At 43.6% G+C, this 261,138-nt stretch overlaps 2 protein-coding genes and 1 long non-coding RNA gene across 6 annotated transcripts; 1 reads left to right on the top strand and 2 right to left on the bottom strand.

The window, feature by feature from the left end:
• Positions 1 to 83,620: 83,620 nt before the first annotated feature.
• On the bottom strand, positions 83,621 to 129,406 carry ADGRA3 (adhesion G protein-coupled receptor A3). Its single transcript, XM_081924365.1, has 19 exons — positions 129,082 to 129,406; positions 115,291 to 115,362; positions 110,660 to 110,731; positions 109,895 to 109,966; positions 108,788 to 108,859; positions 108,082 to 108,242; positions 107,404 to 107,617; positions 106,979 to 107,143; positions 101,180 to 101,381; positions 98,661 to 98,810; positions 95,371 to 95,532; positions 94,946 to 95,149; positions 92,781 to 92,994; positions 92,442 to 92,650; positions 90,539 to 90,654; positions 89,120 to 89,243; positions 86,888 to 87,033; positions 85,308 to 85,403; positions 83,621 to 85,209 (listed from the first exon to the last, which is right to left on the bottom strand). Exons 1-19 carry the CDS (start codon positions 129,327 to 129,329, stop codon positions 83,961 to 83,963), a joined length of 3,948 nt encoding a protein of 1,315 aa, XP_081780491.1. The 5' UTR covers positions 129,330 to 129,406; the 3' UTR covers positions 83,621 to 83,960.
• A 13,400-nt stretch (positions 129,407 to 142,806) lies between these two features.
• On the top strand, positions 142,807 to 250,286 carry LOC309377364 (cytosolic beta-glucosidase-like). Of its 4 annotated transcripts, none has more exons than XM_081924552.1 (6): positions 142,807 to 142,997; positions 186,710 to 187,036; positions 202,578 to 202,805; positions 208,299 to 209,104; positions 212,542 to 212,665; positions 249,850 to 250,286. In XM_081924552.1, the coding sequence occupies exons 2-6, from the start codon at positions 186,907 to 186,909 to the stop codon at positions 250,053 to 250,055; spliced, it is 1,494 nt and encodes a 497-aa protein (XP_081780678.1). In that variant the 5' UTR covers positions 142,807 to 142,997; positions 186,710 to 186,906; the 3' UTR covers positions 250,056 to 250,286. The 4 variants fall into 4 exon arrangements, with proteins under 4 accessions (XP_081780678.1, XP_081780680.1, XP_081780677.1 ...); XM_081924554.1 differs by having other exon boundaries at positions 186,707 to 187,036; positions 202,578 to 202,664; XM_081924551.1 differs by having other exon boundaries at positions 186,707 to 187,036.
• On the bottom strand, positions 203,650 to 206,287 carry LOC309377441. The gene is made up of 2 exons (XR_014171574.1): positions 204,848 to 206,287; positions 203,650 to 204,703 (listed from the first exon to the last, which is right to left on the bottom strand). It is a non-coding gene; the product is annotated as an uncharacterized lncRNA (long non-coding RNA).
• Positions 250,287 to 261,138: the final 10,852 nt, after the last annotated feature.

Genomic DNA, 261,138 nt, shown 5'->3' with positions numbered 1-261,138 from the left:
GGTTGTGGTAACTATTTTCCCTCTTAATTAAGATAATAATGCAAAAGACTGTGGCTTAAGCATAAAAATAGACATTTGTTGTTGTTGTTGTTTAGTCGTTTAGTCGTTTCCAACTCTTCGTGACCCCATGAACCAGAGCACGCCAGGCACTCCTGTCTTCCACTGTCTCCCACAAAATAGACTTTACTTACATAAAATATTGCACTTGATTCCAGCAGTAGCAGGCAAGTTCTACTTCTAGATTACAAAATGCATAGTTGAGTTCAAAATGCTTTGAGCAGAAACCAGAGAGATGTCTGTCTGCATCAGAAGCTTGGTGGAAAAGAGACATGAGTTCCAAGGCGAGTGAAGTAGAAAGGATTAAACGCTTTTTCTCCCACCAGAGAACTCAAGGGAAATGATGTCACATAGTGCCCTCTCTAGCAATCAGGAACTCTGTGTGTCTTAACCCCTTCATATCCTAAGTTAGCAAAACATGTAAAGTTATTTAGACTGCAAATTCCCACACTATTTCCTATAACAAACAATTCTTCTGACAGCAAGAAGAATGTTGGCAAGAAGCCACACATGGCTGAATAAAATACCTCAGTAATACACTATTGCCAGAAGCGGCTTAGTCATGCTGGCCACATGAGCCGGAAGCTGTACTCCGGCTCCCTTGGCCAATAAAGTGAGATGAGCACCGCAACCCCAGAGTCGGCCACGACTGGACCTAATGGTCAGGGGTCCCTTTACCCTTTACCTTAATACACTATTACAATTGGCCCATATTAAAGATTGGCAGCCCATTCTGAATGACTTTCATTCCCTACAGGGGTGCAGATAATGGTTAGTAATAATGGCATTAGGATTAAGAGGCAGAGACCTAAGAGATCTTTGGCCTGTCTATCCTGTTCACAACACCAACCCTTGAACTCAGAATAAAAATCAGCATGCACATTCAAGACACCATTTTGTCCACAGAATTGATCCATTCTTTAAAGGGAGGGGTGAGAAGGATGCAACAACATGAGGCTGAGAGGTCAGGTTGAAAGACAGTGTGTTGAACTCTCAGACACACTCATAAGGGTGCCTTGAAAAGTATACAATATAATGAATATCTTCCGTGAGTGTTAAGAAGTCACACTGAAATTGTTTCAAACATGTGTTCCCTAAGTTTCCAGTCTGAACACTTCCTCGATTTTCACACCAGTGAGCAGTGAAGATGGTGGGTTTTTAACAACAACAACAACACACTGCAATTTCATACGTAAAGTGGGGCTTGCTAGAATTTTGCTACCAAAGCATAATGTTTATGGCACTCCAAAAGTACAGCTGCCAGGACCAGAATTGCCCAAGAAGGATGTTAGACTGTTTTTGTATGCCACTATAGCAGCAAGACTTTTATTAGCCAAAAAATGGAAATTGCAAGAAATACCGACAATAGAAGAATGGCAGATGAAGATGGTGGACTTTTCGGAGCTGGCTGGCCTGACTGGAAGAATCCGCTACCAGAAAGAGGAGGAAACACAAGAAGATTGGAAGAAATCTAAAGAATATTTAGTGAGATACTGTAATATAAGATAATTAGGAAATCCCTAGAAGTAACAGATTAGGCTAAGGGATAGAAAAATATTAATAATAAAGATTATTATGGATGACAATTAAGAAGTTTGTAAAGAAAGAAGATACTGATGTTATAAATATGAAATTGGGAACTGCCAAATATGTAATATGATGAAATCCAGATTGGAGGGTGTCGAGGAAGTCTTTTAGCAATGTAAATACACCAGGGAATAAGAAGGAAAAAAAATCTTCTTTTATTTTGTGTGTTTTTATTGTTGTTAAGTTTTTATGTTGTGTCAAAGGTAATGTTTTTCTTTTGTGTTTTTGTCTATGTGTTATAAGAGAAAATGAATAATTTTTTTGGAAAAAACAAAACAAAAGTCTCTTCTCAGGGATTGGATCCTGTTCCTCTTTCTGGAACATGTACTACATACTGCTTCAGGTTATTGCCACTATTAGGCACGATAGCATGGCAACTGAAATAGTTCTGCAATTGTCAATTTGAAACCCTTTTCAATTGGTACAAGCCAGACACAGGCCTGGAATAAGGTCTGCTCAACAGGAGCAACACAGTACTGAATATCTGAATCCCCTCAAAAAGCCAACTTCTTTGCTCATTTTGTGAATGCTAGCCAACCTCCATTGCCCTCCCTAATATCCCAAGTGAGCAAAACAGTCCTACACATCAACAACTCTAATCTTTCTCTTTTAATCTCCCCCATTCTTACAGCTATTCTTTCTGCTTTTGCCAGTGGATTTTTTTTAAGCATACAAAAGAAAGGAGAGATGTACGCTGATAGAAACCATACTTGCTTGATCAAATCCCAGTGCTATCTATCTGTCTTTACAGCCATAGCGTTAGATCTACAAAAATCTATATTCACTGGTTCTCATGACTGCTTATTGTTTAAGGTCTTTTAAACAATAAGTAGTCATGAGAACCAGTGAATATAGATGAATTTTAACAGGGAGAAATGTAAAGTATTGCACTTGGGCAAAAAAAAATGAGAGGCACAAATACAAGATGGGTGACACCTGGCTTGAGAGCAGTACATGTGAAAAGGATCTAGGAGTCTTGGTTGACCACAAACTTGACATGAGCCAACAGTGTGATGTGGCAGCTAAAAAAGCCAATGCAATTCTGGGCTGCATCAATAGGAGTATAGCATCTAGATCAAGGGAAGTAATAGTGCCACTGTATTCTGCTCTGGTCAGACCTCACCTGGGGTACTGTGTCCAGTTCTGGGCACCACAGTTCAAGAAGGACACTGACAAACTGGAACGTGTCCAGAGGAGGGCAACCAAAATGGTCAAAGGCCTGGAAACGATGCCTTATGAGGAACGGCTAAGGGAGCTGGGCATGTTTAGCCTGGAGAAGAGGAGGTTAATGGGTGATATGATAGCCGTGTTCAAATATATAAAAGGATGTCACATAGAGGAGGGAGAAAGGTTGTTTTCTGCTGCTCCAGAGAAGTGGACATGGAGCAATGGATCCAAACTACAAGAAAGAAGATTCCACCTAAACATTAGGAAGAACTTCCTGACAGTAAGAGCTGTTCGACAGTGGAATTTTCTGCCAAGGAGTGTGATGGAGTCTCCTTCTTTGGAGGTCTTTAAGCAGAGGCTTGACAACCATATGTCAGGAGTGCTCTGATGGTGTTTCCTGCTTGGCAGGGGGTTGGACTCGATGGCCCTTGTGGTCTCTTCCAACTCTATGATTCTATGATTTTTAATGCTTTGTCTTGCAGCTTTGCACTATTCCTTATTATTTTCTGAACATGAAACAGGTTGCTTCTTTTGTAACCATTCTCCAAAATAAAATTAAACTTGATTCAGAGAATCAATATCTCAGTACTCAGAAGATTAATTTGAGACATTGAGGGGTGGGGAGGCTAGAAAAGGGGTTTTGGCAGCCAAGATGCAGGAGCTTTTTTTGAAGCTAACATAGCTTCTGCAGCTGACTCCTTTCTTAACAAAACCGGTGATGTTTGTTATGGGCAGAATTCTCAGCACAGCTTTTGGGCCAGAGGTTTGGTCCTCTATCTGACACTCCTGCTTTAGATAATTGCTTTTAAATATGCTCATTGTTTTGTAACAGAAAATGGCAGAGCACATTGCTAATAAATTTGAAGGAAATGGATGGATGGCAATGCAACACTTCCTTATTGCTACTAGAGGCATTCATTATGCTGAAGCATTCAGAAATGGTTTTGGAACTCTGAAATCAAACATTAATGGTTATTAAGCTATTTATTGTCGTGATTAGGTTCTTAAGTTGCTCCATTATAAAAAAAAAATGGAACGTTGCATCTGTTTATAAAAAATGTATGCATTTAATGTTTTCCTTTTCTTTCTTTTTCCATGTTGTCTTCTTGAGGAAGCACAGAAAAAAGAACACATTTTGCAAGTCAGTTTCAGAGAACAGACTACCCAATTACTAAGGAAACAAAGGACTACAGGGAAATCACCCTCTACTTATGCGCAGATAAAGAGCCCAATTCCTACAGACTGTTCCGTACTAGCTTAGAGGCATAGGAGAGGATCGCAAGTCTGTAAAGAAATAATACAAAATACAACGTAGCATAATGCATATCAAACAAAACAGTTTCAGTCCAGGCTCCCATTTATCTTGAGGAAGCTTATACATTTGTGAGTTGGTGTGGTCTAGTGATCTGAGCAGTGGTTTACAGAAGGCCAGGTTCAAATCCCCACTCAGCCATGAAGTTCAATGGATGGCCTTAGACCTTGTTGTTGTTGTTTAGTCGTGCCCGACTCTTCGTGACCCCATGGAACAGAGCCCGCCAGGCACTCCTGTCTTCGAAAACACTATCCAACCATCTCATCCTCTGTTGTCCCCTTCTCCTTGTGCCCTCCATCTTTCCCAACATCAGGGTCTTTTCCAGGGAGTCTTCTCTTCTCATGAGGTGGCCAAAGTATTGGAGCCTCAGCTTCACAATCTGTCCTTCCAGTGAGCACTCAGGGCTGATTTCCTTCAGAACGGATAGGTTTGATCTTCTTGCAGTCCATGGGACTCTCAAGAGTCTCCTCCAGCACCATAATTCAAAAGCATCAATTCTTCGGCGATCAGCCTTCTTTATGGTCCAGCTCTCCCTTCCATACATCACTGCTGGGAAAACCATAGCTTTAACTATACGGACCTTGGTTGGCAAGGTGATGTCTCTGCTTTTTAAGATGCTGTCTAGGTTTGTCATTGCTTTTCCCCCAAGAAGCAGGCGTCTTTTAATTTCGTGGCTGCTGTCACCTTAGACTGGGTGATCTCTCAGTCTAAACTACCTCACAGGGTAGTTAGGGGGAGAAAGTGCGAGGCAAGAACGATACATTTCATTTTGAGCTCCTTGGAGAAAGGACAGGATCATTTAATATAAACAGTACTTCCAGAAGCTTTACATTAAAGAAATCCATATTCAAATTTGTCCAGATTATTAAGGGGGGGGGAATTGTGTAACTGTACCAAACATTGTGGGACGCAGGTGGCGCTGTGGGTTAAAGCCTCAGCGCCTAGGACTTGCCGATCGAAAGGTCGGCGGTTCGAATCCCTGCAGCGGGGTGCGCTCCCGCTGCTCGGTCCCAGCGCCTGCCAACCTAGCAGTTCGAAAGCACCTCCGGGTGCAAGTAGATAAATAGGGACCGCTTACCAGCGGGAAGGTAAACGGCGTTTCCGTGTGCGGCTCTGGCTCGCCAGAGCAGCGATGTCACGCTGGCCATGTGACCCGGAAGTGTATCTGGACAGCGCTGGCCCCTGGCCTCTTAAGTGAGATGGGCGCACAACCCCAGAGTCTGTCAAGACTGGCCCGTACGGGCAGGGGTACCTTTACCTTTACCTTTACCAAACATTGGGGGGGACCCAATAAGATGTCATACCAGAGTATATATAGTAAAAGCTAAAAGGTAAAGGAGCCCTGGATGGTTAAGTCCAGTCAAAGGTGACTAAGGAGTTGTGACGCTTATCTCGCTTTCAGGCCAAGGGAGCCGGCGTTTGTCCACAGACAGCTTTCCAGTCATGTGGCCAGCATGATAAAACTGCTTCTGGCACAATGGAACACTGTGATGGAAACCACTGTGCACAGAAATGCCATTTCCCTTCTCGCCGCAGCAATATCTATTTACCTACTTACACCGGGGTGCTTTCAGACAGCTAGGTTGGCAGGAGCTGGAACAGAGCAACAGGAGCTCACCCCATCATGGGGATTCGAACCACCGACCTCCTGATTGGCAAGCTCAAGAGGCTCAGTGCTTTGTCCACAGACAGCTTTCTGGGTCATGTGGCCAGCAGGACTAAGCCGCTTCTGGTGAAACAGGACACCAAGACAAGTGCCAGAGTGCACAGAAATGTCGTTTACCTTCCCGCCGCAGAAGTACCTATTTATCTACTATATATAGGACTTACTGATCAGAAGGTCAGTGGTTCGAATCCCTGCAATGGGGTGAGCTCCCATTGCTCGGTCCCTGCTCCTGCCAACCTAGCAGTTCGAAAGCACATCAAAGTGCAAGTAGATAAATAGGTACCGCTCCGACGGGAAGGTAAATGGCTTTTCCGTGCACTGCTCTGGTTCGCCAGAAGCGGCTTAGTCATGCTGGCCACTGTCTGCAGACAAACGCCAGCTCCCTCAGCCAATAAAGCGAGATGAGTGCCGCAACCCCAGAGTATATAGTATATATACATATGCGTTTTCGTAGATTTTCACGGGTACAGGAATGCAGGTTTTGGTGTCCTCGGGTGTCTTCCCGTGTAAAAGTTGGGGTGTCTAGGCGACGTTTCGACGAGGTCTCACTCGTCATCTTCAGGCTGGTGCTTTCGGCTTCTTGTTACTGGAACAGAGCAGGATCTCAGTGTTTGAGTTCCTATAAATACTGTTGAGGGGGTGTGGTGTATAGCCTCCAATGTTCTGGGCAGAGAGGAAGTTCCCAGGCTAGTGTGCCTTTTCTTCTTTTGTTCCTTAATTACTTGAGGGATATCTTGAGTGATTTCTTGAGTGATATCCTGAGTACCACTTAGGTGGGTCATTAGGTGTGGATTAGTTGCTAAAGTCTTTGTGTCTTGACCTCTTGAACTTTGTGAAGAGTTTTTCTGAGAAGATGGCTGTACTGCACTTAGTTGTGCTCTGGCTTGGCTTCGTGTATAGGGGCGAGCTGTGGTTTTGTGGCCTGTGTCAGCCAGATCTGTGTAGGGATTGCAGGGGGGTGCAGCATCCGGAGGTGCCACCATGGTTTGGCTACTGGATGGTGTCTGTAATTTATCTGTGGAGAGGGTCTGGGTTTGGGTCTGGTGTGGTTGATTGGTGATAGCGTTCTGTGTGCCTCTGGATCTGGTGTCAGTTTTTGTGGGGAGGGCTAATTTCCAGATGTCTGGCAAGCGGGATGTGTCGTCACGCTTGTTCATGTTGTGAGGGTGTTTCTCTATCTCGATGGCTTCCATGATTATTCTCTTGTGGTGATGTTCCATGTTAAAGAGCAATTTGGAATCTGCAAAATTAATTTCGTGTCCTGTTTCTTTCATGTGTTGGAAAAGAGAGGAAGTTTTTTCTTCTTTTTTGACGGCATTCTTGTGTTCTGCGATACGTGCATTTATTCGTCTGTTTGTTTGTCCAATGTACGTGGCTGGGCAGACTTTGCAGGGTATTTCATAGACCCCTTGGTTTTCCAACTGGATTTTATCCTTGGGGTTTCTGAGGATATTGGCTATTTTTTTGGTTGGTGCAAAAGGCTGTTTTGATATTGTGTTTATGGAGGATTTTGCTAATTTTATCTGTAGTGCCCTTGATATAAGGAAGGAGGGCCATGCCATTGTTTTCTTCTGTGTCTTGGTTTTTGGGGGGGTGTTTCTTTTTGGATTAGCTTCGTAACCCTGTTTTGCTGGTATCCATTGGCAATTAACACATTTGAGAGATTCTGTAACTCAGTTGTCAAGTGGTCTTTGTCAGCCAGGCGTTTGGTTCTGGAGATGAGAGTCTTGGCTACGGAGTTTATTTGTGCAGGGTGGTGGTGTGATTGTGCATGTAAGTAGCGGTTGGTGTGTGTTTTTTTCCGGTAGATAGTGTGTCCTAGGGAGCCATCAGGTTTTTTGTAGATTAGGACGTCAAGGAAGGGAAGTTGGTTGTTGGCTTCTATTTCCATAGTGAATTGTATTTTGGGGTGTAGGCTGTTGAGATGTGTGAGGAAGCTATCCAGTTTTTCCTTCCCGTGTGGCCAAATTACAAAGGTGTCGTCAACATATCTGAGCCAAAGTTTGGGTTTGTGTTCTGACTTGTCTAAAGCATTGGTTTCAAAGTGTTCCATGTACAGGTTTGCGATGACCGGTGAGAGGGGTGATCCCATAGGTGCTCCTTCTATCTGTTTGTATCTTTGTCCATTGTGGATGAAGTACGTGTTGGTTAGGCATGTATATATATGTATATATACATATATATATATATGCTTTCGTAGATTTTCACGGGTACAGGAATGCAGGTTTTGGTGTCCTCGGGTGTCTTCCCGTGTAAAAGTTGGGGTGTCTAGGCGACGTTTCGACGAGGTCTCACTCGTCAACAAGAAGCCGAAAGCACCAGCCTGAAGATGACGAGTGAGACCTCGTCGAAACGTCGCCTAGACACCCCAACTTTTACACGGGAAGACACCCGAGGACACCAAAACCTGCATATATATATATAGTATATATAAAGGTAAAGGAACTCCTGACCATTAGGTCCAGTTGCGACCTTCTGATCGGCAAGTCCTAGGCTCAGTGGTTTAACCCACAGCGCCACCCACGTCCCCATAGTATATATACACTATAGTATATATAGTATTACCCAGTATTTAAGACAAATTACAGGACTGAGCCCAGGCACAAATTAAATTCCATTTGTTTCACAGCTCTAAAATTTATCTATTTCTAGCCTGAATTGTTTTTGTCACATTTATTTCGTACTATTTCTGATGAACTGTAGAGCCTCTAAAGGTTCTGTGATAAAGAATGATACAGCAGTTAGATGAGCTTGCTTTGGTAAATGAAGTTCAGTCTCAGTGAAAATTGTGTATTACCACTACAAAGACAGGAGCAGATGCCATAACTGCCCATTCCAAATCCCCTTTTTGTTCTTCCTGCATCACTGAATCCATGTGGCCTGTTGGTAATTATTATTTTTAACGACGTCGTTTCTCTCTTAATTCACCCATTATGTGGTCACTCAACCACCTTGATCTACAGAACTGGCACTCCTATAGGAGCCACACAATACTCATTCTGCACGTGTAAGAAATGGGCCTTTTAGTGTGGCAGCATCTACACTTTGAAACTCCCTGCCTTTTATATATGTAGAGACCCAAAAAATGTACCGTATTTTTCGCACCATAGGACGCACTTTTTCCCCTACTAAAAAGCAAGGGAAAATGTGTGTGCGTCCTATGGAGCGAATGCAGGCTTTCGCTGAAGCCTGGAGAGTGAGAGGGGTCGGTGCGCACTAAACCCCTTTAGTTCCATTTTATATCCTTGGCTACCTCAAACAACCAGGATATTTTGAACACCCTGCTCCAAGAGGCAGGAGAGAAAGTTTTGGGGTCCTTCTCCTCTTGAACTTTCCATGACAGTCCCAAAGGTTCCATGACCTATACAGTTACTGGCAATGGCCTACTGCCGCAGTTTGATGGAATAAAGCATTAAAGCCTCAGCGCCTAGGACTTGCCGATCGAAAGGTCGGCGGTTCGAATCCCTGCTGCGGGGTGCGCTCCCGTTGCTCGGTCCCAGCGCCTGCCAACCTAGCAGTTCGAAAGCACCTCCGGGTGCAAGTAGATAAATAGGGACCGCTTACCAGCGGGAAGGTAAACGGCGTTTCCGTGTGCAGCTCTGGCTCGCCAGAGCAGCGATGTCACGCTGGCTATGTGACCCGGAAGTGTCTCCGGACAGCGCTGGCCCCTGGCCTCTTAAGTGAGATGGGCGCACAACCCCAGAGTCTGTCAAGACTGGCCCGTACGGGCAGGGGTACCTTTACCTTTACTTTTAAGTGTGTGGGTGCATATATATATATATATATATATATATATATATATATATATATGCATGCCTCTGGCATGTACGCAGTCCCTCTTCCTTGGTGAGCCTGAGGGCACATAGTTAATCACCACATTGGCCTGTCACATCTGTTACCTCAGAGCCAATGCTGAAGTAACATCCAGTCTCAAGACAGCAGCAATTATTTCATTGAATGGCTGACTCTAGGACTTCTGCTGAGTGCAGCTAGATAATGTTCATCTGCCTTGTACGTCTGTGAGAGAGCAACAAGTGTGTGGTGGAAAAACTGTTGCACATTGATCCTGAACTAACATAAAACCAGGATGCGGGTGGCGCTGTGGGTTAAAACACAGAGCCTAGGACTTGCCGATCAGAAGGTCGGCGGTTCAAATCCCCGTGACGGGGTGAGCTCCCGTTGCTCAGTCCCTGCTCCTGCCAACCTAGCAGTTTGAAAGCACTCCAGTGCAAGTAGATAAATAGGTACCACTCTGGCAGGAAGGTAAACAGTGTTTCCGTGCGCTGCTCTGGTTCGCCAGAAGTGGCTTAGTCATGCTGGCCACATGACCCGGAAGCTGTACGCCGGCTCCCTCGGCCTATAGAGCGAGATGAGCGCTGCAACCCCAGAGTCGGCCACGACTGGACCTAATGGTCAGGGGGCCCTTACCTTAACATAAAACCACCTTAATGTACTTCACTTGTTTCTTCCAAAAACATACAATTTAAGGCATTGGTTCAGTGTTAAAACTCAATATTGTTCTTTTAAAAAAACAATGCTATGAGCATGGCTCATTCCTCAGTTTTAAAACAGAAAACTAGGGTTGGAGGCTTATTTTTTTAAGGGGCTTTTACCGTGACAAGACAGGAAGAGAACAAAAGCCAAGGCAAGCACATAAACATAAGCTTCATGTCCCTCATACAGTGGTACCTCGGGTTAAGAACTTAATTCATTCTGGAGGTCTGTTCTTAACCAGAAACTGTTCTTAACCTGAAGCAGCACTTTAGCTAATGGGGCCTCCCGCTGCCACTGTGCCGCCGGAGCATGATTTCTGTTCTCATCCTGAACCAAAGTTCCTAACCTGAGGTACTATTTCTGGGTTAGCGGAGTCTGTAACCTGAAGTGTATGTAACCTGAAGCTTATGTAACCCAAGGTACCGCTGTATATGTTGTTGTTTAATGAACTTTGAGAAGGGCATTTATGTAATGTTTAGCGAAGCCAATGAAAGGAAGCAAATTTCAGTTCCATGTATCAGGGATAAGCTAGTGACCTAAAGTTGTGGATCCAAAGTTGCAATTTGCAATTACCTGATTCAGAAAAAAATGGTGTCCATCCTGTAATGCTCAGCAATATTATAAATCAAGCATAATTTCCCTCAAGAACATCTCCACGTTATGCATAAGCATGACTTGTCACCATTCTGCAGACCAAGCATCCCAAACCAGCTGTGTAATAACGACCAGGAAATGTGTATTTATACTGAATATATATATATACCTCGGGTTAAGAACTTTGCTTCAGGATGAGAACAGAAATTGTGCAGCGGAGGGAGGCCCCATTAGCTAAAGTGGTGCTTCAGGTTAAGAACAGTTTCATGTTAAGAGCGGACCTCTAGAACCAATGAAGTTCTTAACCTGAGGTACCACATATACACACACACAAACACACACACACATATATATATATACTGTATATATACACACATACTGAATAACACCTTCTCTGTTTTAAATCAAGCTACATCAGTGACTTTAGCCATTGTATACCAGGATGTGATTGAATGGAGCCTTACTGGAACTGTACTTGTGAGTGTACCCAGATTAAAAAAAACACAATCCAATTTTTCTGTGAACTCATTGCAATAAACGTGGGTGGGCCGCCTCAGCAAAGCAAGCATTGCAGCATGGAGCCAACTCACAGCTCAGTTTATCAGTTTAAACTGCACTCCTATGCAGATTTACCTGAGATTAAGCCCCATCAAACATGGGGAGGATCTGCTTCTGAAGAGACTTACAGGGGATTAAACTGCACATTGTATATGGGGCAGTCATATGCCTGTCTACTCAGACCAAAGCCTCCTTGAGTTCAGTGGGAGCTTACTCCCAGGTAAGTGCGTCTAGAAATGCATCCTTTGTTGTGTCAATCAGTCTGCAAGTAATGACAGCTCTTTGGCGCTCAAACTCTTGACAAATATGGAAAGAAAGAAACTATGGGCAGAAAAAAAGGAAGTGTAGCAGATTGGCACACACATACGCACAAATCACCAAATGTAAGCACCTCAACAAGTCAATCAAAGTTCCCATGTTGGAAGGGAGACCATTGTTTCAGCATGTAGCTCAACCTAGTTAACTAATTTCACCCTGAAAGTGGGATTAGGTCAATAATCGAGCTACCTACCTCTCCCCAATCATTTTACGTGAATTGGGCCTGTAGCTGGCCTATGAAAGGGGGTGTTGTGTGGGGGGGACCCCTTAGTTTTTTTGCCACCTAAAAGACTTTTCAGGTAAGTGCATGGCTCAAAAATCTTAAATAAAAATGTTGAGTGCAGTCCCTGTAGGTTCAGCTGCTTTGGTGGAAGAGGAATTGGCATAGGGTGAATGTAAGTGTGATAAGTGGGAATACAACAGTGAAAGCCTATACCTTGGTTTACAAATCCATTCTGGAAGTCCGTTCTTAAACCAAAACCGTTCTTAAACTGAGGCGCGCTTTCCCTAATGAGGCCTCCCGCCACCAGTGCCTTTCCACCATTCAGATTCCGTTCTTAGACTGAGGTAAAGTTCTCAAACCGGGACACTGTTTCTGGTTTTGCGGAGTTTGTAAACCCAATCATTCTTAAACCGGACTGCTCTTAAACCGACGTACCACTGTACATGCTTGCTCAGAAGTAAGCTTACTCAGAAGTAAATTCAGTGTGGCTTACTCCCAGGTAAGTGTGCATAGAATTACAGCCTAATAGTAATATTCTTGTTGCAGCACTTAGGCCGTTCATGCATCATAGAAACTAGATACAAATCCTGCACTAACAATTCAAAGAGATTATAATAGAAAAGGATTAGATAGAAGAGAACACATATATCCCACTAGAGGAGCTAATTCATTTAGCATTTCAGCAGTGATTTGCATTTCATTGCCATTTTACTCCTTCTATTGAATGGCCTTTTCTCTCTGCATCCATATAATGTATATACCTGTCAAGAGGGGATCGCGTGTAAGCTTATGGCATATAGATTTTAGGGCTCCGTAAGACTTCATCATTCAAGCTGCAACAAACCTATACCCTAACTCCTCTGAAAATTGCTACCAAGATATTCACAGAGAAATTGAGAAGGTACCATCAGGGCCACTAGCCCTGACTCCCCAAGTCTGGTGTGTAAGCTAAGCAGGAACAAAACCCATTCCCTAACTTTTTCCTCTCAAAAGAGGGGAAACAGAGAACAAGATTGCCTTGGCTTCATCTGTCACCTGCCCCCTCCCAACTTAAAATACCATCAGCACTCTAAAAATGCTACCTTAAGACTGTCAGTGAAACACAACCCCCAAAGCATATAAACTGTTGATTGGATATGGCAGCGATGGCGGCTGTAAGATCATCCGTTACTCGTTTCCCATTTTACGTGTTGCTATTTTTGCAATCTCAAGTCAGGTACAAAATGCTGTGTTACATCTGGAATTTTGCCCAGGTAAGAACTGCACTCTCAGGTTATATAACTGCAACACTTTTATTTGATTTAACACAGACTTTCCCTCCCGTGCTAGACATAATCAATTAACAGTGGGATTCCATTATCTGCACAGTGTTTAGAAATAATTTACACCCTCCCTCAGGCTGTGATTTTAATTTTCATAGAAAACTCCCTTGGAATACAAATACTTCTGGCTTTGATTGATAAGGCAGAAGAAGACTTTCCCTTTCATCAACCTAGTTTTTGAAAAGGAAACTTTCTAAAGATAGCGATTGCTTTGTCATGGAGTCTTAGAAACTCCTACATATCGAGGCTACTCCAAACTGTACTTAAATGGGAATGAAGCGGTGAACAATGAACTTCTGATTACAGTTTCAACAAATATTGGCAACAGAGTCAGCTGAGTTGTGCCCAATATTGGGTGAGCCGTAACGTGCACGACAAGCACATGTGATGACGTGAACATACGTGTGACTATCACATCAGAAGGAGGCCAGCCACACAGTGTGGCTTGCACTTGACTCTTGACTCACTGGCCTCACTGTGTCTGGCCCTGTGGAGGAAGTGAGCTTGGCAAAAAAATAATACAGTTCCAGTGTGGCTTTACTGCTTCCATAATTACTCTGAATAACCAGTATTATTTTTGTTGTTGTTGTTGTTTAGTTGTTTAGTCGTGTCCGACTCTTCATGACCCCATGGGCCAGAGCACGCCAGGCACTCCTGTCTTCCACTGCCTCCCGCAGTTTGGTCAGACTCATGCTGGTAGCTTCGAGAACACTGTCCAACCATCTCGTCCTCTGTCGTCCCCTTCTCCTTGTGCCCTCCATCTTTCCCAACATCACGGGCTTTTCCAGGGAGTCTTCTCTTCTCATGTGGTGACCAAAGTATTGGAGTCTCAGCTTCAGGATCTGTCCTTCCAGTGAACACTCAGGGCTGATTTCCTTAAGAATGGGGAGGTTTGTTCTTCTTGCAGTCCATGGGACTCTCAAAAGTCTCCTCCAGCACCATAATTCAAAAGCATCAATTCTTTGGCGATCAGCCTTCTTTATGGTCCAGCTCTCCCTTCCATACATCACTACTGGGAAAACCATAGCTTTAACTATACGGACCTTTGTCGGCAAGGTGATGTCTCTGCTTTTTAAAATGCTGTCTAGCTTTGTCATTGCTTTTCTCCCAAGAAGCAGTATTATTTTTAGCACAGGATAAATACATGTATGCCTCGCTCCATTCCTAATGTAGTCTTCCATATCATAGCTCCCCACTCTGTGTCTTACCTAATATCTGTGTAACTTTCACAACAAGTCTGCATGAGTCCAGAAGCTTCTCATATGACTCTGGAACCTAGAGAAAACCTCTTAACACGCAATCAATGTCCTCAGTGAAAACAGAGAGCCTTTTGAAAAAGGAAGTTTCACTGTAATACAAATCCCACTACAGTTAGCATCTATTTTTGTCTTGCTTTTAGCCATTTGGTAGCGACATCTCAAATGTATGCTTGCACTATTTTTCTAGAAAAAGAGGTGTTGGAACTCACCACAAATGCCTCCTTCATTCTCTTAGAATGGCAATGGTGTCAGGTGTGTGTGCAGGACCAATAGGACTTTGCAGGACTGGGGCCTTCCTAAGTTTGTTCTGAAGAGGCAAGGTGGGTGAGGCCAATTGGTAACTCCCAGCACCTGGTGGCAAGAGCTGGGAAGGGATATAAGGTCAGCATTTCTCTTCGGCTCTTTGCCACAGTAACATGCTTCCTGCCTTGCTGTGTTTGGCTTCTTGACTCCTGATCCTTGAACCTCAGTTTCTTGACTCTTCTTGATCCTCGGACCCTTGACTTCTTGTCTCCTTGCTTCTTGATCCTCGGACCCCCAACTTCATGACTTCTGAAATATACTCAGAGTCGCAAAGTGATTTCATGCTCTTTATTCAGCTCATAGTGGTGAGGAGGAATAAATGAAAGTCCCCTCAAAGTATCTGCTTTATATACATTATTTATACAATGGGCTGCACATGATTGGCTAATTCCGGATTTCTACTGTAAGCCAATCAGGTTGTGGATTCACTTCTATCTGGAGCATGATTGGGTGGTTCCTGCCAACCAATCATACTGCTGCATTGTTCTAGGACCAATCAGACTGCTGCATTCTGAATCCTATTGTTCTAGGACCAATCAGACTGCTGCAGTTTGGATCCTATTCAACTCAGTACATAACAACTTCTTACTTCTTGATCCTCGGACCCTTGACTTAGTGACTCCTTGCTTTCTGACCCTCGGATTCTTGACTTCCTGACTCCTGGCTTCTGGACCCCTGTTCCTGCTCCCACCCCGCCATCTTGCCCCTGGTCCTGACGTCCCCTGCCGTGACTTCGATCACCCATGAACCAAACCGTGACAGATGGCGCCCACCTGAGAGGTGCCAGAACTCACCCAAGAGTTGCTGGAACTGAGTTCCAGTGAGTTCCTGCTGAAGCAAAGTTCTGCTTGCACTTACCAGAGGATTAGCCTTTGTGCGAAAGGCAGGTCTAAGGGGATGGTCCAACTAAAAGAAGCCAATTTGTACATATTTTCTATCAACCACTGCTAATCCAGGGGCAAGCCTTGCTCCCTTCTCTAGGAATTTGCTTAGGGGTGAATTTAAGAATGGCTGTGGACCATAATGGTTGCTGCTGCTGTTTTCACTGCACTGGTTCTGCTCAAAAGATGTTGTGGGGGGAAGTTTGCAGAGACTTAGTCATGGAAGGAAAAGAAATGTAAAAACCTGCTTTCACATGTGGAATGCCCTTAATGGACAGGTTTTCTCTGTTGGTTCAGAAAGAAATAGATATAAAAGGGAGAATTCCTGGATGCCAAGATCCAAGTTTTGGGCAAGTACTTCTCGGTATAAATTTAGAATCTGTATGAATACATACATATTCTATAACCCAACTGAGGCTGCAATCCTAGTCCCCATTTACCTGGGAGAAAATCCCATTGGATTTAATAGGCCTTACTTTTGAGTAGACATAGTTGGAATAATGCTACAATATATTAAAAGAAGTGGCGCTGTGGGTAAAACCTCAGTGCCTAGGACTTGCTGATTGTAAAGTCGGTGGTTCAAATCCCCGCAATGGGGTAATCTCCCGTCGTTTGGTCCCAGCTCCTGCCCACCTAGCAGTTCGAAAGCACCCCTAAGTGCGAGTAGATAAATAGGTACCGCTTTATAGCGGGAAGGTAAACGGCGTTTCCGTGTGCTGCGCTGGTCTGGCTCGCCAGAGCAGCTTCGTCATGCTGGCCACATGACCTGGAAGTGTCTTCGGACGGCGCCGGCTCCCAGCCTCTTGATCGAGATGAGTTCGCAACCCTAGAGTCGGACATGACTGGCCCATACAGGCAGGGGTACCTTTACCTTTACTATATTAAAGAAAAGGAGGTGGTATGGAAGGTTATTTTTGTTTTTTTCTTTAAAAAAACAATATGTAAAAATGAGTTATTGCATACTCACAATTTAAATGCCAAGTGGCTAAAATATGTGCATTTTAATGTTCTCTGAAGAAAAACACAATATTTCCTCAGCCTTTAACAATTTTAGAGATGCACTCAGACAGCACTTGCTGGGGGGGGGGGGATATTTCACAAATACAGACTATTTGAAACCATAAGAATTTGTAGAAGCTACATCATCCCACCCACCCCATTTTAATGTAGTCTGACTACTAAAGCTTTTTAAAAAATTAAAAATAACAATTGAATTGTAACTGATCACATGGTATAATCTACTGGTGGTTGTGGTGGTTCTGGTAGCATTGGAATCATTTGGCAGATCACAGTTATAATCTTCTTGTCAGTCTTTGACTAGCTCACACTTTTTAAATGAAAGGAAGAGAACGAGAAAAGAGACCATGGAAGAGCAAGCCTTGAAAGGGATGCTATGTATTTATCACATTGTTTGAATAATTGGAAGAAGACTTTTTTCCTGATGTGAGCCAGGATTTTAAGAAATGTAGTGGCTGAGTACTGGCACTTGGTAAAGGTCCAATTTATACATCCAGAAATATCAAGTGTTAAAGCCTCTTCAGGCTTCACAAGGGTGGGTGGATGAAGCATGTACATTTTTGTTGTTGTTTAGTTGTTTAGTCGTGTCCGACTCTTCGTGACCCCATGGACCAGAGCATGCCAGGCACTCCTGTCTTCCACTGCCTCCTGCAGTCTGGTCCGACTCATGTTAGTAGCTTCGAGAACACTGTCCAACCATCTCGTCCTCTTTCGTCCCCTTCTCCTTGTGCCCTCCATCTTTCCCAACATCAGGGTCTTTTCCAGGGAGTCTTCTCTTCTCATGAGGTGGCCAAAGTATTGGAGCCTCAGCTTCACGATCTGTCCTTCCAGTGAGCATCATCAAAATAGATGGCTTTAAAAATAGGATTAGACAAACTTGACGTCTACTAGCCATGATGGCTATGCTCCCCCCTCCACAGTTGGAGGCGGTAATTTTTCTGTATACCAGTTACTGGAAAGCACAAGAGGTTGTCATTGGTCCAGAATTTCCTGGACATATCCAGAAAGCCATTTCCACCCTGCAGAGGAGGTGGGATTGCGTCATGACCCCACCACACACACAGGGCTGGAGCCCAGCCCCTGTGTGATTGGGGGAATCCCCGGCCAATCAGCTGGCTTTGGGGGCATGGCCTGCCCAATTTAAATGCAGGCACTGCCAGGGATCTCCCTCTTTTCCTGCATACCAGCTGTTCCTGTTTCCCACCCTCGCACCCTTTAAGGTTTTTGTTCCTTGACCTTGCTATGGACCTTGGTTGGTCACCGTTGAGGGGCCTGGTAGGAATTTTTCCACTTGTCAAATAGGCACCAGCCACTTGGTTTTCGCCTACCTCGTAGCAAATCCTCACAACTTTCTTGGTATTGGCGGTTAGGTATTGGTATTGTTTCGTAGATGGAAGAGGCGAGGAAGCGCCATCACCTGCACCGCATATTGAAGGGTAGTCTGATAAAGGATTCCAGGAGGTGTGGCCCTGTCCGTAGCCTATGGAGGTGAGGGCCTAAGGCACACCCCCGTGCGGTGACCCCTGGGGGAGTTCCTAGTTGATGTGCATCAGCAGGACTCCCCCTACTGGTGGTTAACCCTTCCTGGACTTCAAGCGGATGGACTGAAGCCGGATATAGTTGGTTAGGACCAATGCCTAAGCCAATACCGCTCATCACCTGTAACCAATAAAGTTGTGGCCTTATTTAGCCCATTAACCTTAATAATTGTGTCATGTGTCTTTATTTCCACTGTGGGGGCAGGAACTCGCCACGCAACACACATATCCAAGTGGAAATCGCTAAAATGTCCAGGAAAATCCGGACGTATGGCAAAACTAAAAGAAGCTCAACAACTTTGGTTTAAAAAAAAAAAAAAGCTCATGAGATATTTCACTGAAATATGGCAAGCCTAACAGGAGGTCTTGCTTCCGGCTTTCCCATAAATATCTGGTTGGCCACTGTGATAACTGGATGCTGGATTAGGTAGGCACTGGCATGATCTAGCAGGCTCTTCCTATGTTCTTATAAAAAGAAGAATAAGAAGAGTTTGGATTTGCTATCCCACTTTATCACTACCCTAAGGAGTCTCAAAGCGGCTAACAATCTCCTTTCTCTTCCTCCCCCACAACAAACACTCTGTGAGGTGAGTGAGGCTGAGAGACTTCAGAGAAGTGTGACTAGCCCAAGGTCACCCAGCAGCTGTATGTGGAAGAGCAGGGAATCAAACCCAGTTCACCAGATTACAAGTGCACCACTCTGAACCACTACACCACACTGGCTCAGGTAAAGGTAAAGGACCCCTGGACGGTTAGGCCCAGTCAAAGTTGACTATGGGGTGTGGCGTTCACCTCGCTTTCAGGCCGAGCGAGCCAGTGTTTGTCCACAGACAGCTTTCCGGGTCATGTGGCCAGCATGACTAAAACGCTTCTGGCACAACAAAACATTGTAATAGAAGCCAGAGCGCACAGAAATGCTGTTTACCTTCCTGCTGGAGCGGTACCTATTTATCTACTTGCACTGGCGTGCTTTCAAACTGCTATGTTGGCAGAAGCTGGGACTGAGCAATGGGAGCTGACCTTGTCGCAGGGATTCAAACCAATGACCTTCCAATCAGGAAGCCCAAGAGGCTCAGTGGTTTAGACCACGTCCCTTTATGTTCTTATATTGTTATGATAAGCAAGCAAACAAAAAACTACTCATTGAGAGGCCTCCCCTCTTTAATTGAGGCCTATTGCTTAGAACTCATCGTAAAAGGCAATAAATCATGCATCTGCAGCATGAGAATTGTGTGTGCCATAGCGTTATTTAAATTGCCATAGTCTTACTGTCATAATATGTAGGGCTGGTGCCAAAGCCAATTATATTCTGAAGGCTTGGCAAAGAACCACCTTATAAATGCATTTCATGTACCTTGAATTACTGTGGCGTTCCTTTAAAAGGTGTCATCTTGCGATTCCTATGACAGAGCATTGTTTCCCAGCTAGCCTTAGCGACAAGAAAGAGAATATAATGGGCACAGTGATCAGCAAGATGTTTGCAAAACTGTTCTGCTGCATTTATTATATATATATATATATATTCATAAAGGAAAAAGAAATCTGTCATAGCGGCTGCGTGGCTGGTTTACGAATGCAGCTAAATTCAACACATTACTGCCTCTTTAGCCACACAAACTTTAAAAGTGTTAGAGCAGATTTAAAAACATATTTCTTTTCCTGTTAGTTCCACTCTACATGAATAGTGATTCAGAAACAAGCCAAAGATGAAAAAAAAAACCTTTTAATATATATACATATATTTAAATTAGTGTCTTAAAGGCAGAATATGCATCCCCCAGCATTATTCCTTTTTTATCATAAATGTTTATTATTTAACTGTCCCCTTTAGTAAATATTCAGGGGGAAAGCTTGATAAAGTGCTGCAGAAAGATTTATACTCCGATTCAGAAGATATAAGAAAAAATAATATGACCTAATTTTACTTTTATTTGGCTACTTTGCTATGGGGAAGTCCCACCCAAAGTTAGAATTAAATTTTATTTCTGCAAGGGAAAGAAAGAGGGGAGCAGGAGGGGAGGGTGCAATACCAGCTTTAATAGCAAACTAAGGTGCTTGAGTGTTCCCAGGAGGAAAACCTAAATGGGGTTTTAATTGAGACAGAGTGATATCAGTATGGTCAGGTGAAAATCTGTGGTTTGTAGAGGTCAAGTAGTAGTATAAGAAGAAGAGTTTGGATTTGCTATCCTGCTTTATCACTACCCGAAGCAGTCTCAAAGCGGCTAGCAATCTCCTTTCTCTTCCTCCCCCACAACAAACACTTTGTGAGGTGAGTGATGCTGAGAGACTTCCGAGAAGTGTGACTAGCCCAAGGTCACCCAGCAGCTGCATGTGGAGGAGCGGGGAATCGAACCTGGCTCACCAGATTACAAGACTACTGCTGTTAACCACTACACCACACTGGCTCACCACACAGTACATTTTTAAAGAATAGCCCAAAGGGGAAAACCACTTCCGCCCACAGAAACCTGATAAAAATTGAGCATTCTCTAGGAACCATAGAAAGTTGTGTGTCTGCTGGGGGGGGGGGCAGGATCAGAAAAGGGGTAGGGATAGTGAAATGTCGTGCCAGGGCCTGTAACTTATTACAGTACCCTGGAAGAAGGTATGGTTCATTGGCTGTCTGGAACCATGAAGAGGCGCAGGCCTGTTAGGCTGTGAGAATACCCTGCAACATTTTATTGCAGCCTCCACTTGTTTAAGCACACATCCTGTTATTCCTAGTATAAGGCCAGCTGTGGTGTATTAAAGGCTGCCTCAGACCTTTCCTTAATAATAATAATTTATTATTTGTACCCCGCCCATCTGGCTGGGTTTCCCCAGCCACCCTGGGTGGCTCCCAAAAGTATATTAAAAACACAATAAAACAGCAAACATTAAAAACTGCCCTAAACAGGGATGCCTTCAGATGTCTTCTAAAAGTCAGGCAGTTGTTTATTTCCTTCACATCTCATGGGAGGTCGTTCCACAGGGTGGCCACCATTACCGAGAAGGCCCTCTGCCTGATTCCCTGTAACCTCACTTCTCACAGTGAAGGAACCACCAGAAGGCTCTCGGAGCTGGACCTCAGTGTCCAGGCTGAACGATGGGGGTGGAGATGCTTCTTCAGGTATACTGGGCCGAGGCCGTTTAGGGCTTTAAAGATCAGCAGCAACACTTTGAATTGTGCTTGGAAACATACTGGGAGCCAATGTAAGTCTTTCAGGACCAGTGTTATATGGTCTTGGCGGCCACTCCCAGTCACCAGTCTAGCTGCCGCATTCTGGATTAGTTGTAGTTTGCGGGTCACCTTCAAAAGTAGCCCCACATAGAGCACATTGCAGTAGTCCAAGTGGGAGACAACAGAACATCCCCCACTCTGGAGGATGTTAGGAGCATCCAAACACTTTGTATACAAATCTGCCACATTACATTTTGTGTTACAGTGCTGTACCTTTAACACATTTCTTTCCAAAGCATTTTTCACATTTCCGTATCTTATAGCTATATGTTTACTCTTGCTTTTAAAGCTCTGTTGGTTAGCAAGCTGTTGTGCAGCCATGTTGTCACTTAGCACAGTGATTGGCATTTCAGAAGGTATTCCAAGCTCTTTTGTTAGGCAAGCAAACCATTCTATTTGTGATACACATTCGCTTATGGCTGAGTACTCTGCTTCACAAGTACTTGTGGCAACAAATGTTTGTTTCTGGGATTTCCACTGAACCAGGGCATTTCCAATATATATGGCATAGCCAGTGGTAGACTTTCCATTTTCTCTGTCCCCCCAGCTGGCATCAGCGTATGCATACACTTGCTGATCATATCCTGTATCCAGCACCAGTTTGTAATCTTTTGTGCCTTTCAGATACCTTAGGATTCTTTTAAGTGCTAGCCAATCTCTCTGAGCCGGGTCTGCACTTCTTTGGCTTAACATGTGCACTGCCAATGTTATGTCAGGTCTCGTCCAACAACTTAAATATAACAGAGAACCCAACAGAGAATGAAACGCTGTTGCATTCTCACATTTTTGCCCTTCTGGTTCATTTTTGTACTGGGTAGTTATGGGAGTGTCAACCTCATTTGCCCTCTCCATTCCATATGTCTTCAGTAACTTTTCAATTTTTTCCTTCTGACTCAGAGAGTAGATGCCCTTTTCATTTCTCTGAACCTCTACTCCTAAGTAATTCTGAATCTCTCCCAAATACTTCAGTTTGTATTTGTTACCTAGGCTGTTCATAAACCAAGACACTTGCTTTTGTGCAGTTGTTATTAGACAGATATCGTCAACATACAAAAGTAAATAACAAACACTTCCTTGCACCATTGCTGAATATAAACAGGAATCAGCCAGGCTTTGTTTGAATCCCATCTTTTTCAAAGTTGTGTCTATGCATTCATGCCATAGACGTGCACTTTGGTGCAACCCGTATAATGCCCTTTGCAGCTTTAACACCATGCTGTCTTTTTCCAGCTCATAACCTGGTATTTGCTGTAAATACACCTCGGCGTCTATAGGAGCATTTAAATATGCTGAGGCAACATCAAAATGATTAACTTTTAACCCTCTCAGACTTGCCATTGCTAAAACTGATTTTACTGTTTCAGCCTTTGCTGTTGGGGCAAACACTTCATCATAATGTATCATTTTCCTTTGTGTAAAGCCCCTTGCCACCAACCTGGCTTTCCTCTGACAACTACCATCAGCCAGCTTTTTCACTTTAAAAACCCACTTACAGCTTATGGGCTTTTTACCTTCAGGCAATTCTGTAGGGACAAACACATTGTTGTTTGACAGAGAGTTATACTCTGCCTGCATTGCCTTTAACCACGCCTCTTTCTCTAGAGTAGGTAACTCTTGCACTTCTTCAAAGTTTTCTGGCTCAGTTACACAAACCTGGTTTATGGTGGCTGGGAACCCATAACGGTCTGGAGGCTGACCTTTATTACTTCTTGCAGACCTTCATTTCACCCCCTGGGCTACCTTCAGGACTGCTTTTGGGGTGGATTGACTCTGTAGATCTACCTCCTCCTGTCCCTGTTGCACTTTCTTCTCTCCCCTGATCCATACTAGCAGCTGGAGAAAAATGCTCAACCTTTACCTCCTCCCTTTCAGTTTCTCTGGGAGAGTTGCCAATTCTCAGCTTTGTTTCAACTGCCTTATCAGGTATGCTTGGCAGTAAAACTTTTTCTGGCAGCAGGTTTGCATGTATCTTGGGCCAATTTCTTTGCTCATTAAAGCTGGCTGATCGACTATAACTCAAAAGATTTTTATCATCTTCAAACCTGTAAGCTTTCGTACCACTTTCATACCCAAGAAATAGCAACTGCTGTGCCCTTTTCCCACCTTTTCTTCGGTTCTTTACAGGTATGTCAACCCATGCCTTTGTCCCAAAGATTCTCAAATGTTGCAAACTGGGACTTTTGTTATAGAGAATTTTATAGGGTATGTCATCTAGTACCCTTGACCACAAGCGATTCCCAATATAGTTTGTGGTTTTAATACTCTCAGCCCAGTACTTAATTGGGAGATTTGCATCTGCTAACAATGCTTTCATTTGTGTCTGCAAGACACCTCCCCTACGCTCTGCTACCCCATTCTCCTGAGGCGTCGCCACATTGGTAAGCCTATGTTTGATCCCTTGGGAACGCAACCAGTTTCGTAGGGAGCTTGCCATAAACTCTCCTCCCCTGTCTGTCTGAATAGAGCACACCTTTTCGCCAAGTTGCCTTTCTACCCTTCTTACCCAGAACTTCAAAGTTTGGGCAACGTCAGACTTTTGCTTTAATGGATAGACCCAGCCAAATCTAGAATAGTCATCCACTAGGATCAAACAGTACTTGTTGTGGGAGACACTTGATGGAAAAGGACCAGTTACATCAGCATGAATCAACTCCAGTGGTTTTTTGGTTTCTCTCTGGCTTGCTCTTGCTACTGGGCAAGCCCTGCTTTTAACCTCCTTGCAGATATTACAGTCTAAGTAATTATCACAACTTTTTATGTTTTTCATCCCCCCACACAACTCCAATGTCTTGTTTAGCACCTTATAGCTAGCATGAGCCAGACGCCTGTGCAGGAGATGAATACACATATCATGGGTTGGGACATTTTGCACATTTGCAACCTTAGACTCACACTGCAGTACATACATATTAGCTCTAAGGTTAGCATTTGCCAACACTGCCCCATTTTGCTTTATCTGGCACTGATCTCCCACAAAGTTTACTTCAAAGCCTGCTTTTGCCAAGTCAGGAATGCTCAGGAGATTGTTTTGCAAACTAGGCACACACAACACATTCCTGAATGTGTGTCCCAGCTGTGCGAACACAACCTCCCCCTCACAAACCACATTAGCTTTCTGGCCCGTAGCAAGACTTACATGTTTTTTGTTTGAAGCCCTAGCATCAGTTAGCAGTCCTTTTCTTTTACAAAAGGTTTGAGAAGCTCCACTGTCCAGAACCCACAGCTCTTCATTTTCTTGACCATCTGCAGACACCCAAGCGGTAGACTCTCTCTGCTGCCTCTCGTGCTTCTGCTGTTTTTGTTGTTTTCTCGGGCAGTCCTGCAGCAGATGTCCACTGGACTTGCAGCAAAAACACCTTTTTACTTTGTTGACCACCGGCTGGTCTGCAGCAGCTCCTCCTGGATGTTTCTCCAGCTCCTGACACCTCTGCTCTTCCCGGCTGTTGTTCCCTCTGGGATGCTCCAACAGCTGGGCTGAGGTCATCTTTCGCTCTGCACGCCTGTCCTCCTCTGCATACAACCGTCCGGTAACGTATTCCAGAGTCAGCTTATCAGTCTCTACAGACTCGAGGGAGTTGACCAGCATATCATAGCTGTCATCAAGGGAACTCAGGACTATAAAGACTTTGTCCTCTTCCCCCACAGGCCTCCCTCTTAAGGCTAGCTCCTGGAAACAGCCTGTTAGGAATTTTAGGTGGTGTACCAGGGAGTCCCCCGGTTTCTTCCGACACCGGTACAGTCTCCTGGTCAGTGTTATCAGTGAGCCAGCTGTCTCTCGCACATGGACAGCCTTGAGCGCATTCCACGCCTCACTTGCCGTCACCTTATCAGCTACGTAGACTAGCTGGCTGTTGTCCACTCCAAGGATGATCGTAGCCAAAGCTTTCTCATCCTTTTCAAGCTGGGCCTCTGCTAGTGCCAGCTTTTCACCGTCGTCCTCATCCCACTCAGGGGGCTGCGGTGGAGTTTCCACCACCTTCCACAGTCCCTCACGCTTGAGGAAGTGTTGCATGCGGACCGACCAGATGCTGTAGTTAGTGGCTGTCAGCTTCTCCAGCAACACGCCAGTTCTGGACTGCTCCATCTCTGCAGCTCACCTCCAGCACCCACGGCTAGATAACTGCCACCTGTACTCTTGCGCAGCGGAAGCATGCTGGGCCCATAACCCTGTCGCGTATTCCACGCGACACTTTCAGCAGAGACGCTAAGAGTTCCAGGTTTTTCCAGTGCAGTCTTTTTTTAATGTGAGTTATATGCAGGCATATACAAAAGAAACAGTCCATACAGAGTACTTACAAACGAATACTCTCCTCCACCACAGCTCTACAGCACAACCACCACACCCAGTGTTAAACAGGCTTTCCTTTTAAAGCAGGTGATAGCCAATCACACTAATCATACTCCTGCTGAGTCACTCTGACCCAGCAGAGTATTGCATCATCCTGCTGAAGCCTGCAGACTTATCCAGTATCCTGCTAATCCCAACACACAATTACTCCATCCAGGACCAGAGAGTCCTCCACATCTGCCCGCCCCCTGTCCCCCAAAATGTACTGGGAGCCAATGCAGGTCTTTCAGGACCGGTGTTATCTCAGCAGCCACTCCCAGTCACCAGTCTAGCTGCCGCTGATAGATAAACTCAGATATTGGATGCTGTTTGAGAGTCTTGTGTTTAATGGACAACTAGATAGCAAATGCTTATTCTTAAGACCACCTCTCTATCTTTGGCCAAATGAGTAGTTCTCTTGTGCACGATTGTGAGAGATAACCAAATGGCTCCACATGCTAAGACTAAACTCCAAAGGCACAAATCCATTTGCTTTCAAAATTTTGCTTTCAAAATTTTCTGTGTTGGTCATTTAACTGAAGTACAGTGGTACCTCGGGTTACATATGCTTCAGGTTACAGACTCCGCTAACCCAGAAATAATACCTTGGGTTAAGAACTTTGCTTCAGGATGAGAACAGAAATTGTGGTTCGGCAGCATGGCGGCAGCAGGAGGCCCCATTAGCTAAAGTGGTGCTTCAGGTTAAGAACAGTTTCAGGTTAAGAACGGACCTCTGGAATGAATTAAGTACTTAACTCGAGGTACCACTGTATGAGAAAATGAGTTGTTTGCAGATGATTTTAGAAACATCCACTGGTCAGAATCCAAACAGTGACAGGAGTACCGGTAGTTCTGTGAGCCCTGTGGAACTTGTAGAAAACTGTTCTTCCAGGGGAAAAAACCAGTAGCTCTCTACATGGAAACCAGCTTTTGAAAATTAAGGGACTGGCAAGTGCTTTTAAAACACGCTAGGCTGGTATGAGACACGGGTGGCACTGTGGGTTAAACCACAGAGCCTAGGACTTGCTGATCAGAAGGTCGGCGGTTCAAATCCCCACGACGGGGTGAGCTCCCGTTGCTCGGTCCCTGCTCCTGCCAACCTAGCAGTTCGAAAGCATGCCAAAAAGTGCAAGTAGATAAATAGGTAGCACTCCGGCGGGAAGGTAAACGGCGTTTCCGTGTGCTGCTCTGGTTCTCCAGAAGCGGCTTAGTCATGCTGGCCACATGACCCGGAAGCTGTACGCCGCCTCCCTCGGCCAATAAAGTGAGATGAGCGCCGCAACCCCAGAGTCATCCACAACTGGACCTAATGGTCAGGGGTCCCTTTACCTTTACCTTTAGGCTGGTGTGCAGGTCAGAGACCATCATGGCATTACAGTATATGTGAAGTACCCTCTAATACAGTTCAGTTTTTAGAGATAATTGTATGGATTGGCATTATTATATAGTCAACCATGCAGCTCATAGAATCATAGAATTGTGGAATTGGAAGGGATCACCAGGGTAATCTGCTACAACCCTCTGCAATGCAGGAATATTTTGCTGAAACCCAGGACCCTGAGATTAAGAGTCTCATGCTCTACCAACTGAGCTAAGGACTGTGTAAAGGAAAAGGCAGGCCTTTGGATGACAGTCATACGCAGAAGGACATAATCGGTAGTGCAGAGTTTACATCAAAAAGATCCCTTTGAGCACAGGCTGACACAGTCTGCTGTGAGTGGGTGCAGAGATTCAGAAGATGACAATTCAGCTTGACAACTCCTCCGAGAAGAAATCCTTCGAGAGAAAATGTCAGGGAGGTGTCATTTTTACAATTACGAGCTAATGAGCATCCTCTTGGAAATTCAAAGGATGCAACCGAGTGGAAATGACAACTTCATCTCTTAGGCTTAATAAGCCCAACAATGAAGACAACAACAATAAACTGTAATTGGGAGGTGAATGGAAGAAGAAGAAGAAGAAGAAGAAGAAGAAGAAGAAGAAGAAGAAGAAGAAGAAGAAGAAGTGGAAAGCTTTAAATAAATATGTAAATACATGTTGGATGTGATATGTAAATACATGCAGTACATGTGAAAAGGATCTAGGAGTCTTGATTGACCACAAACTTGACATGAGCCAACAGTGTGACGCAGCAGCTAAAAAAGCCAATGCAATTCTGGGCTGCATCAATAGGAGTATAGCATCTAGATCAAGGGAAGTAATAGTGCCACTGTATTCTGCTCTGGTCAGACCTCACCTGGAGTACTGTGTCCAGTTCTGGGCACCACAGTTCAAGAAGGACACTGACAAACTGGAACGTGTCCAGAGGAGGGCAACCAAAATGGTCAAAGGCCTGGAAACGATGCCTTATGAGGAACGGCTAAGGGAGCTGGGCATGTTTAGCCTGGAGAAGAGGAGGTTAAGGGGTGATATGATAGCCATGTTCAAATATATAAAAGGATGTCACATAGAGGAGGGAGAAAGGTTGTTTTCTGCTGCTCCAGAGAAGCGGACACGGAGCAATGGATCCAAACTACAAGAAAGAAGATTCCACCTAAACATTAGGAAGAACTTCCTGACAGTAAGAGCTGTTCGACAGTGGAATTTGCTGCCAAGGAGTGTGGTGGAGTCTCCTTCTTTGGAGGTCTTTAAGCAGAGGCTTGACAACCATATGTCAGGAGTGCTCTGATGGTGTTTCCTGCTTGGCAGGGGGTTGGACTCGATGGCCCTTGTGGTCTCTTCCAACTCTATGATTCTATGATTCTATGGATAAGACAAGACAGTTGTTTCTAATCCTTTAGTTGCCCTGCTAAGCACCACATAATGATTTTCATCATGTGAAGCAACTCCTCTTTGCCTTGTTCCAGTCAGGCTATGAGTTTGCGCACAGCCTGGAAAAGATTGTGACAAGAGACTAGCAATGAGTAGCTGGTATAAGATGTTCTGGGTAGCCTAAACTGGCCCAGTATGTGCAGGACCTGAGAGGGCCTCAGTGCAAACTCCCACGATAAAAGGATGATACTTCAGCAGGGGGGGGGGGGGTTACCTCAATGGTGCACCTAAATAGGAAAGAAAGAAAAAAACAAAGTGCAGGAGCCTTCGTTGAAAGCTAGGAGGAACTAGAAGGAACTGAAGAAGTCAGGCTTCCTCAAACTGGGCCCTCCAGATGTTTTTGGCCTACAACACTCATGATCCCTAGCTAGTAGGACCAGTGGTCAGGGATGATGGGAATTGTAGTCTCAAAACATCTGGAGGGCCGAGGTTGAGGAAGCCTGCCCATAGTCATGGGAGCTTTAAAATGACTGAAGAGTCTTAGGAAGAGGGTGGGGTAGGGGGATTGAAGCTGTGGATTCTGGCTTCTCACTGGAGAAAGCTATACCCTCAGATTTGAAACTCCAGTCAGGTGTGAAGTTATTGTTCTTTGCATTGCAGGTTTAAAACCAAAATTATTAAATAAATTCATAAATAAAAATGAATAAAGTCACAATTTTTACAAATGCCTTATAAGAAATACTGCCATGTCGGAAAGTATTGGAATAATGGTGGGATTCAGCCTCCCGTCAACTGAAGTATCTCCATTTACTTTTGATTCATGCTATTATGCAGATAATCCTTGAACTTTTAAATAAAAAAAATCTGTTATCCTATAACTGAGAACATTCACCCACATGTTCACTCCTGGGGAAAATATCTGTAGTGAGTTTAGCTGTCACCTTCTCCCCATTTCAAAGGAGCATTTTGACAAATGTACTCTCTGTATAACAAAGCGACTCAAAATTCTGGTTTTTTATATACCGTTACGATGCTGGCAACTTATCTCATCTTGCTCCAGCTACAACTGTGTATATCCCAAACCAAGTAAGAAATACTCCAATGTTCCTTTTGTCAAGAATCCAGAATGAAGGGCTGTTGCTGTCCATGGTGCTAAATTCTACAAATTGAGTATTATGGCAAACATCAGTGTTACTGTTCATGATGCATGCAGCTTCCTTTCCTCCCTTGCCATTTATTTTCCTTCTTTTGGAAATTATTGTTGTTGTTGTTGTTGTTGTTGTTATTTATGCCCCGACCATCTGGCTGTGTCCTCCCAGCCACTCCAAGCAGCTTCCAACAAAACACTAAAATACAATAACCTATTAAATATTAAAAGCTTCCCTAAACAGGGCTGCCTTTAGACGTCTTCTAAAAGTTTGGTAGTTATTTTTCTCTTTGACGTCTGGTGGGAGGGCGTTCCACAGGGCAGGTGCCACTACCGAGAAGGCCTTCTGCCTGGTTCCCTGTAACTTTAAGAAGTGTGTAATAGATCTCTGGCTCTGTCGCTTCTTCCTAATTACTCTCTTTGCTTTGGAAAGATAAAGCTGGCGCCGTTTTATCTTACTTATTGCATTTGCTTCCCAACCGTTCCAAAGAGCTGAGGACAATGTGCATGGAGTTAGCCTATTGTTTCCTGGTGGATACATAACAAGCAGGAGTAAGAAAGACTGGTTTGTGGGTGGATGAATCATTTCCCCACAAAGATCATAAAATTGTAGAGTTGGAAGGTACCCCAAGGATAACTGTGGCGATCACACAGGGTCCCCAGACGTTTGACGGTCTATTGATCCCTGTGCCACCACTGTGATTGCCTCTTCGCTGCCACCAACCCGTTTCTCATGGGTATACACGGAGTCCAGACAGTTGTTAACAAATAATCAAGTTTATTTTTATAAGCACGAACAAGTTTAATATTTCAGTTAATTTTACTTAATCTTAGTTCCTTTACTGTCCTATACATTTCCTAATAACTGCTAACTGATTATTCCAACTGTCTATCTGACTCCTCCTATCAGTTTCTCTCACTCTCTCACCACACAACACAACCAACCCACAGACTTATCCTCCCTCTTCCTTCTCCAACTCCCAACTCTCAACTGACTGACTTCCACACAACACCGACTCTAACTCTAACTCCTCCTATCAGTTTCTCTCTGGCCAATCACATCACACTCATTTAACCCTTTCCTTATGACCCACCTAGGGACGCGGGTGGCGCTGTGGGTAAAACCTCAGTGCCCAGGGCTTGCTGATCGCATGGTCGGTGGTTCGAATCCCCGCGGCGGGGTGAGCTCCTGTCTTTCGGTCCCAGCTCCTGCCCACCTAGCAGTTCGAAAGCACCCCTAAGTGCAAGTAGATAAATAGGTACCGCTTTATAGCGGGAAGGTAAACGGTGTTTCCGTGTGCTGTGCTGGTGCTGGCTCGCCAGTGCAGCTTCGTCATGCTGGCCACATGACCTGGAAGTGTCTCCGGACAGCGCTGGCCCCCGGCCTCTTAAGTGAGTTGGGCGCACAACCCTAGAGTCGGACACGACTGGCCCGTACGGGCAGGGGTACCTTTACCTTTACCTTTTACTTCTTTCCTTACATGCTACTGCGGCCTTCCCCAGCACAGTGCCTTCCAGATCCTTTGAGTTATAATTCCCATAAGATGCAGCCAGCATGGCCAAGGATGATAGAAGGTGTGACCCAAAACACCTGGGGAGTACCAGGTTGACGAAATCGGTCCTTACCAAATCTGCCTCTACCAATATCACCCCACTCCTGACTTGACCTCTCAATGTGACAGTCCCATCATAAACCAAAGGTACACCGAGGGATGTCCATTACAGTACAGTAGCCATTCCACCCTAACTTTGGAATGGTCATCTTCATAGGTGTTGCTGCAACTCCTCTTAATTTTGACTGGCTTTCAGCGGCCAGGATTAGGCTACAACTCAGGGATTTGAGCAGTCTGTGTTTTAAGTGGGTTTTGTTTTCCTGTTTAGATACTCAATGAATTTTTCCTTTTCTTCTTTTTCTAAAAAAATATAAAAATCCTCAGCCTGTGGGCACATTAAAAATGCTAAACCCAGAAGAGTCCAATATGTTCTCTGCTTAATAACAGTCCTCTCAGGTTTGTACCAGATTGATTTTGTTAATAAAGTCTACTTTAACATGTCTAAGTCCTCTGTAGTCGGTGAATTTATTATTCTGTTTGACTTGATTTGGCTCCTACCCTGCAAAAGGATCATAAATTTGCCATTAATCTTTGACTGTATTCCATCTGCTCCCAAGGTGACTTCCATTGCTTCATCCTTCATTGCAGCTTTCCTTGCCAAAATACCCTCTTCTCTCAAGACTATACATTTCTTCCCTTTAACAAGAGAAAGCCAGCATATTCTGATTTAGAAAACTACAGTACCCATTAAAGGTAAAGGTACCCCTGCCCGTACGGGCCAGTCTTGACAGACTCTGGGGTTGTGCGCCCATCTCACTTAAGAGGCCAGGGGCCAGCGCTGTCCGGAGACACTTCCGGGTCACATGGCCAGTGTGACATCGCTGCTCTGGCGAGCCATTAATCGGAATCAATTTAACAAGCATGCCATTTCCGCATAACCTTCTGTTCCATTTGCTTAAGCCTTGTTCTACTTCTCATGATCTGGACACTAAACTACTGTTAATGAGACCTAGGATTGCATTAGCTTGTGTAGCAGCCACATCACACTGCTGGCTCGTGGTCAGCTTGGGTCCAACCAAAACACCTAGATCTCTGTCGTATGCAGAGAGCAAAATGCAGTGACAGCATCCAAGTGAGAAGGTTGCTGAGTGAATGGAGTTATCTCCCACTTGGACTACTGCAATGCGCTCTATGTGGGGCTACCTTTGAAGGTGACCCGGAAACTACAGTTAATCCGGTATGCAGCAGCTAGACGGGTGACTAGGAGTGGCTGCTGAGACCATATAACACCGGTCCTGAAACATTGGCTCCCAGTACGTTTCCGAGCACAATTCAAAGTGTTGGTGCTGACCTTTGAAGCCCTAAACAGCCTTGGCCCAATATACCTGAAGGAGCTTCTCTACCCCCATCGTTCCTCCCAGACACTGAGGTCCAGCTCCGAGGGCCTTCTGGCAGTTCTCTCCCTGCGAGAAGTGAGGTTACAGGGAACCAGGCAGAGGGCCTTCTCAGTAGTGGCGCCTGCTCTGTGGAACGCTCTCCCATCAGATGTCAAGGAAATAAACAACTATTTGACTTTTAGAAGACATCTGAAGGCAGCCCTCTTTAGGGAAGTTTTTAATGTCTGGTGTTTTATCGTGTTTTTTATATTCTGTTGGGAGCTGCCCAGAGTGGCTGGGGAAACCCAGCCAGATGTGCCGGGTATAAATATAATAATAATAATAATAATAATAATAATAATAATAATAATAATAATAATAAATAATGATGATGATGATGTGTTAAGGACTCTGAGTTGGGGCAGGGCAGCAAAAGAGAACAACTTGGGACATTGCTTAAATTACTTCCTAAAAAGAGAGATGCCATCTGCCCTGAAATCCCTTTTGTTTGACCCCAGGTGTGTAAGAATAAGCTGCAGTCAGTGGCGTAGCGTGGGGGGTGCAGGGAGGGGCCGGCTGCACCGGGCGCAACATCTGGGGGTTAGGGTTAGGGGGCGCAAATCCACAGGTTAGGGGGCACAAATTACTTGCCTTGCCCCGGGTGCTGACAACCCACGCTACGCCACTGGCTGCAGTTAACATACTGACCTGGTTTGCACATAATGCTAAGCCATGGTTTGCTGAACAAACCACAAACTAGCCCCAAGCTGTCAAAAGGTGATCAATAAAATCGTTGCTTAGGTCTACAAAGTTTATTTTATTTTCCAGGACCTCATGCCTTTGTAGTTTGGGCGGTGTCTGAGGCAGGATGGTCAAAGAAACCATGGTTAACAAATAGTGCTACGTTCACACATGATGCCAAATCATAGTTTTAAAAAAGATTAATAAGCCAAGCATGGCTTACATTGTGCACTGGCTTCATATTGTTGTTTGTTGGTAACAAGCAAACCAAAGTTAAGCTGCTGGGCAGGGTGCACATGTAACATTAAGCCATGGTTGTATAAACCATGATTTAATAATAATAATAATAATTTTTATTTATACCCCGCCCTCCCCAGCCAAGGCCAGGCTCAGGGCAGCTAACAAGCAATAATAAAAACAAGTTGAATGAATACAACTTAAAAACAAGATTAAAATAAAACAATTAAAATACTGAAACATTAAAATATTAAAATGCAGCCTCATCACAGGAGGAGAAAGGAAAAAGGAAAAAGAAAGAGGGGGAGGGAATCAAATTGGCTCCAAGCCAAAGGCCAGGCAGAACAACTCTGTCTTACAGGCCCTGCGGAAAGAAATAAGATGCTGCAGGGCCCTCGTCTCATGAGACAGAGCGTTCCACCAGGCTGGCGCCAGTGTTGAAAAGGCCCTGGCTCTGGTTGAAGCTAATCTAACTTCCTTAGGGCCCAGGACCACTAGGGTGTTTTTATTTATGGACCTTGAGGCTCTCTGTGGGGCATACCAGGAGAGGTGGTCCCATAGGTACAAGGGTCCTAGGCCGTGGTTTAGCACTGTTTGTGAACCAGGCTACCAATCCATCTGCCTGGAGACTGGGAAGAGGATATCCTGCTTCCTTTCAGCCTGAAATAAATCTAATAATGTGGTGAAAACTTTTGAAAAGCATTTCATTGTGAGGTGCAACATAATTTATGAAAGAGCAAAGTTTAATTCACTTATGAAAAAAGAAGAAGATGATGGACCTGCCAATGATTTATTACATCTTTATAGCTGAACATTGTGGATCTGGCACACTTTATGATGAGGTGATAAGAGAAGAAACTGTTGTGGAGGTCAGATTTAAAAGTTTCTGAAAAATTACAAGGAGTTGAAGAGCTCACTGTGAAAAAAGCAGCCACCACTGTGAGGCAGCATTAGGGTGTTATGAAGCAGCAACGGCAATGGCAGCAACTTCATGAGCCTTTCTCAACCTGTGGGTCCCCAGATGTTGTTGAACTACAACTCCCATCACCCCTAGCTAGCAAGGCCAGAGCTCAGGGATGATGGGAGTTGTAGTCACAAAAACAAATGAACTGAAAAAGCCTCAAGAACAAAAACGCAAAATAAATAGCAAAAACAAAAGCGCCAAACTTAATCCATTCCGGAAGTCCGTTTGACTTCCGAAATGTTCGAAAACCAAGGCGCAGCTTCTGATTGGTGCAGGCAATAGCTGACAGCTGCATCGGATGTTCAGCTCCTGAAAAATGTTTGAAAACCGGAACACTTACTTCCAGGTTTTCGGTGTTTGGGAACCAAGGCGTTTGAGAACCAAGGTACCACTGTAGTAGTATTAGGCTTGCTTGCCCTGCTCAGAGCTTCATCTAAAATGGTAATTTCACCTTTTGACCCCAATTCTGTACATGGAACATTGCAGAAAAGGCGATGTGCAAATCAATACTTTCTTTTTATGCCAGCTGTATTTTATTTTAATAGCTCGTTCACAAGGACCCCTTGCTCCCTCTCCACAATGTGGCTCTTATGCAGCTGTTCTCCTTACATTGACCTCCGCAGATGAAAGGACTCTCCTGGGCTAACAGAAATCCAAGCTATCCTCTCTACAGGAACTTTTCCAAACCTATTTTTAGTCCCATTAAAATCTTTGGCTACAGTTTCAATATGAACTATCAATAATATTGATTCAGAGCGTCTTCTGCCCACCTCACTTTCTCCTCCGAATAGCGTAAATTTGGGACAGTTTGTATAGGCAGAATTTCAAATATATGAAAGAGATGGAGAAGAGGGGGCTTTAATTTTAAAACATGAAAATAGAAATCATAATTACAGATAATTGCAGACATGCACACAGTGCTATTAATTTCTGCAATGCCTTCCACAGTACAGTACATACATAGCAACTCCAAAATATAAAACCAGTCGTATCGGTCAGTGTTAATAACAGCTGTCAAAGAAGTAGGGAACTCTTCATACGTTACATCGATTGCAACAGATTGGATTTAAAATGATAGTGCTGGAATTGAGGAACTAAATGCTATAAAGAGGTCTGCACCAACTGAGCCTGAATTCAACCCACTCCAGTTGTTAATAATAATAATAATAATAATAATAATATTTATACCCCACACTCTGGGAGGCTCCCAACAGAATATTAAAAACAAAATAAAATAAACATTAAAAACTTCCCTAAACAGGGCTGCCTTCAGATGTCTTCTAAAAGTCAGGCAGTTGTTTATTTCCTTCACATCTGATGGGAGGGCGTTCCACAGGGTGGGTGCCACTACTGAGAAGACCCTCTGGCTGGTTCCCTGTAACTTGGCTTCTTGCAGTGAGGGAACTGCCAGAAGGCCCTCAGAGCTCGGCCTCAGTGTCTGGGCTGAATGATGGGGATGGAGACGTTTCTTCAGGTATACTGGGCCAAGGCCATTTACAGCTTTAAAAGTTGGCACCAACACTTTGAATTGTGCTCAGAAACATACTGGGAGCCAATGTAGGTGTTTCAGGTCTTGGTGGCCACTCCCAGTCACCAGTCTAGCTGCCACATTCTGGATTAGTTGTAGTTTCCGGGTCACCTTCAAAGGTAGCCCCACATAGAGCACATTACAGTAGTTCAAGCAGGAGATAACTAGAGCATGCACCACTCTGGCAAGACAGTCCGCAGGCAGGTAAGGTCTCAACCTGCGTACCAGATGGAGCTGGTAAACAGCTGCCCTGGATACAGATTTGACCTGTGCCTCCATGGACAGCTGTGAGCACACCTGGTCCTTCAGGGGCACAGTTACCCCATTCAGGACCAGGGAGTCCTCCACACCTGCCCACCCCCTGTCCCCCCAAAAAACAGTACTTCTGTCTTGGATTCAACCTCAATCTGTTAGCTGCCATCCAACCTCCAACCATCTCCAGGCACTGTTTGCAAAGAAGCAAACAAGGAGCAGGAAAACTCTTGAACTTTAGCAGCAACCAAAAGCAGGGAAAGGATCCTGCGCATCAGTTTTTTTCTGGCAGGCCACAACATACTGCTAGTGAGTCACAAGTTATGCATATCTGAAATGTAGGTCTTGCTTCTTGAATTTAATTGTGGCGATGGACAGCTCTCAGACATCTTTTACCATTTGGAAATTTGACCACTGCAACTTAGCTTTCAGTCAACTCTGTTTTTGGTCAAGGATGCCATTTCAAAAGTTTGGGATACATTAAAGGTAGATTACTGCATAAATATTTAACAAAGTTTTGGGTATGTTAAGGATACATTATTGCATACAAGGCTCCTCCAGAAAGCTATATTTGGGGTTGGGTTGGAGAACTGAAAGCTACCACTTCATGAGCTAGTTGTAATCTTTGTTATGGAAAATAATCTTTGCATGTTTTTAATGCTGCTCAGTTTCCTAGGAGGAGTCTGCCTGAGGAAGGCCAAAATGACTCAACCACATACAGTGGTACCTCTGGTTACGAACTTAATTCATTCCAGAGATCTGTTCTTAACCTGAAACCATTCTTGACCTGAGGTACCACTTTAGCTAATGGGGCCTCCTGCTGCTGCCACACAGCTGCCACACAAATTCTGTTCTCATCCTGAGGTAAAGTTCTTAACCCAAGGTACTACTTTCGGATCAGCGGAGTTTGTAACCTGAGGTGTTTGTAACCCAAGGTACCACTGTATACAGATCAGTGTTGTTGGAAGGTTTGAAAGAGGCCTATGGCTTCTTCCTGGTTGGGATCTCAAAGCTGAAAAGCACATCATGTTTTAAGAAAGTCTCAGGGCTTTCTTAATGTGAGCGTTATTTAGCTGTTAATCCACTTTATCCCATTCAGAATTAGACCAGGGAAGTCCGCACCCACGTCCATTCAAATTTGCATATGAGGAGAAACTTCAGTTTTTCCTGTTCATACCAGCAGGTGTTCCATTTTGAGTTTCTCCCCACTTCTAATTGAGTGGATCTGTTATGCCAATTAAGTGTAGACAAGTTATGTGCACGCATGCTGTGGCTGTGCACGCACCTTTAAAAAATCACCCAGGAAGTGCGCAAAAGAAGACACTCAACTATAAATTATCAACACACCCTTTTGCAGTATGTGCTGAAAAATAAATGAGAGCACTGCGGAAGCTGAAAGAGTAACTGAAAATGATGATCAATCCAGAAACCCTGGAACACCAAAACAAATTATTGAGCTCCAGAGTGGAATGATTTAGAAACTGCTTTTTTTTTTTCAAGGAAAAAGCATTGAGGTTGGTTTTGTTTGAGAGTAACATGATGTGGATGATGTACATTAAACAGGAAAACAAACAGCTGCAAACAAACGGTATGGATGAGCCCTCAATGAGCTGAAAGTCATTGAGAACAATCTGAAAACCTCTACCTGCAGCTTTTTAAAAAAATTCATTACATCTTCTGCATCTGACTGAGGCAGGAGCCAGTCTGGAAGTCAAGGCTCCCTGCATGTTCCCAGGAATGGGAAGAGTTTGTTTTGTTTGCGAAGATGAGAACTGGCAGAAGAGGGTTGCCTAAAATTGCAGCCTATTTGGAAAATCCAGATTTGGAGACCCAGAATAAGTTGCAAGCATTTGGCGGTAATTTCAATATTATACATCCCCTGCCCGAGTTTGAGTGCTTGCACCTTCCTTGGTTGTTTGTCAAAGTCTAAAATTGTAGGGTGTTGTTTTAAGCTACTTTGAACCTGGTGATAGCATAAGATATAAATAACACATATATAATGTCCATATGGATGTGGGTGACACTGAGGGTTAAACCTCAGAGCCTAGGACTTGCTGATCAGAAGGTCGGCGGCTTGAATCCCCGCGATGGGGTGAGCTCCTGTTGCTCAGTCCCTGCTCCTGCCAACTGGCAGTTCAAAAGCACATCCAAGTGCAAGTAGATAAATAGGTACCACTCCGGCGGGAAGGTAAACGGCGTTTCTGTGCGCTGCTCTGGTTCTCCAGAAGCGGCTTAGTCATGCTGGCCGCATGACCCGGAAGCTGTACGCCGGCTCCCTTGGACAATAAAGCAAGATGAGCGCCGCAACCCCAGAGTCGGTCACGACTGGACCTAATGGTCAGGGGTCCCTTTACCTTTACCTTTAATGTCCATATAAGTCTGTCATGGACGTAGCCAGGATTTTTTTTGGGGGGACAGGCTTTTGTTGGGGGGCAGAACCTCATATTTTGATTAATTTTGATTAATTTTGATTGATTTAGGGGCAGCTGCCCACCTTGGCTATGGCCATGAAGTCTGAATATAATGTCCATAAAAGATGGGTATTTGGAGGAATGGCCATCCTACTGGCTTTTTCTTCTTTTTAGTGAAGGGTTTCAAGATTTATAGGATGCTCCTTTGAGAAATTAGCCACAACTGCTCATTCTCTAACCCCGGGTGACATATTCTAAAAGAGAAGAAAATTAAATTTTGTTCCCTTAAAAATGGCTTATAAAGATGTGCAAGTAAAAGGCGAGAAATTGCTTGGAATGGCAAAAGGAGCAAAGGGTGGGTGAGCTTTGGTCTTTCTAAAGGAAATTAATAATGAATGTCATTACTAAGGATATTATCAGATAACAGAGTTATGTTTAATATCTGCATTAGGTTATTCATACTTATAATTCAAAAAGGAGGGAGGGTGTAGTTTGCAATCTGTGCCTCTGAAGCCTGACATTCGATTTCAGGCTGTGAATGATTTCATGAGTTTTGTTGTGCTGGGTCCAAATACGTCCCGTAATAATTTAATGCAGGTGGTATTTCTTTGATATGACAGCTCAAATGAGTTTGTGGTGATGTTCTGGGGCTGGTCCTTAAAAGAGCTTGCTGCTCCAAAAAGCTTATATTTTGTAAGTGCCCTGGGTGGTTTTATGTGTGGGTATACACAGCTGTGATAAAGAACAAAATATATTCAATTCCTTATGCACAGAAACAATACGATGCCTATGGTATATAGCATATTTTAAAGCAAACTAATTTTAAAAAACCTAATTACTTTAGATGTGAACTGAATAATAATAATAATAATAATAATAATAATAATAATAATAATAATTTATTTATACCCCACACATCTGGCTGAGTTTCCCCAGCCACTCTGGGCGGCTCCCAATTGAGTGTTAAAAACAGTACAGCATTAAATATTAAAAACTTCCCTGAACAGGGCTGCCTTCAGATGTCTTTTAAAGATAGGATAGCTGCTTATTTCCTTGACATCTGAAGGGAGGGTGTTCCACAGGGTGGGCGCCACCACCGAGAAGGCCCCCTGAACAGAAATTCTTCCCCACTCCTAGTACTTCTCCTGCACCTTTCCACCTATATTGACAACATTGACATTGCCCTTCAAAGTCATTTAAGAGTGTATCATTGCCCAAGTTTCCTCAGACCCCACAAACAGTGGGAGGCACTGTTAAGTTGTGGGTGAACATATCAGATGACACCGCGATTCTTCAAACAGCTCTTGTTTATTCACAGGCCAGAACAGAACTGAATTGAAGGGTTCAGCCAGCCTGCTTATATAGAGCTCCACTAGAACGCAACAGTAACCATTTTCTGTAACTATCCAATCACTGAACTTCACTTTCAATCCCTTATTTGCCTATGTGGACCTGAGTGAAAACTATCTACAATATCCCCCTGCTGGCCCAGGGTGAGAACTTCAGTACATAACAGGCACCATGCTAAGAACTAACAGAATCTGAATTATCATACTCCTGGGACAGCAATTAACCAAACTTTTCACTGTGTGTTGGGTGAAAGCTCCCATGCTCAACACACTAATATTTTTGCACTGTGAAGTGGCCCTCGGTCACAGACTAATCCAGGTATAGGCAACCTTCGGCCCGCCAAATGTTTTGGCCTACAACTCCCATGATCCCTAGCTAACAGGACCATTGGTCAGGAATGATGGGAATTGTAGTCCAAAACATCCGGAGTGCTGAAGGTTGCCTATGCCTGCACTAATCCAATGACATGTTCATATGTTCTTCTCAAACATATGAAGATGCCTTGCAGCCAAATATGACCACTGTTGCGTTTTTCCTCCATGCCGTAGTTCATGGAAAGTTTTCTTGACTGTTCTTGAATACAGTTGATTTTGTAAGGAAGCAGCTGTCACTATTGCCTCTCCCCTGTATTTTTTTTCTGGTAGTTTGGAGATTGCTAACATACCATCTAGGAGTGGCAAACACATTATAAAAATTATTATTTTTACTGCTCCTTGCACAAATCTGTTAGATTGAAAAACTTGCATTTCAAAAAGAAAAGGAAAGGGAAATAATTAAATGATACCTGGGCAAATACCTTCACATATGCCCACAATGGACCTCAGATTTCTGGCATTCATGGTGAGTGGGGTGGTATTAATTGAGGGATGGGGACACACAGCATGAACACAACCCATCAAGCACCACTTACTAGTGTGGATGGGATACATCAAGATAGATTTCGGAGGCATGGAACTGAAAGTTCCCCTGTGTGAACAAGGTAAAGATAAAGGTACCCCTGCCTGTACGGGCCAGTCGTGTCCGACTCTAGGGTTGTGCGCCCATCTCACTTAAGAGGCTGGGGGCCAGCACTGTCCGGAGACCAGTGCAGAACACGGAAACGCCGTTTACCTTCCCGCTATAAAGCGGTACCTATTTATCTACTTGCACTTAGGGGTGCTTTCGAACTGCTAGGTGGGCAGGAGCTGGGACCGAACGATGGGAGCTCACCCCGCTGCGGGGATTCGAACCGCCGACCATGTGATCGGCAAGTCCTAGGCACTGAGGTTTTACCCACAGCGCCACCCGCGTCCCTTGTGTGAACAAAGGAATGCATAAAAAGATCAACTCACATATGCAGCAATGGCCTAGAGCAGCAGACACAGCCTCATATCCTCCAACACTTCTCTAATGAAAATAGGGATGTCTTCCTCCTCCTCCTCCTCCTCCTCCTCCTCTTCTTCTTCTTCTTCTTTTTATACCCCGCCCATCTGACTGGGTTGCCCCAGCTACTCTCGGCAGCTTCCAACATACATAAAAACATAATAAAACATTTAAAAGCTTCCCTATACAGGGCTGCCTTCAGATGTCTTCTAAAGGTTGTATGGTTTTCCCAGTAGTGATGTATGGAAGTGAGAGCTGGACCATAAAGAAGGCTGATCGCCGAAGAATTGATGCTTTTGAATTATGGTGCTGGAGGAGACTCTTGAGAGTCTCATGGACTACAAGAAGATCAAACCTCTCCATTCTGAAGGAAATCAGCCCTGAGTGCTCACTGGAAGGACAGATCCTGAAGCTGAGGCTCCAATAATTTGGCCACCTGGCATGCTCTGGTCCATGGGATCACAAAGAGTCGGACATGACTAAACGACTAAACAACAACATACAGGGCTGCCTTCAGATGTCTTCTAAAGGTTGTATAGTTACTCATCTCCTTGGCCCAGGGGTCTCATAACTTCATATCCTCCAACATTTCTCCAATGAAAATAGGGACGTCCTTGTTGGAATTCTGGCCCGTCTCAGACATGTGCCTATCTGTTCAGGCACCGGCTGAATTCCTTAGACCTCCCTCCGGCGACTCCCGGCAGGATAAAACATACTCGAGGTCCGTTCCGGCGATTTTCCTCAGGCTGTGAGGAAAACACACCAACTGCTCCTCTCTCCCCTTTGGTGTCCCCAGGGAGGGGAAAGAAGCAGACAGAAATCTATTTACATCTTTTATTCCTGTCTTTTACTTCAGTACAGAGAAAACATGTCTGCACTCATCAGCAGTTAGAATAAACTCCACCCATGTACTTCCAGCACAGGTCATATGACAAACCCACTGAGCTAACATCCGGTGCTCAGTACAGAATGGACTGCCCCTTTGTTCCCATGGCAACAGTCACAAACTTCCTGTTTGGCTTTCCAGCCACAAGCAGCAGTCTTGGCTGCTATAGCCTTTGCTTGCTGCCGCATTGCTGCTTTAGAATAACATACTCCCCCTAAAGTATCAATGCGTGCTGCGAGCAAAGCGTCATCCAGAGAAGAAAACAAACAGTTGTTATACTTATAACATTCCCCTGTTGTTTCAGTTCCACCCTTGGAACTACCCGCCACTGGTTTTACCAATGTACCTCTCTGGTTGTGTGACTTCCAAGGAATGAGTGCTTCTGCATTACCTTGGTTAGCAACTCTCTGTTGTGCCTTTGTCTCTGACTCAGACACAGCTTCAATCTGACCTTGGTCGTTTACAACAGCAACACATAAGTTAGCAAACTCTTGTGAATACCTCTTGGGTGGTACACCCTTCGTTGCTCTCTCAGACCTACGTAAGAGGTGCTGCTCTTCTTTGCTTTCTGGTTCAGCCTTTGGACTCTTTGGAGAACCAGTACCAATTGTAAACAGTGGTTCATCCTCCTCTTCTGAGGGTCTAGTCATTGTGTGAGATTTCCTCTCAATGACTGTGACAACTGAGCTGTCTGAGCTATCGCTGTCATCATCAGTACTACTGAACTCAATAAGATCAAACTCATCATCATCATCATCAGAATCATCATCACCACCTGTGGGAAATGTGTGAACAATCACTCTCTCCTGTTCAGGAGCACTCTCTAGAAATTTTGTGAGAATCACCTGACCAGATTCAGACAAAATTACTCTGTAGAGACCCTTTTCATAACCCACAAAAATGCCTCTGGCATTCTTTACTCCACCTGGTGCTTCTGTTCTCACATGAGACCCAAAAACCTTGAAATGGGCAACAGAAGGTTTTCTGTGGAACAGTTTCTCAAAAGGAGAACTTCCCAACTCTTTTGAAAACTTTCTCAACCACGTGTAACAGAATGACATTAGCGACTCAGCCCAGTACTCATGTGGCAGATGTGAACTAAGCAATTGCGCTTCCATTCCCTTTTGCAATTCTTTGTTCACCCTACTACAGACACATTTGTTCCAAGCTTGTTCGGAACTAGCAGTTTTGTGTCTTATCCCTTTCTTCTTCAGGAACCTCTGGAACTCCTGTAAAAGAAAAATTGGCTTCTCATCTGTGCAAAGACAATCTATGTCAGCATCATGCATGTTTTTAACCTTGTCACAAAACTCTTTAAACCTTTCTAAGGCTTCTTTCGGTCTTTCCAAGAGATAAATCCAAACAAAACCTGTGAAAGAATCAACACATATTAGGTAATACTTTGCATTGCCTCTAGATGGTGCAAAAGGACCAATCACATCAGCATACACCCGCTGAAATGCCTTGTCGACCCTCGAGGTCACCTGCTTGGTGTTCTTCGTGGCTACACCTGCAAAAGAGATCATGTTAGAATCACAAGAATTACATTCCATGTAATCACTTTGATCAAAAGTCAACAAATACAGTCCATCTTTCTCTTTGGCAGAAAGATACAACTCTCCATCTTTGTAGATCTCGCAGTTCTGATCATCATAGGACAGTTTTAGTCCCTTTTTGGCAATCTGCGAAACGCTGAGCAGATTATACTTCAACTCTGGAACCAAATAAACATTGTCTATAGTCAAGTTCAGACTTTTAAGATACACAGTCCCAATTCCGGTCGCTTCCAGCTCTTGACCGTTGGCTAGTTGCACAGCGAAGCTTTGCTTGTCAAACGTAGAAAATAGTCCTCTGTGTCCTGTCATGTGAACTGTGGCTCCAGAATCTAGGACAAAGAAATTCCCCGCTTCTGGTGTGGCTTTTAGCGACATCAAAGCTTTTGCAGTCTTTGCCTTTGGCTTGGTGTGACTTTTGTCTGACGCCTCAGACTTTGTGGAGCTCGCCTTAGCTCCTCTGTTCCAACGTGGCTTCTTACAGTACCGCTGTAGATGCCCAGTCTGTCCACAATTGTAACATCGGACAACGTTTAAAGCTACAGTGTCTCCTCCAGTAGCAACAGCAGTGGGGGCGTTAGAACTCCGTTCTTGGCTTCCCCTGTCCTTGACTTCCAGGGCGGAAAGTCTGTCATGTTCATTCAGCACGACGGCAAAGACCCTCTCCGAAGTCAAATCATTCGCTGGGAGGGACCCCAGCTGACTGGCAACCGTTTTGTAAGTCCGATTCAGACTGTTGATCACCATGAAGCAAAACACTTCCTCCTGCAGACGGAAATTGCGTTCCACCATCTGTTGACGCAGAAATTTCATTTCCGTCAGGTGCGCTTGAACATCTCCATCAGGCGCAAGCCTCAGGTTGGTCAGCTTCTCAAAATACAGCAACGCAGAAGAACCTGCATCTCTCTGATGTGTCCTTCTTAGCGTGTCCCAAACATCCTTCGCGTGGTCTAAATCTTGTATGTGGATCAACTGCGAATCTGACACGCACAGAATTATAGCAGTTCTGGCCTTTACATCCTGTGACTCCCAAGCACGCGTTGGTGCTGCTGGAATGGGGTTCTCAATCACCCCAAACAGTCTCTGATTCTGCAGCAAGGCCTTCATCTTGATAGACCAAGATGCATAATTGTCACTGGTCAGAAGGGGCGGAGAAGGCAAAGCTCCCTTCTTTGCATCCATTTTGAGTCCTTGCATTGACTCTCAAACACAAGCCTCTAAAATCCAATAGCTGGCTTGTTTACACTCTGTGCACCTGGCAGCTCTCAACGCTAGCTGCTTTGGAATTTTCCAAGAGCTCTTCAGACTCTGAAGACAAAACATTCCATTTTAACTTTCACTTCTCCTCTCTGAGGCATGGCCTTCACTGAAGGGCGTCGCTTAGCAACAGTGCATTCCATCCCTTGGACAGGATTAACCACAGGAATGTTTGGAATGCGGTTTCTCTTTTGACTGGAGCTGTTTTTCCCATCTACTGCCCCCCGTGAAGCAGAGAATAACTCAATCTGCATTCACTCCTTTAAGCCTGAAAATCTCATACCTGGGCTCCGTAGCTTGGCTGTCAGCTTCCTCTGGTCAGCTTCTGGCTGCAGAGAATCAGCTTTCTCACCTCAGGCTTCCATGGAGGCCACTCCTTGATGCAGAGGTCGATGAAAACAGCAACTGGCGTCTGCTACCACTGTTGGAATTCTGGCCCGTCTCAGACATGTGCCTATCTGTTCAGGCACCGGCTGAATTCCTTAGACCTCCCTCCGGCGACTCCCGGCAGGATAAAACATACTCGAGGTCCGTTCCGGCGATTTTCCTCAGGCTGTGAGGAAAACACACCAACTGCTCCTCTCTCCCCTTTGGTGTCCCCAGGGAGGGGAAAGAAGCAGACAGAAATCTATTTACATCTTTTATTCCTGTCTTTTACTTCAGTACAGAGAAAACATGTCTGCACTCATCAGCAGTTAGAATAAACTCCACCCATGTACTTCCAGCACAGGTCATATGACAAACCCACTGAGCTAACATCCGGTGCTCAGTACAGAATGGACTGCCCCTTTGTTCCCATGGCAACAGTCACAAACTTCCTGTTTGGCTTTCCAGCCACAAGCAGCAGTCTTGGCTGCTATAGCCTTTGCTTGCTGCCGCATTGCTGCTTTAGAATAACAGTCCTAAGGGAAAGTGGGACATTCCGGGACCAAATCAGAAACATGGATGGCTTCTGTAATTCCAGGACTGTCCCTGGAAAATAGGGGCACTTGGAGGGTCTGCAGGCTTTGATCCAATTGGACTGTCATGGACAATGGAAATTAAGAAAGGGTTGTTTAGCAATCAATCTCTTTTTCCAGGGAACTCTGGGAATTGTAGCTCTGTTAGAGGAATAGGGGCTCCTAACTACTTTCAGAACATGTGAAACACTAAAAGTAGACATTCTTCTTCATACAGCCTGCACAGCTTGTGATGCAATTAGACACAGCACATGGGATATGTAGAGCAACCCACACTAGGGCTGTTTGCCTGGGACAGCATGCAAGGTCCTTGCAGGCCCAATTGACACATAGACAAATGGACTGCCTTGACTTTGGAGGGTCTTGAGTTTTGCAGGCTTTCCACAGTATGGACGTTGGGGTGAAAATTTTGTGTACACGAGGCTTCATTTTTGTTTGAAACAAAACAGTGCCACAAAGCAAAGCTAATTTGAGGACAAAGAAGGTCTTGCTCATCCTCTGCACCAAACAGTCTAGATATGAAGTGATCTTGAGCTAATACACGCATTGAAAAAAGCATACATAAGAATAAAGGGCTTCATCTTTTATGCAGAGATTAGAAACCTGTGCATTCTGCCAGCTTTAGACAGTTAAAAAGAGAGCGAGAGAGAGCCTGCTTTGACTGACAGATAAATGCAAGACAAAAGAAATAAGCTCTTCTTAGACCCAGGGAGTGGATGAAAACTACACAGGTGAAAAATGATAATGATTGTTTTTGCAGGAAATGATACAACTCTTCCTTATGGGGGGAAATGTAGTGATAAAAGGAACTGTCAGATGAAACACACTCGGCTACTCTAAAAACAGCACATCCTGGCAGGCAGGCTAATCATGCTTCTAGGTTCAGGGTTTCACATATGCTGGAACACAATAGCATCAGTGGCATTATGCTGCTATCAAGTGCTCAGGAGATGCTGTTCTGATGCACCAAAGCACTTAAATGGGCCTGTAATTCTGCCACCCACTGAGAAGATTAAGCAGTTGCCTAAAACAGAAGGTTGGTGTAGGCAACAGAGCTTCCCCAGCCAAAACTTTGCTGCAGAACTGCTGGAAAACTCACTCTATTGTGAACATACATTAATGGGGTAATGCTACTTCTGTTAGGGACGCGGGTGGTGCTGTGGGTTAAACCACAGAGCCTAGGACTTGCCGATCAGAAGGTTGGCGGTTCGAATCCCTGCAATGGGGTGAGCTCCCGTTGTTCGGTCCCAGCTCCTGCCAACCTAGAAGTTTGAAAGCATGTCAAAGTGCAAGTAGATAAATAGGTACCGCTCTGGCGGGAAGGTAAACGGCGTTTCTGTGTGCTGCTCTGGATCGCCAGAAGCGGCTTAGTCCTGCTGGCCACATGACCCGGAAGCTGTCCGCCGGCTCCCTCGGCCAATAAAGCGAGATGAGCGCCGCAACCCCAGAGTCGGCCACGACTGGACCTAATGGTCAGGGGTCCCTTTACCTTTTTGCTATTTCTGTTGCTGACATAGACTAGAAACCTCACATTTCACTTATCACCACACATTGGGGGGGGAAAGAATAATTAATCTTCATACTATTTGATGTCCATCCAGATTGGAAATACAACTTTCATTGCAAAGAAAAGCATGCTGAGAAAACGGTCAGCTACCACTTTGATTAAATGGAGGGAGAGATGCAACGACACCATACAGACCAGGCAGATGGGACCACAACTGCACACACACCCTCTCGTAGGCTTTTTTTTGGGGGGGTACACACCTTGCATAAGGCAAAAAGTTGAGCTACCAAGGAATTGTGCTTGTGTCTGTCTGGACATAGCTGCACTGCAAGCATGCTGGTCTAACAGTCTTTCCCTGTGACTAGGAACCCCTGGGAATGGTAGTTCTGTGTGAAAGAACTAGAGATCTCTAGTTAGGGAGCGTGAGACAGTCACCGCAGGCAGAGGGTTCTGGTGTCATGAAAGGACAGGAATTTGTTGGCCTGGCCATTTAATTCATTGCTATATATTTGCTCTGAGGGAGAGGCTTTGGTAGGATGCCACAAGTGCCAAAAGGGTTTGTGCACCTTGCCTTGAAGGGGGTACCATTTGCCGATCCTTTCTGGGTAGCAAAATGTCCTGGCTCAAGCCTGATAACTTGGGAGTAGCAGGAGACCTTTGGCAAACTAAGAGAAAAACGGGTCACTAAATAAATGCATTAAATGCTTAAAGCAGAAGTTGCCAAAAAAGTAAGAGCATTCTGGGGAAATTGATAAAATTCCATACACTCATTTTTGCAACCCAAGTTCAGAAAGTAGAAGGGACTCAGCTCTTAAATCTTCCAAAATTGTTGTATTTCCCCCCTTTTCGTACAGTCAGTAGGAGAGGGATTTAACCTGAAGTTAATCCCATGGTTCCCCAGGTGAAATATTTGAGGAGTAACATTGAAACATGGGAAGCTGCCTTAGACTATTATTTTCTGTGCTACCCCTGTGGAGCTTCCAGACCAAAGTCTTTCCCAGCCTTACCTAGAGGTATCTGAGCTGTCTGTCGAGAGACATATCTTCTCCTGGGGAATCAAAGAGTTTCAAAAAGACTAGCGGTATTTTTCAGTGGCATTTCTTACACCCCAAGATTTCACCTAAAATGGAATTCAAAATTTGCAGGTTTCCTCCAAGTTTAATTTCCAGGAAAACCATAGGAGTTGCAGGAAAACTGGTACAATTATTTGAGGTGGGGATGTGTTATATATCCCTGTTGATCACAAACTGGAAATTAAGAAAGGGTGGTTTAGCAATCAATCCCTTTTTCCATGAAACTCTGGAAATTGTAGCCCTGTTAAAATGAATAGGGGGCTCCTAACAACAAGATTATTGGGGGAAGCCATGGCTGTTTAATGTGGTACGATACCGCATTGAATCTATAGTGCAGATGGGGACTTAGATTCAGCTTCCACTACAAAGCGATGTTGAGGGTTGCGGGTGGCACTGTGGTCTAAACCACTGAGCCTAGGGCTTGCCGATCAGAAGGTCGGCAGTTTGAATCCCCGCAATGAAGTGAGCTCCTGTTGCTCAGTCCCAGCTCCTGCCAACCTAGCAGTTCGAAAGCACATCAAAGTGCAAGTAGATAAATAGGTACCACTCTGGCGGGAAAGTGAATGGGCGCTGCTCTGGTTCTCCAGAAGCAGCTTAGTCCTGCTGGCCACATGTCCTGGAAAAACTGTCTGTGGACAAACGTCGGCTCCCTCGGCCAGTAAAGCGAGATGAGCACTGCAACCCCAGAGTCATCCGCAACTGGCCCTAACGGTCAGGGGTCCCTTTACCTTTTACAAAGCAATGTCAACTATTCCTTGAACTGTAAGCAGTCCTGACTCTTTCTTGAACTCCGAAACTAGAAACAGTATCTGTCCCAAAACATTTATTTTTTTGAAAAACCACATAGAAATGTACAAGGTATTGGAACAAACAGTGAAATATGTTGGAAGCCACAGAGTGCTCTAGACTCCCTACATTTCCCTTTTAAAAATAACAGAACTGAATCACTGTGCTATTTTTATTTGTTCAACTGTCAAATACTTGTGAAGCTTTTGGGAATCTTTATTAGCCTTCTAGTTTTCTTTATTAAGAACATCAGATTCAATATAAAGCCCACCTGAGCCTTCGCAGTTCATGATATTCTATTACCTACCTTTCCAGACCACTTCACTTCATTCTCACACAGACCCGTTTTCCTCTGCTAATTTCAATTTAAGCAGCATTGTCATATGTTCTCATATCACATCGTTGAAAGCATTTAATTGCTTTTCTATTAAACCAACACTCCAAGAGATACGAGTATCAAGTTACAAATGGTTACAAAACAGCTGCTTATCTGTCAAACCCTTTCAGATTACCAAATACAGTGGTACCTTGGGTTAAGAACTTAATTTGTTCTGGAGGTCCATTCTTAACCTGAAACTGTTCTTAACCTGAAGCACCACTTTAGCTAATGGGGCCTCCTGCTGCCGCCGCGCCGCCAGAGCATGATTTTTGTTCTCATCCTGAAGCAAAGTTCTTAATCCGAGGTACTATTTCTGGGTTAGCAGAGTCTGTAACCTGAAGCATCTGTAACCTAAAGCGTATGTAACCCGAGGTACCACTGTATATCATAGGAACTGGATATCCCTGAACATTAAAAGTGGGACCCGAAATGAAACGCTGTAGTGGAGGGCTTCTGTTCAGGGTTCCATCCAGCCATGCCCCTTTCCAGGATATTCCATTCCATCAATGTTTTCCATTTCTCCTCAACATGTAGTGTTCTAGGTTCAAATAAAACTCTGAGTTCTCTTGCACTCCGCCCAGAAGAGTTGCCCCTTTAAAGAAACACTTGTGTCAGCACTCCTGCTAAATTGGAATGGGGTGCTCTTGATTTTACCTGCTCTGTAGCGCATGATGTGTAAACTGAAAATGTACGTTGTGTGCCATCCTGTCCATAGGCATGGCACTTCAGTACAAAATAGCAACAAGAAAGTGATGAAAGATCTGGGGGCACAAATGCCCCCCCCCTAAAAACTACATGAATGTTATGCATTCAGTGGTCTGGGTTTGCCTGAGCTTGAGTCTGGATTAAGGATTCTGAGCCCCTGTGTTCTGATTTGATACATGCTATCCAATCACAGAACATTTCAGAATTTGGGCCTCTGCCATTGGCCCTTAAACTCTGAGTCATGATTCGCAGCTTGGAAGTTTAGGCAGCCAATCACGTTGGGAGTGGGAGTGGCCCAGGCCTTCAGAAATGTATATAAGCAGTTGCTTTTCCCCTGTTGTCCAGTTCTGTTAGTTCAATAAAGGTTCTTGCTGTTATCACTGGGTCTTGCCTCGTGGGCACCCACCTACACTTCAATGAGATTTTGGACCCAGAGTCAACTCAATGGTAAAGTTTCATTTCAGGTCCTGCACATCAGAGTATGTCAGGGGCTGTGCTACAGCTGGAAATCTGGAGCAAACCGCAGTAGCCAGGACCAAAGAGATCAGAGGGCAAGCAAGCAAATAGGCAGAATCAGGGCCAGCACTGAGGAACAATAACAGAAATGCAGCAACTATTAGAGATCAAGTAGTCTGTTATCCTATTATACAGGAGGGGGTTTACTGGCAAGCATTGTACTGAACGCAGGTGGCGCTGTGGGACGCAGGTGGCGCTGTGGGTTAAAGCCTCAACGCCTAGGACTTGCCGATCGAAAGGTCGGCGGTTCGAATCCCTGCGGCGGGGTGCGCTCCCGCTGCTCAGTCCTAGCGCCTGCAACCTAGCAGTTCGAAAGCACCTCCGGGTGCAAGTAGATAAATAGGGACCGCTTACCAGCGGGAAGGTAAACAGCGTTTCCGTGTGCGGCTCTGGCTCGCCAAAGCAGCGATGTCACGCTGGCCACGTGACCCGGAAGTGTCTCCGGACAGTGCTGGCCCCTGGCCTCTTAAGTGAGATGGGCGCACAACCCCAGAGTCTGTCAAGACTGGCCCGTACGGGCAGGGGTACCTTTACCTTTACCTATTGTACTGAAGGCCACCCAGCCCAGTTCTTGGGCCCGGCCCTTTCATTCTGGCATTGCAAATTTGTATACACACCATATTATCAGGAGTACAGCACTACGAACAAAGCAACTATCCCACCCCCACCCCCCACCCCCAAAAAAATGAAATGGAAAGGAAGGAAAACATGCCATTTCTTTCCCCAATATCCACAGACAGTGAACTATTAGGGAATAAAGCAACTGTTTGTGACTCCCTTTGACTCCTCAAAGTAGTATACTCTCACTCAGACAAAGCGGGTTTTTGTCATGTATAACTTTGATCTTTATAAAATCTATACTCTGACTCTTTGAACTTGCAGAACTCTTTGCATAACCAACGTCCTGAAACTGGAATCTTTCCCAGTGTGAAGATTATACACACCAGCCTACCCTTTCCTGGATTGTCCCTTTATAATGGAGTCATGTTAGCTTTTTCGCCAATCCCTGGGTGCTTCTCTGGTTGCTAATGAAGAATTAAAGTGCTCTCAGCCACTTAATTTGTCCCTGAGCACTTTTCAAATTTTAACACTGAGAGATTTACAGTCCTGGAACTTTCTCCGTTTCAAGATGCTCAGACTTGCAAAATTATGAACTAAAATTAGCATGACTACTTGAAATGGGGTATTTTTTTTGGCGGGAGGGATTGTTGAGATTCTTGGCAGAGCAAAATCAAAAGGAAATACTATCGAAATAATAATACATTTGAAAATTAAATAGCCTGTCTTTGGCCTCTGTTTTCATCTTAACTAATTTTGTTTCCTTCTTTTATGCTATTTAGGCACACCTTTTTATGACTATAGAGTTTTTTATTAGTATACCTTTGACTTGCATTGTCAGTGTGAATTCCCTTTGCATGGACCCAGTTACTGTTTGACGGCGTAAGGGTGCAAAGGGTCAAACAGCGATGGGGCCCCCCAGAATATATGCTGTCCACCACTCTGGGGAAGCAAGGGAAATAGGATTGAGAAGAGGGTGAGAAGGTTTGTGTGCTCAGTCATTGTTCCCCCTAATAGTTGGTTTAGTGATGTATGGAAGTCAGGGCTGGACCATAAAGAAGGCTGATCACTGAAGAATTGATGCTTTTGAATTCTGGTGCTGGAGGAGACTCTTGAGAGTCCCATGGACTGCAAGAAGATCAGACCTCTCCATTCTGAAGGAAATCAGCCCTGAGTGCTCACTGGAAGATCCTGAAGCTGAGGCTCCGATACTTTGGCCACCTCATGAGAAGAGAAGACTCCCTGGAAAAGACCCAGATTTTGGGAAAGATGGAGGGCACAAGGAGAAGGGGATGACAGAGGATGAGATGGTTGGACAGTGTTCTCAAAGCTACCAGCATGAGTTTGACCAAACTGCGGGAGGCAGTGGAAGACAGAAGTGCCTGGTGTGCTCTGGTCCATGAGGTCACGAAGAGTCGGGCATGACTAAACAACTAAACAACAACAACAAAATGGTTGGTTATCACCGTGACCCATCATCACTATTTGTTGGGAGCCAGAGGAGTGGCAATATCTCAGGGCATGCAAAATCTCCGAGGTTCAACCTCCAGGTAGGACTGGGAATGTTTGCAGACTCTCCAAGTGCCCCTCTTTTCCAAGGACAGCCCTGGATTTACAGAAGCCATCCCGGTTTCTGATTCAATCTCATTGACGTCCCTATTTTCATCTGAGAAATGTTGGAGAGTACTCTAGATGAGCCGATGTTCTGATTCTGTAAAAGGCAGTTCCCTGTGGAACAATAAACCATGTTAAATCAATCCACATTTATAACAGGAAAAGATGTATCCCCAGAGCCATCCCTTAAGATTTACCCTGCTATATATTTAAAGACTCCAGGCTCAGATGAGCTCTCATTTATATAGCATTCCCCATTCATCTGCATTTCATATTATAGGCCTGTTTGTTTAACAAGGTTAATGTTACTATTTTATCATTCTCTAGCCAAGCTATGAGGTATGATCCACTTTGTCCTAAGCTACAAATCTTCCAGGGCCATTGTGAAATTGGGTTAGTTCTTCAGGTTCATTGATCACAATCTAATAAGTTGGCAGAGTTCCCTGACTTTTAGCTGCCAGCTAGTAGAGATAAATCAGTGAATATAATTACTGTATGAAAGAGAATATGCGCTAAAATTAATTTTGAATTCTCCGCCTTTTGAAGAAGACTCTGTTGCGGCCAGAGCTCGTTTTGAAAGTATGTGATGTGATACTCAATATCTTTTAGTTCATGACTAGACGCTGATATTAGCTGTCCTTTTACACAATTGTTAAAATTCAAAATCTGCCCCAGGATTTTAAAAAAAACTGTGGGTAGACTAAAGCACTGGAGTTTGCTGAAAATAGATATCTGAAGACAGGTAACATATTTGAAGACAGAATATATTTTGGATATGATAATGTTGATGTTATTACTGGCACAGCTCCCAATTCTTTTTATCGGTTATTGATTATCGCAATTCCCCCCCCCCATTTGAACCACAGTTAGTCAAATAAGAACTCAACCCTCCCCCACTCCATAACCAAAGAGAAGGTAAAAGAATTCAAACTTGTGTGAATTTTATCTTCTTTCCTAGGGATGTTTATTAGATTTTCTTTGGCCAAATCTCCCCTCAGAATTTGGAAACTGGCGTGACTGGGACTGATTTTTGGGGTGGAACCAATGCATTAGGAATTCTACATTAATCATGTATTTGAAAGACAACTGCCAACAATTGACATCATTAGTATGGTTACAAGAAGTTTTGTATTATTAAGAATGATTTAAAAGAGAAAAGGGGATTGGATTTAATAATAATAAAATAGAAGTAGAGGAAAGCAATGACAAACCTAGACAGCATCTTAAAAAGCAGAGACATCACCTTGCCAACAAAGGTCCGTATAGTTAATGCTATGGTTTTCCCAGTAGTGATGTATGGAAGTGAGAGCTGGACCATAAAGAAGGCTGATGACCGAAGAATTGATGCTTTTGAATTCTGGTGCTGGAGGAGACTCTTGAGAGTCCCCTGGACTGCAAGAAGATCAAACCTCTCCATTCTGAAGGAAATCAGCCCTGAGTGCTCACTGGAAGGACAGATCCTGAAGCTGAGGCTCCAATACTTTGGCCACCTCATGAAAAGAGAAGACTCCCTGGAAAAGACCCTGATGTTGGGAAAGATGGAGGGCACAAGGAGAAGGGGACGACAGAGGACGAGATGGTTGGATAGTGTCTTCGAAGCTACAAACATGAGTCTGACCAAACTGCGGGAGGCAGTGGAAGACAGGGGTGCCTGGCGTGCTTTGGTCCATGGGGTCACGAAGAGTCGGACACGACTAAACGACTAAACAACAACAACAAAATAGAAGTAAATGCAAGATTAGAGAATAAGTTTGAAAACCATTATCGGGGGGGGGGGGGAGGTCCTCAGGCTTACTTAGCCAAATGTTATTATGCTTTACAAAAATGTCACTATGATTGAAAAAAATTGTAAAAACCAATAAAAATTATTATTAAAAAAGGGAATTCTCCATTGATCTTTTAGGATTAGGTGCAGGATTATAATGTGAATTTGTAAATTTTATATTGACAGCTATATTTGCTCTGAAGGTCGTAGCTTTCACTTCCTTCATGTGTCTTCCACCTCAGAAGAACCAATGCACATGAAAGTGCCTTGATAAAACACTTCATTTTTTTTTAAAAAAACAACATTTATATGATCATATATGTTTTAAACTGGCATGGCTTCCTGTGAGCGGCGGTTTGTCAGGAAACACCAGTTCCCTGCACAGAACTACAGTTCCCAGAGCTCCCTGAGAAGGATTGACTGTTAAAACACTCAGGGAATTGTAGCAAAAAAAATTCCTTCCAGTAGCACCTTAAAGACCAACTAAGTTAGTTCTTGGTATGAGCTTTCGTGTGCATGCACACTTCTTCACGAAAGCTCATACCAAGAACTAACTTAGTTGGTCTTTAAGGTGCTACTGGAAGGAATTTTTTTTTGTTTTGACTATGGCAGACCAACACGGCTACCTATCTGTAACTGGAATTGTAGCACTCATCCTTTCCCTTCCTTAAACCTTTTCAGATGAGTGAGCTTTGGGATGAATGATATGTTCTATTTTCACTTTGACTACTCTCCAATAAAACGGGATTTCAGTTTTCCGTTCAAGAAGCCATTTCACTTCTTGCAGCATTTAACGTTTGATATCTTTCCTTCGTTTTCTTCTCTTACAACATAATCATTGTTGCTCCAAAAAAAATCAGAAGATTATATAGAAAGACCTGGTCTTTATCTCCTTAATTACAACCGGGGCCCAAACGAGACGTGACTCTTAATTTGGTCTGGCTCCAGTACAGGCCCACAGCTAGTGCCTGAAAACAAGAAAACATGGTATTAGCCACATTCCGTATGTATCCTGTAGCTTCTTGAGAAAGACTGCTGTTCGATGCATTCTCCCTCAAATCAGCTTCCCTCCAGTTTGGAAACATAAGCTGTGGTTAAGCTGTTTGGGCAGCTGGTGTACCTGCGTAAATGTCAACTTTATTGAGTTGGGGGGAGTTGTGGCGGGACAAATCAGGTAATGAGCACTGGGTGAAGACCTTTCTCCTCCCTCCCACTGTCCAGTGTGTAGAAGAATGTGAAAATGTGACTTGGAATAAAAGACTTGTAGAGTAGGTCACCTACCGTATTTTTTGCTCTTTAAGACTCACTTTTTCCCTTCTAAAAAGTAAGGGGAAATGTGTGTGCGTCTTATGGAGTGAATGCAGGCTGTGCAGCTTTCCCAGAAGCCAGAACAGCAAGAGGGATTGCTGCTTTCACTGTGCAGCGATCCCTCTGGTGTTCTGGCTTCTGAGATTCAGAATATTTTTTTTCTTGTTTTCCTCCTCCAAAAACTAGGTGCGTCTTGTGGTCTGGTGTGTCTTATAGAGCGAACAATACGGTAATTCAACTCCCTGCAATGCAGGAATCTCAGCTAAAAGCATCCATTACAGATGGCCATCCAACGTGGAACATGTCAGGGGGGGCAGGAATGATCTCACTGCATTTTAAGTCACTAATGTGTACAAAGCCAAGTGTGTCACTGGGAATCACATCAGTGCTTTTTAAAAACAATGACAGGTGTGGTTTTTCTGTTTTGCTGAAATGGCTGCCATCCAGATGAAACCACCCCAACACTATTACCCTAGAATGAAGGCTCCCTGTTATGTACTGTGTTGAATAGGATCCAAAATGCAGCAGTCTGATTGGTCCTAGGTCAATAGGATTCAGAATGCAGCAGTCTGATTGGTCCTAGAACAATAGGATTCAGAATGCAGCAGTCTGACTGGTCCTAGAACAATAGGATTCAGAATGCAGCAGTCTGATTGGTCCACAGGAGCCACCCAATCCAGCTCCAGGAGGAAGTGAATCCACAACCTGATTAGCCTACAGGTGAATCCCGGAATTAGCCAATCACGTGGAGCCCATTGTGTAAATAATGTATATAAAGCAGACATTCTGGGGGAACTTCCATTCCTCCTCACCATTATGAGCTGAATAAAGGTAAAGGGACCCCTGACCATTAGAACCAGTCGTGACCGACTCTGGGGTTGCGGCGCTCATCTTGCTTTATTGGCCGAGGGAGCTGGCATTCAGCTTCCGGGTCATGTGGCCAGCATGACTAAGCTGCTTCTGACGAAACCAGAGCAGCGCACGGAACCGTTTACCTTCCCGCCGGAGCGGTACCTATTTATCTACTTGCACTTTGATGTGCTTTCGAACTGCTAGGTTGGCAGGAGCAGGGACCGAGCAACGGGAGCTCACCCCATTGCAGTGATTCAAACCGCTGACCTTCTGATTGGCAAGCCCTAGGCTCTGTGGTTTAACCCACAGCGCCACCCACGTCCCATGAGCTGAATAAAGAGCATGAAATGTGTATACAGCTGGCATGTCCGTCTGTCCGTTCGTTAAGGAAACACAAAATGTTTAGGATATGGGAACCCCTGCATCCCCCCCCCCCAGAAAAAAAGCACTGGGGATTCCTATTGGCACCAAATATGCCACCCAGACTAGAGATGAGCATTGTGTTCAGACCAAACCCCAAATCCCAGGTCAAGTGAGTGCCTCAAAAGGATTTGTGGCTTGTCGGAGATTAAATGGTTTCTGCATGAGGCAGCACAAGTCCAAGTGGGGTCCTTGTAGTGCGCTGGTGATGCAGATGCCCATAATAATACTATAGACCAGTGTTTTTCAACCTTTTTTGGGCAAAGGCACAATTGTTTCATGAAAAAAAATCACGAGGCACACCACCATTAGAAAATGTTAAAAAATTTAACTCTGTGCCTATATTGACTATATATAAAGTAATTCTCTTGAATAGGAATCAAATAAACACAAAGAAAGTATTTTATAATTACTTTATTATGAAATAGTAAGTAAACAGAAATATGAAAAATTAAAAAATCCTTAATTTTTAAATCTTTCGAATTTTTCAATTTTTCCCACAGCACACCAGGCAACATCTCGCGGCACACTAGTGTGCCGCGGAACAGTGGTTGAAAAACACTGCTATAGACAAGCATCTGCTAAATCTGAAGTAATGGTTCCAAGCTTACCTTATGAGGGGTAACAGCACAGTTGGTGGAGTGATGTAGGAAGGGAAAGCAAACATCAGAGTGGAGAGGGTGGAGAGAAAGCTTTGTTGTGTCTGACAGCTCAAGCCTGTGGCTGGAATGATTTTACCTGGAAAGTAACTCCCTTTTAGTGCTTTCCCCACCCCAAATCAAACTGAAAGGCGCCTAGCACAAACCCCCTTGGCCTATTTGCCTTCAATTTGACAGGTTTTATCAACTCTGGAGGGGTGCGGGTGGCGCCTAGGACGTTGCTCGGTCCCTGCTCCTGCCAACCTAGCAACCTAGCAACCCAATCAGATGGGATATAAAATTTATTATTATTATTATTATTAAATAGGAAATCTCTATTTTCATTGGAGAAATGTTGGAGGGCATGGTCTCCCCTTTGACACAGTGTGTACAACTTGTTCCAGAAACAGACATTAGATAACGTATGAATGTACAACATATTCCCATTTCTGTAGTATCTGAGAAATTACTGCACAGGCTTAACAAGACATGAGATAGGCAATCACATTAGTTTAAATGTGTTCTTTCACTTGGGGAATTGGGATTGTTTCAGTGAAACCTTCCATCTGCCTTACCTACCTGCTGTTGGCTGCTTCCATGCAGCATAATTCTTGGTAAGTGTGCATACATAGGAATTTGGCCTTTAAAAACTGAGACAACAGTTCGTCCAACTGTAGAATAATAGGATTCACTAGCAGATTAATTAGGTCCCCAGCCAGATATTAAAGAGACTTTGCAATGAATTATAAACTCATTGTAGAACAGAATTGAAATTCCTTGGCAACAGACAACATTGAACAGGCATACAGATTTAAAGCAATCAAGTGATCATCAGTTTAGAGATTGTCAAGCTATCGCTGAAACCTTTGTTCAACATCTTTCTTTGTATAAATGTTAATCAAACACATTCCAATTCTCACTGTGGAACTGAGTGGCTTAACTGTAAGCAGCAGGTAAGTCTGTACTGTACTGCTGTTCTTAATCACTATCTACATGTACCGTATTCTTCCGTGTATAAGACTATATTTTTCCCTAAATTTTTGAAGTTTAAAATAAGGGGTTGGGAGTGGCTTTCTCTGAAATCTCTCAGCCTCATTCACCTCACAGAGTGTTTGTTGTGGGGGAGGAAGGGAAAGGAGATTGTTAGCTGCTTTGAGACTCCTTCTGGTAGTGATAAAGCGGGATATCAAATCCAAACTCCTCCTCTTCTTCTTCGGTGTTGCAGCTAGACTCCAAAAATGAAAGGCTCAATACCCCACTGTATAAAGTTTAATTAAAATTGATTTACTTGGCAAGGGAAAACTTACAACTTATCAAGGTGCGATTAGTTTTTTTCGGATCAATCCGTTTCAAAGAGAAAGTAAATATTGGGTGGGAGAGACAAGAATGAGGATAGGCTGTGCTGACAGAAAACAACTGAGATATCTGTCAACAGGAGTCAAAGCCTTATGTGAATGGTTTAGATATAGGGTTGCCAGGTCAGGAGCATCCCAGACCGTGAGATTTAAGGGTGACCAAGGGGTGGCCCCCAGTGATGTCATGGGGTGGGCCCTGGAGAAAGAGATTAATTGAGAGATGGGAGTGGAGCATATCTCTATGCTATAATTTGCAGCCAGTTCCTGATGTAAACCCAAGTCTGTGAAGACTGATTGCTTACGTTCAGCTTGATGGGTCTCAGGTTACACAGACCTGGTTTATAATGTACGGTACTCTCGTGGACAGGCACCCCCAAACTCTGCCCTCCAGATGTTTTGGGACTACATCTCCCATCATCCCTAGCTAACAGGACCAGTGGTCAAGGATGATGGGAATTGTAGTCCCAAAACATCTGGAGGGCTGAGTTTGGGGGTGCATGCACCAGATTTAGGATGCTGTGGGCAGCTTCCCTGCACAGGGTGCTGAGCCAAGAGGGGTGCAAAATAACAGAGAAGATCCACATGGGAGTGCCAATTTTTGGCCTCACATGGGTCACCATATGTTGAAAGATTACCAAAGTCTATCCCTGGCATGTGCACTCTCTCACTCTCATTGGAGGAAGTCTTCTAATAAGGAGAATATCAGACTGATCCCAGAATCAGCCAGAGGAGCTTCTCCCGGAACAGAACAGAAATAACAATATAATAATAATTTATTATTTATACCCTGCCCATCTGGCTGAGTTTCCCCAGCCACTCTGGGCGGCTTCCAATCAAGTGTTAAAAGCAACACTATTTTACCCTTCACAGCAACCCTAAACAATATACAGTGCCCAGAATTATTTGAGGGGAGATAAGTGCTTTAAAGGTATAGTGTATATGCAGCCTCAGAGAGATTTGTCATACTTGCAGTTCATCTTGGGTGGATGAGGGTAAGAAGGAAGGTAATCTGACTCCCGTTACCACTGGCAAATTGACCAAAAAAATGCTGGGAAGATAATAATAATAATAATAATAATAATAATAATAATAATAATAATAGTAATAAATTTTATTTATATCCCGCCCTCCCCAGCCAAAGCCGGGCTCAGGGCGGCTAACAACAATAAAATAGTACAACATTCTAAAATCATTCATTATAAAATTAATTCAAATCAAATTGATGGCAACCATTGGGCTAGAGTTCAGTGAAGATTGCCAAAGGAGGGAGTCAGGCTGTGTCCTGGCCAAAGGCCTGGTGGAACAGCTCTGTCTTGCAGGCCGTGCGGAAAGATGTCAAGTCCCGCAGGGCCCTAGTCTCTTGTGACAGAGCGTTCCACCAGATTGGAGCCACAGCCGAAAAAGCCCTGGCTCTAGTTGATTTCCTCCTCGCGAGAATATGCATAAAAATTATCACAGGGCCCTGGTCAGTTGGTGTTGGGAAGAACGTTAAACTCCTGTGATATTTAGGGCATTCTGCTACTTCTTCCCAGCCTGGTTTGTGAAAAATAATGCAGAGTTTTAAACATTTATGTAAGCTGATCGGAACTAGATATAAATTAAAACAAAGTGCATGTTCTGTTTTCAAACAGACACAGCGATAATTTAAATAGGACACAAGAAGAGAGATAATGACGCTTCTCTCCAGCTTGGGTCAAATGGAAAGGCAAAACACAGCAGATTAAAGGTGGCCAAGGAAACCTCTAAAATTATTATGCAAATAAAAATTGAAAGGACTCTCTGTATAATGAAACCAAAGCCTTAGTTACAGCAGGCAGGATTAAAAATGAGATCAAAGTTGAGGATAACACAAAAGATTGAAATATTCACTGAATGCTAGCTGAAAAAGGAAATGTTTATTCACAGCTTAATTTATTGGTCCTCTGACTTTGATGTCCTTTCTCTTCTGCTTGCGGGTCTGAGAATGCATGGGGGGAAGTGGAAATGTGGACAAGCCCTTATTCTGAATGTGCTTATTCTGAATGTACAGGCCACTTCAACCAATGTATGGATGACAGGGGGAAGGGGAAGAAATGGAGGCAGTGAGAGATTTTACTTTCTTGGGCTCCATGATCACTACAGATGGTGACAGCAGTCACGAAATTAAAAGACACCTGCTTCTTGGGAGAAAAGCAATGACAAACCTAGACAGCATCTTAAAAAGCAGAGACATCACCTTGCCAACAAAGGTCCGTATAGTTAAAGCTCTGGTTTTCCCAGCAGTGATGTATGGAAGTGAGAGCTGGACCATAAAGAAGGCTGATCGCCGAAGAATTGATGATTTTGAATTATGGTGCTGGAGGAGACTCTTGAGAGTCCCATGGACTGCAAGAAGACCAAACCTATCCATTCTGAAGGAAATCAGCCCTGAGTGCTGACTGGAAGGACAGATCCTGAAGTTAAAGCTCCAATACTTTGGCCACCTCATGAGAAGAGAAGACCCCCTAGAAAAGACCCTGATGTTGGGAAAGATGGAGGGCACAAGGAGAAGGGGACGACAGAGGACGAGATGGTGGGACAGTGTTCTCGAAGCTACCAGCATGAGTTTGACCAAACTGCGGGAGGCAGTGGAAGACAGGAGTGTCTGGCGTGCTCTTGTCCATGGGGTCACGAAGAGTCGGACACGACTAAACGACTAGACAACAACAACAAATGGAAGACAGCCCTTCTTTATCAGGGCTGGATTTAGGTTTGATAAGGCCCTAAGCTACTGAAGGTCCAGCTATCCTTTGTCAACAACAAATTGTCGCTGTTTTTTGTGTTGAATATATGCTATATATTTATATACATTTTTATATATATACATTGAGATATATATATTTATATATGTTTCTGTGCACTGCTCTGGTTCGCCAGAAGCGGCTTAGTCATGCTGGCCACATGACCCCGAAGCTGTCTGCGGACAAACGTCGGCTCCCTCGGCCTGAAAAGAGAGATGAGCACTGCAACCCCAGAGTCGTTCGCAACTGGACCTAACTGTCAGGGGTCCTTTACCTTAACAGAATCATTATACAAAGCTTCTGCCCAGTTTGGAACAAGTGTGCCATTTTCTCCTGCTCCAGAAGGTAGGGCCCAATTGAACCAATGGCTTCAAGTTACAAGAAAGGAGATTCCAGCTAAACATCAGGAGGAACTTTCTGACAGTAATTGCTGTTCGACAGTGGAACAGACTCCCATGAGAGGTGGTGGACTTTTCTTCCTTAGGGGGTTTTAAGAAGAGGTTGGGTGGCCATCTGTCATGGATGCTTTAGTGGAGATCCCTGCATTGCAGGGGGTTGGACTGGACTAATCTTGAAATCCCTTCCAAATCTATAATAATATGATTACAGCAATCAAATCACCAAGCAGTTGTGTCCCTCTTTTGCTAGAGCTCCTGTTTGTCCCTACCCTGGCTGCCTCACTTCCTTCACACATCCCACACCTGGGGCACAGTTCCAGAATGGTTACTCACAGCCATGTCTTATTAAAACCAGCGGCCGCAAAGTTGAACTATTTGAGGCTGGAATCATAAGCACACTTAGTGAGTGCGCATAGGATAAGTCCGTGAGTCCTGGGTTTCTTTGCATGCAGTGGGACTTAGTCCTTACTTCTGTTGGACTGTGCCTGTGATGTTTCAACAGGCTGTAGGATGCCAGAGTTCTTTGTGGCAGCGAATCCCAATCACTTGAAATTCATGTACATTAAACCTCATCCACAGTGTGCTTGTTTATACAGTGGTACCTTGGTTCTCAAACTTAATCCATTCCGGAAGTCTGTTCCAAAACCAAGGCGTGCTTTCCCATAGAAAGTAATGCAAAATAAATTAATCTGTTCCATACTTTTAAAAACAACCCCTAAAACAGCAATTTAACATGAATTTTACTATCTAACGAGACCACTGATCCATAAAATGAAAGCAATAAACAGTATACTGCAATCATACAATCAATCAAATCAATCAATCAATCAATCAATCAGTTGCTGAAGTGGGTTCCATACACACACACAAAAAGAGCTGCAAAAACAAAAACACAAAATAAATAGCAAAAACAGACAGACCTCAGCGTAACACTCAAAATGGAAGTGTGGCACTCAAAACGGATAGGCTTCCGAAAAAAGCTCACAAGCCTAAACACTTACTTCCGGTTTGCAATGTTTGGGTTCCAAGTTGTTTGAGTACCAAGGCATTTGAGAACCAAAGTAGCACTGTAGTTAGTTTGCCATCCTCCACAGGCAGAAGTCTGTGCCTTTAACAGAGGCAGATAAAACTTCTCAAATTGGAGTATAATTATTGTTTATTAAATTACCACCCTTCATCAGAGGATCACAGAGTGGTTTAAGATATAAAAATACTACTACCACTACTAATAATAATAATAAATTTATTATTTATACCCCAGTTTTCCCAGCCACTCTGAGCGGCTCCCAACAGAATATAAAAAACACGATAAAACACCAAACATTAAAAACTTCCCTAAACAGTGCTGCCTTCAGATGCCTTCTAAAAGTCAGATAGTTGTTTATTTCTTTGACATCTGATGGGAGGGCGTTCCACAGGGCGGGCGCCACTACCGAGAAGGCCCTCTGCCTGGTTCCCTGTAACCTCGCTTCTCACAGGGAGGGAACTGCCAGAAGGCCCTCAGAGCTGGACCTCAGTGTCTGGGCTGAGCGATGGGGGTGGAGATGCTCCTTCAGCTATACTGGGCTGAGGCCATTTAGGGCTTTAAAGGTCAGCACCAATACTATTGTTACATACCATTGTAACAAATGAAGATGGTAACTTGAAGATATACTCGAACAGCTGTCTGAGCTGAATTTCTTCCTTTAATGTAACCTGCCAAGGGAACACGTGATCTGGCTAGCCTAGTGTATGCAATGCATTCATTTCTCGCTTTCCGTTTTCTGGAATGAGGATGAGCTCCAAGAAACATTGATTTAGTGCTTATCCATTATAAATTGCTAACGAAGGAGGACAATCCTTTCATCCCTCGTCTAATTCTGCATTATTATAGCAGCATGCTACTCTGAAACATTTCACCAATTAGTGAAATCTCCAATTAGTATTTAGAAACAGTTTTGCACAGTACAAGCAAAAATTAATAAATAAACAGATTGCATTAGAAAAATAAATATTTCAACTGTCTCCCTTGAGGGATTCCACAAAGTTGTTTAAAATGATCTTTAAGGATGAACAAGGAAGATATCTGGCAGTGGAAATTCAAATACATGGAGAAAAGATCTTGATTGTAGGAGTTTATGCACCTAACGAGGGGAAGGCAGAGTTCTTTAAGAAGTTGCATGAGACTTTAATGGACTATATGGACTTCAAAATCATAATGATGGGCGATATGAACGGAGTCGTCTCCACAAACATGGACAAAGCGCAAAGACAAATAATTTCTAAAGATGGGAGATTACCAAAGACCTTTTTCGAGCTGACTGATACCATGGACTTGATTGATATTTGGAGAACAAGGAACCCCCTGGAAAGAGAGGGGACCTTCTTCTCTGAAGCAAAGATGACCTGGACCAGGATTGACCAAATTTGGATCTCTAGCAATCTGGCACCAAGGGTTAAAAAGACAGAAATCTGCCCAAAAACCTGCTCCGACCATAACGCAATAAGGATGGACATGAAACTGACAACAGCTGGAAACTTCAGATGGAGAATGAATGACACCCTATTTGGAGATGATGCTATTTACAAAAAGGCCCAAAAGACATTGAAAGACTACTTCGAGGTGAATTTAAGATCAGATGTGGAAAGAAGAATAGTGTGGGATGCTAGCAAGGCCGTGATGCGTGGTTTCCTAATCCAACAAAATTCTATAAAAAGGAAAAAACAGAATGAGAGAAAAGAAAAAATTTGGGAACAGATGAAAGAAGGAGAAAAGAAATTGAGATCTAAACCCAAGTCTCAAGAGATTTTAAGAGAAATAAAGTACCAACAAACCCAGTATATGGAACTGATAAATCAAGAAATAGAATGGAAAATAAAACAAATGAGGCAAAAGACTTTTGAGTCAGCAGATAAATGTGGGAAACTGCTGTCATGGCAATTGAAAAAGAGGCAAAAGCTGAACACGGTAACATCCCTCGAGGTAGAGGGGAAACTCATCAGTAAACCAAATGAGATCAGTAATTGTTTTCAAAGTTTTTTTAAGAAATTATATGCACAAGGGCCAAAGAATGAACAAGAGATAGAAGATTTTATTAAAAAATACGGACTTTCAAAGATTAGTGAAAATAATAAAAGGATTTTGAATGAGAAAATTACAGACCAAGAAATAGAGGGTGCCATTCAGGGTATGCAATTGGGGAAATCACCAGGACCAGATGGATTGACCGCGAGGTACTATAAAGCACTTAAGGAATGGCTAATACAACCATTGAAAGAAGTGTGTAATCAAATCATGGAGGGGGAAAAGGCTCCTGAATCGTGGAAGCAAGCATTTATCTCACTCATACCGAAAACAGAAACTGAGAAGCACCAAGTTAAGAACTACCGCCCTATCTCACTTTTAAATGTGGATTATAAAATCTTTGCAGACATTTTAGCAAAAAGATTGAAAAAAGTGTTATTGGAAGAGATTCATAAAGACCAAACAGGCTTTCTCCCAGGGAGACATATGTCAGACAATGTGAGGAACATTATAGACATTTTGGAGCTTTTAGAGACGAACATAAACAGAAAAGCAGTTTTGATCTTTGTGGACGCGGAGAAAGCCTTTGACAACGTTAGTTGGAGCTTTATGAAGAAGAATCTGCAAGGGATGGGGGTAGGCCAAAAATTTGAAAATGGTATAGGTGCAATATACTCTGAGCAAAAAGCTAAATTAATTGTGAATGGTATGGTGATGGATGAGATCCCGATAGAAAAAGGGACACGACAGGGATGCCCAATATCCCCCCTATTGTTTATATCGGTCCTGGAGGTACTGTTAAACATGATTAGAAGAGACCAGCGGGTGGAAGGGATACAGCTCGGAGCTAAACATTATAAGTTAAGAGCATTTGCAGATGACTTAGTTTTGACTTTGCAAAAACCAGAAGCCAGTACAAAAAGGGTATTGGAACTTATTGAAAAATTTGGTCAAGTGGCAGGTTTTAAATTAAACAAACAGAAGACAAAGGTGTTGGGAAAAAATTTAACAATGGAGGAAAAAGATAGCTTCCAAAGGGAAACGGGTTTGGAAATAACAAAAAAAGTGAAATATCTGGGGGTGAATTTAACATCTAAGAATATGAATCTGTTTAAGGACAATTATGAGAAATGTTGGTTGGAAGTGAAGAAAGATCTTGACATTTGGTCTAGACTAAGACTCTCCTTGTTAGGCCGAATTGCTGTTATTAAGATGAACGTATTGCCGAGATTGTTGTTTTTGTTCCAGACACTACAAATTTTGGATAAGATGGACTGTTTCAAGAAGTGGCAGAAAGATATATCTAAATTTGTCTGGCAGGGCAAAAAACCCAGAATAAAATTTAAGATTTTAACTGATTCAAAGGATAGAGGGGGCTTTGCTCTGCCGGACTTAAGACTTTACTATGAGGCAGCAGCATTTTGCTGGCTGAAACAATGGCTACTTCTTGAGAATACAGATGTCTTGGATTTGGAGGGATATGATAACAACTTCGGCTGGCATGCATATTTGTGGTATGACAAGGTAAAGGTTCATAGAGGCTTTAAAAACCATATTGTCAGAAAAGCATTATATAATGTGTGGATTCGTTATAAGGATTTGTTGGAAAATAAAACCCCCAGGTGGTTGTCACCCATGGAAGCCAAGGCGGTAAAAAAACTTAATATGGAATCAGATTGGCCAAAATATTATGAAATTATAGAATACGATGGTGAAAAGCCTAAATTACAGAGCTTTGAGAAACTAAAATCTAAAGTTCGAGACTGGTTACATTATCATCAGATTAATGAGACATTTAAGCAAGACAGGAGACTAGGATTTCAGAAGGAGAGGTCAAAGTTAGAAACAGAGCTATTGGAATCCAATACTAAGAATTTGTCTAAAATGTATAATTTGTTGCTGAAATGGAACACTCAAGATGAAACAGTAAAGTCAGCAATGATTAAGTGGGCACAGGATATCGGACATGATATTATGTTTGCAGACTGGGAACAGTTATGGACCACAGGCATCAAATTTACGGCATGTAGTGCCTTAAAAGAGAACATAATGAAAATGATCTATAGGTGGTACATGACCCCAGTCAAGCTTGCAAAGATATATCATCTGCCCAACAACAAGTGCTGGAAGTGTAATGAATGTGAAGGAACCTTTTATCATCTTTGGTGGACCTGTCCAAGAATTAAGGCCTACTGGGAAATGATCTATAATGAAATTAAGAAGGTCCTAAAGTGGACATTTGCAAAGAAGCCGGAGGCCTTTCTCCTGGGCATGGTCGATCAAACGATTCCAAAGAAAGATAGAACTTTTTTCATGTATGCAACCACGGCAGCAAGAATTCTTCTAGCAAAGTATTGGAAGACTCAAGAGCTACCTACTCTGGAAGAATGGCAGATCAAGGTGATTGAATATATGGGACTAGCAGAGATGACCGGCAGAATCCGTGACCAGAGGAGAGAGACGGTGGAAGAGGACTGGAAAAAATTTAAAGTGTATCTTAAAAATTTTTGTAAAATTTTGGAATGAGAAGATGTCAAGGGCTATGAAATTAGAGAATTTATAGCTGTTAAAATCTAAACTTAAGAAAATTTAAAGGAAGTTGTTTTTTTTTAAAATTGAAAGAAGGATTGCTTAAAGCTAATTTAAAAAATAAGGGTGCAGTGATGGGAAGGTTTGGGGAAGTCATGTACGTTTGTTTGTATGTTTTTTCTTTTCTTTTTCTATTTTGTTGTCTATTCTGTTTTCTATACTGTTTAAAATGAATAAAAAATTTTTATAAAAAAAAAAAAGAATGTGTTGGTACAGCCTACTCATGTTTTGCTTATTGCCCAAAGGATCAGAATTAATGATTTCCCAGCTACTTTATTTGTTCTGCAGAACCAGGCACGTAGAATTACATATTTAGAAATGCAAAATTGGACTTTGTATAATTGCACTGAATAATTACAACTGCAACGAAAACTCAAAGCTTAAAACCAAGTCTTGCAAACTATTGACTCCAGCAGCTGCGGGTATTTACACGTTTTCTTTGGCAAATCCAATCTATATAGCCAAATCTGTAACAAATTGCATCTCTTGAGAAGGATTACAGTGAAACCCCTAGAAAGGACTGCAGGTTGCTTGGAACCACCTTATTGAGATAATTCAATATACAATATACTTTGCTACATTAAAAAGAGAAACAAACCTCACACTTTTTCAGTATGCAGAAAGAGCATGTGGGGGCATTTGGCTGAAAATACTGAGAAGCTGGGACGCGGGTGGTGCTGTGGGTTAAACCACTGAGCCTAGGACTTGCCGATCAGAAGGTCAGGGGTTCAAATCCCCGCAACGGGGTGAGCTCCCATTGCTTGGGTCCTGCTCCTGCCAACCTAGCAGTTCGAAAGCACGTCAAAGTGCAAGTAGATACCATATTTTTCGCTCTATAGGACGCACCGGACCACAAGATGCACCTAGTTTTTAGAGGGGGAAATCAATGGAAAAAATATTATTTCTCCCCCCCAGCCCCAAAGAGCAGCGGAGAGGCTGTGGGGGAAGCCCGGGTCCCCCCCCCCAGCCCAAAGAGCAAAGAAGCCAAGACAGTGAGCGGGATCCATCCCGCTGGCTGTCGTAGCTTTTGCCATAGCCGCGCAACCTCTCCAGCCGGGAGCTAAACCTCTCCAGCGCAGCTAAAGAAGCGTGGCTAAAGAAGCCAAGGCAGCGAGAGCAATCCATCCCGCTCACTGCCTTGGCTTCTTTAGCCTTGCGTAGCCTCTCCTGGCTGGAGAGGCTGCACACGGCTATTGCAATTCCCCCACCTCCCACAAAAGCCCATAGGAGCCATGCACACTTTAAGGAGCGTGCTTTAAGCTTCTCCTGCAGGCTTTTCTTATAGGAGGGAGAAGGGACTGACTGGCCGTGTCAGTCACTTCTCCCTCCTAGGGAAAAGCCTGCAAGAGCCGCGCGAAGCTTGTGTGCGGCTCTTGGGGGCTTTTCCTGCCTGCCTCCCCCCTGCATTTGCTCCATAGGACGCACAGACTTTCCCCCTTAGTTTTTAAGAGGGAAAAAGTGCGTCCTATGGAGTGAAAAATACGGTAAATAGGTACCGCTCTGGCGGGAAGGTAAATGGTGTTTCCGTGCGCTGCTCTGGTTCGCCAGAAGTGGCTTGGTCATGCTGGCCATATGACCCGGAAGCTGTATGCCGGCTCCCTCGGCCAATAAAGCGAGATGAGCGCCGCAACCCCAGAGTCGACCATGACTGGACCTAATGGTCAGGGGTCCCTTTACCTTTACTTTTACTGAGAAGCTTCCTCATGATTCAGCCTTCCTAATCCTGGGGAGATTTCTAAGCACATCCAGAGGAGCATGCTAGACAACCTTTCCAAACCTCCCCAATTACCGTATTTTTTTGCTCTATTGGACACAGTTTTTCCCCTCCAAAAATTGAGGGGAAATGTGTGTGTGTCCTATGGAGTGAATTCAGGCTTGTGCCATAGCCACGCGCAACCCCTCAGGCAGGGAGAGGTTGTGTGCAGCCTGTACACTGCTCTTTGGGGCTGGGAAAAGATTTTTTAAATTGATTTCCCCATCTAAAAACTAGGTGCGCCCTATGGTGCGAAAAATACGGTAATGCAGGAAAGGATGGGGACGGGGAAACAAGGCACACCCAGGGAGGGACATTGAGATCAGGGTGGTGTGTGCCCTCCACCCCACCTCACCCCTGGCTTGAACCATCAGACTTTCTTTTTAACCACCCAAAGGGGATGAGAGTTCAATATCAAAGTGGTTCAAGTGTCATAAGATTCTACGCTCAGTCGAAGACTCCTCCAAAATGGCAGTGTGCTCAGATGGTGAGCATACATTTTTAATAATGCCTTCCCCATTAAAAATAATTGACAATATTGTTTTATCCCCCTTTGATACATTTACCTTTGATGGCAGCCGACATTTTAAGCATCTAAAACTTTTCCCGTCAGTATTTCAGTTGGCCCAAAAAGCCCCCCCCCCCGCTAAATTTCTGCACGCAAGTCAACCGACAGCCCCACAGAGCCTAGGACTTGCCAATCAGAAGATCGGTGATTCGAATCCCCGCGGTGGGGTCAGCTTCTGTTGCTCGGTCCCTGCTCCTGCCAACCTAGCAGTTTGAAAGCATGTCAAAGTGCAAGTAGATAAATAGGTACCGCTCCAGCGGGAAGATAAACGGCATTTCTGTGCGCTGCTCTGGTTTGCCAGAAACGGCTTAGTCATGCTGGCCACATGACCCGGAAGCTGTACGCCGGCTCCCTCGGCCAATAAAACGAGATGAACGCTGCAACCCCAGAGTCGGCCATGACTGGACCTAATGGTCAGGGGTCCCTTTACCTTTACACATTAGTGAGGGACGTAGGGTGGCGCTGTGGGTTAAACCACAGAGCCTAGGACTTGCCAATCAGAAGGTCAGTGGTTTGAATCCCCATGACAGGGTGAGCTTCCATCGCTGGGTCCCTTTACCTTTACCTTTTACACATTAGTAAGGTCCCCTATGCATTTCATGGCATGTTTTAAAGGTAAACGGTAAAGAAACGCTAGCTTTGCTCGTGGGCATGGCAGGAGAAGCTTCACCTGATAGATTTCTATACATCAGCAACACTCGGGCAGAAGGCAAGCCCTTCAGATGCACCTGCTGTGTTTGCATGTATACTTGAAGAAAAGTATGCGTGCAGAAATCTGTATTCCCTTCCCTCAGACTTCTGGTAGAGGAGTTATAGCAGAGGACAGACAACATCTGGCAGAGGGAGAGGGTCATGTGGCCAGCATGACTAAGCTGCTTCTGGCGAACCAGAGCAGCGCACAGAAATGCCGTTTACCGTCCCGCTGGAGTGATACCTATTTATCTACTTGCACTTTGACGTGCTTTCGAACTGCTAGGTTGGCAGGAGCAGGACCCGAGCAATGGGAGCTCACCCCGTTGCGGGGATTCGAACCCCTGACCTTCTGATCGGCAAGTCCTAGGCTCAGTGGTTTAACCCACAGCACCACCTGCGTCCCAGCTTCTCAGTATGTTCAGCCAAATGTCCCCACATGCTCTTTCTGCACACTGAAAAAGTGTGGGATTTGTTTCTCTTTTTAATGTAGCAAAGTATATTGTGCATTGAATTATCTCAACAAGGTGGTTCCAAGCAACCTGCAGTCCTTTCTAGGGGTTTAACCCACAGCGCCACCCGTGTCCCACAGTACACAGTAGGTCCACTGAAAGTTATGAACCTAAGTTAGCCATGTCCTTGAAGACCAGTGGGTCTGTGACATGTATGAGCATTAGATGCAAACCTGTGGATTCTTTTTTGGCCAGTACAATAGTGAGCAACAAAGAACAGTGAAGGAGTGTGCTGGTAGTGGCAAGGGTCAGACCAAAGGATAGGGCCTTTGCCTTACTTCTCTGCTATTTATATCTAGTAAGGAGGAGTTTGAGAATGCCTGTTTAAGGGAGAACAGAGATGGGGCTTCTCTGGTATCACTCAGAGAAAGCTTGTTCGGTGTGAATAAGAGAGTTTGCACCCTGTGACATCAGCATCTTCAGAAGTCCACAGGACGCTATCACCATATTGGCCTGAATATAAGCCACATCTGCAAATAAGCCACACCTTAAAAATTCAAGGGAAAAACAGGGGGGAAATGACAACACTGGAATATAAGCCGCTCCCTTAAAATTCCGCAGGCACTCACACCTGTAAATGGCAAATGTTTCAGCAGCGATATCGTAAAAGCCAATTTTGGTAAGGTCGCAGATTTAAGCTGCACTTTAACTTTTCATGGTTGGAAATGGGGAGGGGGGAGAGAGAAGTGTGGCTTATATTTGGGGCAATACGGTACTTGCACTACTTGTATCAGTTGGGGAGATTCACAGCAGCAGAAAATGTTTTTCTCTTTTTTATCCATAAGCCAAAAGCACAGTGGCATAAGCAATAAATGTCACCATCATTGTATACTGAAATCTCCTGCCTCTCCCACCCCAAGTGCAGATTTACATTAGTGAATGGCAGATGGGAGCTGAAAATGCTACGAATTTTGAAGAGTCTCATTTGAGATGGATTTTTACCCCTCTTTCTTCAGGAAAGCACGATGCCCAGGAGACCCTGAGGAAAAAGGAAGGAGGCTGTGGATAGCAAAAGTTATCTGTTAAGGGAGCCAATTAGCTAGCATCTGAGAGAGAAGAGCCCAGCACTTCCCTTGCTTTCGCCCCCAAAAAGGTTACCAAACATTACGTAACAAGTCTAAGAATATTGCTGTTTTGCAACAGAATTATTGAAGCCGGGGCATGGCAGGACTTTCCACAGAAAAATGTACAATGGGAACTGTATGCATATCAATTCACTAAGCCAATTCATCTATCAGGCCTGATATGAAATTGCTCAGGCAAAAATCACAGAGGGTTGGGTGTGAGGAGCTGATGTTCATTTTCCAAAATATAAAAAGGCTCAAAATGACAGGCACACTTTCATCTCTCCTCCCTGCCCTATTTTGGTCTGCTACCATATACAATATTGGGTAGAAACAAGAACAACAACATTATACTGCATCTAATTAAACTTCACCCAAATGCCCAACCAATATATTATACAATGCCAAATTTTCTTCATTTGAAAAGGTGGGGGGGATTTATTGCAGTAAGGAAATTGACAGGTAGATGCTCTGAAAAAATGTGGAATGATTAACAGGAAGACATAAACACCACACAGGCAAACCAGGAGGAGTGCCTATTGCTATGCGTATAACCTCCCTGGAAACAAATCAAAACTGCTCAGTAAAGGCTGGACGCAGTCTAACCTCCTTGTCAGCTTTCTGCAAGCAAATGAGGATGAATGCACAACAGATTGTCTAGAGGAGGTCTAAGGCAGGAAGGGCAAGCTTTGGTGTGCATGAGTCTTAAATGTGCTCTTTTCTCATGTGGGGACTAAAAAATAAAGCGTGACTTGAGTCTTTGAGACCTTATGACCATGGGAAGTTGATGGCCCAGGGGAAAAGTCCACCAAGGGTGAGAGTAGATGGCAGGCACAGCCAACCTCTCTTTCATCTCTTACAATGCCAGCATGGTGCATCGATGGGAAACTGGTTTTAGAGTGTGCATGAGAGAAATCCCTGATTTTTGAGGTATTTAAATATAATTTAATGCTGTACTGTTTTTAACACTTGATTGGGAGCTGCCCAGAGTGGCTGGGGAAACTCAGCCAGATGACCGGGGGATAATTATTATTATTATTATTATTATTATTATTATTATTATTATTATTTCGGTAAAAAAACCAGAGGCCTTTTTACTGGGATTAATTGATGTGGAAATTCAAAAAAAGGATGTAGACTTGTTTATGTATCACAACGGCTGCAAGAATTCTTATGGCTTCCAGCGGGAAGGTAAACGGCATTTCCGTGTGCTGCTCTGGTTCGCCAGAAGCGGCTTAGTCATGCTGGCCACATGACCCGGAAGGTGTACGCCGGCTCCCTCGGCCAATAAAGCGAGATGAGCGCCGCAACCCCAGAGTCGGTCACGACTGGACCTAATGGTCAGGGGTCCCTTTACCTTTACCTCCCCAGCTGGGAGGCTCCCTCACTGTGGACAATCTTTTTTTTGCATTTCTTGCAGGGTCCCAACTTCTTACCTTTGCATTTCTCAGCCACCTTCTGTCCACTTTTGAATCGATGAAGGGAGCAGCACAAACAAACACCTCAAATTTTGTTTTTTAAAATGTGCACGCTATTTCAAGGACACTTAAATAAACTCCAGGAAACTATCTCATTGCCTGAGCCATCTACACAATCAAAATTGGGTAATTACAATGACTTACTTCCTTGATCTTTACAACCACCGACTGTGTCAATTTGAGAAACTACGTACTCCACGGCTGACTCAAACGTGTTAAAGCAAATGGTTTAACGAACCAATTCTGTTGCACCTCTGAAATAACAGCTGCAGCTGCACGCAGTCAAATCAAACCATGTTTAACTTCCCACCATCTCTCTGCAATTTATACGCTCGTGGATATTTAGGTACATTGGACGAGAGAGGCATAGAAGGTGTGGGCGAATAAAGCCTTATTGCAGATCATAAAATCCATATTGGAGAACAACCTATGAAGAGATAACTAAGGGGAAAGAAGCTAAGAATGAAAGCAGGCCTAGTGGCCTTTCCCTCGTTGCTGACCTTTTCTGAACTGTGGTCTTATCAGTGTTTTACAGCTCAATATTCAGACCCATGTGTGCTCAATATTCAGTAACCCATGTGTGCTCAAACCACTTCCACAACACTCAATACACTCATTGAAAAGCCTGTACAGTGGTACCTCGGGTTACAGACGCGACCCGCGTCCCTTCCCATCCAGGATAAACATACCCAATTCCCTCAACTGTTCCTCATAAGGCTTGGTTTCAAGACCCTTTATCATCTCGGTCGCCCTCCTCTGCAACCATTGCAGCTGCTTAAGGATGCTTGATGTATTATGGTTTTTGCTACACATTGTTACAACATAATAGTAATTATATTTTAATAATAATAATAATAATAATAATAATAATAATAATAATAATAATAATAATAATACAGTGGTACCTCGGAAGTCGAATGGAATCCATCCTGGAGGTCTGTTCAACTTCCAAAACGTTCAGAAACCAATGCGCAGCTTCCAATTGGTTGCAGGAAGCTCCTGCAGCCAATCAGAAGCTGCGGAAGTCACGTTGGACATTCGGGTTCCAAAGATCATTCGGAAACCAGAACACACACTTCCAAGTTTGCGGCGTTCAGGAGCCAAATCATTCAATTTGCAAGGCGTTCAGTAATACAGTGGTATCTTGGGTTACATATGCTTCAGGTTACATACGCTTCAGGTTACAGACTCCGCTAACCCAGAAATATTACCTCGGGTTAAGAACTTTGCTTTAGGATGAGAACAGAAATCGCTCAGTGGCGGCGCAGCAGCAGCAGCGGGAGGCCCCATTAGCTAAAGTGGTGCTTCAGGTTAAGAACAGTTTCAGGTTAAGAACGGACCTCCAGAACGAATTAAGTACTTAACCCGAGGTACCACTGTAAATGGCTACGAGTCAGGATGGCTGCATAATAACTCCAATGTTAGAGGCAGTAAGTCTCTGTACGCTAGTTGTTGGGAATCTCAGCAGTTGTGGCTGTCTGCTCTGCACTAGGAGCAAAGGAAGCTGCCTTATACCAACTCAGACCACAGGGTTCATCTAGCCAAGTATAACTGACACCAAATGGCAGCTATTCTCTAGCATTTCAGGCAGAGATGCCCAGTTGACCCTGAGATACTGTGCATTCGAAGCACATGCTCTGTCACTCATCTATGGCCCCAAACATAACAACAACCACCACCACCACCACCACCACTCTGGGCGACATCCAAGAGAACACTACAATAACCTATTAAACATTAAAAGCTTCCCTAAACAGGGCTGCCTTCAGATGTCTTCTAAAAATTTGGTAGTTATTTTTCTCTTTGACATCTGGTGGGAAGGCGCTCCACAGGGCGGGTGCCACTATCGAGAAGGCCCTCTGCCTGGTTCCCTGTAACTTGGCTTCTCATAGCGAGGGAACCGCCAGAAGGCCCTTGGCGCTGGACCTCAGTGTCCGGGCAGAACAATGAGGGTGGAGACGCTCCTTCAGATATACTGGACCAAAACTGTTTAGGGCTTTAAGGGTCAGCACCAACACTTTGAATTGTGCTCGGAAATGTACTGGGAGCCAGTGTAGGTTTTCAAGACCGGTGTTATATGGTCCTGGTGGCCACTCCCAGTCACTAGTCTAGCTGCCGCATTCTGGATTAGTTGTAGTTTCCGGGTCACCTTCAAAGGTAGCCCCACATAGAGCACATTGCAGTAGTCCAAGCGAGAGAGAACTAGAGCATGCACCACTCTGGCGAGACAGTCCACGGGCAGGTAGGGTCTCAGCCTGTGTACCAGATGGAGCTGATAAACAGCTGCCCTACGGGGGAAAGGGGTAACACTGCCGTTTAGACCATGGGTAGGCAATCTAAGGCCCAAGGGCCAGATCTGGCCCAATCACCTTATAAATCCAGCCCGTGGACTGTCTGGGAATCAGCATGTTTTTACATGAGTAGAATGTGCCCTTTTATTTAAAAATCATCTCTAGGTTATTTGTGGGGGCTGCCTGGTGTTTTTACATGAGTAGAATGTGTGTTTTTATTTGAAATGCATCTCTGGGTTATTTGTGGGGCATAGGAATTCGTTCGTGTTTTTTTTTTTCAAAATATAGTCCGGCCTCCCACAAGGTCTGAGGAACAGTGGACCAGCCCCCTGCTGAAAGAGTTTGCTGACCCCTGGTCTAGACAATACTGCTCTGGACGGACCCATTGGTCAGGATCAGTGAAAGGCAGTTTTCTGTGAACCATGACCACTCAAAGCATGTTTAACAACTCCAGTTAATGAGAGAATTTGGCATTTCCCATTGAAACCAGTGAGAGTGAGTAATGCTTAAGTTTGGCGTGACCATGCTCATCTTGTTAGCAAGGAAGTCACCAAAATGTTTGTCAAATCTTAGTTTGCATGTTCTAAGTGCTTCCTGATGGCTCCATCTAGTGGCTCTATTATTATTGTATTATACACATCAAACTGCTTTTCTAGGAATTGTTACGTCTTCAGGCCACAAAACAGGCAGGTACAGTGGTACCTCACAAGACGAATGCCTCGTAAGACGAAAAACTCGCAAGATGAAAGAGTTTTTCATTTTTTGAGCTGCTTCGCAAGACGAATTTCCCTATGGGCTTGCTTCGCAAGACGAAAACGTCTTGCAAGTTTGTTTCCTTTTTCTTAAAATCGTTAATACCCAGGGTGCATTGCTTGAAGAGGTGCAGTTGCGACTTGACTTCGAGGAGCAACTCATAACTTCTTTTGCAGCCATTTGGTAAGTTAAACTTACCGTGCTTCATAAGACGAAAAATTCGCAAGACGAAAAACTCGCAGAACGAATTAATTTCGTCTTGCGAGGTACCACTTTACAAAGGCATTGTTGCCACATTGACCTGCACTGAGTGGGTGGCCTGTGAAGTTTCTTGAATGTGAATTTCAGCAGGAGATGGAGAACCTCAAACGTTGGAGCCATATTTTTGCCCATGATGCCATTTTGGCCAAGCTACACCCACTTTTCCTATACTTGATAGCATACATGACTTTAAACTCTGCACATCTGAATGATTGCCTTGGCTTGGGAAAACTAATACTGTTTAAACACTGATTGACAACTTCAGTGTGAATCTTTAAATGACAACCTTTGAATTTATTTCAAAATGGGAAGCATTTAAAATATATTTGAAAATTAGTAATACTGACTTAAAATCCATAGCGGCATTTGAATAATACCAGCAATATCATTCACTTGTTATACAACATATTCTGAAGTGATTTGAGATGATAGCAATAACATGTATTGGCAGCAAAGAATGCTAATTAGATTTATGGAGTACTTGGGAAGTCGGATTTAAAAGGAAGAGACCATTACAGTTTATGGATTATTAAATTTATATTAATGTTTTATGTAATGCACGACTGATGATATTATTATAGTGTAATTAGTCTTGTTATGTGTTGAGCAAATAAAATAAAAAATAAAATAAAGAATAAAGAATGATAATCTTTGGCAACTATAGTTACAGGTGGAGCCCATATCTCAAACTCTTTGCATTATTCAATCCCTGATCATGCTTTTTATGGTACAGTCTGCCAGCATTTTCACAATCACTGGCCCCAGACCAGCACAGTTATTTGTACTTAAGAGGCTCTCAAGGCAGTGAATCACTAAGCCTAAACAAGAACATAGGGCTGCACCCAACATTACAGAATAGACCCACTGAAATTCATAGATGCGATTAATTTAGGCCTGTAAATTACAATGTCCTGTGTAAAACTTCATTGGCTACGTCCTACAGAATTTACTTCAAAGAAAAATATTGGCATTGCTGAAAATAAAATACATTCCAGCTGAGCAAGATATTAGAGAGGTTCTGAAGAGATTCTTAAATCTGCCTTTATGAAACTTGTTATTGCAGTCTGGCCTTCAAATCGGTTTTGGATGATGTATCAATACGTTGTCCAGCCCTAGCATCCAACTGCCTTCCCTACTCTGATAGAATACACCCAGCAGATAAACACATGTCAGATGACCTGAACCCTAGTTAGGCAGGAACATACTTCAGACCCCAGCAGCCAAATGTCATAGCCTCGTGTTGAACAACATGCAGAGCTCAGTAGAGTGGGAGCCAGCCTACCAGAAGAATATCTGAGGTGTACTTGCCTGCATGAAGAGTCAGTATCCAAAGCCAGGTCCAGGCCTAGTGTCGGTCAAACGGCAATCCACTTGGTCAGAGAATCCACACATCATGGGGTGAGGGGCCAAGGCAAGCAGGAAGCAATAAAGTAGGACCAGAAACTACAAGTGGTGTTTCCAGCATCTGAGTACTGCTGGAAGCTTGGCTGAAGCCAGCTGGTTCTCATCAGACCTTCTCCTGTGTGTCCTTGAAAGCTGATCAGCTGCAGGTGGAGTCACTTCCCCCTTCAGGCTGCTGTTCAGCAGGCAGAGCTGACTCCTGGCCCATGACACCAAATTATATGAAGTTTTATTAAGAGTTTGAAAAGTGAGGTGAAGAGGACAAAGTAGACTGGAAAATAACAGGTGCTCTTTGACTCCAATCTACTGTACCTAGGCTGACCTAGCTACTTACAAACAGGCTTATGGTCTTAACACATCATAGGTGGTCAATTGTATAGTTTTCCTATGGTTGATGTAGTGGTTAAGAGCAGTAGACTCGTAATCTGGTGAACCAGGTTCGTGTCCCCACTCCTCCACATGCAGCTGCTGGGTGACCTTGGGCCAGTCACACTTCTTTGAAGTCTCTCAGCCTCACTCACCTCACAGAGTGTTTGTTGTGGGGGAGGAAAGGAAAGGAGATTGTTAGCCACTTTGAGACTACTTCAGGTAGTGATAAAGTGGGATATCAAATCCAAACTCTTCTTTTTCTTGATGGACCCTGAGGTGAGGGACCTCATGACAGAATGTGAAGAACAGCCCAATTTGGAGGGTTTGGATTGAGTGCATTGGATTGAGTGCTACCTGCACTGGATTGAGTGGTAGCTGACACTTTTGACCAGTTGAAGCACATGTCACACCTGGGAGGTTAACTAGTGTGACACCTTGCCCAGACTTGGGATGTTGGCCAGTACCCTCTGGGGGCAAAGATGGTTATCTCTGGTGGAAATTGCCATTGGATTTCTCAATCTTTCCTGCCAGACAGAATCTATTTTGGGTTTGTGGATTCAGGATTGATGCACTTGCCTCGCTCAAGCAAAATGGAAGAACAAGGGAGCAGGGCTTTTTGCCCACACTCGTTATTATGAACCTTACCCCAAAGGGGATCAAAGACCTCAAAACTCTAGACTCCAAACCGATGTGTCTACATTAGGTTTTGGTTGTCCCATTTTGTTCTAAATAGTTATGAACTGTGGTTACTACACATGTTAAGCATGCTTTGAAAGAGTATGTAGCACTACCCATGTGCCATGGTGTTTCATGACGAACAGACAAGAGAACATATCTCAGGGCTGAGAGGCTTACTCTATTTCACCATAGGAGAATCAAGGGAAGAACAGAAGAGAGGCAGGGATAAGTGGAGCAAGAAAGAATTCCTTTAGTTACATGTGTTTAGGATGAGTCTCCCCCATAACCAGTTCTTGCCATCACTCCCTTTCTTGCTGCAGCACCCCATATTATGTGAGCAGATCATCAGGGAATGATGCAGTCAGTTGCAGAGGGAAGCTACATGTCAGGATCAAAGCCACTGTTTCAATATTTAAAAATATGTTTACTATTTTATACTTTCGTTCATGGCAGTTTGCTTATTTAAGAGAACTTACAATTTTGGTCAAGCTATATTAGTATGCCAACTAGAAGTTAGGTAAAGGGACCCCTGACCGTTAGGTCCAGTCGCAGACGACTCTGGGGTTGCAGCGCTCATCTCGCTTTACTGGCCGAGGGAGCCACACAGACAGCTTCCGGGTGATGTGGCCAGCATGACTAAGCCGCTTCTGGCGAACCAGAATAGAACACGGAAACGCCGTTTACCTTCCCGCCGGAGCGGTACCTATTTATCTACTTGCACTTGACGTGCTTTCGAACTGCTAGGTTGCAGGAGCAGGGACCAAGCAATGGGAGCTCACCCCGTCGAAGGGTTTCAAACCGCTGACCTTCTTATCGGCAAGCCCTAGGCTTTGTAGTTTAGACCACAGCGCCACTAGAAGTTAATTATACACAAATCGTGCCTGGGCTACCACCAACTGTTCTCTGTCGAGAGCCAGTGTGGTATAGTGGTTAAGAGCGGTAGACTTGTGATCTGGTGAAAGGGGTTCGATTCCCCGCTCCTCCACATGCAGCTGCTGGGTGACCTTGGGCTAGTCACACTTCTCTCAAGTCTCTCACTCCTCTCAAGTCTCTCAGCCCCACTCACCTCACAGTGTTTGTTGTGGGGGAGGAAGGGAAAGGAGATTGTTAGCTGCTTTGAGACTCCTTCGGGTAGTGATAAAGTGGGATATCAAATCCAAACTCCTCCTCCTCCACTCTGAATAGTCAGTTAATAACTATTGGTTTGCAACTGTTTTGGATTACAACCGCTTTGGATTATAACGTCAAACCCAGAAGTGTGTGTCGCTTTATTTGGATTACAACCCCCCCCCCTTTTTGGGGGGGGAGGCCCCACTGGCGAAAGTGCACCTTGAGTTACAACCTGTTTTGGTTTACAACCAGACCTCCGGAACAGATTATGGTTGTAAACCAAGGTACCACTATACTTGATGCATTCATTTCCCCCTGGCCTCATAGCTTACCTTGTAAATTCCCACCTGCTGTACCTCTGACATCATATATTATGCCTGCTGATTTGTGGTCTTTCAAACTTTGGCTGGTGGCCCTGCCCACTTGTTGGCCTGCAAGGGTGGGAGAAGATAAGGATCTGTTCAGATCCATTTTTCCACTCCTGGCTTACAGTCTCACCGCATCTCCCTGTGTAACTCAGGAAAATGCTTCATGCTTCTGATGAAGTGAACTGTAATCTGTGAACCCTTACGCCATAAAATATTGGTAGTCATAGGTACCTGCTATAATTAGAGGCAAAGGAGCGCATTTCACAAGAAATGCAGGTGAGCTAAAATGAAAGCATGCTGTACGACTTCCTAACTAACCAAGACTCCCAATGTGATAGGACCATGAAAGGGAGAGGCTCCCCTGAACAGACACAAAAAGGCACTCTGAATTCAGCTGAGATCACATAAAAGGACAGAGGGAAGGGATACGAATCGAGGGAATTCATTACTAACTTGTCATTGCAAAGGTGGGAGGCAGGTCACTTACAAAATTGATTTAACTGACTAAAAAAAAAAAGACCCAGTTAACAGAATTTTTACTGCAGAAAGGAGCTGTATGAAAAGTCTTCCATTTTCAAACCAAAAGACATACACACATCAGCCAGGTAGAAGAGTGTCATTAAAAATGAAGTTTTGATGGATGATTGGGTGGTAGACAAAGAGATAATGCATTATCTTCAATTAAGTGAAGAAGTGACTCCAATAGAAATGGATTACATCCATTAGGAGAGCATCAGTGTGGCCTAGAATGTAAGCTTTTATGTCTAGGTTCATCAAAGAAAGCCTCAGCCGCTGAGCATTCTTGTGTTTAACCTCTGTTTTCGCTCTGTAAAATGGAAATATCACCAACATGCATTACAAAATTACTGACAGAATGAAGACCTTGTACGGCAAAGCTTCCTGCTTACTAAAATTGTTTTACTGCTTTCAAAATTGTCAACAGATGTCCCTCTGGAACTGAACGTTAAAGAAAATGAAGCAAAACTGGAATCTAAGTGGCTTTGGAGCTGAAGAATGAGGGAACACCATATATTGTCATTATTGTGTTGTATTTCATTTTGTGATTCTACCTTTGTTTTTAATGCTAGATTTTTATTGTTTAGCTACTCTAGACTCTCATGGCAGGAAGGGGTGCACTTAAGAATTAAAATAATAAGGTCCAACATTTGGGGCTTATGCTTCTTGCACAGAAGTCCCCTTGCACTTTAGTAAATAACTTTTTTAATCGAGGGGTGGTTTTCGAAAAAGGTCAAAACCCCTCTAGGCATGTCCACGTCTTTTGGTATGCATAAAACAGCTCTCTGAATCCCAACTTCAGGTAGATCATGCTAACATCTCAAGTTTCAGACTTCAAGTTTCAAAACATCACTCACCAATAACTCTGAAGTTATTGCTAAAGGGAAATCTGAATGTTAAACATTTGCCAGCCAGTTTTTATTGATATGTTACTGATGTTTTTACTCCTGGTTTTTCTACTGTTGTTGCACTATTTTTATGTTGTGTAAGGTTGTACACAGCCTTGCTGTATCTCCTATGGAAGTGTGGTGTGAAAATAATTAAATAATACCCTGCACACTCATGTAGCACAAAAAGCCTGAATGAAAACTCACTTTGTCAAGTAGAAGTGCTGAATGACATGAGTTCTGGCTGTCTTCTGCAATTGAGGGAAAGGCAGTACAAACTTAGCAGAACACACACAACTTTCTATAAAGAACCCTAATAGATCAGGATGTGTTAAGTGCAGGGCCCTTAAACTTTTGAATTGGAAACATTTTAATAGATTTTTTTTTCTTGTGCAAGGAGGTCCTGGATAGAAGCACCAGCCCAGAACTTACCATTTTGGCAGTGTGTTTTTTCTCGGCAACTGTAATGTCAGATTTTAGGCACAACACCCCACCACCTGACCGTCTCAACCAATATTGTGCATATGGATTTTTGAGAAAGTTATTTATTTTACACATTTAAATATAAAAGTGAAATGTAATGGACATACCTAAGAGAGAGAACGTTAACATGTAAAAAAATACTGTCCAATTCTGCATCTCAAAACAGAATCTTATAATGAAAGATTCACAGAGGAGTAAAAGATCTCCTGCAAAAATGTCGCAGGTATACTTTTAAAAAGTATAAAATATTTTAAAATGGCAGCTCTCTCCTACCCAATACTCTCCCCGCTCAACGTACCCATGTCTGTAAACTGTGGAAAATTATTCATAGCACGGAAGAAAAGTTCCATTTAAATCCTTTCAAGGATAATGTCCAGTGGCACTACACAGTAGTTTCATGTTTCCATAACCCAGTCCTGATATTGCCAGTGCTGTCAGCAGTCAGTAATGTCGTATCCTGGGCACTGCTTTTTAGTGGCCCGTTCTGGACAGCCAAATTTAAGCCATAGGACTTCTGCTGCCCTTCCAGCTCGGCCACTATGGGCTTCCTAAGTACATCCTTTTTGAAGTTTGTTGGCACTGTCTTTTCAGTATTCCTATGTCCTTTCTGAAGAGTGCTGCAAGCATCACCACTGCTGTCTTGCTGAGACTGGTTATACTGCCGCTCCCTGTAGGCCAAATAAGCTCTTCGGCTCCTTGAATGCCCTTCGCTGATACTTTGGCGAGGTTTGGGCATGCCATTTTGGATGCTTCCTTCCACGCTGGTGGGGACATCGTAAGCATACTCCCGCAAGACCGTTAGCCTGCTGGCACGATGCCCTTTACTCCTGTTTTTGTGATGGCGACCTGGGTGCCCATTTGTCCGTAAAGGTACCTCTAAAGGGGCCACGTGCATTTTGATCTCATTGTCTACCGAGTGCTCAGTAAGGCTGTTATCGAGTGGAGGGCCTGTGTTCAGCGCCAAGGGGCTTGCAGGACACTGAGCTGCTGCAGCCTGTATATTGGTCAGCTTGCAGCCCGGAGAAGAATTTTTTAAGCTTGGCGCACTTTTATTAGTGCATGACGACTCTGCACTGCTATTGGTGCACTTGGCAGGTTCCCCATTTGCCCCGCTCGCGCTGGAAGAGGGCTGAATGTTAACTTGTACCGAATATGTGCTCCTTCCAGGGCAGCAGGTTGTGATCCAAGCATGTCGGACATCTTCCCGGTTGATGCAATGGTGTGTTATTAGGAAACCACTAAGAGTTAAACACACAACTCCAAAAAAGCAGCTAAATACCAAATCCAAGGGGTAATATAAAGAAACAGCAAAGGCCCCGACAATCCACAGGGCCACGTACAGAAATAAAGTGAGGCTCACGCCCAGAAGCTGAGCATGGAAGCTGTGCTCATTCTCCAAAGCTGAAGTGGAAACCAGCGACACAGACATAGAATCCTGGTGGTTGAGGTCACTATGTTCATTGGTAGCTAAACGCTGCTGCTCCTCAGCTGGCTCTTTAAGTTCAAATTTACGCTCAGGGTGCCTCTTCAGTTGTATAAATATGCTGAGAAAATACATGCAGTTAACGAAAATAATGAAACTGGAGGGTCCATAAAATGCTCCCAAGCTTGGTTCCCATGCCATCCAACAACTGCAACAAGACAAAAAAAGCAAAATGTGAGAAAGGCATCTGCTTTCATGTTACTCTTAATAATAATTTCAGTTAAATATATCCAACCAAATACTCACTATGCTGCCTGAGGCCTGCTTCCGTAATTCCTTATATTTGCAGCAGCTGTTATCCCACAGACTATCACAGGGATGCCACCACCAATTAGGTAGAACCTAAAAAACAAAGCAGATGCCAGTTAGTGGTTACAACAATTAAAGGCACACTCCAATTCCGTAGCACGACTGGAAAGCTCGCCCCAGTTCTTAGGATGGGATAGCACATGGAAAGCAGTATCTCCCCCCCCCCCCCCGCCAAAGTTTAAATGCTGGTGGTTGCTCAGCAGAAAGCTGAACGGCAGGGACTTCAAGGTAGCTGTTTCTGAAATACTACCAGAGCCACATGCGGGACTAGCTAGATAGATGAATCAGCATAGTCTCAAGTCATGGATGAGAGAGGATGGGATTGGGAAAAGGGGTTTGGCTTTCTCAGACCAGGGTTGGGGAACTTCAGACTTGCTGGTCGAAAGCAGGCCTCCCTTCCTCCACCCCCACTGCTCTCTGACTGATTTTCACCTTCCCTGGGGGTTTTTCTGGCTGGCTGGCATGTATCGAACTCTGATAATGCGTCTTGCTTGCCTAGATTCAGGATAGAGAGGGATGTGCAAGTGTGTGTAAAGGTAACCTGTTCATTTACTGCTCTGGCCCTGCACACCAGAGGCTTGAAGCCCCCAGAGGGTTTCCCATTAGGGAATTTTGCCTTCTGGTGCAAGAACATTCTCCACCCAATGTCAGGTACTGGCCCACTCTGAGTAGCAGTGGTTCTGCAGGATGTCAAGTGAGAGTCTTTCCCATCACCTGCTTCCTGATCCTGCCCAGAAAGCATGTGGTCTGCTACTGAGCTAAGGCGTCTGCCCCAGCTCCTTCAAAAGCAGGGCTATACAAGGAATATTCCAAATGGATTTTACTTCTTGTGCTCTCTTAGGCATGCATGAGAAAAAATATTTTGTATGACAAATTAACACAACGAGGCTATAAAGTTCCATTCAATTTTGGGGGGAAAACTGATCAGTTTCTGCCACCTTGTGGACAAAGCCAGATTAAACTAGTTTAATGGACAATGGCTGAAACATCTGTATGAAATAATTTCTGGTGAAGTGCACACCAAGAGTTTATCCAGTTTGCAACCTGCTTTAGCATATAATGGAAGTTGGCTTGAATACAGTTTTACCTGTTCTGCTTAATTTCATGGCTTTATTATAACTGCTCCTTTTACTGTCTTATTTCTGTAGTGTTTCACTTATTTACTGTTATTTATATATTTACTGTATACTATCCTGGAACTGAAATCTTCTAAAATAAAAAAATAATAATCTTCATCAGCTTGTAAATCATAAACACTGAAAGGGAGTAAGTCAACCTAAAATATTTACATATGCTTTCTGATCTCATCTTGACCACCACTAGAACAACAAGCTACTCTCCCCCCGTTATACCCCAAACTTGGCACCCATGGCGATACTCTAAGCATGCTGGTCATTTTTATGTTCCTCAGTCTTTCCCTAATATCCACCTAGAACTTGCTGAGTTCCATTCAAAGTAGAGAAATCCCAAGAACAACACACTGATTTAAGCAGAAGCTAAACAATAATATTTCTTACCTAAGCATCGGCCTAGGAGGTGGGGGCGGTTCATCAGGATCTTGACACCTCTTTGCCTTCCTAGTGACTTGCTTATAGATGTTTCTAGAAGTGACTCCTGTCCACAGTAACGTGGCAAGTGTAGAATAGTGCAGAATTATCCCAACCTGAAAAATATACAATAAGACAATTAAGGCATTTGCTTAAGAGATATACGGTCTATTCGTATGTTTAACACACACAGGCACTCAAGCACTTCTTCCACAACCTAGGTACCAACTTAAGCCAATACCTACTTGTTTAATTATGGCAAGTTAATTTTTAACTCATGGTTGGACAACTTGTTTTGTAATGATCGTTTACCGCCCTTATAACCGCTAGTAAGAAAGAGTTCTTAAAGAAATGCGAGTGCCTGATCACCTCATCTGTCTCCTGAAAAATCTGTCTGTGGGACAAGAAGCTACAGTTAGAACTGGATATGGAACAACAGATTGGTTCAAAATTGGGAAAGGAGTATGGCAAGGCTGTATATTGTCTCCCTGCTTATTTAACTTATATGCAGAATTCATCATGCGAAAGGCTGGGCTGGATGAATCCCAAGCCAGAATATTGCCGGAAGAAATATCAACAATCTCAGATATGCAGATGGCACAACCTTGATGGCAGAAAGTGAGGAGGAATTAAATAACCTTTTAATGGGGGTGAAAGAGGAGAGTGCAAAATATGGTCTGAAGCTCAACATAAAAAAAAAAACTAAGATCATGGCCACTGGGCCCATCACCTCCTGGCAAATAGAAGAGGAAGAAATGGAGGCAGTGAGAGATTTTACTTTCTTTGGCTCCATGATCACTGCAGATGGTGACAAAAAGTCACTAAATTAAAAGATGCCTGCTTCTTGGGAGAAAAGCAATGACCAACCTAGACAGCCTCTTAAAAAGCAGAGACATCACCTTGCCAACAAAGGTCCGTACAGTTAAAACTATGGTTTTCCCAATAGTGATGTATGGAAGTGAGAGCTGGACCATAAAGAAGGCTGATCGTCGAAGAATTGATGCTTTTGAATTATGGTGCTGGAGGAGACTCTTGAGAGTCCCATGGACTGCAAGAAGATCAAACCTATCCATTCTGAAGGAAATCAGCCCTGAGTGCTCACTGGAAGGACAGATCCTGAAGCTGAGGCTCCAATACTTTGGCCACCTCATGAGAAGAGAAGAGTCCCTGGAAAAGACCCTGATGTTGGGAAAGATGGAGGGCACAAGGAGAAGGGGACGACAGAGGACGAGATGGTTGGACAATGTTCTCGAAGCTACCGGCATGAGTTTGACCAAACTGCGGGAGGCAGTGGAAGACAGAAGTGCCTGGCGTGCTCTGGTCCATAGGGTCACGAAGAGTCGGACACGACTAAACAACAACAACAACAAGAAAGAGAACGACAACTATACACCCCCCATTAAGAAAACAGGCTGTCTGTTCAAAACATAACATATAATTCCCAGGAAACATACAAATTGGCTGAAAGGCTGCAGTTTCTGAGAGGTCACCTACACATTTAACTTTAATGAACCATTTGATGGGTTTGCTTCAAACTATGCCTTGCTTTGCCAAAGTTGGTACTTGCATTACTTTATATTGGTATACATGGGAAAGTGCATTTACAAGGTTGTGTTTGTATATCGGCACTAAAGTACAAATCGCTTCCTGAAGCCACTTACCTGGAATGCTAATGGGCATAATTCCTGACTGGATTAAATTCTAGATCAGTGCTTTCCAATCAGTGCTTTTTGTATGGATTATAACGTTATTGTCACTGGGATGGTGTCTTGAGGTGCCCTGAATAATCTCAGAAACGGCAAATAAAAAACCTTGAAAGCAGCTTTCCCTGCAATGTATATATTCTTGTGTGTGCTTGACTGGGTGTGCATTCTTGAACACATTCCCAAATCCTCTGTAGGGATCAGGAATTATTTGGAGATAAATTTATACGGGAAAAGTTCTCTGAGGGGAGAAAACTTGAAAACCACTGGTCTAGATAACAGCATTCCTCAATAAATTATACTTTGAAACAAAATTCCAGAATTGTACATTTGTTTCCGCTTTAGCAGTTCTCTATAAGATGGCAACAGGCAACTGTCAAATTTTAATATTTCTCCATGGGAAAACGCCCAGCAGCTCTTGACAAAATCATTGCCCCCACCCCTGAGCTCTTTATTACTATTTCTTTTCTTAGTTTTCTCAACACACAGTTTAACTTACTGCTTGGCAGATGCTAGCATTCTTGCTCTGGGTAATGCCTCCAACAAACATCACACATGTCAGGAAAATATGAAAGCTGAGGTTAACTAACATGTGCCAACTTTTAAGGCTGATCCTGATGACACTGTTAAACAACAGAAGCAAAGCAATTCTTCATACAAATGCTCAAATGTTCAATTATACAAGCATATATTTTTAACCAGAATCATGCTAGTTGCATCAAGCTGAATCTATGGGGACCTTTATGATGAGAACTGAATTCAGCAATGCCAAATCACAGAATGCCCTCCCTAGGAAATGCATCTGGAGGAAGGAAATGTATCTGGATATAGCATTAACAGCTAAATCAGTATTTAAATACTTTGTACCTTCATGGAATGCTTTCCACAGCTGTCATGTATATTCAGCCTTATCAACCAATGTGAACAGGGTGCTCCCTAAATGTAGCTAACAGCTGCACTTTCAGGAAAGCTTGCTTGTCATTACTACTTTCTTACTGAGATCTCTCTGAATTTTCCAAGAAACCCCAAAGCTTATTTAAGTATACTGGGCTAAATTATTAGAATTGTAGCATAGATCAGGAAATTTACCATTCCGCTGTTAATCTATGTTCTATAATTTGCCTGCTATTTGGTAAGCTATTTGGTTTTACAGTGGTACCTCGGGTTAAGGACTTAATTCGTTCCAGAGGTCCATTCTTAACCTGCAACTGTTCTTAACCTTAAGCACCACTCTAGCTAATGGGGCCTCCTGCTGCCGCCGCGCCGCTAGGGCACAATTTCTGTTCTCATCCTGAAGCAAAGTTCTTAACCTGAAGCACTATTTCTGGGTTAGAGGAGTCTGTAACCTGAAGCGTATGTAACCTGAAGTGTATGTAACCCAAGGTACCACTGTAGTTCTGTTGAGCCATAAGAAAAAGCTGTCCCACTAATTTATACATCATCTAACAGCAGGCCAGAATGCAGTAGCTTCCTGTAAGGAAGTTATTTAAGTAACAGATTGCTCATTTTGTTTTGGTTGGGGGGGCGCGGATTTGAACCCCTTAAAGAAAACAACTCCTTTAAGTGTAGATTGTAACAGGTAATACATGTAAATGCAGAAAGAGTGGTGCCCCCAGAGATTACCAATGCTATGTTTGAAACAGCACTGAAAGTTGAAATATGTAACACAGATTGAGAATGAATCTGGACTAGATTCTACTCTTATTGGTATGAACTTATGGAAAGGTGGTTGATAGGCATGCCATTCTATTATCCAGCTACCTGATACTTTGAAGCAAACTAACCGACATGACATCACCTACTAATTTAACATGTGCCTATATTTCTGGTGCTGGACTGCTGTGTACATATAGCAACCCAAGACTAATTACTTGCATTTTGTCTAGATAGGACAGTATGAATTCAAAAATCTTGATACCTGTGATGGTATAGGTAGCTAACTTTGATCATCAGGAGGCACATCAAGAGGATCACAGCTGAGGCATAGATAACTGGATGTAAGAGGTCAACTGCCTGGGCATACCCTGTCAAATCCTGAAAGACAAGACAATGCATATGATTAATCATATTTATATCTGTATTTGGTGTAAGGATTGTTATAATCACGACTGCCGCTAACAGCCCCATGAAACCGTTAAAAGAACAGCAGAACATCTGAGCACAGTCAGAACAGTCTTCCCACTTGAGCTCCTTTGGGAGTTCTCAGTTCTAGTCCTTGATCAGGAGTCCTTAAAGAGAAGTTCATAGTGCAGATAACGGGGGAAATTATTGAGGCTGCATGAGTCGCTCAGCACAATATAACAACCAAATTTATTAAGTAATGCTAACAACTGAGGGGTAGCTTACACTCTCCTAAAATTAACCAGGTTAACACTCTTGCCAAATTTTATTCATATGAATGGATCTTTGTCAGAGAAGGTAACATAATATTTATTTTTGTTCCTCCAGGTGGCACAGTTATATTTTACTTGAAACTGATTCCCTCTTTAAATATAAACCAAACAGTAGGAAATGTTTCCTTCTTTCTTTTTCTTCTTTTTTTGCAAGCAGGCTGTTCCTTTACATAGAAGGATTAGATGTAATTGCAAGAATCAAAGAGTAAGAATGTTCAGTTGTGGGATTATATTGATTTAACTTTTTTAAAAAAATACCTGTCAATACCACCAGTTCAAAAATATATTTCTTTTATCTGTACTTATGTAAGGGCTTCAAAGAGAAAACTATTATACACAAACGATGAGACACACTGATAATGAGTATCCAAAGACAAAACAGAAGATATACTCCATAGTCACGATCTTAATAAAGAGCCTGGATACTTATAAACTACTTGAAACTTATTGTTTCCTTTTCCTTATTTTGTTAAAAAATTTTATTTAGTGTTTCAGTTTAAAAATTTACAATTATCCAACAGCCAACAAGATTCCAAAGAATCTCCTGGCCTCCCCTCCTCTTCTTTGTGGGTCCTATTGCTAATCATTTCCTCCTGCATCTTTTATAATAATCCAAATCTTTTACATCTTCATTATATCCAAAATTCAACATTAAATTATAAGTATTATTCCAATCCTACTAATGATTACAATGGTTTTTAAGATAACTTATGTATTTTCCCCATTCCTTATTAAATTTTTGGTCTTCCCGATTTCTGATTCTTCCGGTCATTTTTCGTTATCTGTTGTTACAATAGTGGCGTCAGTATCCAAACTGCTTTACAATTCTATTCTTAATTATCATGAAGCTTATTATGGTACATTAAGACTGAGGGCAGCCTTGCAAATAGTTTGCGAGCTAGTGGCTGTCAAATACAGTGGTACCTCTGGTTACAAACTTAATTTGTTCCGGAGGTCCGTTCTTAAGCTGAAACCGTTCTTATCCGTTCTTTTGCTAATGGGGCCTCCCGCTGCACACGCACCTCTGATGAGCAATTTCCGTTCGCATCGTGGGCAAAGTTCACAACCAGGAGCAGCTACTTCCGGGTTAGCGGAGTTCATAACCTGAAGCCTTCATAACCACAGGTACCACTGTATTTTGGGGACTCACTCGTCCACACATACCTATGTCAGTGAATTGTAGCACAGATTGCCCCACAGAAGAAAAAGATAACCCCTCTTCCAATTTGCAAAGGCTGGGCTGTGTTTTGCCCATGATCACCTCAATATTTCTGCCATGTATATGAAACTAATGTTTTCTAAGTTGCCTTAGGAAGGCACAGTCTCCAAAGGAGGCCCAGAATTTCTTTAAATAAATGAAAACTTTTCACCTTTGATAGAAAAACATATTAACCACATAAATTTGGATAAAATGAACAGCTCACATACCATCAGTACTGCATAGTTACTGAGTGAGTAGCACTGTATAGTAGTGACGTTTTCATCTGAAGAAAGAATGTGACATCCATCAGATTTCCATCCTCCTTGCCCATTCAGCAAATCAAAGTCCCACTGCACTGCAACAGCATCTGCTCCATGCGCAATGCGCCGCAATGTCACATTAATAGGAGTGTGTTGATGGGGCAGACTCAAGCCATCTTGTTTGGTTATACAGAAAGAAAATGGGATTTTATCTTATTACACGCAAACTAAAGCACTGACATTTTACAATTAAAGACAAAGACAGAGGCGAAAGTTCTCGGAACAGATAATATGCCAGAAACACACCTAATTTGGTGAGGATAACCGGCGTGACCACTGTAAGGCGTTTTCTATCCACAGCTAAAGTTGTTGAATTCCCTGTTGTTGGGAAAAGTTTCCCATTGCGAAATGCAATAAGTTGAAGCTTGTAGACAGTGTCATCTGCTGGCCTGATCTCTCTTTTGTGCTTGTGTGAAAAAAGGGCAGGTGGAAGTTGTATTGAGGCCTCCACAATTGTGTTCTGCAAAACAGACATGTGGTGTTAATACTGAAACAAAAGACAATGCTTCCTATCTCTGCTTTGATATGTTGTTCCCTCCATCCCTCAGCACCGAGTTTCCTTTCCTTAATGCGTGCTCAGGGGTGTGCCTGTCAAAACATCATTTATTTTGTGAGGAATTGCTTCCATGGGGTTAGCTTGCCGTGATCTGACTAAGCAATGTCTGAAGCCTCCTGAGCACATGGAAGGGTTAACCAAATTCAAATAAATTATCCACATATTCTATTAGGAGAAGCAATTGTAGATGTGAAAAGTAAATTGAGAATAGTAGTTGCCAGTTATAGCTCCCCTCACTTCCAGTCATGGAAGAGAACATACCACATTTTTCGCCCTATAGGACGCACTTTTTCCCCCTCCAAAAATGAAGGGGAAATCTGTGTGCGTCCTATGGGGTGAATGCAGGCTTTCGCTGAAGCCTGGAGAGCGAGAGGGGTCGGTGCGCACAGACCCCTCTCGCTCTCCAGGCTTCAGGAAACTATCCGCAAGCCTTGGGAGCTCTGCGGGAGTTCCTGTCGGGCTCCCAAGGCTTGCAGATAGCAGCCTGCATCCTGAAGCCTGGGGCCCGCTGCACAGCGCGCTCTGGGCTTCGTGCAGATTTCGGAAAGCCCCACAAGCTCAGGGGACAACGGGGAGGCGGAGCACTGCCATCCCGCTGTTCCCCGACCTGGTTTGCAGAGTTGCCTGCATCCTGAAGAGAGATGCCTGAATCCCGAAGCCTTCGGGCAGATATCCACAAGCCTGGGAAGACCGGCGCGACTTCCCACGGGCTCCCTAGGCTTGCGGATAGCAGCCTGTTCTGGGGGCTCGGGCTTCCCCCGCCCCAGCCCCGCGCCTGGGGGGGGGGGGAATAATTTTTTTCTTTATTCCCTCCCCCCCAAAAATAGGTGCGCCCTATGGGGCGAAAAGGGACGCGGGTGGCGCTGTGGGTTAAAGCCTCAGCGCCTAGGACTTGCCGATCGCAAGGTCGGTGGTTCGAATCCCTGCGGCGGGGTGCGCTCCCGTCGTTCGGTCCCAGCGCCTGCCAACCTAGCAGTTCGAAAGCACCCCCAGGTGCAAGTAGATAAATAGGGACCGCTTACTGGCGGGAAGGTAAACGGCGTTTCCGTGTGCTGCGCTGGCTCACCAGATGCAGCTTTGTCACGCTAGCCACGTGACCCGGAAGTGTCTCCGGACAGCGCTGGCCCCTGGCCTCTTAAGTGAGATGGGCGCACAACCCCAGAGTCTGTCAAGACTGGCCCGTACGGGCAGGGGTACCTTTACCTTTTACCTTTATGGGGCGAAAAATATAATTCTAAAGGAATGATAAAGGATAAAGGAAGAAAATTCCATAGACAGTGTGGAAGAAAATCCTTGTCTTGTCTGTTAAATCTTTTTAAGAATTCCATTTGCCAGTTAAGTTGGACTTTCTCTCTGTATCTCAAAATACACTTTTTACGTAATCTCAAAGCAGGGCTGGGAAAAACTCCTACCTCAAACCATGGAGAGTCACTGCCAGTCATTGAAGAGACAATACTGAGCTAAATGGACCAATAGCTTAGGGACACAGGAAGCTGTTTTATACCTTCATCTATACAAAATAATTTCTTTAGGGTTAGCTTAGCAAGCATCTAACACAAACTCTGTATATTCAACAGAATCAAGTGATCAAGCTACTCCTGAGCTGTACATTTCAGTTTGCAAAAGGGATGGGGGGGGGCTCCCTCAAAGAAAATTAGCCTACCAAGGGGAATGGGTTTGGCCTAGCCTTCTCCCCAAAATAGTTAGTGTACTTTTGTGTGTGCACATGAAGTAGAATATTTTAAACAAAGCTTTCCTGCTGAATATATAAATTGCCTCAAACACACATTCTCTCTCTCTCTCTCTCTCTCACACACACACACACACACACACACACACACACACTTAATCTAACCTTAAGTGCCAGGCTTGACAACGTATTTGAGACATTGCACTTAAAGCCCAGTTGCTTATCAAGGCTTCCATCCAGATCTCTTCGTCCATATTCAGGAAGTCCTGTGCGGTCTGCTGCCGCTACTTTCTGGAACACAGTGCAGGTCATTCCAGTGAAGCTAGTTCCTTTTATTACATAAGCTTCCACGGCAATATTTGGAGAATACTGTAGAAAACAAAGATACAAATAGATAGATGGACACATACACAGAGAGAGATATGTCTGAAACCTGCTATATATTGGTAATTTAAACCAGTTAAAGTACACAATTTCCTTTCAGTATTGCAAATATTCTGTTCTTACTTAGTTGAATAGCTTCCATTAAAAATAATCTACTATTTAAATAAAGCGGTGCTTATCAACGAATAAAAAGTGTCATTTCCTACCGTTGAGTAAACCTGAGCTCCATTAGCTAGCCGGTATGTAGCAATCATCTGCAAGCACTGTACAATTCGGGTACAAGCTTTAGCTTCCCTCTGTGCCATCCACAGAATGCGTTCATCAGCTAGCATTATGTTACTTGCAATATCAACCATCACGTCACCAAGCTAACAGAGGAAAGAGATCAGAAAGGTTGACATATATGTTTGTGTACCATTTTTCATAGTTTTTAAACATATTTTATTTTCCCTGTCCTGCAGCATTTTATTACATTTTTATTCCACCATTTCCACGTACTGAAGGAGCTCATTACACGGTTGTCTCCTCATCCACTTTTTAATTGACCACAAGCACACTAATTTAGAAAGTATTTTCAAGTAACAAACATACCTATTTAAATTTATTTCTTAAAATCATAACTAGCAGAGGACTAAACCCTTTTGAGTTTGCAACTTGACTCTGTAATATCCATCATTCTGTTTGAGGTCTATTATAGAGAGATGGGGAGACACACAGACACACACACCTATTTCCATGCTACATCATTTCCTATTTTTCATGAATGTGTTTTAGAGTTTTTTCTTCTTTGATCGTGGACATTTTCATAGTACTCTTGCTTTCCCCAGTCAAATATATATATATTTAAGTTCCCATGTGCAGAGCTAGTTCTTCAATTGCAGTTCACTAGCTCAGATTAAAGAAGAGGCTGCTGCGCACATGTGTGCCTTCCTACTAATAGTAGTTGATCTCTCTTTATAATTTAATCTAAGAAAGCAAATTCTACAGTGCTCCTAGTACAACAATGCATAAAACGTGCCTGCCTGGCCTCATAATAAAGACACGAAAGAAATTTGTGTTTTTAGAAGTAGAACTAGGAATTTAAGACAGCCTGATGTATATGCTTATTTTGTTTTAGTTTTTCTATTAAATAAGCAAAAAGTGAGAAAGGAAAATTTAAAAAGCAATTTCCTTCTTATATTGCTGTTGAAATAAACCTAAAAATGCATGGCCAGAGCCTAGTGAAATTTGAAAACCTAGGCTGGGGTGAGCAGGATACTAAGGCATCAAGTGATGGGGTTTCAATGATCCATATAGCTTTTTGATACCCTCACCATGGGCTAATGGGTAAATCATCAAAAATAAAATTTAGCCTAGTTGGTTGTTTTTTTCTAAAAATCTGCCTGCCAAGCTTTAATATGTATACAGTCATACCTTGTTTGCGTACATTTTGGCTCCCGAACACAGCAAACCTGGAAGTGAGTGTTCCGGTTTGTGAACGTTCTTTGGAACCTGAACGTCTGATGGAGCTTTCGAACCTTTTGGAAGTTGAATGGACTCCCGGAACAAATTCCGTTCAACTTCCAAGGTACCACTGTGTGTGTGTGTGTGTGTGTGTGTGTGTGTGTGTATTCCTGCCCCTAAAATCAAGTTTTCCCAGTGCCCAGGGCCTTCCTTATTTACAGAAATGCTACCTAGAGAGAATAAGGGAGGAAGAAAATAAACTCAGGACAGTCAGAAGGCATACAATGCAGCGAATTTGCTGAAGCTAGAAAGGCTTGCTCAGGATGGAAAATCAGAATGAGAACCCTAGCATGCATTCTGAATATTAAGAATAGCAGGCCGTTCATGGAAGCGGAGTTCATCACCTACACCCCACCCTTTTCTGCAGCTACCTGTACCCCCAAAGCCTCTCTAGAGGGTTGGGGACCCCCTCCTGGAAAGTATACAACGGGGCTTGGGAGATTGCTTGCATTGGCCAAAACTGGAAAAGGGACCTCGCCCAAGCAGAGGCCTCTAGAGAGGATTTTTGGAGGGCACAGGTGGTGTAGGGACAGGGGATGAAAAAGGCCCCTATTTGACTTCCTTCTGCTCATGGTACTCAAGATTCAAGCCCTTATGTATGTCAGCAAGAACTTCCTTGGAGGCTAAAAACTGTAATGAATAAATAAAACATGTGCTTCCTAAGACGCTGAGGGACACACATACTGGGATGTGCTGAGGATTTGCCCTTGACAATATTTGTTATAATAAACACCTGCATAGCCAAAACAGTTGTGACAAATCCCAATAAGGAAATGGAAGCAGCTCTGAACTATGGATAATGTTGCCATATAGCTTTTAGGTCCCAATTTTACCTAGAAGTGCTGTGTAACAACAAATGGATGCTGCAAGTGCAATTCATTAATCCTTATTTTTACTTCCATGTAAACTATATAAGGGACGCGGGTGGCGCTCTGGTCTAAACCACAGAGCCTAGGGCTTGCCGATCGGAAGGTCGGCGGTTCAAATCCCCACAACGGGATGAGTTCCCGTTGCTCAGTCCCAGCTCCTACCCACCTAGCAGTTCGAAAGCACGTCAAAGTGCAAGTAGATAAATAGGTACCGCTCCGGCGGAAAGGTAAACAGTGTTTCCGTGCACTGCTCTCGTTCGCCAGAAGTGGCTTAGCCATGCTGGCCACATGACCCAGAAACTGTCTGCGGACAAACGTCGGCTCCCTCGGCCTATAGAGAGCACGCAACCCCAGATTCATCCGCGACTGGACCTAACGGTCAGGGGTACCTGTACCTTTACCTTTAAACTATGTAATATACTGAACATTTATATTTAAATAGAAAGCTAGCATACTTGATTTTTATGGCTGAGCAAAGCAAGACTAAACTGGGTTTCACTAAGTAATGTCAAGAATGCATTGTCTATTGCCACATTTACTCTACTATGACAAACACTGCTCATGAATTTCTGTCTGGCATTTTTATAGCTTTTATTGCCTTCAAGCAGTGGCAGAACAGTGTCAGATTGTGTCAATCTGGACCTCATACATCACCGAAGGAAAAACAACATCCTTATAATGCAATAAATCAAGCTGTAATCCATGGCCTACACATATTTTAGGTCACATTAAATCAATCACTTAATGAACAACTTGGATTGCTCCACAGTCACAGTCCATGACACTGTAGTACTACAGCTCTTGCCAGAATAATTTTAAACATTTGTTCCCAGGTTATTTTTGATTTGACTGCAGATACTGAGTGCACTGCAGATATTTAGTACATTGTGGTCTCCAGCATTCAAATGTGCCTAAACATAAAGATCAATAAAGTTCAACGGTGAAATGGAAAGCCTCTAACCACAGGCACATATTTACCCTTAAAAGCTATTTGAGGAATACTCTAATTTAGCTGGTCTCTATAAGTAGTTACGGCTTTTAAGAGGCTTGGATATTAACCGACAGCGCAGTTTAGCTTTAGCAAGGGCATTTTTAAAAAGAGATATTGAGAAAAACATACTTACCTCTTTGTACTTCTCAGCAAATCTTCCAAATTTTTCTATCATTTCAGCCACAAAAATAACATCCATTTTGTCAGAAAAGTTTGCGGCTTCGACAGTGTAGGCTAACAGTTGTCGAGCTGTTGCTACAGCATTGGTAAGGTTCAGCGGCATCTGTATGGAGCACAATAATTGTATAAATTACATAACCAAGACAAAACAATAGGGCCAATTCACATTAGCATCTGTCATAAAGGTATGTGTTTATTATTATTAAAGATTTTCTTGTTTTACAGAAGTATGTGTAATGTCTGTCGGATTTTTTTCCATGTAACATTTTTACAAATCAGTTTAATTTGTTGAGACAATCGGGGAGGAAGGGGGGAGGATGGGTTGGGGTGGGGTTGTGAGGCGATGTTTCTATTTTGCTTAATGTATGTAGGGTTTGGTGTCAGCGTTGCCCGTGCAGGTTCTCTGCTGTTCACTTGTGTTTCTTTGGTGGTAAGAGAGGTTGGGGTTGGCCTAGGGTGTGGTGGTTTGTTTGTGATTGGCTGTGGCGATCTTTGTTTTCGTGTGTGAGTGAGGTGGGTGGGTGTTTTGGATCAGGTTAGCCATATTGATTTGTATGCTGTTGGTGGATTATTGTCATTGTCTTGTTGGGCTGTGTATGTGATAAAGGTACGTGTTTATGAAGTTTAAAATGCAACCAGTTTACAAAACAGAGCAATTCTATTGCTTGTGTGCAGCCGTAGTGAGGGGGAATCTGTGGCAAACCAAATGGCCATGTCCAAATAACTGCCAGCTAGTTGCATCCATGGTGGGAAGGCAGTTTTACTTCCGCAACCCCACCCGCTCCATTACTGGTAAAAGGCATGCAAAAGTTCCCAGGTTCAACCCGACATCTCCAAGCTGTGGCTCTGGAAAGATGCAGTCAACGAAAGTAGCTGAATGTGACTGAGACGAAACAATAACCAAAGTTTAAACAGCTTCCTATGTTTTTTATGACTGCAATGAGAAGAAATTGACAGCCCCAGTCAGGACTGGCATTGTTTCACGGTCTGTTTGGAAACACTTTGTGGAAATAAAGTAGGTCAGGATCATGCAACTTCATGGCTTTCCCAATAGACCCCATTTAGGCCCATGGTGGAATGCTGCCAGCAGGACGTATATGCCCACATAATTTTCCAACAGCTTCCCTTTGGGCCAGTTTAAGGATTGCAGCCTTAGTCTACCTTAGCAAAAATATCAGTAAGCACAGCAAAGTGAAAAAAGAAAAAGCAAATTCTGATTTCCTAAAAACCTGAAAGCAATGATCAGTTATCAACCTTGTCACAGGGCTATCTAGCACCAATTCCCCTAAGAGAAAGATAATCAGATGTTAGCTGCTAATAGCCTCCAAGTATGAGGATCTTGCTGCACATATTGCATATTTATGTTGTTTGTCACTTTACAGGCAAAATGTGAGATAGAATACCTAATAAATATGAAACTGATCCTGCAGAGTAAGCTGCAACAAGCAAACATGCTTACTTTTAAAAATCAACTTCTAATAGTTCACTGCACAAAGATGTAAGCTTATAAACTGAGCTTCTCTCCAAGCAACTACTTCATTCAGTTGTGTGCTAGTAAAATCTTTAACATTCAAAAAGAAAATATAACAAGAACACGGGTTTTCAACATGTTTATGACCTAATACTGGGTCTCAGGTATCCTAAAAAAGGTAAAGGTACCCCTGCCCGTACGGGCCAGTCGTGTCCGACTCTAGGGTTGTGCGCCCATCTCACTTAAGAGGCCGGGGACCAGCGCTGTCCGAAGACACTTCCGGGTCACGTGGCCAGCATGACAAGCTGCATCTGGCGAGCCAGCGCAGCACACGGAAACGCCGTTCACCTTCCCGCTAGTAAGCGGTCCCTATTTATCTACTTGCACCTAGGGTGCTTTCGAACTGCTAGGTTGGCAGGCGCTGGGACCGAGCAACGGGAGCGCACCCCACCGCGGGGATTCGAACCACCGACCTGACGATCGGCAAGTCCTAGGCGCTGAGGTTTTACCCACAGCGCCACCCGCGTCCCACTCAGGTATCCTAGGCATACTTATAAACAAGCAATCTTTTTTTAAAAAAAAATCTACATGAAAACGTAGACTTTTCAAGCTACCTACTCCTGAAAAGCTGCACCTGAAGATCAAACACACTTATTGGGCAGAATTTGATAAAGGATGAGGAACTACATCTGGATGAAGAAATGAGCAACCCATGCAAGCACAGGCAGAATTCCGCAACCCCACTCGCTCCATTACTGGTAAAAGGCATGCAAAAGTTCCCAGGTTCAACCCGACATCTCCAAGCTGTGGCTCTGGAAAGATGCAGTCTTTCCAGAAAGGGCAATTTGGACCCTGGCATAACACATTACACTTTAAACGTGTGTTCTTCACTGAAGAGGAAACCCTCTTCTGGATGGAAGAATAAAGACAGCATGGAAAAATCTTACAAGAATTTATTTGTAAAACATTTTACGTTAAGATTGGGAGAAAGAATGAATAACCTGATTAAACATATACAGGATTTGAGTGGCATCATTTGTATATTGGCAGCGAGAGTAATCCTCTTCGGCCCAAAATCCTCCCCTATCACATCTGCGCCAAGCTCTCTTCTCAGCCTGGGAGTTTCCTGTATATATTCCACTGCCACCTGAGTAACGAGTGCACACCAGGTATGAAGTAATACCTGCCAACGTACGAGGCCACCTAAAGAGTTGAAGGCAAAAGATTAAGACAAATTTTCAGGGCCGCTCTGGAAAAAAAGTAAACAGAAGAAATAAGGACTGGATCACAAAATGAGACACACTTCAAATCTATACATATGCAAACCACATAAAATTTCAACTTGGCTAGCCTTCATCATTGCCATGCTCTTCATATGTAAACATTACAAGCCTTTTAATCTCCATACCCTACTGTTTAGACTTTTCCACAATTTGGCAAGGGGAGGCGGTTTACACCAAACCACCAGAGAAGTTATATACAATTTTCCACCCAAAGTGAAAATGAACTCTTCGTTTTAATTTAAAAGTAATTATCAACAGTTTATAGTATTTTGGCATTGCAACTAAAATAGAAGAGCAACAGGCTACATTTATAAATGAAGTTTGTACTGTGTCCTGTAATTAGGTAGAAGTTTATGTTTAAGACAAAAATTCTTGGGGAGCAACAGAATTATTCTATCCTATTGTTCTCTCATTTTGGCTATAATTTTAAAGTAAAATGAGGCAGCCCTGCAATTCAACTCAGAATAATAATTACACTTGTCAATTAAAGTATCAAACACTTTGACTTTTGACAAAACTAGAACAAGTAATATTATTCAAGGGATTATGTTAAAGAGCTTAAAAACTCTGTGGAAAATATTTTTAATCTCTCAATGCCATAATACAGAAACTTAATTAAATTACTTGGAGATGCAATGAGTACTCCATCTTACCCCTGTTGTCATTTTTGTTTAATAAAAGAGTATTGAGTAAAGTGGGCTAATAAAGGTAACCAGAGATAAAGATGAAGGATATTAAACACTACTGTATTTTAAACATAAAGGCTACAATCTTTTGCACACTTTCTTGTTTGGGAGTAACTTCCACTGAAATCTGTACGTTTTACTCTTGAATAAACACGCACAGGACTGTTTTAGAGGACTGATAAACCAATGAAAATGACCAACCAATTAACTACATTATTAATTAGGCCCTTGTGGAAAGTATCTAATTTACACATGTTTATACCAAATTCACATAATGTTGATGTACCAGACGGTTCACAACCCCCCCAAAAAGTTATAGAGAGAAACCTCTCAAATCCCAGAAATTTTTTTTTTTGGGGGGGGATGCTTTTATTTTCCCCTTTTGGATCTAAGCATGTTGAGAAAATTATTATTTCTATGCACTAACATACAAGTTTAGCTAAAGTATTCAATGATATTCTTCAAGATACTCTACAGAAATGTGTAGAGTAAGAAAGTGAAACCTATTATTTCCACAAAGTTAAAGAACTAACATAGGTCTGCCTTTTTTTTCTTGAAACACTGTTCTTGCAACTACTGATACTTGGTTTATTGAGAGTTTGCCTGTGAATGAGTTAAACTGGCAGTTTAACTATTACTTAGGTATAAATCGTAACTGTCTTTCGGGAAGATTTTAAGACCTCAAAACAGATACCATTTATCTTTGATGACGATAAACAGTAACAATGGAAAACACTCATGTGTTTATTGTATTTTTAGACAAGCACCTATACAATCCTTTACATACAATGTTGACTCATTATTGGAAACCTTTCCAAAACTGTAAATTGCACCAGTTTGGACAGCTTTAAAATTTTGAAGAGGGCAACGAAAATGATCAAGGGAACAGTAGAATATTTTCTCTATTCTCTACAAGGAAAAGATAAAAAGCATCTGGAGCTTTTTAGGTGTAGACAAAGGACTAAGGGAAAGACACAGGAGAGGTTTCCAAAATTATGAACAGGTTATATATGAGGAGATTATAACATAAATTTTCTTCCTTGCATATAATGATAGAACTTGGGGACACTCAATGAAATTCAGGAGTAGTAAATTCAGAACAGAAAATTCAAAACTTGCAAAATTCACTGCCACAAGGACGTTATTTAAAACATATGTATCCTGCATTGAGGCACTTAATATGGCTTGCACCACACAATCAATATTTTTGTGAAAATATTAAACACACAGCACGTAACAGTAAACAAAATTAAGGAAACAAACAGCAGTAAGCTAAAACAGCTAAGATAAAAAAAGCAAAGGAACAGTTCTATGCCAAACACCTACAGGCCAGAGGTCTGCCAGGACAACAAGGTTTTCAGTTTTCTGCAGAGAAGCCTTAGAGAGGCCACAAAAATCTCCCAGGGCAAGAAGGCATCTCATGCAGAAACCCTATCCCACATTCCTACCAACTGAATGAGAGCCAAAGGTTAAGATGGGTTTTAGAAAAGAAGCAGTTAAATTCATAGAGATCAGATCAGTGGCTATAAGCCTTAGCAGAAAAATGGAACTTTTATATTAAGAGCCTGTGAACTGAAAAACAGTTTCAGGAAAACAAACGGGAGACAGCTCTTGCCTTCATGCCCTTTCTATAGGCATCCGAGAAACATTCAGCAGGCCATTGCTGAAAACAGAATGCTAGACTAGATGAACCTTTGGTTTGATTCACCAGAGCTGCCACGTTCTTATATATTTTCAGGAAAATCCTGAAAGATGTGCTAAAATAAACGTGAATGGTTTTTCAAAATTGGTTTTCTATTTTACATTTTGCCATGGTGAGAACTAACAGGATTCTGTTTGTGCATGATGCACAAAATAAATGCAGTTGTAGAAAAGCATATTGCTGCGTAAATACTGAGCTAGTCTTTTTTCAATTTGAAAAGGACAATCAAACTGAAATGAATGAAGTATAGCTAATACATATGTACTTCTTTCTTTGCTTGAATATACTATTTTCTCCCTGGAGAAGAGATGCATTTAAGTTCTTCTACTTCAGTATGAAATAGCTTCTAAGCAGAATCAAAATAGACACTTCCAGCTATGCTGTTGCCGTCCAAACCAAGAACAATAAAGGTAAATGTTCCTAGGTGCATTTACAGCCATCTGCTCAGAATAATTTCCTTTACAAGTCAGAGCCTGCTTTCTGTATGGCCTCAAAAGGTGAAATATAGCTCTTTGTTATTGCTTTTTCTATACCACAGATAGAAGGTTTTTGCAGTAAACCCAACTCTAGTGAACCTCCTGATAAAGTGAATGTTTCCAGAAATTGTGTTTCCTTCCAATGAATTCCAGAGAGGCAAAATCCTATTAAACTGAACAATCACTGCTAAGCACAGGTTAATTTAATAGAGAATGCTCAAAAAACAAGCTTTACCATCTGTTTTTGCCTCTAATTGTAAGTCCAAAATGAACAATTCACAATTGTATTTTAAAAGTTATTTAAATTCCTCTGCATTTTTTTTCCATAAACACTGCCAGAAACTTTCTTATATTTTTTTATCTTCTCAACTCAACACAGCATTTCCTATAAATGGAAAAGGTTGCACCAGGGAAAGGACTAAAGTAACAGGAGAAAGGCAGACATGGCTTGGCTCCAAAGAACTACTTGAGGCATTTAAGGGCCTGGAGATGGCTAATGAAATTTTACACCTTTCATCTTTGAACTGTTGAAATACCACACACACAGGCCACTTCCTCCAAATGTTGTATCACAAATTGCTTTTAAAGCACCTCTCAATTTCAACAGAGATCTGTGATGCAGTAATTGAAGGTTGGAGAACCAAAAGTACCAATCTCCCCTAGGTACACAGAATTAGAGTAGTTTTGATCCATGTCTTACTGAAAAGGTGACCAATGCAAACCTAACATATATTTTGAGCATATAACGGCCGCCATTTCCTAAGGGCATATCTCCCTGTAAACTCACCTGGTCACCTCTGACAAGCAAGAAATGCTTGAAAGTAAAACAGGCAAAAGGGGGTCTTTCATTCCCTCTTTTGAACAATCAATCCCAGTTTGTATGTCAAATGGACCAGGATATAAGCACCAAAGCCTTGAGAGGACTGAGCTAGGAAGGAAACAAGTCAGAGCCTGGTTTGTGTGAACAACATACAATTGTGGTTTGTTTCCCTCAAACAAACCATGAGTGCTAAGCCAAGAACAAATCTTGGTTTCCCTCAAGAAACAAACCACAAGCCCAGGTTCACATACAACCACCATTTCCTTCACAGTGCAGTGTGAGCAGGGGAGAAGATTGAAGCAACAGTATTTGAGCAGCATGCTACTCATTCAGCTTAAACCATAGTTTACTTCACCTATGTTTTAATATGACAGGCAAGCCAAGTCAGTGTCTCACAAATGATTTTCTTAGGGATAAGCAAGCAAACAAGCTAATAAACGATTTGTGGGCTATACATGCAAGGTATTAAGCCTTAACTTGAAATCAAGGCATTTTATTCATTTACTTGACAAGGTTTATATACCGCTTGACAAAAGTGGTGCAGTCTTATATCCTGCAGTTCATAGTATATGTATGTTTCCACCACATGGAAGTGATATCTACGTACACAATCATCCTATGCAAAGTGATCCTGAATTGGAGGTGGGGAGAGGGAATGACAGGGACAGGCTAACAAAAATCAAAAGACAAATGGCCTCTACACTGACTTACTTCACTTCACAGTACGCACTACTGCTAGAAAGTGCAACAGACGTAAGTTAGAAAAGGCGTTACCTTACACAGAGAGACTCTAACTGTTATGGCTGGCACCTCCAGAGGCAATGTGCTGTTAGTTTAACCAGCAGCAAAGAGGTCAGAATGGAAAAGGTGAAGAAAGAAACAAGTGCAAAATGAAGGTGAGTGTGTGCAATGTCCAACAGTAATTAACATCGCCTAGATGCAGATAGTGGTTGTTACATCTATTACACTTACTGCTTGAACACAGTTGTTTCACAGTAATATGCAAACTGGTTTTAAATGACTGAACAAATAAACCAAGAGCAGGGAACCTTCTTCAGTCAAGGGGCCACATTCTCATCTGGGCAACCTCCCAGGGGCAAGGCCAGGGGCAAAGCTGAGCAAAGAGGCAAATGTACATTTTACCTTTGTACAAAACACTCCTCTCTATCTTCCATGAAGGCAACCAGGAAGAGTGATCACATTCTAGCCAGGCAAAAGCACATAAGGATGGTATGAATTGAGGCAGATTTAGGAAAGTGTGACTGGTTCGGTCACACTGGGCGCAGATACTTGGGGGTGGTGCAGCAACTATTATTTAGAATGGAGCACAAGAGGCACCAAATTTTGTCGTTGCACGGGGCACTGTTGAAATTTGAGATCCCAAGGTCTGCCACTGGTATAAAGTAAGGGATGTGTCATAGGAAGTATCTGAAGAGCCACACAGAGGCCGGGAGGGCTGGATTTGGTCTCTTCTTGTGAGGTTTCTACCCCTTAAATAATCTAAGCGGTGTTTCTAGATAAAGTTTTATATTTCAGTCCACCTCAGCAACTTTTTACTTTTTTTAAGTTAGATCAAGGCTACTTATTCTACATTAATACCAGCTTTGTACTTTTAACTGATTGTTTTTAATCTGAAGGAGTTGTGATGGCTTTCTCCCAACAAGGAGGCCCGATAAATAAGACACTGGCTCTTCATTTCCTTATCTAATGCAACTGAGAGTCATGATAACTCAGCCTTTATCATAAAGGAGAACAGAATCAGGGAACATTTGAACTCAAAAGCAATCTGTAAGAGCAGCAGACACATTCTCCTTCAAAGCTGTCATCACCAACCTGAAGTCGCCTTTGTTGTTGACAACTCTTTCCGGCGGGCAGTACTGCGCAGAGCTGTTCAATACCACTATGTCAACAGTCCTTGAATTATTCCCACGTCTGGTGTGTACATGACAGCCCCAGTTTCCAGTAGATCCAGCTTGAATGTTTGAGATGGTCAGAGCACTAAGGTAAAAGGCAAAACCAACATTCAAGAGCAAGTAAACAGGTTTTTTAAAAGGTGAACAAATGCCTGCTTTGCCAAAGATATCTACTAGAATAGAGCTTGCAAACATAAGGCATGCCAGATGTCATTTGACTAAACCTCGATCAATTCCAGGAAACACAGCCAATGGTCAGGGATGATGGGAGCTGGAGCCCAGTAACATCTGAAGGGCCACAAGTTGGCCACCTGTTCTAGAAGAAACTACAGCCCAAATCCTCACCTTGCAATGAGTGAGCAGTTATGGATCATGTTTTTTTCAACAAAAATGCCTTGGGATTCATCAGTTTCAACTATCTTCCCATCCTGGTACCACAGAACCTGCATGTCCTGATCAATATACGAAGCCATACATTGGAAAGGCAGGCTGTCTCCTTCAAATACAACCTGACGATGAGAGGGAGTCATGTAGAAAGATGGTAATTCCAGAGGGGGGTCTGTATTCCATTGAAACAAAACACCATGTTTTAGATAAATATAATGTATTTACTGAATGTAAAATAAAAAATTCTTTTAGAGAACTGCCATGTCATATAACCAGAAGTAGCATCAGCCTAAAAGGAATGATAATTACAAAATATTAGACAGCACTTACTGCAAGTTAAAGATTCTCAAACTACCAGCAAACCTGGTCTAATATTTAAATACAAGAATAACACCTAAAGTGGTATGTCACACTGGTTGTCTAAAGCTCAACTTCATGCATTATGTTTATTTTTCCTAGGGCCTTCTATCGCTGTCCACAAAGACAGAGGGCTAAACTTATTTTTTTCTTTTTTAAAGAAAGAACACTTAGGCCCTGGTGTTAGTGCAAAAGTACCAAATTGCGTGAAGAGAATGGAAAGATGCACTTTGGGAATAGTTATTAAGAGTCAGCATTGCTTTGTTATAATGTTCTTACCACAAGTGAGAAGACCTTGCTTAACACTCAAAACTGGTTGAGCCTGCAGTGACTTGGGGTAAGCACATCTGGTCTCACGAACAGTTATATTTCTTTCTTGCAACCACTGCTGCATCCACAAAATATTACAGTCACAAAGTAGATAATCAGTCTGAAATTCACTGGAACAAACAAAAGACAGATTTTTGTTTTTTAAAGAGGCAAAATCCCACTGAAACCGGTATAAATTTGGTGTACATAACTGAGCTATTTCCAAATATTTGTAATCAATCAACAGCCCAACTCTGCATTACTGAAAATACTCAACTAGGTATTTTGGCCATAAAAATTCAGTAGCTCATTTGTCCAAGCATACCTTCTTAAGTAACTTGTAACATTACAGCGGCCTAAAGAACAGCCAACAACTCTTCAATTTGCCTAAACTTTTACACTTGGTTATCCTTTCATACTTGGTTATCTGGAAGGAATTCTTATACGCCACAGGACACCTGGGAGGTGGTGTTAATATTCCTAAGTTCATACTTGCTCAGTACAACTCAGTACAGTTTTAACAACAACAAAAAAATCATAATGCCTGAGGCAAAACTGGCTTTTCAGTAAAATAAAATGAAATCTAATTCAGTTATGTTCAGTACTTAATTTTAACACCAATATCTTTTAGCTTTCAAAATTACACCAAAAAAACCTCACCCAGATTCACACTTACAGAGATTTCAGTGATGTAAGATGATCAAATGTTCCTTGCGCAAGTGAGGAAAACAGGTTTCCCGAAAGATTTCTAGGAAAGTTTAAAACACTGACATTAGATACGTACAAGTGGGACTGACAACAAACTTGTTGCAGTGTAGGGTGTGGTTATTCAGGGTTTAATTCTCTCTCCCCCCCCCCCCCCCCAGTTTTCCATTCCACCTCTCCAACTGTGAGCATTTCATGCCCACAGACCAAACTCAATCCTTACTTTTGGGAGTTTATCTCTCCCTCCCCCCAGTATAGATTCAGGTAGGTAGCTATGTTGGTCTGACGCAGTCGAAATATATAAAAACATATAAAATATATTATTCTTCCCTCTCTCCCTCTCTCTCTCTCTCTCTCTGTGTGTGTGTGTGTGTGTAGTATTCTTCAGTGTATCTGATGCACACGAAAGCTTATACCAAGAACAAACTTAGTTGGTCTCTAAGGTGCTACTGGTCTCTTTTATTTTTATATATATTTTATATATTCCCCTCCAGTATATTTTACCTAATGGTATTTTGTATTTCTGCAAACCTTGGCACTCCCAAGCCACCTGACATCTTCCTCTTATGGTGTTTTTTTGGATCAGAACTTGGAAGACTGAGATTGCTATTAGTACACAGCAAGTGTTCGGTCAGCTTCAGAGAAAGCCTTGTGCTATTCTGGACTATTCTGGATCAAAAATGTAGGTTATTCTCAATTCCAATTGTAACTCATTACACAAACCATCATTATGGTGGGGGCTGCCCCTTAAGCAAGTACTGGTATGCATGTATCTCACCCATGTCTAGTTCTCTGTCTAGCTAGGCCACCACAGAGGAAAAGTATTACAGTGTAATTGGCAAAACAATCACAGCAGGGGAAGTTGAATCTTTGGGTGAATAATGTGGAATATAACTCTGTTTTACAAACCATGTATACATTTTGAGTTAGGAATACATGGTTTGTAAAACAGAATTCCAGATAAGGATTTTGAAATCCTTATATGAACAATAGACTACCAATTTAGCTAGCAAAGGAGTTTACTAAAAGCTTAATTCAAATTATTGCTAAAAATAATATTTAACAGAATGATACTTACAACCGAACAAGATTTGCAAGTTCTTTAAATATATCTGCATTCAGGCATCCTATTTGGTTGTTTGTTAGGTCTCTGTTCAAAATGAAAAAAGACCCCCAAAATACTTCATTTGACCATGTAACACAAAATTTAATTCAAGTAATTTTAATTCACTCAAAAAAATCAGCAATCGAAACTAGAATTTAGACTGTGATCAAGCAAGCCCCTTGGAATTCAGTATGAGTTACTTCTGCATAGACATAGTTGGACTGATCTGTAAGGCACCAAATTTAGGGGTGTCCATTTGAATCCTAGCTAAAATGACAGAGATAAAAAAGTGCTGGTCATTCAGTATGTCAGATTTGCAGGGAAGACTAATATCTACTCAGATGTCCCACTGAGTTCACTCAGGCCAGTTCCTAGGTAAGTGTGTATGTCTTAAAACACACAAATTTTTCTGAATATAATAATGGAGGGAGAGAAGAGCACTGCATTATTTTCTTTTTAAATAATAAAATAAAATGCCAAAGCACCTTATGATTTCTGTACCTTCTCAGATCAACTTTTTTTAAAAAAGATGGGGCAGCATGAACTGCATACAGTACTCTAGAGCAGTGAACAGTATAGATTTAAACAACAGTAATATAACATTGCAAAGTAAGAGGTCTTGTGCCTATGGCTTAAGGGCTTTCTTCAAAGATCAGAGAAGCTTTAGTTCAGACTACATTTAAATTGCTACTTTCTGACATTCCATTTAATTCCAGGTTAACAAATGTAAATACTTACAGTCTTTTTAGAGATGAAAGTCCTACAAAAGCTCCTGGATCTATAGTGCTAATGAGATTGTTCTTAAGGTCCCTGTTTAAAAAAAGAAAAAGAAAATTTTCAAAGTGTATGGATTACGATAGAAAAGTAGTAGTATGACTAAATTTACAAGGTGGATAACGACTTTATAATCTAACATAGGTGGGGGGGGGGAATTAAATACCCACTTCTTGATTTAAATATTTTGTTCAGAGAAATGGGTTAGAATGAAATCCTTCCACTGATTTTCAGCGTAAATTAGGAATGTTGATACCAGCCTTAATCGCTGTTTTTTATGGTGACATTTCTTCCATTATCCTGACTCAATGTTAAAGAACCTGAACCTGAGCTCAGTTAGAAGCAGAAAACTCTTTTTTAAAAAAAAGCCAAAGGATTTAATCTTTCCCCACGTGAGCAAAATGCCTGCATACAGAGGGGTCTCCAAAAGGCTTAACAAAGCCTTGCCATCTCCTCCCAACAGCCCATCTTTGGAACACATGCAGTTTTACACCAGGCTTCCTCGACTAAAGCTTGGACAGGTTCGTGAGAGAGAGAGAGAGAGAGACAGACAGAGAGAGAGAGAGAGAGAGAGAGACTGTCAACATCCCATTACCTCCGATAAATCCCTGGTGTGCATCCACACTTGTGCAGGTACAAAGGAAAGAGTGGGAAAGCAAATCTGTTCTTCCCTACTGGGATTCTTACATGCATGTTGAGAAAAACTGTGCCCAAAAAGTTTACATATACTGTAATTTGAAACAAAAGCTCTCTCTCAATGACACAGTATATTAAAAAGTAACAATGAAGTAATAATGACAAATAAAATAAATTTCACGTCTGAAAACCAGAATATTTTTTTTGCTCTTACTGGAGATCAATAATATATACAGAATAAAAAGTATATTATGTCTGATTACTCCAGAAATCTTATTCAAGAGATGAACACTGGGTTTTCATTACCTTGGTCATCTAACTCATCACTAAACAACACAACTTTCTCCCCAAATCTCAGTGCTGCTCACTGGTGCCAAACTGCACAACAATAATGAAGTTATAACTGTCAGATTAATAATTCTATGTAAGATATTGAACAAATGCTTTAAGACTGGGGTGAGGGTTCCTTTATGACACCAGCAAACTTTATTCATGCACCTTTGTTCCACATAGGTAATCTAATCTGTAGGTTAGATTACTGGAACACATTATACATAGGGCTGCCTCGGAAGACCGTTTGGAAACTTCAGCTAGTGCAGAATTTGGTGACCAGCTTGCTCACTGGGGCAAGATGGTTTGAGCATATTACACCAATCCTGGCCCGACTGCACTGACTGCCAGTTTAGTTTCCAGGCCCAATTCAAAGTGCTGGTGCTGACCTATAAAGTGTAAAATGGTTCAGGACCACAATACTTCAAGGACTGATTCTCCCCATATGAACCTACCCGGACCCTGCAACCATCATCTGAGCTCTTCTTTGTGTGCGCCTCCTCCACGAGAGGTCTGGAGGGTGTCAGCACAAGAATGGGCCTTGTTCTGTGGTGGCTCCCCACATGTGGAATGCCAGAAAGGCTGGTTACGTATCTTTAGGCTCCAGACAAAAAGGTTTCTCTTTGGCCAGGCTTTTGGCCGATTAATATTCTATGGCTTTTAAAATGTGTTTGTGGGAAAGAGGTTATTTGTTTGTGTTTGCTTAATTATGTATTTTGTATTCTTATTTTATATTTTTCTGTTGTGAACCACCCTGGGATCTTTGGATGAAGGGCAGTATTCAAATTTAATTAAGGATGGTGATGATGATGATCTTCTAACAGTGATCTTTAACATTATACTGTGGTTTCAACTCCAAGACAAAATGGTTTCACCTCCAAGACAAAATATTGAGTAAAGTTTATCAGTAAAAGCAAAATAGTAAATAGAAGCTTTGGGGGAATGATGGTAAAGCATGACAACAGCAAACGCTCTTCAATAAAAACTCAACTGGGACTTCAGGAAGTGTTAAAGTAGACTGGGATGAATAACTGGCAGGGCTACCCAAATACAGCCTTTTTGGGGGTGCTGTTTGACCCCAAACTTGCCAATTAAGAGTCAAAAGGGCTCTGTGAAGCTGTGCCCTTAGGACACAGCTTCCTGAAATGTGAATCTAGATGCTGACCTGGGCCACAGAGAATCAAGCCTGGAACAACATACAAATTTCCAAACACCATAGCAAATAACACATTTTAAGGTTAGTACTGTATTCTGCATCAAAAACTTCTGTTGACATGCTACCAAGAGGCACTTTGCAGGTTTACAGTCTCTCTCAGCAACTGCTGCAGTTCCTAAAATAGATAGCAGTCACTTCCCACTTGAACAAGCTACTAAGCAAAGCAGCATGTATTCAGACAATCAATTAATGAAAGCTCCTGGATATATGGTTATAAGCTCCTAAAGAGATCATTAGAACTGCCAAAGTTTGTAAAATGCCACATTTATACTCATTGGCTGCAATTCAACACAACATTAGGCATGCCTAAGCTCAATGATTAGAAGGGACTTAAGTGCATAGCTCTGTGCTTGATTATGCTCATCATGTTTGAGCCACAAAACGACAGCATATTTATTTATGTTCTACATTACTTTCTGGTTCTAAGGAAAATGTGGTATTTGGGATGAACACAAAATGAAGGAAATGTTAAATCCTTTCCTCAAATATCTTTCAGCTCTTGTTGAACTGCATGAAGAGACTACAGGGCTGTGCTGCATGCAAAAGGTATTGGATTCAACCCTTGGGAATCTGTTAGGGCTGGGAATGGCTTCTATCTGAAACCATGGAAAGCTGTTGCCTCCCAGTGTGGACAATGCTGAACCAGAAAGACCAGTCATCTGACTTGATATAAAGCAGCTTTCTCTGTTCTAATGAATAGAAAGAAGTAGGGCTTTTGTGTGTATAAGAAGCTCAAGGAACATGGAGGCGGGATCTTGAAGAGAGCACATGGAGGTGCATACAAACTCTCATTCTGTGTAACAGCTAATTAAGTACTTAAACGTCCTGTGCGATGATAGACCATTTCTCCATCTGCACACCTGACTTAACTTTGGCTTCAGGAAAGCAACAGCAGGTTGCCTTGCCCCTCAACTGCAGCTTGGGAGTAAGCCTCAATGAATCCAGTGGGATTTGCTTCCAAGTAAATGTGTACTGAATAAAGCTTTAAATAGGAGCATCCTGAATCGAAAATTGTTTTAGGAAGTGATTAAAAAGCAATTTCAGCAATGCTGTAGAAGATCAGGAGCCATTTTAAACAACATTAAGCAAGAAGACATTGCTAACCAAAGGGTATAATTCAGAATAGGACTTACTTTTGAGTAAATGTATTTATGATCTCTTTGCATTGCCAATCCCAGCTCAATAATGCCCATTTACTTTTGCTTTGCTGTGGGGATGATGGTTTACAAACTTGCAGCAAATATGACTTTTAGGTGCAGTGTGAATCCAAAGTTAGAATTCCACTTGAAGCCTCACTGCACAAAACCAGCATTTCTGTACTGCTAAAAGGCCTTAGGAGGCAGTGAACATTAAAGCAATCCTATCTGTCTGCAACCTGTTTTCTCAATGCTCACTCAGTCCTCAATCACTTTAGACAAATTCTTCCTTTATGCTCCGAATGCTTTCCCCCACTCCTCCCCCAAAAGAAAAGAAAAGAAAAGAAATAATTTAGAGTAGTTCTTTACCATTTAGAAATATTACTGGAATATTTAAAGTTTTTAAGTCACAACCTTAATTAAACGCAGTAAAAGAGAATTCTAGATTGTTTTGCACTGTAAGAAAAACTGTTCCCATCTCTCAAAAAGTTAACACACTCAAAATGTGATTATGGAAATATATATATATATATATATATACACACACACATACATTACTATTGCAGTGAAGGCATCATCATCAACAGCACAGTTTGCCTAAGAAATGTTTAAATATTTGTTTTCTAAATAAAAAATAATAAAAAGGCTATCCCTCACTGCATTGCACTGCACACTTCTTTTGAAACTCTAGGGAATTTTGTAAGTAGGCTGTGATTTGCCATGCGGCACTGCCATTCAAAAAACAAAAATTTAGCTGGGTGTACCTAGGCCCTTGGATGCACCTAATGAAAGTTCTTTAAATCTTTAAATCCTTGCTATTATTTATATTGCACCTAAGAGCTTTACAGCAAACATGACTGGAATTGTAGTCATAAGTTTATTTCCACGAGAGAAAGTAATTTTAATGTGTGATGTTGTACTGTGTTTGAACTATTTTTGTTGGGAGCAGCCCAGAGTCGCGGAGGCAACGCAGTCAGATGGGTGGCATCATCATCATCATGGCAACTTATTTATAAGTAAGCATTGATAGAATAATATGCTAAAGTAATATGGAAATATATTCCTTATTTCTTATTACATATGAAGCAATTAGTTTTGTATTTATTATACGTTCAGCAGGAAAACTATTCAGCCAAGTATATTAACTTCTGGAGTATCTTAATGTTGTTGTAGTAGTTTTAAAAAAATTCAAATATAGTTAGAGAGGTAAATTCTCCCTCCCTTCCATCTCCTTCCGCATTATAATACTTAAAACATAAAAGGGGGGCAGGACTTACAATCTTTCAAGAAGGCTTAATCCAGCAAAGGAACCATTCTTCAATTCTGTTATCTTATTGTTGCTCAGAATTCTATAAAACAAAATAATGTAAAAAATTACAATATTTCCCTTTTCAAACAATTGCAGCAGCATTAAAGTAAATATTTGTGTTTTTCCATCTTATACTGCTTAAAATAATGCTTTACAGCAGAGCTTTCCAAACTTTTCATATTGGTGACACACTTTTTAGACATGCATCATTTCGTGACACAGTAATTCAGTTTTACTAGCAAACCAGGGGTTAAACTAACTGATTCCCAGCCCCGGGAGGAGTGCGGGGAGTGTATGCGCAACACAACTATACACTGCAGTGACACTATCTTGTCATGAGACACAGTCTGGAAAGCTCTGCTTTACAGAATTGGTCCCCTAAGTTATTGGTCCTGAAACTAAGCTGCAAAAACTCATGCACACCCTAGTCTGTTATATTAGATATGCATGCATTAGATATAGTTCCTTGGATCAAAATTAGAATTCCAAGTAAGCCCTTTTTCAAGTATGCAAGAAATAAGGAGAAAATGAGGTAGACTGTGAGCATTGGGTCTCACTGAGCTTGTTCATATATAGTGCCAAGGCAGACCATGGACATGGGTGGCACTGTGGTGAAAACCACCAAGCTTGCCAGTTGTAAGGTCAGCAGTTTGAATCTGTGTAACAGAATGAACTTCCATTGCTTTGTCCCAGCTCCTGCCAACCTAGCAGTTCAAAAGCATACCAGCTTGAGTAGATAACTAGGTACTGCTGCAACAGGAAGATAAATGGTGTTTCCGTGCACTCTGCTACTCGTCACAGTGTCCCATGCACCAGAAGCAGTTTAGTTATGCTGGCCAGATGACTCAGTAAAGCTGCCTGCGGACAAATGCCAGCTCCCTTGCCCTGAAAGTGGAAATGAGTACCACAGCCCATAGCTGAATTCGACTGGACTTAACCGTCCAGGGGTCCTTTACCTTTAGTGTGAGGGGATGAGAGTGATAGTTCTCTGGACTGATTTGCCTTAATGTGTCATCCAAACTTGGACTTGAGGTTTGTCTCCTCCAGACAAACCACAAGTGGCAAACCTTGGTGACAGCTGAGTCTGGATTTTGAAGACATGCTAAGCCAAACAGCTCAGCTCACAGAATCCCTGGAGGAGCAAAGAAGCTGCAGTCTTTAGGAGCCCACACATTAATGGTAAACTGTACTTTGATGTACCATTAATGTGCTCTCCCTCCCTCACATTTTTCTTTAAATCTATATAGTTTTAAAAAACCACAAACTTCTAAACAGTTATAAAAATAACAATATAAGTATCAGTAAAAAAACAAGAATATAAAGCATTCAATATATGAAATAAAAGCTAACAATAGCTTAAAAGAGATAAAACAGATGTTAACTTCTACATGTCTGGATAGGTTTCCTACCAGGCATGGCCAAACTTGGCCCTCCAGCTGTTTTGGGACTACAAGTCCCATCATCCCTGACCACTGGTCCTGTTAGCTAGGGATGATGGAGTTGTAGTTCCAAAACAGCTGGAGGGCCAAGTTTGGCCATGCCTGGACGAAAGTGTTAAGTAAGTGCCCAAAAGAGTACAGCCTTTCTGTTTTCAATAGGAGGGGGACTTTCAAAGTGTAGATGCTGCCACACTAAAAGATCAATTTCTTACAAGTGCAGAATGGGTCATATGCGGTACCTGTAACAGTGCCAGTTCTGCAGATAGCAAAGCAATATCAAAAGTAAACTGGTCCCAAGCTGTTAAGGGCTCTTTATATCAACACCTTGAATTTGGCCCAGTAGCAAAGAGGCAACCAGTGAGCAGAGGTGTCAAGAGGCTGACAGGGTCTCACTGTGCTGCAGCATTCTGTACTAACTGCTGCTTCTTATAAACACAATAAAAAGAAAGCATTTAAACTATCTGGGAAAACATCTTGAGTTCAAATAATATTAGCTAACACAAAACAGTATATAAAGACACTTGCAAATATGATATTGGTCACTCAGGAAGTACCCCCTTATGAAACATACAAACACTGAAACATGTTTAATAGTCTGCCTATGTTCACTGTTTGTGAAGCGACATAGGAATCAGCTGCTTAAAAGGGGGGAAAGAATTCTGTATGACTGATAAGAGTCCCTTGTGTGAATCGAACAAGCTTTTTGGATGCCAGCCATTATTAATAACAGTAAATACTTCCTATCATAATATGAAAGGTTATCCTAAGAGGATATGCTACCATCTGTACAATCATGAAATATCTTTCCTACAGAAAACAGTGGCCACATTGAAAGCTTTCTGAAGTGTAAGTAAATATTTTTCTGGGGAAAGTTCCAGGGAACACTGTGAAAGAAACACTTGACAAAGAAAAACCCTCAAAGAGTTGCACAGTATTGCTTTAAGCACCATCTGCAGATGTTTTGACAGTATAAACTGTTCTAAGATCCGTCCTCTGTCAAGGTACTTCTATATATAATATATTTTCAACAGATTGTTGCTGAACATTTCACCTTGTACAGCATTGAAGCCTCCAACCCGGGGGAGGGAGGGGATTATACACCACACACTGAGAAAATAAAGTACAAAGTAGAAGACTATTACTTTTTAATGAGACCTTTGAAAACGTACAAGATTCACTTTTTATTATCTGCATTTCATGAGCCAACTAAGTAGCAACTTTATGCTGAGGCTTTGCAGCAGTATGATTAACAGCATTAATGCAAGCAAATATTGACAGAGCACAATTAGATATAATTTTAAAATGTGGGGCCTATTTATTACACTTTAATATTGCCTTTCCACCAAGCAGCTTAAGATGGAGTGTACAATTCCCTTGTTCTGCACTTTTAGCCTCAAAATCACCCTGCCTAACTACAATGCTTACTAGAGATGGGCTGAGACACAGTGACTAGCCCAAGTCAGTTGGCTTTCTGCCTGGCTCTGACTCTGCACTTGCCTCTGGCCTTTTGATTCTTATCTGTCTATTGTCTCTTGCCTTTTGTTCCTAGTTCACCTGATCCAATGTGAACTTAACACCAGTTGCATCCTGTCTAGAACCTAGGCCAAGACCTGACAAATCCTGACAGTCTGCTCAATTACAAAGGCAGAAAGTTCATTTAAATTAACTGGTAGTGTGTTACCTCAAAATGTTCAAACCACAAACATCAAGTCTAGACAGCAGAATCCTGCCTCCTCATACCCCCCAACCTTTTCCAATTGGCTTCTTTCTTTTGGTAAGGCAAATAAACTGGCTTTATTTTTACAAGTTTGAACATTTTACAGCCATATAGCAAACTAAAAAAAAGATGTACTCAAAGTAATTTTGGAGAACAGAAATGCAAATATGGTTTTATTACTACAATTACTACTGATATAAAGATTCTATAATGGAAAAAAATACTAACCATAATTGAATTATATGAATGGCTAGTATACACATAATACAGCTCTGGAAAGAAAAGTCTTGCATTTCTCAGTTTTTATAGTGGACTGCCTCTTAAGCAGTAGTTAGGAAAAGACAGGACTGTTAACACCATGAGATACTGGAAATACAAAAGGAACTTTTCACTATACAGTATACATAAGGATCTCTGACAGATATTTGCACCCTTAAAATGTGGAGAGATTGTCTTACTCTGCACACTTCCGGGTTAGCGCGTCTGGCTAATGGCGGATTCCCTCCGAGCTCCGGAGGGAATCGGCTCAGCAGGGGACCGGGTCTTACCGTGCCGGCGACACGGGGGCCCTCATAAACCACGCACACGGAGTGCGTGGACATGGTGACTCGGCGGGCACCGTAAGCGCCCCCCCGACTCGTGAAAGAGCCTTTTTAAAGGCTAAGGATCGGGTGCCAGGGAGCGGCGTGGTGCTGTGAGTCTTCTGCTACCCCTGCCGGGCGAAGCCGCATGCCATTCTTCAGTCAGCGCTGACTTCTTCCTGTTAAATTTGGACTTAAAAGCAAGAGCAACAACCCGTGAGTAACTTGAAAATTGGATTACAAATTTTTTGGTTTGGATTTGGCACGAACGGGGGAGACGGAAAAAAAAGGAAGTCCGCCTCCTCCATATTGTTAACAGTGCAAGCAAGGATTTGTCAACTAAAATTGCGGGAAAAATTTGTGTGATTGGATAAAAGATATAAACCTCACGGATTTAAAAGAACTAAGTTAAGGTGCTGGAGGACAAGAGAGTATTTTGTTTGAAGTAAAATACCACCCTACTCAAGCCCGGGAGCAATCTGAGTTAAGAGCCTGCCGAGATATAGATATTTTTGACAGCTGTCAAATTTGCTGTCAAAGTTGAAAGGACTGAAATTGAAACTCTAATTGATTAAATCGCTACAAAATATCACAAATAAGGAAAGATTGATACAAACAAATCTGACTTTGGGATCGGAGAAGGAAAGATTACTAAGTAACCAGAACCCCTCTAGAGGGGACTTTCGGACATTGCAAGAATGGAACTAAAACAAGGAATACAGGAAATACGTGCTGACTTGAAAGAGCTGATCCTTTTCGTGGGAAAATTGTTACAGAAGAATGAGAAAGGCCATGTTTTGTCTACGAGCCCATCAGACCCGAAACTATCTGAAAATACACTAACTGACTTGGAAAGGGACTCGTTGCGCAAAACACAGGCAGCTGGACAAGGAAAAGAACTCAAGACTGAGGAGGAAAAAACACCTGCCAAACAAAAGGATTCAAAAGAAGTGAAGGCTGAGACACTGCATAAGAGAGAAAGACCTGTTAAAAAGAAATTCAAACTGACCAAGGTGAAAACAGGACTATTTGGGACATATAGATTCAGGAAACGGCGTTGGAATACTGGGTATAAGCGAACAGGTCCAACTGAAAGAATCACTGCCAGCACTGAGAAAATAAGTCACCGATCCTGGGAGTTAAGCATGAGAGATTTTCAAAGAAATCAGCTGAAAGGAACTGTGAGAGACTTGCGCGCCTCGGACGTGAGATCGCCAGGCTAAAAAGATGGACTAAATGTACTTTGGTTAAGGATTGAAACCGGGGGGAGAAGGGTGGGAATTAACAGTCCGAAGGGGATCTTTTCTCTTCTTTTTTTTCTTTCTTTTTTTTTCTTTTTAATTTTTATAGAACAAAGACTAGTATTATAAGAATGGGGAATCCGGGGGAGGGAAATGGTGGCAAATTTAGGAAAGGTATTTTCTTTCTTTTTTTAGATCCATGTTTATATTTCTGTCTATTCTTTCATTTTTATATAGAGGATTAAGGGATATATGTTAATGAAACGTCAAAAGCATAATAAAGTATAATTTTATAACTAAAATGTCAAAGCACAAACAAAGTATAGATTTTATAACTAAAATGAATTTAATTAAATTAGGGATAAGTAACTTTAACAAAATAAGGTACAGGATGTTCAGGGGAAAAACTTGCTAGAATAAATAAATTGGAGCTGGGAAACAATAGGAGGAGACGTGGGGAAGTCCTGAAAAGAAGCTATTGAAAATAAGTGTGAAGAGGAGAATATTTTTTCTTTTTTATTTTTTCTTTCTGCTGGTGTACTGCATGTTTATTTGATATATTTGATGTAACCTTTTTGGAAAACCAATAAAGATTATTTAAAAAAAAAAAAAAAAAGAGATTGTCTTACTCTGGAAGGTAAACAGGAAGACTGGTTCAACTCTGGCACTTTAAAAGTAGGGTAGGACACAAAGCTGCAAAAAGCTGTACAAACAAGGCTTCTGCAGGTCACCCAGAGTATTTGGTTCCAGGCAAAACAAACTATGTTGCACTTAACAGATACAGTGGAACTTCGGGTTGCGAACGTGATCCATGCGGGAGGCATGTTCGCAACCCGCAGCGCTGCATCCACGCACACGTTTGACACGATTCAGCGCTTCTGCATATGCGCAAAACGTGATTTAGCGCTTCTGCGCATGCACGAGCACCGAAACCCGGAAGTAACCCGTTCTGGTACTTCCAGGTTTTGGCGTGTCTGTAACCCGAAAACGTGCAACCCACAGCGATCACAACCCGCGGTATGACTGTACAGGTTAAAATCCTTGTTCATTCACAAAGCTCAGAGCCAAGATAGATCGCATAAAGGACTTGATGCTTGTATGTTTATTTAGAAGTAGCCCTGAGATGCCCAAAATGAAGTTGAAACAGCAAGGGGTGGGTGGGTGGGTGGGTGCGCGCGCGCGCACACACACACACACTTTCCTTCTATGATGTTTCCCAAAACTAAACTGCCCTCCCTCCTGCTATCTGACATCCTACAGGGAACATACATGTTTGCAGGACTGAGAGCTTGAGTGCTGGCACAAAAAGGCACCTTGCCCTCTTGCTAAAGCCTGAAGAAAAGTTGCATCAGGACTTAAGGAAAGCCCATTTGTGGCAAAGCTTCAGGTCACCTCCCAAGGGACACCAGATTCATCTTGCCTTTCCCATACCAGCACCTGCATTGCTTCCCTTTTCTGGAATGCTGCTTTAGCCATTGGAGTAGCTGAAGTGGGATGTGGCATCATGCTGCGAACCTACTTCTATCCATATATTTTGAGTTGTTTTGTGAACGGATTTGTTATGAAGAAAATTCAAGGCATGAAGAGGAATTTAACACCATGCCGTTACAAATGTTCTGTCAATGCAAGTATTTCTGCTTGCCTGGTAGAACAATCTCCCCTCCGCTCCCCTCACACTGTTTCAATTCAATTTGGGGAGAGCAGGGGTGTCACCCCACTGTGCTAGCAGAAGTTCTTGAACAGGCTTCCACTAGTGGGAACAGTTAGCTGAATCCAGACAGTGATGTGGAATTTATGTCCGCTTTTGGGCATAGCTTCTACTCCATACCAAACCTCTGGCAGTCTTTGAGATTCCAAGCAACTCAATATCCTAGCAGGCCACTTAATATCTAGTAATGATAACACTTGATGGGGAAGTGGATGGCAAGAGTATCAAATGTCTTTACAAAACATGCTGTTTTGTTTGTAAATCCTCCGGAAAACCATCTCTCAAAGGACCTGTTGTATTAACGTATGGTCTGTGTGTGTGGTTTGAGAGCTGCACGGTCAGGGAAAAAACAATGCTGTCCAGGGTTGTAAAGACTGCGGAGTTTTTGGTCTTAAACGCAGTGTAAGGGGTCTCTGTGGGAGTATATTGTATAAAAAAATGGGGTATCAGAGTTTTTAGGGGGCTAACCAGGTTGGGATAGCTGGGATAGAACGCTTGTTGGGTTTTGAATGTTTTACGTAGATCTTTCAATTTAAATGACAATAAAGATTATCGTATCGTAATCATGCTATATATTTTTGTGTGATCCTTGGATGAAGGGTGGTATAGAAATTTAATAAATAAAATATAATCAGGGTGAGTATCTTCAATTGTTGTTTCACAGAACAGTTTCCTGGTCATTTTCAAATTCAGTAAGAAAGTAGTAAAGCAGTGGCTGTTCTGTAATAAAACTGTTCATTTGTATATATAAAATTTTAGTTTTCATTATTCTTTTAATGCAGATTTTTTTTGTTCTATGGGCTAGAGTTCATAAGGTTTAAGAAACTACATTCCATTTTGGGCGGGGGGGGGGAATAATGTCTGAATTTTAAGTTGGAAAATATTGCAAAACGACAATCAAATTAAAATCTGTAGTTCATGGTATTGTTCCAACTAGATATTTATCAGTCTTTATGAGAACCACATATCCAAGGTTAGAGCAAGTAACCAACTATACATTTGAGGCTTTATAGTTTTCACTAGTGGTACTAGTGTTTTTGAATACCTCCTTGCTGGCATAGAGAAGAGCTCGCCTGTACTGGCAATCTGCAGACTCTTAAAGGTGCATGTATTTAGGTGAGTGTTCCCTTTCCCTTGATCTTCCTGATCCAACTGTTATACCTGCTCTTTTAACTGTTATGCTTTCTGATGCACTTGTTTAAGTGTTTTGATGCATTTTTTTTAATTGTGCGTTTTAAATACATATGGCTTTTATAATTGATTTTATTCTTGCAAACTGCTTAGTAGCCATTCTGTCATGCAAGTGATGTATAAATTAATTAATTAAAAATAAATGAAAAACTCTCACAGCCCTAATTAGGGCTGGTACTCAACTTGATGACTGCAAAAAAACTGTTTGGCACCTCTGAAATTTGATCTTTTGGAGTGGCTGGAGATGGTTCTTTCACAATAGCTGCTTTGTTAGATCAATCCCAAGAGTCCTTCAATTTCCTGCAGCAGCTAACCAAATACTTTTTAGAAGCTTACACAGTACTATGGTGGGAAGTATCCAGTTGTTTGTCTCCACCATACAGTACTCCGGGAATACAGATTCTAATCTAGCCACTGACAGATCTATTCTCTCTGAATTTGTCGAATCCCCTTTTTTAAGAGCCATTTAAGCTTGCGGCTTTCACTATATCCTGTGGCAATGAACTCCCTGAGTTAATTATATGTTATATGAAGTACTTCCTTCTGTCTTTCCTGTACCTACTGTCAAACAATTCCATTTGATGTCTCACATTCTATTATTCAGAGGGAAACTCATTCACACTCTATACCATTCCTTCTTTCCCAGAATATTACAAGCCTTAGCAGTCATGTGATCACCTAAAAGTTGTGTCCTATAAACCAAAGTAGTAGGAACACTTGCCAGAACCAACAATGAAATCCATCCTCTAGACAATCCTATAAACAAGTGGCAGTCTTTCCCAATTCTAAACAAGTTATACACACCACATATATTCCAAATGTACCTCTTGCTCAGGAGCTTATTTTATTAGTAGCGTGAACAAATATAGACATTATCTTAAAACTTAAAGGCCTAGTAGTTCATGGCATTCACTCCAAAACCATTTTTATTACAGTGCCATTCTCCTCCTGCCATAAAGAAGAGTTACACTTAACACAATCAACCTCTCAGCATAAATGACCAATACAATGCCTGTATCAATTATTGGGTGTCCTATTGCAGTCAGGCAAACAAGGTGAGCTTTGTATTTTTCTGCCACAAATATCTAGCAACAGACACCAAATGTTGCCATTACTACAGTGGTAATTTTGGCCAAATTTCAAATTGGCATGAAATGTAATTTCAGATGTAATGGACACAGAAATATCTTTCTGCGTGATTTATGGAGATTCTTTGATACAGAACTTATATCGTTCTGCACAGAACATAAAAATTAGCTGCCAAGAGCTACATCACTATTATTTTACTTCATATGCCACCTCCCTATGCCTGCCAAGTCCCCTCAACACAAATATATAAGATGTAAACTCCAAGTTGATACTCTGGCAGTCACTGTAATGAATAGATCTGTAAAAGTTACCAGTGTGTTAAGATGTTGCTTATATGTTATTACCCAGAACTTCAAACATTTCCAATAGCTCCTGACTTTTCTTTGGTTATGGAATAATATCTCATACTGCCTCTTTGAAATGGATCTTGCACTTAAAAAATAGTAACTTGAATATTAAAACAGATGGTCTAATCAACATGTTTAAAAATAAGCTTCACTGTGATGTAACAGGTATATAGCATAGACAAGGTCTCTTTAGCTTTTACAGACCTAGGACCCACTTTTAACCCAAATGTACATTTGAGGACCCAATTCTTAATCTTTTACCATATATTCACCACTGGTAGTGTGCCTGTTGTGACCCACCTTGGAACAGGCTGTGACCCACTGTTGAGTCCTGATCCACCACTTGAAGACCAGTGGCATAAACAATGTTTATAAAATTGACAAAACCTTAGCATGCATATTTTCTCATTTATCTTTCCTATCCTAAAACTTTAAAAAACTGTTAAAAATACAACAAGTTTTTAAAAAATGCATAACCATAGCACTTGTTGTCCTTAACTAAGATAGTCAATATATTCCTAAGCAACCAAACATTTTTGAACCTCATAAATTTATGATATATTGGAATTCTTCTCATTATTCTAAGCATTGTGGCTGTCTCCTTTCTTCTAGCCTCACAAGAATGCTGTGAGGTAGTTAGACATATTATATCCATTTTGCTGTGATACTTAAATGTTCAGAGAGTATGCATTTGAGTTCTGGATGTTGGTGGCAAACCAAAGACGACTGGTGATCACCCTCAAACCCTTTCGGTAAGCTACCAAAAGATTGGGACGAAGAGGGGGCGTGTGCTTTAACATTAAGTGAGTCATACCAGTGGCATCTCTGTTTATTTGCTTTTCTTTTTTAACTGAAAAGACAGTGAAAGAAGGAGAAAATGGGAAAACAGAAACAAGACAAACGTATATGGCACTATATTGATATCAGGCAGTTGTCTTCATTGTATTAATTTTGGTGCCTGCTGAAGACATTCTTATTTAGACAAGCGTACCCAGATATTTTGAAAAACTGTACAAGTTTTAATTTGTTTTAGTCCATTTCTATTGCATTTTTAACTATTTGAATGTTTCAAATTATGATTGAAAAATATTTTTGGTTGATGCTTTTTATTGTTTTCCTCTTTTTGTAAACAGCTTTGAGAGGCTCCCACCACCAACACAATCAAGCGCTATATAAATTTTACAAACTAACTAAAAGAAATAATTTTTTAAAAAATGAACAAAAGGCTGCTGGATGGTACATTTGGTCCGATCCAGCATAGGCAAAGGCGTTCTTAGAATGCTCATGCAGCTTATGTACCTGCAGGAAAGCCATTATTTCTTAAAAAGCACTGTGAGTGAGGTGTGAATTGGGAGGAAGGAAAGAAAGAAGATGTTGCCATTTACTTTATTTTCAAAGTGCAAAAGAGTGTTACTGCATCATTTACTACAGGGAGACCAGGCATCTTCCATACATCCCTTTTCCTGTATATTGCCTTTCCATAGTGAGAAACTATGCTCAAGTGGGAAGTGGGAAGGAAGAAGTTGTTATTTACTTTTTTTACAAAGTGCTTGCATGAACAAGCATTATTAGACTGTGTGACAAAAAAAAACACACCAATTATGAGGGGGAGACCACGCATCTTCCGTGACATGCACACATTGCTTTGTCTGTATGCCACCTTTCCATAGCTAAAACGCCACGCTATGGTGTGAGGCAGATGGAGGGAAAGAAAGATGGTGTTATGGGGTTGTGCAAAAGATGGCGTTGTGGGGTTGTGAGAAGGAGCGCTGTTACACAGAGTGACAAAAGCCAATTACAAGAGGGAGACAGGACATCTTCCACACATCCTAGGGTTGCCATATTTCGAAGAGAGAGATAAGACACATTTGCCAACTTATACTTTTACCTATGGATCGCAATGATGGCTCTCATTTTACATACCCATGAAAAAGAGGACGCACCCTGTAAAAAAAAAAAGTACATGGGACAACCCCTAACATCCATATACTTCACATTATCTGCATGCCGCCTTTCCATAGTCAGAAAGCAGGCTGCAGCACGTAGCAGGAGGAGGGAACAGAAGGTGTTGTTATAGTCAGGAAGACCAAATTTTTAATAAGGAATGGGTAAAGTTTATAACTTATCTTTAAGGCCACTGTAAACAGTTAAAATCATTAGTAGGGTTGGGATAGCACTTGTAGTTTAAAGCTGAATTATGGACATAATGGAAGTAAAGAGTTTGGATTATCAAAAAAAGACGCGGGAAGAACTGGTTAATAACAGGACCCACATGGGGGCGGGGTGGAAGTGCAGGAGATTCCTGGAATCTTGCTTTTATGATTGATGTTTGATGTATCTCTGTAAAATTTTAAGTTGAAAAATCAAATACACACAGTGGTACCTCAGGTTACAGACACTTCAGGTTACATACGCTTCAGGTTACAGACTCCGCTAACCCAGAAATAGTACCTCGGGTTAAGAACTTTACTTCAGGATGAGAACAGAAATCATACGGCAGCAGCAGGAGGCCCCATTAGCTAAAGTGGTGCTTCAGGTTAAGAACAGTTTCGGGTTAAGAATGGACCTCCGGAACGAATTAAGTACTTAACCCAAGGTACCACTGTATAAGTAAAAGGTAAAGGACCCCTGGACGGTTAAGTCCAGTCAAAGGCGACTATGGGGTTGCTACACTCATCTCGCTTTCAGGCTGAGGGAGCTGGCATTTGTCCACAGACAGCTTTCCGGGTCATGTGGCCAGCAGGACTAAACCACTTCTGGCGCAACGGAACACCATGACAGAAACCAGAGTGCACGGAAACGCCGTTTACCTTCCCGCCGCGGTGCTACCTATTTATCTACTTGCCCTGTTATGCTTTCAAACTGCTAGGTTGGCAGGAGCTGAGACAGAGCTCTCCTCCATTGCGAGGATTTTAACAGCTGACCTTCTCATCGGCAAGCCCAAGGCTCAGTGGTTTAGACCACAGCACCACCCGCATCCCTATTTTTTATTTTTTATATATACACACACACACACACACACACACACACACACACTGTCATACTTCGGGTTGAAGTAGCTTCCGGGTTTCACCGCTTGCGCATGCGCAGACGCTCAAAATGACGTCATGCGCATGCACAGAAGCAGCAAAACACGACCCGCGCAGTCGCGTCTTACATTTACTTCAGGATGCGAACAGGGCTCCGGAACGGATCCCCTTCCTATCCAGAGGTACCACTGTATATTAAAAGGAAGGTGTTGTTATAGAGCATGGGTAGGCAAACTAAGATCCAGGGGCTGGATCTGGCCCAATCACCTTCTAAATCTGGCCCGCGGGCGTTCTGGAAATCAGCGTGTTTTTACATGAGTAGAATGTGCCCTTTTATTTAAAATGGATCTCTGGGTTATTTGTGGGGCACAGGAATTCCTTCATTTATTTTTTCCCCCCAAAAAATAGCCGGGTCCCCCACAAGGTCTGAGAGACAGTGGACCGGCCCCCTGCTGAAAAAGTTTGTTACAGGGGTTGTGCATTATTAGCAGAGTGAGGGGGAAGGAAACAAAAACAATCACGAGAGGGAGACGGGGCATCTTCCACACCCACCCAAAAACACCCCACCACCTTTTTATCTGCACGCCGCCTTTGGCACAGCCCGAAACCACACTGAAAAGGCGGCTTGAAGGGGAGTGGGAAGGAATCATAAACAATGAGCCAAACACACGGGGGTAAAGAGCAGGGCCGAATTGATCACTACTACTACTACTACTACTAATAATAATAATAATAATAATAATACAGTGGTACCTCAGGTTACATACACTTCAGGTTACAGACTCCGCTAACCCAGAAACAGTGCTTAAGGTTAAGAACTTTGCTTCAGGATAAGAACAAAAGTTGTGGTCTGGCGGCGCAGCGGCAGCAGGAGGCCCCATTAGCTAAAGTGGTGCTTCAGGTTAAGAACAGTTTCAGGTTAAGAACGGACCTCTGGAACGAATTAAGTACTTAACCCAAGGTACCACTGTAATAATAATAATAAATTTTTATTTATACCCCGCCCTCCCCACATACTACCGAGGGGAGGAGAAAACCACAACGAATAATAATAAAGATTTTAAAAAGAAGTATGCATCGCAGGGACCCAATCCCACTCCCAGCGGACCCCGGCCCTCCCGCAACCCCTTTCCTCGGCGTCGCTTACTCACAGGGTGACCTACTAATAATACATTTTTATTTATACCCCGTCCTCCCCATACACTACCGAGAGGAGGGGAAAACCACAACGAATAATAATAATAATAATAATAATAATAATAATAATAATAATAAAGGGCCGAATCGATCAGTACTACCGAGAGAAGGAGAAAACCACAACGAATAATAATAATATTTTTAAAAGAAGTATGCATGGCAGGGACCCAATCCCACTCCCAGCGGACCCCAACCCCTTTCCTCGGCGTCGCTTACTCACAGGGTGACCGTCCTGTTGGGGAGCCCGCCGGGGTCCGGGACGCGGGCCAGAGCCAGGCTGCTGCAGACCACCTTCGCTCCCGCTTCGGCCGGCGGAGAAGCCTTGCCGCTCCTGAGGCGACCGCCGCCTCCTCCTCCGCCGTCCTGTTTGCAGCCTTCGGGCAGCCCTGAGGAGCCTCCGCCTCGGACCAGCGCCAGCGCCGCCGCCGCCGCCGCCAGCAGCACCAGCGGAGCTCCCCGGCTCGCCATGGCCGCCTCCCTCGAGGGGGGGGGACCGCCCCGCCGCCGCCCCGGCGAGGGAGCCAGCGAGGCCTAGCGGCGCGGCAACCCGGCCATGAAGGGATTTAACCGAGGAGTCGGCGCCAACGGCCGAACCGAATCCACACACACACACACACCTCACGCACGACGCCTCGCCCCGCGCGCGGGCAGCAGGGCGCATGCGCGGCCGGGGAGGACGCCGAGCACGCGCGGTGAGGCGCCCTGAAGCCGCCGCCGCCGCCGGTGCCCTGGCTCTGTGGAAGGAAGGGCAAGCAGTGACATAAGTTTCACTGGGTTGGGATTTCGCCTAGCCCCGCGCGCCAGCAGCAGGGCGCATGCGCGGCCGGGGAGGAGGCGGAGCACGCGCGGTGAGGCGCCCTGAAGCCGCCGCTGCGGGTGCCCTGGCTCTGAGGAAGGAAGGGCAAGTAGAAACCAGGAGTTTTGCCTGTATGGGATGATGGGGGGCGGGGGGGGGGCGGTGTGTATTTTCGTTCCAGTTTTGCAATTCCGGTTCTGGGCTGCCCTTAGCGAAGGGTGAGGGTTGGTTTGGGCTGGTGGGATTTTTTTAAAAGGGTTTTCAAAACTGCTTGCTTTTTTCATATTAAATTTGTATTGTTGCAGTTTGGAGTTTCTATGCTGTTCTTAGCGGAGTTTGCGCGGGCTGGTTTTCGCCCATGGGAATTTTTTTAAGGGTTTTCGAAACTCTGCTTGTTTGTTTGTAAAAGAAAATAAGTAATTGAAATATTATGTGTTTTTATTTTTGTAGGTTGGTTATTTTTTGTTTATTTTTGGCTTTTGTTTTATTATTGAAAATGCTAATAAATATTTTTTTTAAAAAAAAGAAACTCTGCTTGTTTGTTTGTTAAATTTGTATACTTCCCTTCGCCTGAAGATCTCAGAGCAGTTCACAGCATAAAAATAGAAAATAAAAAACACAAAATACATAATAAGAACAAGAACAAACCCATAACCCTCATTTCCCACAAATAAGTTTTGCAGCTTGTCCATTGGTGGTGTTATATGGCCTTTTAAACTCCCGTTTGTGTGTGTGTGTGTGTATGCACACAAATAACTCTCTTTGTTCCTTAGTATATTGGCGCAGCAACAAAATTGCTAGCATATTTGCAAAGGCAGGCAGGGTCAGATATGTTGAGATTCCTGCATTGGCAAGGCTTGGAGTAGATGGGGTGACCCTTGGGGTGCTTCCAAGTCTACAATTCTATGATTCTGTACATTTTTATGTTTTTATATTGTAAACTGCACCATGAACCTCAGATGAATGGCAGGTATAGAAATCTAATAAATAAAATTACAGTGGTACCTCGGGTTACAGACGCTTCAGGTTACAGACTCCGCTAACCCAGAAATGGTACCTCGGGTTAAGAACTTTGCTTCCAGATGAGAATAGAAATCGCGCAGCGGCAGCAGCGGGAGGCCCCATTAGCTAAAGTGGTGCTTCAGGTTAAAAACAGTTTCAGGTTAAGAACAGACCTCCAGAATGAATTAAGTTCTTAACCTGAGGTACCACAGTGGTACCTCTGGATGCGAATGGGATCCGTTCCGGAGCCCCGTTTGCATCCTGAAGCGAACGTCAGACGCGACTGCGTATCTGCACATGCGCAGGTCGCGTTTTGCTTCTTCCGCGCATGCGCGCGACGTCATTTTGAGCGTCTGCGCATCCACGAGCGGTGAAACCCGGAAGTAACGCGCTCTGTTACTTCCGGGTCGACGGGAAGCGCAACTCGAAAATATTTAAGCTGAAGCGTATTCATCCCGAGGTATGACTGTACAGTGGTACCTCGGGTTAAGTACTTAATTCATTCGAGAGGTCCCTACTTAACCTGAAACTGTTCTTAACCTGAAGCACCACTTTAGATAATGGGGCCTCCTGCTGCCACCGCGCCGCCGGAGCCCGATTTCTGTTCTCATCCTGAAGCAAAGTTCTTAACCTGAGGTACTATTTCTGGGTTGCGGAGTCTGTAACCTGAAGCGTTTGTAACCCAAGGTACCACTGTATAGTGTTTTGTTATGGTGTCCCTCTCCCCTCTTGATGTGTCATTTCCTCTCTTTCCCTCCCCTTTTTTTATTTCCCTTCTTTCTTTTCCATGAGAATCATAGAATTGTTGAGTTGGAAGGGACACCAAGAGAAATCTAGTGCAACCCCCAACATCTCAACTGGATCATACATGGCATTCAACCTCTGCTTGAAAACCCCCAAGGAAGCACAGCCCACCACCTTCCAAGGGAGTCTGTTCCACTGCTAGATGACTCTTACTGTCAGAAAGTTCTTCCTGATGTTTAGCTGGAATCTCCTTTCTTGTAGTTTGGATCCCTTGGTTTCCGTCATACCCTCTAGAGCAGGAGAAAACAAGCTTGTTCCTTCCTCCTTGGCTATCATATTGCCTCTCATTCTTCTCCTGTCCAGGCTAGGTAAAGGTAAAGGGACCCCTGACCATTAGGTCCAGTCGTGACCCACTCTGGGGTTGCGGTGCTCATCTCGCTTCATTGGCCAAGGAAGCCGGCGTGCAGCTTCCGGGTCATGTGGCCAGCATGACCAAGCCACTTCTGGCGAACCAGAGCAGCGCACAGAAATGCTGTTTACCTTCCCGCTGGAGCGGTACCTATTTATCTACTTGCACTTTGACGTGCTTTCGAACAGCTAGGTTGGCAGGAGCAGAGACCGAGCAACCGGAGCTCACTCCGTCGGGATTCGAACCACCGACCTTCTGATCGGCAAGTCCTAGGCTCTGTGGTTTAACCCACAGCACCACCCACGTCCCTTCCAGTCCAGGCTAAACATACCCAATTCCCTCAACTGTTCCTCATAAGGCTTGGTTTCAAGACCCTTTATCATCTTGGTCGCCCTCCTCTGCAACCATTGCAGCTGCTTAAGAATGCTTGATGTATTATGGTTTTTGCTACACGTTGTTACAACATAATAGTAATTATATTTTAATAATAATAATAATACAGTGGTACCTCAGAAGTCGAATGGAATCCATCCTGGAGGTCTGTTCAACTTCCAAAACGTTCAGAAACCAATGCGCGGCTTCCAGTTTGTTACAGGAAGCTCCTGCAGCCAATCAGAAGCTGCGGAAGTCATGTTGGACATTCGGGTTCCAAAGAACATTCGGAAACCAGAACACACACTTCCAAGTTTGCGGCGTTCAGGAGGCAAATCGTTCAATTTGCAAGGCGTTCAGTAATACAGTGGTATCTCGGGTTACATATGCTTCAGGCTACATACGCTTCAGGTTACAGACTCCGCTAAGCCAGAAATAGTGCTTCAGGTTAAGAACTTTGCTTCAGGATGAGAACAGAAATCGTGTTCCGGTGGCGCGGCAGCAGCAGGGAGGCCCCATTAGCTAAAGTGGTGCTTCAGGTTAAGAACAGTTTCAGGTTAAGTACTGACCTCCGGAACGAATTAAATACTTAACCCGAGGTACCACTGTACTACGTGCATACATACATACTGTTGAATTATATATCCTCGATTAAAGTTTGTGTTGTTTTTGTTGCAGCGTCATTGCATTGTTTTTATGTACAACCTGCAAGATATAAAAATCTAATAAAGTCAATTAAAATGAAAGATAAGACACTATGTATCTAGCAAATGAATATGGAAAAAATATTTTACTATATTATGATTATTATTTTTCACAATACAGGCGTTATAGAGTACTTGAGTAGAGAAACCTATTAATTATCCTTGAGCTCAGGAGGCGTGAATGGTTGCTTTATGCATGATAACTCTGTAAAGGATGTCTATAAGCCCTCAATAAAATTGTAAATAGTTGTGGTGCCTGCCCTGGCTTTGATGTTCCAGTTCCCCGAAACGGAGGCATGTTGTAGCAGGCACTGATGTTGGCTTGTTAAAATAAAAAAATAAAAAGACATAATAAGAATCCAAGCTGGAATAGTAACACAATACCTTTATTACAGTCAATTAAAAATCACAAAGAATCGAGGTAGCATATGAGTTTAACAGAACTCGTCAGGCTCAGTGTGAAATCCTGGGCAGGCCGGGTCGTCCTCTTATATACCTACTGGGACTGACAAGACTCTCACCTGAATCTCATAGCTCTCCTGTAGCTGTCTCTGATTAGTTATCATTTAACTCTTGGATGGTCCAAACTGTGCAGGTTTACTGAGAAGTAAATCCCACTTTATTTAGCAGAGTTTGTTCAGATGTTCAGTGGGTAAAGAATAGGCCGAAATCCTGCTCAGTGGGACTTAATCCTGAGTAAAAAAATTGTTGTTGTTGTTGTTTAGTCATTTAGTCGTGTCCGACTCTTCATGACCCCATGGACCAGAGCACGCCAGGCACTCCTGTCTTCCACTGCCTCCCGCAGTTTGGTCAAACTCACGCTGGTAGTTTCGAGAACACTATCAAACCATCTTGTCCTCTGTCATCCCCTTCTCCTTGTGTCCTCCATCTTTCCCAACATCAGGGTCTTTTCCAGGGAGTCTTCTCTTCTCATGAGGTGGCCAAAGTATTGGAGCCTCAGCTTCACGATCTGTCCTTCCAGTGAGCAAGCCCCTTCATGGATCACTGCCTTGCCATGGCGAAGGGGCTTGAATAACTCAGAGAAGCTATGAACTATGCAGAGCACGGCACCCAAGATGAACAAGTCATAGTGGAGAGTTTTGACCAAACGTGATCCACCTGGAGGAGGAACCGGCAAGCCACTCCAGTATCCCTGCCAAGGAAACTCCATGGTCAAAGACAACAGGCATATAAAAGTAAAAAAAAAAAAATATTTAAGGGTTATACTACATGACTGAAATCTTATGCATGCTTATCTGGGCTTTTGGGTGAACATGTATAGGACTGACCTGTGCTGGCTTTTTCATTCATTTCATTGTTCCTGTGCCCGGTACACTTGGGGTTTTGTCAAGCTTTTTAATGTGTAATGTTTTATTATGCTTTTATAGATGTTGGAAGCTTCCCAGAGTTTCTGGGGCAACCCAGTCAGATGGGTGAGGTATAAATAATAAAATCATTATGATAAAACTATAAACTATTGGTATGAGAAAGAGCGTCTGGGGAAAATGGGTGTCATGCAAGTACACTCATCCCAGAACTATTAAATTGTGTGAGGCTTCCTGATGAACGTATACAAATCCCCATTAGTTGCTGGGCAGTGTTTGGAAGAGTCCCAAAACTTCATGAGAGATCAAATGAGAAGTACTGTACAGAGGAGAGTGCATTTGCCGTTCCTAGAAGATTTATGTCCGCTATTCATACCTGTTCATTAACTGTGGATTCTACTTAACATATATGAGATTTAACATGCAATAACTGACCCTTATGCAACGTTTGTAGCGCATCTGCGTGAGGTCATTTGCCAGGTTTTTATAGCCATGTGGGGACCACAGAAAATTCAATAGAATTAGTATGCATAAGAGACCGGCTGCCCCATGCCTTGTTAGAAATTGAATAGATTCTGTAATCATCTGTAATGTTTGGTTATGCACTGAATGAAGTGAATGTTTCACTCACTGCAATTATTGCAGTATAAAGGCAAGGGACCTTTATAAATGGGAGACAAATCCCAAAGTAATATTTTTGTTTAATTCTATTTCAAAGTTTTAACAAGCACATCAAAAGTAGGCCCCTGTTTGGTCTATTTGAGAAAAATTAAATTACAGTAAAACAATCTAAAAGTTAAATGTTATGGGAAGTTTTTAATGTTTGATCTTTTATTGTGTTTTTAATGTTCTGCTGGGAGCTGCCCAGAGTGGCTGGGGAAAATAAAGCCAGATGGGCGGGGTACAAATAATAACAACAACTTCTTCTTCTTCTTCTTCTTCTTCTTCTTCTTCTTCTTCTTCTTCTTCTTCTTCTTCTTCTTCTTCTTCTTCTTCTTCATAAAGTTAATCAAAACCAACAATGTCCACAATGCAGTATGTGAGCTTTCAAGTTTCACTGAAGTTTTCCTCAGGCTTAAGGTTTCTATCTTTTTATTTCCTCTGCCCCTGTCCCTTTAGAAAAAAAAGTATACATATTTTATGTATAGGTAAAGGTAAAGGGACCCCTGACCATTAGGTCCAGTCGTGACCCACTCTGGGGTTGTGGCGCTCATCTTGCTTTATTGGCCGAGGAAGCTGGCGTACAGCTTCCAGGTCATGTGGCCAGCATCACTAAGCCGCTTTTGGCGAACCAGAGCAGCGCACGGAAACACCGTTTACCTTCCTGTCGGAGCGATACCTATTTATCTACTTGCACTTTGATGTGCTTTTCATCTGCTAGGTTGGCAGGAGCAGGGACCGAGCAAAAGGAGCTCACCCCGTCGCGGGGATTCGAACCGCCGCCCTTCTGATCGGCAAGTCCTAGTCTCTGTGGTTTAACCCACAGCACCACCCGCGTCTCTTTCATTTTATGTATACTAATGTCTTATAAAAGCTACAAAGTTAAAAATGAATAACAAACGGAGTGCCCTTCTGACAGTAACCTTTCTGGCATACAGAAATTCAACAGATAAAACTTCCTTTTGGTATGGAAAAGGGATGGGGAAAGCCTTTACCTGTTGGATTTTTGTGCTAGCATTTTTCTTTTAAGGTGCATTGTCTTTCCCGCCCCGGGAGAGTTTTTATTTTTCTTGCAGACAATCCAATTGCTTGCTGAAACCGAGCATTTGTAGGAGAAAATTATATCAGGCTTCAATCCTAGAGACATTTACTAGGGAGTAAGATCTGCTTCCGATTAAATTTACTGCCAATGCGTAATATGGTGATTTACTTTGCAGTCTGATACTCACTTTTCTGGAAGCAAGTCCCATTGACATATGCGGAATTGCACTGTAAGTTGGGCTAATCTGTAACTGGTCTTCCAGTTACAGATACAGGGGGTTGGACTACCCGCAGGGTACCTTCCAACTCTATAATTCTACGAAAAATATGTGTGTTTTTGCAGGAAGAGGTGGGATTTTGTTTTTTTCTTCCACCCTACACTCCATCAACCATCAGTTTAAAGACAAAAAAGATAGATGGCTTTCAGTTGTCAGTTTATATTTGAGCAGGGGAAAAAACCCTGGCAGCACTTCAAACCCTCAGACATCTTTAGGGCAAGGAGAGATAAACAGATGCTCACTTATCTTCTCGGGAAATTTCAACCTGTTTTCCCCTTATTTTAGCACTTCTAACTTTCTTTCATCAAGTCTGGTTTCCTTGCCTGTGTACCTGATATCCAGGCATCAACAACAGCTCACTTCAAAGGCTCTTTCTTGTTTTGTTTTCCCCCTTGAAGGGAATTTGAAGTTGTCATTCCAGCAAGCAAAGGATAAAAGTCCTGTACTTAGGAAGGACCGATCTTCAGTTGTTACCATTAAACAGGATATGAGCCAGTGTGGTATTGGTGTCTGCCGTGTTGGACTCAAACCAGCAGCAAACAGTAATAATAATAATAATAATAATAATAATAATAATAATAATAATAATTTATTATTTGTACCCCTGCCAATCTGGCTGGGTTTCCCCAGCCACTCTGGGCGGCTTCCACAAAGACCAAAAATACACTAATATGTCATACATTAAAAACTTCCCTAAACAGGGCTGCCTTAAGATGTCTTCTGAATGTTAGGTAGTTGTTTATCTCTTTGACATCTGGTGGGAGGGCGTTCCACAGGGCAGGCACCACTACCGAGAAGGCCCTCTGCCTGGTTCCCTGTAGCTTTGCTTCTCGCAATGTTGGAACCGCCAGAAGGCCCTCGGTGCTGGACCTCAATGTCCGGGCAGAACGATGGGGGTGGAGATGCTCCTTCAGGTATACTGGGCCGAGGCCGTTTAGGAAATAGGGTGTCAAGATGCTGTCAGCGGCTTCCGGCTGGTTGCCCAGGAAAGTATACAGACAAGGAAAGTTTCTTACGGCCTTTTTTATTTCAATCTTTACACAGAGAGGCTATAGATCCCAGCCTCTTGGATAATGGCGTCCAGAGTGAATCTCTACCTCCACCAGTCTCTCCCACTTCCTCATTTGTCACTTCTATGGGTGCTGCTACGTGCCCTCTGTCTTTGAGCTCTTTGCTCTCCTACTTTTAAGGCTCGCCGGGTTCTGAGAGATGGAGGTTCTGGCATGCTTTCTAATGACAACATGTCAGCCAGCTGCTGTTTTGGCTCCCCCATGATATTCCAGCTTTTCCCCTCATCTGCCTCTGAGCTGCTGCCTGCCTCAAACCCTAAATCTATACTGTCTTTCTCCTCCCAGAAAGAGTCAGGATGGAGAGATCTCCACCATTCCTCCTGTTCTCAGTCCCTGACATAGGGACATCCTACTCCATAGTGGTACCTCGGGTTAAGAACTTAATTCGTTCCGGAGGTCCATTCTTAACCTGAAACTGTTCTTAACCTGAGGTACCACTTTAGCTAATGGGGCCTCTCGCTGCCGCTGTGCTGCCATCGTGTGATTTCTGTTCTCATCCTGAAGCAAAATTCTTAACCCGAGGTACTATTTCTGGGTTAGCGAGTCTGCAACCTGAAGCATCTGCGACCTGAAGCATCTGTAACCTGAGGTACCACTGTAATAATAATTTTATTATTTATACCCCACACATCTTACTGGGTTGCCACAGCCATTCTGCGCGGCTTCCAACATATATAAAAACATAATAAAACATCAAACATTTAAAAAAATTTCCCTATACGGGGCTGCCTTCAGGTATCTCCTAAAGGTTTATAGTTACTTAAGAATCTATAAACGCTGTGGTCTAAACCACTGAGCCTAGGGCTTGCCGATCAGAAGGTCGGCGGTTCGAATCCCCACAATGGGGTGAGCTCCTGTTGTTTGGTCCCTGCTCCTGCCAACCTAGCAGTTCGAAAGCACGTCAAAGTGCACGTAGATAAATAGGTACCGCTCCGGCGGGAAGCTGACCTGGAAGCTGTACGCCGGCTCCCTCAGCCAGTAAAGCGAGATGAGTGCCCCAACCCCAGAGTTGTCCATGACTGGACCTAATGGTCAGGGGTCCCTTTACCTTTACCTTTACCCTGCAAGTTCATTGTGTTTACTAAATTAAGGTGAGAGGATCATTATGACTATTAATTAAATTTGTTTACCGCCGTACACTGGCTCCCTCGGCCAATAAAGCAAGATTAGCGCCGCAACCCCAGAGTCGGTTATGACTGGACTTAATGGTCAGGGGTCCCTTTACCTTTACCTTACCTGGTTTGGGGGTTGCATAACTCCATACCCTCCAACTTTTCTCAGATGAAAAATAGGGACATCCTAAGGAAATGTGGGACATTCTGGGATCAAATCAGAAACTGGGACAGCTTCTGTAAATCTGGGACTGTCCCTGGAAAATAGGGACACTTGGAGGGTCTGCATCCATAGCAGTGACCAGAGGAGGGATGTCTGCTGGGAAGAGCACAAAGAGAATACAGTGGTACCTCGGGTTAAGTACTTAATTCGTTCCGGAGGTCCGTTCTTAACCTGAAACTGTTCTTAACCTGAAGCACCACTTTAGCTAATAGGGCCTCCTGCTGCTGCCGCGCCGCCACCGCACAATTTCTTAACCCGAGGTACTATTTCTGGATTAGTGAAGTCTATAACCTGAAGCGTATGTAACCCGAGGTACCACTGTAAACACCATGGCGCATCTGTGTCAGCACAACATGACACCATTGGCAGACTTGAGGATCTCAAATTCCAGCTAAAATCTGGTGTCCCCGGCCTCTCCTGCTCCGTTCTATAGCATTGTTTTGGGCCCCAGTGCTACTGCACTGGTTGAGCAGCCCTAAAACTGCCTCTGTGGACACCATCATCTGCCCCATCTGTAATAAAGCATTCTCTCCTGTATCGGTCTCTACAGCCACAGCAGGCGCTGTAACTCTCTGACAGTTTTACTTTACCCGCGAAGGCGGACTCTTCCATTGTCTCCTGAGAGAGGTAGATGCCAACTCAATTGAAAAACCTCTATCTAGAATTCCCAATGACAAACCTAGACAGCATCTTAAAAAGCAGAGACATCACCTTGCCAACAAAGGCCCGTATAGTTAAAGCTATGGTTTTCCCAGTAGTGATGTATGGAAGTGAGAGCTGGACCATAAAGAAGGCTGATCGCCGAAGAATTGATGCTTTTGAATTGTGGTGCTGGAGGAGACTCTTGAGAGTCCCATGGACTGCAAGAAGATCAAACCTATCCATTCTGAAGGAAATCAGCCCTGAGTGCTCACTGGAAGGACAGATCCTGAAGCTGAGGCTCCAATACTTTGGCCACCTCATGAGAAGAGAAGACTCCCTGGAAAAGACCCTGATGTTGGGAAAGATGGAGGGCACAAGGAGAAGGGGACGACAGAGGACGAGATGGTTGGACAGTGTTCTCGAAGCTACCAGCATGAGTTTGACCAAACTGTGGGAGGCAGCGGAAGACAGGGGTTCCTGACATGCTCTGGTCCATGGGGTCACGAAGAGTCGGACACAACTAAACGATTAAACAACAACAACAGAATTCCCCATTCTATGCAAGTCCATTCTATGCAAGGGTTTGAGAGGGTTATTCGCAGATAAGTAGACATGAGATTTTAGTTAGTTGCTTAGCGCAACTGACAGACACTGCTATTATTCTGAAAAGCAAGTGAAAGTAATTCCTTTCTCACTTTAGTGATCCAGAGAGGCAAAAAAGTGGAAAGAACAAACAAGAAGAAAGGAATTCTGGTAGGATGGGGAAATGGGACAGCTTCCGAATGCTGCAAGGCTGCAGGGACCGTGTGAAATGAAGTCAGAGATGCATGTCGCCCACCCTGAGAGTTAGAGAATTGGTTCTAGTCCCACTTTCTCCCGAATGATTACATTTTCCTGCTCTTTCAGCCCTTGCCCGTTTATTGCTTTCTGCAAGCCAAGACCCATAGAAGGCAATCTGGTACATTCAGTCTGGGAGCCGTGGGATTCAATCCCTGCTCAGGTATGACACTCACTGGGTGACCTTATAACGTGCATGACTTGATCAGGGAAGAGGGCGTTTTCTCTACTGAACAAACTTTGAAGCACCCTCCCAAGGGAATGCAGATTTGCTGCCTCCCTAATGTTCTTTTGCCACACTGGGAAGCCCTTGCTTAATTATTTTAAATACCTTTGAAACTGTTTCTAAGTCTTTAATTTGGCTGTTTTAATTTCTGCTGCTTTTAGGTTTTTGGTCATTTTAATGGTAGTTCATTTTAGCTGATCAATGTTCTGAAGGAAGGCAGATTTTTTTTTTAAAAAGTAATTTAATTAAATAAATCACAGAGCTGTTGTGAGATAAAATAGGATACCCTGTATGTGTTGAACTCCATAGACAAATGTCAAAAGTATACTACTGAGGCTGTGTAAACCTATAGGCAGCTGGAGTAAGTTCCATTGAACCTAGACTACTTCTGAGTAGACTACCATAGGAATGTGCTGTAAAATCCTTCTCAGTAAAATTTATCCATTTAATACATATTCTAAACCTATGGAAGAACAGTGGTAGTTAGCTTTCTAAATAGGAGCAAAGAGGTGGCCACTTTGTATGACTTTGTAAAAATAATCACAGCAGACCCATTGAAATCTAACAGTTGCATCTAACAGTTATTCTGTTTGTGCAAGGATTTCCATATGCATAACCTAATTGGAGGCCCTAAACAGCCTCGGTCCAGTATATCTGAAGGAGCCTCTCCACCCCCATCATTCTACCCGGACACTGAAGTCCAGCACCAAGGGCCTTCTGGCGGTTCTCTCACTGCGAGAAGCCAAGTTACAGGGAACCAGGCAGAGGGCCTTCTCGGTAGTGGCGCCCTCCCTGTGGAACGCCCTCCCACCAGATGTCAAAGAGAACAACAACTACCAGACTTTTAGAAGACATCTGAAGGCAGCCCTGTTTAGGGAAGCTTTTAATATTTGATGTATTACAGTATTTTAATATTTTTTTGGAAGCCGCCCAGGGTGGCTGGGGAAGCCCAGCCAGATGGGCCGGGTATAAATAATAAATTATTATTATTATTAATTTCCCCTCCTCCTCCATTCATGCACCCTCAAATCTGTCTTTTTTTGGGGGGGGGGTGTCTCCACTGTATGCAGCAAACCTGAGAGCGCACAGGGGCGTGAAGGAAGACGAGAGGCTGGGGAAGTTTCATTGCACAAGCTGAACAGGGATGACTTAGTTGCATAGAAGTCAATGGATTTAAGACCATTAATTTAAATGGGTGTGCTCCGCAGATGGCAATGAGTTAGAGATCACCTTTAGGCAATTGCGAACCACCCTTCATAAAAATAAATAAATTGAATAACAAAAGAATCCCAGGGCAGTTTATAATCTAAAACCACACAACTCTTTAAATTATTAAAGCTAGGTTTCTGAAACCACCCTACCTACAATTTTGCTTGTGGGTTTCCCAGAGGCATTGGGTTGGTTACTGTTGGGAACAGACTGTTTGTATGACTTTTTAGAAAAGGACCTTCTGAAGAACCCCGTATGGAGGTACATTTTTTGTTAAGGGACGAGTGGGAAGGTGATTGATTACTTGAGCCTTCGATTATTGTCCTAATAAGAGACAATTCCATTTATGTATTTTTGCTGTTACTAGGTAAGAGTAACTTCCATAGCTGTCAACTTTTATTGCGAGGAATCCTATTCGGAATAAGGGAATTTCCCTTAAAAAAGGGAAAACGTTGACAGCTATGGTAACTTCTGTGGACTGGTCATGTTGTGCAGATGCCTGGTTATCGTCTTCCAAGCAACTAGAGTCATACCTTGAGTTGAATGTGCTTCGGGTTGTGCGCATTCGAGTTGCGCTCTGCGGCAACCCGGAAACAATGGAGCTCATTATTTCCGGGTTTTGCCGCTCGTGCATGCTCAGACGCTCAAAATGACTTCACACACATGTGCGGAAGCGGCAAAATGCGCAGACGCGCCATTACATCTTATTTTCCGTTTGGGATGCGAACAGATTTAAGTACTTAATTCTTTCCGGAGGTCCATACTTAACCTGAAACTGTTCTTAACCTGAAGCACTACTTTAGCTAATGGGGCCTCCTGCTGCCGCCGCGCTGCCGAAGCACTATTTCTGTTCTCATCCTGAAACAAAGTTCTTAACCTGAAGCACTATTTCTGGGTTAGCGGAGTCTGTAACCTGAACTGTATGTAACCTGAAGCGTATGTAACCTGAGGTACCACTGTACTCTATTTCGAACTTAAAAATGGAAAGCGTAATGTTGGTGATCAACAAAAGAAGTTTAAAGACTGTCTCTAGGCAGATCTAAAAAAATGTAGTATAAACACCAACAACTGGGAAACACTGGCCGGCTCGACTGCAAGCAGAATCCAGGTCTTGCACCTGTGGTTTGCGATGGGTTTAGAAACGCCAAATTCTGGCCAGGACTTGGCAGGGAGTTAACCAAACAAATCCGGAACATAGAGAATCTGAAGCGTCAAAGGGAATTTCAAAGAAAAAGAAAAGAAGCCAGGGCATTCTGGGAGTTGTAGTTTTACCTACTGCCCCTTCCTATCTCATTTGTGGATCAGCGGGGAGTGAAAGAACTGCCGTTTGCGCCACGTTTGCTTTGCGTTTTGCAGCGAGCGCGCAGATCTGTCGCCGTGCATTGATCGGTTCCCTTCCACGGTGGGAAGTGCGGGGAAGAGAGAGAGAGAGAGAGAGAGAGGCGGGACTTGAAAGGAGATCGTGTCGGGTTTACAGCCTTGCAGGGTAAGCAGAGACGGTCTGTGCTGGCAGTCTGTGGCGAGCAGACTTGAAAAGCAGCATTGTCCGGAAGCCCGTGGCAACATGCGATGGCTGAAACGATGCAGCCCTTGAATTGCTATCCACACACTTTGCAGCCCTCTCAGACTGCATGCCATGAGATTCTCTCTTCCTTATTTGCTTTTCCCCCAGCCTTGTAGCAGCAATGAGTTGCCAGAGCCTCTGTGGAGCTTTTGTTGTTTATCCTTCCCCCGCTAGAACTCATTTCCTCCCCTTGAAACTCCCTCTTACCATAGGATCCGCGACGCAGCTCAAAGCTCTCTTTGGGAATGGGGTGGGAAGTGGGAACGCCTTGCAAAACCTTTTTCCGTTGGCAGGAAATGGTCTGGAAACCAAGCCTGATGAGGAACGGTTGAGGGAGTTGGGTATGTTTTGCCTGGAAAAGAGACTTCAGAGGAGATTGGGTAAAAACGTAAAGGGACCCCTGACCATTAGGTCCAGTCGTGGCTGACTCTGGGGTTGCGGCGCTCATCTCGCTTTATTGGCTGAGGGAGCCGGTGTACAGCTTCTGGGTCATGTGGCCAGCATGACTAAGCCACTTCTGGTGAACCAGAGCAGCGCACGGAGACGCTGTTTACCTTCCTGCCGGAGCGGTACCTATTTATCTACTTGCACTTTGACGTGCTTTCGAACTGCTAGGTTGGCAGGAGCTGGGACTGAGCAACGGGAGCTCACCCCATCATGGGGATTCTAACTGCCAGCCTTCTGATCGGCAAGCTCTAGGCTCAGTGGTTTAGACCACAGCGCCACCTGTGCCCCTTCAAATGCCTTCGAATGTCCAAAGGGCTGTCACATGGAACATGGAGCAAACCTGTTTTCTCCTGATCTGGAGGCAGTGGCATTGCTAGCCCCTTGGCATCTGGGGCAGCTTGTGTGCCCAGCTTGTGTGCCCAGCAAGCCATCCATTGGGTGGGGCAAGCTGGGGCAGGGCTCGCTGTGCAGAGTCTTGCTGCCACCTGCCACTTTGCAGGCGTCCGAGCCACCATGTCCCCGGCCCCCCTTACCTACTCAGGACTCAAACCAATGGCTTCAAATGCCAAAATAAGATATTCCGACTAAACTCCAGGATGAACTTTCGGACAGTAAGAGCTGTTTGACAGTGGAAAGGTCTCCCTAGGGAGGTGGTGGACTCTCTTTCCTTGGAAGATTTTAAGCAGAGCATCTTTTATATCCCTGCTGCCTTTGTCCATGGAGTTTTCTTGGCAGAGATACTGGAGTGGCTTGCCGATTCCTGCTCCAGGTGGATCATCCCAGGAGTGATGTATGGACGTGAGAACTGGACCATAAAGAAGGCTGATCACGGAAGAATTGATGCTTTTGAATTATGGTGCTGGAGGGGACTCTTGAGAGTCCCATGGACTGCAAGAAGATCGAACGCATCCATTCTGAAGGAAATCAGCCCTGAGTGCTCACTGGAAGGACAGATCCTGAAGCTGAGGCTCCAATACTTTGGTCACCTCATGAGAAGAGAAGGCTCCCTGGAAAAGACCCTGATGTTGGGAAAGATGGAGGGCACAAGGAGAAGGGGACGACAGAGGATGAGATGGTTGGACAGTGTTCTCGAAGCTACCAGCATGAGTTTGACCAAACTGCAGGAGGCAGTGGAAGACAGAAGTGCCTGGCGTGTTCTGGTCCATGGGGTCACAAAGAGTCGGACATGACTAAACGACTAAACAACAACACGATGATCTAGTTGAGATTCCTGCATTTCAAGGGGTTGGACCAGATGACCCCTGGGGTCTCTTCCAACTCTGCAATTTTATGATCCCACAACGCTAGCTGCATAGAAACCTAGGAAGCTGAGTCTCAGTGTATTGTCTACACCACTGGTTTTCAATTGGTGGGTTGGGACTCGCTGTTACTGGGTCACAGCCTAAACCAAGGTGGAGTCACAGAAGAACATGGTCATGTGCGGATGCCTGATGATCGTCTTCCAAAGCAACTACTCTATTCTGAACTTAAAAATGGAAAGCGTAATGCTGGTGGTCAACAAAAGAGGTTTAAAGACTGTCTCAAGGCCAATCTAAAAAAATGTAGTATAAACATCAATAACTGGGAATCACTGGCTTGCGAGCGCTCCAGTTGAAGAACAGCCTTTACCAAAGGTGTCATGGGCTTTGAAGACACTCAAACTCAGGATGCAAGGGAGAAATGTGCTAGGAGGAAGGCATGCTTGGCAAATCCACACCATGATCAACTCCCACCCGGAAACCAATGTCTCCACTGTGGAAGGACGTGTGGATCTAGAATTGGCCTCCACAGTCACTTACGGGCTCATTGTTAAAACCGTGTTTATGGAAGACAGTCTTACTCGGCTACGAGTCATCTCCAAAGAGAGAGAGAAAGAGAGACAGCAGAACAGCCAAATTACAAATATATAGTAAAAAGATTAAGAGGGTTAAATGTGAGCCATTGGTTTCAAAATACCAGTGTTAGGTATTGAACTTGAGACCTTTCCCATGCAAAACATGAGCTCTGTGACTGAGCTGCAATCTGTTCCAAAGGGTTAATTCTCCTTGTTGCAGTCCTTTGCCCCCCTCCAAAAATGCAGAAGTTGTTTTTATTTAATGCAGAATTCCAGAACACCTAATCATAACCCTAGACAAAGGCAAAACATTCTTTCCTTCATAGGGATGCACTAAAATTACAGACAGGTCCTATTTATTGGCAAATGAATCATGGGATCATCATCATCATCATAAATTTTTGTACCTCGCCTATCTGACTGGGTTGTCCCAGCCTCTTTTGGTGGCTTCCAGCAAACATAAAAGCATAATAAAACACCAAACATAAAAAAATTCCCATACAGGGCTGCCTTCAGCTGTCTTTTAAAAGTTGTATAGTTACTCATCTCCTTGACATCTGATGGGAGGGCATTCCACAGGGCAGGTGCCACTACCGAGAAGGCCCTCTACCTGGTTCTCTATAGCTTCACTTCTCTCAGTGTGGGAACCACCAGAAGGCCTTCAGTGCTGGATCTCCATCAATCAAATCTTTATTAGAGTCATAGACCAGCATAAGTAGGGTGGGGTACTATAATTAAAAATCTGTAAAATGCTTTGGAAAACTAAAATGATTAAAACAGAAGGTATACGTAAAAGACTATAAGAATCTAAAATGATCTAAAAGAAGGGTTAGGAGCATTAAACGGATGTGGAAGAGCATAAAAGGTTAGTATATATGACTATCAAGTTACAAAGCACTCTGATATGAGTGTTCATTTAATCTAGTTTGTGGCACAGGTCATCATCAGACGAATTTTGAACGCTGCTATGCAGAATATTGTATGTTGTAGCAGTGTTGCTATCTGAAAGCAGCAGGGAGGTATAGAATTGTCCTGTTCACCCTGGGTGCTTATGGAGTAGTGGGAAGATGAGGCTAATACGAATGATGCTGGATCTCAGTGTCCAGGCTGAACAATAGGGGTGGAGACGCTGCTTCAGGTATGCAGGGCCGAGTCCGTTTAGGGCTGTAAAGGTCAGCACCAACATTTTGAATCGTGCTTGGAAATGTACTGGGAGCCAGTGTAGCTCGTTTAAGACCGGTGTTATATGGTCCCGGTGGCCACTCCCAGTCACCAGTGTAGCCACCACATTCTGGATTAGTTGTAGCTTCTGAGTCACCTTCAAAAGTAGCCCCACGCAGAGTGCATTGTAGTAGTCCAAGCAGGAGATAACCAGAGCATGTACCACCCTGATGAGACAGTGTGCAGGCAGGTAGGGTCTCAGCCTGTGTACCAGATGGAGCTGGTAGACAGCAGCCGTGGACGCAAAATTGACCTGTGCCTCCATGGACAGCTGTGAGTCCAAAATGACTCCCAGGCTGCTCACCTGGTCCTTCAGGGGCACAGTTGCCCCATTCAGGACCAGGGAATCTCCCATACCTGCGTGCCCTCTGTCCCCCAGAAACAGTATTCTTGTCTTAATCGGGATTCAACGTCAATCTGTTAGCCATCATCCATCCTCCAACCATAGGGCTATGAAGATATAATTGGGCATCTTTCACCTTCTAACTATACAGTGGTACCTTGGGTTAAGTACTTGATTCGTTCCGGAGGTCCGTTCTTAACCTGAAACTGTTCTTAACCTGAAGCACCACTTTAGCTAATGGGGCCTCCTGCTGCTGCCGTGCCGCCGGAGCACAATTTCTGTTCTCACCCTGAAGCAAAGTTCTTAACCTGAAGCACTATTTCTGGGTTAGCGGAGTCTGTAACCTGAAGCGTATGTGACCTGAAGCGTATGTAACCCGAGGTACCACTCTATTTTGGGATAATAAGTTTCTGCAGATATGGGGCCAGAGAATCAAAATGGAGAGGTGGAAAATGAACATACCAAGGGCAGAATTTCCTTATAGTGGCCAGTTTATTCTGATGCTCGATATCTTTTAGACGTTGACCAATTTGACTGTTTGCTTTAGTATGGCCCATAGTGAGTAGGTGTTGTGGGGATAGGCTCCAAGAGTGAAGTTTTTGATAGACGGTGGCGAGAGCAAAGGAGGGAAGCACCAGCACCAAAGGCAGAAAGCCAAAGAGCAGGGTAATTCCCAGCACTGCTCCCACGATAAGTGGCAGTTCTGCGCTTTGGAATGTTTTAACAAATGCTCCGCACCCATGTGCAAGCCTTGTGGAAGAGATTCCTATATGTGAAATTAGCTATAGCCTGGGAACATTATTGCACAATATTGCAGAGTTTGTCTTTGCTTATTTTACTGCAGGCTAGAAGACACAATTAGGGGACGATTGCTTGGATTGCAGCCTGCTCTTCAAGTTATAAGTTATGTGTGTAATTAAAAGGTCTTCACCGATGCCTGTAGGTGGGATCTCAAGTGAAGTCAGCAACGAGCCTCGTTTTATTTTACTGCTATCCAGCGGCTGACTCTCCTACGTTGATGAGGCATTTAATAAATAAACAATACATGGTTTTGCATTCCCCACTTTGCTGAGCTGTGGGAAGTTCCAGGGAAACCAGATTTGGTTTCCTTTGGAGAACAGAGCAGTAGAGGCGTTATGATAATAACATTAAAAGGACAACTTCTTCTGCAGCCTGCCAAAAGATGAATTTCCAATACTGACTAGGGTATCCATGGATCGCATGACCCCAATTTAGAGCCCAATGGCAGGGTAAACAGGAAGGTCTTTGTTTGCACCTAAAGTTGATAATGAAGGCGCCAAGCACATCCCCCTCTCGCCTTTCAGGTACTCTTATTTAATCAGGCACTACAGCTGATAGTTTTGCCTTCAGCTCTCCAGAGAGAGGAACTGTGCTGTGATGACGCTACAGCTCCAACCAACTTACAGCTCTCTCTGCCACGAAAATTCAAGCTGTTTCAATCTCTTTCTTTCCTCCCTTTGCTGGAGGGTGTCATCTTTCAGACAACAACAACAACACAGTGGTACCTCGGGTTAAGTACTTAATTCGTTCCGGAGGTCCATACTTAACCTGAAACTGTTCTTAACCTGAAGCACCACTTTAGCTAATGGGGCCTCCCGCTGCCGCCACGCCGCTGAAGCACGATTTCTGTTCTCATCCTGAAGCAAAGTTCTTAACCTGAAGCACTATTTCTGGGTTAGCGGAGTCTGTAACCTGAAGCGTATGTAACCTGAAGCGTATGTAACCTGAGGTACCACTGTATGTTATTTATACCCTGCCCATCTGGCTGGTTTTCCTCAGCCATTCTGGGCGGCTCCCAACAGAATATGAAAAACACAATAGAACATCAAACATTAAACTAACTTCCCTAAACACGGGTGCCTTCAGATGTCTTCTAAAAGTCAATTGTTTATTTCCTTGACATCTGATAGGAGAGCATTCCACAGGGCTGGTGCCACTACCGAGAAGGCCCTCTGCCTGGTTCCCTGTAACCTCACTTCTCACAGTGAGGAAACCACCAGAAGGCCATCGGAGCTGGACCTCAGTGTCCGAGCTGAATGATGGGGGTGGAGACGCTTCTTCAGGTATACTGGACCGAGGCCATTTAGGGCTTTAAAGGTCAGCACCAACACTTTCAATTGTGCTCGGAAATGTGCTGGGAGCCAATGTAGGTCTTTCAAGACCAGTGTTATGTGGTCTCGGCGGCTGCCCCCAGTCACCAGTCTAGCTTCACTACCTTCCCGTCGGAGCGGTACCTATTTATCTATTTGCACTGGTGTGCTTTCGAACTGCTAGGTTGGCAGGAGCAGGGACCGAGCAATAGGAGCTCACCCCGTCGTGGGGATTCGAACCGCTGACCTTCTGAACAGCAAGTCCTAGGCTCTGTGGTTTAACCCACAGCGCCACCCGCGTCCCACTAGGGACCACTGCCTCTTTCCATATCATTCTGCAGCCTCTGGCTTACCCCCAGAGGTTAGTGTGCAGAACCAAAGATCCCCACCTAGGGTAGCATGTGGAATTGAAAGATGCCTGTGTTGATACTGCTGGAAAATAAGCCGCAGCTGTGAATTCTTTCATTTTTCTCCTCTCTGACCCAGTAGGAGGAAGTTGTATTCTTGTCCATTTAGTGCATGTCTCCGAGCATCCAAGTAGAGATGTGATTGTTAGAATTCCTGCTCCATGATTGCAGTCATAGGATTGTTGTCTTTCACATGACGGTATATGTTTTGACTCCACAGAGTGGGAAGTGACGGAGACAGGATGTTTGTGTTACTGTGTTCCTTGAAGTGGGACTATTGTCCTTCCCCCCTGCCCTCTTTGCTGTCTGAGGCTGGAGAGAGAGGGAGCCATGTTGCAGTGCTCCATGTGTGTTTATATGTAAATAAAGTAATTAGCCAAAATGCTGAGTTGCTGAGGTCTGTTATGCAACTGCGCAAACTCTGCGGATCCCTAAGTGTGCCGGTGTCGGTTGGCATCGGTCGCTGTGATGTTCGGGCTGAAGGAAGCTTATGAAACTCCCAAACGATCGACCAGGAGGGAGAGAACATGCCAGTCAGGCATGTGTCTCTGCCAGGGTCCTACTCGAGTGTAGGCTGAACTCCTGACAGGGATTGGGTGTTAGGGAAGGGAAGACTTTTTCATGTCAAAATAATCTCATGTCCATTTACCCAGATACAGTGGTACCTCAGGTTACATACGCTTCAGGTTGAAGACTCCGCTAACCCAGAAATAGTGCTTCAGGTTAAGAACTTTGCTTCAGGGTGAGAACAGAAATTGGGCTCCGGTGGTGCGGCAGCAGCAGGAGGCCCCATTAGCTAAAGTGGTGCTTCAGGTTAAGAACAGTTTCAGGTTAAGTACGGGCTTCTGGAACGAATTAAGTACTTAACCTGAGGTACCACTGTACACAGATTGCTATCTCCATCAATTGTCTTGCACGGTAACTGGATTAACACTACCGGTGCAATGCAAAGCCTGGTTTGTTCAAACAGGGAAGGAACGGATTAGGATGTGTGTGAGAAGGGAAGGAGAAGCATTTGAACACAGGTCTCATTCCCTAATGATTCCCTCTACATTATGGGTTATACTGAGTGCACCAATATTCATATCCCCCTCCCAAACAAAAGTAGTGCTGTAGGGGGTGGTACCAGAGAAGGTAAAGGAGGGATTTCAGCAAGTTTGAGAAACTGTGCTAGTCCCATACTGCAGACGTCTTGCCTTGGCAAGCTGAAAAACCACAGAGGACTCTCAAGAGCAGTTGGTGAGAAAAATGTGAACTAAATATATATAAATTGACTACGCAGGAACGATGCCGTCTCTAATCCTAAATCATAATTAGTCTGTAACTATTCTGAAAAATGACAGGGAAATGAGGAGAATTGTGCCTTATCTCTGTTTTCTTTTAAAAGGAAAGTTATTTAGAAAGATTGCACTTTAGGGAACCACAATTTTAAATTTTATTGCAATTGCTTAAATGCCTGCCTATCTGTACAAACTACAGAACAATACATTCAGCATGAAAAGAGATGCCTTTTATAGAATCTCTGAATTTACATTTGCTCAGATAAAATGTGTGGCAATTATAGTAAATGTATATGTTTTATACACTGCAACTGCCATTTTGAGCCTCTCCCCTCCCGGAAAATGCAAATTGGTCCATTTATCAGTGGGGTGAAGTAACATGATGTCTGTGTACTTATCTCCCGGTGTGAGGAAAGTAATAAACATAACTGTTAAATAAAATGGAAACAAAGTGCATTTTCTTTATTAGTCTTAACGCAAACAGTAGCCACAATAAATGCTATTTTCTTACAGTCAGTTTTATGAAGAAAGGGGGGGGGGAGCCAACAGCTACTAATACATCAGAGTTTTTGCTTATCACTGAAGAATAAGAAAATTGTATTCACTGTGCTTGTTGATTAGGTTTTGCTAGGTGGAGGAACATTTGCATTGTGGAGTGAAAAAGGCATTTGAAAGAGAGCATTTCTAAGGAACCTAATGGCTAATACACTCCATATCCCCAATATGAAATAGTCTATGAATCGTATCATAATTTGGCTGAAGAGAGGCAGGCACATTGATACATTAGAACTAAATTCACAGGGAAAGTAATAATACCTTTATTAAGGTCGAGGAAGGTCCGCTATGTGCTTTGCTAACCTTGCATGTTACATGGGGTCTGTTCTGCATGAGGACCAGAAAGCTCCCTCAGCTTCCGAGCTATTCCTCAGGACTATCTCTGTCTCCAGGGATGCAGGTGGCGCTGTGGTCTAAACCACTGAGCCTCTTGGGCTTGCCGATCAGAAGGTTGGCGGTTCGAATCCCCGCGACAGGGTGAACTCCCGTTGCTCAGTCCCTGCTCCTGCCAACCTAGCAGTTTGAAAGCACACCAGTGCAAGTAGATAAATAGGTACCGCTCCGGAGGGAAGGTAAACAGCGTTTCCGTGCGCTGCTCTGGTTTCACCAGAAGTGGCTTAGTCATGCTGGCCACATGACCTGGAAAAACTGTCTGCTGACAAACGCCGGCTCCCTCGGCCAGTAAAGCGAGATGAGCCCCTTTACCTTTTTTTAAAAAAGGGGGTAATATCCGACTAAGGCCACATTCTGCATTTTACCACTTTATAAGGGAAGCGGGTGGTGCTGTGGATTAAACCACAGAGCCTAGGACTTACCGATCAGAAGGTCAATGGTTCAAATCCCCGCGACAGGGTGAGCTCCCGTTGCTCGGTCCCTGCTCCTGCCAACCTAGCAGTTTGAAAGCTCCAGCGGGAATGTAAATGGTGTTTCCATGCGGTGTTCTGGTTCGCCAGAAGCGGCTTAGTCATGCTGGTCACGTGACCTGGAAGCTGTACACCGGTTCCCTCAGCCAATAAAGTGAGATGAGCGCTGCAACCCCAGAGTTGGTCACGACTGGACCTAATGGTCAGGGGTCCCTTTGCCTTTTTAACAGTCATGGCTTCACCCCAAAGAATTCTAGGAAGGGTAGATTTTTCGAGGGTGCTAGGATTTGTTAGGAGACCCCTATCCCCCTCGCTGAGCTACACTTCCCTCTATATGCCCTCTTAGAACATGGAATTATAGAATGGTAGAGTTGAACTGGACCCTGAGGATCATCTAAGTCCAACTTTCCTGCACTGCAAGAATATGCAGGTGTCCCATACAGGGATCGAACCTGCAGCCTTTAACCACCACCCTTTAACCAGGTGAGCTAACTAGTGGGCTCTTCCCAGGGAACTCTAGGGACCACCTAACAACTCCCAGCACCCTTAGCAAGCTACAGCTCCCAGGATCCTTTGGGAGAACGCATGACTGTTAAAGTGGTATAATAGTGTGTCAGGAGTCCAGGTTTCCAGCTTGAAAACACAGCAAGCGTAGGTAATTAAAAAGGAGGATTTGTTGCAAAAACAAACAGCTAGCTCCGGACGGCTCTCACCAAGCCTCTGGCATCATCACTCAAGATGACCCTTCTGAAGACTTCTTCCGATGTTGGCAGAAGATATTGAACTTACGACCCTTCCGTCTCTTGTTTTGCTTCCAGTCTAGCAGCCCGCTCTCAGCTACTGCATTCATAGCCTGCTGTTGAAGGTCAGGAAGAGCCGAAGTCTGCAGCTGTTGGCTCTCCCCTGTCTTAGTAAAATCTAAGCAGCCTCTCTGTTCCTGGCTGCTTTCTGCAGTTGGCTGCAAACCTTCGCTTGGAGCTGGCTCATTCCTGACATAGTGTTACAAATGTATGATGTGGGTGTAGACTAAGCTATACAACTGTGCACTCAGATTATACCAAGTGACATCAGTGGGACGGCAAAGGCACCTACCACCACTCCTGTGCTCAAATCCCCACCCAGCCATAATAATAATAATAATAATAATAATAATAATAATAATAATAATAATAATAATTTATTTATACCCTGCCCATCTGGCTGGGTTTCCCCAGCCACTCTGGGCAGCTTCCAACAGAACACTAAAATACAATAACCTATTAAACATTAAAAGCTTCCCTAAACAGGGCTGCCTTCAGATGTCTTCTAAAAGTTTGGTCGTTGTTTTTTTCTTTAACATCTGGTGGGAGGGCGTTCCACAGGGCGGGTGCCACTACCGAGAAGGCCCTCTGCCTGGTTCCTTGTAACTTGGCTTCTCGCAGTGAGGAAACTGCCAGAAGGCCCTCGGCGCTGGACCTCAGTGTCCAGGCAGAACGATAGGGGTGGAGAGGCTCCTTCAGGTATACTGGACCGAGGCCATGAAGCTCACTGGGTGTCCCAGGGCCAGTCACTGCCTCTCAGCCTAGCCTACCTCACAGGGTTGTTGTGAGGATTAAATGAGGAGGGAGGAGAGAACCATGTACGCCACTTTGTTTCTTGGAGGTAAAGGCGGTATATAAATGCAAAGGCAACACGCAAACAAACGAAACAACGGTGTTCTGGAGGAACACAGGTTCAGCATCTACGATCTGGTTTTTTTTAATACTTTTTTATTCAAAATTAAAACAAAACATTTTATCCAGAAATATATCATCCTTATTTCCCCCCATTTTCCCTCCCCCTCCCTCCCCCCACAGAACCCCCCCCACCCCCGACTTCCCTCAGTTCCAGTCTTTGATTTCTCTAAAAATGCTGTTTTCTGCATGTTACACATTTGTATAGATCCTCAAACTATTTAGCTGATGGTTATCAATATAAAGTTTGTGAATGTTTATTCGAAACCAGCCAAGGAGTCCAGTTCGCTTTGTTGCGTCTTCAAAAACTTTGTAAAGGGTTCCCATTCATCTTTAAAGTCACAGTTATCCTTGTCCCGTAGCTTGTATGTCAGTTTTGCCAGTTCTGCATAGTCCATCATTTTTTCTTGCCATGATTCTTTAGTTGGGGTTTCTTCAGTCTTCCATCCTTGTGCTGTTAAAACTCTTGCGGCCGTTGTCACATACATGAAGATGTTTTTCAGCTTCTACGATCTACAGCATCTACGATCTGGAATTGGATAAGCAAAATGTGTGGCAGGACATCACTATGTTTGGTTATTCCTCACTCCACTTCATAGGCCACTGTTCACACGTGCGCCAGTTTCAGCAGTTATCACATCACATGCGCCTGCTAGAAATTACAGAGGAGGAAGGCATGCAGGGTGGCAGTTTTTAGCAACAGCCAGGCATTGCTTGTTAAATTTAGTTCCACCTTGTAAAGCGGTCTTAATTCTAAATTAGCAGCATGGGGCTGATGCAGAGGGGATTTTGAAGAGTGCTTCATTGTAATGCCTTAATTCTTGTTTGCAATTAACATATTTCCCCATTTCATACTACACAGACTTTGCAACTGTTGTTTTGCCCACCCAGCAGGAGTTTATTTTGAAAGGGAGAGGACATGAGCAATGCTTTTTGTTTACTAGTGATGTATGTTTTTTGTTTATTTACTAGTTACATGCTATCACTGTACGTGTGGTCAGAGGAGTCTATATTCTTTTCTCGTCAGCTGAAACCTAGAGCTGTTTACCTCTAGCCACCCCCAACCCCCAAAACTAATCCATATTTTTGATGGAATAGAATTAATTTCTCATTGCATTCATATATTTGACAGAAAGAAAACAGTGTACTTGTTGTTCTAAAACATGGTGATGTTGTATTCAGTTGTATTCAGATTTTCATTACAACTTTTCTTCCTCATTTGGAACATATGAATTTTAAATAGGATTCGTTGTTGTTTAGTCGTTTAGTCGTGTCCGACTCTTCGTGGCCCCATGGACCAGAGCACTCCTGTCTTCCACTGCCTCCCGCAGTTGGGTCAAACTCATGCTGGTAGCTTTGGGAACACTGTCCAACCATCTCGTCCTCTGTCGTCCCCTTCTCCTTGTGCCCTCCATCTTTCCCAACATCAGGGTCTTTTCCAGGGACTTTTCTCTTCTCATGAGGTGGCCAAAGTATTGGAGCCTCAGCTTCAGGATCTGTCCTTCCAGTGAGCACTCAGGGCTGATTTCCTTCAGAATGGATAGGTTTGATCTTCTTGCAGTCCATGGGACTCTCAAGAGTCTCCTCCAGCACCATAACTCAAAAGCATCAATTTTTCGGTAATCAGCCTTCTTGATGGTCCAGCTCTCACTTCCATACATCACTACTGGGGAAAAATTATGTCCAACTAAACCATACTCCGAGTACAGCTTAGTTGGATACAGCCCTGAGTAGACCTGCTGATGTGAATGGGCCTACTCTGACTCTGACTTAGTTGGATATTATTCACAATGCAAAATTCTATTGCTGTTTTAGACAAGTCTAGATTTTTGCACCCGTGAACAACTTCTTTCGCAATATGGTAGTATTGAATCAATGTCTGCTCTGCTTTGCATTTTCTGTAGACTTATCTTTAGGCTTTTGCAAGTACAGTATTTAATTTAGACTTCATAAAAAGTTATTGCATGTTAATTAAATACCACTACAAATTAAATAAATACCAGCTGCACATTAATACATATTTGTAGAGTATTCAAAGCCACAACACAGGTTCATATCCATTTTCTAGTAACAGCTCTATTATAGTTTTTAATCATTGGTGGATGTTTAATAATCAGTATTCAAATAACATACATTAACAATGCTATTAAATTGAGATTAATTGTGCTTTGGGGAATACTAATTTGAAAGGTTACCTATTTTCCCTGCAGATCTGATCTTTCCATAACACCCTTTTTCATTAAAATTGGTGTTAAAGACTCTGTAAATTTGTTTCATGTGTAATTTCGGATGTAGTTAAGAACACATTCTGAATACCAGAAAAAAAACACAATCCCGTATCTCCCCAATGGTGAGAGTTTTGCCTATAATCATCTAATATTATGCAATGTTATCTTTGGTAATAAACGTATCACATGGTTCTTTGAAAAGGTTGCTGGAGCGCTGACATTAAGTTGTTCATTTGGATCTGTGAGCGAAACTCTTCTGAGCAAGGCCATAGCTCAGTAGTAGACGGGCATGCAGAGAATTCCCAGTTCAGTCTCTGGCATCTGCAGATGGAAAGAATTCTTGATTGAAACCCTAGAGAACTGCTGGTAATCAAAAAATCATAGAATTGTAGTTGAAGGGACCCAAGGGTCATCTAGTCCAACCCCCACAATGCAGTAATCCTGCCCTCAAAACAACAGATTCTCTGTTATAAGATATAGACCAGGGGTCCCCAAACCATAGCTGTCAACCGTCCCTTATTTGGCGGGAAACTCCCTTATCCCAGTGCCGTGTCCCGCTGCTGGCCCGGATTGATGATGTCCCTTAAATTTCCCGGGTTTCATGCTCGCCCGGCTCGGGAGGGAAGCAGCGGCTCAGGGTCCTCCGCCGCGAGAGAGAGAGCGCGCACAAGCTGCCTCGTCTCGGTCTCTCCCTTTTGCCCCCCAGGGGTGCGTTGTGAAAGACAGGTGGCAGCGGGCGGGCAAGCAGCTCCTCTCTTGCGAGACTTCCACTGCGTTGCCAGGGGAAGCCAGAGGCGGCAGCAACAGCGGCGACCTGAGGGAGGAGGAAGAGGAGGGGCTGGGGAGGGACGCAGAAGGGCGGCACTTCAGCGGCCGTGGCACCGCCGCAACCACCTCATCCCGGGCTCGCGGGTGGCGTGGGTGAGAGTCTCCCTCCCTCCCTCTCTCTCGGGCGGGGAAGGGCTGATGGAACTCCTCGTGCCAGGACGAAGGCAGCCCCGACGTGCTGCTTAGCATCCCCTCCAACCAGTGCAGCATCTTAATGTAGTGATTTCCCCCTCTGCATCCCTTTCATAACTCTATTTTTATAAATCATTTGTCCATCCATAGTTCAAATTTTTACTACCAGTTTTCTGTCAATCCTACCAATGTATGTAACTCTTTACAATAGGTTTTCAACTAAATTATAAACTTTCCCCATTCTTTATTAAAGAGGTCCTCTTCCTGGTTTCTAATTCTGCCTATAAGCTTTGCCATCTCGATGTCATTCATCAGTTTGGTCTGCCACTCTTCTTTGGTCGGAGTTGTAGACCCTTAGGATCATCTAGTCCAACCCCCTGCAAAACGCAGTCAGTCGCAGCCAAAGCAGCATGGCTCCATCAGTGCCTGATTTCTGTATAAGCTAAGCCAAATCCCTTATTTTGGCTGCTGATCCCTTATTTTTGAGGCTTCTGGTCCCTTATTTTCAAATCTGTAAGTTGACAGCTATGCCCCAAACTAAGGCCTGCGGTCCGGATAAGGCCCAAGGGACTTGTTTATCCAGCCCGCGGCGACCCCTGCTGCCTGCCGCCTCCTCCCACTCTTACCGGTGCTGCGCTGCGCAGCTGCCCCCTTCCAGGTCGGAGGAGCATTGGAAATAGCTTGTGTGCATGCGCAAGCATTATTTGCACATACGCAGGCGTTATTTCCAGTGCACATCTGGGTCGGAGAAGACCCGTGCACATGTACACAAGTTATAGTCATACCTTGGGTTGAATGTGGGTTGAACCACAGCGAAAACAGTGTCTAGCTGCAAAAGCATTGACTGTGTTCTCAAACTCAGCATCCCCACTCTTAGGCACAGCATAACTCCCCTTTGAAGACAATCCTCTTTCTCTTTGCCTTTTATCCTGTTCATCTGCAAGCCGAGAAGAAATGTATTCAAGGGTTAATTCAGTTGAAGGCATAGCTTCCAAAGTTAGAGCTAGAGTCTCATAGCTTTTATCAAGAGAAGACAACAATATGTATGACTGCTGCTCCATTGAGAAAGGAATGCCCAGCTGTCTTAGTTGATTAAAGGCAGACACCATTTTGGCAACATGCTCCCGGTTGGAGACGTAAATCAAACAAACATCTTGTAGCATGGATCTTGGCCCCCGCAGTGTTTCTGGAATTTAGCCGCTGCAGAACCATCCAGACCTCATGCGTGTTCTTTAACTCAGAAACATAAGGCATTTGCTCTGGTCCCACTGCCAAAACTAGTAGACCTTGGGCTTTCCTGTCGCGTTTCTGTGAAGCTGCTGCTGCTGCTTTGTCTTCTGCAGACGCGTCTGCAGCTGCCTGTAAAGGCGGTGCTTCAGTACAACTCCACAACTCTTTTGCTTGCAACCAAACCCTCACTCTAGCCTTCCAATCTTGCCAATTTTTCCCATTGAGTCGCATAAACGGGACAGTAAAACTTTCCTGGGACTCTGCCATCCTCCCTGGGGCTTAGGAACGATACTCACAGACCTGTAGACTGTCTCCCACCTGCTGAGGTGGCTCCTTGAGGAATAAGACGTCTTCCAGCGAGTACAAACTGCGCAGTGCCTGTTTAAAACTTTTTCTAGGCACGTTGCAGGACTCAAGCTGCTTTGAAGGCTTTCGTTGTCGGCAACCGCTTCTGTCTTCGCTCCAGTCCTTGCATAAATCACTCTGAACTGCACTCCTTATCTCCTTCTTGACGTACAAACATCCATAACCTGTCCCATTAAACTTTAATTAGTTTAATGCTAAGTAAATGTCCAGTGCGCTTCCATCCTCACAAGTCCCATTACAGCAGAGCATTTCGCGCAGCGGTTTAAGAAGGGCAGGAGAGGCAGTATCTTTTCAAAGAGGAATCTTGGAGCAAGCGGTTTGGAACTCAAAGAAAAGGTTTATTTACAAAAGAAAAAAAAAACCCTGGCGATGAACCACACATATCAGCAAACACGCCCAAAAAGGGAACAAACACACGGGAGACTGACTATTTTTTCAAACTCAGATTCCTGGAAGCTTAATGACCTCTAGCTGCTCAGTGATTAGAGCGTCTTGCTACCTCTTAACCCTTTGATAGCAACAGGGATGAGCGTGTTCGAGTTGTGCTCCGCGGCAACCCGGAAGTAATGGAGTGTGTTATTTCTGGGTTTCACCACTTGCGCATGCGCAGATGCTCAAAATGACGTCACGCTCATGCGCAGAAGCGCCAAAACGTGACCCTCAGACGCGCGGACGCAGGTTACATTTGCTTCTAGATGCGAACGGGGCTCCGCAACGGATCCCGTTCGCATCTAGAGGTACCACTGTATTTCCGGTGCTCCTCCGACCCGGAAGTGCACCGGAACTAGCGTGTGTGCACGCTTATGGGCACGCGCTCCCCTGCCCTTCGGCCTGCCGCACACTGGAGACACCGGCCCGAGGCGTGGTAAGTTTGCTGACCCCTGATATAGACAATTGGTATTTACTTTGTATAAGCAATAGTGGTTTGTGGAGCAGGGCAGAGCGGGGTATCTGAAGTACAGTGGTACCTTGGTTCTCAAACTTAATCCGTTCTGGAAGTCCATTCCAAAGCCAAGGCACGCTTTCCCACAGAAAGTAATGCAAAACGGATTAATCCATTCCAGATATTTAAAAACAACTCCTAAAACAGCAATTTAACATGATTTTTACTATCTAATGAGACCATTGATCCATAAAATGAAAGCAATAATCAATGCACTGTACTATAACATAAATAAGACAATATTGTAGATTATTAAAATTAATTTTTTTTCTTACCTACCTGCACTGATGATAGTGATTGTTTGGACGGGGGGCTTTTATCTATTTCCGCAATCAATCCACAATCATTCAGTCAGTAGCTGAACTGGGTTCCACACAGTCACGAGAACAAATTAACTGAAAACAAAAATTAACTCAAAAACAAAAACACAAAATAAATAGCAAAAACAAAAGCACCAAACTTAATCAGTTCAGGAAGTCAGTTTGACTTCTGGAATGTTCGAAAACCAAGGCACAGGTTCTGATTGGTGCAAACAATAGCCAACAGCTGCATTGGACATTCAGCTTCCGAAAAATGTTTGAAAACTGGAACACTTACTTCTGGTTTTTTGGTGTTTGGGAACCAAGGCGTTTGAGAACCAAGGCATTTGGGAACCAAGGTACCACTGTACTCTTACTTTCTGCCTCCTAAATTTCTTGTGCTTTCTTTCTGAATCTCTGAAGAAGACATCACTTAAGCCTTGCAATATTTTCTTAAAGAGAGCTGTAGCGTTGGAACACATTAAGGTTGCAATTCTGTAAATTGGAGGTGGGCAGAAGATAGATTGGTATCTGCTGGTAGGCCTCTAGGGGATTTTTAGTACGTTGCCAATGATCTTTGCCTCCCAATTGCTTAATAATACCAACAAAATCCTCCTCCCTTTATATTGCTGAAATGAAGAAAAATGAGGGGAGGTTGTGTGTGTGTGTGAACTAACTTTATTTCTGGTACTTGAAACAAGTTCCTGAGCTCACAATTCTTCCAAGTGTCTGCCTTTTACCTCAGACTCTGATTGATGCATCTCGAGGGTCCTAGGAAAAACAAAGTAGACCATGGAGCCTTGAATTCTGCCCCTCCCTCTATATAGGGACCTACATCTGAGCAAACACACATAGAACCGCACTGTGTAGTACTAATACAGAGAAATGAAAGCGTGGACATAATTTCAAAGCATGAAATGGTGGAGAACTTGTCAGGAGAGGGAAGAATTACAAGGCACTAAATTTAATGTCGGTACTCACTAAATTACTCGAACAATTAGCAGAGCAGCAGTAGTCAATTTGCAAACCGGGTGAAGAAAATGTGGCGATAAATAACCAAACACATTTGTAAAACCGGCGTAAGTGGAGAGAGAGGCTCAGACCATGTAATCAAGATGCAGCTGTGTGCCAGCGGTGCCGTTTCAGATTCGTCTAGAATAGATGGATATTTTGTTCTCAGGAAAGTTTCAAGGCCAGTTCTTGCACATGGCCAAGCGGCAAAAGCATACCCTCCAACATTTCTCCAATGAAAATAAGGACTTCCTATTCCATCCCCTAAGGGACGCAGGTGGCGCTGTGGGTTAAACCACAGAGCCTAGGACTTGCTGATCAGAAGGCCGGCAGTTTGAATCCCCGCGACGGGGTGAGCTCCGGTTGTTTGGTCCCAGCTCCTGCCCACCTAGCAGTTCGAAAGCAAGTAGATAAATAGGTACTGCACCGGCAGGAAAGTAAACGGCGAAATGTTGGAGGGGATGGAATTGGTAAAGGTAAAGGGACCCCTGACCATTAGGTCCAGTCGTGACCGGCTCTGGGGTTGCGGCGCTCATCTCGCTTTATTGGCCGAGGGAGCCGGCGTACAGCTTCTGGGTCATGTGGCCAGCATGACTAAGCCACTTCTGGTGAACCAGAGCAGCGCACAGAAAGGCCGTTTACCTTCTCACCAGAGCAGTACCTATTTATCTACTTGCACTTTGACGTGCTTTCGAATTGCTAGGTTGACAGGAGCAGGGATCGAGCAACGGGAGCTCACCCTGTTGCGGGGATTCAAACCGCCAACCTTCTGATCGGCAAGTCCTAGGCTCTGTGGTTTAACCCACAGCGCCACCCTTGGAACCCATAGTTTGTAGCTTTTTTCGGATTCCATGGGAACTACCACATTCAGTCTCTAGAGAGCTCTCATCCAGCAGAAAGCAAACTCTATATGCATCATTGGGGTGGAATATGCACACATATAAAAAATGCTGTGAAAATGCTTTTTAATTCTTTTTTGAAAAATACATTGAATTTTGCATAGCTCACTCTCGCCATCTATTGTCACATTTGCATATTGCACTTTGCAACATTTTCTTTGCAGCTGTGTAGCTGAGTCCTGGGACTTCTCAGCACTTGCAGAAGCGGCAAACGCAATACCATTTGCTTGGACAAATACCAGTCGAGCACAAATTTGCTGGTACTATTAAAAATACTGCATCTATGGGTGAAATAGATCAAATATTGAAAACAAACTAACTTGTCTATGCTAGTTGGAAGAAAGTCAAAAGGGGTCAGATGAATGTGCAATAAACAGAACATGGTCTAGGTTAGAGAACTTTATTTTAGCAGCAGTTAATTGGGGGAAGGGGGGGCCTAAATAAAGAAGGTCCCTATGTCAGCAAAACAAACCTCTTCTCTTGGCGCAAAGCCATGGGCAGAATAGCTTTCAGCACCTGCAGTCTATTGCGGTTCTGCTGAGATTTGTTTATAGCACTTGATATATTAAATATAAAAATAGTATGACCTAGACCTTGTGGAGATGCATGAATGCAATCAGCTTTGGCCCTGTACATATTTACTTCGTTGTGAATGCGTAGGCTCTGCATTTTTGTTGTTGTTGGAATGGTTTTGGTTAGGGGTAGGGGGCTACCAGGAGTCCAACTGCAATGTGCAATCCTATGTATGTCTTTTCATATGTAAGTTCAATGAATGGGGCATAGGGTGGTCAGTTGTGCAAAATGTCCAAAATGATATTGCCAAAAGAGAGGACAAAAGAGCATAGCTGTCTACCTTCCCTTTTTTGTGGGAAATTCCCTTATTCCAGTGCTGCTTCCCGCTGCTATCCCAGATTGTTAGATATCCCATAGACTGTCCCTGGGACATGTGACACTGCTGATCCCTTATTTTCAAATCTGAAAGCTGACAGCTATGACAAAAGAGCTCACAAATCTGCAGAAAAGGTCACATGGCAACTTAAATATATATGTGCAAATGTGGAAATAATTGTTTTAACTTAACTAGAAATACAATAAAAGGTAAAGGGACCCCTGACCGTAAGGTCCAGTCGCGGACGACTCTGGGGTTGCGGCGTTCATCTTGCTTTACTGGCCGAGGGAGTCGGCGTACAGCTTCCGAGTCATGTGACCAGTATGACTTCTGGCAAAACCAGAGCAGCGCACAGAAACGCTGTTTACCTTCCCGCCAGAGCAGTACCTATTTATCTACTTGCACTTTGACGTGCTTTTGAACTGCTAGGTTGGCAGGAGCTGGGATTGAGCAATGGGAGCTCACCCCGTCGCGGGGATTCAAACCGCTGACCTTCTGATCGGCAAGCCCTAGGCTCTGTGGTTTAGACCAGAACGCCACCCGAGTTCCTTTGAAATACAATACATTTCACCATAGCGGGCAAAACACCAGGCAGCATTTGTACCAACTAGAGATGTTGCTGTTGACGGACAGCTGCACTATAGTGGTCTCTGCTTTCCCTTCTTATGGTTCTTTAAACTAGTCTTTGACTGGACTGATCACCCTTTGTAAAACAGGATACTTAGACTAACTCCCAGGCAAGACTGCAATCTTTGGCAGTTCTGGTTGACAAAGCCATTCCTCTTAAAGCCTTCACTATATTATTGTTTCCACCCAGTTACTGGATCTTCATCCTTTTCTTTCGGACTATCTAAGAAATACAGTGGCTCTCTTCAGATCACCCTCCAAACCACAGGGAGGAGTGTTTGTGTTTGTGTGAGAGAATCTTTGGTGTGGGGTAACCTCTGGCCTTGCCAACAAAGGTCCGTATAGTAAAAGCTATGGTTTTCCCAGTAGTGATGTATGGAAGTGAAAGCTGGACCATAAAGAAGGCTGATCGCCGAAGAATTGATGCTTTTGAATTATTGTGCTGGAGGAGACTCTTGAGAGTCCCGTGGACTGCAAGAAGATCAAACCTCTCCATTCTGAAGGAAATCAGCCCTGAGTGCTCACTGGAAGGACAGATCTTGAAGCTGAGGCTCCAATACTTTGGCCACCTCATGAGAAGAGAAGACTCCCTGGAAAAGACCCTGATGTTGGGAAAGATGGAGGGCACAAGGAGAAGGGGACGACAGAGGACGAGATGGTTGGACAGTGTTCTTGAAGCTACCAGCATGAGTTTGACCAAACTGCAGGAGGCAGTGGAAGACAGAAGTGCCTGGCGTGCTCTGGTCCATGGGGCCACGAAAAGTCGGACACGACTAAACGACTAAACAACAACAAACCTCTGGCTCTCCAGATGCTGTCAGCTTCAATTCCGATCAGCCCCAGTCAGAATGTTGTCAGCACTGATGTTGGGAGTTGTAAATACGATTATTTTTGGAGGGCCACAAGTTTTGCAACCCGGGCTTAGATGCTCCTAAAGAGGCCACAGGCTTGTGCATTCATATACTCACCACAGCTTCATTCTCTAAACCAAGGTTTACTGTGATAGCTAAACTATGGTTAACACTTGTGTTCCACTTCAGGCCTTTAAAATTCTGTTTCTAATTGATTTTAAGTCTAGAAACATGTGATTTCCCACATTGGTTTAAACATTTCATTTCCCACATTTCTACCCATGGCAAGTTAGTGATTTGCTTACTTTTGTGCAAGCAAGTTTCAGTGAATTAAAGCCTGTACTCTCCCTCCACCCCAATAAATAAATGAAGAAGAGGTGTCAAGAGAGCTCCGCTCAATAGGTCAATAGCTATCTATTAATTAAGAAAGACATTGGAAATAACTTAAAACAACATTAATCAGAACTTTGGGTCAGTGGTCAAGAAAGAAGAGCACATTTATTCTTGTTAGGTTGGAGAAAAGGTTTGGGAAGGCATTCCCTAGGGCAGGATGTATTAAATCCCATCCATTTAAATCAGGGTTTCCCAAACTTGGGTTTTTCAAATGTTTGTTGGACTACAACTCCCATCATCCCTAGCTAGCAGAACCAGTGTTCAGGGATGATGGGAACTGTAGTCCAAAACAGCTGAAAAACTAGAACACACATTCTCCACCAACCTCCTCCCATGTTTGTATTTCCCACTACAGTGGTATCTTGGGTTACATACGCTTCAGGTTACAGACTCCGCTAACCCAGAAACATTACCTCAGGTTAAGAACTTTGCTTCAGATGAGAACAGAAATCGTGCTCCGGCAGCAGCGGGAGGCCCCATTAGCTAAAGTGGTGCTTCAGGTTAAGAACAGTTTCAGTTTAAGAATGTACCCCCAGAACTAGAAAGTGAGGAAAGGGACTTAGCTAGAATTCTTCCTTACATGCTGGTTTTTGTTATAAAGGTAAAGGACCCCTGATTGTTAAGTCCAGTCGCAGACGACTCTGGGGTTGCGGTGCTCATCTCGCTTTACAGGCCGAGGGAGCCAGCGTTTGTCCGCGGACAGTTTTTCCGGGTCATGTGGCAAAACCAGAGCAGCGCACGGAAATGCTGTTTGCCTTCCTGTCAGAGTGGTACCCATTTGTCTACTTGCACTTTGATGTGCTTTCGAACTACTAGGTTGGCAGGAGCTGGGACCGAGCAACGGGAGCTCAGCCCGTCGCGGGGATTCGAACCGCCAACATTCTGATCGGCAAGCCCAAGCGGCTCAGTGGTTTAGACCACAGCACCACCCGATTTTGTTATATAGGAAGTTAAAATAAAAAAGGACAGTTATACGATTCCACACCTGCAGTGGTTCAGGCTAGTGCCATGCTTACCATTTCAATAAGAAATACACACACACACAAACACACACACACATATACAACCTGTGTATATTTATGCAAATTACCTTGAAAATATGTGGCTCTGGGGTGGGGTACGTTCCCTCTAATGCAGAGGTCAGCAAACTTTTCCAGCAGGGGGCCGGTCCACTGTCCCTCAGACCTTGTGGGGGGGCCGGACTATATTTTGGTTAAAAAAATGAGCAAATTCCTATGCCTGACAAATAACCCAGAGGTGCATTTTAAATTAAAGCACACATTCTGCTTATGTAAAAACACCAGGCAGGCCCCACAAATAACCCAGGGATGCATTTTAAATAAAAGCACACATTCTACTCATGTAAAAAAAACACGCTGATTGCCAGACCATCCGCGGGCCGGATTGAGAAGGCGATTGGGCTGGATACGGCCCCCGGCCCTTAGTTTGCCTACCCATGCTCTAATGCCTTGATTTATGCATTTGTCACCCTGAATGTTAAATTGGATCTGGAGTCACATTTTTCATTTAGACAATGCTTTGGCTCAAAAAGAAATCTGTGCAGTCCTCCTTTAAGGCAAGAGGCACAGTCTACAAAGAACAAGATAAGGTAAAGAGCACAATGTTGCCTGTTGCTTGTTAAGATTCCACTTAACAATTTCCCTGGGGAAGTATTCTAAAGAGAATCGTCCACTGTATATATAAAAAAACCACTTCGTTCATTTCTGAACGGCAGTCAGAATCTGTATCTTATTTTAAATCCACTGTACCCCATCTGGATTGGCCTTTAAGGCACTTTCTGTGTTCTCAGATAAATGAATGATGTATATTTGTAAAGAATTTTGAGATTCAGTTGATGGTAAGGATTCTAAGTGGAGGAAGCAGGTAATACCAGGGTGGATTTAATTTAAATCAAATTGATTTAAATCACTAGTCAGTAAGACTTGATTAAAATCATTCTTTTTTACAGAAAGACTCCGTCTTTCTGGTATAATCTTAGTATTTACAACCAGATGAAGGTTTCATTTTTGGAATAATAAATTTTCAGAGTAGTTTTTACAGTTATATCAAAAATTACTGATTTGGTTAGATTATTAGAACTACATAGACAGATAATTATGAAATTATTGTGAGGTAACTGTTTATATTTGGAAAACTTTTCTGCTGTACTTTATCAGAAGGAGAAAAATAATCATTTCCTTAATAACAATTTAAACAATTTATTTAACTAAAACAATAACATTATAGCATATGTATCCATGTTTGTTAGCTGATGTGGATAAACGGTTTTAAAAAACAACAGCTTAGACTGAGTTTTAGCACACATGAAAAACTTAAAGCAAATCTTTATTTCCTGAGGAATAGCCTTTGGACTATAATGTAACTTAAATAGAAAACTATCTTTAGAAAGATTTTTCCTCCGAAAGCATTTTATTTTAAAAATCCTTTTTTTAAAAAAAAAAATCCAATTTAAATTTTAAAAAATCTGATTATTATTATTTTTAAATCATTGATTTTTATCTGCCCTGGGTAATACCGATCTTGCCTCAGTTGCTGGGCAAGGTGAGGCATCAGCCTGGGGCTACAGGATCTACAGGAGCAGCCAATCTGATCTCAAAAAAACACATTGACTGCCACGGCTGCCACGGTGGCAGTAGTGGCTGTGGCAGGCTCCTTGGACGCTGCATCTGCCACTGCCTCGTGTTGCTTCCACAGTGGCATCTCACGGCAAATGTGAGACACTACTGGTCTCTCACTCCTGGGGAGGAAATGGCAGGAGCTGCTGTGATGTTAACATATGAGAGTGCTGGAGGTGAAATAGTTAAACAAGTTACCCAATCAGAACCCAGGGGGGTGGAGTCAGAGGGACTATAAAACCAGCTCTGGGAGGGATGAAAGGGGGAGTTCGTTGGGTGGGTGGTTGGAGTGGGAGTGAATTGGGATAGAGTCTGGGGGTAGGTTGAGTTAGTGTAGCGAAATAAGCTGAGTCAGGAACAGTAAGGAGCTAGGAAGACAAGTAAATATCTGAGAGGTGGTTTAGTGAGGGAGAAGTTATAGGTATGGATAGGCACCCCATGATTGTAATGGACCAATACCTTTTATGAAACCACACGCTTGTTAAACTGCAATAAATAAACAGAAGTTTATGTTCCAATTTAACCCTGACTGGACTCAGTATTGTACCAGGTAGGGCCTGGGTGGTGGCAGCCAGAAATCAAGTGCTGGCACAGGGATCAATAGATGGTGAAGCGTCTGGGGACCCTGTGTGATCGCCACAGCTGTCCCCTGGTGTGATCCAGCGTGGGATCCGCAAAATGGGCTTCCTCCCCACCTAGAGAAAGAAGGCTTACCTTCCCACCACCGCCACCGCCGCTGCTTCTTGTGAAGTGGGTAGGTAGAGCGAGCTCGTCCACTCCGCTCTCTGGCCCACAGGAGCACCAGGGCAGCGGTGGCGGAGGGAGGAAGAGGCCGAGCGGCGTCAGCTCTGCTAAACGCTGCTGAGGTAAACCAGGTGAGGCATTTGATTGGCAGAGCCACCACCGTTCAGCCTCTTCTTCCCATCGCCAATGCCAGGAGTCTCGGCTTTGTGGCGGGTTCCAGCTTCGCGGCGCGGACCGGATCTAGGAGCCAGGTGGGCCTGATTTGGCCCGGGGGTCTTAGTTTGCAGACCCCTGCCTTTGATTACCAGTTCAACCTTCAGATAAGGTTGATTTGATTCCCTTCTGTGGCGATCACACAGGGTCCCCGGACATTTAACGGTCTCTTGATCCCTGTGCCACCACTGTGCTCGCTTCCCCACTGCCACCAACTCGTTACTCTCGGGTAAAACACTGAGTCCAGACAGTTGTTAAAAGTGAACCAAAAAAACCAAGTTTATTTTACAAACATTAACAAGTTTATGGTTTCTCCGATAATATTCCTGTCAGTACCTTAACTTTAATTTCTTTACCAGCCTATACCTTCCTAAATACCTTCTGACTGATTATCTCAACTGTTTGACTGACTCCTCTTAACAAACTCTCTCACTCTCTCACACCAGACTAGCCCAACCCACAGACTTATCTTCTCTGTCTCTTCTAACTCCAGACTCTCTTCTCAACCACTCTAACTCTCCCAAAAAACCTCTGTGCTTAAACCTTATACACAGTTAACTCTGCCCCTTGGGTTCCCATTAGTTAGTCATTTTTACAATTAGTTAGCCCTTTTCTTATGAACCCAGTATGATGTCACACACCTAGGAGGACAAACACCACACCTTCCTTCTTCCTGACATGAATCTTTGCTCCCCCTTGTTCCCAATGTTGATATCTTTATTACCCCCTCCTCCATTGTTCCTGATTGTCATTCCCCACTTCTTCCCTGGTAAGGAGGATGCCATTTTGTAGTTTGCCTCAAGTGCCAAAATGTCTTGGGGCTTGCCCCACTCGGCTGCAACATTTCCTACTTCCTTTTGCCCTCAGTTTGAAGTCCTTGTGTTGTGTTTCCCTGCCACTGCTCTCCTGGTTAAATAACAGGTGGAGAAGGACACTATGAGATTGCATTGTTTTTTTGCTTCCATCAGTGTTTTTGAACGTCTGTTTGAGCGAACGTTGTGATAAAAAAATATAAAAAATCAGCACACCAGGGTCAGCAGGCCTCTGCAGTGTGGGGAAGGAGGTGGGAAACTCAATATCATGTTGCCATATTTGGTCACAGTCCAGAGCCGTGTGTAATATGTAGTTCTGCCCCCGCTCTCGAGAGTGTGCTAGCGCAGCAGGTAACATGGAAACAGCAAGGAATGAACACAACTTTCATTTCCTGTTGGGCTTTCTTGGTTTGAAAGAACTCTGTTTATAATAACGCTTTTAACATTTGGCTTAATCCGCTTCACGCTTGATTTAAAGCCTTAATGTAGAACTAAATCCTCTCCTGTGTGGTAACTCTTCAATTAGACAGAAAACTTGCATCGTAAAATAATTTTGGATACTTGACCTCCCTGTCTTGAGCTGAGAAAAGGGCATTTTTCTAAGAGGAACGTACCCGTTGTTTAGGACTTTTCCCCCCCCCCAGGTTTTGGATTTCCCCAGTCTTTTCCTGAAAGGTGAAGGGTTATAATTTGTATAATTGGCCCCAGAAGTGAAGTTCTGGGTTGATTCTTTACTTACCTATTGAGTATTCAATAAGAGAATGAGCAAACTGCAAAGAACTGAACTGCTTACTTGACAGTTTTGAAATGGCACCTCTGAAGAATCCCTCCTTTTTCTTCATGCAAATGCTATTCAAATCACTCCTTCAGCAATTAAAGAGCATTAGGTAGGCCCTCAGTTAAGATAAATTTACCTTTTAAAAGTGTATTCTATCATTATTTAAAAGGAAAGCCCCAGAGCGAAATGCATATGCCATTGCCAGCAGCTTTAGTTAAAGCTAAAATTAGCCATGCTGATTAAATGGATTTTGCATAACCTTAACCATTAATCCCTTGTATTGGTTTTTTGCTTTGAAAATCCTATAGCACCAATAACACAAGGTGGCTTAGCAAGTCACTTTGCAGTGCTATTTTGGTAGGAATAAAACTGCTGCATTCTGTACGGCCGTTAAATATTGACACCACCCTTCCAACAACAGCAAGGCAAACTGCTTTCTGATAATGCTTTGAGCCAAACAAAGCTCTTTGTCGTATGCGAAGCAGATACAATTTAGACCACTTGTTAAAAGGATGCAGATCTTTTATTTTTTAAAGGACTGCATTTATTTTTTGCGGTTGCAGTTTCCGAAATGTCTAGGCCCCGATGCCAGTGTCTTGGAAAGCTTTGGGTATGAGTCCATGAGGCCTCCAAGTAGACATGATATCCAATTTAACATGAATTTGTTTTGAATACAGTAGGTATTTCCTGGTGTGTGTGAGAGTGAGAGAGAGAGAAAGTGTGTGTGTTCAGTTTACAGTGGTACCTCGGGTTACAGACATTTCAGGTTACAGACGCTTCAGGTTACAGACTCCGCTAACCCAGAAATACAGTGGTACCTCAGGATGTGCATGCGCGTTACGTCATTTTGAGCATCTGCGCATGCGCGAGTGGCGAAACCCAGAAGTAACACGTTCCATTACTTCCAGGTCGCTGTGGAGCGTAACCTGAAAACGCTCAACCTGAAGTGACTTCAACCCGAGGTATGACTAGTACCTCAGGTTAAGAACTTTGCTTCAGGATGAGAACAGAAATCGCGTGGCGGTGGCGCGGCAGCAGCGGGAGGCCCCATTAGCTAAAGTGGTCCCTCAGGTTAAGAACAGTTTCAGGTTAAGAACGGACCTCCGGAACGAATTAAGTTCTTAACCCGAGGTACCACTGTATTTTAATCAAATATAAGGAGAACTTGGTGGTGGAGAGTGAGGGACGCATTGCTAACAGAAGGCAAGGATGTCAGGACCAAAGCAAAGGCAATATAGAGCAAGAACTGCAAGACAAAGGGAAATGGAGAAAAGAGCCAGGAAGGAAGTTCCCTGAAGACAAATTGACTGGTCTAGAAGGTTTTTCCTCTTTGGGTGGTTAAGGCATTGGGTCAAATCCTAGTCTTCAAGCATGGGGTGAAGTGATGTATCACCCTGCCCTGAACCAGTGGAATTTTTAGGGTACCTCGTTAAAAGGGTCTTGCTGGATGTCCCTGTCCTGAAGCCAAGTGTCTGGCAGACGGGCCATAGGGCTCCCAGCGGTGGCCTTAGGACGGCCAACTCAGTAATCGACGTCTTGGAGAGGCCATAATCTTGGCACGACCCTCCAGCAGGAGGCTGAAATGGATGCCTCTACACTTGATGCCTGAGCCAAAATTCCACCTAGATCTGTAATCAATAAAGTTGTGGCCATTTTTAATCCAGATTGTTGTTTGCTTGGATCATTAGTCATATCTTACATGTAGACACTGATCCGCAGGGCAGGCGGTGATACTGCTACTGGGCTCGCAACTTCAAGACAAAGGGAAATGGAGAAAGGGATAGGTGGGGAGGTGGGAGGCATGCAAACTTAGTGACTGTACAGTGGTACATTGGGTTACATACGCTTCAGGTTACAGACTCCGCTAACCCAGAAATAGTGCTTCAGGTTAAGAACGTTGCTTCAGGATGAGAACAGAAATTGTGCTCCGGTGGCACAGCAGCCACAGGAGGCCCCATTAACTAAAGTGGTGCTTCAAGTTAAGAACAGTTTCAGGTTAAGTACAGACCTCCGGAATGAATTAAGTACTTAACCTGAGGTACCACTGTAGTTTGCCTTGCTTGTTTCAGGTTGGTGAGTCCAGTTGGTTATCTCTACCAGAATTAATCAGACGTATCTGTTTGTGATATCTGCATATTTTGAACTGCTTAGCAGCATCTCCTTTCACTGTTCTTGTGGTTTCCCAGCTGCAGAGGTCTTATTTTATTTTGTTTTTATTTTGTGATGAATGCTCCACATGCCCCTGTTTCAGGATACATCTCAAAGCTGGGAGTCCAAAACATGCACCAATGGAGAATTTACTTATTGCTGATCTCTCCCACCCTCCAAATCTCTGGAATAATTGCAAATGGATTTGAGGGATTAACTGGTCTTTCAGCTCCTTCCCTTAGGTTCCTTTTAGAAGAGTGTCAAATGCTAAGCTATTATGGAGAGACAATTATTATAGATCTCTACCACTTCAGTTTTGCCCTCCAGAATACTTGAAGAAATCAATTAGTAGGAAAATTATTAATTAATTGAGCACTTAGTGTTCTGACTTTTTTATATCAATTAGTGCTTTTGCCCTCGCATGTTCAAAGCGTTACTTCATTAATTGTTTTAAACATCACTTTATCAGCAATGAACCCAAATGAGCTGACAGTTGTGTTTTGCTCACACACACGCACACACACAAATATATACACACAGAAATCTGATCAATACAACTCGCTTGAATCCTTCAGCATCATTGATCATGTCATGTTCTGCTGAATAATTGGCTGGTAAAATTGGGTTTTTAGAAGCTAATGATTCAGTAGTTCATGGGTCAATTCAGTAAGAAATTGAACTTGGTTGGAACAGAGGATTTTCTTAATTTTTCCACTGTCGTTTCAAATGGTAGCCTTGAGGATGTCACATTTCTGAACACCATATTTTTCCATTGCACAACATTGCTATAGTATCTAGTATTTAAAGCATCGTACTGCACTGCTGAAATGTTAAGACCATAGTACTGATTCTAGAATGCAGATGGTCTAGTCAGGCAATTTTATATTGTACTGCATAAAAATGTATTGTCACGACGAAGCTTCTGACAGTGGTTGGCTGACCTGCCCTATTGTGAGAAAAAATGCAGGTCAGGCAGAAAAGTCTCGCCTGCCATTGGTCACTCACTTTAAATCCTCGAGAGGGTCAAACAAGTAAGCGGAAAGGGCCGAGGAGACGAGAAGCAAGAACCTGAGGAGGCAGCAAGTGGAGTGAAATAGGGTAGAGTAGGAAAGGAGGGTTGGAAGAGAAAATACGGCAGAGGCAGTGGCGTAGCAAGGTCAGATGGTACCCGGTACGGAATGGCAGTATATGGGGAAGGCTAGCAAGAAGAGCCTGAAAGTCACTCTTCTCTGTCTCTGCTTCCCCCTTCCATCCCAATAAAGGGACAATAACCCCAGTTTCCTTTGCAGGTACAGTGAAACATGAATGTGCAGCACACTGAATGCTTTAAATGTGCTATATAAAAGTGCTAAATGTTGTTGTTACTATCAAAAATTTATCAGGAATCGAACTTGGGTATCAAACAGAAGGTGATGTGGACTGCCAGAAAATATCTCTCTATACCACACATTTCTGAAACATCTCTAGCCCAGTTAGTTCTACCTTTTCAGTTGAGAAATTAGATATAATCTGCCTGATGATTTGGCATGTATAAAAGGAGAAAGTAATAAAGGGGAAGAAGATATTGCAAGGCCCAGCTGAAGATGAGGGCTGTTAAATCCTCGCCCTTTTGTTAACCTCTGTTCTTCATATTGAACCAGAAGAACATTAATTTGGCAGAGAGCACCATGACTAAAATTAAGAATTGGGTGTAGTGTAAAATGGCGGTTGGAGTCTTGGAATTTTGCCTGTAACAAAACCTGTTTTCTTCTTTCATTGTTTCCAAAGGCAAGACATTATGGAAGACAGACATCTCCTAGATATCTGGGGAGAATTACTGGTGACAGGAAGTCTTCTCCCTTTTGGAGGGTTCTAAGGTCTAATTCACACTTCCTGAAATACACCACTTCAGACTGCGCCTATGTCTTTCTGTGGGGAAATCCCATGACTGTTTCTCCATATAAATCTCCCTGCGCATAAAAAAAATCCCCGAACATAAATGTTAGAGAGAAGAATTCTGTCCTGTTGAGGAGAAGACTAGGCTAGACCTAGCTCCCCTTCTTCTTTTGACATGCAAATTGTCTGTAGTGAGTTTTTACATGAAAGAACATGGGCACCATCTAGAGGCCTGGGGCTCATTGGATCCTGACTGTTTTCACACACTAATCCCGCACCTTGTAAAATTCTATCAGTTATCTTTTATTTGCACAAACAGAATCAATTTCAGGAACCAAAATGCTTTTTCTGTGCAGCCTGAGCAGGAGCAGTGAACGACGTTATAGTTAATTGTTGTAGCTTGTCTTCACTTCTCCCACCCCATTGCCCTGCTCACAGTTGTGAAGAATATCCCTATGTTATGAATGGTCTATGTCACCATTAAGAAAAAGAGGTAGGAATCGGCTGATATATATGTGGACTGAACCTGGATCAAGTGACTTTTCTTCAAGTTCGTCAAGTTCTTAATCTAGCTCAAGGTTGTCATCTGAACTAGCCAGATGTTTAACTGAGAATCAATCACGGTCAGTCCATCATTTGAAAATAAGACTTTAGAGCTGTCTTACCCCAAAATGGCAACTAGACATTCCGTTTTGGCTCCTGCAACCTTGGTTTAAGGAGCCATTTGGCACCTAGCTTATACATCTGAGTTACTAACCCTGCTTGTGGGTGTGCGCTTGCACAGAGGAGCATACTGCATGAAAAAGCTAGTTGTGTGTTTGACTAGCAAAAGCCCAGTGATTGCAACTAACATTTCCCCAGGTATCGTGATCAGATGAATCTCTGCAAGCCATGTGTATGGACAACCTGTTCAGCAAATAGTCATTTGTGTGCTGGAGGAGACATGAGAGTCCCATGGACAGCAAGAAGATCAAACCTCCTCATTCTTAAGAAATCAGCCCTGATTGGAAGGACAGATCCTGAAGCTGAGGCTCCAATACTTGGGCCACCTCATGAGAAGAGAAGACTCCCTGGAAAAGACCCTGATGTTGGGAAAGATGGAGGGCACAAGGAGACGGGGATGACAGAGGACGAGGTGGTTGGACAGTGTTCTTGAAGCTACTAACATGCGTTTGACCGAACTGCGGGAGGCAGTGGAAGACAGGAGTGCCTGGTGTGCTCTGGTCCATGGGGTCACGAAGAGTCGGACACGACTAAACAACTAAACAACAACCTATCCAGAAACAATTGGAATGGCTTGTATTGGGGGCAAGGAGTTTCATATAACTAGGCTCTTTTAGGAACAATTTTATTCCTCTCCTGCCCCTTCCAACCCCCTCCCCCCCTACAACCTCACATCTGTCTAAGTAGCTTCTGGGAAGTTTGCTGGATGTGTCACAGACTATTCCCATGTTACAAATATAGACATATTCTTGGCACTTTGCTCCGTGTATCTCAGGAAAGGTTGGAAAAGTAATATGAGAAGCAATTCTGAGTGCTAACGGAATGATCTGGCAGTTTAAAGTTGTCAGTATCTGAGTTGCCGAAAGCAAAGATAATAATTTCAAGTTGTGACATTCAGTAGGAAATTGCTGAGGGCCAATTTGGATGTAGGAAATATTTAACAGGCCTGTGGGTATAATAAACATGTACTACCGTGGGAGAGAAGCATTTATTTATTTTTAGAAATGTGGCAGAGCGGCTAGTCTGAGCAGCGTTGAGACTGAGATAAGTCCCTTCGCTTTCAGATGGACTTGCCTCTTTGTAAGTATGCTTAGGACAACAGCAATGGTGATATGATTTCCCTTCTACAGATAGTTCTGTCAGTAGAGCATGAGATTCTTAATCTCACGGTTGTGGGTTTGAGCCCCACATGGGGCAAAAAGATTCAAGCACTGCAATTCTATGATTCTGCTGCTGTATTTATGGCACCCTGCAACAATGAAGGAATTAACCATAAATTTAAAAACTAATCTTGTAACAGGCCAGAAACAGCTGCCACAGTAGTAAATGCTGGTTTCTAACCAGATTTGGAAAAGAGTATTGAAATAATATTGCCCTTTCTGTCCCTCTAAAAACAGGCATGATGGGAGGCCATTCTGTACTTCGGGTGATAAAGTGACCTAAAGTCAGTTGTCTGCACCTGAGTTTTTGGTCAGACTCATGGAAGAAATTTACCGTATTTTTTGCTGTATAAGACTCACTTTTTCCCTCCTAAAAAGTAAAGGGAAATGTAGGAGCGAATGCAGGCTGCGCAGCTATCCCAGAAGCCAGAACAGCAAGAGGGATTGCTACTTTCACTGCGCAGTGATCCCTCTTGCTGTTCTGGCTTCTGAGATTCAGAATATTTTTTTTCTTGTTTTCCTCCTCCAAAAACTAGGTGCGTCTTGTGGTCTGGTGCGTCTTATAGAGCGAAAAATACGGTATACATAAGTTATTGTGGGCCTATTATTTAGGACTTCAAATGTGTATATTTTGTGGTTCAGAAGAAGAAAACACTGACTTTCAGCATGGCCATTTGTTGAGAGAATTCTAAGCCATGTGCATTGTTTTATTGCTTTCTGCCTAATAAAGGCCGGAGACAGAATCATTTATTTTTTATTTATTTTTGAAAGAAGAACTCAGTCTGTTTGGAGTGCTCCAAGTCTACAACCAGAAATGCAAGCTCTACTGCTAACACAAATGTTGAGTTGAAGCCTGCGGTCTTGTTCCACCTCTACTTTGTCCCATGCCTAACAAAATGAACCAATTGCCAAAGAGTTAGTGGGTTAAGGCAAGATTGCAGGATTTTGGCCAGGATTCAAGTTGCCACCATGTCTGCCAGTTCAGGTTAGAAGGCAAACTTGGAGTGCACCTGAAGACAATGCTCTGAGCTTATCTTCAATCTGTCTTCATCTCTGACTGGAACAATAGTTGTTTTCTTGCTTTAAATCCTCTTGTGCCAGTTTCCAAAGGTATGTCAGGAGCTTTTAATCCAGCTTTTTAACAATTGCAGGCTTTATTACAGAACAAACCTGTCTTGGGCCTGTTCTGGGCATTTGGCCAACACTCGATTGCCATAGCTATTGGGGTGGGTGGGGGAGAATGTAAAGCTCAGTATTCAGACATCTCCCTTAAGAATTCTTAGATATTTTTTTTAAAAGAAAGCCTTGTGGATCATATGAAGGTGACCTAAGACACATTCTTTTCAGTGGACCTTGCAAAGTGGAGTTTCCCACTGCTTTGTGACCTTGTTCCTCACATCTTCTGCGGAAAGTTTCTTGAACAAACACAGCTTTCTGTGGAAAGCGCCTTGAACAAACATTGACAAGGGGACAGGAATCAAAGCTCACCGAGACCTTGCAATGAATGTGCTTCAAGGCTCACTCGTCTGTATGAGCTGCAGAGTATGATGGACTGAAATGGTCACAACGGCTCCCGGTCACTTCTTGATGGGCTACCAGATTGTCACTTAAAGTGAAATTTGAAGTGGGATTTGTGTTCGCTTCTCAAGGCAGACACCCCCTCAGGGCTTTTGACTGAAACCAAAAGCAACTTTGTGAGACTGTATCTCAGGGTGGTAGTGGTTTGAAGAAGGTGCGCACAACCCTCTGGTAAAATGTGTCAAGCCTTAGCCTACGTCTGAGAGAAGGACTTAAACCGAGGGTTCATTTTGAAGGCCAGCAGGAGAGAAATAGAAAAGCAATAGGACACAGTTGCAGACAGGCAGGAGGTCAGAAATTGCTTCAGGTTGGCTGAGGACAAAGGAAGACCTCAGCACCAGGGGGAGCAAGAAAGAAACACCCATTCACACATTTAAACTATAGTTTGTAACTTGAGGTTGAATCCTGACAAGACAGAAGTACTGTTTCTGGGGGACAGAGAGTGGGCAAGTGAGGGAGGCGCGGGTCAATTCTGTATCCAGGGCAGCTGTCTACCAGCTCCATCTGGTACGCAGGCTGAGACCCCACCTGCCCACAGACTGTCTTGTCAGAGTGGTGCATGCTCTGGTTATTCTCCCGCTTGGACTACTGCAATGCGCTCTATGTGGGGCTACCTTTGAAGGTGACCCGGAAATTACAACTAATCCAGAATGCGGCAACTAGACTGGTGACTGGGAGCGGCCGCTGAGACCACATAACACCCGTCTTGAAAGACTTACATTGGCTTCCAGTACGTTTCCGAGCACAATTCAAAAAGTTGGTGTTTACCTTTAAAGCCCTAAATGGCCTCGGCCCAGTATACCTGAAGGAGCATCTCCACCCCCATCATTCTGCCCGGACGCTGAGGTCCAGCTCCGAGGGCCTTCTGGCGGTTCCCTCACTGCAAGAAGCCAAGTTAAAGGGAACCAGGCAGAGGGCCTTCTCGGTAGTGGTACCTGCCCTGTGGAACGCCCTCCCACCAGAAGTCAAAGAGATAAACAACTACCTGACATTTAGAAGACATCTGAAGGCAGCCCTGTTCAGGGAGGTTTTTAATGTGTGACATTTTAATGTATTTTAAAACTTTATTGGAAGCTGCCCAGAGTGGCTGGAGAAACCCAGCCAGAAGGGCGGGGTACAAATAAATTATTATTATTATTATTATTATTATTATTATTATTATTATTATTATTATTACTTGAGAATGTGGCCAAGGAGCATGGTTTACCATGGAAAATAGTCCTAGTAATAAACTGACGTCGGCATGAAGGAGCTGAAGACTGTGGCAAAGAGCACATGTTGAATGTTCTGTATGACATTTGAAATAAAAGTGGAACCATGACAAGTAAAGCAATAAAGAGCTCATAGTCGCTTCTCTGCATTTGCAAAAACAAAACCCTGTTTGTGGGGAGACACCCATGGAAAACCATGACTTTTATATCAATTTAATATTTTCTAGCCTCCTTCCAATAGTTACTGTGCTATTTTTATGCTGGCTAGGATACTTCCAAATGCTGTAATAGATCTCTTCATACTTGGACGACCAAAGGAATGGGGAAAAAATCAGGGTTTGGCCTATGAAAAACTTGAGTAAATGTCACTGGAGAAGGTCGGTTGTATCTGTTTGCCACGGGTAGATAGTGAAAAAAGCTCTCTTTCTCTGTCTTTGTATATTAACCACGTAGGCATTATTTACTTAGGAAATTTATAAACTGCCTGATCAATACAAAATATCTCCAAGCAGCTGACAATTATTTATAAAACAACTTAAATCCACCAGGCAATTGAAAACAAGACTATCATTAAAAGCTAAGGTAAAAGCGAAGAAAACATTCAAAACAAATATAACTAAATTATAAGGTGAATTTTTTTTTGGCCTCCTGTCAAGAGGCAGGGAGTTCCACAGCGCAGGTGCTGCCCCACAAAAATAATGACTTCAAAAAAGCACAATGGACGTTACGTGCATGGTGCGCAGATCAATGTGTGCATATCTATGTTAGGTTTATTGTGCTCAGAATTGAGAATGTGCACACATTATGCAGATTCACAGGAAAATATGGGAAATGTGCTTAGATTGACAAGATAATCCTACATTGCTTGGACAATATCCATAGGCAATATGGAAAACTGGGCATTGCAGCCATCTCTATATCCGGTCCACATACAATTGATCATTTTAATCTGAATGTGCAAACCGACTCAGAAAAACAAACTGAGAGGGAATAATGGTGAGAATTCCAGCACTAAGATAATTTTGCTTGCTTGTTGAGTATTTGGCAAGAATGTATTAAGAGGATTTCGCCAACTTTGCTACCTTTTCTGCGACTGATCCAAAATAGGCAAATTTTTTTGCCTGAAAATGGGAGAAGGGTCCGCTTTTCCAGGCAAGTTTAGGAAAGCCACCTGTTTCACCCTAAACTCCACTTTTTTCACGGGGTGTTTTCAATTATCTTCATCAGGGAGAAAGAGGATATATGTGTGGCTTAATCTTTCCTGTGCATCTGTTCAAATTGCTCTGAACTGAAACTAAAAAAGGATGAGATCAAAAAAGCTGAAATTGAATGAGATACTGGATCTATCCCAGTGACTTTTTTGTTGAGCAGGCAACCTCTAAGATAATCATATTAAAAAGGCAGCACTGCACCGTTCTAAGTACTGCATCCTTTAATCTCGCTTTCATTTATGTGTCTAAATCAAGCAATGGGCAGCCACGCCGAAGAGAAGCCGCATTGATCTTTTCTCTCTCTTTCTCATTCCATTAGTTCAGCTTTGGGGCAGGTATGTGTTTTGTGATATTCTCAGAACGAGATAATCATCTCCAAGCATCGCTGCACATCTTTAATAATGCCTGGAACACCAAATAGTATAAAAGCATTAAGTCATTAAAAAAAGAGAATAACCTGTATTTACTAGATTTCAAATAGGCGTTTAGATTACTTTGTCACATTAAACTACCGCTGTGCTACTTATCTTTCTTCGCAGGTGCTTGGGAAAAGCGTCCATTAATGTTTTGCAGGCTAAAAAAAAAACAGCATGCGCAATAAACAAGTGTTTCTTAGGAAAGAAGGGGGTGGATGGAAAAAAAGACTTGCCGTATTACGGTATTGAACAAATCTTTGGGAAAGCTGTGTTACCTACTCTCTTGCAGACTGGTGCAACTGACTAATTGGAGGGTCATATTCCCATAGCTGTCAACTGTCCCTTATTTGGCGGGAAAAGTCCCATATCCCTACGCCGTGTCCCACTGCTGTCCCTTATTGATGATGTCCCTTAAATTTCCCGGGTTTCAAAGGAAGCAGCTCCTCTCCTTCCCTCCCTGCCGGCCAGGAAGGAGGGAGGCTCCAATTGTGTTGCTTGGCTGCATTGCTCACCCAATAAGGAGTCTAAGAACGACGGGGGGGTGGAGCTTGCATGCCTTGTGCCGATCAAATCGGCTGTGTTGCCTGGGGACTCACCTTTGCTCAGCGCTTCCCAGCGGAGAGGTGACCGTGGTTTTCCTTGCTGCATCCCCTTTGCCGGGTTGCTGCGCTGTGGGAACCACCACTTGAGGCTTCGTTTGGCTGCTGGCTGGGCTTTCTGCCTTTGGCTCGGAGGGGCTCAGAAGTTGAACATACCTGTGCTTGGAAAATCCCTTATTTTGGCTGCTGATCCCTTATTTTAGAGGCCGCTGGTCCCTTATTTTCAAATCTGTAAGTTGACAGCTATGCATATTCCACGTATATAAAAGTAAGAGGCAATTTGTAGTGCAAGCATGAAAGCTGTAGGAATGAGTGGCTAAGCTGCTGTAATGTCACAGAGGGACATGGCAGGCAAGGGAGGAAGGAAGGATGGAAGAAGCTTGAGAAAACTTACGACAATGACTTGGCCAAGTAGGTTGTTGTTGTTCTTCCCCCTATGGAACTGTAGGCCAGTCTGGGTGGATGGCAGCAGCGACACCAAGGACCCCACAGAATGTTTCCGTGATAAAAATCCCCCACCCACTGGAATTGCCCCAATTTTTCATCTAATTCCCTGCTCACAGCCTATGCTGCTATTGCGCTCACCTTCACAGCCCCATTCCTCTGCATTTCTCAAAAATCTCAGGATGCCAGGAGATTCGCAGGGCGGTCATATACTACCCTCCTGACATTTCCCCCCCCAGCCCTTTAAGTATAAAAACACTGGCCTGCTTTGCAGGGCTGACAACCCAAGCATTCTCCGCCACTCACAGAAACTGTAAAAGGAATATCATGATGATATTTATTTATGGGCAGTGTAACTCTTTTTGAGGGACGCGGGTGGCGCTGTGGTCTAAACCACAGAGCCTAGGGATTGCCAATTGGAAAGTCAGCGGTTTGAATCCCCGCGATGGGGTGAGCTCCCGTTGCTCTGTCCCAGCTCCTGCCAACCTAGTAGTTCGAAAGCACGTCAAAGTGCAAGTAGATAAATACGTACCACTCTGGCGGGAAGGTAAACGGCGTTTCCGTGTGCTGCTCTGGTTTCGCCAGAAGCAGCTTAGTCATGCTGGCCACATGACCCAGAAAAAATGTCTGTGGACAAACGTTGGTTCCCTCGGCCAGTAAAGCGAGATGAGCGCTGCAACCCCACAGTCGTTCACGACTGGACTTAACTGTCAGGGGTCCTTTACCTTTACCTTTAACTCTTTTTGAGTTAGAGCATCAATTCCTTGGGGAGACACAGTGCAATCACAGCTGCACTGACAACTTGGATTCCTCATTTTTTTCAGCAAGGTAGAAGAAAGTTTCCAAACAAATTAAGAAGTCCCCTCTCTAGACAATAAGCTGGCCACTCTACACTTCTCTAAGCATAGCATTACATCTGTAAATATCAGTCATAGCCCTGACTTTGTTCATTGGCTAAAAGCACTGAAAGGTGTACGTTGCTGTGTCTCTCGCAAAGCAGTTGGTCGGAATCGCGCCCACACATTTTGCGTCTGATTCTAAAAGGGCTTCTTGCTTGTTTTTAAACGGGAGCTGGGTATGTGAGCCACATAATGGTGCAAATGTGCATTGGGTGTCAAAGCTAGAATCTGAGTGAAATCTCTCACTGGTATTTCCTTTGACAATTGTGCAGTGTGCTGCCAAGATGGGAAGGGAAACTGGGAGAGAGCATAGGCAGAAAGGAGAGGTGTCAGGAGTTGGAGAGGTGAAGACAGCTGAAGTTCAAAAGAGGAGCAGGAAGAGACACGGTGGCTGCCTGACTCGCTTTACTGGCTGAGGGAGCCGGCGTACAGCTTCCGGGTCATGTGGCCAGCATGACTAAGCTGCTTCTGGTGAACCAGAGCAGCACACGGAAATGCTGTTTACCTTCCTGCCGGAGCGGTACCTATTTATCTACTTGCACTTTGTGCTTTCGAACTGCTAGGTTGGCAGGACCAGGGACCAAGCAACGGGAGCTCACCCCGTTGTGGGGATTTGAACCACCGACCTTCTGCTCAGCAAGCCCTAGGATCAATGGTTTAACCCACAGCGCCACCCGCGTCCCTGAGACTCCTTACAATAGTGATAAAGTGGGCTATCAAATCCAAACTCCTCTTTTTGGTTGCAAATGGTCAATAGGTAAAGGTAAAGGTACCCCTGCCCGTACGGGCCAGTCTTGACAGACTCTGGGGTTGTGCGCCCATCTCACTCAAGAGGCCAGGGGCCAGCGCTGTCCGGAGACACTTCCGGGTCACGTGGCCAGCGTGACAAAGCTGCATCTGGCGAGCCAGAGCCGCACACGGAAACGCCGTTTACCTTCCCGCTGGTAAGCGGTCCCTATTTATCTACTTGCACCCGGAGGTGCTTTCGAACTGCTAGGTTGGCAGGCGCTGGGACCGAGCAGCGGGAGCGCACCCCGCAGCAGGGATTCGAACCGCCGACCTTCTGATTGGCAAGTCCTAGGCGCTGAGGCTTTAACCCACAGCGCCACCTGCGTCCCCAATAGCCAGGTGCAAAATATGCCTGACGCGTATTGAATTTCAAATGCGGACACTGACCAATGACTTCTTCTCTTGAACCTGCTTCCAACTTGGCTTGGCCTCTGCCTGGCTTTCATTGCCCTTTGCTGTTGGGTATTGTGGGGATCAACCAGGAGTGAGGTTCAGCTACTGATTTCCTATTCCTTCTGTCACTGTGGTCCCTTGACAGAAGCCAACCCTTGAAGCTGGCCCTGTGCCACTCTCTTCCTTGCTGCCTCTCAAACTGTGGGAAGGTGGGGCTGTGTGGAGAGAGTCTCCTCCTTTAAATCTCCTCCTTTAAATTCATGGGAGTTTACCTTAGTGAAGACCTCACTTGGAAAATCAACATAACTCAGTTGGTCAGAAAGGCCCAACAGAGACTCCATTTCCTCCAGGTCTTGCGAAAGAATAATGTTAAACAACAACTGATGAACTCCTTTTACAATAGAAAGTGTCCTTTCATATTGTATCACAGTGTGGTATGCTGGCCTGACAGCCATGGACAGAAAGCCTCTACAGAGGGTGGTGAATACAGCACATGATATCATGGGCTGTCCCTTGAGTCCGCTAGATGACATCGCAAGGGATTGTTGCCTTAGGAGAGCAAGAAAAATTCTCAGGGATGACTCACACCCTGGCCATCACCTCTTTAACCTTCTACCCTCGGGCAGGAGATATAGAAGTATAATCAGCCTTACCAACAGGCTAAAAAATAGCTTCTATCCGTGGGCTCTTAGGCTGTTGAACGGAAAATAACCTAACAAAATTGACTTGCGAGGTTGTGTGTTGTTCGATAAGAGACTGGGTGTTTGGGGGGGAGGGAGGCTCATTTAATTTCATTGTACACAGGTTGTACAATGACAATAAAGGTATTGTTGTTATTATTATTATTATTATTATTATTATTATTATTATTATTATTAAGCTTGCCAGCACTTGGACCTGGATGTCAGAGTCAATGTGGACCACAGAGCCAGTTCATCTTCACAAAGAGCACCATCTTGAGTCATCCAGTGGCACCATTTTCCATACACTGGAATGGCCGGCTCCTGTCAAGTTTCTCTCTTGCCATAAAGTCTTTTGTGTCTTCTGCCTCCTCCCCTGCCCCCAGATTCCTGCCAGATGCAGTAGTTTGTCACTTTCCAAGGTGAATAGCATTGTTAAATTCTGCCCATGTTTCTAATGTCTCCGCTCCTCCCACTCTTAATATCTGCAAATTTAATTAATCTGCCATTTCCTCCCTCTTCCAGAACATTAATGAAGCAAGCTAAATAGAATCAGAAGCAATACAATTTCTCTGTAATGCATTAATGGCTTTCCCCACCCACCCCAAAGTTGTTGTGTATCATCACCCTTCATTTCAATCAACAGGAGTGTTTATGTCCAATTTAAGCAGATTTCTGTAAGTATGCTAGTCAGTGTTCTCCTAAAACCTGGCTGTATCACAGCAATTGCTTAATGCTTTCCATTTAGAATTTGTGTAAGAAAATGTAACAAACCAGTCCTAGTGGTTTGTGTAGTTTGAGACTCACTAAATTTCAAGATATGTGTGTACAAATTGGTTATCACTGTATTATAGTGGTGTATCTCTGAATATTCTGCACAGTATGTATGCATAGAATACTTTTATTTCCTTTTTGGTTGAAATGACCAGGATGGTCACAACGACAAATAAGCTTTGACTCACTTTTTATGTCCACGTAAATTATCAGTGAGCGCTGACAATGTCATGTGCAGTTGTTTTGTTCAACAACCTACCATTGCTAAAGCAGTAAGGGAAACAGGAAAAATATACTTCTACCACTGGACTTGAAAGCTAGCTGATTTGCAAACTTAAATTAAGTATTCAAGATGTCTTCTCAGATAGGCCAATATGTTATAATGTCTTGTGACCTGGATTTCTGCCAGGGAGACCTATGTTCAAATCTGTGCTTAGCTTACAGGGTGACCTTGAGCTCCTTGTTCTCTAACTTACTTCACTGGGACGTTGTGAGGGTAAATTGTGGAGAAAGTCTTTATGACAACCTGAGTTTGGAAGAAAGGAGGGATAGAAATTCATTCCACAGGGCCTGCAGGGCTGAGCAAGAGTTATATGATGAAGATCCAGTTACTGTGCAATGTCTACAAGGGTTTGTGAAGTTTTGCCAGTTGCTTACCTTTTAACCCTTTAAGAAATAGTGTTGCTAAAATAAGACACACAATCTTGCACCGTGGGGTTTGGCCAAATCCGGTGCCGTTCCCAGTTATATACATAATACATACTACTGATTTGCAGCAGTAGATCGAAGCTGCTGGGCGAATGTTTCCTGAGTCAAAGGTTTCCATGTAAAGGAAAGCAACACAACACAAGTCTGGAATTCACTTAACAGAGTCTGACCTTTTTCTTTCCCCACCCCTCAAAGCGACATGTTGCCCGCGGCCCAATAAACATGAATAACGACCTTAGCATAAATCAATAGGGGTGTGTTTTTACTACTGTCAAGAGGGGAAATAGTTTCTTTCCATGTCTGAACAATAAAGTTGCAATAGTGCCATCTAGTGTGTTGTTTTTAAAAATATATCTGAGCTACTGGAGACCTTTGAGTTTTGTCTTTTGCGACAAACGTCTCTGCATTCTTGGGTTGGAGGGCAGAATGGGGACCAACAATGCTTTCGCGTTTCCTTCCGACTGCTTTAGTACTTGAGAACTGAGGACAGAAGCAGCAGGAAGCGTAACACGGTCGAAATCTTTATGTGCCAGAATGGAGGCAAGAAAACTGGTTTCCTTTCCTGTACAGTACTCCTAGACCTGTGTGCAGTCGAGGTTAGGTTGACTACAATGGCTCACCAGTGTATGTGCCGAGAGAACTGTTGTTGTTCTAGCCAATATCTTTCTGGGTGGCTTTGCATGGGCTGTGAGAAGGAAGGAACACAAGCAAATCGGCCTCATTAGCTCCTCCTTCTGTTGATGGCACTGATGCCGCCATCTTCATTTTTCTGTGGCTGCCTGCACTAAGCTGCCTTTTTAACCATCTGGACTTGGATTGGTCCAACGTACTTCTAACAGGAGGTCAAGGAAGGAACAGGCATGTTAGGTGTGGGGGGGCTGTGACTTTCCCATCTCATGGGACAAATCGGGAGGGCTGACAGGACAAGTTAGGGTTAGGGTTAGGGTTAGCATCAACACTTTGAATTGTGCCTGGGAACGTACTGGGAGCCAATGCAGATCTCTCAGGACGGGTGTTATGTGGTCCCGGCGGCCACTCCCAGTCACCAGTCTAGCTGCCGCATTCTGGATTAATTGCAGTTTCCGGGTCACCTTCAAAGGTAGCCCCACGTAGAGTGCATTGCAGTAGTCCAAGCGGGAGATAACTAGAAGTTCTGTGGTTCCTTAGAGGTGCTGGCATGGTGGTTCTTTTGTTAAAGTTTGGAGTGTTTTGAATACTTAACATCCTCTTGTATTTATTTTTGGAGAAGGCCGAAGGTTGTTCTCTTAAAGCATGCTGGCCTCCCCTTTTTCTGCAAGAAAAAATTCTTCAGAAACACTCTGTGAGACAAAGTCCTTGTTCAATCACTGCTCTCTCTCTCTCTCTTAACAGTAGCACTGGAGATAAAATGCTGCCCTCTGAACCCTGGGCATCCAAGCTTTTATAAATGAAGCAAGATTTATTCTAGAGACTTGGAGCGGACACGTCACTTCTTCTGTCCTCTCTGACTGACAGACATCTGCTTGGGGCAAAAGCAGGCAGGAAACAGCAAGCATTCGCCGATTGACAAAGAGACAGCCCATCCTAGGAACATGGCCTCAGCTCTCTCTGGTGCATCCAGCACCCTTGACTCTTCTGCAGACTCCAGCTGGAATCCGGAAGGTGTTTCTTTCCCCAAACCGTTTGCTTGGGGCGCATCCACAGCCGCATACCAGGTTGAAGGTATCTGATTTTTCTTTAAATAAACTTATTTGCAGTATTTTGTGGCAAATGGATGAAATCGGGTTTCTGAAAATGGTTTGACTGTCATAATGATTTATCCTTCGTAAATAAGGAGAAGAAGGAGTCTCATGAAGTTTGGGAAGAGATTTCCTCCATTACATTGCTCTCTTCCGGCAGTAGCAGAACTCAATAACCTCCTTCAAAGAAACACTTGATGGGAGGGAAATAATGGGACGGGATTCCTCTAGATCCCAAATGCAGACGGAAGATAGTACGAAATTTGAGCAGTTTGTAATCTTTTTGTAGTTGAAAAATCACAAGACAGATTATACTTTTAGGGCTGAGTTTATAAAGATGCTTTCATTTATTCAGACATTGATACTCTTGTCTTTCTATAATAATAATAATAAAATTTGGGTAGAAGATTCCAGATAAAAGTATATGTTATGTATAGAAGTGCTCACCCTGGCCACCAGGGGTATTGTGTATATAGTTTTCACTCAGGTCCACGTCAGTTAATTTAGGCGGGAAACCCTGGGCTGTTGTTGTTACAATGTTGTCAGCCGGCTGCCTATAAAAGCAGGCCGGCTGAGCTGTTCAGTTCAGTTCAGTTCAGTTCCAGCTTACTATAAAGAACCACTTGGAGAAATCTCTGTGTCGTCTGCTTTGTCAACCCACTACTTAATAGTATAAATTGCCACAAAAAAAAAAGCATGTGCTCACAGGATTTCCTCTGAGGGAGAAGTGAAATGAACAAAAGGGTATGTTTGCGAGTGCTTTCTTGCCCCATGTGCTGCATTTAATTCATTTTTTATCTGGAACATTTGTTGATTGCTCAATATTTAACAATAGCAGCGTGCAAAGGTAAAACAAGGTATAAAGCTTATAAGATAAAGTTATGATAAAAGGCTACCAACCAATACCGTCTCTGCAGAAGATAAGCCTTCAGAAACTTTACGAAGTCTTTAATAGATGACAGAAAGTGATGATCTGCCTGATCTCCATGGGGAGAGCGCTCTACGGGGCAGATGCCAAGACCTGAGCCATGGAACAAACCTCTGACACATTGTGTAGGAGAATATGTAGCTGGAAGAGAATTTAAAAACAACAGCACCTGAGGTTCAAGTTGGCTTCTAGATCCATCACGCAGGGATGCCGACAGGATCTCCTGGGCCTGGTACACTGTGGGTAGATCCACATCATACATAAAATGTGCATCCAGTGCACATTTAAAGCACATGACTTCTGCCAAAGAAACCTGGGAGCAGTAGCTTTCCGTTCACAAACTTAAAATTCCCAGTACAGTTGTACCTTGGATCCCAAATGCCTTGGTACTTGGACATTTTGGCTCCTGAACGCCGCAAACCCAGAAGTGAGTGTTCGGGTTTGTGAATGTTCTTTGGAGCCTGAATGTTCAACGGGGCTTCCGATCGGCTACAGGACATTCCTGCAGCTAATCAGAAGCCGTGCTTTGGTTTCCGAACGTTTTGGAAGTCAAACGGACTTCTGGAATGGATTCCATTCAACTTCCAAGATACGACTGTACTCTTTTGGCACCAGAAGACTCCCTGGAAAAGACCCTGATGTTGGGAAAGATGGAGGGCACAAGGAGAAGGGGACAACAGAGGATGAGATGGTTGGATAGTGTTCTCAAAGCTACCAGCATGAGTTTGACCAAACTGCGGGAGGCAGTGGAAGACAGGAGTGCCTGGCGTGCTCTGGTCCATGGGGTCACGAAGAGTCGGACATGACTAAACAACAACAAGTCACTTAGAAACTTCTTTGTAGCAAATGACTCAGAAGTCGAATAAAAATAATAATATAATATCATCACCGTTGATAACAATATACTTATTCCCAAATAAGACCCTACAGAAGGGATGAATGCTCCTTTATTTCAGTTCATGCCTCAGGTGAGGTTGTTGTGTAAACCCTTACAGATCAAATGGGAATTGTTTGCCGGAAGATCCTTCCCTGATGATAAGAATATATTCTGGGTTTGGAAGAGACAAAGTCTTGTTTGTTTCTTCAGATTATGGGTAAACACATCCATAACTGAGGGGTTCAGGACTGCAATGAAAGAAGGCCTGTGTCTAGTCATGTTTTTGCCTCGTAGCTCTGAAAGTCCCACATTGGATGACATTTTTGCTAGTTTAGCAGAGTTTGTTAACTTTTAAAAGGGTTGAAGTATCATTCTGATTGTGCCAGGTGAGCTCAAAGGGCAGCTCAAAGTGCCTTGCAACCCAGGAATAACAAGGTGAATTTTCAACAGAGCACTCAAAGGTGTTTCTTCTTACCAAAGGCCACCCCTCTGATAAATTTCAATTTTCTGTGATAAAACTCGTTTTAACCAGATACGTACTAGATTTTTTTGAGTTGTTTTACACTAGGTTTTCTCCTGTGAAGGAAGAAGCAGAATAAATAATGAATAAATAGCAGTAGTTGTGATGCATTCTTACAGGCTGGTTTGTGCATGAGGAAAACCAGTTAACTTGCAAACAACTGGACTCAATGCATGGCTTGGATAAACTGGAACTTCTATGTTAGTGGTAAATATGTAGGTGCTCATCTATTCCCCTGGATGATAGAAAATTCCTGACATTAGAATACAGAAATGTGGGGATTCATGTCTATTTGTAAGTGGCTTTCGGTTGCCCTAGGCGAGATAAAGCGACTGACAAATTTAAGAGATAAATAAGAACAGTAATACAAAAATTGAGGTCAGTTCTAGCTAGCTAATAATAATTGATGATCATTACCACAGCAAACTATGATCATGGCCACTGGTCCCATCATCTCCTGGCAAATAGAAGGGGAAGAAATGGAGGCAGTGAGAGATTTTACTTTCTTGGGCTCCATGATCACTGCAGATGGTGACAGCAGCCACGAAATTAAAAGACGCCTGCTTCTTGGGAGAAAAGCAATGACAAACCTAGACAGCATCTTAAAAGGCAGAGACATCACCTTGCCAACAAAGGTCCATATAGTTAAAGATATGGTTTTCCCAGTAGTGATGTATGGAAGTGAGAGCTGGACCATAAAGAAGGCTGATTGCTGAAGAATTGATGCTTTTGAATTATGGTGCTGGAGGAGACTCTTGAGAGTCCCATGGACTGCAAGAAGATCAAACCTCTCCATTCTGAAGGAAATCAGCCCTGAGTGCTCACTGGAAGGACAGATCGTGAAGCTGTGGCTCCAATACTTTGGCCACCTCATGAGAAGAGAAGACTCCCTGGAAAAGACCCTGAAGTTGGGAAAGACGGAGGCCACAAGGAGAAGGGGACGACAGAGGACGAGATGGTTGGATTGTATTCTCAAAGCTACCAGCATGAGTTTGACCAAACTGTGGGAGGCAGTGGAAGACAGGAGTGCCTGGTGTGCTCTGGTCCATGGGGTCACGAAGAGTCGGACACGACTAAACGACTAAACAACAACAACAACATTTATTTCACTGGTGCATTTTTTATCATGCCTTATTCTCCAAAGAGCTCAACATGGCATACATTATTCTCCCCCTTCCCATTGATGCTGGCACCTGTCTGCTTCAAGAGACAGTGGAGTGCACCTCTGGGGTGAAGTCAAATCCCTGCATTAGCAGCACCGAAATGGCTAGCCTGGGCAGAGGTCCTGGGCTGCCCAGACCACAATACATCCCCTCTTGGCCTTGCTTATGTGGTCCACAGGAAAGCAGAGCAATATGTGTGGCACCAGCTTGGCTGTAGAAGTAGCCAGGAGGACGACAAGACACTATCCAGCCATCTTAGGGACTCCACTATGTATTTGTGTAGGTTTTACTCCATAGCCTTTTCTTCTTCCAAAGTTATCCCACAAGGTAACAGAGGTTTAAGATAAGAGTTTTCTTCTCCTAGACAGGCTATCTTCCCAGTTGGACAATAACGATCATTGATTATTTATACCTCACCCATTTGGCTGGGCCCCCCCGGGAGGCTCCCAACAGAATACCGACAACAATAAAAGCGGTAAAATATCAAACATTAAAAACTTCCCTAAACAGGGCTGCCTTCAGATGTCTTTTAAAAGTCAGATAGTTGTTTATTTCCTTGACATTTGATGGGAGGGCGTTCCACAGGGAGGGCGCAACTACCAAGAAGGCCCTCTGCCTGGTTCCCTGTAGCTTTGCTTCTTGCAGTGAGGGAACCATCAGAAGGCCCTTGGTGCTGAACCTCAGTGTCCAGGCTGAATGATGGGGGTGGAGACACTCCTTAAGGTTTACAGGGCTGAGTCTATTTAGGGCTTTAAAGCCCCATCTGCCTCTCACTTCCCTCTACATCACATGCAGGAACCTCCTTCATGACTGTTGGACCCACTATTGGTCTCCTCTGCTCAATCCACCAGAGCCTGTTTTTGCATGCAGGGGAAGTCCTTAAATCACCGAGGTTTTGAAACCTATTGGCTAACCTCATCTGGTTTAGCTGGCCAGTCAAAGCTGTTTCCCAGGGTGTGGCTGCTGTCACATGCTGACACCTTCTAGGAGCCCCTGGTTAGAGCTGAGTGCAGGGTGGGGACCAAAGGTGGACAAACTACCCCAGAAGGAGCACAACATGTCTGCCACCAGAGATACTCCTCCTCCACTAGCACCCCATATACCTCTCCCCATTATATAGGCTGAAAAACAGTGATTTTTGCTTCATGGGTTAGTGGAGATTTGAACCTTGGTCTTCCATCTTCCAATCCAACACACTAACCACTACTCCACGCACTGAACCTATGTTTAGTAGTGCCTAGGCACCACTAAGTTAAATGCTAACACTTATCTGAAAGCAATTTGGCTGTCTCCTTTTTGCTGGAAATATCGATGGGTCTGAAGAATGTGTCAAAGCAATGGGTATTTGAGGCCTTCATGCTGCATGTGGAAGAACATTTGAGATCGTCCTTTAAATAACATTAAACTGGGAGGACGGTTGCATTGTCTGAGCCTCATCAGATGTTTCCAGCACATCCCCTGCAGTGAGGGAAGTTGGCTGTGGCTTTGCCCAGAAGAGACAATGGAGTTATAAGCCTAGTTTACACCAGTATGTTGTTGACTCTGGTGCCATCAAGTGGCAACTTGCACGTCTGAATGAGCTGTCTCAGGTCAAGCGCCTTGAGCTTTCTTCTTCTTCTTTTTAAAAAATAATTGTTTTTAATTTTTCAAAAAATAGAAAGTAAAGAAAAACAAAGAACAATACATAACACTGTAAACACACTTATATACATATTTTCCAAAATGAAAACTAATAAAAATAAAAAAGGAAAGGAAAAACAAAAGATATAAAGAAAATAGACAAAAGAAAAGAAAAAACACTTTTCATAACCTGGAATATTGCCAAATTCTTGCTTCAAATCTGCAATATATAAATCTTAGTTAAAATATTATAAAAGACTTCCACCGCATTCACCATACATCTCTTAGTTGTGTTGCCCACATTTATATCTGTTCTTCAATCATTTCCCTTCTTTAGATTCTTTCATAATCAATCAAATCTTTATGTTCTCTGCATTCTTCACAAGGTTAATCTAGACACAACCAAACTTTCGTATTTGAGCCCTGCTTGTATAAATAATCATTTAAACATTTCCATTGTTTCTGAATTAAATTTTTTGACTTACGCCTTATTAAATCTGTGAGTTTTGCTAACTCCAGGTACTCACAAAGTTTACTTAACCATTCCCCCTTTGTTGGAATATAATCTCCTTTCCAATGACTTCCTTTCTTCATTGAACAGCACTGCGCACAAGGCAACATGAGCTGATGAAGCCTCTGCACCTGTCTGGCTTCAGGGAATCTGAGCTTCCCCCACGACAGGCTGCCAATAATAGATAGACAAGAAGCTCTTACCAAGTCTTTTATTCAATATTCACAGAGAGAGGCTTAGAAATGCTGTATCTTGGAGTAATGGCGTTGCCACTTCTCAATCGCCAACAGCACTGCCCCCCTTATGGTGGCTGCTTAAGGACAATTGCCTCTTTGCTTTCTGCTCTCCTACTTTCACTGCTCACCGGGTTCTGGGAGTAAGGGGTCTGAAATTCTTTCTAGTGATAACGTCTCAACCAGCTGCTTCTCCCAGAATCTCCCAGCTTTGCCCCTCTTCCATCTCTGCGCCGTGACCTTCTGCAAAGCACTGTTGTAAATCTATACTGTCTTCCTCTTCTCTGCAAGATTCAGAGGCAGTCTCCACCATTCCTCTTCAGTCCAGTCCCTGACAGTGCCTCACCAGAGGCATGGAGGGCTTCACTAGGAGGAGGTGGTGCCAGAGGCAAGTCAGGAGATTATGTTGCAGCAGTTGGGGTGTCCACTGTCACTGAGGCAGCCCTTTCTTCTGACAACCAACTCGACTCCTCCCCAGCATCTAGACCATCACCTTCCAAACTACTGTGCAAAAATCAGAATGTGGGGGAAACCGTGGGGAAATGTGGGAAAAGCCAGCCCGTGCCTCCACATAGCTCCATCCTTATTTCAGACGTTGTGATATATCAGTATGTTGCGATGCATAGCTGGTTGAAAAGTTGAAAACCAGCTTCACCCTTATTTCAGACATTGCGATATATCAGTATACAGTTGAACCTTGGAAATCGAACAGAATCTATTCTGGAAGTCCGTTCAACTTCCAAAACGTTCCAAAACCAAAGCAGGCTTTTGATTGGCTGCAGAAAGCTCCTGCAGCCAATCGGAAACCATGGAAACTCTGTTCGGCTTCCAAAAATTCGGAAACCGGCACATTCACTTCCAGGTTTTGATCATTCGGGAGCCAATTTGTTCAGGAGCCAAGGCGTTCGAGATCCAAGATATGACTGTATCACAATGTTTAGCTGGTGATATATCGCGATGTTGAAAACCAGATATCACCCACACCTACTGACCAGCCTTACAAAGACATCTTCATGGGGCTCATGACATTTTACGCATGACATTACTGTATATGCATTGAGATTTGAGGCATGTTGTGAATCTGGGCATAGTATTTAAAAAGTAGGAACAGCATAGACCATTGGTCCAGCTAGCAAAGTACAGTGGTACCTCGGGTTACATACACTTCAGGTTACAGACTCCGCTAACCCAGAAATAGTACCTTGGGTTAAGAACTTTGCTTCAGGATGAGAACAGAAATCGGGTTCTGGCGGCGCGGCGGCAGTGGGAGGCCCCATTAGCTAAAGTGGTGCTTCAGGTTAAGAACAGTTTCAGGTTAAGAACGGACCTCCGGAACAAATTAATTACTTAACCTGAGGTACCACTGTACTGTCTATACCAGGGGTAGGCACCCTAAGGACCGGGGGCCGGATGCGGCCCATTCGCCTTCTCAATCCGGCCCGCGGAAAGTCCAGCAATCAGCATGTTTTTACATGAGTAGAATGTGTCCTTTTATTTAAAATGCATCTCTGGTTTATTTGTGGGGCGTAGGAATTCGTTCTTTTTTTTCCCTTCCCAAAAATATAGTCTGACCCCCCACAAGGTCTGAGGGGCAGTGGACTGGCCCACTGCTGAAAAAGTTTGCTGACCCCTGGTCTATGCACTTCCTCCAGATGTGCAAAGTAATACCAGGGGTTGAATATGGAACTTTTTGTGTGCTTCCCCAGTGAGCCATAGCCGTTCCAACATTACAATATAGAGCTTGACAGGTATGTGTGCGATTCATCGCACATTCGGAATCTGGGCCTAGTGTTTTTAAAGTAATTCATGCTTGCCTATTATAATGGGTGGTGGGGGAGGGGGGAGGAGATTTAGTTCCACAGAACAGAGAAAGTTTGAAGAGTTAAATCTTTCTATGGAAAGAAATTGAATCTTTAATTGATGTCAAAGTTGATGTGTTAGAAAACTTTCAGCGCTCTGAGGAACTGACGAAAATACGATTGCCTTGAGTCACCGAACCACGGGAAAACGTGAACCTTGAGAGACACTCAAAGCACTTTGATCTAATAATTGACCTACTTTGAAGGTTGTCCCACATTAAAGTTCAATTTGCCGAATAACCCTGCGTAGATATATTGGTGCACTCGAGCTATGATAAAATTCTGTAAAGAACGTGAGACGTGACCGAAAGTCTATGAGGAGCCTAGTTGCGGAAGGGATATTACATATTCTAGGAATGCTTTAAGTGTCTGCAATATGCTTAACCTTGCATTAAACTTAGATTTAATAAGACAGATGTGTATTAAAGTACTGAATATACTTCAGGGAGCAATTTGGCACCGGCAAGGGATAGACTGGATGACCTCCTAATAGGTCTTTTCCATCTTTAATTTCTATTATACTAATTGATTATTAAAACTCTTTTTATTGAGGGCTGGTGTATAACTATTACATCGATATTAATCTTGCAGAGTAGCTGATATTTAATTTATAGGCTTCCAAGCCATAACGTCCCTTTAATTTTGGGGACAGGAAAGTCTGAAAAATGTTCCTCGTTATAAGGATGAGGATTTTTCACCCATTTTCATTTCTGCGATTAAAGCGCTCTAAGGTAAAGGTAAAGGTACCCCTGCCCGTACGGGCCAGTCTTGACAGACTCTGGGGTTGTGCGCCCATCTCACTTAAGAGGCCAGGGGCCAGCGCTGTCCGGAGACACTTCCGGGTCACGTGGCCAGCGTGACATCGCTGCTCTGGCGAGCCAGAGCCGCACACGGAAACGCCGTTTACCTTCCCGCTGGTAAGCGGTCCCTATTTATCTACTTGCACCCGGAGGTGCTTTCGAACTGCTAGGTTGGCAGGCGCTGGGACCGAGCAGCGGGAGCGCACCCCGCCGCAGGGATTCGAACCGCCGACCTTTCAATCGGCAAGTCCTAGGCGCTGAGGCTTTAACCCACAGCGCCACCTGCGTCCTCTAGCAGAGTTTAAATACGCCTGCGCTCAAGTTTAAAAACAACAACACGCCAACTTGAACAGCCAAACTGAAGGCTGCAACTTGCTTTCTTCCACCTGCTTACCCTGAAGAATTTTTGTTGGGGTATTGACATTACCTGCAAAGTTATTTCAGGACTGCTGCTTACCATTATTTAGTAATAAAATGTTGTCACTTTTGTCATCTCACCGGCAGTCAAAATCAAACTTGTAAGCTCCTTGAGGCAGAGACCTGACTTGTTAGCTATTCTCTGCCCCGGGGAGTTTGTGTTCTATTTCCCTGCCCCCCACTCTCTATGATTATGTTCTTTTAAAAAGCAAATATATACCTGCCTCCCTTTCCCCCTGATCCGGATCCTGAATCTTCCCAGGAGCAGGAGGACAGTATAGATTTGGAACATTGGTTTGCAGAGGGACACCGTTCAGAAGGCAGAAGCCGGGAAATACTGGATGGGGAACAGCTAGGAGGAGAAGCACTGGGAGAGAAAGAGTTAACAGACTCAATTTATTTGGAAAGCGTTCATCTGTTCAGCCCAAGGTCAAGAAGAGCAGATAAGGCGATAGCACAGAAAGCACAGTGGTTATGAGCTCAGGTTACAAGACACAGTAGTGACGTGGGTGACAAGGGAGGATCTGGGTGGAACCCTTAATTGGGAGCACCGCCATTGCTAGGAAATGGATTCTTTGTTCTCTCTCTGTGATCATTAAGAAGACTCCTTTTCCTTTGTTCTGCTTATCTACTGACAAGGGGGGAAGGAAGCCAATTCCCTGAAGCCTGACAATACCATCCACACATTATAGGTAAAGGTAAAGGGACCCCTGACCATTAGGTCCAGTCGTGACCGACTCTGGGATTGTGGTGCTCATCTCATTTTATTGGCCAAGGAAGCCGGCGTACAGCTTCCGGGTCATGTGGCCAGCATGACTAAGCCACTTCTGGTGAACCAGAGCAGTGCACGGAAACACCATTTGCCTTCCCGCTGCAGCGGTACCTATTTATCTACTTGCACTTTGATGTGCTTTCGAACTGCTAGGTTGGCAGGAGCAGGGACCGAGGAACGGAAACTCACCCCATTGCGGGGATTCGAACTGCCAACCTTCTGATCGGCAAGCCCTAGGCTCTGTGGTTTAACCCACAGCGCTACCATTAGTCATACAATAAGACTACAACCATGAGGAAGGAAAGAGAGAGGTTGGGACATCTGGCTATCCATCTGCTTTCGTACTTCCTGCATCTGGGGGGTTTACTGTGAGCATTTAGTGCACACAGTTCTGCATAGGATGACCACACACTTCTGTTTGGCTCCTGTGACTTGCCAAAAGCTGCCCGTTCAAGTACAGTCAAGTGTGCATAAAAATGGAGATATTTGTGAAAGTAGAATATAGAAATGCATTATGTCAGGGTGAAATGGTAGTCAAAACTACATATAAAAAGGAGAAATTTGCTGATGTGTTTTCATGACATTTGTTTATTTGTTTTTTAAAGACCTTCAGATTAATGCAAAATGTGGAGAACAGAACTTATGGATGGAAAAATGAGAACCGAAACTGACATATTTGCATCCCCGGTGCAATTTTACTTTGTACTGTAAATGTAAAGCCAGCAGTGTTCATTTGCATTACAAATGCCTCCCTTCTGCTTTCTCTTCTGCATTTATAACAATCAAATATCCACACAACTAGTGAGAAGGAGGCTCGGAGGTAATTTAAACCTCACTGAAGGCAGTTCTCTCAGGGCCTATCTAGGCAACAGACTTAATCAGTTTAATATCCTCTCCCTGGGGACCATGGGAGCTGTAGTTTGTGAGAAGGACGAGGGATTTCTGAGGGGGAATTTGTATACTGCTTCTGGAATTGCTCGGGAGGAATTGATAGCTAAACTGGTATTTAAAAAATGATACCTCTTGTGATGGTTGAAACAGGAGCAGTTTCTGGGGGTGGGGATGACATCAATTCTGGGCACAGCTCCACTGCTGCCACAGAGAAGGAGGGGGTCAGACTGAGGAACACTTGCAACGCATCAAGGTAGCAGGCAAGTTAAGCAGACGGGCATGTTTGGCAGGAGGGCAGGGCAGTCAGGGCAAACAACTTTGCCCCTCACCTCAGTGGCCCAACAAATCCTAAGAAGAAGAAGAAGAGTTTGGATTTGATATCCCGCTTTATCACTACCCAAGAAGAAGAAGAAGAGTTTGGATTTGATATCCCGCCTTTCACTCCTTTTAAGGAGTCTCAAAGCGGCTAACATTCACCTTTCCCTTCCTCCCCCACAACAAATACTCTGTGAGGTGAGTGGGGCTGAGAGACTTCAAAGAAGTGTGACTGGCCCAAGGTCACCCAGCAGCTGCATGTGGAGGAGTGGGGAATCGAACCCAGTTCCCCAGATTACGAGACTACCGCTCTTAACCACTACACCACACTGGCTAAGTTTTCAAGTAAGCTAACGCAAACCAAGAACAATAGATGTGCAGCTGGAAAGCTATTAAGAGGGGCTATCTAGTACTTTAAAAGGTAAAGGGACCCCTGACCATGAGGTCCAGTCGTGGATGACTCTGGGGTTGACTCTCGCTTTATTGGTCACCCAGCAGCTGCATGTGGAGGAGCGGAGAAGCGAACCCAGTTCACCACATTACAAGTCTACCGCTCTTAACCACTACACCACACTGGTGAGAAGAATGCAAGTGGGCAAAAGGAGACCTGTTTTCCGGATATATTACAAGTTTCGCTACACGCTTCATCAGTCCAAAATGCCAATCATGCAAAATGGTTTGCTCAGGATAAAGAAAGTGTTCACAGGCACAGCTCCTTAGGACATCCCTATTTTCATTGGAGAAATGTTGGAGGGTATGGGAACGTGATGGTGATGGTTGGAGCTGATGCAGTCACACCTTCCTGCATACTGTCTCGGGACTTAAAACAGCATAGCAAGTCCATAACTGAAATGAGCACAGGTCCTCCCATTTCTCCTTGCCTCCATTTCTCCCTCCTACCTCCGTTGTTGCTTCTGCGGTGCATCAGAGAGTGTAAGCGCCTCAGAGCAGAGACTCTGCAAAGTGTCAGGCATGAGGAGAGCGTTATAGAAATAAATAAGGCCTTTGGCATTTTCAGTTCACCTACATTATGTCAAGTAATTTGCACTGAAGCCATAAAAGGTCAGGCACTATTATTCTTATTTTTATTCCCATGTTTCAGGAAGAGCTGAGACTGAGAAAACAGCGGCTTCCCTAAGGTCCACCTTGCGAGTTCATGGCTGAGATGGAATTTCATCTAAGGACTTCCTGGTTCACAGCTCAGTTTCTTATGCTACACTGGCTGTTCGCTTGGAGAATCAGAGGGTTTTTTTTAAATAAAAAAAAATAGTAATATTATTTTTTAGGTATGCATGATTGCAGTCCGTGATGACATTTTAAATAGTGACCTCTATCAAAGACTTTGAAATCACTATGAAACATCTTTTAAACTATCAGGACACAAAAAATTATGCAAAGGTTGCAAAAACCTAGTGTAAAATTTAATTTGGTGAAAACCTTTGCAGCTTTTTTTCCTCTCCTGCAGACGCTTGTCTAAGCGAAAGGCAGACATTTCGCAGAGGCGCTGTTACATTAATTCATGTTCTGCATGCCTAGGGCCATGGCTTATAATGGCATTTCCTTTCTTTCTAACTGACTGTCAGGACTTTCAAAGGACATCCCAGACAGCCATAAGTGCCTGTTTGCTGGATAGATCTGTCTTGTCCTAAAGGCTCTCTTTGATACAGACTGATCTCTTACATTTCACCCCCCTGCACTTACTAATCTGATATCGGGCTCATATAGACACCCCCACCCCCAAATTAAGCCACAGGTTTTCATGAATCAGAACAGGGATATGGGGCATCTGGCAAATATTTCAGTTTAAGGAAATTATATTATTGTTCCTAATGGAGGAGTGCAGCCATACAAGGATCATATCTAGGATTTGGAATGATAGATAAAGGTAAAGGGACCCCTGACCATTAGGTCCAGTTGTGGCCGACTCTGGGGTTGCGGCGCTCATCTCGCTTTATTGGCCGAGGGAGCCAGCGTACAGCTTCCGGGTCATGTGGCCAGCATGACTAAGTCGTTTCTGGTGAACCGGAGCAGTGAACAGAAACACTGTTTACCTTCCCACCAGAGTGGTACCTATTTATCTACTTGCACTTTGACATGTTTTCGAACTGCTAGGTTGGCAGGAGCAGGGACTGAACAATGGGAGCTCACCCGTCGTGGGGATTCGAACTGCTGACCTTATGATCGGCAAGTCCTAGGCTCTGTGGTTTAACCCACAGCACCACCCGTTTCCCTATTTGGAATGATACCCGATGTCTATTCCCATAAGGTCTCTTAGGTCTCTGATACTTTATTTGTACACCTTTTCCTCCAACTAAAAACAACTTTTTTCAGGATTTTGGGGTTTTTTTTTAGCGTATTTAATGATGACTGCTTCCTTATCTTAGGGCAGAACTCTATAAGAAATATGGAACTACTGTCATACATTTCAGCCCAGTGTCAAATTCTTTCCCCTTTGCTCTTCTGTAAATTGTAGTACAACTTACTCCATAGCCTGAGGTCGTTCTATTGCATGTCCTCGCTGAGGCTGGGCGGTATAGCTGGTTTTCAACATCGCTATGTATCACCAGCTAAACATTGTGATATACTGATATATCTGTAATAAGGATGGAGCTGTGTAGAGGCGTTGACTGGCTTCACGGTTTTTCCTGCATCGTGATTTTTGCATAGCATACAAACATCATGAATCACGATATATTGCCAGGTCAATGTAGAGATCTTTCCTATTCTGCTTAATCCAAGAGGGTTCTGGAAGCTTCTCTGAGTGAAAGAAACAAGCAGAAGGTTCTTGATGTTTGGGTTGAAGTTGAGTTGAGTACAGCTGGTTTAAACTAGTTCTCTTATCTCTTCTGCAAAGGTCAATCAGAAGGTTGGTGGTTTGAATCCCCACAACGGGGTGAGCTCCTGTTTTTTGGTCCCTGTTCCTGCCAACCTAGCAGTTCGAAAGCACGTCAAAGTGTAAGTAGATAAATAGGTACCACTCCGGCGGGAAGGTAAACGCTGTTTCCGTGCGCTGCTCTGGTTTGCCAGAAGCGGCTTAGTCATGCTGGCCACATGACCTGGAAAAACTGTCTGTGGACAAACGCTGGCTCCTTCAGCCAGTAAAGCGAGATGAGCACCACAACCCCAGAGTCATCTGCGACTGGACTTAATTGTCAGGGATCCTTTACCTTTTTAAGTTTAAGCTAAGCCTGCTGTAACTGGATTTCTTATGGACAGTGCCAATCCTGAATGTACAGTGGTACCTCAGGTTAAGTGCTTAATTTGTTCCAGAGGTCCGTTCTTAACCTGAAACTGTTCTTAACCTGAAGCACCACTTTAGCTAATGGGGCTTCTGCCGCCGCGCCACCGGAGCACGATTTCTCTTCTCTTCTCATCCTGAAGCAAAGTTCTTAACCTGAGGTACTATTTCTGGGTTAGCGGAGTCTGTAACCTGAAGCGTATGTAACCTGAAGCATATGTAAACCGAGGTACTACTGTATTGGATTTGTGACCATTATGCTCATTTGTCTTCAGCAGCAGTAAAGCTCTGCTGGATGAAATACAATTGCCCCTGGTCTATTTTTGTGGGGAATCCTGCAACGTGTTTAAGTTTTTACTCTGCTAACTGTACATTGGAATCTACTCTGGGTCAATATTGAGTAGAATTCCATGACAAGGAGTGGGTTGTGTTGGCTAAGAAAGCTGGTGCAGACACCCTTTTCAAGTCACACCTGACCTTCGTGGTTAGTGCTCAACTTGGAAATTCTCTGCTGGGAAAGTTCACACACACCCTTTCTGAACTTTATCCCCAAGATTAGTTGAAACGTCACAAAACAATCAACCTCTTTGCTGTAGAAGGGCAGGTTTTACATATTTATTATACTCTGTTTGTGTTGATTATGACCCCTAATACATAGGAGAGTTAAGGGTGGCAACTTCAGAAATGGAAGAAAGGGTTGTTGAAAGATCATGGTATCTTCACAAACAATTGGGGACAGGTAGAATTGGACGCGGGTGGTGCTGTGGGTGAAACCACAGAGCCTAGGACTTGCCGATCAGAAGGTCGGCGGTTTGAATCCCCATGACGGCGTGAGCTCCCGTTGCTCAGTCCCTGCTCCTGCCAACCGAGCAGTTCGAAAGCGCGTCAAAGTGCAAGTAGCTAAATAGGTACCACTCCGGCAGGAAGGTAAATGGTGTTTCCATGCACTGCTCTGGTTTGCCAGAAGCTGCTTAGTCATGCTGGCCACTTAACCCAGAAGCTGTACGTCAGCTCCCTCGGCCAGTAAAGTGAGATGAGCGCTGCAACCCCAGAGTCAGTCGCGACTGGACCTAATGGTCAGGGGTACCTTTACCTTTAGAATTGTACGCCAGGCATGTAATCACTTTTATGTGAAAGTTTTTTTTGTTTTTTTAAAGTGAAATAGATCTCCAAGCAGCGAACAGCACTATGAATAAATACATAGCATAATACCAATAATTCTATAGTTCAAGGAGCTACAGTTAAAATTGAAGATGTGCGCAGAGTATCATATGATTTGCTCACAAGGCACTTGTCCAATGTGTGTGATTGCATTATTTTTACATTCAACTTGTGTCTTTTCCATGTCAAAAGTGTAACGATTGTTTTGTTTTTAATCAGGAGGCTGGGATGCAGATGGAAAAGGCCCCAGCGTTTGGGACACGTTCACCCATCAGGGAGGAGATCGGGTTTTCAAGAACCAGACTGGTGATGTAGCTTGTGGCAGCTATACTCTGTGGGAGGAAGATTTGAAATGTATCAAACAGCTTGGATTGACTCATTATCGCTTCTCTCTTTCCTGGTCACGTCTGTTACCTGATGGGAAGACAGGTTTCATCAACCAGAAAGGCAATTGTTCCTTTAAAATAGAAAGTTGTGCCGCTTTAATTCAAGGTTATTGCTGCAGTCTGGCATAATTAATCCAGTGTGCTATTCTGCAGTGCAGTTTTTGAAATTGCAACTTTGTTCAGAGTAATTATGGGATGATCTTGATTTTTTTTTAAAAAAAAAAAAATTAAAAGGTTTGAAAACCTTGTCCTAATTAATATTCTGGAATACTCCTGAAATTGTGATCTTTTGAGATAAGTATTAGGCTATGTTACTTTGTATGTGTGCTGCTATTTTTAAGATTGCATATCAATTATTCTTAATTGTTTTGAATGGGTACGGCACTTTGCAAAGGTTCTTTGGCAGAAAGGGAGAGGGAGGGAAAAAGAGAGGATTCTGCCTCAAGGAGAATACAGTCGATTTGTGACACGGCAGGGAGAAGACAAGTGTGGAAAGGGAGATTCTTGGGTTATATCCAAAGAGTCATAGGTGGAATGAGAATAGCTACAATGCATCCCATAAACACTCCTGCAGCTAGAAGTGGGAAAGTTTGCAGGTAAATCCTGTAGCAATTCCTGTATGCCTACTTTCAATGGTTGATGTTTTATTGATATTATTATTATTATTATTATTATTATTATTATTATTATTATTACGCAAGAGGAAGAACTTCATGGTCTTTAGCTCTCATAGCAGTGAAAAGCAGCCCTTCTCATTATGCAGAAGGGCACATTTGGATCCAACCCATTGAGGGGTGTGGCGTCCCCCGGACGTTTGATGGTCTATTGACCCTGTGCCGCCACTGTAATTGCGTTCTTCGCTGCCACCAACCCGTTTCTCACGGGAACACACGGAATGCAGTCAGTTGTTAACATTAACAAATAATCAAGTTTATTTTATAGGCATGAACAAGCTTATGGTTTCAGTTAATTTTTCTTGTCAGTTTCTTAATCTTAGTTCCTTAACTGTCCTATTTGTTCCTAACAACTTCAAACTGATTATCCCAACTAACCATCTGACTCCACCTAACAATTCCTCTCACTCTCTCACCACACAACTCGACCAACCCACAGACTATTCCTCGCTCTTCCTTCTCCAACTCCAAACTCTCAACTAACTTTCACACACCACCCACTCTCACTCTAACTCCTCCTATCAGTTTCCACTGGCCAATCACATCACACTCATTTTAACCCTTTCCTTATGACCCACCTAGGAGGCAAACGTCACAAGGGGACAAATAGGTACAGAAAGGGGAGCAAAAGTAGAAGTGAGTTTTGAAAAGGGCTTTTAAGGGAAAGAAAAGCTGGCTTACCTGTACCTGTATGTGAGGTAGTTGAAGGCATAGGAAGCAGCAACGGAGAATAGATGGAACTACATATTAAGAATAGGGTCTTAGGGCAATTGAAGTTACTAGGGTTGGAAGAATGAACAAACACTGGCTATGTTCAGATGGTATATTGGCTTTATAAGTTGTTATATATACAAGTACAGGTCTTTGCTTCTTTCATTTTGTGAGCTGGTAGACAAAGCACGAAGTCTTCCATTAGCTATAGTTTCCTGTGTCATCTAAACCATGAAACTATGGTTTAGGAACAACCCAGGATATTCAGCCAACTGGAAGCCATGGCTTGATATCCTGCCTTGTTCCACAGTCATGCACTGTAGTTACCCGATTCAAACAAAATGGAAAACAATAGCTAATGGAAGACCATACTAGTTGGTTTGCTCTGTTGAGCAAAAAGTGGCATTATGGGCAGCCCAAAGGCTCATTTACATGGCCACTAAAGCTCATTCTGAATTAGTCTGCTTCCAGGAATTGCTGTGGTTTTAGCGTCTGCCACATAAAAGCCAGGTAGAAAGCAACCCTTGTCTGTCAGCACCAGGCGTGCGGCTCAGTTACACCAGTGTTTCCCAACCTTGGGTCTCCAGCTGTTTTTGGACTACAACTCCCATCATCCCTTGCTAGCAAGACCAATGGTCAGGGATGATGGGAATTGTAGTCCAACAGCAGCTGGAGACCCAAGGTTGGGAAACACTGAGTTACACATCAGTTACATGACGGCAAGATCAACCTGGGCACCAAGTGGCGCAATCTTGCTCCCGTGCCATGTGTCAATTGTGCCCGCTTTGCTTGACATCTCAATAAAAGCATGGGCCAAAGCCAAGTTGGTAGCTGACCATTGCCCTTTGCGTATTGGGAAGTGTGAACATCCCTTTTTCTGCTTCTGCTGGGCAATGCTTGAGAGATCCAGCAGTGCCATTGAAGCAGGAGCTCTTGAGACAGAGACCCTTCCCTCAGCCCCTCCTCTCTAGCCTGACCTCGCTTGAGATAAAGAAAGCTCTTTCCTCTGCAGGACTCCGCAGGACCAACTGTTCTGTATTTTGCTGCCGGTGGAAGTATTTTGCCAACTGTTGAGAGTGGAATCCCTTTTATCCGAGTGTGTCTTTTACCCTGAGAATCTGAAAACGGAAAGCATTTGCCCTCTGGGAAGAGCACTTTACAGATTGCAAAGTTTCCCAATCCCCCCCCCCCCCGAGTATTTCTCCCTGCCCCCCACCCCTCATTAAATGGCAGCTGTTTTCGAATAGGAAGCCTTTGCTGGTTAACAGCTCTGAGGTCTAGAATAGGTTATGTAATTTGGATGTTGGAGCGGAAGGGTAAGTTTTACAGACACTTGAGAGACGGCTGTTAAGAGGAATCCTCACACTTACAAATTCAGCTGTAATTTTAAAGAAAAATTCCTCCCTACTTGGTTCTTATTATAAACGCTTTTCTGATTAATATTATGAACTTTAAATTTAGCAAAAGGGCACTAGTCGGTTGGTTTTCATTAGGCAGGATCTCGCTTCTCCTGAGCAGTGATCTGTTGAAGCAATTGTAACTGCATAGCATGGAAAAGGCCATCATCCCCTGTATAAACATTTTTTCCCAAAGAGCATGGAGAGAATTAGAAACCTCAGAGCAGTGTCCTTTAAAAAAATAAAATAAAAAAAATCGCATGAACTGATTCACTGCCAATTTCACACCTAAAACATGGCACATCTGGGAAAGCCTTAAAAAAAACCCCCATTTGTTTTCCAGCTTTGGGAGATTTTAAAAATACGTTATTTTATTTAAAAGTAAAAATAGGACAGGCAAGGCTGTCAAACCATTTGGACAGGATGAAGGTGTCTGCCTCACTGAGAAAATTTTAAGATTCCTTTAAATGGTGACAATTTTCATCATCAACAACCTACGAGTATTTCTACCACTACAGGGGGGCTTGTTCAGTTTATTCTGCTTCAGATATGCAATAAAATGTGTACATATTTTATTAATACAGTAAAAGGTAAAGGTAAAGGACCCCTGACAGTTAAGTCCAGTCGCAAATGACTCTGCAATTGCGGTGCTCATCTCGCTTTACTAGCCGAGGGAGGCGGCATTTATTCGCAGACAGTTTTTCCGGGTCATGTGGCCAGCATGAGTAAGCTGCTTCTGGCGCACCAGAGCAACGCACAGAAACGCCATTTACCTTCCCACCCAAGCAGTACCTATTTATCTACTTGCACTTTGACGTGCTTTCGAACTGCTAGGTTGGCAAGAGCTGGGACCGAGCAACGGGAGTTCACCCCGTCGCAGGGATTCGAACCGCCGGCCTTCCGACTGGCAGGCCCAAGGCTCAGTGGTTTAGACAACAGCGCCACCCATGTCCCCCATTAATACAGTAGGGTACAATAATGCAATATTAATAGTGTATGGTATTATTAAAGTAAGATACATAATATTGATGCTACAATACCTTGGCCCATATCTGTGGAAAGGCGCTTCCCTCCTTTTATAACATTCTGAGTGTAATATACCTTTGTCTTTGGGCTGGTTTTGTTATTTAAAAGAATAATAAGTAATTTATTGTGCTTGTTTGATGCATTCCACATAGGTTATTTAGAGCAATCATTACAGCAACCCTTAAAATATGCCAGAATTACTGGCTGGAATTCAATATAGCATTTCGTGAGATCTCTTCTCTTTGGCAATCACTCGTAGCCGAGTAAGATTGTCTTCCATGAACACGGTCTTAACTGTGAGTCTGTAAGTGATTGTGGAGGCCAGTTCTGGATCCACACGTCCTTCCACAGTGGGGACATTGGTTTCCAGGTGGGAGTTGATCATAGTGTGAATTTGCCAAGCGTGCCTTCCTCTTAGCACGTTTCTCACTTGCATCCTGAGTTCAAGTGTCTTCAAAGCCTTTGGTAAAGGCTGTTCTCCAGTTGGAGCACTCGCAGGCAAGTGTTTCCCAATTGTTGGTGTTTATATACTACATTTTTTAAAATTTGCCTTGGAATAGAGTAGTTGTTTTGGAAGACGATCATCAGGCATTGACACAACATGACCACTCCAACAAAGTTGATATTGAAGAATCATCATGCACAGAGTTTCTTTAAAGCCACAAAGACTATCTATGGGCCAATAAATCGTGGCATATGCCCCCTACGCTCAGTAGACGGTACAATCCTATGAAAACATAAAGAAGCTATTGCACTGTGCTGGAAAGAGCATTACCAACATCTCCTTAACCGCAACTCGCCCATAGCTGCTGAGGTCCTCTCACAAATTCTGCAAAACCAAGTTAGAGATTTCGTGGGATATGAACAAGCGGAACCAAGTCTTCTTGTGCAACGGGACTTCCTCCCCCTCTGCCCCTGTTCTGGAAGTTTCCCCAACTTTCCACAGCAGATTTAGTGGGTGCAGGCTCGCCAGAGCAGCTTTGTCACGCTGGCCACGTGACCCGGAAGTGTCTCCGGACAGCGCTGGCCCCTGGCCTCTTAAGTGAGATGGGCGCACAACCCTAGAGTCGGACACGATTGGCCCGTATGGGCAGGGGTACCTTTACCTTTACCTTAAAGGGACCCCTGACCATTAGGTCTAGTCGTGGCCAACTCTGGGGTTGCGGCGCTCATCTCGCTTTATTGGCCGAGGGAGCCGGTGTACAGCTTCCGGGTCATGAGGCCAGCATGACTAAGCCACTTCTGGCAAACCACAGAGCCTAGGACTTGCCGATCAGAAGGTCGGCGGTTCGAATCATCGCAGCAGGGTGAGCTCCTGTCGCTCAGTTCCTAGTGATGCCAACCTAGCAGTTTGAAAGCACGTCAAAGTGCAAGTAGATAAATAGGTACTGCTCTGGCGGGAAGGTAAACGGCGTTTCCGTGCGCTGCTCTGGTTCACCAGAAGTGGCTTAGTCATGCTGGCCTCATGACCTGGAAGCTGTACGCCGGCTCCCTCGGCCAGTAAAGCGAGATGAGCGCCGCAACCCCAGTTGGCCACGACTGGAACTAATGGTCAGGGGTCCCTTTACCTTTACCTTTACTTTTATCCTGCAAGTTCATTGTGTTTACTGAATTATTAAGTATTTAATATGTCTCTACCTCTCTTATCTCTCTGTTTACAAAAGCTAAATCTTTAAGAAAAAGCTTTCAAAATGAACTTTGTGAGTACAAATGCAAACCTTGTTGCCTTGCTCCCATTTTCTATAGGAGTTGAATATTATGACAAAATGATTGACAGTCTGCTAGCAAATGACGTGACTCCTGTGGTCACCCTGTATCATTTCGACTTACCGCAGCGTTTAGAAGATCAAGGGGGCTGGAGATCAGGGGCCACGGTGGAAGCCTTTGATAGTTATGCCCAGTTTTGCTTCAGAACCTTTGGGGACAGAGTGAAGCTGTGGATCACCATTAATGAGCCATATGTTATGGCTGAGCTCGGCTACGAAGAAGGTACGATGGCCCCAGGTATTAAGGAGCTTGGCACCGGAGCATACCTGGCCGCTCACAACATGATCAAAGCTCACGCTGCAGCCTGGCACACTTACGATAGGCTATTTCGGAAAGCACAGGGCGGACTTGTGTCTATAGCGCTCAATTCGGATTGGGCAGAACCCTTTGATCCGAATTCCATTGCTGACCAGGAAGCTGCTAAGAGGCACGTGGCATTTTGCCTGGATTGGTTTGCTGCCCCAATCTTCCTCAACGGTGACTATCCAGCCATCATGAAATCCCAGATTTCTGCTATGTGTAAAAGGCAAGGTTCCCCATCGTCAAGGCTTCCAGAATTTACTGAGGAAGAAAAGATGATGATCCAGGGCACCGCCGACTTTTTCTCTCTAAATTATTACACTTCCCGCAAAATCAAGCACCGAGATAATACACATAGCCCACCGAGTATGTCTACGGACAAGGAAGCGGAGCAAGTAACAGAGCCATCCTGGCCTGTAGCAACCGGCAGTTCTTGGCTGGCTGTTGTTCCATGGGGTTTACGCCGCCTGTTGAAATACATCAAGGTATGGGATTCCCCTCGTCTCCACCCTTATCTGTTTATCCATTTCCTTGATGAACCAACTGTGACGGATGTCTCGTGCTCAAAGGGGTTTTAGTGTAGAAGTTGGAACAAAAGCACACTTTTTGTTTCACTACAAATCCAGGTAACAACCCTGTGTCGCTGTCAGTGCATTGTGTAGCAGATGCACATTATGAGGACTGCTTTCCATATGGCATCTGGGAAGGGCTAGCATTGCATCTGTCAGGGTACAGGGTTATATCCAACATTAGTCCTCTTTGGAGCTGATCTATTGAAATTGATGGGTATAACTATGATCCATTAATTCAGTAGGCCTACTCAAAGTATAACTTAGTTGGGTACCATTCACTCTGTGATAAAGATGTGTGGGTTTTCATCCTGTTCATGCCCTCCCACGAAGTAACTGAGTCAGGGTCAGTTTCCCCATAATGCTTCGGACTACAATTTCCATCATTCCCAGCTAGCATGTCCAATGGCCAGGCATGATGTAAGTTTTACTCCACAATATCTGAAGAGCGTCACATTGGCTATCACTGATCTTGCATTTATAGGCATATGATATGATATGATATGATGAGATGATACTTCCAAACACAACCCTATATGAGTGTGGGCAGACTTCAGAGTTTAAGCAGTCATAAGTTCTGAGGTCCACCAACCAGAGTTAGATGCAACAGTGACTCAGCGTGGTGGAATAAGGTGCTTCTGAGCATATGCTTTCCCCAAGAATTTGTGGTCCATACCAGAACCAAACTCACAAGTCCTTTTTCATGCAAAAGTCCACTCTTCCTTGACCTCCAAGCTGTTAGGATTGTCCTACTCTCGTGTAGGACCCTGGTAGAGACACATGCCCAACTGGCATGTTCTCTCCCTCCTAGTCGGTTGGGAGCTTCAAAAGCTTTCTCCAACCTGAACATCAAAGCAACTGATACCAAGAAGCATCACACTTAGGATCCTGCAGAGTATTCACAGTTTGCATAACAGAACTCAGTAGCACAGCAGTTTGGCTAATCTACTATATTTACATATAATACCCTCGGAGCATTCTGACTTAGCTCTGTCCTCTTTCTCATCAGACAGCAAAGAGAAAAAAACAAAGGACAGTAGTCCTACATTTCGGAACACAATAGTACAAAACATCCTGTCTCCGTCACTTCCCACACTGTGGAATGAAAACATAAACCGTCTTGTGATAGTCAACAATCTCATGACTGCAAACATGGAGGAGGAATCTCAACACAAGCAACCTAATTTAGGGCAAAGAAAGAGAACTGGCAGTCAAACACCTGGCAACCGGGCTCAAATTGCCAAACCCCACCTTTAAAAGATCAACCATTAAGGACCATGTGGGCATTATCTGCAGAAGTTAATATGGCCCCTAAACCAACCTTTTAATCACGCATCACAGTTATTAATCTTGACAATATTCAGGTTCCGTCTGGCTGTTGCCTGCCTCCCGCTTTAAGTTTTAATGGTGTGCAAAGCAGTTCATAATAAACCTTAAGATGATCAAAATAACATTTGGAAACAATTCATTACATAGCACATCAATAAATTCAATTAAGATGAAATCCGCGAGTCAATAGGATAAGTTCTATATCATAATGAAATAATTGGGACTTAATACAAAACAAGTGCAGAGCTAAATCAAAACCAGGAGGCTGAAACAGGAAAGCATAATAAAGGCAAACCCATTAAAAATTCTAGTCGCAGCAGCCTGCCTTAAATATAGTTCAGAGAAGATGGGATCAGACTTGGGCCCCCGCCCCACTCTAAACTGACTTCATATTCTGGAACCCTTTCTGTGTGCAGAATTTCATTTTGTCATCAGAAGGCAATATTGGACAGCATTCCAGGACACCTCTTTCAATGACTATTTCCACAAGACAGTGTTCATCGCCTAAGACAGTGGAAGCAAAGTCACTTTATTCAAAATCCCTTATTCCTACACAGAGGCATCTAAATCTTTGAGGTAGTTCTTCTGTTTGCTTTCCACTTAGAGAGAGCAGAAATCTATACCTTGACATTCTATTAGTTCCTTGGGTTGCATACAGACAAACATTAAAAACTGCCTTGGCGTGCCATTTCTGCCGCCTCCCGTCCCCAAGAGATGAGCGGATTTACCCCGGCTTTTGCAATGCATTTGACAACGCATTCACCAGAACTTGCAACACTGATTCACTTGCCTTGCACTCATTCTTTAGGAATTCTGAGCTGATGCAGCAAAGGGGTTAAGAGACTGAGTTACAAATCTCGACAAGTCTTCAGCTCAGCGCTCATCTCTGGCATGAACTCACAGCACTTTCTCTCAGCCTGAAAACAAGGTTACCTTGTTGTTGTTTAGTGGTTTAGTCATGTCCGACTCTTTGTGACACCATGGACCAGAGCAAGCCAGGCACTCCTGTCTTCCACTGCCTCCCGCAGTTTGGTCAAACTCATGCTGGTAGCTTCGAGAACACAATCCAACCATCTCGTCCTCTGTCGTCCCCTTCTCCTTGTGCCCTCCATCTTCCCCAACATCAGGGTCTTTTCCAGGGAGTCTTCTCTTCTCATGAGGTGGCCAAAGTATTGGAGCCTCAGCTTCCAGTGAGCACTCAGGGCTGATTTCCTTCAGAATGGATAGGTTTGATCTTCTTGCAGTCCATGGGACTCTCAAGAGTCTCCTCTAGCACCATAATTCAAAAGCATCAATTCTTCAGCGATCAGCCTTCTTTATGGTCCAGCTTTCACTTCCATACATCACTACTGGGAAAACCATAGCTTTTACTATACGGACCTTTGTTGCCAAGGTGATGTCTCTACCACCTACTAGTCACATGCAAAAAGGAAGGTTGCTCCAGCCAGGTGTAACAGGGAAGTTCGACTGGCTGGACCAACACCCCCTGCATGACCACTCTAGCAAAACAAGGAATGTTGTATTTGACTGCTCCCAGTGGATTACATCCCACATACAATTTATTCAAGTTCTGTTTATGTGCACTTGTACAATGCAATATGCAAGGATGTGGACCACCCTAGCTTTGAATTGCTGCATCATAGGAACAGCCTTTTTGATTCAGTATGTGAATGGGGTGTGCGGCGCCTTCCAATCATTTCTGCCAGTGGGATTTGCTATCGCTTGCCAGGACTGAGGGGTTAAAAAGCAGTGACAATATAGCAGATGCTAATGCAGAAAAAGATATTTTAGTATTCTCATTAAAATAAGTAATTTCTCTGTCTTCATGGGTATTTGCACAGTTTTGCTTTTCCATTGTTAGTCATAAAAGGTCAGCTTGTGGAAAATTAAGTTAATAGGGTCAGTGCAATTTGATGAAAACTAGTTTTGGGTTGTAGCTTAAAGTAGATAGAGGGTAATGCACCTGATTTTATGGGCTTTTCTTAACATCTGTTCTGAATAAAACTTCTGCTCCCTTGTTCTAGGATACATATAATCACCCTATAATTTACATCACCGAGAATGGGTTTTCCCAAAGTGACCCTGCTGCACTCGATGACACTCAACGCTGGGAGTATTTCAGGCTGACTTTACTGGAGATTTTAAAAGGTACAATTTAAGGATGATGAAAGATCAATTGTGCAAACTTAATATAATTTTCCTGTGTGCCTATTTGCATTTAGCAATGACTAGTGATTCTAGAGGCTAATGTACGTCAGACAAAAGCATTGTGATTAGAGGAGAAAATGTTTAGCAGATAGGAAAGAAAGTAGCTTTAGTCCTTCTGTGCCATCTTAGAGTGGAATGAAATGAGAAAATTTAACAGAAATTACTTTTCCCCCCAATCTGGTGTTCATAATGCTAAAATTGTAGGCTATGCTAATTGATATATGACCTGACAGAGGAAAATAGAGCTGAGAACGATTAATTTCAGAAATATTGTCGTCTTAGGAAGATCGAGGAGTGAAAGCCAGGACAGGAAAAGCCCTATTGGGCTGGGGCACAATCTGAAAGAATTTGGAAGTTCGGGAGTAAAGCCAGGGCAAAATTTGGAGCTCATTGGCTCTTAGATCCCAGCAATGCTTACCTAACGCAATATAGTTTTACCGGTCAGACAAGTAAAATACAGGTTGGCTGACAATTCTGTTACAAAATAATTGTGCTGCTTTTTTCAAAAAGTCTGCACAGTGCTCGGGTTTGTCTATTTTGTTTTGTTCATCTGAAAATAGCTTGTTCTTTAAATATAAAAAAGATAGTTTGGGATGCACGTGTGCGAAAATATACTATACGATACTCTTTATTGTCATTGTCCCATACAGAACAACGAAATTGAAAAAATCTACATAAGACATTCAAAAACCAACAAGCCTGCTATCCCAACCTGGTTAGCCCCCTAAAAACTCTGATACCCCATTTTTAAATACAATATACTCCCATACAATATACTCCCAATATACTCCCTTATAATGCGTTTAAAACCAAAATTGCATTTTGGTAGAAACTGTTTCTCAGGCAACTAGTCCTAGTCTTTATAACCCTGTACCTTCTTCCAGAAGGCAGAAGCTGAAAGAGATCATTTCCGGGGTACGCACTATCCTGCGCTATCTCTGCAGCTTTCTTATGGCACCTGGAAGCATAAATTTGACCCAAGGTGGGAAGAATGCAGCCAATTATTCTCTCCGCAGTCTTTACAACCCTGGACAGCATTGCTTTTTCCCTGACCATGCAGCTCCCAAACCACACACACAGACCATAAGTTAATACACTCTCCACATATACCCCGTTGATTGTACAGTGTCCAAGTAGTCACACCATGTCAAATCTACCCACTTTGAAAAAAAGCTATGGATGATTTCATGTCAACTCCAGTTCTTGCAACAGGATTTTATAAAGTGATCTGTGCTGGCCTGTCATGGATGAGTAGGGAAACGCGCCCAATGTCTGTCATTCAAAGAATTGAAGTTTCTGCTCATTCTGCCCCACCTGAGAGCTGTGTCTCTTCCATTCACAAAGAGGTCCAAACAAGGACTGGGGAATCCCCACTTCAACCATGAAGTTAACTGGGTGGGCTTGGGCCAGTTACTATCTCTCTTTTTCTTTTTCTAAAAAACTTTATTCCGAAACTGAAAAAGTAATTACAAACATCAAATTAAAAATCCATATTCGTTTTGTAACATAAGCCTATTGCATAGTTGACTAGATTAAAATATACCTAATTGCTAGAGACTTCCCTTTGGTATATATAAATGCAACACAATTAGAAAATAGACATCTTTCCACAGGGCCTGCAAGACAGAGCTGTTCCACCAGGCCTTTGGCCAGGGCACAACCTGACTCCCTCCTTTGGCAATCCTCACAGAACTTCTAGCCCAATGGTTGCCATTAATTTGATTGGAATTAATTTTATCATGAAATGATTTTAGAATGTTTTATCATTTTACTGTTGTTACCCACTCTGAGCCCGGCTTCGGCTGGGGAGGGCGGGATATAAATTTATTTATTTATTTATTTATTATTATTGAATGAATGAATGAATGAATGAATTTATTAATACGGTCACAGACCAGCATCAACAGACCAGCGTTATTATTATTATATTAGAATTTTTTATAAATTCCCCTATATCCCCCACTCCCCTTCACCCATTTGTGATCTCCATTTTTTTAAACTTCTTCCATCTTGTTGTGTTGTTGTAGTTTAATAATTATTCAATTGATTCTTTTATTATTTCCTTGCTTACCCCTGCACGTTTTACACATTATCTATTAATATTCCAGTTCCGGAACCATATTTTCCGGTTCCGGGAAAAATATGGGCTGGTTACTATCTCTTCACCCTAACTTACCTCAAAGCCTTACTGTGAGGATAAAATGCGGTACCATGTTCTTGAGCTGGATAAAAGGGTAATTGATAAGAATGTCACCAAGCATGGGACGAAACGATATGCTGGTTTTGAGCTTATCAAAGAAACAAATAATACTTGGTCATAGAATCATAGAATTGTAGAGTTAGAAGGGACCCCAAGGATCATCCAGTTTAACTCCCTGCAATGCAGGAATCTCAACTCAAGCATCCATGAGAAATGGCCATCCAACCTCTGCTTAAAAACCTCCAAGGAAGGAGAGTCCGCAACCTTCCAAGGGAGACTCTTCCACTGCCAAACAGCTCATACTATTGGAAAGTTATGTTTAGTCGAAATCTCCTTTCTTGTAACTGATACCAGTACGTTTCCAAGCACAATTCAAAGTGTTGGTGCTGACCTTTAAAGCCCTAAACCAGGCATAGGCAAACTCGGTCCTCCAGATGTTTTGGGACTACAACTCCCATCATCCCTGATCACTGGTCCTGTTAGCTAGGGGTGATGGGAGTTATAGTCTGAAAACATCTGGAGGGCTGAGCTTGCCTATGCCTGCCGTAAACGGCCTTGGCCCAGTATACCTGAAGGAGCGTCTCCACCCCCATTGATCAGCCAGGACACTGAGGTCTAGCTCTGAGGGTCTTCTGGCAGTTTCCTCACTGCGAGAAGTGAGGTTACAGAGAACCAGGCAGAGGGCCTTCTTGGCAGTGGCACCTTACCTGTGGAACACCCCTCCATCAGATATCAAGGAAATAAACAACTATCTGACTTTTACAAGACATCTGAAGGCAGCCCTGTTTAGGGAAGTTTTTGATGTTTGATGTTTTCTCAAACCTGGAGGCGGTTGGAGGATGGATGGTGGCTAACAGATTGAGTTTGAATCCTGACAAGACAGAAGTACTGTTTTGGGGGGACAGGGGGCGGGTGGGTGTGGGGGATTCCCTGGTCCTGAATGGGGTAACTGTGCCCCTGAAGGACCAGGTGTGCAGCCTAGGAGTCATTCTGGACTCACAGCTGTCCATGGAGGTGCAGGTTAATTCTGTGTCCAGGGCAGCTGTCTACCAGCTCCACCTGGTACGCAGGCTAAGACCCTACCTGCCCACGAACTGTCTCGCCAGTGATGTATGCTCTAGTTATCTCCCGCTTGGACTACTGCAACGCGCTCTATGTGGGGCTACCTTTGAAGGTGACCGGGAAGCTGCAATTAATCCAGAATGCGGCAGCTAGACTGGTGACTGGAAGTGGCCGCCGGGACCACATAACACCGGTTCTGAGAGATCTGCATTGGCTCCCAGTACGTTTCTGAGCACAATTCAAAGTGTTGGTGCTGACCTTTAAAGCCCTAAACGGCCTTGGTCTTGTATTCCTGAAGGAGCATCTCCACCCCCATCATTCAGCCCGGACACTGAGATCCAGCACCGAGCGCCTTCTGGCGGTTCCCTCATTGCGAGAAGTGAGGTTACAGGGAACCAGACCGAGGGCCTTCTCGGTAGTGGCACCAACCCTGTGGAACACCCTCCCTTCAGATGTGAAGGAAATAAGCAGCTATCCTATCTTTAAAAGACATCTGAAGGCAGCCCTGTTCAGGGAAGTTTTTAATATTTGACGCTGTACTGTTTTTAGCACTTGATTGGGAGCCGCCCGGAGTGGCTGGGGAAACTCAGCCAGATGCGTGGGGTATAAACTATAAATTATTATTATTATTGGTTTGAGTCCTACCCCCGAGAGCAGGAGAAAACAAGCTTGTTCCCTCTTCCATGTGACAGCCCTTGAGATATTTGAAGATGGCTGTCTACATCCTTCCAAACTACATTGGGTGGGTTGATGGTTCATGGAGTGGAGAGGCAGGTCTTCCTGGAGCCTCGATTAACAACAAAACTGAGGAATTGCAAAATAGAGAGGTCTTATGGGATATTATGTTTTCTTTGAAATATGAGAGCTGTTTCAGCGCAAGACCCACCACGTTTATGCTCAGAAGAAAACTGCAGTTTACGAGTGGAGAAACTATGAAAGTGTAACCATATGCAAATTACTGTATTCATTCTAGGTATGGGTTTAAAAATTTCAGTGTACATTCAAAATATAAATTTAGATGGGGGGGGAACTTTGAACAAGTTGGGGGAGGCAGTTCTTGAGGGGCTGGTAAATCCCTATGGCATTAGCAGAACTAGTAGTTCTTTGGATTGAAATTATAATGTGAAAAGTTACCCCAAGTTTCCCTCAGAAGTTGCTGCTTACTCCTGGCTCCAACCGAGGCTTCCCTGCTGATGAATGTAATGCAATTTGTGGGGAGGGGCACAAAAGAGAAAAGGTTAAAATTGCCCTGCTCACCCCTGTCATGATCCTTCTCAGGCTCTCCCACAGCTACTATTTATATTAAAAATGTGTTTATTAATTGAATTCCCACAATGAACAAATCATCTAGTTTGGTCTTGTGACTATTGTAATAGAGAAGTACAGTCATACCTCATGTTATGTTTGCTTCATGTTATGTTCTTTCAGGTTTCATCCGGCGGCGACCCGGAAGTACCAGAAAGGGTTACTTCCGGGTTTCGCCGCTCACGCATGCGCAGAAGTGCAAAATGACATCATGCACATGTGCAGAAGCGTCAAAACGCAACCCGCACATGCGCAGGTGTGCCGCTGCGGGTTGTACTCTTTTCATGTTGCGAACGGGCCTCTGGAATGGATCCCGTTCACAACCAGAGGTACCACTGTATAGACCTGTGTGCTCGATATGTATCCGAAATGCATAGATCCCTTTGCCTTAAAAGGCTGGTGAAGAGGATAACTCTCACAACTGTAACTCATTGATGTGTGCTGATATGACTATTATCATTATTCAAAATCTCCATGGCCAATAGGAATCCTCCTCCATAAATAGGAATCCTCCTCCTCCTCCTCCTTCTTCTGAGATCCTGCGCCGAGGGCCTTCTGTGGTTCCCTTCCTGAGGGACGCCAAGTTATGAGGAACCAGGCAGAGGGCCTTCTCGGTAGTGGCGCCCGCCCTGTGGAACACCCTCCCATCAGATGTTAAGGAAATAAACTACTATCTGATGTTTAGAAGACATCTGAAGACAGTCCTGTTTAGGGAATTTTTTAATGACTGATGTTTTAATGTATTTTTAATCTTTTTTGGAAGCCACCCAGAGTGGCTGGGGAAATGGGGAAACCCAGCCAGATGGGTGGGATATAAATAATAAATTATTCTTCTTCTTCTTCTTCTTCTTCTTCTTCTTCTTCTTCTTCTTCTTCTTCTTCTTCTTCTTCAATTAATCTTGAGCATCACCCACTAGTAGCCCCTTTAGACTTGGCTGGTCTCCCAGCTCATTGAAATCTGAAATACTGTCCCTGGAACAAAAGCCTCTTATTTAGCTTTCGATGTGTAAAAGTTTCAACAACTGTAGGGTTTTCTGTTACTGTCTAGAAGTTAAGATGCTCAGCATTGGTTTCTGTGGGGATAATATCAAAATCAAGCTGCATAAAGACAGAGCCATTGATTTTCCTCCCCTCCAATGGTGAAGAATCAATTTAAGAGGGGAACAGATGACATGCCTCCTCCTCTTCATGACTCAAGTCCGTAAGAGGTACATTCCAAGGTTTCAATATCTGTTTTTGTCAGTTTCCCCCCTAACAAAACTTACCTTCCAGCCCAGGAACATGCCTCAGCTGGCACAGCAGTCCCCGACTGCCGAGAAGCTTTCTAATGGACAGCTCTAGGCTCTGAATGACAACTCACCCCTGGCAAGGTGCCATCGTAGTTATCTGAAGACTTCAAAGAAAATAGTAGAGGCAAATTCAGAGGAACAATCTAATCTGTGCTATCAGGTTGGTTGTATCTGTTAGGATTCCTGCTCCATGATTGCAGTCATGGGATTTTTGTCATTTACATGACGGTATATGTTTTGACTCCACAGAGTGGGAAGTGACAGAGACAGGATGTTTGTGTTACTGTGTTCCGTGAAGTGGGACTATTGTCCTTTGTTCTTTTTCCTCTTTGCTATCTGATGCTAGAGAGAGAGGGAGCTATGTTGCAGTGCCCCGTGTGTGTTTATATGTAAATAAAGTAGATTAGCCAAAATGCTGAGTTGCTGAGGTCTGTCATGCATGAGCCGTGACAACTCTGCGGATCTCTAAGTGTGCTGATGTCTGTTGGCATCGGTCGCTGTGATGTTCAGGCAGAAGAAATCTTTTGAAGACCAGGAGGGAGAAAACATGCCAGTCAGGCATATGTCTCTGCCAGGGTCCTACTCAAGTGTAGGCCAAACTCCTGACAGTATTTACCTTGTAATCTATAGGAGCCCATCAGCTGATAGATTTAGTTTCTTTCAGTGCTAACATTGAAAAACTGCATTCCACACGTCTCAATGAACTAATTCCTTTTAAAGGGGGAGGGATTTTTTGACAGTAATTATGCACAACAATTAAGTTTATCCTCCATGTTCAGAGGCAGGGCTTTTCCCCCCTAGCCAGAACTCACCAAAACTCAGTTTTGGCACCTCTCATGTGGGCACCGTTGCCATGATAAGAGGAGAAGGGAGGTGTTAGTGGTGAGTTCCAACACCTCTTTTGTCACGGCTAAAATGGCCGCTGTTTCTTTAATGCGAATAAAGCTGGGTCAGCATGACTCAGCGGTCTGCACCAAGTTGTATATATAAGTGAGAAATGTTAGTTTGTTGCTGAGGCTGGTGTTTGGGTTGGTTGGTGCTGGTGTGTGGAGTTATTTAGTCGTGTTTTGCACAAAGACTTTTAAGAATAAAACTCTGCAAGGATATTCTCGTGGACTCTTTTTGTGCCGACAAGGGTCCGAGGACCAGGCTGAAGAGGCAAAGGGAGGTCAGAACCTTTTCCTCCTTTTTTTTTGCTTTTTACAAACACTGACAGGTTATGGGCCCAGTGTTTCTGAGCATGTGCAGAGTGCAAAACGACTGACAGCATCTCAGCAGGGAGCTGGTGAGTCCTGGCTGTGCGTTGGAGCAGTTGGTGGCAAGCTGTAACTGTCTGCAGCGACGCTGGAGCAGCTAGGATCTGAGGACCAGAAAAGCACTCAGCGTCGGCTACTGGAACAGTTTGAACTGCTAGAGGACCACAGTAGGCGACTCACAGAGCGGCTACACCAGTTGCAGAGCCAGGCGGGACCTGAGGGTCAACAGAGGCAGCAGCTAGAAGCCGGTGAGTGCCAGCCAGGACCATCTAGTGGGACTCTAAAGAGAGAGTCTGGAGAGTTTGCTGGAGGCCCCACAGAAGGGGCTCAGCAAGCACCAGCAGAGATGGCAGATTTCCAGTCTTCCCAAGTTGTAAATATTGGGGGAGGCATCCCTTTTGAACTTCTCTCAGAAAGCAACTGGCTGAGTTGGTCAATTAAAATGCAGCAGTTGTTAAGGAGAGATGGACTATGGGACTGTGTTGAAACTGAGGTTTTGAGGACTGACTCTGCTGAGAAAAAACGGCTAGATGAAAGGGCTCGTGCCCAAATTATGCTGTGTTTGAGCAACTCTCAGTTATTGCATGTAGCAAATGCCAGCACAGCGTTTGAGTGCTGGAATTTATTAAGGGCAATGCATGTCAGAGAAACTGCTGGAACTATAATTTCTCTGACTAGAAGGCTGTTCAGGACTGTTATGAAAGAAGGTGAGAGTTTGGCAACTCATCTTCAAACGCTGAAATCTCTGTTTCTTCAACTACAGCAGAGAGGTAAGCGTTATGATGAGACTGACCAAACCTACATTATTCTTTCAAGTTTGCCTGAAAGCTGGTTGCCCGTGATTAACAGCATGGAGAGTATGCGTCCCCGAGATCTGACCCTTGAGTATGTGGTTGGAAGATTGACCGAAGAAGCAGAAAGAAGGTCAGATAAACAAGCTGAACTCCAAGAGCGGAGGAGTTACAGTCGAGGGGGCCAGCAGCAGAATCTGCCAATGGAGCAACGCCAAGGTTTGGACTTGGCCATGGCAGTGAGGAGATGCTATAGATGCAACCAATCCGGGCATCTCCAACGTCAATGCAGGGCAAGACTTCCAGAACACGACGTGGAGCAGAAACAGCAATCAACGCAGAAACGTAAGCAGAAGGGGTTCTCTTCAGAGAAGAAGAACACGTGTTCTGCTCAGTTTGTTTCTGCATTTTCTCGAGAGGAGAGGAAGATACCTCGAGGAACATGGTTGCTGGACTCTGGGAGCAGCAGGATTATCTGCAACAGTCGGGAGGACTTTAAGACCCTGGGGAAGCCAGCTGATGGAAAAGACTCAATTTATCTTGCTGATGGTCGTAGAAGCAAGATTGATGGCCAGGGAACATGTTTCCTGCAGTGCTTGAACACTACTCTACCAGAGACTCTGTTTGTCAGCAGTTTGGACTATTGTTTGCTGTCTGTAAGCTGTTTGATTAATGCAGGGTATAGTGTTAACTTCACATGGGATGGCTGTCTGATAAAGAATGGAACTCAGGTATGTGGCCATGCAAAGTTGGAAAATGGGTTATATGTAATGCAGGACAAGCCTGTTAAAGCAGCCCAGGTGGTTCAGGATAATTTGCCAGTTCATAAGGGGTGTGTACATGAACTGCACAGAAAACTGGGTCACGCCAATTTCCGTGTGCTTTCAGAGATGCAAAAGGTGTGCAAGAACCTAAAAGTAAACAGCTGTAACTGTTTCCTAGATTGCAATGTATGTAAAATGGCCAAATCTAAGAGGAAGCCTGTGGCTTCTAAAAGTGACAGAGTATCTAAAGAGGTTTTAGAACTTGTCCATTGTGACGTGATAGGCCCTTTTCCACAGAAGACTGAAGGAGGCGCCAGATATGCTTTTCTGGTAATTGATGATAAATCACGTTTTAGTTGGTTGTTTTTGTTAAAGCAGAAATCTGAGTGTTTCCCCACATTCAGAGAATGGGTTGCCCAAGCTGAAAAGCTCTTCGCTCGCCCTGTTGTGCAGTTGCAAACAGATAGGGGTGGAGAATTTCTGAACAAACAATTTGGGACATGGTTGTGACGTAAGGGAATCACTCATCGTTTGACTAACCCTTATAGCCCTGCTGAAAATGGTCTGTGTGAAAGACGTGGGGCTGTAATACAGTCAGTAAAGGACTGCCTGCTAGTGGATGCAGGATTGGGTCACAACCATAGGCTGTGGGGCGAGGCTTTTCTGACAGCGAACTTTTTGATTAATAGAACCTGGTCTAGCTCTATAAAAGATATTCCTTATCGTGTGTTGTTTGGGAAAGAACCAGAGTGGACAATGCTCCATAACTGGGGTGCTTGGGAACATGTAAACATCCCCAAAGCTCAGCGCCAGAAAGGGGGTGCTAGAGCGCAGAGACTGCGGTTTGTGGGATATCAGTCCTATGGCAAAGGGTGGCGTTTCAATTTACGCCCAGGACGAGTAGTTCTGTCACGAAGTGCAGACTTCGCTGACCAGGACAGATGGACTGTGATCCATGCCAACCCAGATTGCCTACTGCCCCTGCAAGTAAGAGAAGAGGCTTCTTCTCAGCCATTGGCAACGCAGGAGCAGAAGGAGGAGGAGGCACAGATTTCCCCAAAAGATGTGGCAAAAGATAATACTTCTCTAGAGGAAGAGGAAGAAGAGCCAGAGATAAGGGGGGAAGAAGAAGTAATAGTGCCTAGGCGCTCCCAGCGTTCAAACAAGGGTGTACCTCCTCAGCGTTTGACCCTAGGAGGAGTGAGAGTATGCAATGTGAGTTGTGTGGAACCACAAAGTTATAATGAAGTCTTAGACTTACCCCCTGGGGAACGTGCTTTGTGGGAACGAGCTATGAAAGAAGAAATGGACTCTTTTAAACGTAACAAAGTGTTTGAGGTCATAATGCCGCCACCTGGTGGCAGAGTGGTGTCATGCAAGTGGGTTTACAAAAGGAAAACCCTTGCATCTGGGGAACCACGTTTTCGAGCCAGATTAGTAGCCAGAGGGTTCACTCAGATTAAAGGGGAGAGTTATGATGAAGTGTTTTCTCCCACTGTAAAGAGTGAAACTTTTCGCTTAATGCTTTCCATTGCTGCTGTAAGACAACTAGCAGTGCACCATTTTGATGTTGATGCTGCATATCTGCATGCAAATTTAGACCATGAAGTGTTAATGAGACAACCCCCTGGGTTTGAAGAGGAGAATGGTGCAGTCTGGCGTTTGAGAAAGGCTGTTTATGGTCTCAAACAAAGTGGAAGGTGTTGGAACCAGTGTTTAAATGAAGCCCTTGTAAAACTTGGTTTTAAAAGGAGTGTGGCTGATCCATGCCTGTACACCAAGGGATCAGGCAACAAATATCTAATGCTCTTAGTCTTTGTTGATGATTTGCTTGTGGCAGGGAGTTCCACAGATGAGATCCAGAAGCTCACAAGTCAACTGGAAAAGAGGTTTAAGCTTAAAGCCTTGGGGCCTGTAAGCAATTACTTGGGAGGAGAAGTAAGGCAGGAAGCTGATGGAAGCTTCCTATTGAGTCAGAAGGAGAAAATTCTTCGTTTGATAGAGCAGTTTGGCATGGAAAACTGCAAGCCAGTTCAGACTCCCATGACACCAGATTTCCCAAAGACAGTGTGTGATGATAAATTTGATCAGCCTGAGTTGTATCACTCAAAAATAGGACCGCTGTTATATTTAAGCCAGTGGTCAAGGCCAGACATTGCATGTGCTACAAATGTTCTGAGTCAACGTGTATCTAAACCCAGTACTGCTGATTGGTGTGCTTTGAAAAGGCTTATCAGATATCTAAAGGGGACATTAAATGTATGTTTGAAGATATCTAGTACACAAGACGAAAAACTAGAAGTATTTGTTGATGCGGACTGGGGAAGCTGTGTAGCTACCAGAAAATCTACAAGTGGAATGGTTATGATGTTTGCCAATTCCATAATTGGGTGGAGGTCAAAGAAACAAGGATTTGTTGCAACCTCATCCTGTGAGGCAGAATATGGGAGCCTGTCGCTAGCATGCAATGAAATCATGTGGTTTATACAGATACTAAAAGATCTAGATTGTAAAGTTGATTTGCCTATCCAAGTGTATGAAGATAGCCAATCGTGCATTGCATTAGCGGGCTCGGAAATAATGAAATCCGCATCAAAACATATTGCTATCCGTCATGCGAATGTTAGAGATTGTGTACAGAATGGGGTAATCAAACTGGAGTATTGTCAATCACAAGATAATATTGCTGATTTGTTCACCAAGCCTTTGCCAGCAACATGCCATAATGAACTGATGACAAAACTGGGTTTATGTATATAATGTATGTATGTATTGTTTCTGTTGGGGTTTTTCGCATTTAAAGAAACAGAAGGGGTGTCACGGCTAAAATGGCCGCTGTTTCTTTAATGCGAATAAAGCTGGGTCAGCATGACTCAGCGGTCTGCACCAAGTTGTATATATAAGTGAGAAATGTTAGTTTGTTGCTGAGGCTGGTGTTTGGGTTGGTTGGTGCTGGTGTGTGGAGTTATTCAGTCGTGTTTTGCACAAAGACTTTTAAGAATAAAACTCTGCAAGGATATTCTCGTGGACTCTTTTTGTGCCGACAAGGGTCCGAGGACCAGGCTGAAGAGGCAAAGGGAGGTCAGAACCTTTTCCTCCTTTTTTTTTGCTTTTTACAAACACTGACATCTTTTTCTAGAAAAATGGTACCATGTAGACCTGGATGCTACTTCCTATAGAAACAGGAGGGGAGGAAGAGCTTTTTTTCATATCCTACCTCTGGATTTTCCGAAAGCATCCTGCAGATACTGCCCCCCCTCCCAGAAAGCAATACCAGATGAGCCCTTGATCTGATCAAGCCAGGCTGTTCTTTCTTATGTATTTACCACTGAGCTATGGCACCTCTCTATGGCACAGCCAGCCCTTCTCCCTGAGCAGGGCCTGTCTGGGCTATGAGTGAAATTTTAATTACTTTCTTCTGCAGGGATGGGGAGAATGGAAGTGCAAGTGAATAGCATACTTTTTGGGGGAGAAATCTGTGTTCTGAATTGGTTGTTTTGGCTGATAAATTGCTAGCCTTCTCCTGCCGTCATTCCTTTTCATTACAGCTTTGAGTTAAGGCAGTTTTGTCAGTTCCTGTAAGGGGACGCCTTGTCATTCCAATGGTCTCCAGATAATGAAAATGCAAGTGTACGGAAAGAATATTACAATGTCAAAATGAAGCACTGGCGCTGCACTTCTGTGTATTTGCCTTTACAATGTCAGGGTAAAATGGAAACAAAAATATTGATCAATAGAACAGAGCATTAGAAGTGACTGGATAAAATGCACACAATGCATTATGTGTTATGAAGTCCTATTAATATTAAATGCAAATAACTTTGCAGGGTTACGGTGGAGGATTTGAGCTCGCAAACAAGATACAGTTGTGAAGCCACAGCTATTGCACACATTGTGTTGGCCAGGTATACAGAGCACAGGTAGTCAAGTGGTAGCTCGTGGGCCAAATTAATTTGATCTGACTCCTAGTGTTCTTTTTTAAAAAGGGGAAAAAAGAAAATCAGTTTTGAATTATGCTGATTAAAAAAATATATAGGCTCCTTTATAATAAAAACCTCCAATATATATTACAAGTTTTAAAAGATACAGAACACAAATAGAATCTGGTCTGAAACCTATGAACCCACTGCTTGGCCTTGATGACCTAGATGTGTTTTCCCCATCACAGATAGGTAGCCGTGTTGGTCTGCCATAGTCAAAACAAAAAAAAAATCCTTCCAGTAGCACCTTAAAGACCAACTAAGTTAGTTCTTGGTATGAGCTTTCGTGTGCATGCACACAAAATATTAAATGCAAATAACTTTGCGGGGTTACGGTGGAGGATTTGAGCTCGCAAAAATGATACAGCCACAGCTATTGCACATAGAGATATTGTGTTGGCCAGGTATACAGAGCACAGGTAGTTAAGTGGTAGCTCGTGGGCCAAATTAATTAATGTATCTGAAGAAGTGTGCATGCACACGAAAGCTCATACCAAGAACTAACTTAGTTGGTCTTTAAGGTGCTACTTGAAGGATTTTTTTTTTGTTTTTTCCCCATCAGTTACCAATATGCTGTAAAGATTGGTATTTTTCTTCTTCTTCTGCTGAGCTGTTAAAAACGCCACAACCTTTTCACTATTGCATGCCCCCTCTCACTTTCTCTCCATTGCCACCATGTTGCGTGTTGAGGTCCCCAAGCCACCCCAATAACTCACACATCACACGTTGTCAGGGGATCAGGAGCAGAAGCACAGGGGAGAGAGGAAATGGAGAGCGAAGGGGAAGAATCTGAGGGCAGCGTAGGGGAGTATGAAAGTGGCCCGAGAGATTCCATGAGTCTCTCCAGCGAATCAGAAGATTCCCAGAGGGGGGCGCCGATGGCCAGGGCAGGGGGGGGTCCCAGGGGGGACACACCAGAAGCAAGGGGCCAGCGGGGACTCCCAAAGCAGCAGCGGGAGATCAGGACCAGCTCCTCCACCAGAGCGTAGTGAGGGGGAAGAGTCACACGTATCAGGGCCAGCTTCTCCTCCAGCAGGGAGAGGAGAGGAGTCAGGGCTGGCCACGCCTCCATCGCAGAGTGAGGGAACGGAGGGGAAGTCAGGTTCAGCTAGCCTCCCCGAAGGGGGAAGCAGTGACAGGAGCAGTGTAACGGTCAGGAGAAAGGTTGCCGGCTGGGCGCGCACGCCAAGTTCGAATGTACAGGCGTGCGGCACAGCAGGAAACCCGGATTGGGAACCAGGTCCTAAAGCCCGCCGGAGAGAGGGGGAAGACTCAGGGGACTCCTCAGCGTCAGAAGAGTCTAGAAGAGGCGAGACCCCAGCGGACAGGCGGGCCCAGAGGAGAAGAGAGCAAAGGAAGAGGTGGAGCAAGGCTAGAGTCTTAAACTGGTGTCTGGGGGGAGGAGATTCAGACGGAGCTTCAGCGGTCTAGAGTTTGAGACGTAGAGCTGCGCGCCGCGGCTTTGAAATCAAAACTGAACTTCAATAAAGACTTTTGTAAATAGTAACGAACTGGCGTTGGTCCTTTGTGAGCTGGGACCTTGGGCAGCTCTGACACATGTAATTTTTGTTTAAGGTTTTTGGCATAATTTTGGCCACAACTTTATTTAAATACATAACTGTGAGTGATTGCTTAGGCATTGGTTGCAACTATCTGTCCTTGCCCCAGGGACAGAATTGACTTCCGGATTCCAGCGGAAGCCAGTCAGGGAAAACAATATCGGGGAGAAATGAAGCTGGGCACCAGACCCTCACCTCTCCCACATGCTCCCAGAGGCTTGCGCGGCCCAAGCCCAATGCCAGGGACTTGGATGAAAGCATGGCAAACTCCTGGATCTCTTTAATGGAATTCCCTTGCCACACCAACATTGGAGGGGTAGGCACTTACCCCTCCACCAACCAATTTTTTAACCAATGCCTAACCGCAAACCTTACAAGTTGTGACGATTTGCTACGCTGTAGGCAAAAACCAAATGGCTCCAGCCAATCAGCCAGATGGACAAAATTCCTACCAGGCCCCTGCCCCCAAAGCAGGCGACCCCATGACAGGCGTAGCAAGGTCAAGCTCAAAATCCCCATTTCAGGGAGGGTGATCCAATGCACGCAGCAAAAGAGGAATCTCAAAGCTGCATGCCCAGTATTTAAAACCTTTGAGCCCAACCCACAAATTGGCAACATCAAAATCTCCCTAGAAACACAAGTGCCCAATCACAGCCTGTGGCCATCCAAACAGGTCAGCCCAGCAACTGTGGGGTGGCCTGCTAGACCCCACCACAACACGTGCTCTCTATTAGTGAGAACACGCTTAATAAAACCTTCATCCTTTCCTGTATCAACTAACCATTCAGTAGGTATGGATGCTGTGGAACAAAACAGACCAGAGTACTAGGTTTAAAGTTAGAAGCAAGGCATCTATAAATTTATTGAAGCTTATTCTTAACATGCTGTAATGTTCGTTTAAAGGATTTTAGCTTTACTCAGTTACGGTGCAGGCTTTCCCAAACTTGACCACTCATCCTGCTAGCTAGGGATGTTGGGAGTTGTTGTCTGAAAACAGCTGGAGACCCAAGTTTGGGAAACACTGCTTTAACCAGTACTGCATAAGCAATCAGCTTACCGTTCCTGTTTAGACGGTAGCTGTGTGAGGCTACAGTTTCAGTCCCCAACCATGTCCTAACCAGTTCCCCAATGATTTTCCTTCTCCAATTAACACTCCTTACATGCCAATAAGGATGCGGGTGGCGCTGTGGGTTAAACCACAGAGCCTAAGACTTGCCGATCAGAAGGTCGGCAGTTCGAATCCCCGTGACGGGGTGAGCTCCCGTTGCTTGGTCCCTGCTCCTGCCAACCTAGCAGTTCGAAAGCACGTCAAAGTGCAAGTAGATAAATAGGTACCACTCTGGCGGGAAGGTAAACAGCGTTTTCGTGCGCTGCTCTGGTTTTCCAGAAGCAGCTTAGTCATGCTGGCCACATGACCCGGAAGCTGTACGCCGGCTCCCTCAGCCAATAAAGTGAGATGAGCGCCGCAACCCCAGAGTCGGCCACGACTGGACCTAATGGTCAGGGGTCCCTTTACCTTTACCTTTACATGCTAATGACTTTTATGTACAGTCTTCATTTCCAGAGCGGAGTCTTTCTGGCTTTTCAGGATTGCACCCACAGTCTTCAGCCTGGTCCAACAACAACTGTTTCCTCACATCCACAGTGATCAGCCATTACTTGGTAACAGCCCTTTCTTGAAGGCTGCCTCAGAGCCTTGCTCTCTTCTTAGCAAAAGTTTATGGGGTAGATCTTCAGCTTCCCTTTGGATGATAAACTCTGTTGCTGCTCCTGGCTGCTTTCAGGTTTCCCCAAATCTCCCTAGAGATTATTTCCAAGTCCTTAGCCATTCTGTTACATGACTCTCTCCAACCAGTAGTGACCCTGGGCTTTTATTTACACCAGGCAGGCCTCTCCACATAACCAACAACCATTTGGGTGAGATTCTGTGCTCTTACTGACCTATAATGGTGGCCAATAAGATGAGGTACTAACTGACCAATTAAAACTTGGTTATTCTTTTGATTCTGAATATAAAACCAGAAACCTTCCTGAACACAGCCTTCTCCTTGTTGACACGATTATTTATTTTGTTTACTGAATTTACACCCTGCCCTTCCAAGGAGCTCAAGGTGGCAAACAGATACACAATTTAAAAGGAAAAACAAAAACAAAGCGAAAACATTCTCAAACAGATAAAACATTATAAAAGCAATTACGGCTAAAAACATCCAACAGGGATGGGGTTGCCAGGAACAATATTCTTCATCCACCAAACAGAAATGTTTCCAAATTCCCACTGACATTTGGCAAAGGGTGGAGATGGGTGCACCTCACTATGAGGTCATTTGACAACTGGGGAGCCACTACTGAAAAGGCCCTGTAACAAGTAAGTGCCAACTGGGCAGCCCCTGGTGGTAGCACCACCAACAAGACCTCACCTGACAGTCGTAGAGTCCAAGATGGTTGGTACTGGGGAAGATGCTCTTTTAGGTACCTGGGCTTTAAATGCTAGTACAGTTATACCTTGGTTCTCAAATGCCTTGGTACTTGAACAACTTGGAACCTGAACGCTGCAAACCCGGAAGTGTTTCGGTTTGTGAACTTTTTTCGGAAGCCGAACACGCTTCCGTTTTGAGTGTCACACTGACGATTTGAGTGCCACACTTCCGTTTTGAGTGTTATGCTATTTATTTTGCGTTTTTGTTTTTGCGGTTCTTTTTGTTTTGTTTTTGTGACTGTATGGAACTGAGTTCAGCTAGTGATTGATTGATTGTGTGACTGCAGTACATTGTTTATTGCTTTCAATTTATGGATCAATGGTCTCGTTGGATAGTAAAATTCATGCTGAATTCCTGTTTTAGGGGTTGCTTTTAAAAGTCTGGAACGGATTGATCCGTTTTGCATTATTTTCTATGGGAAAATAATTTCTTGGTTTTGGAACGCTTTGGTTTTGGAATGGACTTCTGGAACTGATTAAGTTTGAGAACCAAGGTACCACTGTACTAACATGCTAGACTACAGTTACAGGCTAAAAGACACTTATTTACCTGCCCGTCAATTCAATTTCTACAGGAACACCAGTCAGTTTAGTTCACAATCAACACTTCCCTAAACCCTGGCTTTACAGTTAGTAAGCCATGTGGGCAGAAGAGTGTGGACAGAAGACAGAAGTGTTTGTGTGTGTTGGTGTTCTTTTATTTGCCTTGTTGATAGTCTTGGCTTATCATTAACACCACCCTGCAACACAGTGCAATATCCTGGCTACTAAACCATAAAGTGATTTTTTTTTAAAAAAAAATAATGTTGCATTTAATTGAATTTTTAGTTGAACAGAGCAGTATAAAGAAAAGGAACAACTCCTTGCTCATTTTCAAAGTCTTCACCTACTGACCTATTTGAAGCCTTAAAAAATAAAACTCTTTAGAGAGCGGGAGAGCTGACAGTGCAGACATTTGTCCCCTACAGCAAAATGTGAAGGAACTTGCGTGATGTGTCCCTGGGCCTAAAATAGTACAGAGTTCTGGTTGGTGAAGGTTCTGGGAGAGAACTATGTATTTTGAACAGCAGGCATGTTTGTATTCTGATTAGAGTCGGTACTTGTAACCAAAGAAATCCCGGAGTTTTCAGTGAGTTCTCCAAAGGACTTATCTTTTAGAGAGAAATTAAAAAGGCCTGTGGATTTTCAACCCAAAGGGTAATTTAATTTTTCGTATCTGCGCATGAAAAGAGACTTTACTGCTTCATATAATTTCTCAACAACAATGTTACAATTAAATATGGTTCCTTCTGATTATCCCCTGCTGGGAGAAACTTTTTTTGTCATTGCACTATTTTATATTGTAAAAGTGAGGAGTTTAAAGATCATTTTTATGGTGATTTTATGGTCGACTCCCAATTTATGCATCCCTGGTTGTTAGCTTGTATATGCAAAATATAAAATTAGCTGTGAGCATCAAAGAGCTAATGACAGCCTTCACATTTTTGCTTTGTTTTTTATTTTGAGTGGGAAATACATTATGAGTGAGAAATTTAAAACTGGAGCAGAAATATTGGAGAAGTCGTGTTGAGGGCAAGCTTCTGAGATGTTCATAGACAATATATACTTTCACCCCTAACAGTAGTGTTCAGAGTTTGAGATGACTTTTTTCTTCTCCAGATGACACTCAATGTTCCATGGCTGTTAGAGGTCACTAAGCATGCTCAGTCTTCGGGCTCTTTGGGGCTTATTTTTCCTCCTTTACCTTTTCTGTTGTCCACCAGTATTTCGCTTCCCATTCTTGAGTTGGGAATAGAGTAGTTGCTTTGGAAGACGATAATCAGGCATCCGAACAACACGATCAGTAGAATAAAGTTGATGCTGAAGAATCATTGCTTTGATACTGGTGATCGTTTGCCTGTCTTCCCAAGCGATGTGTAAATTTTTTGAGAGACACCGTTGATGGAATCTTTCAAAGAGTTGGAGATGGTTTTATAAGTGGTCCATGTTTCACTTGCGTACAATATGGTTGGTAGTACAATGGCTTTGAAAACAAGCATTTTGTTTTCCCTGTGAATGTCCCGATCCTCAAATACCCTGCACTTCAATTGAGAGCAAGCTGCACTGGCAGAGCTCAGGCGATGCTGGATTTCAGCATCAATGTTGACTCTTGTGGAAAGATAACTACCTAGGTAGAAGTGATCAACATTTTCCACCGTTACACCATTGAGTTGGATTTGTGGCACTGCAGAGGGGTTATTTTGTGCTTATTGGTGCGGCCCTTTGGTTTTTTGGATATTGAGTGATAGGCCAAGTTTTCTGTAAGCTTCTGCGAAGATATTTAGGATGGTTTGAAGGTCGTCCTCTGAGTGTGCACACACTACATTGTCATCAGCATACTGAAGCTCTATGACAGAAGTTTCTGTAACTTACTCTTTGCTTTCTGCCTACTCAGATTAAAGAACTTTCCATATGTTTAATATATGAGTGCTACCTTGGTGGGGAGTTTCCTTTCGACAATATGTAGGATCATGGCGATGAAGATAATAAAGAGAATTGGGGAGATAGCACATCCCTGTTTAGCGCCCAATCCCACTGTGAATGGTTCACGTTGAGAGCCATTGTTGTCCATGATTGTTGCCGTCATGTTATCGTGGAGGAGCTGAAGGATGTTCACATATTTATCTGGGCAGCTGATTTACATAAAGACAGTCCACAGGGCATTATGATTGACAGTGTCGAAGGCCTTAGTTAGGTCAATAAACACTATATACAGGGGTTGATTTTGCTCTTTGCATTTTTCTTGAAGCTGTCGAGCACTGAAAATCATATCCATTGTTCCCCTAGAAGGTTGAAAACCATTTTGGGATTCAGGAAGGATGTCCTCGGATATAGTTAGGAAACAGTTTGCTAAGATCCAGGCAAGAATTTTGCCAGCTGCAGCTAATAAAGAGAAACCTCGACAATTTCCGCAATCCATTCTATCACCTGTTTAAAAAAGATCAATGTTTTGGGCATCCCTGAAGTCTGCTGGGATCTCTTCTCTCTCTCAGGTTTCCTCAGGCCCACTTTAAGCAGCATTCTTATCTGAGAGACACCCAGTAGTGACATGAGTAGCTTAACTGAGTGCCAGAGATCAAACTGATTCACTGACAATTGTTTTAAAATAGATAATTTTATCCTGAGGTTCATTCTAGGAGTTAGCATATAGAAGAGGTTGCCAACTTGGGGGGGGGGGGACAGGTGGGCTGTGAGTATGTTAGTTATCAATTGCTTGGACTACTGCAATGTGCTCTATGTGGGGCTACCTTTGAAGGTGACCCTGAAACTACAACTATTCCAGAATGTGGCAGCTAGACTGGTGACTGGGAGCGGCCGCCGAGACCACAAACACCAGTCCTAAAGGATCTACCCTGGCTTCCAGTGTGTTTCCGAGCACAATTGAAAGTGTTGGTGCTGCCTCGGCCCAGTACACCTGAAGGAACGTCTCCACCCCCATCGTTCTGCCCAGACACTGAGGTCCAGCTCTGAGGGCCTTCTGACAGTTCCCTCACTGTGAGAAGTGAAGTTATAGGGAACCAGGCAGAGGGCCTTCTTGGCAGTGGCACCTGCCCTGTGGAATGCCCTCCCACCAGATGTCAAAGAGAAAAACAACTACCAGACTTTTAGAAGACATCTGAAGGCAGCCCTGTTTAGGGAAGCTTTTAATGTTTAATAGACTATTGTATTTTAATATTCTGTTGGAAGCCGCCCAGAGTGTGTGTGTGGGGGGGTATTAATAATAATAATAATAATAATAATAATAATAATAATAATAATAATAATAAATATTTGCAAGCCAGAGGAACTGTGTGGACACTTAACATGCACCACAGCCTATTCTGTTGGCTGAGAAAGATGTTTCCCTCAATCCTAATTTCAGCAGAGGAAGGAGACCCTGTGGGTGCCAGAGCTGGCCTGCACTCTCAGGCAATGTGCTGGTGACCCCTGGCATATAGTATACTATTTGAAAGTATTCCCACAGATGCCAAGTTGGGCAACCTTATCTGAGAAGCATATGGGATGCGGGTGCCACTGTGGTCTAAACCACTGAGCCTCTTGGGCTTGCCGATCAGTCAGCTGAATGTTTGAATCCCCGTGACTGAGTGAGTTCCCGTTACTCTGCCCCAGCTCCTGCCCACCTAGCAGTTCGAAAGCACGCCAGTGCAAGTAGATAAATAGGTACCTCTGCAGCAGGAAGGTAAACAGCATTTCTGTGTGCTCTGGTTTCCATCACAGTGTTCTGTTGCGCTAGAAGTGGTTTAGTCCTGCTGGCCACATGACTAGGAAAGCTGTCTGTGGACAAACACCACTTCCTTCAGCCTGAAAAGTGAGATGAGCGCCACAACCCCATAGTTGTCTTTGACTGGACTTAACCATCCAGAGGTCCTTTACCTTTATCTTATCTGGGAAGCCTTGCAAAATTCAGCATCTCAGTATCCATTTGCCACATTTGTATCCCACTTTTCTCTAAAGATCCCAGATCTTTAAGGACGTTTCCATTTTATCCTCCCCACAACCCTGTAAAGTTGGTCAGGTTGGGAGCCAAAGTAATCTGCCCAAGGCCATTCAGTGATATTCAGGACTGAGCAGGGATTTTGAACCCTGCCTCCCTGGCTTCAGTGCAGCGGTATGAGCCGCACTGTATTCCAAGGGATCTCTTTACATTCTCAACCTTAAGTTAGAATTAACCACAATTTTTTGGTTGTGAGAATTACATGAAGCAGAGAAAATAATCAGCCTGTGATCAAAGAAGTTCCCTGGGACCTTGCTGCCATTCAATTACCCTTGGACACCTTGCTTTCCTCCAGAGTTCACTGTGCTTTACATGTATTCTTCATCTTTCAGGAGTGTGCAGTGTATCTATGTTGTATGGGCTTTAGACGGTGCATTCTCTGTAACTGGAGGTGGCAGTGTTTTGCTGTATCCATTTCATATTCTCTCTTAGTCAGAGAAAAGTCTACTTTAATTCTTTCATCTCTAATCTATTGATCTTAAATAAGCTCTGGGTGTGCACCTGTTGCTAGCTTGTAATACAAAAGGAAGATTAACATGATATGAAAAATGTCTTTTATTTAAACAAAAAGCTTTTCCAGAACTTCAGTTTTATTAATGTGTCCTGCATTTATAAATGTATTGTTGTTTATTAATGCCGCTCCCCTAAAGAAAAAACAACACACCCCAAAAACAACCAAGCATGACATCACAATTGTGCATGCAGCAAAGTCTGGCTTTGATCTAATTCAAAAGAAATTCTTTATCAGGAGATATCAGAGATATAGGAATAGAATAATACACAGTTGTTGGCTGTTTGTTTTTGCCACTGCATTTTTGGAGCATCTGCAAATCTAAGTGCTTTTCAGAAAGACAGTGCTGTGATGTGGCGGCTGCTGCTGCTGCTATATCACTAATAACCTTAGTCCCAGGCCCCAAATGCCCTATCTGTCCCTCCTGGGGTGTGGAAGTCATTTACCACACTAGGTAGTGAACAGAGACTGCTAGTCTTGCAGAATTCGGTTAATCGCCAGATTTTTTTTGCAGCGGCAGAAGATCAGTGCTAGCTGAGTTCAAAGAACAAATCTGTCTCGTAGTTCCATTGTACTTTGTTAGATTACCGAGGATGAAAATGTTTCGTATGAGCCAAATATTTCCTCAGTTGGGAATTCAAATCCGATGCAATGAAATATATACATCTGTTCCAAAAATTGGTTTCTCGTTGATGTTCTGAAGAGAGTAGGACAGCACTTTTAAGAACGTGGGAAGAGACATGTGGAATCAAACGTTAAGGCCAATCTAGTGTGGAATCCTGTACTCATATATGGCTAACCAGATGCCTATGGGAAGCCCTTGAGCAGGACCTGAGCACAACAGCGCTACTCCCCTTTGTCATTCCCAGAGACTAATACCGGTATATCAGTTGGAAGAGCAGCCCTGTGCAATTGGTTTTGGGTTTGCTTTGAAAATTCAGCAGGAAGGCTTCTCCTCTAAACTCTTCAGGACAAACGGCAGAGAATTCTGTTTTATGCCTTCATCTTTCCAGCTTTGCAAATAAGATAATCCTACTTACGTTTCTCATGTGTTTGTCTTCAGCTATATGCACTGGGAGTGCCTGTAATGAGAAATTTAGAGGTTATAGAAACCTTTCTTTTGTGTTTAGTTCAGAGGTCTTAGGATAGTGGCACTGAAATAGTGATAGCATTTGATGATCTTTTCACATCCCATGCACAGCCTGGGAGCCGCAAATCTTGCAGTGCTGCAGTCCTGGTAGGAGCCTCCCCACCTTAATTAGAGCCCTTTCTATTAGAAAGTTGCAAGGTCTGCAGTGGGGAGAATCAGAGCCTTTTTATGAAGAGTAAGGTAAAGGTAAAGGACCCCTGACCATTAGGTCCAGTTGTGACCGACTCTGGGGTTGCAGCGCTCATCTTGCTTTATTGGCCGAGGGAGCCAGCATACAGCTTCTGGGTCATGTGGCCAGCATGACTAAGCCGCTTCTGGCGAACCCGAGCAGTGCATGGAAACGCTGTTTACCTTCCCTCCAGAGCGGTACCTATTTATCTACTTGCACTTCGATGTGCTTTCGAACTGCTAGGTGGGCAGGAGCAGGGATTGAGCAACGGGAACTCACCCCGTCGCAGGGATTCGAACCACCAACCTTCTGATCAGCAAGTCCTAGGCTCTGTGGTTTAACCCACAGTGCCACCTGCGTCCCTTATGAAAAGTAACCCCATCCTATTCAGGGTTCTATTCAGTTGTTGTTGTTATCCTGCCCATCAGACTGGGTTGCCCCAGCCACTCTGGGCTGCTTCCAACATATATAAAATTATTATAAGACATTGAACTAGGCCCATCTTACCCATTGAGGCTAGTGGTGCGGGGCGCTGGGGCGCCAAGTTCTAGAGGGCGCCTGGCAAGAATCCGAGGAACACCGAACGAGTGCGCTTAGTGAGCAAGAGTCCTGCTGAGCGTCGGCTCCGTTTTTCCCCTTTTAGCTTGCAGGCACCAAATTCTGCAGGGCGCCAGAAAGCTAAAAAGGGGGGAAACCGAGCTGATGCTTGGCAGGAGCAGCGCACGCGCCCTCACTCACTCGGCGCAAGCCTGCTTGCTTGGTGACCATGGCCAACGCAGCACGAAGCGTCCATCCTCCGCCTCTTCCCCGCTGGAGAAGCCGCCCCCCAGCTGCTGCCCGCCTCCTCCAGTCCTAAAAAAAAGGTCAACTCTGGGAAGTGGGGGCACCGGAGGGATCTTTGCACCACTGTACCGGATATGCTTATGACGGCCCTGCATTAAACATTAAAAAAATTCCCTATACCAAGGCTGCCTTCATATGTCTTCTAAAGGTTGTATAGTTGCTTATCTCCTTGGCTTGGGGGTCGCATAACTCCATACCCTCCAGCATTTCTCCAATGAAAATAGGGACATCCTAAAGAAAAGTGGGGGTCGTGGGTGGCGCTGTGGGTTAAACTACAGAGCCTAGGACTTGCCGATCAGAAGGTTGGCGGTCCGAATCCCCGCAACGGGGTGAGCTCCTGTTGAGTCTCCTGCTCCTGCCAACCTAGTAGTTCGAAAGCACATCAAAGTGCAAGTATATAAATAGGTACCACTCTGGCAGGAAGGTAAACGGTGTTTCTGTGCGCTGCTCTGGTTGGCCAGAAGCAGCTTAGTCATGCTGGCCACATGACCCAGAAGCTGTACGCCGGCTCCCTTGGCCAATAAAGCGAGATGAGCGCCGCAACCCCAGAGTCGGTCACGACTGGACCTAAATGGTCAGGGGTCCCTTTACCTTTAAAGAAAAGTGGGACATTCCAGGAACAAATCAGAAACCAGGACAGCTTTTGTAAATCCGGGATTGTCTCTGGAAAATAAGGACATTGGAGGGTCTGCAATCCAGGACAGGCAGACGGCCAATCTCCTAGACACTGGAGCCACTCACCTACAGTGCCTCCATCTTCCCAGGGTTCAGTTTGTTATCCCTCATCCATTCCACATCTAAATACAGACAGTGTTCCAGACCATGGTCTGCCTCTCCTGACATAGATGTTAAAGAGAAATAGAAATAGGAAATAGGGCCAGATACACAGTCCCTTGCACTCTGGAAATGTTCCTGCAGTTAGGGATGAAGCTACTGTCCAACTGTGCCTCCAATACTCATCCCATAGATCCAGTCAAGAAGACTGCTGGGCCCATGGCATCAAAAGCTGCCAGCAGATCAAGAAGCAGAACTGGAGATGCACCCCCTGTCCTACTCTTAATACAGGTCTTCCATCAGGGAGACCGAGGCTGATTTAGTCCCAAACCCCACCTGAAGCCAGGCAGATACAGATATTCCATTTCCTCCAGGAACTCCTGCAAATGATCTGCTGCCACTCTCTGTTCCAACACAGCGTAAGGCAGTTTCCTGCCTTCCTATGGAATCCGTTGGGAATTGGCTATTATAGCTTATTATGCTTCATTATAGTGAAAAACGTTACAGGAGAATGTGTTTCATTCTCTTGATTAACAAGCCTGTATTTAAATCAATAGATATCATTTACCTGTATTCTCGATCTTTTTAGTCTTACGCAGTTTGTCTATTTTCCCCTCTTGGCAGCAAGAGAGATTCTGTATACAATAACGCTTTAGTCCCAAAAGTTCTGAAAGAGAAGACATATTTCATAATTTTCAATTCACAGCATACGAGGAGTCTTGTTTTCTGAATAAGTATTGATCTGCAGTTTGCAGAATATGCCAAGCCTGAGAGCATTTCTTTTAATTAAAAGGCATAGACTTGGATGTTGTTGGTAGACAGCAAGAGTGGCTTTGGTGCCTTCAGTTTGACAGCTCTTTTTATTTGCTCTAGAATGGAATTAGACAAATGACAAATTTTCATGTGAGATATATGCATGAAAAACTGCCTCACACAGTGGCATCCACAGAGGGGAAGCTAACCAGGGAATATGTTTTCTCCATGTGGTCTGGAGTGAGATCTTTGTAGTCAGGAGGGCGGGGCAATATCTGCTTTTGAACATCGTGATATATCACCAGCTAAATATTGTGATATACCGATATATCACAATGTCTGAAATAAGGATGAAAGTATGTAGAGGTGAATAGGGAGGCTAGGTGAGATCTAGTGTTCAACTTTGTGATCTGTCCCCAGCTATACATCACAATATACCAATATATCATAATTTCTAAAATAAAGATGCAGTTATGTAGAAGCACTGGCTGGCTTCACAGTTTTCCCCACATTGTGATTTTTGCATAGCGCACTCACTATCATGATTCACAATGCAGTGGTACCTCGAGTTACAAACACCTCGGGTTATAAATGCCTCAGGTTACAAACTCTGCTAACCTGGAAGAGTTACCTTGAGAGAATGGAAATCGTGTGCTAGTGGCGCAGCGGCAGCAAGAGGCCCCATTAGCGAAAGCACACCTCTAGTTAAGAACAATTTCAGGTTAAGAATGGACCTCCTGAACGAATTAAGTTTGTAACTAGAGGTACCATTGTATATCACCAGGTCAAAAATTATGAAGCCAGTATCATGATATGGACTTGAAACTGGTTTTGGACAATATATCACTCAGCCCTAATACACATCATGATTCGTGATATATTGCCAGCTCAAAAACAATGAAACCGATATGATATGAATGATACACTGTATTGATCTATCACCCAGCCCTAGTAGTCAGCATTGATGAGACAGAACTCGATCCCAATCAAGATGGACCCAGACTCAATTTCTCCAGCAGTGTTATGCCCAGCTCATTAGCTTTGCCAATGGTGCAGTGACGTCACCACACTCTCAACATTGTGGGTGCCTTGGGGCATCGGACAGATGGCCCCTGTCTTGACTTCTGATGTAGCAACCTCACTATTCCCTTGATTGTGGATATGTAGCTTTGTGTTGGCTAGGACTGCCTCAGCCACATCTGAAAGTTATGAATGTTGTGAATCCTGGAAGAGTGGTTAGCCTTGATCATGTGTTATTCACACCTTCCACCAGGTGAATAGACTGAACGTGTAGAGGAAGAGCAGGATGACTCTCTGTGCCTCTTCACTTCCCCATGTTGATGAGCCATGCAACATCTGCATTCCAGGAAGGTGCATGGATTGCCACACACATACACTGAAAGAGGCATGATCTGTGCTCATTGGAGTCACAAGAGAGGGAAGGACACAAAAAATTGCTGCATACCGTTCCACCTCTAAACAGAGGTGAGGCAGAACTGCAGATAGTGTGGGGAGGCATCATTCTGTTGTCCTGCCTGTCCTTTGGGCAGCAGACATTTTGGAGAATGTATGGATAGGGTCATTGTCATAGCTATGGCAAACGACAGGGGTGGGGGGAAGCCTATAGATTTAGTTGGCAAACTCATCGCTTCCTCCCTTGCATTGCATATACAAAGCCTCCAGATTTTGTAGTCCATATCAAGAGATGCAAACAGGCCATGCTTATGTCTTCAATGTGCAATGGCCTAGAGTAGACTTAGTCAGGTGTTTAGACAGACTCTCTTTTCTATGACTGATGTTTCTTAAAGTCAACCAACAAACTTAAACTAGCACTGGGACAAGCAAAGGAGGATCAATATGGCTAACGTGATGCAATAACCTGTACAAACAAGCCACACTGCAATTAAATGAACACACCCAAGCAAGCTCTGGACCCTGCAATCTCTCACAATATCAGTAAGTAAGTAAGCATATAAATAAAGGACCTACCCACATGATACTGACACAAACCACTACACTAACACTAGGCTTTTAATGTTTGATGCATTACTGTATTTTAATATTTTGTTGGAAGCAGCCCAGAGTGGCTGGGGAAGACCAGCCAGATGGGCGGGGTATAAATAATATATTATTATTATTATTATTATTATTATTATTATTATTATTATTACAGTGGTACCTCGCAAGACGAATGCCTCGTAAGACGAAAAACTCGCAAGACGAAAGAGTTTTTCGTTTTTTGAGTTGCTTCGCAAGACGTCTTGCAAGTTTGTTTCCTTTTTCTTAAAACCGTTAATACCCAGGGTGCATTGCTTGAAGAGGTGCAGTTGCGACTTGACTTCGAGGAGCAACTCATAGCACGCGCTGTTGTAGCCTTTTTTGAGGTTTTTGAAGGCTTTTTTGAGGTTTTTGAATCCGTCCTTCGCAAGACGAAAAATTCGCAAGATGAAAAAACTTGCAGAACGAATTAATTTCGTCTTGCGAGGTACCACTGTATTATTATTATTATTATTAGCAACAGAACAAAAGAACAATCCTCTCCTCTCTCCCGCAACTGTAAGATGTCTATGACAAAAGTGTTTTTCCCTAAATGTAAACAAACTGTGAAAAGGACTTTATGAATTGAAAGTGAAGATGATGGTTGTTTTGTAACACAAAAAAATTCAATGGAAACAGCTATGACTGTCCTCTGCAAAACAATTGGTTCAGTCTACGTTTTGTTTCCACAGTTGTGCACTTGAGACAGCACATGGTTGCTTAGGGAAAAAAACACTTTAGGTAGCTTTCTACATGCAAGCTCCTCACTCACGGGGAAGAAAGAGCATGTGAACTGAGCGCATGTGAAGTCTCCACATCCCCAGTTAATGATATGTGGGTGGTGGGTACATGCTCCTCCACCACTGAAAGAAGACTATCAACCATGGAAACACGTGAACCCAAAATGTTCACAACTGCAGCAGCAAGCAAGGATGTCTGCAGCACTTTAATTTATTGCTAGTTAAACCCCTGAGCAGATGAAAGCAAGAGAAGTCTAATAAACATGTGTGTTGAATTGCAACTGATGTTTCCCCCCCTCCCCGGTTTCCTTATTAAATATGCTGACTTCTTCATTGGAAATTGCTGTTTCCATGCTCACAAATCTTCTGTTTGTTTCTTCCTCGACAGTGGGCACTATAAAGGTGTCAGTTCGTGAACAATGCTTGCAAAATGCCACTCATAAGAAATCCCTAGTATTTACCCTTAATCCTCTTTATTGATACTCGTATATTTTAGTTTCTGTCTGTCTTCACCTGTAGCTGAGATTACCAGCCACCGGAAAACTCAAAATGTAAATCAGTCTTGACATTTTGAACCTACAGCAGTTTCAGACAGCTCGCAATTTGTTCCAGGGTGCAGTTTCCAAATGGCAGAGCAAACCCTGCGACAAACAACATGGACATGGGTCCAGTTCAGATGATCTGCAAGCAACACTCATATTGTTGCCTGTGGATGGCTTACAAATGGTAGGAATCACAGGGAGGTGCAGATTGCCCGACTCAAGTGTTTTCACATGAGGCCTGTATGGGGGTCTGTTGTGATTTGTGTGATTGCTTCAGGATTCCCCCCCCCCGCTATTATCACAAAACAGAAGCAGCCACACATAGAAAGAGCATCTGAGCAGTTCCAAGTGTATAAACTAGGCCAGTGGCCACCAGGATTCCACATGGATCCTCCATGTTGTTACTGTTGTTGTTGTTGTTGTTTAGTCGTTTAGTCGTGTCCAACTCTTTGTGACCCCATGGACCAGAGCACGCCAGGCACTCCTGTCTTCCACTGCCTCCCGCAGTTTGGTCAAACTCATGCTGGTAGATTCGAGAACACTGTCTAACCACCTCGTCCTCTGTCGTCCACTTCTCCATGTGCCCTCAATCTTTCCCAACATTAGGGTCTTTTCCAGGGAGTCTTCTCTTCTCATGAGGTGGCCAAAGTATTGGAGCCTCAGCTTCAGGATCTGTCCTTCCAGTCCAGCTCTCACTTCCATACTTCACAGCTGGAAAAACCATAGCTTTAACTATATGGACCCTTGTTGGCAAGGTGATGTCTCTGCTTTTTAAGATGCTGTCTAGGTTTGTCATTGTCCGTGGAGTTTTCTTGTTGTTACTGTAAAAGTGTTCTTTTCAATCTAGCATCTGAAGTGCAAAAGAAAAGAAGGAAACAAGATTTCATTTGCTTGTATGAGTTTTTAATTAAAGTGGTACCTTGGTTCTCGAACTTAATCTGTTCCGGGAGTCTGTTCGACTCCCAAAACTGTTCGAAAACCATGGCGCAGCTTCCGATTGGCTGCAGGAGCTTCCTGCACTCATGTGGAAGCCATGTCTGACGTTAGGCTTCCGAGAAACGTTCAAAAACTGGAATACTTCCCTCAGGGTTTGCGGTGTTTGGGAGCTGATTTGTTCCAGAGCCAAGCCGTTCCAGTACCAAGGTACCACTGTATTAGGAAAAAGTCTGTCAATGATAGGAAGAGAAGGAAAATAAGCAGAGCGTTGTTTTATTGTAAAAGATATGGGACATAGGTTGAATATTGCGGAGTACTACGTTGTTAGTTTGTTTTAATAGTATTTTAAGTGGCGCAGGACGTGGGTGGCACTGTGGGTTAAACCACAGAGCCTAGGACTTACTGATCAGAAGGTTGGTGGTTCGAATCCACTCGACAGGGTGAGCTCCCGTTGCTCAGTCCCTGCTCCTGCCAACCTAGCAGTTCGAAAGCACGTCAGAGTGCAAATAGATAAATAGGTATTGTTCCGGCGGGAAGGTAAACGGTGTTTCCGTGTGCTGCTCTGGTTTTCCAGAAGCAGCTTAGTCATGCTGGCCACATGACCCGGAAGCTGTACGCTGGCTCCCTCAGCCAATAAAGCAAGATGAGCGCCACAACCCCAGAGTCTGCCACAACTGGACCTAATGGTCAGGGGTCCCTTTACCTTTAAAGATCCACTTAGTCCCTCATTTTGTTTCCAACCGTGAACAGAGAGAAGCTCTGGAAAGCTCAGCAGAGGGAATGAAGGCCACAGTCCTGTCCTCTCATTTGTCCCCGACAACTGCTATTCAGAGGTACAGAGGCTGCATTTAGTTATCTTGTCTGTCCCTTAAAATCAGCTAAGGAGGATCTCCACCAAGTCTGTGGATCTCTGAGGTGCAGTTATCGTTATGTGGAAGATGGCATTCTCCGTGATGGTGTCCAAACCCTGAAACATCTTGAGAGGCTAATTTATCTTCCTCTCCCCCAGTCTTCCGAAAGAAGATTGGTGAAGGGCATTTTGTTTAGATGAGCCTTCAGCTTAGATTAATTTGTATGCCTCCAATATTAATATTTTTTAAGGGTTCTGCTGCTTTATGCTTATGCCAGTGTTCCTCTTGTTCTTGCTTTTGATAATTTTGTGATACTGTTTGATGCTGTTTCAGTGTTTTTTATTTTGAGGGTATTCTACTTCGGTAGCTTGGGAGTGTGTATTTGCCCTGAAGAAGTCTACTTGCCATACCCTGCTGCAACTAAGTTGAAGGCACCGTACTTGCAATGATTGAAATCGTATTCCTCTCCAGTTTAGTCCTGCCCCCATTTTTCTTCTGTTGTCTCCTCTGTAGTCATCTAGACTGTAAACCTCTTGAAGCAGCAATCTCCCTTCTCCTTCTTTTGTAAAGCACCATGTACATGGAAGGTAGTATATAAATGAATAAAGCATTTCTATTATGACCAATAGCCATTGGAAGATCTAACCTCCATTAATTTAATTATTAAAAAGTTATCTAAGCTAGTGGGCATGCCTAGCAACCATAAGGTAAAGGGACCCCTGACCATTAGGTCCAGTCGTGACCAACTCTGGGGTTGCGGTGCTCATCTCACTTTATTGGCTGAGGGAGCTGGCGTACAGCTTCCGGGTCATGTGGCCAGCATGACTAAGCCACTTCTGGCGAACCAGAGCAGCGCACAGAAACACCGTTTACCTTCCCGTCGGAGCGGTACCTATTTATCTACTTGCACTTTGACGTGCTTTTGAACTGCTAGGTTGGCAGGAGCTGGGACCGAGCAACGGGCGCTCACCCCATCATGGGGATTCAAACCGCCGACCTTCTGATCGGCAAGTCCTTGTCTCTGTGGTTTAACCCACAGCGCCACCCGTGTCCCTCTAGCAACCATAGCCAAGCCAAATTTATAAGTCCTTCCTCCTCTGATAACAACAAGTACTGCTGGTTATATATCCTGTTCTTCTCCAGAACATCCTCCTACCCCATCAGCTAATCTAGGAAGTATAAAATATAATTTGTCTCTGCTGGCCAATGGCAAGGTCTTTGCTCTCCCCCACCTGCTCCCAGCTGTAGGGTGGTGACCCACTGATGGAGTTGTCTATCAAGACTCCAGTCCACCAGAAGAGGGACAAGAGGTAAAGGGTGCCAGAACTGGGAAGTAAAACATATGCAGAAATGGAAAATATATGGTCTAATGAGGCTAGCCTGGAGACTACTGTTTGTGGCATTATAAGCAGAAAGCAAGGGATTAATGGCAAAACCTTAGAAAATGCCACTGGTCAGTGGGAGAGAAGAAGATATTTCAATAAAAGAACCGAACGAGCTGTCAGTGTGATGTGAAGCCCCAGTAAATTGATGTCATAACATTCCCAGAATGAAAAGACCTTGCGGGGAGTGAGTGTCCCGTGGTATCAAAGCTAACAGAGAGATCAAGGAAAGAAAAGTATGCAGAGGAGACCCGGCAAGAAAGAGATGGGTGCCGTAGAAGACAAGACAAATGATGTACTCTGCCATATACCTGAAATGGTTCTTTCAGCTGTTGTGGCCACCCATGGCGGTTAATTAATTAGACGACCTTCCTGATACAGTGATTAATGGCATAATGGGTGTAAATAGATCTATGCTAATTAATAATGTGGCTGTCACCAAAGTACTTGGGCACCATAGGAACTGTGAATAAGGTTTGCTTCATATGCGACAGTTCTCCTTTGTAGATACACTATCTCCTATCTGGAGTGCATGTTGTTGCTGGTAAAGTGCTTTTGGGTTCTTGCCTCCTAATTCAGATATATGATATATCTAGGGCTGGGTTTGCACCAGCAGTTTCCATGTTGTTGTTGTTTAGTCGTTTAGTCGTGTCCGACTCTTTGTGACCCCCAGGACCAGAGCACGCCAGGCACTCCTGCCCTCCACTGCCTCCCGCATTTTGGTCAAACTCATGCTGGTAGCTTCAAGAACACTGTCCAACCATCTCGTCCTCTGACGTCCCCTTCTCCTTGTGCCCTCCATCTTTCCCAACATCAGGGTCTTTTCCAGGGAGTCTTCTCTTCTCATGAGGTGGCCAAAGTATTGGAGCCTCAGCTTCAGGATCTGTCCTTCCAGTCAGCACTCAGGGCTGATTTCCTTCAGAATGGAGAGGTTTGATCTTCTTGCAGCCCATGGGACTCTCAAGAGTCTTCTCCAGCACCAGAATTCAAAAGCATCAATTCTTCGGTGATCAGCCTTCTTTATGGTTCAGCTCTCACTTCCATACATCACTACTGGGAAAACCATGGCTTTAATTATACAGACCTTTGTTGATAAGGTGATGCAGTTTCCATACAATCTGCTTTTCATACATACATGAGGAGAACATGGTTTAATCACTGTATATTGAGCTGTCCTCAAAGACAGCGTGAAAACCACAGTTAGTACAGAATGCAGCTGCCAGAATTTTAGGTAGGACTAGTGGTTGGGAACCCATCACACGGATGTTGAAAGAGTTTGACTGGCTTCCTTTCTACTTCTGAGCTCATTTCAAGGTATCTGAATGAACATCTGCTCCCAACCTGACCTGCTCATATTCTGAGGTCATCTGCTGATTCTCTTTAAGCAGAGGTGAGGCAGGGGCTGACCAGAGGGAGGACATTTTTAGCGGTTGTTCCTTGTTTGTGGAACACTTTCCCCAAGGAAGTTCAGGTGATGCCTTCACTGCTACCTTTTTTTTGCTGCCAGGCAAATCATGCCAGGCCTTTCAAATATTTTTAGTTTAGCTGTTTTAGGCTGGAATCCAGTACAGTATACACTTGCATTGAACCTAATAGGACTTCTGTATGCACATCTAGAAGGGACGGGGGTGGCGCTGTGGGTTAAACCACACAGCCTAGGACTTGCCAATCAGAAGGTCGGTGGTTTGAATCCCCACTATGGGGTGAGCTCCTGTTGCTCGGTCCCTGCTCCTGCCAACCTAGCAGTTCGAAAGCATGTCAAAGTGCAAGTAGATAAATAGGTATCGCTCTGGTAGGAAGGTAAACGGTGTTTCTGTGCGCTGCTCTAGTTCGCCAGAAGCAGCTTAGTCCTGCTGCCCACATGACCTGGAAGCTGTACGCCGGCTCCCTCGGCCAGTAAAGCGAGATGAGAGCCGCAACCCCAGAGTCGTCTGTGACTGGACCTAATGGTCCTGTGATCTTTCCCTGTCTGCACTCAGCTTCTTAGTTTTCATGAACTTTATCAAAGAGGTGCAAGTTTGTTGTGCAGATTGAATTTTACGTAGTACCATTTCCCTGCCCCCTCTTAGTCACACACAAACACACACACTAACTATGGCATGTATGCATGTGGTTTACCATTTCCTCACCATTATATGACTAATTTTCCTCACAAAAAAATGAACTTGGGTTCGATAATGATCCTAGAAACTTGTTATCAGGCCACTTTGAAATTCTTTCCTCCTCCTCCTCCTTCAACATCATCATCATCAACAACATACTGCATATATTCTTTGAGGTGCTGTGTGGATATGGAAGTGCTATTGCAATAATTCAGCATTTGGCATAAAAAAAGAAAGAAAACCCGAAGCATGAAATACTGAGCGGAAGAAACGTATGTGTTTGGGAAATGCATGAAGATTATTCTGGGCCAATGAGGGAGAGAAAAAAATGAAATGAAATGTGACAAGGTTATTTGAGCAGCTTCAGCCTAGGAATCCAGCCTCAGAAACCTTGTCTGCGCATCCAATTTAACAGTAGTTTAACACCCTTTGGTGTCTGTGGTGTTCACACTAAATTGAAGGAAGGAGTGTGTATTCTATCCCCTAAAGGAGTGTGGACTCTTTCCCCTATAGAGCCAAGGGCACTTCTCCTCCATAACCCCTATACAAGTATCTCGGGTTACAGATGCTTCAGGTTACAGACGCTTCAGGTTACAGACTCTGCTAACCCAGAAATAGTACCTCGGGTTAAGAACTTTTCTTCAGGATGAGAAAAGAAATCGTGTTCTGGCGGTGCGGCGGCAGCAGGAGGCCCCATTAGCTAAAGTGGTGCTTCAGGTTAAGAACAGTTTCAGGTTAAGAACGGACCTCCAGAATGAATTAAGTTCTTATCCCAAGGTACCACTGTACCACAAGCCATCTGTGTGAATGTATCTCCTCTGCCTGAAGATCACCTGGGCAGCACGACACTATTCTGGCTTTGTGCTCTACAAGCCGAGGGAAGTTTGAACTAGCCCCCATTCTCCAGAGATAAGAGACCTCTGTATTTTAAAATTAGAATAGTCTGTTTCCAGGGCAAAACTTAGCTAAGAGTCTTCCTCTTATACCCCCCCCCCCAAAAAAAGAAGAATGGGAGAAAATGAGTTGAATAGTTGGTGCAGCATGGCAGCAGTGCGCAATTTAACTGAGGATGTTGGGAAATCTTGCCCACGGCTTGGAAATAATGAGCTCCTGACGTGTTTTCTAATCAAAGTATCGGCATGGAGTCACCATGTTTAGCAAACGTCCTATCACCAAGGAAGCAGTACATCAAAAGTTCACTGTGGATATTATTATTTTGTGCCTCACCTTTACATTATAGGTGTCTTTCTTAGCACCTCTTCTTATAATAGTTTAAAGTCTCCCCCCCAAATAAAAGAAACCAGTAGATGTGTGTGAACAGCGTCCGTTATCACATTTGTTCCAGCTTCAGTGAACCAAGAGCCACGCCTGTCGTCCTCAGTTATCTTTGTACGCAGCACTGTTTTGAGCAGAGGTTTAATACACAAAAGATTGTTTCCCCCAAGATTTAGGTACCTCATAAATCAAGCTGACAAGTCACGTGGCCAGGTTTCCTCTTCTATTTTGTCTATGGTATGCAGACAGATTATACAGTAGCGTCCTCAATGGCTTATTGTCTAATAATGTCAGAGGGCTGTGTTCTTCACATGCTATATTAGACGCTACCTAGGCAATTCTCTGCCTAAATATTTCGCGTGTGCATGGGTGACAAATAGTAAAGACACATTTCTGCACCTTTGAGTTTGCTGTGAAAGCAGAGGAGGCTTAAAACCATCACATTTTTTGGGGGGGGGGAGGGGCTTTCCTTTGTAGGAGTATCAGGACACACAGTGATTCCCACACATTGACTTGCTCCATCTGAACATGTTGCCACGATGCTTTCTTAGTGTGGAACTATCAAGATGCACAATTATATTTCCAAGAACATAGAAAATCAGGTCATTTATTATTATTATTTTTTAAAAAATCATCATACACAGTCAATTTGGACAAAACGTGTTCTTCCTAACAGAGAGCACGTGTTGCGGTTGGGGCCTGCAGGCCACCTCACTGTTACTGTGCGGATGTTTGGAGGGGATTCAGGCAGTGATTGGGTAAATTGAGTCTCCGGGAAGATTTCCTTGTTGCCAATTTGGAGGAGGGGTCAGAGGTTTTAAATGCTGGACGCCCAGCTTTGGGCGTCCTCTTGGGCTGCTTGCACTGGATCACCCGCCCACCCTCCCTGAATTGAGGGGGTTATTTGCATTTGACATTGCATTTGACATTGCCTGTCATGGGGTTGCCTGCTTTGGGGGCAGGGGCCTGGTAGGAATTTTGTCCATTTGGCTGATTGGCTGGTGTCATTTGGTTTTTGCCTACTGCGTAGCAAATCATCACAACTTGTAAGGTTGACGGTTAGGCATTGGTTAAAATTGGTTGGTGTAGGGGTAAGTGCCTACCCCTCCAATGGTGGTGCGGAAAGGGAATTCCGCTAAAGGAATCTAGGGGCTTGCCATCCTTTCGTCCTAGTCCCTGGCATCGGGCTTGGGCTGTGCAAGCCCCTGGGAGCATGCGGGTGAGAAGTGAGGGACTGATGCCCAGCTTCATTTCTCCCCAATATTGTTTTCCCTGACTGGCTTCCGCTGGAACCTGGAAGTCAGTTCTGTCCCTGGGGCAAGGACAGATAGTTGTAACCAATGCCTAAGCAACCACTCACATGTGTGTATTTAAATAAAGTTGCGGCCAAAATCATGCCAAAAACCTTAAACAAAATTTGATGTGTGATGTGTGAGTTATTGGGGTGGCTTGGGGACCTCGACACGCAAACAGTTGCAAACCAGTTGGAGGAAGAAATGGGATAATGCTCTACCAGATAACACTTGCATAGTTTCTGTGTGCGTAAAACTGCAGTGTATGGGGGCCTGACTCATACTGTTGACAGGATACGTAAAGTTTTGGGAACTAGCAAATGGTTCAGGCCTACATATATGTTATGCAAATTTCCATTGTGAGCTTTTATAACGTTTCTTTTCATAGCGTTTCATAGCGTTTTTTTATAGCTGTATAGATCCACCCCTAAGCTTCAGAGGTGTCTGGTCAATACCTGGATTTGTGGGTTTATACACACCCCCTTGAGTTCTGTGGATTTGAATGGAATCTATAAATATGGTTTCTTCCCTTTTTTTCCCCATATCAGCAATCTACGTTGATGGCGTCCAACTGAAAGGCTACTTTGTGTGGTCCCTTTTGGACAACTTTGAGTGGACCTGCGGATACAGATCTCGCTTTGGACTCTTCCATGTGGACTTCGAAAATCCGGCTCTCCCTCGAGCTCCTTACAAATCGGCCATTGAATACGCCAAAGTTATTGCCAACAATGGACTGATGAAATCACATGGTTGACAACTGTCTGTTAATAATAAACGTTGGCCACTTGCAAGAGAGGCACATGCCGTGAAATTGTCAAAAATAAACCAAGCTGAATTTTGATTTTCAATAACTATTTCTCAAAAAGCAGAAGCAGAAATCAGAGCAATAACTATGCAGAAAGGGGAAGTGAACCTATAAAGTTTGAAAGTTTGAATTTAAAATAAATAAATACAAAATAAATACAAATAAAATAAATAAATAAAATATATTAACATTTTCTGTAATGTTTAAAATACTTTTGACTTAAGGGATTCAGAGAGTGATGTCATATATTAAAGGTAAAGGGACGCCCGACCATTAGGGGTTGCGGCGCTCATCTCGCTTTATTGGCCAAGGGAGCTGGCGTACAGCTTCCGGGTCATGTGGCCAGCAGAACAGTGCACGGAATCGCCGTTTACCTTCCTGCTGGAAGGTATTTACCTATTTATCTACTTGCACTTTGACGTGCTTTCGAACTGCTAGGTTGGCAGGAGCAGGGACCGAGCAACAGGAGCTCACCCCGTCATTGCGGGGATTCGAACCGCCGACCTTCTGATCGGCAAGTCCTAGGCTCTGTGGTTTAACCCACAGCGCCACCCGTGTCCCCCAGATGTCATATATTATACAGCAATGTTGGGTTGCTATCAAGTGGACACATGTCTGGGAGTCGCAGCCAAAGTAGCTGCATTAGAAACACACAGAAATGAGCTACTCTTTCCTCTCCTTTTACAATGAATGGGATAGTTTGATGCTTATTCATTTTCTTGACCATCTGTTTGTCTGACATAGAGGAAGCACATTTGGAGGACTGTTCAGTATCTGTCTACTTATACACAGCCAGATTCCTGAAGAGCACACTTTTTCAGAACTACAGAATTACTGTATGTATTTGTCTGTTATAGGTTCTGGTACTAAGATAAGCTAACTAAGGCTTTACCAGTGAAACATCCTATTAAGTGGTCTGCATTTTCCTGAATGGAGAGAGCTTCCTGGCCTCTTGCACTGGGCAGAAATTCAATAGGCAAAAGCAAGCAACTTGTCCATGTAAATTAAACGGGTGCTATATGAAGAAAACTCTTTAAAAAACAAATCTTTGCTCAAGCTAGGGGTTGGGGGGAAATTTGATTTAGTTTAAATTTAAAGGCAAACCTACTTAATTAATATTTTCTGAAAGAGTACATGAACCAAATCAACCATCCTTTGAAATTCGCACAGCTTTGAATTTTGCGGTACAGTTCTCCAGCCTAATAATAATAATAATAATAATAATAATAATAATAATAATAAAATTTATTCATATGTCACCTTTTTCCCCGATGAGACTAAAGGCAGCCTACAGATTAAAATTCAACTAAATATTTTTTTTAATAAATATTTATTGAGGTTTTAGATACATATGCATAAATAATAAACAATATAACATATGTCATAACATAGTTTCACAACTTCTTTGGACTCCCTCACATCTCCCGCTCCCACTTTCATCATTATAAATTTTTACCAGCAATTTGTCATCATGTTTACATTCTTATGTCCCATATATTTATTTCTAATCCAATAATTCTCCGAAAGGTTTGTTTTCTCAATCTCACTTATCATCCTAAATCCATCTAGTTTAGTGGTGCTCAATTATTTATGATCTAGCATCCTGCTTAACATTCAATCAAATTACAGTATTTTTGTAAATAAATCTTGAATTTCTTCCAATCCTCTTCCACCCTCTCCTCTCCCAGGTCACGGATTCAACTAAATATTGGTAGAATTAAAACATTATATGTATATAAAATCTGTTTTATAAATCAGTTTAAACAAATTATGTACACAAAAATGCATATATTAGTGAAAATAACTTAGAAAAATGTGTATATTAGGAGAAATTTGCGCTAAAATACTGGTGAGTTTTTGTGAGGCTTTTAAAAAAAAGAAATCGCAAACTCCAATGGAATTGTGGAGAACTGAACTGAACTGGAAAAGTGAGAAACCAAGAAAACCCAAGATGGACATATTAACTCGTTCCTAACCCCAAATGATCCAGTTTCCTCCCCAAAAAATGAATTCTGTGAGCTATATAATGCAGTTTTGCAGAATTTCTTGAATTCACATAATCTGTTTTGCAGATTAAAAAAAAAAACCATACATTTTGCATCTTACTGTGATTTCATTGACCATGCGTAGGGGCAAGGAGGCATGTGGAACACTGAAACCTCAGCCCAACCTCTGGAAACCGTTCCTAGTTAGCAAAAATTCAGATTTCTGAGATTTCAGCACTCGGTTACAAGCATATTTTTTGCCAGACACAAGGGCTGGAAACATGCTGGAGTTAAAAAAAAGCAAGCAAGCAAGCAAGCAAGCAAGCAAGCAAGCAAGCAAGCAAGCAAGCAAGCAGAGGTTCTTAGGAAGCTGACTTCTGCACTACTTTCCCTGCGCTCCTGCAGGAAGACAGAATATATACCTCCCCGACAATGCCACATTAAATAGTTAAGAATCGGAAGGTGCGAGAAGCATATGTTTGCCTCTAAGGAATAAGGTAGAGAAAAGGAACAAACCGGGCCTCAGAGGTGTACCTCCCGAGGCCTCGCTAGTACAAATTGCTAGCAAATGAGTTCTGTTCAGAGCTAATGCTTTTGTTAAGTGCCTCATTGCGAGGGAGCAACAAGGAGAGCGTGAATATACTGCCTGGGAGCTATTTAAGTTGCTCTCAAGCAAATGTCATTTTGATCAGAACTTGGTTCACAGCAATTGCAGAATAACTGCAGCGCCACGTCCTCATGTCAGCGGTTAGCCTGGAAAAAGAAGGCATTGGGTCTGTGAGCAGAGTGGTGAGATTTGTGCAGTAAAGGCCACAGACTTGCTTTTTAGGATAGGGTGGGTACGGTGCTGAGGGCTGGGCTGAAAGCTCAGAGGAAAGCCTTGTGCACCTGAGAAAGGACCTTCCTTCACCCCTCCCCTCCCAGCTGCTCACAGAGGCAAAGTCAAAGAAAAAAGTCCTGTGGCAACAAAAGATCTCTCGCACCATCCCACCTTCCCCTGCCAACAATGGGAGAAAAAGAGTTTGAAAGGCTCGGTATACAAAGGGAGCTTTCACAATAGGAAAAGTAATCTTAAAAAGTGTTAAATCTTTCCGAGATAAAAAAGGGGGGGGGGAAATACACACTGCTGATTGCTTAGATTTTTTTTATTTTTTAAAAATGCTTTTAAAAAAATGTTCGCTGCTTACATTCTGCAGCTGTTCACAAAAGGCTAGAAGTCTAAAGTGTATAAGATTGCTTGGCTTTGTTCCTCTGTTTTGTGTAAACTCCACATCTCCTTTACCTGTGCAAATGGTACATCAAGGTGCTCTGCTGGGATTAAGATTTTCTTTCACTCCCTTTGACATGTTGTATTGGCGGAAGAATTAAGAGAGAACGTGGCAGATCCTGGTTTCTACTAATAGAGTTTATGCGCACGCTCGTGTATAATTTCCATTATTTTCCAAAGAACAATACTCTTATTTTACAGAAGAGAGTAGTGTTTAATGAGCAAGGATCTTATGTTCATCGATTACGTACTATCCCAACACGAAACACGCCAGTTGCAAACTTTCCGTCAGAATCTTCCAGTATTCTGAAACACTTCGGAGTCACCAAGTAAGAGAACCCAGGATGGGGTTTTGGAGACAGGAGAATATTTAGAGCAATATTAGAGGAGAACACAGTAAGCACATCAGCCATGTGGTGGTCAGTTATTTTGTGGCAGAATGAATTAATGAATCTTTATTTGCATCAGCCATCAGCCATAACTGATCTACAAAGAATAGAAATAAAAAGTCAATTATATAAAATATGTTTTGGGGTTTTGAATCAATTGTCAAATAGTGGATCTTATTCTGATTGCCCCAGCTAAAAACCTTGCAACCTTTGCTGTCACCTGCTCATCTTGAACTGCCAAGACAAAGGACACTGGGGCAGTGGTTGGGTGACCCGGAATGGACAATAAAAGAGGGGTGATAATCTGATTCCTCAAGTCTTTAAGAAGAGTGCAAGCCAGCAGGGTATGTGCCACCGATTCAGTACTGCAGGGACATAAGCGTTTTTCGTGTGGAATCTGTTGGAATTGTCCCTCAAGCCGGGGGCAATACATTCAATCTTGCAAGAGTAAAAGCACACCTATATTTTAGAATTGCTAGGTTAGGCAGCTAGGGAGCCAGAGAGTCGAAACGGGAAGGTGGAAAATAGTCATGCCATGGGCAAAATTTCCTTATTGTGGCCAAGTGACACTCAGTATCATTTAGGCACTAACAAATTAGACTGTTTGCTTTACTAAAACCCAAAGTGAGTAGCTGTTGTGGTGATAAACCATAAGAGTGAAGTTCTTGATAGACAATTTTTGTCCAGGTGCTCTTGTGACAATCTTGCAGCACTAGGGATATTAGACTGGGGGAATTTGAGTTTCTGGTGGAAACTGTGGACATGCCTTGTGTAGAAGGCCTTGTGTCATATGGACACATCAGGTGTAGGTCTAGGTTTGCAGAGACGCCATCCAGCAGCATTCATGCATGCCTTCATGCAGCATCGAAAAATGCAAATGCTATTCTAGGCTGCCTCAGCAGAAGTGTAATGTCCAGATTATGGGAAGTAATAGCATCATTCTATTCTGTCCCCCACGGGTGGCGCTGTGGGTTAAACCATAGAGCCTAGGACTTGCTGATCAGAAGGAGCTCCCGATGCTCGGTCCCTGCTCCTGCCAACCTAGCAGTTCGAAAGCACATCAAAGTGCAAGTAGATAAATAGGTACCGCTCTGGCAAGAAGGTAAACAGTGTTTCCGTGCGCTGCTCTGGTTCGCCAGAAGCGGCTTAGTCATGCTGGCCACATGACCCAGAAGCTGTACGCCGGCTCCCTCTGCCAATAAAGCAAGATGAGCACCACAACCCCAGAGTTGGTCACGACTGGATCTAATGGTCAGGGATACCTTTACCTTTACCTATTCTGTCCCCAGTTCTGGGCACCACAATTTAAGAAGGATAATGACAAGCTGGAACATGTGCAGAGGAGGGCAACCAAGATGACCAAAGGTCTGGAAACCCATTTGCCTTATGAGGAGTGGTTGAGGGAGTTGGGGGATGTTTAGCCTGGAAAAGAAGAGATAAAGAGGAGGTACGATAGCCACGTTAAAACATCTCATGGGTTGTCACCAAGATTGAGGTGTCCCAGCAATGTGTGTGTCATTGTGTCATCTGGATGAGGCCAAGTGTTCTGGAGCAACCAGACACTGAACCTGTGCCACACTTGGCTCAGTCAATGCTCGGCTTCCTCTGCCCCCTAAACGTCAAGAGGGCCTGGCCCCCTTTCAACAAATATTGAGGGGGCTGAAGACACCTTGGCCCCCGAAAATTGGCATGCTTGCTGTTGGGCGCACTTGCTCTTCCTCTCTCACCACTGTGGGGTGCATTTAGGTCAGTAAACTGAGTATACCCCTGGCATATATCTGTTAGAGAAAAATCCAGATTTCTTATCTATGTACAGTGGTGTCCAAACCTTTTTCAAAGAGGGCCAGATTTGATGAAGTGAAGGGCTGTGGGGGCCGACCAGAGTTTTTGTTCTTTTTTAAGGATTGAAGTTGTTGAGCTTTCTTTATGATTCTATCCCAAAGTTGTGGTTACCCCAGGAAAGAAACTGCCACAGGGGCCGGATTAAACTGACCGGCGGGTCAGATTAGGCCCACGAAACAGACTTTGGACATGCCTGGTGTAGATCATAATATAATAATTATGCACTCTTCTCTTCCTATATCGAAAGCAACTTGATTTCTGGGTGCCTTTCATGTTTGTTTGCAGGTAATTTTTGGCAATGAAAATACTGTCAGCTGCTCTGGAGTGAAGCATTAAACAGCCGAGTTGCATCCAACTGATAATGAAAAAAAGTAAACATGCAAACATATATGTAGGATTGTAAAATCTATTTGGGGTTCAATTGTATACTGATTGTTAGTAACTAATTGCACTGTAAAGAGCCTTAAATTGCACAACTTTTAAATTAATTTATGTTTGCGGTTTTATTTCATTTGTAATTTTTAGCAGTCCTCCTGCCTGAGACATTAGAGTGTATATTTATAATTCACTTTATCCTCTTAAATTGTCATCCAAGATCGAAAGGTTTTCTGTCCTTTAATTAGGACACTGGGTAGAATGTTATTTATCCTAGTGGGCATATTTATATGTTTTACCATGGTGCAAATGGGCTATACATTTTCTCTGCAAAGCAGTATTAATTCTCACTGTAAATAATATACTACAGTACATTTGGTCTATCAGGTGAAATAAATATTCCAAATCTGGCATACAAACCCATTGAAAGTGCAGTGGCCATCTGTACTTCTCTGTTGGGCTTTAAAGGACAACTCTCTCTTCCAAAGTTTTATAATACAAAGGGCAATTCACTAATTAGCACTGTAAATTAGTGTTGCCATGAGGTTAAATTGGAAAAAAAATCCACCCAGCCCCTGCAGTATTTCAATTAATGTTATTTTTAATTGCTTGTATTAGCATTTGAGAACAAGATTGATTAGCTTTTGACCATCAAAGAAACAGAACTTGAAGCTGTTAAATACTGAATTGGAAGTGGTTAATTATACTTAAAATCCATAGATACTGTACATATCAGTCTAGAAGGTCATCAGAGTACAACAGAGTAGGTGTGCTTTTGAACTTGTTTTTGTTAAAGAAAACATCAGGAACATCAGGAAAACATCAGGAACAGATACATCTGTTCTCCTATCTCAGTTGATAATAGGAATTAGCACCTCTGAAATTCACATCCCAAAGTGTTCTTGTTTACTAAATTGCTTTTTAGTAAAAGTTTAAGGGAATCTGTTCATGTTCAATTTGCATTTAACACAGCAAGGAACCAAAACTGTAGCCAGAGACTAGTTCACAAAGCAGGCCTGCGTAGATTCTCTCTATGGTCAGAAGCCTCCATGTGACAGTAGCAGGTAGCGATAGATGCCAAGAAAAAAGATTAACTTCTGGCAGCACTTAGATCATTTTTTGCAACAGAGAAAGGGGAACAAGCACATTTCTGCAACCAGGGGGATTCTTTGGAGCTGGGAGAAGATTCCAGGAGCTTCCAGAGGATAAACAAGGAGGCAGATGGCAGCACACTGAGAAAGGGATTGCTTTGGACGCTCCAGCTGATAGGTGTTAAATCCAATAGATGGAGACATCTGACCATGTGTAGGGTCTGTTTAGGCCTGCTGAGTGAGTAGGGCCTAAGGCTCTCAGCATTTGAACTTTTGAAGGGCATCCAAATCTTTCCTCAGGTAAGCATAATGCACAAGCTTAATTGCATCCTTGATTACTGACTTGGGTCCACTCTGTGATGCGACTTTCGAACAATGGAGGCACCTTAGGAGCTCCACCAGTGTATTTGAGATCAGTTGAAATGCGATATCAAATGACGCGCGCGCGCGCGCACACACACACACACACACACACACATTTAATTTATCTTGGCGAGGTGACATGTGTAAAGTCGAACTTCAGAAGGATCTCTAGTCCAGAAGCTAGGAGTCCTTTCTCCACATTAAGCTCCTGTGTTTGGGAAGACAAAGCAGTGCTTCCCCAACACAGGAACTTAGTGTGAATTTCACTAGGTAAAGGTAAAGGTACCCCTGACTGTTAGGTCCAGTTGCGGACAACTCTGGGGTTGTGGCGCTCATCTCGCTTTACTGGCCAGGGGAGCCGACGTTTGTCCGCAGACAGTTTTTCCGGGTCATGTGGCCAGCATGACTAAGCTACTTCTGGCAAACCAGAGCAACGCACGGAAACGCTGTTTACCTTCTCGCCTACTTGTACTTTGACATGCTTTCAAACTGCTAGGTGGGCAGGAGCTGGGACCGAGCAATGGGAGTTCACCTCGTTGTGGGGATTCAAACCGCCAACCTTCTGATCAGCAAGCCCTAGGCTAAGTGGTTTAGACCGCAGCGCCACCCGTGTCCCTGTGAATTTCACTACCAGGACATATTTAAACCACAGAAAAACACTCAGGGGAAAAGTAACGTCATGGAGATTTCCCCCCATAAAAATATAATGCATTCATCAGCAGGTGCTTAGGAGTGCTTTGGTAAGGTTTAACCCAGTGATGGCCAAACCTGGTCCTCCAGCTGTTTTGGGACTACAATTCCCATCATCCCTGACCACTGGTCCTGTTAGCTAGGGATGATGGGAGTTGTAGTACCAAAACAACTGGAGCGCCATCACTGGTTTAACCCTTAGCCGAGGACAGAGGTAATGTTGGTATTCCAATACCCCATTGTGTAGACGTGTGGGATTGTTTTAATTACATGTCTGTGTTTTACAATCCAGCACTGATTGTTGGAGTCTTGTGAATGGAAGTTCCGTTCTGTATTGCTTTTGTGTTCTCTCTTCTCTCTGAGAGTAAGTAAGAGAGGAGCCACGTTTTCCTTTGTCATGAGTTTTGCATATAAATAAAGTAGCTTAGGACTCACACCCCAGAGCCTGGCTTCTGCTGATGTTGTTTCTCTGCTAATGTGTGCTCAGTGTCTCTGGACATGAGTCACAGAATCTGTGCGGGGAAGAAGATTGATGGATCCCAAGAGCAGCACACAGATGAGAGGAACGGGCTGGCATGTACAACGCCGTTGGCCTGGTCACCCGCCCTGCCTGCCGCCAATTACCCCGACAGTTAAAATGGTGCCCTCCAGATGTTTGCAGGGCTACAACTTCCATCATCCCTGATCTTGGGCTATGATGTTTCCTCATTGTCTTCTGGTAACTGGGCCAAATGATATCATCTACCCAACAATATCATATTACCTTCAGCAATATATAACTTTTCCCAGACCCAACTCTAGATACAGTGGTACCTCGGGTTAAGGACTTAGTTCGTTCTGGAGGTCCATTCTTAACCTGAAACTGTTCTTAACCTGAGGTACCACTTTAGCTAATGGGGCCTCCCACTGCCTCCGCCGCACAATTTCTGTTCTCACCCTGAAGCAAAGTTCTCCGTCTGAGGTACTATTTTTGGGTCAGCGGAGTCTGTAACCTGAAGCGTCTGTAACTTGAAGCATCTGTAACCCGAGGTACCACTGTATTTTGCTTTCTTGAAGGACAAGATTGTGGCCTTTCTACATTCCATGTGCAGAGGTTGACTGCACTGGCACTGGAGACAGGATAGTGTCCTCCACTGCAACCGAGGATAGCAGGCAAACCTAGAGGGAACAGAACAGTTACACACATAACCATATGTTGCATACATAACCATGTTGCATACACAGAGGGGGATGGTTGCCTGGGGCAGGTTAGGCAGAACAGACAGAGGGCTACTGCTCCTCAGTACCTCTCACCTTAGGTGGTTACCTCAATTTACCAGATGGCACAATGTGAGAAAACAAAAAACCACCAGAATGCCTATATTACGCAAATCCAATAGAAAAAAACACGTAAACGTAATAGGCCGTATAGTAACAATTTCTTCATCTTCTCTTGTATTTTTTCTGTCTGTCATATTGCTTAGAAGAGTGGCATGAAATAATCTTCTAAGTGTCTAATGTTGGCAAACAAAAGAACCTGATGAATAAGCTTCATGTAACTATTTTATTTGCATGTTCAGACCCCGAAACCTCTCCCCTAAATAAATTCACACTTGACTAAAATTTTAGGCTTGGTTTTTGGCAGAATTTAGGCCACAACTTTATTGATTACAGAAAGTGAGTGGTTGCATAGGCTCTGGTTCGACTAGCTCCCTGCCATGCAGGTAGCGCTGACCCAGGGCACCAGTATAGGTCAGCCAAGGGTGAACACCTGGATAAGCGGAAAGCCAGGAATGGGCTAACTCCGCCACCCAAATGCCCCCCTGGACTCAGGCACGGGCACAACCCTCTCACAGGGGTTGACCAAACCATCAAGTCCCCAGATTCCTTTAACGGAATACCCTTCACATATGGATGGCGAGAGCGTTCTCCCATCCCTATCACCTGAACCAGAGCCTATCTGCAACCTTACAAGTTGTGACGATTTGCTATGTGGCAGGTGAAACCTAAATGGCAACAGCCAAGTGGGGAAAATTCCTGCTGTGCCCCAACGACAGACGACACACGACGGCATAGCAAGGTCTAGCGCAACAAGCCCTAAAAGTAGGGAGAGATGGGCAGGTGTTCCGAATGCACGCGCCAAAAGAGGAAGCTCTGGGTCACATGCATGGGCATAAATAGGTCCCTCGAACCATTTGAACTGCATCCCGTTGGCCAGATTATACCCAGCTTCGAGGGACCTACCAGTCGGGTGTAGTGGCTGACCAATCGTAACCACCCACAACAGAGGGTGTTGGTTTTCCAGGTCTCACCGCAATCCCTCTTTAAGGGAGGAACTGATATAGTACCGGTATGTACATTTTTTATATCTTTGTATGTTACTTTGGAATTTGTGTAGCTTTTATATTACAAAGTGTCTATGTTTATATGATTTAGAACCATGCACAGCTGATGAAGCCCTTTTGGGTGAAACAGGGGACTATCTAGGAATCCTTGTCATCAGTGCTAGGTTCTTTGGAAATTAGAAAAGAATGTATTACACAGTGGCGTAGCGTGGGGGGTGCAGGGGGGGGCCCGGCCGCACCGGGCGCAACATCTGGGCCCCCCTGCTAATCTAATGGAAGAGACTCGAGTGCTAAAATCCACGGGTTAGGGGGCACAAATTACTTGCCTTGCCCCGGGTGCTGACAACCCACGCTACGCCACTGGTATTACGGCACTAACAATATAGGACTTGGGTTTTGTACATACTGTACTTGGTGGTCAACTGGAAAGCTACATTTTAATATATTATGTCACGATGTTGATTCTGGCATTATAAGAAGCCTTATCTAATTTTTGAAAAGTAGTTTCGAGTAAATAGCTTTGTAATTGTTACTATACGGCCTATTACGTTTACGTGTTTTTACAATGTGAGGAAAAGCAAGGGGAACTCCTTCTGTGCTCCTTCTGTGTGGTACAGTGGTACCTCGGGTTACATACGCTTCAGGTTACATGCGCTTCAGGTTACAGACTCTGCTAACCCAGAAATAGTGCTTCAGGTTAAGAACT

Source organism: Podarcis melisellensis (assembly GCF_964234715.1).
Source record: "Podarcis melisellensis genome assembly, chromosome: 9".
Taxonomy (NCBI): Eukaryota; Metazoa; Chordata; class Lepidosauria; order Squamata; family Lacertidae; genus Podarcis; species Podarcis melisellensis.
This window is presented reverse-complemented; position numbering and strand designations above follow the sequence as displayed.

Excerpts from the sequence above, each read along its gene's own strand:
- ADGRA3 (XM_081924365.1), bottom strand. The coding sequence starts at position 129,329 with ATGGCGAGCCGGGGAGCTCCGCTGGTGCTGCTGGCGGCGGCGGCGGCG. Across the intron at positions 109,967-110,659 it reads CTTTCATCTCTAAAAAGACT|AGACCTAACAAACAACCAAA; the intron begins GTAAGTATTTAC and ends CATTTTGAACAG. Across the intron at positions 108,860-109,894 it reads CTTGCAAATCTTGTTCGGTT|AAATCTTTCGGGAAACCTGT; the intron begins GTAAGTATCATT and ends AAACTTTCCTAG.
- LOC309377364 (XM_081924552.1), top strand. The coding sequence starts at position 186,907 with ATGGCCTCAGCTCTCTCTGGTGCATCCAGCACCCTTGACTCTTCTGCA. Across the intron at positions 202,806-208,298 it reads AGGTTTCATCAACCAGAAAG|GAGTTGAATATTATGACAAA; the intron begins GCAATTGTTCCT and ends CATTTTCTATAG. Across the intron at positions 212,666-249,849 it reads TTTACTGGAGATTTTAAAAG|CAATCTACGTTGATGGCGTC; the intron begins GTACAATTTAAG and ends TCCCCATATCAG.